At 38.4% G+C, this 259299-nt stretch overlaps 2 protein-coding genes across 16 annotated transcripts; both read right to left on the bottom strand.

Moving 5' to 3' along the window:
- Positions 1–25690: 25690 nt before the first annotated feature.
- SP5 (Sp5 transcription factor) lies at positions 25691–27302 on the bottom strand. The gene is made up of 2 exons (XM_054070135.1): positions 27044–27302; positions 25691–26907 (listed from the first exon to the last, which is right to left on the bottom strand). Exons 1-2 carry the CDS (start codon positions 27092–27094, stop codon positions 25858–25860), a joined length of 1101 nt encoding a protein of 366 aa, XP_053926110.1. The 5' UTR covers positions 27095–27302; the 3' UTR covers positions 25691–25857.
- Positions 27303–46568: 19266 nt separating this feature from the next.
- Positions 46569–257524, bottom strand: MYO3B (myosin IIIB). 15 transcript variants are annotated; one of them, XM_054070571.1, is made up of 40 exons: positions 253845–253913; positions 253494–253629; positions 250674–250779; positions 249987–250052; positions 249742–249781; positions 226015–226198; positions 224420–224554; positions 220537–220641; positions 220175–220274; positions 217753–217797; positions 216536–216612; positions 203879–204024; positions 179323–179388; positions 165695–165850; positions 153715–153811; positions 152743–152859; positions 151807–151911; positions 149070–149153; positions 148209–148411; positions 147741–147839; positions 147045–147159; positions 146538–146664; positions 146181–146391; positions 144953–145100; positions 144572–144725; positions 142897–142985; positions 141260–141389; positions 125724–125803; positions 122615–122665; positions 121518–121595; positions 119656–119861; positions 110575–110686; positions 109722–109884; positions 108925–109005; positions 99485–99605; positions 90391–90454; positions 89372–89507; positions 50275–50381; positions 49854–49900; positions 46569–48524 (listed from the first exon to the last, which is right to left on the bottom strand). In XM_054070571.1, the coding sequence occupies exons 4-40, from the start codon at positions 249991–249993 to the stop codon at positions 48389–48391; spliced, it is 4122 nt and encodes a 1373-aa protein (XP_053926546.1). In that variant the 5' UTR covers positions 249994–250052; positions 250674–250779; positions 253494–253629; positions 253845–253913; the 3' UTR covers positions 46569–48388. The 15 variants fall into 15 exon arrangements, with proteins under 15 accessions (XP_053926546.1, XP_053926548.1, XP_053926545.1 ...); XM_054070573.1 differs by lacking the exon at positions 250674–250779 and having other exon boundaries at positions 46569–47634; positions 48365–48524; XM_054070582.1 differs by lacking the exon at positions 250674–250779 and adding an exon at positions 227607–227730 and having other exon boundaries at positions 46570–48524.
- Between the last annotated feature and the right edge of the window lie 1775 nt (positions 257525–259299).

The following is a 259299-nucleotide window of genomic DNA, read 5'->3' as shown; positions in this document are numbered from 1 at the left end:
AGCAAATGTCTGGGCAGGGATTCAAGAGAGCATAGTGGATAGTGCTCTGGTTTCTGACAGCTGTGTTCTCTACAGGTTGGGTGACAAGTTACTTGCACTCCTATCCATCAACGATGAGAGAAAACCAACCTGGGGTGTCACCCGTCAGCATTCTTCTACCAGTCATCTTTTCTCTTCAGAGATTATTAGTATCTTTAAACATAAGTTTAAACTAAACTACATTGATGGTAATGTGAGCTAGAAAAAATTCTGGAAGATTTGACAGGCATCCAGGCTCATGCCATACAGAAAAGCTTAAAGTTCAAGATGTAGTCCCACTGGTCTCTTCCTTCACAGAAAATTCTGTACAAAGGCTCTAGGGATCTTGAGACTGCAAAAAGGCCAACACATAGCTTTTCTAGTATGTAGAAGAGTCCAGAAGCTCTCCCTTGGTATCTGAAATGTTAGACCCAAAATTCGGCTTTTGTATTGGTGTAAATTAGCCCTCAAGGTCTTCAGATAGTAAGACGTCCATTGCTTGCTAAAGACAAACTACATAGAGTGCTGCAACAGATTGCAGTCTGGAGTAAGCAAGACTGGCATCACTGCATTCTGGTTACTGTTTTTTAACATGTTAAAAAAATGACTGTATTTATTTGCAAGTGAACATGTTCTTCCTGAAGACGCATACAGCACGGAACCTAAGTGAGTGAGAAATAACTGTCAAGAGTTTAAATAAATTCTTCTTCAAGTAAAGGCATTACAGATCTATCTGCTACTTTAAAATGTTTGTTGGTCAACAGCCACTTTTAAGATGCAAATTTGGAAAAAACCCCCAAACCTACAAAAGATGCAAGGGCCTTTCAGAAACTATTTAACCAATTTCAACCACACAAGATATCAAGAAACAAATGCTTACCAATGAGGTTTAACCTCCCCCCCCCCATTTAGTAGAGAGTTATAATTAATTTTATGTTTTACAGTTGTGCATATAACTTGTGTCATTAGACATAAGAAGTGGGACCCAAGATATTTCATTAAATACTTAATTTCCTTAAGAATGTAGGTAAAGACGAACTGGTTTTTAAAAAAGTCTATTTCCCAGGCAGTCCTGAAAAGCATCATGAAAAGCCTTCAACACTTTGAGCTGAAGAGATAACAATCCTTATACTATGCTTTATATATTCAGTTTTAGTTACTCAAAATAACATCTATCATATTGGAGTCACTAGGATGATCCTCCCAACAGGTTCCTAATTTTGATTAACCAGACTGAATTAGTTCCTGTAAAATCCCAGAGGCATTCAGAGATCCTCTGCATTAGTCCATTTGTCTTTGCTCATCCTTTCTCTCCCATTTCTCAGTAATAGTATGTGAGCTCCTCCTAGTCTCATTTATGGACACTGTATGAAGATAAGAAAATAATATCTAAGGCAATCATCCAAACTTCAGAGTACCATAAGCACTACCCACTCCCAGAGCACCACTTTCTGAATACTTGACATTTACCTCATTTCTTTCATGAGCGTTTCCCTGTGAAAGCAGGTGACATGCCCATTGTGAAAGCAATTAAAAAAGCCCAAACACCCACAATTATCCTTCTTTTTCACTTTGCAGTAATTCTCTTACAAGAAACATGAAGAACGTGAATACAATGGCAATGACAGGGACTCCAGGAATGACCTCAGATGCCACTGAGATACAGAGACATTGTACCTTGTACCAAGATGAAGTACTGGAGAACTGCAAAGGCACCTCTGCCATGGGAAGATCTCTTCAAGTAAAATAAATTATCTAAAAATCTGTGTTTTCACGTAATTTATGCTGCTGGGGTTAAACAAAGAAATGGACGCTGCAAAGCTAAGCCCTGCTAAGAGTCACAAGTATTTGATCTTCTTTGTCATATTTACCCAAACAGACATGCATCAGGAATAAATAGAACAAAAATAATACAAATAATAGCATCTGAAAACAATAAGAAACCAATGGAAGTTTTCTGGTATAGTTACATCTATCTAAGCCTGAGAATATTAACTAATTATTTCCCCAAGATTTACAGACTTAGGTAGTCTCATAATTACTTGAGTGTTTATCTTTCATGTGAAAAAGCATTTATTCAAAAACATTTAGACACATCATTGGTAAAGAGAGATTTTTCTTACACTGAGGTAAAAGCAAAATATACCCTTAAAATTATAGCATGAATTTCTACTAAACATTCTTATTAATATTAATAACAGGCCTTAGAATTTCTGTAGTGAAAAGCAATACTAAACTTTAATGTACTCTTGTGTTTAATAAAATACGTTTATTGTATCGTTTCTTCTGACTATCCCAGAACAGCATACTAGTTATGTTTGGTTTTGATTAGTTGACTTTACTGAATGTGATTAGGCTAAGTCCAATTCTCCATCCCCATATAACTTCAGGTTTTGTATAATAAAATTCTTACTATTTAAAAGAAATAAACTGTAAATACAGTAAGAGTTGGGTACAAACCTTACCTGCAATAGCACAGCTTAATCAAAGTATATTTTCATCATTTTAAATCAAGGAAGTTGCACTATCTGTCAAGTTAGATGTTTATGTTTTTACAGGCATGCCAGTAAATTTATAACCAAGGATTTAAAAAATTTAACTTATTATCTATTTCTTTTAGTGTTGTAACACAGTTCACTTAGTCCTCACCATGTGGACGCCAACTGATTTGAAATAATACATATGGCAGACATCCCGCATAGATGGTTGCATTAAAAATGGCAGAAGATATTAGCACAAAATGTAAACCATCTTGAGTTTATATATCCGATCTATTCTTGAGATACTCTGCTAAAAGGGAATTTGACTCTCAAGAGCATATCTGAATCGTCTTAAAGTTTTAATGCCAGTCCAGAAAAATTGGCACATTTATAAAGCAGGAACTACTCTTGGTCTGTGATTTCTCCCCCCTTATTTTCAAAAGCATGAATATGAATTCATGTAGGTCTTGAGCAAATTGTTCTCCCTTAGAAAAATCTCCAAGTTAAAAAATAAGCAACAGGAGCTAAACGATGTAGACTCCAAGATGTGTATTATTAATTCAGGATCCACAACCTCAAAGAGGTTGACCGTTTTCATTCCTTTCAGCTTAAGTGAGAAGGGAGGTGCTCCACTTCTCTCTGGAAAGCAGATGGCTTACTTATCTTCTTTTTTTTTTCCATTTCTAGACATGAACTTCTGCTCCTTCTACAGCCCAGCTGTGGCCAGAGGAACAGCTGAGTATCTGCAGTAAATATACTCAAGAGTCTTAATCCTATAATCTCTTTATACATTTTTACAAAGACCTCAGGTAAGGCTTTTCCATCAAAATATTCTTAACAGCTATTTATGTCAAAGCTATAAAAATCACACCAATTTTCAGCAAGGAGTGGTTTTAAAGCAGCACTTCCATCTCTTGAAACTACATTAGGGAATTTCATATAATCATGCTGGAAGGTTCAAGTGGTGTGAAGGAATGCAGCAAGTCTAAGATTCCTAAAATACTATGTTTTGCTCAAGTGACAAGCAATATCATGGTTTCCATGTGACTTGCTGCTCCAGTGGGAAAACACTTTATGAATTGCTTCTGCATATGTCAAGTTCACATGTGTCATCAAGTTACAGAACAAGGCAATTTTTGCAAGTATAAGTTTGAAAATACTACAAGGACTAAAAAAATTCTAAGATCTGATATTAATGTCAATAAAGAATATTGAACTTTTGTAAGAAAAATGATTAAACGGTATACTTCAACATGCCTGTTGGATAATCAAAATCATCAACAGAAATACTGTAGTATTGCCAAACTAATTTTCCTCAGAATCATCAGAACTTCCTTAATTTTCTTCATCATTGCTATATGAACAGCTAGTGCTTTTTGTGTTGTTATTGCTGCCATCATCACTTGTTCCTTCATCATCCTCACTCTCCCCACTGGCAAGTTTGCATACTTCTTCTGCCATAAAGACACACAAGATTGTTCATTGCACTGCATTTTATTTTAAAAAAGAGTGAAAACAAAAGTCAAGTATGGCAATTAGTTTAACCTATTTTCAACTAAATAATTAAATACCGATTAATCCTTTCCTGCAAGGGAAGAAACCCCTCTAATGATTGTGTGACAGACTGTGGAGTTAAAACTATGAAGCCTGCTTGTATCCTGAAATGTGCTGTGACCACTTTGTACTTGGAATTGGCTCAAAAATAGCTCTAAAACCAGCACAGCTGGTCACCAGAAAAATCAGTCGTTTATGGGAGAATGCTCAGATGAATTAAGCCACTGTTAAAACTTCTTTGTTGTTCCTGTGTCCTGTAGCTACAGAGTGGCAAGAGAATGGAGGATCCATCACCTGCCTTGGCTATCTTTATACTCTAATTGATACAGGACTAGAAACTCTTGATCACAAATAAGTGGAGTAAGCTAAAATTAATATGTGCGAGAAGAAAATGTACCTCTAAACCAGGTTTGGGAGCATCCAAAAATGGATTAAACCAATTTTTTTTTAATTCTTTCCTTCTCATGTTACAGAATTCAAAGGGACTTCTTGAAGTTAACATCCTTCAGCCTAAATCCCATTTAATGACAGACGTGGCTTACGTTTTGGCACAATTCAACTGCCTTTATCACAGGCAGCATCTCAGAGCATCATTAGATGTCTTTTTGTGAATCTGTCTGGGGTAGTTTAAAAACTGATTTGCTTTACTAATTTTTACATATTCTCTGCTGGAAGTTTCCTACCTAAGTACTAGAAGAGTTTCTTGACTGCCACACAAAGTTATTGATGTAATCAGAATTCTAGACTCTCCAGCTTCAGAAACTACAAACATTGTTTTGTAGCAACTATTTTGTAGTACGTCTGCTATCAGGTGTTAGCTCCATGTCAGTCTAGCCGGAGGGCATCCACCATGTATTTATTGAATCTGTAACACACTGGTAAAAGCCAAATGTTTTCTTTTTGTTACTACATAAAAGACTGTTCTCTACAGATCTATATTCAGAAGATAACAGAACTGAAATCACAGTTCCCATAGCCTGACATATGTTTACAGACAAATGCTTTACAGAGATAAGCACTCATCCTGGAGTGAAACTTTCTTCATAAAGCCAGATAAAAACAGGTGCCAGGACAGCATATTCAGACCTAAGGGAAAAAAATTCTTTTGCACAACTGAGCTGCAGAACGTCAAGTTGCTTCTAACATCTACTACAAATCAGCCCATCAAAAGGTCTCGGTTGAACAGTCACACCACAGACCATAGGTAACATTAAGTAAATACAAGTTATACCTGTTATTTTCTCACATCATCTGGGGAAGAATGCTGGATGAATTCTTATTTTTTCAGACAAATGCCCCACATGCCCGTTGAAAGAAATTTTCCAGTAGTGGAGTAAAAAAAAAGCAAGCATATAAACATGAGAAGTATTAAAAATCTCATCGTTATTCACCAAACTGATCTCTAATGATGTTTTACAGCCACAGTGAAATAAGATACTGATGTCATAACCCTATACTAAATAATAATTCTCTACAGAAAAATGGGTTCGTTGAAAAATGAGCAGATGTGAAAACGAAGGACAAAACAGTTCTAGACATATTACACATTAGTACCTCACTCTTGAAGATTAAAATTCCTCATTCACAAGGTACCAGAAAAGAACAGTCATTTGGTGTGCTACCTTTCTCCTTTCCACAACAGAAAGGATACTTTATCTCACATTCTAACAAGGCTTCCATTATCCAATCTTTTCAAGGAGTACGATGAGTAATGATTTTTTCCTTTGCAATTAATTTCAAGGCAATTCATATCAAAACTAGGTTCATTGAGAAAAAAAAAACCTGTTTTCCAATATCTCCAAATTTTAAATGCATTTATTTTAAAATGATGTCTGGCAGACAAAACCATGCAGCTCATGCCTTGTTTTCTCTGGCTGCCTGAGATAGTGTTTTTCACCCCTCTTTCTGTGTTCACTCTAGGCAGTAGTAGACCACGCAGACTGCACCTGCCACAGCTGTGCCACCAGTCTCTTTAGGACACCTACTGTGTATCAGAAAGACAAGCTGAGAGAGAAAATACATAGTTCCTTGCACGTCTTGCTAATGTGCAGTTTAAGACTATGGTCATTAACAGGTAAGGGCTGATGTTGGAACAAGCTACAGAGGTTGGTGCGTGAGATTTCTTGCTGAGTATTTCCTCCCAGTGGCCATCAGACACCTCCTGCTGTCAGACTCCCCACTGACCAACCATTAAAAGAACTGGATTCTACCTAGATTTTTCAGAGGATTTAACACTGATTAAAAAACGTTTGCGGTAATATTACACTGCACTTATTATTCAAAAGTACATAAAAGTGTGAAATCAGTCCTATCTTTCAAGAGATATTTTAGAGATTTGTTTTGCAGGTCAGACACTATTGATTACCACTTCTGGTCCAAATCCTAAACTGCCTAAAAAAATCAGTGATTTTCCATACAGAGAAAACAAAATAAATTATCCTCCAAAAATACTATATTCCAATAAAAATACAGTATTTTTCAGCTTTTGCTGAATAAAGCTAGTGAGCTTCCAGTCTGCACCATGGCAGAAAAAGGTTGTGAGCTGAACACGAGTCACAAGAGAAGGTTAGTTTGCATGTTTTTTTTCACTTATCTATAATCTGTGACACAGAAAGCTCCCACACAATAAGTACTCAGCTGGAGTCAACAGCATCATTCTGTTCTTTGGTACATATTAACTGGTGGCACCAGTGGAAATCATATTTATGGACTCGCATCTCTCAGCGGATCCACTCCCTTGAACTGTTCCTTTTACAACTCAGACATTTGCCTCCCTTTTTAAATTTTTTTTTTTCGTCAGTTGGTTGGTTTTTGAGGATGACACTGAAAACATATTTAAGCAATTGGAAGTGCTCCAAACATGAAGTATCTGCGTGAAGTGACAGGGCCTGATCAACAGGCCTAAAACAATATAGGTGACCCATGGATGATTCAGATTGCGTTGCTATGTGTACTGTTTAATCTGAAACTTCTGACAGTAGTCATTACGTGCCACGTTAGTAAACTGCACATATTGTTTCACATTGCACTACAGGCAAACTCTGTTTTTAAGTCCAGAACATTCTTGTCTAGGGTGAGTATTTTTTTTGAGATAGCCCACCTGGAAAGCCATACAAATGTAATAAGCAGTGCTAAGTCTATAGTCCTAAGGGATACATAAGTTCCTTGGCAGAGTAAACAATTTTAAACTTCAGCAGGTGTACAGAGGTAATGAAATAACTACTTAACAGTGGCATGAGTTGACCTAGTATACACCTTACAGTCAAATAATCTTCTTGTACCCCTGCGGAATAATAAAGGGTAACTCACTTCTACCTGTCTAGAGCTAATTTTCCTACTTCTTAATTAATTATGCATGTAGATACACAAAATTATGTGACTTACTTTCTTTGCAGCAAGAAAAGGCTTCCATTGAAGGTGTGGCAGAAAATCACATTTCTGATCAGCATTACACCAGAATAAATCTAGATGTTCACCCCTGAAGCCCTTAGCATTACCCTGAGTTTATGTTAGCACAAATAAGTTGCCAGTCTGGTAACTCAAGATGAGTTTACAACTACAACCTATAAACGCAAAATAAAATATTTTTAGAGTCACAGATCAAGAAGTTGAAAAATACCAAGCTTTCAGGTTATCTGAAGCAAGACAACACATATTTATATTGATATTTAGGTTAGATATCAGGAAAATAACCCACGCAACTTCTTTATGAGGGTAGTCAAACACTGTAATAGGCTGCTCAGAGAGGCTGCGAGATTTCCACTCTTGGACATCATAGAATCATAGAATAGTTAGGGTTGGAAGGCACCTCAAACATCATCTAGTTCCAACCCCCCTGCCATGGGCAGGGACATCCCACTAAAGCAGGCTGCCCAAGGCACCATCCAACCTGGCCTTGAACACCTCCAGGGATGGGGCATCCACAACTTGCCTTGGCAACCTGTGCCAGTGTCGCACCGCTCTCACGGTGAAGGAATTCTTCCTAATGTCCAGTCTAAATGTGCCCCTCTCCAGTTTATACCCATGCCCCTTGGTCCTATCCCCACAAGCCTTTATGAATAGCCCCTCTCCAGCTTCCTATAGACCCCCTCACATACTGGAAGGTCGCTGTAAGATCTCTGAGAATTCTCTTCTCCAGGCCGAACAGGCACAACTCTCTCAGCCTGTCCTCATAGGGAAGGTGCTCCAGCCCTCTGAGCATCTTTTTAGCCCTCCTTTAGACCCGTTCCAACAGCTCCATATCCTTCTTAAGTTGAGGATTCCAGAACTGAACATAGTAATCCAGATGAGGTCTCACAAGAGAGGAATAGGGGGGCATAATCACTTCCCTCGCCCTGCTGGTAAGAATACAGTTGGCCTTCTGGGCTGTGAGCGCATATTGCCGGCTCGTGTCAAGCTTCTCATCGACCAGCACCCCCAAGTCCCTCTCTGCAGGGCTGCTCTCAATCACGTCATACCTCATTGTGTACTGAAATGGGGATTGCTCCGATTCCCGTTGCAGGACCTTACACTTGGCCTTGTTGAACCTCATGAGGTTCTCACAGGCCCACTTCTCCAGTCTGTCCAGGTCCCTCTGGATGACATCCCGTCCTTCTGGCATGGCAACTACATCACTCAGCTTGGTGTCATCTGCAAACTTGCTGAGGGTGCACTCAATCTCGCTGTCAATATCATTGATAAATCTATTAAACACCACTGGTCCCAGTATGGACACCTGAGGGACACCACTTGTCATGGACCTCCATCTGGACTTTGAGCCCTTGACCACTACTCTCTGAATACAACCATCCAATCAGTTTCTTATCCACCTTACCATCCACCCATCAAATCTGTGTCTCTCCAATTTAGAGAGAGGGATGTTGTGGGGGGCCGTGTCAAAGGCTTTACGGAAGTCTAGATAGATCACATTCGTCCGTTAACCCATGTCCACTGCTGCGGTTACCACATCATAGAAAGCCACCTAGTTAGTCATACAGGACTTGCCCCTGGTGAAGCCATGCTGGCTGCCATTAATCACCTCCCTGCCCTCCATGTGCTTTAGCAGAGCTTCTAGGAGGATCTGTTCCGTGATCTTCCCAGGCACAGAGGTGAGGCTGACAGGTTGGTAGTTCTCAGGGTCATCTTTTCTACTACACTCCTCACCTGTCCCGTATCCCTCTGGACCTTGAACTCCACCAGTGCATGATCACTACAGCATGATTGGCTGCCACTGATCCTAAGGTCACTGATGAGTTTGCTTGTATTGGTGACCATAAGGTACAGTATTGCTTCTCCTCGGGTGGGGGTCTCTATCAGCTGGACTAAGAAATTATCTTCAGTGCACTCCAGGAGTCTCCTGGATTCCCTACAGCTTGCCGTGCTACTTCTCCAGCATATGTCTGGGTGGTTGAAGTCCATGAGCAGGATGAGAGCTCGTGAGCGCGAAGCCTCCTGTAGCTGGAGAAAGAAGGCTTCATCAGTTGTCTCTCCTTGATTGGGTGGCCTGTAGTATACACCAACCACAAGGGTCCCGTTGGTTCTTCCATCTTTAATTTTGACCCACAAGTTTTCAAACTGTTCGTTACTACTCTTCAACGACAGCACTTCACATTCTATCCCTTTCCTGAGATAGAGGGCAATGCCTCCACCCCTCCTTCCTGGTCTGTCTCTCCTGAACAGCCTGTAGCCATTGATGTGGATTCCAGTCATGGGACTTATCCCACCATTTTTCTGTGATGGCAACCAGATCATAGCTTTCAAGTAGCTTCCAGCTTCTCCTGATAGTTACCCAAGCTTTGTGCCTTAGTGTAAAGCCACTTCAGCTGGGCTGCCAGTTGCATCACCTTCCCAGTGGACCTTCTTTTACCTATAAGGTGTTTTGGAGAAGTCTCCTCCCTAACACCTGACCCCTGTCCTTCCACCACTTGTTAAGGGCTAGCTCGGTGTTAACCCCCTCCCCCTTCGTATCTAGTTTAAAGCCCTATCTACAAGCCCCCAAGCTCCCAGGTAAAGGTCCTCCTCCCTCTCTGGGAAAAGGTGGCTCCCATCTGAAGTCTGTAACCCTGGTGCCATGTAGGCCATCCTGTTATCAAAAAACCCAAAGTTATTGCTGTGACACCAGCCACAGAACCATGTATTAACAGACTGGACCCATCTGAGCTCTTCTATGTCACCACCTGTTACTGGGAAGAGGGAAGAAAAATTCACCTGGGCCCCTGATTCCCTCAGTAGCCATCCCAAAGCCTTAAAATCACTTTTAATCTCCCTTGGGCTTCTTACAGCTGCTTCATCACCTCCCACATGAGGCAGCAGTAATGGGTAATAACCAGTTGTTCTCACCAGGTTGGGAAGTTTCTTGGTTACATCCCTTACCCAGGCTCCTGGGAGGCAGCAGACTTCCCTGTGAGTGGGGTCCGCTCAAAATACTTGCTTCTTCATTAAATGAAGCCTGAGCAACATAATTTTGCCCTGCACTAAGTAAGGCATCGGACCAGATGACCTCCAAAGGTCTCTTGCAATACATATTATTCCACAATTTGCACACCTCTTTTCAAGAATACAAAAATCTGAGTTAGCATTAGTTACACGTACAAGTTCAGCACAGAAATTCTAGAAATTTCCATACTGAAATTACCTTTATACTGCCTCTCCCAGGGAGGTGCAGAATTGTGCCCTGGAACATCATTCTGATGCACTGAAATAACAGAGTACTGTGAATTCAAGATCAGAAGTACTAAAAAAACATAGGAACCGGTTTATTTTAGGATTCTCATAGCTTTATCTCAGCTTTATAAAAACTTTAGCTCCATAGCTTAATGTTTTTAAACTTGTGAAAGTAACATAGGGTAGAAGACTGTGCATTAATGCCCTTGATAAAACTTCTGTTGATGTCAGAGTAAAGAGTCAGCCCTGGGGAAATATTTCCACAATATTTTTTCAATTGTTGTTTCTAATTGTAATGAATTTTGTCTTATTTGTTCTAATTTGTAATGAATTTACATATTCTGTACAAAACAATAAATGCTACATTTATTTATCTATGTTTATCTGTAGTAATAACAAAAGTATTTTAAAACCTAAATTACAAGTCAGAGGACATAATGATGTTGATTTCCTATAATATAGCTTACACAATACTAAGAATATTTTTTAATTTGATCTAGATAACAATACTGCCAAGTGAACCACAGGTTAAAGAGTTCATTTGTATATTTCCAGTCTCACAAAATTAATTGGGTGACAAATGATTGTATTATTGAGCTCTAATTGCTTAAAAAAGCATGTAATTGATCAGCTGCAAAACCAAAGACATCTTGCCATGGTACCACTTGAATTGATTCAATAGCCACTCTGAAAAGCAAATACAAACCAGCTGTTTCACGTCTTTGGTTCACCGGATGCAAAACTTATTCCTCAACTCTATGATTTCTTTAACTTCGAGCTGTATGGTGATCTTTTCAAAAGTTCTACTTCAAACACGTGCTACTGAACTGCTAAGCTCCATGCTTGCTTAGATTTCACTGGTTAAGTAACAAGTATTTTAAAGCAAGTATAATTTTAAAAGTTAGCAATTGTTAAATAATTTTACTTTTGTTCATGAAATACTTAAGTTTTCATTTTGTCTGATTGTTTGCTCCCAGAATAGAAACAGTAACTTTTAAAAAGCATCAACTTTGTATTCATTATATGGTATCACTAAACTGAAGCAGTGAAAATTTTCAGCAATTTCAACACAAAACCACGCAGATACAAACTGAATCTTTGGCATCATTTAATCTGCTGCATGAATATTTACAGCAGCAGAATTTAAAACATCATTCAATAGAATATCTAAATAAAAAATGAAACTAATCTGTTGCCATAAAGAAGTCTATATTTACTGAAGTAAGCTGATGTTTACTTTCTTGATCTCTGTCCTTTTTAAACATTTGTACTTAACAGGAAATTAAAGACAAAAACATAAAAACATTTTTTAAAATGATGCATTTTTTCATTTTTTTGGTAGTAGAGTTTCAGAATTTGTCCAAATAGATGTAACATTAAAATAAACTAACACTTTTTTTTTTTTTAATTCTTGTTACTGGATGTTTTTACTTACCTTCAGTTACTGAAGAAATTAATTAATATTAGCTTAACATCTAACTCAAAAAAAGAAAACACACATCGAACAACAACAGTCAGGACCTTTCCGGTGTTTTCTAGGAGCTCGTGAGGTGGGCTTCTTCCCTGGCTTCTCTGTCTCAGCAAAGCACTCACACACATGCTCCTGCTTTACCTGATTATATAAACAATGACAATTTGTTCTTATGCCCTATTGAGATCACTGAAACTTAAATGAGTGCTTAAATGAATTTCTCTGTGGATTCCTTAGTAAGCAAACCACATTAATGCTGTCATTACACTGTTTGGCATTTATGAGATGCTAGAAATTGTAATAATAATTTCCGTTGGCCTTGATTTTCCACTATTAGCAAACCTTCATCAATACAGGCTGATTATGCAGTACCTGAGTGCCATAAAGCCAAAGCAACACAGAAGAAACACAAAGATTTAAAAAATGTATCTCAGATATACTCTTTGTCATTAGAGAAACAGAAACTTAAGTTTCTATGTTATAACTTCCACAGATCTTACTCGAGAAACATCTGAAGGTCTTATTTGCTTCATCTTATTAAACTCACATTTGAGCCTACAACAGGGATTTCATACCTTGCATAAGACAGGTACCTTGGCCCATCCATCACTTGGATAAAAGCAGTTTAAAACTTACCTGGGAGAGAACTAACAGTATCCAGCCCATCCTGATGCACTGAGTTCTGGCTGGCATTCAAGGAGAAAAAGTGGGAACAAGACAGCTCTAGAAACAGAGTAAAACTGTAGACCATGCAGTTCCTCTTCTTCTTTCTAGCAGATACCAAAACAAGTAACTAGGAAGGGCTGTTTGGCACTAGGAAGGGCTGTTTGGCACTAGGAAGGGCTGTTTGACATTTTATGACTAGAAAATGGTGAAGTCCTTTAGCATGAGGAGCAACAGTAGCATCTAGAGTTGTACAGTTTTACACCCAGAAATCACTGTTAATTGAAAATGAAAAAGATTTATTGCACTTTTACAATTACCTAACCTAAAAATGCCTCCAGGAGCTACAAAAACCTACCTTTTTCCTCAGCTGTAACAACAGCGTCACTTATATAATTACATAAAATCAAAACAGAGAATTTGAATGTAAAAGTTGGAATGATAATTTATGAAAAAACTTTAAATTTGACACATCACAAAAATTATGTCAAGTGCAGTAAGTACCTACTTAACCTACTCTGCCCTTCAGAATGTGCACTTTTTATTATAACTCTAATTTGGTCCACTGGGTGGATTGCTCCTCTTTTATCCACTAGGCTTGATCAAATCAGTGCAATAGAAGAACTGCTGATGCATGAAATGATAGGTCAATGTAACCTTGTCATGCAGTAATACCCCTGCAAATCACAGCAAACAAATAAAACAATTCATTTTATATGATCTATGTATTAGGCATAAATGACTCAAACCTAAAGCAGGAGCAATTTTACTTCAAATATAATATATTGGTGGATACTACTAAATGAAAAAAGTCATTTACATAACTTCTTAACGTACAGTAAGGGGAAAAATATTTAGAAATACATGGTGGCTGTAGTGGCTGCTACCAAACCCCCTTCACCCACCAGATGAGTATGACTGATTTCTTGTTATGGCCTTCATACAGTAAAGGCTTTCTAAAAACTTCCAGCATCAAGGTGTGTCTTTCTTTTCCTTGCCTTGTCCATTACAGATGTCTGTAGAGTAAATAAATCTAAAGAGCAGGCACAGTACATTCAGGAGATTTTTTACATATAAAGGTTCTTTTTTCAAATTTTTTTAATTAGTTTACCACAACAAAGGTAGCAGTACCTTGTTAAAGTTTCCATGTACTTAAAAAGAGATTTGTCTGAGAGGACTTATGATCAAATAAGAAAATACTTTGTGAGACAAGTGTAAAGGTAGTAAAAAACTGTACTAACATCCCAGCAGTTACATGCTAAGGCATCATCCTTTAAGATATGCTAGAAATACTAATGGGTGATTTTATTTTTAAGCTCATAAGAAAATACCTCCAAGACTGATCGCTTCTGGCGTTCCAAAAACCTGAAAAATAAAATAAAACATAGAGAAATAATTTTTAAACAAGTTTGGTGACCATACCCACTATGAAATCCCGTAGAGCTATCAGGAGGCTCCTATAAACAGAGTCCACTTGTTTTCCTTAATCTTAGGCTGAAAGGGCCTATGACACAGTAAACATATGTTAAAAGAAGTATTAAGAACATTCAACAAAATGATCTGCAATTCTCTGGGTCAAACTTTAAGCTATTTAGTGGTCAGTCTTTAGGATACATGCATTTCCCTACAAGACACAGATCAGAAGCTGAGAAGCTCAATAACAAAAAGCAGAATTCCTCAATACGCAGTAGCTGAGCATCCTTGAAAGCAATAACATCTCTCTGCTCTCCATGTGATTGCTGGCATTTATAAATGTCTTCCCCTTGCCACTATCTCACTTTGAAGCAGCCAAAGCAAGCTGTATTTTGTTGCTGGGTTTTGGCCTCTCCTCACAGAAGGCACACAGCTGTCAGGGAAGCATGATGTTTTTAAGTTTGAATTCCGTTGAAGGGCCAGACCCTGCTCCCTTGAAAGTCAGAGAAAGTTTCCTTCTCATTTAATTAGGAACAGAAAGTGGTCTTGAATAGCAAGTTTCTTCAGTACTGCGTGTATTTCAATGGGGTAAAATCACAGGCAAAACCCGTGCTACCACCTGAGGAAGTGGCTGAAACTCAGACATCTCACCAACACCCCGGATGCGATCCTACTTACCCTTCTTACAACAGATGGGAAAGGCCACTGAAATAACCACAGAGGCATAGGACAGGTAATTAGCAGATTTCTCTATGGGCGCCTGTAACTATATCCATACTAATGAGTTGCTCTGCATTCTGCAAATCCTCTCTGCCTGCATCAAGCACTAACAGCAACGTAAGCACGTGCTTAGCCTGGTGCCACAGATTTGAACTTTTCCTTTGCATCGAAGCCCAGAGCCCCAAGCGTGGGCAGCACCACTGCACAGCTGCCTCTCTTACCCTTGTCTCATTCCCACCTGCTGTTTTTTTTGTACCCTGGGAACTGATGAGACCCAGGCATCCCTCCTTCTCCCTCAGGTATGTTATTTTTCAGCAGCACTGTGTGTGATTCCTCAGGTTTAAGGGACACCCAGGGAAAACAGAAACGGGAATAAAGCCATCGTGCTCTTTCTTTTCAGAAAGACTATAATCCAGCTGCACAACCAACTATTGAAAGGTGTTGCAGACTCACAAAGAATAAATCCAGTCATAAAGGGATGAGATAAATCTGTGATGGATTGTCTTACCTGTGACTGTTAAACACAACAAATGGAATGTGATTCCAGCTCAGGAAGTTTCTGAAGAACTGTTCCCCAGAAGCTGAGAGGCCACACCAAGGGGAATATCTGTTTTATATATGCCTTGTTTTTAATCCACTTTTCTTAAGCATCTGTTACTGGAAAACAGGCTGTAGGTTAAACAGACCTTCGGTCTGGCTCGTGATAGTTATGCATCTCAATCATGTTTACCATTTCCCCTGAGAAAACCATTTCAAGCTTCTCCATTCCTGCTTGCCAAAGCAAAGCACATGCAGGACTCTTTCTGCATTCTGTGACTCTCTAATGATCATTTGGTTGGCTCCCAGGGCATGTGCAGTTCTGCAGCTTCCTGAAGGTCTTACACACATGGCCCCAAAGGCACTGAAATGGTTTAGAACAGCTGTAGCTGGGATACTGTTAGGTCTTTCCTGAGAGCGCTACAACGGAGTGGGTAAAATACTGTGAGCCCAGAGGCATGAGTCAGAGCCCTCATGAGCAGTTAGACAATGCCGCATGTTGGTGGTAGAGATGTTAATAAAAACTGAATCACCGAGGCCTGAGAGCTGAAGATGGCAAAGTGTCATTCTAACTACCAAGTTCTGTTGCCACAGGCCACAAAAGCTTATGGCATCTGCTGTGTCAGCTCACATGCCCCCTATCTCTGAGCAGATCCTTGAGGCTGACTCAATAATTTGGTAAACATTTTCAGCTGAAGTGTTGCTTATTGCAGTCTCATTCAAAGTGTTGTCCTAATGACTTATTTTAAGTGAAAACAAGTGTGATAAAAGCCAAAATCTGAGAAAACTGTTACTTTACATACACAAATGTTAGAATTTACTTGTAGAATTCAAATTGAAAAAATCCTTGGTATTAATCATCATTAACAGAGTTCTAGACGCATCTCACACTGACAGGCATTAGTGATATATTCAGATTACCTGGACAGGATTAATAGAGGATTACTGATAAGTAATTAAAAAAATGTTACACCTTTCTATAAACAAGTACTCCTTGCGTCAGCTGAGCTGCTGAAGGCAAATATTTTCTTTTTAAAAGTCCTGATTTTGATACTGGATTGTAACTCATGCATAAGAAACTTCTATACAGTGAAAAAAAGAGAACAGAAAGTCAGGTCATCCACTTAGTTTGTCTCTGACTAATGTAAGACTACAGTTTAACTGAGAAGGATATCTCCTACAGGCAAAAAATCAGATGAGGCAGTTTTATGCTTTTGATTTACCTTTTTGACTAAACGATGATAGATAAAAGTGATACCATTTTTAGAAAGTGCTGTGGAATCAGCAGCAAGTCAAGAGGTTTTGTTGCTTTGATTAAGGTTTTTCATGTAGCATTGAGATGGTAGGAACTCGGTCATTTCTGCAGCAAGATTTCATGAGGGAGACTGCTCTTACTGCTTTTGAGATCAAGAGCAACACATCCAGGACATACTAAGGATGGTATATTACACAGTCTATTAGTTTTAAAGAGGTAAGGCACGCCTATAATTGGAGATAGTCTTGGTTGGATCATTTATCTTATTCTATATCATAAAACGTGCTTTGTTGTACTCCATGTTTTCCTCTTAGGGCTTTTAAATAGGAAGGATTGTTTTCTAAACTGAAACAAATAATTAACACATAATTGGCACGTGTTCCATAGGTACAGGATCTGCTGTGATTTAGCAGTCTGGCCATGGGAGCAGGATGAGGACTGCAGCACCCCTAGACCACTGCTTCCCAGAAGGAATTGTAGAGAGAGGAGCAACTCCTTACCCAGAGGCAATGGATAAGAGTGGCAGTTCCCTTGAAGGGTAAAGCTCCCGTTTTCAGAGTAACCAGCCAGCTCAGGGGAAAAAGAGCCATGTCTCAGAGTATCCTGCCTGCTCCGGGGTGGCTGATGTAGCTGTAGGGCACCCAAGAACTGCAGCTGTTTCTTGACCTTGTGCAGAGAAGGCAAATTCCATGTGCTCATACCCCACACTGGCTTACAGATCTGCACAAAACCCACAGGGAATCTAAGCCTACATCATCATTCTAATTGTTTTTACCAACATCTAAGTTTTTCATCTTTGATAGTGTGTGTATCATAATTAGGAGCTGGTTCTCAAGTGTATTGAAAAGCAACCGAACAAACCAAATAATTGTATAATTCTAATACATCATTCTGAGTATTCAAAATATCTAATTGCAGTAGCTTATTAAAAACAGGCCTAAACCTGCCTTCCTCCTTCCCCTTTCTTGAACATGCTAAGTAAGTGGCAAAGGTTTTAATGTCCGTATGAGAATCCAGATCTGAGTGTTATAGCTGATACCTGACACCTATTTTAAACTAAGTCTAGGATGAATGAATACATACAATAAAAAGACAAATGAGATTCTAATGTTCTTAGGCACCTTATAAAGAATTATTTTAACGTAACATACTATTCTGCTTTACTGGCTGTAAAATATTTAATATTTCTTACTTAGCTGATTAAAACTGTGGTTCTAATGAGAAAAATAATTGAATGGTAAAACTAGAAGGTAATTCCCACATTTAAATCTCTGTGATTTCAGTACTCTGCAATCACTGTACTCAGCTTAGGAAACTTTCTTCATGCATACTGAAGTATTTAAAAATGGAGTAACTGCACCAAATGATTGGGTTTTTTGGGGAATGGGGGGAGAGCAAACGTCATGAAGGCAGCACAGCAGTTGCATACTGGACCAGCCTACAACGAACTTTGAGGCTGTACCACAAACCCTCATGAGTTGCGTGGGGAAACTGGGAGGATGTGGAGGGAGGGAGGGAGGGAGGGCAAAAGGCTTCTAAAATTTCTTTGGTCTGTGTGTCGGTTCCCTGCGTTCAGAGGGCAGAGAAGGGAACTAGGACTCTTTCTTAACATTAGCATTTTTGAGCATGAGCCAATGTGGCCCATGACAAGGAAAGGTTCCCTAGCCACTTTGTCTTCTGCCTCACCCCCCCGATTGATAGAAGACTAATGATCTTCAGATCCATGAACCTTTATTCCCCTTTTAGGAAAAACTTTTATAAGCCCTTCCTCCAATGTGAAAACAAACCCACTTCCCTGTAGACAGCCAGGGTGTGCTAAGCGTGTTTATCAGTAATTCTTTGTATATTAAAGATCCCATTGGGGTAGCAGAGTTACAGTTCCAGTGTTTACGCGCATTAACTGAGCTGCTTTGGCCAGTTTTAGTGTTACAGAGAACATACTTCCCCTAACATGATTACTCACAGTTCTGGTCTCTCTAACCTAACTATTCAGGCACCCAACACAGCCTTGACTACAGTACTTTGCAAGCAACTTGTCAGCATCATTATACAATTTATTCAAGCATTTTATTAAGAAGCTCAGACATAGCCTTAGGTCCTATGTAGGCACATAAGAAGATTTGGTTAATATTTTGGAAAATATAAAAGTGTAATCTTCGCCTGCTTAAAAGTATTTCTTTCAGAGCAAATTAGCAGAAAGAAGTCATTGGAGCCACACTGCTGAAGGACCAGGTAATGCTGAGAAGAACACGACTCCTATATTGGGCTACTAAGGTGAATGAATGATGTTTTATAATATGTAAAGTAAGCAGATGTCAAGCGTTTGGCTTTTCTTTGCAAGGCTCAGCAAAAACAAAGCACTAGCACTGTTCCTGGTCAGAAGGAAAGCAAATGATTTAGACGTGAAGGGAAGGAATGAAGCTGTTTCCACACTCCTTTGGGATTAACATACGGTATTGGAGACCACCTGACATTCTCAGGCTGTATTCTTTCCTGCCTAATCTTTAATGAGTGAGTAGCATGCATTTTCCTTTCTCTTCTTCACAGGTGCATCCTAGACTTGTGGAGAGCTGGCTAAAATAAGGAGGAATGTGGCAGTGTAACTGACATCTCATTTCCACACAGAGGAGAAATCTGCATGTGGAGATCACAGGCATGCCATCTGATCCTGAATAAAGCATGTGGGATATGACCCCAAGTGAAGATATGGGCTTTGCTCTAGTAAAATTTGTTTCAACCTGCTTTGTAATTAGAGCCTGTTTTAAAAGTGTGCTGTTTCGTGTTAAAAATGAAACTGAAAAATGTTTTCGAGTAGTATATAGGTTAATACTGGAACATTAGACAGCTCAGTATTGCTATAAGAACAGGGACTTACATATAATAGGAATGTATTGTTTTTGCAGCCCTCCCCACCTTTTAAAAATACAAAAACATTGGCACACACTGATTTCTGATTAAGCTGGTGATGCGGATATTTGTAAACATAACATTTAACTTGTGAAAAATATCACATATTATCACATTCAAGTATTATTTTTCATTTCAAAGTATCTCCCCCCCAAAAAGTGTTTTCCTTATTTTTCATTTTCCCCTTTGTGGTTCTTCATTCATCCATACTATATTCTACAGTGATGTAATGCTCAGTTCAGGACATCTCACTCGCTGTCATGGTAAAAGTCTGTGATTCACTGTCAACAGGAAACAGGAAAAAATGCCTGTTATGATGGGACAAGCTGACTGGAAGGGCAAATGATGGTGTTGCCTGAAGTGATGGTTACTTGCTCAGCATTGGAACCAATGGCCAGCAAAAGCCAGTGACCGATGCCCTAGTGAAGGAGGATTAAGACGAGCTAGATAGAGGTTCCTGCCTTAAGGCAGAAGTTATAGTACATTGTTGGGCTAAAGAGAACAACTAAATCCACAGCATAAAAAGTCTGCGCTCACTTGAGAACAAGGTAAACCAGGCTTCTGCCACGTGCTGCTGCGGGACCGATTGTGCCAGTCATGGGGGTGAAAAAATACATAACCCTTGACGGGAGACCTGCACCAGCAGGAGGCTCTACTGTAGATGCAGCAGGTCAGACACGACAGCGCTTTTGCTGCTACAGTTTCTTGTTAACTCTGGAGGAGGAGAGGCAAAATCCAAGAGAGGAAGGGCCACTACAGTGATTCATGCATTCAAATGGTTTCTAGCATACAATATTCCTACACTGGCAAACTGTTCCTTGCTTAAGCAGAGTGAAAGGGGATTGGATAACAAACTGGCTTATTTTTTCTTTGGTATTTCAGTAAGATGAAAGGAAATTATATCCATACCACCACTAAAGGAGAAATCTGGAAGGGGGAAGATTTAGATCAGATATTAGGAAGAAATTCTTCATCATGAGGGTGGCGAGGCACTGGCACAGGTTGCCCAGGAAGGCTGTGGTGCTCCCTCCCTGGGGGTGTTCAAGGCCAGGTTGGATGGGGCTTTGAGCAGCCTGGTCTGGTGGGAGGTGTCCCTGCCCATCACAAAGGGGTTGGAACTGGATGATCTTTAGGGTCCTTTCCAACTCCAACCATCCTATGATTCTGTTATTCTATAGAGAGGTTCTGTACAAGCCTCTGCACCATTAAAAAATTCAGCGAGCAGTGACTCTGTTCACATCTCAGTACAAACTCACCACTTCTTCAAGAGTGTCTGGCCACTGAGTTCAGTACGTCACAACAGGGGATGCAGCGCACAGCCACCTGCAGAGGAGACGGACCCCTCGACTGTGTATCTGTAACCTCTCCCGGTGAGCATACAGGATTTGTACATAGCCTCAGGCTGGGGTCTCGGTAACAGGGCTACGCAGTGATGTCCTCACCAGGCGTGTGCCAGGGACATGCTGGGATTCTGTGTGCACTCAAGGGAACATGTACCGCAAAAAATTAAGAGATGATGAGAAGAAAAATAGGATAAATGACCTCTGGGTTAAAGGCCAAACCTCACTATCCATAATCTCCCACTGACCTGTCATAGTCACAAGGTCATAGGTTTCTTTTGTTTTCAATATCTGTAACAAAATACCTATATGTTTTCTAAGTAAATATTAACAGCAAATAAACCCCAAACTTATTTAAAAGACCCTTTGAATCACACACACTTCCAATGATTTTTCTCGGATCAAAACTATTCACTCAATCAGCCAGGGCCTGGGATCCTTCTTCTCTGTGCTGCAGGTTGGCACTTACCTGACAACCGTGAGCCTTGCTGGTTTGTGAGCACTTTCCAATCACTGGCAGCTTGGATACTGTTTAAATGCAAAGTTACTAAAGACACCTGCTAGGCAGTCCCTTTGGAGGAAAGCTGTCCTTCCAAAATCAGTAGTGTCAAAGACTTCAGGACCCGGTTTGGTTAAGAATTTTTATAAAGCTTAGCAGCAGAATCTAAAAGGTCTCTGAACTGACTTTATCACGTGCCAGAGTGGCAGACTCCGCAGCTTTGCCAAAAGATTCACAAGCATCTCAGGAAAAGCATAAAACAATTAGAGAAACTAAAAAAATAGAAAAAAAAAAAAAGATTCTATAGAGTATAGCAAACCATAAGATCTGACAATAAGCTAGGCATTACACTTTTGTTTCTCACCACTTAGTACAGGGATGAGATCACGAGATCTATGAAATGTTACAAGGCTCATTTGAAAGTGCCTAGATAATTGTGCAACTGCTTGCACAGAGATAGATTTATGCTATTTATGAACTTTTAAATTGTCTGCTAAAAACTTGTAACATCACTGAACAGTAAAATGTATCCGTCGCCTAACACTTTAAAGACATCAGCATTTTATTTTCCTTATTTCTCCAGTATTCAAGACTAATATTAGAGTTGAGAATTTAAATACTGAAACAGTTAAGTTGTAGTTTCTTTAAAACTTAATGCAATCTCTCAAAAGCTGCAAATGAATATTAAATATTTCTTTCAAAATTTTCATCTATAATTTAGCGTGGGAGGAAGAATTACATGGCGATAGTTTTAAGAAGGATGTCTCCCAATATAGCTTAGAAAAAACCTATCCTAGTTATTCTATAATAGCAGTTGAGGAGGTATGACACAACTTCATAAATTTGTTGTATTATTGCAGTGAGAATCTGGCTAGTCAGGACCAAAAAGTGAATCCTGTGACCTTCTCCCAGGTGAAAGTCTTATTCAAGTCAAGATGAAAGCTTTATTATGACAAAACCCCAAATCTGGATGACTTGATTTGGCCCTTAACTAAAAATAATGTGATTAAACAACATGTTAAATAAAACTATCTGAAAAACAACGTTGAGAGTTTTAAATATTCTCTACTTAAAAGTTTGTCCAAGTGTGAAAGTCACTTTCCAACACAGGAAACATGTCAGATCTCAAGTTCTTAAGCCATTTCCTGATTTTTTTTTTTGTAGAAATTAATTAATATGAATTAACTACAAGATGAAATAGTTCATATGATGTTGTCTACTATACCAATGACATTTAAGACTTAAAATTCAGAAATGAATTGACCTTGAGCAGCATATGTACTCAAATTGTATAATTAAAAAGAATATTAATCATTTAATTTTATAAAATGAACAGCTGTTCTACTTGATTGGAAACAGCTAAAAGTGTAAAACGTATTTTGTGAATGCAAAATTAAAAGTTAATTTTATTATAGAACGTAATTTGCCAACTAGAAATAAATTCTTGAGATGTAAGCAATATATTTTTGTAACGCTTTACCCATACATCAGAAAGGTCACATGTATATTTAAATGCCATATTACTATAAAAGCTCAACGATTTCAATTGAAAAGCTATCATATGATTTTGCTATTTAGAGATGAATATGAAGCAGCTATCATGGATATGCCCTCTTTTTCCAATGAACTATTTAAAAGCTTTAGACTGAAATATTTCATTAAATATCTTGTATCTTCTAAATTGTTACTTTTACTTACCTTCTGTCGTAAATCCTGAATTTTCTCCCTTTTTTTTTTTTTGTTTGTTTGTTTGTTTTTACTGTAAGATTTTCATTAGTATTTGGTATTGGAGGTTTTCACTTAAATGCATCTCTCTCTCATGGTGGGTATTTAACTAATTTTGACTGCAAATATTTTTCACCTGTGCACTTTCACTCTTTATAAGTAGTCATTACACAGGTGGTACACAGGGTACACAGGCTACAAGGTGCTTTTTTTTTTCTTTTAAAACCAGATACCATTCCCCCCCCTCAGCATGGTGCTGGCACTGCCCAGGCTATGGTCTTTTACTTAAAACCTTAATTATTTTCAGTCTTACACTTAAGTGAGTGGTAAAACTTGCAGCATTTCAATACGAGTTGTGTCTTGACGAGTGAGTAAGAGCAGAAAATAATCTGGCTAGACCAGGCAACATAGATGCTGGCTAAATTCAGTTTGTCACCCAGCTGGAGAAAAACTTTTCCATAATGGTCCAAGTCTACAATTATCGGACTATTTTCTGCTAGTTACATCTGCTTTAATAGGAATGGTTCTTAGTCAGGCTAAACTTTTGCCAGAAATCGTCTAATACATCAGTTCAGCTCACGTTAATTCTTCTTCTTGATCTTGGCACTTACCTGGCAGCAAAAGGCCATTACTGTGTGGCAACATCCAGGTCAATTATCCTGTCCTCTAAGTGGACATTTCCTTCCCTGGGATACTGTCATTACTCTACTGCTATGAACAGAAGCACTTTCCACTACTCTCTGTTTTGTGTAGGTCTGATCTGAACACCGAATTGGGAAACTATTCGGTGAAACAAGCTCTCTGTGGAAGCAGTCCTGAATTCTGTAACACTATGTTCTTAGTGTAACTTAATACCAAAGAAAGGAAGCACGTTGCCACTCTATACCCTGAAATGTTTAAAAAAGCAAAAACATTATGTTATTCCTGATGACACATTTAAATCATACATCAGTAGTCAATAGGATGTGCTTTTGTCTCAAAGACTTTTTGACTGACCACTTCTGGATCAGCTCCATCAGTTATTTCCTCCACTGCTGTCACTCATTCTGTAACGCTAAAGGTATCTTTCACTTAATATCCATCAGCAGCATACTTCTAGAGCTTGCATTTTTGGCAAAACAATGCTAACCAATGAAGCTAAACGTATTTCTCACAAGGCTTTCTGTAACAGGGCAGGCTGTGAAAGATTCTTTGGTAGTAAAGATGATAACTGCTTGGTTATTAATTTAATAAGTTGACCCTAAGAATATGGTGTAGAAAATTAATTCAGAATCATAAAAATTAAAATATTGTTAAGGAGCCGTACCATGGTAACTGTCCATTAACTTCTCATTATTTCAGATGTGAGGGTTCTGGTGGTATTGTCTCATCTCATTATTTCCTGGGAGAATAGATTTTCTGCAGTATTCAACAAACATACCAACACACCAGTTTTACATGTTCTTTCAATTACAAACATTTATCGAGCTGCTGCTTTTCTTGATTCAGAAGTCCATGGCAAAGTGTATCTCTGTCATCATGGCTGTGATGGAGCTTGTTTGACAGCCGCCACCAGAGGAACCCATCTGAGGCTGAATGGTTCCAGATTGGTCCCAGTGAAGTTTTGACGGCACTGCTCATTTGGCTGTCTCATTATGCAACCAGAAAGTAAAGGCAACTTTGTAAAAACGTAAGGAGCAAATAACACATCCTCTATGTTAAAATGCAAAATTTAGCAAATTACTAATCAGGTTACTCATTTGTTTGTTCTATTTCAGTTCAAATTTCAGTTAAAAAAGGAAATGGGGAACTGGCTACAGTAAAAAGCGTCCTTACTTTAAAAGAAATTTGCCGAAACGAACTCGTACTTACGCGATGCCCAATGGGACGTTAGGAACCGTACAGGCTGCCACTGTCTACCAAGCACTTTCAAACACAGTTTTGTGCCAAGTACCTTGCCCTGTGCAGCAGAGTGACTGCCATTTCATCACACCGAGAGGATCACAAGCCTCTTGCCCTTGGATTCTGCACTGTTACACACAGTCCACACACGGAGAGCACATTTTGGCTGTGCCGCCGGCTGGCTGCCACGGGCCCTGTGGCTGCGCCTCGGCAAGAAGGGGCATTGCTAACCTCGACCACTGCCCACCTCTGCTCCAGCGCACACCCCAGCCTGACCTGCACGCTCGCTCCCAGCACCAGCACCCTGTGCTCCTCTTCCTCCCACGGCTTTGTGCGTAGCAAACAAATTAACGTCAATAATTAAAAACCCCAATCCCAAACAACCCACGGCACCAGGCCGTCGCCAGCCCTGGGAAGGCAGGGGCTTTAAAGGTGTTTACCACCAGCAGCTCCCAGGTCCCCGCGCGGAGCTCCGCTGGCGGAGGGGCCCCGGAGACACCGAATGAAACCAAGTCGCGGGACCTTCCCTGCGTGACCCCAGTGTTAAACGTGTTTATTTCACGCTGCGGGCGCGGGTCGCTTTACAGAAACATCTCATGCTGGAGCCCCGCACGGGGCCGAGGAACACGTGTATGGGAACAGAACTATTAAATAACCTGTACAGAAAGCTGCAGTCTTTTCCCTCGAAAGCGCCGGAGGCCCCTGGCGCCCACCGAGCCCCAGTCCCGGTGCCCCCTCGGGGCGCCCGTTGGTCACGGCTCGCGGCCGTCCTCCCGCTTGACGCCATCCGCCGCCGCCTTGAGCTTCTTGTTCTGGTGGGTCTTGACGTGCTTGGCCAGGTGGTCGCTGCGCATGAAGCGCTTCCCGCACTCGGGGCAGACGAAGCGCTTCTCGCCCGTGTGAGTCCGCAGGTGCCGCTGCAGCTCGTCGGAGCGGGTGAAGCTCTTGCCGCAGAAGAGCCAGTTGCAGACGAAGGGCCGCTCGCCCGTGTGCCAGCGCAGGTGCGCCTTCAGGTGCGAGGTCTTGCCGTAGACCTTGCCGCAGCCGGGGATGTGGCAGACGTGCTGCTTCTTCTTGCCCGGCTCCGCCTCCGGGGCGCTGCCCGCGGCCGCCTGGCAGTTGGGGCAGCGGCAGCGGCGGCACCTCCTGGCCGTGGCCGCCAGGGGAGACTTGGTCTGCAGGAGGGCGGCGATCTGCGTCTGGTACTGCGCGAAGTCCGAGTGTCCCAGCACCAGGCTGCGCGGCAGCGCCGCGGGGAAGCGGTGCCCGCAGCCGCCCGGCGCGCCCGCCTGCTGGATGCTCCACCAGGGAATGTCCTCGGGCGGCGGGTTGGGCGAGAGCTGCCGGCAGGGCTGCGCGGGGGGCGGCAGCAGGTTGGAGTAGCCGGGCGGCAGCGCGGCCTGCGCGGCGTACGGGACGTAGGCGGGGGGGCAGCCCGAGGGCAGGGCGGCCACGGAGGAGGGCAGCACCTTCACCGGCGAGAACTCGTACGGGTAGGAGGGGTCGGCCGGGGGCGTGAGGGGCAGTTCGTGCGCCCCCCCGAAGGACGGCTGCAGGTGGCTCTTCTGCGGGGTCAGCCCCAGGCTGGGGTGCGGCGGCGGCAGCGCCCCCGGGGAGTGCGCCGGCATCTCGCCGCTCCACGGGTGGAAGATCCTGGACGGGGATCCCAGCGTCGGGTCGTAGGAGACCGGCAGGAAATCCGAGGGCGCCGCGCCCGGCTGTCCGATCCGGCTACAGGTGGCGGCCAGCAGCGCCAGCGGCGAGTGCTTGGCCAAGTCCGGGGAGGCGCTGGGCGTGCGGTCCTGCGCGGGACGAGAGAGGGACGGGGGCACGGACAGCGCGTTATTCGCCGCCCCGCGGGGAGCTCCGGCGCCCCTGCCCGGCTCCCCGACCCGCCCGCACACCCGCCCGAGCCGGGGCCGCGGGCACCGCACTGACCTGCAGGAAAGCCTGGAGCGAGTCGTTGCGGAGCACGGCCACCGCGGCCATGGCTACTGCGGCCGGGGGAAGGCGCCGGGGCACGGCCGGGGCATGAGGGCGCCGGGAGGAGAAGGCGAGGAGCTGCCCGGTTCCCTTCCCTCTCGCCGCCTTCCCTCCGATCCGGCCGCCGCGGTGCCCGTCCCGCCCCCCCCGCGCCGCGCGATCTCCGCCGAGTGTCTGACTGCACCAGGATCACCTCCAAGAATTTGATAAGGACTTTGCTGGGCCGCCAGCCAGTCAGAGGGAAGATTTATGGCTTTGAAGTTTGCCGCTACCCAATCATCAAAGAATAGCGGCTCTTTCAGAAGCGAAAGCAAATCCTTTGAATCCACAAAGCTCCTATGGTGTGTTTGTTGGTCTGGATAAAAGAACTGATTATTTGGGGGGATGGGAAGGGAGGAGATAAAGGCGGGACAATTAATGAAGTAATCACTATGTGGGAAATGTATATACACAAATAATTGGATTTTCTTGATCAAAGGACCCCTTACCGCCTGGAGACCCTCGCGCTGGATGTGCAAGACACTGGATCTCCCCCCCGCCTTTTTTTTTTCCTTTTTTTTTCAATTAAAAATCAGTAGCAGCGCCCTAAAGTGACAATGTGTCTTTGTTATCGCCGGAGAAATCGCCCTCCGGATTGCGCTGATCGTGTTTGATGACTCAAAGTAAAGGCGCACAGCGAGTTCACCTGATCGGGGCTGGTCGATCCCAGCCCAGCAACTTCCCTGCAGGAACCGGGGCCTCACGCTCCCTCCTTCCCTCCGCCCGCCCTTCCCCCGAGGCCGAGGGAGATGCCCTCGGGGTGACTCCACCAGCGCGTTCTCCTCCCCGTTAGCCGGGCTGGTGTCGCTCCCCTCGCCCTGCGCCAGCCGGAGCCTCCGCCCGGTGCCGGGCGGGAAAGTTTCCTCTTCCCTAGCGGGAGACGCGTGTAAAAGACGTGATTCCTTCGAGCGGAGACGGGAGTCTCTCTGGGCAGTCTCCGGAGCCGGGATGCGGGCAGGCGGGCTGCGCCTGGGGCTCTCGGGTACTCGGTATCACCCGTGCCTGCCGCCCCCCGCTCGCCCGCCTCCTGCCGCGGAGCCGCGCTCGCTCCTCCGCCGCTCCGCGTAACACGTGTGCGAGCGCGAAGAGCCGCTCCTCTTCCCGCCCTGTGCGAGGCTGTCCGCCGGCACAGCTGGGGCAGCCCCGGGGCTGCGGCCGCGCTGCCCTCCCCCCCCTCTCGCCCTTCTCCGGCTGCTCCCGGGCCGTGGCAGAGGTGCGAGGCGGCCGCTCGGCTCCGAGGGGCGCCGGCCCCGTTTGCCCAGGTAACTCGATCCTCCCCGCGGCGGCGGCGTTCGATTGTATTCACACCGCCACTGAAGTCCCTTTAAACGCCAGCACACAGAGATCTTTATCTGCCTTTCCTGTGGAAACAATCACTGTCCGCTCAAAGGCTTCCAAGAGTCGTAGGGCTTGAATCGCATCGGTCGCTTTGAAGGGATTAAAGCGCCGAGTCCTCTCCCACGGCTCCGCATTGAGTCCCGGGGAGAGGTAAAAGCTCGACCCCGCGTAACACTGACCCCCAGCCGCTTCCAAGCGCTCCCCCTGAGCCAGTCGGTGGCGGGGAGACAGATGGGCGCCCCGCACCCTGCAGCAGCGGGGCCGCCGCTCCCGGAGCTCCAGCCGGGCAGGAGCGCTCCCGGCCGGGGCGGCCCCGACCCCGCAGCCCTGCCCGCATCTCCGGCCCTGGAGCCGCAGCTCCCTCCGGGCAGCGCTCCCGCCTGCGTCGTCCCGAAACTTCTACATTCACAAACTTGCGCCAATCCCGGGGTCCTACGAGGCGCCCGATCTGACTCCTGCCTCGATGTTTGCTAATTCGTTTTATCGACTAATTGCCGGAATGATAATCTGAACGATATCTATAAACGAAAGTCGATAGGTATTCAGGAGACGCCGAGCATCCCGAGGTCCCCCCGGCCTCGATGAACCAAAATGATTCGTCACGTTACTACAAGGTCTCACGTTTCCAAAGGGTCGGTGGAAAGCCGGGCAAGTTTCTATGCAGACACCACACTACAAATGCCATAAATCTGCATCCGAGAAAGCACATTACTTAAAAATCGAGAATAATTCCTCATTTCTGGGAGAAACCAATGGGCTGAATAATGAAACGTCGCAGTCATAATTTTCTGTACAAATAATTAGTGTTCAAACTCGGAGCATTTCAGTCTCCTGAAATGTATTCTTAATGAAGTGATGTTCAGAGCTTTCATTAAAAATGCAGGGCTGGAAGATCAAAGTACAATATTTATTTTAGAAATTTGTTTCAGTTATCAGGAGATGCAGGTATCAAGGCCAAATGTCAGTTGCACAAAGCACCATTTCCATGCCAAACGGGCCGCTCTATCCCCAGTGCCCAGCGCAGGGACACACAGGTCCCATTGGCACAGTCCAACGGAGAGCGGGGCTGACCCCGTGCCATGGGCTGGGAGACTGCCACCTCCACCATGGAAACCCACCCACGGACATGGGGCTGTGCCGCACTGGATGGTAACGAGTGACTTAGAGACAGTGGACACAGAACACGGGTCACCATCTTCGCTGACAGGTATCTTCAAAACCAGATTTTTTCAGATTCAGGTGTCTCGGAGCGACTGTCCCACCACACAGGGCTCTGTGGACCCTGGTTTGAATGCGGGCAGCAGAGGAAAAAATGCGTGGAAGTATCAGCTTCATGGGTGCCAGTGGTCCCCTTCACGCTATCCACTGTGCCTTGGACTCCTGGGCCCTGAGCACCCCATTCCAGATCCCACCTCAATACCTTTCCCAGTGATGGCTCACACTGCTACAGCCTCCCATGAGCTCCCCACCCAGGTTCTCTCCTGACACCCCTAGTCCCTCCCAAGAATTTAGCGGTCCCCTGCCACAAACGCCCAAGTCTCTCCAGTTTTTTAGTTTTTTCAGCACAGCCACGAATGACCCTGGGAGCCTGGATGGGCTGAGGCCACCTTCCTGCCCCCAGCTTAGGGCTGCCTTAAATGGAATACTGATCATAAACAAAATACTGTTCCTAAACAATTGTGACAAAGAATCAGAAACAGGAACATATTTAGACAAACAGCCTCCTAGTCAAGTTCTCCACGAGAGTGTGGCAGGCTTTGAACCTGAACAGGCTTTAAATAAGCTTGCTTGGAAAGGCAGTGTCTTCACAGCAAACCTCATTCAGACCCCAACTGCCGGGTTTAGAGCCTCGCTGAAAGACACTGTCCACAAGGGCAAAAAGTTTCACTGGAAATAAGGTAAATCAATCTATGTATACAGCTCCCAAGCATGCATGGCTACACTGCCAAAGGCTGAGTTATGTACCATCAATATTATTATTTATTTCAGCCTATGTACATTTTTATGCTAGGCAACATGACTGAAGTAATAGGACGAGTCACCTGTTCATATTTTTAACATGCTAGTGTGTATGGTTTATTTATTGGCTTCAGATTCCCAACAGTTTTAACACAATTCTATCTCCTAAGATTTAGCAGAGTTTAATTTGAACATCAGTAGACGAAAATTAAAGAAAGTTTAAAAACTGCTATAGCATCTCCTGCATTTTTCTGTGCATAAAGGAAAAACACAAAACCCTAGACAAGATCAGTGCATGCAAAGATGTATTTTGGATTTAGAGGCTTGCCTCAACCTTTCCCAGTCTAGGTGTGGATTTCACCAGGATTAACAGAGGATTTCCCAAACTTCTGAAAGCTGATCTGCCCCTACAGAGAGTAGAACAAATTTTATGCCTCACTACAGTTTTACTGCCTGTTGTTAAAGGTTTAAATATCTTAATGTATTAATCTTCTGCTCCTTACTTGCCTGGCCCTTTGTGACTCCTCCTCCTGCCTCAGGGAACATCGGTGAATACTTCTGGATACACTTCCTCCCCTTGCTTCCATACTTTAAAAAGGAGTCAGACTCTTAACTATATCAATATTGAAAGTGTTATTCTTGGCTCCACTTGGAATGCCTGGGACACCTTTTGGTTCAAAACGATAATTTCAAATTCTCGGGAAACGCCGTCTGCCTCCAGCGTACAGGGCTGCATTTTCTTCACCACTCTAATAGCTAGAAATGGACTTCTACAAAATGGAAAGCAAACCAAGACTCTGGTGAGCAGCTGAAAAGGATCTGCTGTGTGCACCCTGCTTGTCCTCTAATTTTGAGGGATATTAGGTAAAAAAGCCTATGTATTTTCGGTGGAATGCATTTGTTTGGGGGGACTGGATGGGAACCTTTTATATTATGAGTACAGATACACACAGTCACTCTTTTCCTTGCACTGTAATTATTCAATATGGAATGAAAAGGTAATTAAATTGTTATTTGCCTCCTTTTAACTATTGAGAGTATATTATCTAAAAACCGTGTCTCATGGTAATTAATTTTAGTTACATAGTATGTGTATTGACAAATTACACAGATACTGATGTCTATACTGTGTTAAAACTGGAAACAGTGCAAAGTCTAGACAAGGAAGATCATTGTTCAATTTACACACAAATATTGTATGATCATAGGGCTGCCATATTGCTATCGATTTGACTGAACGGATTAATCCAACACTGTAAAAATATACCTGTTACTTAATGAACTTGCGTTGTAATTTTAGAACATTTTGGTACAGAAAAGATTAAGTGTTTTCTAATGGCTATATTTTCAACTATTTCAAAAATCACTTTTTAAATAACCCGTTCTTCAAGGACTACTGAACAAGAATATATAAAAGAATCTATAATTTTTCTTACAAAGTGCAAGTGCTCTATACAAAGTCTGACTTCTCAGTTCCAAAAATAAAAATATCATCTATAAAATGATTTCAGATGTATGCAGTGCTTGTATTATGCTTTCCATCTTCACAGGGCTATAGAAATGTGAGATCACTCTCACCACACTCTTGTGCAGCAGAGTCAGCTTCCTTCACCTTCTCTACAAAGGAACAACATGGCCAGACACACAAATGCTCCAGGCTTGGAAGAAGGTCCTCACCTCAGTCCTGCACTTACAATACCAGATTGCTCCTTGCTAAACACTTCAATTCTTCCAGCTCATGTCAAACCTCAGAGCCCCAAAGTGAAGTAGCACTGACCAGGGAGCACTGGCCAAGGCAGGTACCTCCTGCTGGCTGGCCATGCCATGCCAAGCCAAAGCAAACAATCTTAATCTGGGAATAAATCACACTTCACTCTTTAATCAGCCCCTATTGCTCAGGGCCAAACAGCTTCACCAGCTGTTTGAGAAAATAGGACAAGAAAGGATATTCCTTTCTGACAAGGGATTCAGCATGACCATGACTCCTGCTCCAGTTTAAAGAACAGCGGCATTTTTATCACACTTTTGGAACTTCCAAGATGGAGGGCAGATAGGAATGACCTTCAAGTGGGTACACTTCTTGGCTTTTCTCCCTCAGTGAATCTCACACTCCTATTGTTCCTTCCACATGCAGGAAAACCCCATAATATGCTGGAATTGAGCTGAGAGAATCACATATTGTGTATGAAAGAAAGACTGGTCCATGGTGAAGGACAGATAATGCAATCAAATGGAAATATATTCCTAGTCTAAATTTCCTTATGCTGGGTAATGAGAGAAAGACTACGACGCTTCAGTGCTGCAACTCCAATGCCCAAATGATACAGTTCTACCACATGAGCCACTTTCAAACCCAAAGAAGTGGATTCAGGAGAAATACAAGATGCACAAGCACCGCCTGCTTCTCAGGAGACCTCACTATACCACAAAGAACAATTTTACAAAATTTTAATCTTAAAATAAAGAAGTCTGGAGAAAAAACAAGTGCAAAGGCATGCAATTTCTTCAGTGTCATCAGACTAACTTTGTGAAATGCTGTCATCCTTACCGATGCACTAGCGCATAAGGTTTAAAGATATTCTATTTCTGTCAAAGTTCTTACAGAAGTCCGTGGAATAGATGTTCATAAAAACTGGACTGGGCTCATAATTTGCTGCTTTTTTTCACTTCCTTCACTACACACACTGTGTGTACTTGGCATATAGAGTGATTCAGAGAGATAAGCTTCTCCATAGTGCCAATGATTCTCTTTAATGAGATATAGTTATCAGTTGATTCATGAATTTCTCTTGCCTGTTCTCATTTACTTAGCTCTAAATTAAGGATAAGATCATTTGCATTCTAGAAGTAAGAGTGTTTATAAGAGAACAAAGTAATCAAAATCCCTCTTAAATTTCTTAGAAACGTACACAGTGAAGTTAGAGGTAGTTCTAGCGATGTACATAGTTTTACCCATTAAACTCCACAGCAAAGGCTCAAGAGAAAGTATTACACTTCCAGTAGTATCTAGTTTTCCATATTAATATAGCATTCCCTTATCTCAGGAATATAATGTAGGAAGAGACAAAAGGAGCTTTCTGCCTTAACTTTCAGATACCCTGATGACCTCCTTCTGGGACATCCTACGCTCTCTGTTAATTTAGATACCATATGTCTCATTGGTCATCAATGCAGTTGCTGCTCTCTAATTTATAGCTCTCACAGGGATTTTGATCACACAATCTATAAAACTAATCACTTCATCTGTTTATTGTTGTTCTACCAGTCAGACACAGCCCAGCTGATCCGTATTTTCTTATACATACTTGAAAATAGCACTATCTAGTCAGCTTTGTTCTTTCCTTTTGGTATGTGCTGCTCCACTATCATTTATTCACAATTTGCAGAGCTCAGAGCAAAGCATTATCCCTACTGGTCAGATGTCTGGAACTGGGAGGGAGTAGCCTGGAAACCAGGACTTTCTTGTGACATTATAGCAGAACTTTATCTCTGCTGACATTCCTGCAGTCCCTTGATTGACCGAGGTCTGAGCTCCTGTTTGTGTGTGTTACAGGGTGGACACGTTTGACCTCCTTTTCCTGTGCAAACCATCATTTTGGGAGGGGTCAGAAGCAAAAGGCTCACCGTCTAGGTGGAGAAGCTGAAAAGGTAACCTCCAAGCAGGCACCACGTTAGTGCTGAGATTGGCTTGAGGAGCTGAGAATGAGGGTGGACACACACACACTGGTGCTGGGGTCACTGCTAATGAGAATACCAAGATGAATGGAGCAGTCAGTTCACTCTGCTCTGAGTGATTGATTGAAGCTAGTTTCATCTCTGCAGGGTGTTCTTTTTTGGCTAAAATAACTTTTCACTCAGAAGTCCCCTATATAGGCAGATACAGCCTCCTTGGGCACTCAACCCATAGCTATATTCAGCCTAGATAAGGAGTGGAAACTTTATGTCTCCACTTCCCCGTTCTCTCCCACCACCACCCAGTAGTGCAATCCTTTTTCACAGTGCACCTTTCTTCACCTTTTTGTAAACTTGCCAAGTTTACCAGTGACAGGATATGAAAGGAAGGAGAATAGCACCTGGTGGCAGGGGGGTATTATGGATATTTTTCTGAATAACAGGAGTAGAGCCATGGAGCTGGGGAAAAATGTTGGAATTGGATCAACAAGTAAAATCTTGGGACAGCCCTGAGGAAGAAGAAGGTCAAATTGTGCAGTGAATGTATTGGGAGGAGCAAAGCATTTATCTTTGCAACAGCTTTATAAAGATTTAGTATGCTATTATTCTATTCTTACCAAAGGTAACACAAGGAGACCACATACCTTTTCCTATGTCACATATTAGCCCTGCTAAAGAGCAGGGAGTTGGACTGAACAGCTCTACTGAAGAGTAGAGGCACACAACTTGGGACCATATCGTGCAATGTTCTGCCTCATTCCTCTTACAAAATCCAAACTCTTTTCTCAATCCCTCCCATCCTCCTCAGATTTCATGCCAGTCTCTTCTGACACTTGTTAACTCTCTCAGCAACTTTGAATTATGTGCAGATAGTGATCTTTCTGTGGGAAAGATAGCTGCGGAGCAAAGCCCAGATAACCTTGGATAGAGAGGAACAACGAGATTGTATGGAGGCAGTCAGGAGACAAACACACACGCTATGCAAGTAGAGCTATAAGCCAACATGTTCACAAGACATGTATTTCTACTTTTCCTGGCGGACGGGAATTAGATCATATGAAAAGTAAAAATACAGAACTTAACACTTTTTCTTTATAAAGAGAAAACTCGTATTAGGTGGGCTGTACTGAACAGACAAACGTGCCTTTACAACTCAAACACCAAGCAGAAATAACTAGGTGCTTGCGAACTTTTACATCCTACCCTTCCTCTACTTTAGTAAACTCCTAATCTTCACTACAGGATTCTGTTTGAGGCTCTAGATTCACTTACCAATTATCTAAAAAACCTCTCTCAATGATGACAACCTCCCTTGCAGAAAGACCTGCAAGCTTTGCTACTGATACAGTTTATGAAATCCAGTGATGCTGCCATCTATATTTCCTTGTTCTCACACACAGGAGCAGTCAGAAGAGCTAATTTTCTTCTGCCTCAAGCAGACCGTCCCTCTATGCCAGTTTTCTTCTCACCTTAGTCAGTGCTCCACCAACCTTTTTTTCAGTGAATCACCATGTACGATGACACACAGTTAATGTAGATCTACGGCACTCAGTTATCTCCAGTGCCTACCACTGCCTGCAGAGCAGCTGAGTTACGGTAGCGTTTTATGGAACACAAATCTTGAGTTTTGATTTTTAAGAAAGTGAATAGCTCTGTGGCCATCACCCTGTTTCCTTGCTAACAAGAATGTGATATTTTCAAATACATGAGGCACCAACATAAAGTTTTGGGATGCTATTTTCCCCCCTTACCAGCTCCTTGTCAATCCATGTTTGGCTGGCTTCCTATAATGGTCTTACAGGCCTTGTTTATGTGGTAACTGGCACATTCACCTCATGGAAGTCTGGAGAGTTCAAAAGAGGAAGAAGAGTTTGGAGTACTTTTCATTATTGGCCATTCAGAACAGTCCAGAAGATGCAGAAAACTGTTCAATCTAACCCTTGTTTAGCACTCTTCCTACAAGTCCTTTGTTTCAGTCTAGGTTTCCCTGTTGTTATTTACAGCTATACATTGATGTACAAAGAGCCAAATGAAGACTCATAGGATATTGAGAACAAGCTTGTAATCCTGCTTCTCAGAGTGTTATGTGAGCTATTGTTAAACACGATTTTCCAGCTACTGAGTAATTATTTTGTCATAAATGTCAATAGTGTGATTTTAATGAAAATACACGTATTTAGTCTAACTGAGCATACAGATTATGTACTTAATTGTAAATGGGCTGTAAACATCTCAGATCTTTATGTATGGAGAAAATAACAATATCTATACTTAGATATTTCGAGCGAAGCTTGTTTTTTTACAGATTGAGCTGGAAAAATTAAGGTGATATATTTTGATCTTGTACTATTTTTCTGATATCTCTTGATCAATTTAATTTGAAGGTGAAAACTTAAACTTACGTTAGAGATACCCACCTGAAAAATAAGGGGAAAGGTTTTTTTAAGCTATATTGTTCATACAGAAGAAAACAATCCTCCTTAGATAAATGAGGAATAGCAACTGTTTTTGCTACAATATGCTTATAAATATGAAGGATAGATCAAATCGAATCTATTTACATCAAGCCATCTAATAGCGTATTTATGGAGGTCTGTTTGGAGAGGTATTTGCTAGTTAAATATACTATTTATCAGCTAGATATGATTTTTATTACCTACACAGTAGGCTACCTTTCTGGAGTTTCAGCTACTAAATTTCTAGCAAACTAAATAATTACCGGTTTTGAAAATTAACAATCCCAACACTTTTCTTACCATTCTTTTTGTGCTGGTATTTTCTGCAAGCTCAGACTGACATTACAGGAAAGGTTCTTTCCAAAGCTTATGGAAGATTTATAAAAGATCATGGGTTTACTTGTTTAAAAACTTGATTCCTTGCAGTACTGCAGTCCTCCCCCCCCAAAAAAAGTTATACTTTGAACCATCAAAAAGTAAAGATTTTCTTGTGATTTCTGAAAGGGATCCTGGATCCCAAGATACCAATTTCAATATCATGGCTATTTCCTACTGAAGAAAAGCTAGGAATCTAATACTTGATACATTTTTGAATTCTAATTACTAATCCATTTGTAAGTCTGCATTCTAAAAAACTTACTTGGAGTCATATGTCACTACACCACTTGCCTTCTCAAGAAGCTTCCAAAGCATCTCAAAGTGTTTTTTTGCCATAGGTGTTATATGTATCTCAAGATGCTCTGCGAGATGATTTAATGTTTTATAGTACATGATGAGAACAATCTTCAGAATTTACTAAAAGTTGCGTCTTCCATGCAACCTAATGTTTCATGTTTTTTTATTTTCTCTCCCTTGTAGATTTCTCCCTTTTCTTCTGAGTCTCCCTCGTCATAGTTTTCAAATCTATTTTTCACAAGTCCATTAATTTTTACCTTCATCAAAGATCATTAATACTTCTCTTTTCATATCCATCCTTTAAGATTCTTCTTCCAAGAATCACCCAGAAATTGATACAACAGAGATTAGTATGCTAGGATGCCATGGGGTAAAATGTGAAGGCTTTGCTTCCTCAGAGATAACAAATTGTTTGGTCTCCGTTTGGTTCTGCTCAGCATTTGGAAGAAGCGGTGAAGCTAGCACCTTGTCACTGTACTGTGGCAGAGACAATGAAGAATCTGCCTCTAATTCTTTTTGACACAAAAGAAGACAGGAGAGAGAAAAACCGTGACCACCTTGGTCTTCAGTTTCTCCTTCCTGTGGAAGCTGGATGACATTGAAGTTTCCTGCACATTGTGGCTGAGCAGAAGAAAAGTTAGGCGTATCTGAAATATGGAACATGCCCAAGAAAATACCTAATAGTCCTCAGAATATCATCCATAGCTGAAAAATACCTTAAAAGAAAGAAAAGTAGCCTTAAACCCAGCTGAATCAATACCTGTCATAAACACTACATTTCCTTTGAAAGTTTATATCACTGTATTTTTAGCTCGTCAGCAATATTTCCAAGTACTAAGTGTGTTTCTCTTATTATCAAAGCAAAGAAATACTTATATCCTCAGGACTTCCATCTGCAAATTAAAAAAAATAATTAAAAAATGTAAACTATAAACGAAACAGTGACTGAAATTTCTTCCTGAAAACATTGTATTGAGTTACTAATGACTTTCTAATAGAGAAAGTTCTTTCAAATTACTTATTTCTACTTGTTTTATGACAGGTACACTCACCTTGAATTTTACACAGGGGGTCCAGAGTGTTGTCCTTTTTGCAAATTTGCAGATATACTTTAAAAAACTTTGGGAATTTCCACCTTAAGTGAAAAAATATGCAGATCTTTGTTTAACAAAGGTAGTCGTTTCAACAAACACAGGACAGCTGACAGCTGAATGTTACAAATGGGGCCTCATAAACAGGGCTTAACAATTTTGTTTAAGATCACAAGTTCCCAACAAACACTTGAGCCATGGAAGAATGTCCATTAGCTGCAATAAAAGCAAAACTGGTAGGGCTTTGTGATTCAAGGGAGGGCCTGAAAGACACACACAAGCGGACATACGCAGCACACTGGAGAGTAGTATACATTTTTCAATTTGAATTATTTCCACTCTTGTTTCTTCCTCTCTTCTGTTAAAGACATTTTTCTGCTCTATATTTAATCGTGATCACATTTCTATCCCATTTAGCTCCCGCTAGTCTCTTTACATAGTATCGGGTGTGATTTTATGTCACGAAGTAAAAAATATCTGTAACTAGAGTTGTTTTGTCCCACTGTTGTTAATCTTTAATCTTTTGTGCGATGCATGGAAAGATGCTAAACTTTCTGTGCAATCTTAACTGCAGTGATCTGGGAGCAAAGCAAATGAGGTTTAGTAGATAGGTTTCTGTTGTCATTATTAAACTTTATATGCTTTGCTATGTAGGCAATGTGTTTTATTTCTCTTAACTTGAAAGAGGTTTCTGTCTTATTGTTGCAATTTATTAAGGGCAAACAATCTAGGGCTTATAATAGGCCTGTAGGCAGAACAAAGCCCTTGTCAAATGGAAGGGTTGGCTGCTCAGCTGGGTAGCATGTAAATGTGCAAAAAGAACTGTTCTGTTCAAAGACACTAGACATGCTTTTTAAATAAAACATCTCATATAATTGAGAGTTGCCAGTTAAGTGTTGTGTTGGAAATGTTAATTTAAAAAAAAAATAATTTAACAGAAATAAGAGAGTTGTAGCCTATTTTTTAGTAAACTGTCATAATAAGCAAAACCCCACATATCACTAAGGTTTCTATTAAAGCCCAAACACAGTATGTTTCTAAAACACCAGCGTATTGTCATTTTGTTTCACTGTATTATGCAAGTCAGGATAAGTTCATTGATTGCTGTATTCACCTGGTCAGACCATGGAAACTTGATCTTATCCAAAAAAAAATTATATATATATATTTAGTATAAGTGATCACTCTGTCTGCTACTTTGACATGGTATCATGTTTCAAAAAGTAAGACAGTTTCTCATTCTACAGCTCATTTAAAATATCTCATTATGTGCCTCCTTTGCAAGAACTGAAATTAAAATGACAGATAAAGATAACAACATAATAGGCATTTTTTTTCACGCAGTAGTCCACTCGGGCACAGGCAGTTCTTTTTTTCCTCTTTGGTTAAAATGAATAATCGGGACAGTATCATCAATTAGATTTTTCACTGTAACTTTTCATAATGTTTCCAGACTTCACTATTTGGCAAAGACAATTGGGACAGATTTCTTTATTTTTTCCTCTGGCCTAAAATTCGAAACCCCCCACTTCCCAAACTGTTACCACCGAAGAGTTTATTAAATGGCTGAAAAAGACAGCTGGTCCCACCATCTGTTAAAAATTTTCAGGGGCCAAATGAAACAGGTTACACCTTTAGCCATGCCAAGTCTTCCAATACCCCCTCCCTCTCACAGCCTGTGGAGGGCTAATCTGAATTTCACGCTCTGATTTTGCTATTGCTAATGTCTGAGCTTCTTATGTGTGCTTCTTGTAGTTGCTTATATTAGTTCTCTAGCAGTAACAAAAGCTCCCCTCTCCTTTCAACCTACCTCATTTGCAATCAACGGAATCCTGGGTCTACAGTCTCTTTTACAATAAGATACTGTACCTTGAAGGAAACCCACAGAGAACCTAATATCTGACTTTTTGGAGCAACAGAAAAAAACAGGGGTACATTTCTGTTGTTTTGCAGCCACTTTTCTGTAAATGCTAATGGAAGTAATTCAGATGTGCCAACAAAGACAGAATCTGCAACACACTGCAGGTGTGAGGGGGCTGAAACAAAAGGGATGCTAACCCTAATGGTATTTCTTGTCATTAACAATTCTTTGATGTTCATACTTGAGGCTCTCTTTTATCTTGTAGTTTTTCAGCCATCTTTGTTAACATGCAGTGCAACTAAATCTTTTTTTCCCTAACCTTTAAAGACATCTGCAAAATGTTTATGCTAAGTTAGTTTCCATAGCATCTTTCTGTAACACACATTGAAGTAAAATGTGATAAAGCTTGCAAGGTTATTATTAAAACATCAGTAAGTTCCTATCATTAAGTGAAAGGAGCAGATCAATAAAAAGAAGCTCTTAATGTTACTTTAATAAGGATGAGTTTCTTGTAACAGGAATGGGGATTAACTTCAGTGTAACAGAAGCGGTGTTTATAATATAGCAGCTCTGTTGATAAGAACCAGTTTGTTTTACTTGTACTCATTAAAAAAAGAATTGGAAATATCAGTACATTCCTATATTAAAGAGCCTTTCACAATATAATGTATTTAAGGGCATTCTTATTTTCCAGAAGGGATTTTTCTACCACTAAGTGGGCAATGGCATTCAGTCAAGGCACTGTAGGTGGAGTTTCTCCATATCCATCTGTCTTTCCATGACTTACAGATGGAAAAATGCTGTGTCTTTTAAAATGTTCAACTCAGTAGGATGACAGTAAAATGAAATGAACAATCAAAGCACATAAGATGCCAATCTGAACTACTGCACAGCACTACCAGCAGACTCAGTGTTTTGCTCTCATCCCATCGGTCATGTCCTGTTAGATCACATCCCATTTTATCACAGTCTGTTGCATTATTGTTGCAACATGCTGGAATGTTAAATGAGCAACATAATCAATCAATACCAATTTCCAATTGGAATTCAACTGTAAATCTGAACAGAGTTAAAAATGCAGGAGATTGTAATATAAGTTATCAAAAGATGCAGTTTTATGAAACCTCACGCTTTGTTTTTCTTTCAAAACTTCATTTATAAGACGTCAATTTAATAAAATAAATTAAGGTCTGTACCTGCATTAGGCACAGTGCTTATCTTTGAATTTGGATGTAAACTTTCATCACACTAATCCTATGGAACAAGAACATAAAAATCAGTGGTTACTTTCATACTTTTTTTTTTCTTTTACAGCTTACTTTCATCTTGAGGCATAAAGGCAAACCAGGAACAGTGTAGTTAGTACATTGTCTTGTTCCAAGTTTCAGCTGTACGGACTGATGGACTGAGCTGCTTCTCTTGTTTCATCTACAGCATTCAACAGTCTTAGATATGTGTATGGAAATTGGGGATCTTAGATTATTGACAACTATATCAAATTATCAGATTATTTTTAATATTATATTTTAATCAGAAATTGGGGATCTTAGATTATTGACAACTATATCAAATTATCAGATTATTTTTAATAGTTTTCCTTGCAACTCTACTGAAGAGGGCTCACTCTCAGGGTGACAGAAATTACAAAACTAAAATTTCCTGTTGCAAAGACTGTGATCTCAGCAAGAGCCATTATGTCATAGAAGCCTTTACATAATTTCTCCCATTGTATTAACTATGTTAATTTGTTGCTTATAACAGGGAGCAGCAGCAAGACCAAAAACACTGAGCAAACTATGTCACACAATTTTGTGAAGTACCTGCTCTGCATTCTTCTCCCTTTGCTAAAGGTTCCAACGAAGGTCCTCTACACCATCATTTCCCAGCTATACAGCAATGCCATACTCCAGCATCCGGCTCTCAGAGTATCGCTTCTACCAGAATCATAAGACGCGGCTACCCCTGTCCTGTCCTCTCCCATCCCCACCAGTGCATTGCACAGCATGGTGTGCCAGTTCTGCTATTCCAGTTTCACATAGGTCTTCCTCAGAGACTCGCCACAATCAGTAGCACAATGATTTTTTAGGAACAGCCCTGACAAGGCTCCCTCCCTCACAGCGCTGTAGTCCAGCCCCATGGACTGCATCCAGACTTTGTTGTGGCGATATTACTTTCACTAAGAGATCAAGATGAGACTTTCAAGTTTACTTTTCACTGGTGATGGATCAGAAATTTGGACTTGGGTCTTCTGCAGAAAAATGTAAATGTTGACCTACCAACTTGGCATCTCCATTCGCCAACTAGCTTATGAAATACTACTTATATTATTGAAAAAATATCTCTCTGCAATTCAATTAAAAAAAACAGGCCTGCCAAACAAAAGCAAGGAATGTAATCTATTTCTGGCCTGATCAATAATATGTAATCTGGTTTCTGGAAACGTTATTCCAGGATGTGTTTTTCACTTATCTGCTTCTATGTCCTCTAGCATCACAGCACAAGTACCACAATAAACACTCCCCTGATAACACAATGTATGTATTTATTGTTCTGACCGATACTGGATTTATACATGTAATAAAGTAATTTCCAATAATTCTTGAGAAGTCCATTAAGAGGAGTCAGGGCATCAGTCTGTGCCTAAAGACACAGTGTGCTAGTGTTATGAATTGTCAGCCTTCTCCCTTACCAGTTCCAGTGCCCACCACGAAGGAGACACAAAGCCTCTCACTGAGTTCCACAACCTTTAGCTCTGGCGCAGAGGACCACTCCCTGGCCTTTGGTTTTCATAACATCCTATGCTAATTTTGACAGCCTGGGAGTCCTGCTATGTTGTTAAGCAGAAACATTTTCTATTAACTAAGCATTCTATTACAACTCCTCCCCGGGTGAAGAGTTTTAGAGAAAAGGCACATTAACAAAATATTGTTAACAAAATTTTGTTAACAACAAAACTGACACTATTTGTCGTATTTTTGTAGTTGGATTTAGCAGCAGACTGAGCAAGTTTATAACATGCCATGTCTTACTCAAATATTGGTACTAAGAGTACCTACCTATTTCTTAAAGGATGATGCTTTTGTGCTTTATTTTCAATTGAACATACTGTACGTATCTGGTTAACCAGATGACTTTTAAAAATGCCAGAGCTTGGCTGTCTCTCAAAATTCTCCTTCCATTTTAAGAAAAAAACAGTAGGATTGAGAAATAAGAGTATTTCAGTTACTTATCTCATCTTACTCTTCAGTTAAGTAGACTTCAGCTACTTATCTCATTGTCAACTATTTTACAATAAAAAAGCAATATCCCTATACAATTACAATTCTTACAAAAAGAGGGAGCAAATTTTTCATTAATAGCATTATTTTAAAAAAAAAATGTTAAATTTTTAAATTGGGACTTAAATCCCATTTTACATCAATTAAATTTTGTTGGAAAATAGCTAGTTGTACCACCCAGACACCTTGACCTCCAGCCATTCGCTCTCATCACAAAAATACCTTCTTAGTCCCTCTCCATCAAGTCATATAACTTTCCCCCAAACTTCTTATTTCCTCATTTTCACTAAAGCGGAAACTTGTGAAGAAACTCTACTTAGAGTGACAGACCTGATTTCTAAAATGTGACATTTGATCAGTTGTCCTTATACACAAGAAATCAAGCAAAGGTCAACGGATATTGAAGAGAGACCATTGTGCATTAAAACTGCCGGCTTTAGGCACGCTGCACTGTCAGAAACAACCACATAATGAAGTATAGGAAACTTGTTCTGTTTTCCTACTGATTATTAAGTTCAATATCAAACAATGATGGACTTAAGACACTACATGTCCTCAATTTCTTACATATTTTAAGTTTGTATTATCTTCTATATTGAAAACTATACTTTTTTTTTTACATGATGATAGAAGATAGAAATAAATATTCCTCCACAATGTTGGTTATGACAATGAAGGTTAGAGATTATCCAGTCGAGACTACTTTTAAAAAGAAGTATAGCAGAAGTTGAAGGGATCTAAAAATAGAGAAGAGCAACACCAGGAGATTCCTTAAAAATCTTTATAGTGTGCAATAATTCATATTGAATGAGAAGTGCATTGGGGGTACATAACAAGTAGTATAAAGAAAGTAAATTGGTACATCTCTTTTACCCTCTGACAGCGCAAGTCAGAAGGTCTCCAACTCAATTAAAAAGGACCACGTCTAAATACATTCCTTTTGTTTAAAACTGAAACAAAAAAAATCCAGTGTTGTATGGCTGTGTGCTGTGTATGGCGCTTAGTACCACAGCGCACCAGAAGTCAGGACCTTAGCTGAATTAAAACATAGCAAGACAATTGCTTTGAAGTGTAAACATTCTCAGTTATAGAAAAATGTCATATAAATATAAATTTATATAAGCATTATGCTTACATCATCAACTATGCTAAATGAGATCCGATAATCAGTAGTTGCCTACTATTAGGAAGAAATTTTCCTTCCAGGAAGGTGACTTTATAATTGTTTGGCGTGAGTTATTTTCTGTACCTACCACTGACAAATTTGATGTTGATTATTACCACGGAAAGGAAAATCAGCTTTTGGCATCACTGGATTTAGCGAAGTCTTTAGCTTTAGATTATTTATAGCCATATTTTACAAGCTTCTAGGTAACAACAGCTCCTTGGATGGCCTGATAGGGGCCACTTAAAAGACTTCCAGTGCACAAAAGCCCTTTCTACCACTCTTACAGTGTATGGGTAAGGGAGGTCACAGTGGGGGCAAATTTAAGATGGCTGCAATTTACTCCTATTCTAAGGTCCTTTTATGTTACTAAAGTGATGTAAATGTTTAAGTGAGAAGCACGTTTAAAATTACCAAATGAAAGGGGCTAATCTCCAAGAGCTCCCCGTCCAATTTTTGTTGGAACAGAGGAAAGTTTTTTAAGCTGCCATAACTGAAAGGCAGAAATTGTCCTCAGCAAGAGCAGGTTTCTAGTGCCATTAAGGTCTACAGAAGAAATCTATTAAAATCCATTGTTGAACTTCATCTTTTCCTCTCTCATCTGCTGAAAACTATTTAATATATTACACACTGTCTAAGAAATTTTCTTCTTTCTAACAGGATTTAAACTTTTTACTGTTATAAAATATTAAGAACAGGATATGTTATGAACTATTAAGGAAAATGCATTAATATTTCAGGACAATATAAATGAAAGGAAATAAATCAGAACAATGCTTTGGTGGTATCAAAACCAAAGGAGAAAATCTAAGCAATCCCCACTGATACGCTCACACTGATGTGTCTCCTGTACTCCTTTTCGCACGCAATCCAATCAACTCAAAGACATCTATCAATGTGGGGACTGAAGTTCAAGTCTCTGGCCAGTTTCAGTGTGCCTGGATGGCTTTACAGTAAGCTGAGAATACAGCCATTAATAATCTACAGGAATGTATGTGCTCTAAAGTGAGGATGAGAAAAGGCTACTTCACAGGGGTTATTCGGTGAGGGTAAAGTGAATTGATAAAAAACCAAACGAGAAAAGGGGGATGTCATGAAATAATAAAATGCTCAGAGCACCTTTGTGCACAGTTTCTAGCAAAGAAGTAGTGAGAATAAAAACACTACTCAACAACAGTTTTTTGGTAGTAACTTCAGTATAAAATTAGTGACATTAAACTAATTAAAAAAATTATAGAAGGTGCAGATGCTAGCATTGCATATAACAAGAAAAATACTGTATTTCACCCTTTCCATGTAATTAAAGCCTGCTTATAATCTCTTTGAAGTCCATTCTGATGGTTGAGAGTGATACAGGCTTAACAATTGGGAAGAAGAAAAAAGAGAAGGAATGTGCTTAGGGAGTGTTCACATTTTGCTTGTGCTTGGCTATTTAATGTTCTGAAGCTGCTCTTCTTAACTCGGGCCCCCATTCAGCAAAGCACTTAATCACGTGCTGAAATGTCATTGATTTCAGTGGGACTTAGGCTTTGGTTTAAGTGCTTCACTGAATTATATATTATTTCCACTTTCCCTTACTTCTTTATGAAATTAATAGAACTACTCAGAGTAATATATTACTTAGTGAAAGGTAAACTGTTGTTTTTTAGACAGGTGACATAATACCTAACTGAAAGCCTCCCTACCATTTAAGTGAAACTGTTGTTAAACTCTAACTACGCATTATAATGATATGAATTGCAGTAATAATAAAACTTCATTTTCCCAAATAGTTTTCAAAAAGGATGGAACTACAAAGCATTGATATTGCTAGAACTCTATGTGACCTATGCCAATATGAGAATAAATTAAGTAATTGGACTCTCTTAAAATAATGTTACAAATTAATGGAGATTTTATTTATTGCATAGGAAAAGAAAAATTGTGTTATTTTTGATGTGGTAACAAAACAAGTACTCGTTGTTACATATTGACAAAATATAAAGGAACTGATCGGCACATACCAATTGCCATTCATGTTTGCAGTACATTTTCTTATACAGTTAACTAATCTGCAGCTACTCATCACTTCTCTGTTGTTAAAGGAGTGTCTAAATTATAAAAGGTCTTAAGTCCACACCCAAACATACAGAAGAGCAGAATGAGGAGTAAACGGAAGGACTTCAATGGATGGCAAGATTTTAACCATTTGTTTCAACCTTCTGTCACATTTTGGGTGAAGCATGAGTGAAGGACTGTTCTTCCTGAAACAGCCAAATCCTTCTCTCACCCTCATCTGCCCCGCCTGACTTACACTTTTCTGTGTTTATTAGGAGAGAAATAAGTTTTGCTTAACAATCTATGTAATTACCTTTTCTCCCTTCAAACCCTATTCTGGCTCAGGGATGCCCTGACTGCACCAGGGTCTCATCTCCCATGTCATGTTTCCTTGTCCTATAGTCAAAAAGTCGGTGCCAACAAACACTGAGAGTAAGAAATTCTGTAGCTTAAGAAACAGGTGTGAACTTACCTCCATGAGAAAGAAGGTTTGTTAGCAGAGATAACAATGGGTAAACCTACTGGAGGGGAGATAAACCCCAGCATCATAATTAAGTCTGTTTAGTTCATTCACAATACTTCTATATCTAGATATACACATAGATTTGATCAGAATGTTTTCTCAAAAAAAAAAAAAAAGAATGATTTTGAGCAGATTTGTAAGGCAGTACACTTGTGAATATTTTATTTCCAAAAGTATTTGACAAGAGCTTGTATAGAAAAGACGCAAAGAGTTGTCACAGATCAAAACTTTGGCTCCGAAAGAGAAAGTGAAGTGTTAGGTGAAACAGTCAGCTTTTGTCATGGAAACAGTTAACAGCAAAGCATCTCAGTGTTCCATAGGAAGTTACATATTGTTTCATTAAGGATTTGGAAAGAAAGTGATATGCAAGTAGAAAAATTTGCAGAAGATAGGTTTTTTTCCTGCTATATACAAGAGGGCTGTGGAAAGGTAGGAGTCACTGGAGCACAGAGCTGTTAAGAAAGAAATTAAGCATTTGCATGGATAACAAGAACAACCAGTCATAATGATGGTTTCAGTCACAAGGGCTACAAGAAGCAGCGTGTGAAATGTTAGCTTTAAAATTGTTCTGCTTCTTATATTTTAAATAATACTTGAAGTTAAACTTAGGGTAAACTAATACTTTACAAGAAAAATATTTACAAGGTAGATTGAGACAGAATTATTATTTTAGATTATTTAACTCTGAAAATTTTATTTTATGCTAAAGGCCACATACAGCACAGAAAGGATCATCTTTAATATCAGTCTAATGAAATACAAAACATTTCCAGTATGACCACAATGGAAAATTTTTAATATAGAGTTCCTTTAATCCAGTTCAGTTCCTTGATCTTATTTTTCACACAGCTCTACCAGCAGTTGTGCCAGCACAACAGAAGGGATGGCACAGGGTGGGAACAGCAGCCGGGGGAGTGCAGCGAAGAAGGGGTAGGAACTGTATAAACTAACCTTACTGTTTAAGAAACGTGTACATTACCAACATCAACACATACAGGTAGTGCTGATCCCCTTTACTGGATTTACTTACAGATATACAGGTAAATGGGACAATTTACAGTTGCAAAACGAGGTCTAAATGAGTGAAAGATAGTAGCTGAAGTACTGCATTTTTAAATATCTTATATAAACACACACCCACAAAGTTATTGGAAGAGATTGCCAGCATGAAAATACTCTTACCAGTACTAGTCAATAAAGTAAGGTTCAGCTTTGAGCAAAAGACACACTTCTTGAAGAAGGAGGAGATGGGGAACTGAGAAAGCTGTCATCTTCAGGGATAGACTCAACAGCTGACAGTGATTTGTAATACTCATCCTCTCCATCCAGCACTTTGATTTGGCTTGAAAGATAACAAACAACATTTATTAAATTAAAAAATGAATTCTGTCAATATCTTTGGATGAACTTCTCTGTGGATGTGAAAATGAAGAGTGCTAATACAAGAAAGGTTAAAAAACAGACAGGATGGTTTGATGAGAAAGATATGGCTTTGATAGATACTTTTATTTGCTCTAAGTTTTTTAAGATTATACTCTGAATGGTTCTGAGGACCAGCAAAATGCAATATAGTCTTTCCATTTGAGTGTACAGAATAATACACCATTTGCATCAAATAAGCATTTTGTTTGAGCAGCGTGGCTTTTTTTGTCTGTGTATGCTCCTCAAGTAGACTATGATTTTGATAACGTATTGCAGCTACTGGTTTGCTGTGAGTACTAGCCAAAGTACATCACATTCTGGGGGAAAGCCCTATGACATCAGGAGTTTTTCATTTTCCTGTGATATATGATGAGCACTACAGTCCTATGTTAGTGTTTTTGTTTCCTGAATGGGAACAGACTTTTTTAAATTAAGAGAAGGAGATAAAATAAACCAAACCTTGCAGAACTGTGAAAAATTTGGGGCTTTAATCTTGACTCAAAGACCTCCTATTCATACAGTTTTATTCAGAATATTAATTAAAAATACAGTAAATAATACAGGAAGTTCTCATTTATTTTTGGAGTAGATGCATTTGCAAGACCAATCATTCATCAGTTCTCTCTGGTCCACGTGACCAGTCAATGGAATATTTTGGCAATTGTGTAATAACCAGCCTGGCTTTTCTAAATTGTTTTCCGTGGTTTCTACCTATCACCAGGTGATAAGTGCTCACGTGACAATGAGAACTGACTCAGTTCAACAGAAGGAGCAACTTGCTTTTGGGCTGGCTGGCCCCTCTATCAGTTTTTAAAATGTGCTCCCCCAGGAGGGCTGAAACCCATTGTGAGTGTGCAGCTGCAAAGCTGGCAGGGCTTCTGTCTGTGTTCTAGGTCAGAGAACTTCAGTTTCCTTCATCCAGCACTTTTCCCCAGTGCTAAATGCAGTTAAAACATGAAAGCTTTTTTTTGTTTTGGTTTGGTTTTTTTTGGTGTTCTTTTTTTGTTTTGTTTTTTATTTTTTTTCTAGCAGTAGTGCTCAGAGAGAGCTGAGGAGCACATTTTGTAAGAATCAGTTCTAGTGTCTGCAGACAGCAGTACATACAAGTTTTATGTTCCAATGTCAATGCACAGAAATATGTTAATTGTTTATTTTTAGAAACCTCTCTAGAAAGTTTTGCATATTCTGTAATATCACAAAGGACTTCTTCTGTTTACAGTTGCTTAGAACTAAGAAGATAGATATTTACCCAAGTTTTCTTGGCTTCCTCTTGCTCCCTTGATATTCTAGAGTTCCCTGTGGAGAGGGCCAAGAACACACAGTCAAAGCAAAGCAGCAAGTCGTTAATTTTTAATTCAAAGTGATTTTGTGTTGAATGCAAGCAGATGCTGATAATATCAGAAGTCACAGCATAATTTTTTTGATCAAAGGGCTCAAGTGAGCCTGATGAAGCATGCATCTTGCTCGTCTTTGATAAACCACATCAATTATTCACCGTGAAGGCAGACATCCTGACATGAAAGCAACAGATAAAGAGCATAAGCACATGTTCAAGACGAGAGCAGAAGAACGTGGGGGTGGGGCTGGAGGGGCTAAAACAGGTATTAATAACAGAATTATTAACTGGAAACAAAGCCAGTAAAACAGCTTTATTGCCACTTTGAACTCACATTTAACTGGTTATAGTACATGTTGTCCTCAGGGCTATTCAGCATTTTGGGCTGCTGACATCGTCGACGAGGTGTTCTCAGCTTCTGTTCAAGACAGTTTTCTGAACCTATAGTGAGATAACACAATTTAGTTTTAAGCTGTGCCAGGTGCTGTGAACGTCAGCATGTTTTAGTCTGTAAACAGTCTTTTCTTCTGTCCTATTTGGTCCCAGATTTATTAACAAGTCTGTCCTATCCAAAGTAAGCACACAGAAACTTGAGGATCTTTGTTTTCTCTTTTGAAACTTAGTTCAAACACAAGTTTTGGAGCAGAACTTAATTCTTAGTGTTATAACTTTTTTTTTTGTTCTTCCATATATCTGTATCACACAGCTCCGCATTCCTTTCACATTTTATCTTAGTATCTTCTAAGCAGGAAATGAGGTATATTGTGACTAGTGAGGGATACATCATTCAGCAGCAGCAAAACCATTTTGCTACAGTCGACAGTAATAAAGCCCTTTGACTGACGAGACTTAGTCTATTATTATCATTTTTATTACATAAAAAGGATACCTTCTTGACATGGCTCTCTGTTTAATCAGGGTAATCGGACCAGTTTGGAACTATGCTTTCTTAATATAATTTGTAAAGTAATAGTTGCTTAAAGTCATCTGGAAAGCAGAGTTTAAAGATGAAGGAAATATTTCAGAAGGGATGAATTCTGAAAAGAATTAACAGCCTTTTTTCTTTTTTTTTTTTTCATATTAAGGAAAAAGGACATTATGATGTGCTGTACTCTGTTCTACCAGGCGTTTTCTGTGGCACATCCTCTAGGTTACCAGAACAACTATTTTCAGGATAAATCAGAATCAATAGGTTACTAAAAAACACTGTGGGGGCTAAGCAAAGGTCATCTACTTTTCAAGTAATTCTCTTAATGCTTTCGACTTTTCTCATACCTCCCTGTTAAACTGGCCTTAAGAAGCAGGTAATATTACAAAGGAGGTTTATTGTACACCCAGGTTTACAGTCTGCAACTGTTGTACTCTGCAATTACTGGATGAGGTAGAGTAGGGGTTGATCTTTGGCCTTTTCAGCCAAATGACTGACTGTTCTGGGAGATTTTCTCTCTTTGTCTTTCTCCTTCTCACTGGTGAAATTTGAAAGACATTTGTTTCTTCTCAGTATGGCATGGCAATGTCTGTGTGGGAGGGGAGCCCTTTTTTCGTGCCAGCCGTCATGTTCCCTCACACACCTGGGAGGGATGGTGCGTTAAATGGCCACCAGAGAACAGGCTGCAGAGCTGGGTCTAAAATTCAAAACCAATTTTATAGCGAAAGGTTACATTTCTCCAGTAATGCAAAATAACTTTTAAATAGTATAGTCATCCTGCTTGCTAACTTAATACACAAGCTTCAATGCTTTATACTTCCAAGTTAAGTGAACCTTTATATTTAAGCTAAAGAGATGCTGACGGCTGAGTCTGAACCTTCGCTACTTACCTAAATTGTATATAACCAGACAAGGCACAAGCTGTTCCAGATAATACTTCTGCAGAAATTGGGGGCCTATGTAATATCTGTGTCTTTGGAAAGGTTTTTTTTTCTCCAATATTTATATTGGACATAGAAACAATTTTGTTCTCTCAGAAATCTCTAGAAGTTTTGTGGAAGACCCACCATAATTACATTGCACTCTCTGCTCCTCAATTTGATCTTAGAGCTCTCTGTTTTACAACAGCAGGGTCTGCAATTTTTGTAAGCAGTGTTTTCAGTCACAAGGCCATATAAGTTTCTTTCTACAGCAATTTAGTCCTTGACTACTTCTTCACAAATATTTTTTTTTTATTCTAGCAGGAGGTTGGTATGAATAAAGACTCAGGTCCTCACAGTTCAGCTTAATTTCACACACCGTTCTACAGCTTGCCAAAAGGAAAAATACAACACACGATTTTTCAGAAATTTTCAAACAGTAAAATAATATGATGGGGTATTCTTTTCTCCTTTCCCACAAATGCTGTTATGGTCTTCATGTTATTCTTTCAGAATATTTATATGTATAGTTTTTGTTTTAAAAATGTCTTTTATTTATTAGGATTCTGAGACACAAATATTTTGCTCTAGATTTTTATCCTGACACTTAATTAATTTTGTGCATTCTATGGGTGGTCTGCAGCTTGCGTCCTCCAAAGGAAATACCCTTTCAGTGGGCCCATTTGTCTTAGTGCTTAGTAGCATACTACACGAACAGTACAAAATCTGGTAACATTTATCGTAACTCCCATATCTGGAGAATATGGTATTAACATATGCACAACACTCAGCAGTTGAACAGGCATTTTAAATGCTGTTCTAAAAGGTTTTGCTTTGAGGACAAACTTAAAGCCATCATTAAGAAAAAAAGTCACTTGTTCGTTTAATAGCAATAACAGCAGCACCAGTATCACTAACAGGGTATGGTCTACACTGCACCTGAACTGTGCCAAGTGCCTCTGGCACATGCAGCCTCCTGAGTTTGCTACAAATTTAGAGACCAAATGAGAGAGTGAGCACATGCGCATCCTTGAGGTTGTCTTTAGCACTATTTTTTAAGTAAGGATCTGCTCCTCCATTCTGTCTGCAAGAAAAATTTATTCGTAACTCTAAGAGAAGAAATTCCTTAGGTTAAAATTTCCTTATTGGTAAACTCCTCACTGCAGTGCTGAAATAACACAGAGCAGGAAAAATGCCTTCTGCCAACTGCACTATGTCAGCTGACCTAGGAAGCGTAGAGTAGCTGAGGTTCTGGGCATCCTCCTCCTTTCCTCGCTCGAACCCAGAGAGGCTGATACACATGGGTGAGCAGGCTCATGTGAGTGCCTTCCTAAAGCTACCACAAAATTGATGTTGCTTACAGTGAATGGAATCAGAAACTGGCAAATGAGTAAACCTCCTGGAGTAAAAAGTATTTATAAGAGAACAAACTGGTGGAGTTTCTGTTTACTCTTCTATTACCACTATTGGTTATCCTATTTATTTCTCTGGTACTAAATGCCGAAGCCAATAGACCACGACATTGCAGTGCTCAGAGAGATTAAAAAGACAAGTTTGCAACTAAATGCAAAGTCAAATGTTTGAGTCACATTTTTCAGAACTGGGAATTGCATAATTAGAAAGCATTGTCTCCAGGAGAGACTTGGGAATCATCATGGATATTCAGCTGAAAATGAAGTAGACGGTGTACAAAGCAGAGGGCTACTAATAGAAACAGAAAAAACATTTAATCGTTGAATACAGAATTATTTTAAAGTGGGTGCTGTAAACTGCAGTATGTTTTGAGAACAAGAACAATTTGAAATCTGGAAAACCTGCCATAAAGCCAGAAATTTTAAGACTGTTCTATTTCATCTTTTTTAAAAGAAGATTAAGAGATGATTTGAAGTGAGTCTAAACCCCTGTACAGAAGGTGAAGAGTTCATCAGCTGTGGAAGCAAAAGTCTGAACTGTCTAATGGTCAGAAGAGGAAGAAAATTTCAGACCAGAAATAAAGTGCATAGAGAAAGCAATTGGTCAGGAGAAAAAAAATATTTAGCAGGATGATGGAAACTCAGGTTGAGATTATATCCTTTTAGAAAAAGTATGTTTTGACTCAAGTTAAAGTTAAACACTACTCAAGATATGACATAGATCACTTTTGGCTTAATAAGAATTAATTCTTTTAATGTGATTTTTATCATGAGTCTTAATCTGCAGAAGATTTTGTATCGATCCTTTGATTTCTGGGATATACTTTCACCTCTGAATTTTCATGTGCTGCTTCTTCTTTGCTTTCTTATGGCTGAAATGGAAGTATTTTTGCTGTCACATCGATCATACTGACACTTTCTACGACATCTCTTGGCTTGGAGATGATTAGCACGTTTCTTATGCCATATCTTATTTAGATGATTTTTCTGCTTTAAAAATCCACGCTTTCCGTAAGCTGCAAAAGACTCTTTCAGAAATGCGCAAGCTGCCAAACAGTAAGATTTAACAAAAGACTTTAAAATGCTCTTTAGCACTGACACAAAGACTTTAGCATCTAGGATTCCAGCCCTGACCAATACTTTCAAAAGAGTACCTGCAAAAATGTATTTTTCTAATGGCTTCCTATGAGGCAGATGACTTCACTTGAGATTAAGTGAAGAATTCATCTTAGGTGTCCTGTTCGTCCTGCCCATCTTGATATTGAAAACTTGTGGACAGGCACTGAGCACACTCTTCAGAGGAACTCGAGAATCATTGGATTTTGCTCTCTGAAATGAAGCTAGGGTCTTCATAAACTCTTCATGATTAAACCCTTGCTTCAAGAACTCCTTGATGCTAATAAGCTTGACAAACGTTGCTAATTTCTCCTATATGAAAAATTCTGCAGAGAAAATGGTGATGAGGCAGCTACAACTGCATTTAGGAACTTGTAAAATCCACGGATGTGAGTCAGATTGTTTTAATGTTGGTACAGCACAGAGGGGGCTCTAAACTCTGGATAACATCCTGCTTTTAGCAAGGAATGCACAAAGGGATCTTTGCCAATGTGTCAAAACAGGCTATGTCGCCAGTTCCCTGGCTGAAGGGACTCCACCCACTACAACCCACGTTGAGGGGTAGAGCTGAGTACTCTCACTTTCCTTCTGAAGCCATTTACCCAAAGCAGATTTGGAAGGGGTGGTCTTGTCTCCCTTTTGGTTACAAGTGAACGCAAAGCTAATATCACAGCAAGGACAGTCCTCTAATTACGCAGATAGGGAGGTTCAGAGTATAAGAAGGGTCAGCCTACTAAAGAAAAGGTAATGAGGCCATTTAGGGGATCATATATATTATTAACAGAGTAAGCAAATAAAGTAGATAAATCAGTATGACCAAGAAAAATAGTAAGCATGTGGCTGATTTCCAATCTATAATATCAGATGAAACATGAAAGTGCAACCCTTAATTATAAGCAAATATTAGCACAGACTCATGGGATCTCATCATAACATCTCAAGGTCTACATTCATGAAAATTTAAGCAATGTTTAAAATCATGTTAATTTGTTCTTTGTTTGTTTCTTTTCCTGTCAGTCTAATTTATTCCAAAAGACTTTGGTTCTAAAGCCTGGATATATTGATCATGCCTATGTAAAGCATTGTTATAGCCTGGGGAGAAGACTTTTGTGGAAAAACTTGTCTTTGTTCTCCTTTGATAATTTATATGTATTTTGATGTTTTCAAGCTTTTCCAGTTTTGAGTCATTTTTCGAGGCAGCAAGTTAACTTCAGTTTTTCTCTTGGAGTCGTGGGCAAATGCAGAAATGACCTCACAGACAACCATAAATACATCCTTCTCTCGGACTGAATGCTAAGAGGATAATTATGTGCAGCATGTTAATTTCAAAGAACGGCTACATTTTCTTCTGTGCCATATAAGTCTGTTCAAGCAGAGGACTCAAGGGACCAGTGATCCTGGTCCACTCGTATCAGTGTTAAATGTGAGGGACTGAATGTCACTTATACAGTAAAAAAATGTGTTAAACAATATAGCCTTTATGATTTTAATTATTTCAGCTTTATTTAAAAAAAAAAAAAAGGGAGATTTACAAAGGGTAAGTAATGCTGTTTTGGCCATGAGTGTTCATACTAACATATTTTCCTCTCTTTATCATTCCCATGATTCTCCACCATTTGCACAAATCTGCATCACACCACAAATGCAAAATGGGAGTAAAATGAAAAACTTGCCTGAGAAGCAGAGTGAGGGCAGTTAGTCCCCACTGAGCTCCTGCTGCACGTGCCTGCCTGCCTGCCAGCCATACTCAAATCAGTTAACGTGGAACTATCTTGCACAACCCTGTCCTAAACTGCAGTCTGTGTGACTTTAGTATGAGCAGACATAAGAGATATCAGGTCCATGTCACAGAGTATTTGTACACTGCCTGTTAAATGCTGCCAACTCTAAATGCATCACAAACAAGGAGGGGACAGCAGCTGTAACAGGCTTCACAGAACAAATACTGTAGAATAATCTCTAGCTTTATTTGGGAATAATGAATTTATCAGGTCTATGCTATACACTATAAATTTAACTATGTTATGGTGGTTCTGCAAAAATGCTAGAGGCTGATAGAATATAAGCATGCTGTCTCTGAAAGGTTTTAACCTCAATACAGGCAAAATCACACCAAGAGACAAAAACATGGGACAGGAGAGAATAAAGGATAAGACTATTTGGTGGCTTAAGTAATGAAATACGTCTCTAATATCTTGTTTTCCCTTCTGAGATTAATGAGAGAGGAAAGAGAAAATTACAGGAAAAGAAATGGACAGGAAAAAAAGACAAAAAATGAAACAATCAAGTAAGATACTGAGAAACTAAGGAAGAGAAGAAAAGGGAATTAACAATCATTAATGGTGCAGCAGTAGAACCTAAGTTCTGGCATCAGAGGATTTGATTAATCTAGTAACATCAGGAGTCTGGAGGCATACTGGCATATTTAATATTATTAACAACTGTAATTCTCTCCAATACTTCATGCTTACCTTGCAGTAGCTTCAAGGATCTGCAAACTTTCAATAAGGTCGTCCATTCTGTGGAGTTACAAGGTCTCAACCCTTGCTAACTCTCACAAAATGGAGCTTCACATGAGTGTTGCCAAGGGAAAAGATATTAACTACTTTAAAAAATATATACTAATGCTTAAAAAGAGTGATTAATCCTTAGCGAATCCTGCAACTCCAATGCACTCAAAGCTCTTACTTGGATTCGGTAGTTAAGAATAATAAGTTAGATTTAATTATTTTCCGTATCAAGTGCTTTGTAGTCTAAGTCTATAGCTTCAAATGTAGTTACCAGATTCACTGGAAACACAGAATCTGGAGGAGTAAAAAGTCCTATAATGGAAAGATTTTAAACAAAACAAAACCAAGCTTCATGATCACCTCAGGTCCCCCACACAACTGTGGTGAACCAGAATTCTGTTTATTCAGATGGAGTGTGCTTATAGTGCCAAGAGCCATAGACTGCTAGGGAAATTAGTGTAGCCCCTTTGATGTCATGTGCATCCCAGAATCTGTAACACACTGCTAAAACTGTGAGCATAGCCTTTTGTTTATAACCCTAAACAGAACCATTTGAATACACACACTGAAAGAACTCGTAACAGAAGCAATGCTTTTTCTTCCACCCGGTGATTCATTACTCATGGCTTCATTTTGGATACTGCAGTTCTATGCAAAGCCATATGCTTTAGATTATAAAGCACACTAAGCAAATCATAAGTTTTTCAAGATGGTACGTAAAGACTGTTTTTGCATCTGTTTGTTGCCAAAGACCCAGATGATACTTCAATTAGAACAACAAATATTTTATGTGAAATCAATCATTTAGCTGTCTCGGAACCCTGAGACAATGGCTTTTAGATACAATTTGTTGGGAAACAAGATTCATAAATAGCTAGAATTTTGGCTTTTGTTGTTTTCCTTGCTTCCAACATAATTCTGATCTTTCAGTTGTCAGTTCTTTCAGTTTTGTATTGTGAGTGATTTAACCGTAGAGGGAAAACGCAGAGATTAAACAAAGTTTACCAAAGAACTAAATTGTTAGTGACTAACACGGATAAGATTCAGACTTGTCAGCAAACAGCACGCTTCTACAAGTAATGAAGACCTGTCTTCCCTATACGCATTGAATATACACAGCACCTCATACACCCTGCATTTAACAATATCTAATAGTGGCTTCTAGAGGTATGGCAACCAGTCAATAACCAATCCAAACCCAAAAGGTTTACGTAGCTACAACTTTAACTTCAGGAAAAAAAATCAGGCCAAATGAGCCCGAATGGCAGAAACTACTTCTAGACAATGAAGAAAACTTAACTGAAGATTATTGTGGTTCCTCTCTTTTAACTTGACACGAGGTGGTCATAGAAGGTGTTTTTTTGGTTAATTCTTGTGATCTTTTCAGAAAAGAGTTACTGATGAAAACCAGGACATTTCAGGCATGTTGGAATTACCACATCACAGCATATTTCCTGATTTCAGAAAGCCTGTTAAATCCAATAACCACCAGGTGATAAGAAATATCTACCCTACATTATCATGTGAGGTAAGTGATGTTTCTCTTGCTGTTTGAGCGATGCTGTATAATCAATACAAGTGGATGAAGAATTTAGCAGGGGAAAAACCTACTGAGATCAATTAAATATGAAAAGATCACTTCCGGATTGGGGAATCCCCAAGTCACAAACCATGCGAGGCTGGAGAGTGTTCTGGGCAAATACCTCTGTTTGCCCTATTTTTGTACTATACTCTATGCTTTTGCTCTTGGTTACTGTCAGAGAGAGGAAATTAAGCTAAACAGACTTGGATTGGACAGGAAATGTACTTTCTTGTGGTGCTGGTTTTTATTTTATTATTTTAGTTGCTTTTTTTTTTTTTTTTCATCAAGCTGGTGACTTTCAAATGACCAGTAAAGAAATGCACTTAAAATAAATGCAAGCAGACCAAATCCCCAGGAGACACCTGGATCAGATGTAACATCCTCACAAGGTGCATATTAGAGTCTTCAATGCAAAGGCCATTTCAAGACTTGGAAAGATTGTTTAGTCATCTGACTGATTAAATAGCTTTGACAACTTTAAAGTATGAATCCTAAGTATCATGACAGTATAATCAATTTTAGGGAATATTCTCCAAAGTACATTTGGACCTGCTAATGCGCAAGTTTTTAAAGTGCAGATTGTGGATCTCAAGAGCTGCATATCATGTGCTAACACGCCTCAGTGCCACTGGACACTTGGCACTAGTTCATCTCGTGGATTCTAGCTAAGGAAAACAAAACATATGGGGAAGAAGAAAAAGAACCCATAAAAAGTAAACACTGCAATTCACTTTTAAAAATAAGAAGTCAGAATATCCAGTGCATTAGAGATCAGTAACAAATCACAAATGCCTCTCCAATACTGTTTCTCTACAGAGCCAGCAACTGAAGCTGCCAAAAATGCATCATACAAACATGGGGAGTCAGTCTGTGCAATCAAAAGTAGGGCAGAAGGCAATCTAAGTTCACACTCAGTTAAGACATGGTTCGTAATAGGCCTTTGTTTCAGAGCTGCTGTCCTAGAATATGGCCTGGATGCTTTTAAAGGTAATCCCTCACCTTCTTCCAAAGTGTAATAACAGCATTTTTTACCCCATACCCTCAGAGATTAAGCCACTTGATTGACTTCAAATTCTGGACACACAGGAAATTTGTATTAATTTAGCATAATGATGAGGCTCAATAAAGGCTCTGTGGAACCACAACAGCATGGTCTCTAAGGTTTTGTTCGTTACAGAAACACAATTTGCATATCTAAAGGCTTGAAACCATGGGTCCATATTGATACAACTAGTATCCCAAATTTGAGTGTAGCAGATTCAGCATATATTTCAAAGAATAAATGGTAGAAGCCCAAGATAAAACCCTCAGTAGATTTCTTCATTAAGAAAGAAGTCTTTTTCTGAATTCAAGGTAGTTGGTAGCAGTAACTTTTAAATGAAGTATAAAAGAAAGCTTGACTGAAGGCTGAAAAAAGCCGCTAGTTAGATATTTACTTCTCAGTGTTGCTGCAGTGATTTGGCCTGACACTTGTAAATGTTGGAAGTAAAGAAGGCATCTTAGCTAGATAAAGGAAGCTAACGCTGCTGACCTACGTGCTACAGCAATCCATTTCTTTAAGGTATTGTTAATTGCTACTAGGACCCTCTAGCATTAGACTTATAATTAGTGATAGTTCACAAGTGATCCATCATACAAATCAAACTCCGGCCAGTAAATCCTGAAGGAATGTTTTGAAAGAGAAAGAAAGACTGAAGAAGCATGAGCAAACTATTCAGTCAGTGACAGAGTCAGGAAAATAAGTAGGGCTAGAAGAAAATCTTCAGGCTTTAAAGACTTCTGTACCTGTAAAACAGCACCTATATTTTCTTCTTCCTTCCAAATACAAATTACAAACCTTTCATTGCTAACACTATGAATCACATGATAGAATGCTAAAAAGATATGAAATTAAGGGGTCATTATTACCAGATTTTGGAGCAGCGAGGTGTGGTTCATTAACTTTCATCCTGTAAAAGGTAGATGGGAGCTTCCAGTAGTAGCAAAGTGTATTCAGAAAATGTAGAAAATGTCTAAAGAAAACTGAAGGAGGTCTGTAAAGAATTTCAAGACTGGTATCTCAATCCTAATGAAGCAATTTTAAGCTATGTATTTCACGATACCTAGCCACACCACCTGCAGTGTTTGGGGAGTGCAAAGCACGTAGAATACATACACTTTTCATCCAGTGCTTCCCAAAAGCATTTAATGAAAAATTTGGTGAAGACTTCAGCTCACGGGAGCAGAGAAAGACATACTCGTATGTGCGCACATACAAATAAAGTGAGTTAACATTCCGATACTATGATGACTTGCTTATGTGACAATATGTTGTTATGTTTTGAAATCACCTCTCCTGACAGTGCACAGCTTGCATTAGTACATCAGCTCACTGTATTATATTCCCATCTGAACACAGTCTTTGTGCTCGAGTGTCACTTGTTTTAAATTGGTAAATGCTACCAAATTAGTTGGATTTTTATTTTTCTCATAAATACATGACTAATTCTAATGTCTTTGGTGATGCTTTATTTCTCAGAGCTTAATGAACCCTTCTTTACTAAAGCGAATGCTGATTTTAGGGTTCAAACTAAGGCACAAGGAGGACTGATTTTTAAACCATTATGGATCACCTTTCCTGGAAAATTGGCCTCCTTCATGGTGCCTTAGCATAGGTACATGGAATTTCTTGTCAATCCAGAAAATACAGACTAAGTGATTTCAGAAATTTTTGTGGGAAGTTGATCTGGACATGTTTTCCATCCCTTACCTACTATAGATCTTTGCTGTCTTTCAACCACTTTCTTACAACTCAGTACTGGATTCTTGGCTGGTGTTTGCATAATATACGTCTATAGAGTATCTTGTGATACAGCAACATCAACTTCTGTTTGTGTCCTGATTCTGTACTGGTGTCTGTGGGTGTTGCAGATTGTGTAAAGTTGTGATTTAACTCTTTATTGGTTACTGTGCACTAATTCCTTGCGTAAATGACTTACAAAGGAACACACAGAGTTACAACATGAACAAACTACCTCATTACAAGTGTACCTATTGTCATGGAATGCCACTTCTGATTTTTCTGTTTCAGAGAGCCAAGAAGTATGGCATATCAAAATAACTCTCCTCTATAACATATCCTGTTTCTCAGTAGGACTAATTAGCTAGGGGAACGGCACTGCACTCATCCAGCTATATTGCCTCAAGGGTCTGATCCACACATAGCCCGAGCAGCTTTGCAAAGCACTAGCATGCACTATATAATAAATTTACATTATAGCTTATTTTATACTAAATTTCCCATGGAGATAAAACCTAAATCTCAGTTCTATCACTGTGAACAGATTCATCAAAGTCTCCTATTGAAGTAATGCCATATAATAATGACAATATCCTGTCCACAGCAGAAAGGCTTATATTCTGAAAATGCTAACATTGATGCACACCTTCAACTATTAGAATTAGTTCCTTGGAAGCCAGCCCCAACATTAAGCATCTGAATACAAGGGAATAAATGGAAAGTATCAGAAAACCATGTTGATATTAATATAGTTTAGAGAAATATTATTAAACTGGAAATGTATAATAGAATTTAAACTCCTTCCTTTAGAAAGGACTGTCTTAATTATTTCAATTATTAAAAAGCCCTATGGAGGAAAAGGCTATGGGTAGAGAGAAATACGCATTTCTCTTCATTTGTAGAAGATATAATAAATTTTAAAAGTTCAGCATTCTATCCACACAATACTTGAATTAACTCATGCAGCAGTTTTAACTCAGAAATAATTGACAGCCATACACTTTCTACAAACACACAATAACAGGTAGGATTACTTAAGTTAACCTTTGATGAAAAATTCTTATGTTAGGTTCTTCAATAAAATAAGCACAAAAATAACTTTTGCTTTCATGGCAAGTATCAATTCCACATGTAGCTACTCAGCATTGTCTGAATTGAATGAGTATGAGACTAGTGGATGGACAGAGGCAAACTGAAGATAATCAATAAAATTAATGTTTTCAAATAATTTACAAAACACATGAATCACTTCAAAGACACTCATCAAATTATCATTTCTGAAAAAAATATTTAAATTATACTGTAGCAAAAAGCAAAGAAACATGACTTGTGGACCATAAGTTACAGCTCATTGTTTGCTTTCTCAAGGTAGACTGGCAGGAAATTATCTCCCTCTCGTCACGCATTTCATTTTTTATTAGGTGATTTTGCATTACTTGTAACTTCAAAAAGCAGCCACAAAAATATGAGGTGCCAAAGATACTTTTTCTTCTCTGAAATGCAATTTTCTAGAAGAAAACTATCTACAGCACCATGTACAGCAAAACAAGATTTTCAGTTTTGACAGCACTTACGCATGCCACCAAGCTAAGCGAAGTCAATGCATGTACCATTGCATAATGATGGATCATGTAAGGCCTTGTAGGATGGGATCAATATTCTTTAAAATATATGTTCTTATTTAATGATTTATCCTTTTTTATTACTGACAACCAATAACATGTATTTGTACAAAACAAATTACTGTTTTGTCATTATTATTATTGTCATTATTATGTTGACATCATTTTGTTCAGAACAATCCATGGTACAAAAAGGGCGTTAATTACACAGAACCATAAATCCTTCTTTTTATTTCTAAAATACATAGTAGAGGTTAACTGCACTTATACTTTCTTTCTTTCTTTTTTTTCATTCTGTGCTTGTCTGCTATTAGGACTTGGTCTGGAAAGTTTATGCAGAGATACAAAACACCTTAGGTAGCTGTTTTGTCATATGAAGTCTGAACTTTGTGTATTTTTGTTTTAGAGAAGCAGTGTCACTTGTGATAAGAAAGTGCCTGTACCACCTGCTAGTTCCAGCAAAGAGCTAACGCCCTTGTTACACTTGTCCTTCTTTCTCTGTCCCGCATGGCTATAGACCACCAGGACTGGGATAACAGTTTGAACAGAGAATTTTCAACATTGGCCTTATAAGGGATGAATTTCCCAGTCATCTCTGCTGAAGTGTTAAATTCAGATGTCTAACAATGATGTTCTAAATATAACCATTACTTATTTTACTGGAGCTCAGCGCATGCAGAGGAAGAGACAGTCAATCATATTATGAAGAGCTACATGATTGATTGCTCCTCTTAGACAGGAAACAGCACTAGATTGTGTCACTATTCAAGAAAGACTTGAGTACCCAAACACTAGCTGTGAACCTGGGCCCACAGAAAGGAGGCTGAGCCCATCAGAGTTCGTCCTACACCACAGTAGGAAAGGGTTCAAGAGGACCAAGCAGCTGAGAGAGCACATCTGACAACCTTTTCTAGTTCTATTTGTGGATGATGAAAATATTCAGAAGTAAATGTTTCATGTCCTGTTATTTATTTATTGCATCACTGAAGAGGAAGCAATGCCTGGACAAAACCAGTAATCCTACAACTACACTTTTCTCATCCTTTTAAAGAACTTATGGCAAACCTGTGGATAAGAAGTGCTCTGCTGCTGCCGAGTGTAACTAAGATAGCATCCAGTCAGTATTTCTAACATCTAGTGAAACTAAAGGTATGGCAATTTAGGTTGGTATCAATCAGAAAATCATCCATGTTCAATGGGAACTAAAACCAGTCAATGACATCACAAAAAGTACTTATACTTTTTTTTGGTGGTATCAAAAAATCTCTTCCAGATTACCGGCATTTGAACATGAGAAACTATTAAAGCAGCACCCAAAGTCAATAAAACGATCTCACTAGACTTGCCAATGTGCATAAGGGGTTTTATCTTTAAAAATAGCCTTGCATTTAGTTGTATAAGCTCCAAATGGCATTTAATGGGTGAAAATGTTTAAAGATTTCTGAAAAGGGTTCCTGCTTCTTAGCCATTAGCACATTGCATCGTGATAATTTAAATCTGCTTTCAATTCTGGGTACTCATGATAATAGCCCTCCTTATTTCTAAAGGAGAGGGATTTTTCACCTGTGCGGAAGAGAGGCATCCCAATAAAAACTATGAAGCACAGCCACTAAAGGGTCCTCTCCAGGAAGTGCCATGACCAGACAACTGTAACTTCACCTGAGTTAGAATCTAGTCAGGCTTCTTTTTTATTCAATTATTTTTCACTAATACTGGAATTTCAGGGCAATAGAAACTTTTTTTTGTGAATTCAGGTCATATTAGCTAAAAGTTTCAACTGAAATAACATGAAAAAACTTCAGAGATGTTGAAACAATTCATTCTGGCATCTCAGAAACAAAACATTTTGATTTTTGTCACAAGGGGACTCCTTTCCCAAAACAGAGGAGGTAGTGCTGCCACCTCTGATATCCAAAAACTCAGTGATTAGGCCATGTTCTTAGGTTGTGAAAGATGTAGCTTCAAACACCTCCTTTAACTGATTTGGTACAGGGACTTGAACCCAAACATCATGCTTCTCAGGAGAGTAACCTAACTGCTGGGCTAGAAAATATTCTTAGGTAGGTTTCTCTCAGCCTCATTTGTTGAAAGTGTCCCACTTTGCATAAAGTAGTTAAATATTCATTGAAACAGAGATTGAAAGCCAGGTGCTGGCCCCCTTTTCCTCTCACTGCTCAAATTACCAGGATCTCAAGTCATTCACGTATTCTCTGTTTCGGTGGCCTACTTACTATTTAATGTACGTTCCACTGATGGGAGAAAGGGGAGAAGGAGAAAATGCTTTCTTCTCTGAACTTTTGAATCTGCCTTGGGCATAGCCCAGGCCAGTGAAAAAACAGGCTAGTGAAAGTTTTGAGCCTTACCTTTGGAAGGACAGTGGTATGAAAGGTAAGAAATGACCACTTTCCAACATGTAAAGTAGTTAAAAATAAAGTAGCTGAATGACAAGAAACAGCATTATTTAAAAGAGAAAGAAGTCAGACATCTGCATCTATTTGTATCGAGCGTTTATCCCTATTGGCACAATTTATAAAAGCTATGCATAAATCACACAAAGTTCATTAAATCCACTAGCTCAGGCTGCTGACTAATTGGTAAATACACACACACTAAAAATGTAAAATGCATGCCAACTTCACATTTTAAAACTGGTTTCTAGTTAGGATGTCTCTGCTTCCCAGTCACTTTTCCAACGGAGCTCAGTTTTCACAGTTATTGGTCTTAGGGAAACAATAATGCCCAGAACAGTGCCAAAATATCTTGGGCCCTAGAGTAGGAAAACAAAAGGAAGCTCTATTCAGCTTACAGAGACTAAAGAGTGAGCTATCCTGTGTCTAGGGCAATTTTCTAATGTACCTGTGAATCTAAGGTCTGTTGACACCAGCTGTGCAATTTCAGTAGACTCTTTCAGGTACTTAACTCCTTTATGAATGTGGGCTTCAACACTTGCTTTTGCAATGTTGCCTTCAGCTAGTCTGATGTGAAGGTATCGTTGCTCAGCGGAACTTGGATTGAATCAAATCTGCGGATTCTGATAAATTAAAGGTCCATGAACTATGCAGGCCTCGGCAGACGGACAATCTGACACTGTCAGAATTAGACACAAATAAAAACTAATTATGAAAAACATGACAAGAGTGAGAGCAGCTGAGACTGAAGCCATCTACACCAATGCTTCTCTTAAGGTTGAGAAAGACTCGTCTCTGCTCATTTGGACAGGGTGAAGCCTCTGTACTCCCCCGCCAAGCACACCCTCCTTTTCAGAGAGGCCAGCATCCCGCCAGACACTGATATCTATAGATGGGGAGCTCTGCAAAAGACTTTGATACTTCCAATGCCTTTTAAAAATCTGTGGAAAGCCTCATCCAAAGGGTCTCTTTTTGCCACTGTCACTAATAGCTTTGATTGTAGAGGGCCTTCCTGACATCAAAAAACCCCAGATGCAGAGCGGCCTTGGGAGCTAGCCCAGCACTTTGTCTGGGCCAGACCTCAAGTTTTCTGTATTTACATTTTTTCCAAAACATGATTTAGAACAGATGACACTGGACACCACAGCTTTTCTCTAGGGCCGAATCAGAAAATCACAGCAGAAGAGGGAGATACAGAGCAGCTCTATTTATATTACATGAGCATATTGATCTGCATAGCGAGAAGAGGGTGGAATCCACCCATCTTCAATTTTAGTTTTATTAGACTCACATTCAAGCACCAGCATTGTTTTCCCTCTATTAAGGCTCAAGCAAAATGCTTGTTTGGACTGTGAGCAGCCACATAACTAAGGAATATTTTGGGTTAGTGATGGTTTAGGTTCATCTCTGCTTGTATTCCTTATTTCTGCCATTGACTCTGACTGCGCCCGAACAACATATTCAAAGCACTTGCCTCAAACCACACTTATGGTGTGCATGTTTGAAACAAAGGATGGAATAATGTTGACAAACAGTATTACGAAATTGATACAGCTTTAATAGCTTCTTAGTGAAAGAAATGGGAATATGAAACTCCCTTTTCTCTAGACAATATGTGGTGAAATAAGCTGTCTGCAATAGAGGTAAAAAGCTCGAAAAGAAACATTTGGAAACAATACAATGACATATGGTCCCATATGTTGAACCTCTACTGCTTCCTAATCTCTTCAGGGTAAAATTCCCCCTTCTCATGAACAAATTCCAAGTAATTGGGATTTGCCTGGAAGGAATAAAATCTGCCCTCCATACATAGACAGAAAACACAGCTACAAAGCAGTTTCTCTTCACTTACCATTTTACTTCTTGGCTGGAGCGGTACTGATAATGTATTTTGGTCCTTTTCTAGATGTTTATAATTGCTGATCCACAAGATCATCCACAAGATGAGGATAACTCATCTCTTCTCCCAGGTCGAGTCTGCTCAGAGAATGCTTTCCCTGTAGGGTGCTCCATGGTAAAGGGAGCACGTGTTCATAGAATCATAGAATCACCAGGTTGGAAAAGACCTCTTGGATCCTCAAGTCCAGCCATTCTTATCTGCCACTAAACCATGTCCCTGAGCACCTCATCTACCCGTCTTTTAGATACCACCTCCCTGGGCAGCTTGCTGAATCATGATAGGACAACAGCCTAGTGAGAGTTGCTTTAAAAGTTTCTATACATAAAGCAGCATATTGGTGCTGATAAGACATGCACAGGACTCCAGAGCAATTACGCTCTACTGCAGTTTTAGATGATGCTTTTAGAGCCCTTAGTTTTTTGAGATACATGATTTCCACTCGTAATTCCTGGTCCTATGCAGTTCACCAGTCCCTGGATGAGGGAGTGGGAGAGGAAAAGGCCTACAAAATATAGTAACAGGTTTCATGTTCTTACAGAGCAGATTTTGTAAGTGTGCTGAGCCCAAGTGGTCAAACATCTGTCCGGCAATTAAAGTGTCTCATATCTAAATGCTCTGAAATAAATTGTGATATTATTATTATTGTATTTTTGGCACATTTTGGGTGGCTGCATTACTCAAAGGATCAATTCAAAGCACAAGCAACAACCTAGGATAAAAAATTACTAGAGATACTAAAAAGGTCAAGTTCTGTTGAGTCCTCACACCTCTGGAAATCCAGGTTACTTAGACCTAATGCACACACTTGCAGTTTTCATCACTGACCCTTATGGATGTAACACTGCACTGCAATGCCTCTGTCCGCACATGGAAGGGGAACACCTTTGCATTTAGTGAACTGGCATCTCTGCAGCCCACTGGGACTCTCTTTATACAGGAAGTCAAATTCAGCAGAGTGTGTCCTCTGCTGCTGTTTCATCTCCTCCTGTTTTGACTAGATCATGCAACCGAGCTGGCTAATGTGTAACTCAGATTAAAAAAAGAAAAGATATTCCTGTGTTTTACCCAGATGTGCTGGTAGTAACAGGAATGACCTGTGGACATTGGAGAGAGTAAACTTTGCAGCAACTAGCATCTTCACTGAAAAATGACCTGTGATATGATGTCTCAATACTTAAGCTCAGCTGAAGTCCATCAACAAGGAGGGGGACTCAAAAGGTATGTTCATGATTACTATCAGAGAAAGATTAAAAAGTGTAGAAGATATGAAATGAGATAAAGCAACTCACTAAAAAAGCAACTCACTAATTTAGCACAAATCCTGCTGTGAAATGGGAATAAAGGCAGAAAAGCCTTTGTCCCCAGCCTGGTAGGTTGATGGAGCTAAGGCAATATGCTGCAATAAACCCAAAATTTTTAGTTTTATTTTCCCTTAGCCGTGACTAAATAAAGCACAGGCTCATGATTTCCTGCATTACTTAAAAATAGCTTTGTTCTTTTCTTTTTACATGAAAGTTTGCATCAAAATAATTTTTCATGGAACCGGCATTCTTAAGCATTTCATCCTCCACAAGTCAATAAACCTAAACACATGCAGTGACACGTTGCCCAGAAACGAGATGAGGAATCTGAAGGAGTTGCAGGATGCTCCTCTGAGCTGCTATTCTGGAAATCGGCAGCATGTGACATCTGGGAAAGACATCTCCTAGTACCAAACACCAACTACAACATCCTTCGCATGCAGCAGGACAGCACCTGAACCTCAAGTTTCTTCAAGACTTTATAATTCAAAAATCTCTTTTATGTTCAGAGATTTTTGAAAATACTCTGATATTATGGCTTGCACACAGTGTTGACGTCTAGAAATGATCAGTAATATTCATATCACACACACACAGCTACCAGCTAGTTGTCACAGACCTCTAGAAGTTTGTTTTCTCAAAGGCAGAAAAATCTCAGATATGCCTGTGCTGAGCATTCTGGCTTCAGGAAAGGTGCAAAACCAGCCAATAAAATGATAGTGTATGCTGCAAAAGATCTGACTGAGTATGGACAGGACGATTGTGTCAAGCACTGCTTTGAAAGAGATTTGGTTTTGAGTATTATCCAAATTGACTCTCAGATTTTGCTTTGCTCCCTTAGCTTCCCAGCTGACCCAGCTCAATAGTACTGTCCCAATAGTGCTGGTCAAATACAAATACTGGAGCCTCGCATGCAGACCTCTAAGCATGAAGTGTTGCACAATCCAGACTTTAAGAAGTAATTTCTACTACACCGAGATGCCTGTTTGGGCAGAGTTGGAGCTGTTGGGATACTGACTTTATCTTGCAATCAGATTGGAAACTGTAACCCTGAGGAAAGACAGGGATCAACCCAGGGAAGAAGTGTGCACTCTAGGATGAGCATCTTCTCAATACAGCTCTACTGGTTTGGGTTCAAATCTAAGTACAAGTCCACCAGAATGCTTTTTTTTTTCTCTCCTGGAAGACAGTTGTAAAGATGTCATAAACTCAGAGATTGTAAGATGGGGATGAGGCCTTCAGGTCTCTTATTTCCCCACTAAAAGGAGCAGAGGTCTCTTAAGCCCATAGGCAGAGATTAAAGAGTACCTGACTTTGCTTCTCCAGCTAAAGGATAGGAGACAAGGGTTATCCAGACAAAACCTACAAAAGACAAGGCAGGATGCAAAGAAAGTGTTCAGGCGTAGAACCACAATAAACTCCCAGAATAAACTTCTGCCCAGTAAGTTTCTAGAAAGCACTAAGCTAAGCTTAATGCTGATCCAAGCTGAGTTTTGCTATCTGATAGATACAGAGCCAACAGTACATCCTGAACATATCCACAAAGGTACTGTACACACTATGCTACAGGAGTGAAAAAAGTTCCCTTTTTGGAACATCATCCCATCTCAATTGTAAAAGATGATTATCCCACTTCCAGTTACCACAACTTGCTCTTCCCCAGCTCTGAAAAGGGCAATGAAGGCTTTTCCATGGCTATTAAAAACCACTTCTAAAGCAAAACCAAGATGGGGCTGAGAAGGGAATGGGATGGGGATGGAAGAAATGACAACTCTTGTGTATTTATCTCCCAGGCTACTCATTGTGTTAGTTATCTGCCTTTCTGATTCGTCTCTGCAGGTCAAAAGGTTTACTGACAGACACTATCTCTATTTATTCTGTGTCTGTGGCGCCTCTGTAAGAATGAGAATAATGATCAGCAGTGTGTCAGTCTGTTCTGGTGATGAGTGATGTCTGTCAGTCCCTGTAATGTTTACACTACATTTTTGTTTTAAAAAAATACATGAACTTGATACTAGCTACATTAGACCATCACCAATACTTTGAAAAGTCATCTCTCTTAGCAAGTTTGCAGATGACACTAAGCTGGGTGGAAGCGTGGATCTGCTGGGGGGTAGGGAGGCTCTGCAAAGGGACCGGAACAGGCTGCACCACTGGGCTGAGACCAATGGCATGAGGTTCAACGAGGCCAAATGCCGGGTCCTGCACTTGGGGCACAACAACCCTAGGCAGTGCTGCAGACTAGGAGAAGTCTGGCTAGAAAGCTGCCTAGAGGAGAAGGACCTGGGGGTGTTGGTTGACAGCCGACTGAACATGAGCCAGCAGTGTGCCCAGGTGGCCAAGAAGGCCAATGGCATCTTGGCTTGTATCAGAAACAGCGTGACCAGCAGGTCCAGGGAGGTTATTCTCCCTCTGTACTCGGCACTGGTGAGACCGCACCTTGAGTACTGTGTTCAGTTCTGGGCCCCTCACCACAAGAAGGATGTTGAGGCTCTGGAGCGTGTCCAGAGAAGAGCAACAAAGCTGGTGAGGGGGCTGGAGAACAAGTCTTATGAGGAGCGGCTGAGGGAAGTGGGATTGTTTAGCCTGGAGAAGAGGAGGCTGAGGGGAGACCTTATTACTCTCTACAACCACCTGAAAGGAGGTTGTGGAGAGGAGGGAGCTGGCCTCTTCTCCCAAGTGACAGGGGATAAGACAAGGGGGAATGGCCTCAAGCTCTGCCAGGGGAGGTTCAGGCTTGACATCAGGAAAAAAATTTTCACGGAAAGGGTCATTGGGCACTGGAACAGGCTGCTGAGGGAGGTGTTTGAGTCACCTTCCCTGGAGGTGTTTAAGGGATGGGTGGACGAGGTCCTGAGGGTCATGGTTTAGGGATTGTTAGGAATGGTTGGACTCGATGATCCAGTGGGTCCCTTCCAACCTGGTGATTCTATGATTCTCTTCTCATTTCATATTTGGAAATACTTAAAGAGTTTGAGGAAAATGTTTTCATGGAATGTTTGATGTAAAAAATGCTCCAAGGCAGATTTTTTTCAGTTAACATTTCAAAATTACTTCAAGACTGGATGAAGGATCAGATGAAATGCTCCTATGTTTTAATTTTCCAGCTCGAAAACGAAACTCTATTTAATATTTAAAAGGTCTTTTACAAAATACACAGAACTATTAAAAACACTACCTGGGTTATTCCACAGGAAAAGGAACAGAAACAAACATGCCTGGAATACAAGGCCCTGCAGCTACACAGCAGTCCACAAAACAACTTTGGTGAGCATTTCCCAGGGTGGCCTTTCCCCACAGAAAGCACAGAGCCAACACACTCTTGTCAGGTAATTGAAATAACAATTGAGGAAAAAAAGCATCAACTCACCCAGGACAAAGCTCTGCTTCTTCTAGAGAAACTTGTGAGAAATCATCCTGACTGACTGAAAAGAAGGGGCACAGTGTGCAATTGCTGCATTTACCTAATAATTTCTGGAAAACGACAAGAAGCAGATGGGTCTATATCCCCACTCATCATCTCGCTGACTGGCTAAATTGGCTTTACATACATGCAGCTGGAAATGTTTTATAGCACTCTCCGTCATGTTCTTTCTTTAGTGACTGCATTTTTCCTCTTACATCAAATTCCTTCTTGCACTGAGAAGGCAGCTCCTAGATAAGCTTCTTCTACGTACATGTGGGACAACTGGTACCCGTTTGATGTGTTGCTGCCCCATTTGCTCTAAAGTGGAGCAGTACTTTAAAAGTGGATGGAAGGTTGCAGAAGAATTGTGATTGGTTGATTCACTGTCAAAACAACTTTGTCCTGAGCTCTCTGATCTGGCAGAAGGGAGCTGACAGAGCACCAAAAGTGGAGGTTTATTCAATCTTCAGACTGTTTTACTGCCTTCCTCGGTAGAATCACTACTACATGGAAGATAGTCCACTGATCAGAGCTGGTTTTCTTAACCTGTGGAGGGCAAGATTTGCTGTATAGTGGTGACCACTGCATTAGATACTATAGAAGCACACAGAAAACATAGACCTCTTAGGAAAGAACTAGAGTTTGAGCAGTGCACAAGACTGAGCAAGATACAACATTTTAGACTTTCCTCTTCATTCAGCAGCACGAGCTATGTCTCAGACAACATGGTGTACAAATACCCTTCAAGGCACAAATGAAAAAAATAATTCTTTCTGATGTTCCCAGGTGGTTTTTTTTCAGCTTGCTACAGCAAATGATGCAGTTTATTCTCTCACTTACAAGACTCTGCAGTACTAGCAAAACTTGTTTTAAGCTCTCCTTGTTTATTTTTCTCATATTTTAAAAGTAACTTCACTGCAAGCTCACTCCTCCTCCACTAGAAGTGTATCTCCTATCCTCTAATATTAATAAGAAAAGCTAATGGACAACAGAAGACTACAGTCTTAGAGATCGTGATGCATTAAATGCATCTCCTGTATCTTGCTAGGGCTAATTTGTCTGCATGGAGTATTAGGTTGACACTGCACTAAGGCTTCTGGTTCCAGTACATCTGAAGCCAGTTTTTCAAGTACTTGATACCCTACCTGAAGCACACATGCCAGGGTACTTTCACCTATAACTTCTGTAACAGTGAAATACAGAAATCTTTGGCCCAAAGACATGACAATTCATCTTGACCACTCTTGTCTAAAGTTTTCTGTGAAGCAGATGACAACGTTTTCTTGACCCGCTGTTGCAATCGGCATGCAAGAGTTGATAAAAATCCAGCAGAGTTCCCATTAATTGATCTATTTTAGGACCTAGTACTGTTGCAGGCATGTATGCTTAGGGAGGTTGGAAACCATCTGTATCTCAGCAATGGAAGGGAATTTCCATCTTAAAAGCTGATATTAGAGCTGGTGGTAGTTTTCAGTTTTAGAGTCATCTGAGATGCTTTGACAGAAAGGGATACTGCAGTGATACTGCAAAGTACTATGAAACCAGAATTTGGCCTCGCATATGAACTCAGTCTCACAGTTAGAATCTGTGGTTGAAAACTGTTAATTCTTAATTTCTTTAAGAATCAGATCATAACTTTGCGATGACTTCTTTTTCATCTGCATGTAAGATTTTAAAAATAGGACTGGTGTTTCCTTTAATTAGTATTTGATACAGTATTAATATTCCTATTTATCTTCTACATGCCATATGGATTAAATTCTCATTACTTTTGATCTTAATACTTTTAAAATATGTAAATCAGCAGACAGACACCCTCTTTAAAGCAGTGTTTGCACACCACATCTATTATTGCCTTGGGCAACAGGAAAATATCTGCATTGCTAAAATTCCAGAATTGTGAAGAAATCTTAAAAAATCAGATATTAAATTGATCAATCTAAATGAATTATATAATGACCAAGTAAACTGCAGTACTTTAGATTCAGCTGTACTTAAAAATGACATTAAAAGTGGTCAAAGACCATTACAGAAAATATACTTAAAGGAGGTCAACTAAGTTACTTTCTGGAAGGTGAAAAATGTTTTCACAGGTTGAGCTACTTCCAGCTGCAAGGTCTTAGAAGAACACTATACTTTTAAAAAAAAAACTTATCTTATATCTCAATCATTAAAAACACAACAATTTGTTTCCTGGTTTACGGAGGATACTGTTATGTTAATTAATTTCTTATTTTTCCAACACTACAGCACACTGCTCACAAATAGGTTTGCATGGGCATGTACTTCAATTCATCTGAATACTAGCAAGGAGAAACTTATGGGACTCATCAATACAAAGAACAGGCAAATAGGATATACGGGACTGACCTTTCTTTTCACACTTCAAGGAATTTCCGATGACATGGGAAGCATTTGGATCCAGTGTTGAATGAATATGTTTCATGAAATGTGTTAAACTGAAAACTGAAGCCTACTCAATCATTTTATGTTTGATCTTCCTATAATATATAATAACATATTTGTATATAGGCCTGTTAGTTCTCTTTGCCTACATCGTACTGCTGAAGTGTATACCTGAGATTTTTCAGAAGAAATTAAGAAAATATCGCTGTGAAAAACATAGCTGATGCCTGCCATGCTTTGACTGATGTGTGGAGGGAGGACACTGTGCAGCTGCAACCGCATTGCATGCCCCAGAACAGCGCTTGCGTGGGTTATCCATTCGCTACCTTTCAGCCTTGGAAAATCTGTAACTGTTGAGAAATACCATACAGAAACTAGTGTTCTGGTTAACAGTAACAAAAAAAAAATAAATTCTCTTCAGTATCAGAAAAGTAATTTTCAGGGAAATTAGGCACTGCTGGGTCCATTTAGTCCCTCTTATTTGTATTTTTTTCTGATCTCTTCTAAAATCCACTGGGTCTGTGGGACCTTCTCAATGGTCTTGACTAAGCTCTGAGCACAGGCCAGCAGCCTGACAGCCTGATGTATTTCTAACACTCTGCTTCTATTTCGCTTATCTTACGAACATACAGGATTAAGTATCAAGTATGAATTTGTTTATTCAAATGTCATCTAAGAGAAAAGAGCACTCTTCCTTAAATTTATTCACATTGGGCCATGTTAGGCAGGGTTCATACCAAAGGAAAACCTAACCCCAAACTCTTTAATCTTGGCCTAGTCTACACCAGCAAATGCTATCAATGCATTTATTTCCTACCATCATCACAGTTGATAAAAGTCCCTAGCCAGAAATGTTACTATTTTTTTGACCAGAACAATTCATTCCATCTGGCAAACTGCTTTAAGAACTACTTTACTGTGATGAGATGTCTTTCCAGCAAGGAGGTTTGCTGGCACAGGTCTGCCGTAAAGTTACAGCTACAGTAAAGTTGCAGATATAGCTTAGCTGGTCAGTTCTGTGCATGGTAGTTTCTCCAATAAACTTGCTGTCTCAGAATTAAAGGAGGCTTTCTTTCAGGTGCCCTCTTGTAGAAGACTACAGTAAAAACACATTTGTTTCACAGAAATCTGCAGGCTGCAGTCAGACACATACACCAAAAAGGAGGCACATCAGTGTCAAACTTCCAGGAATCTGATAAACACCACAAATATTAATCTGAATTTCCAGTGCAACTAAATTAGAATGTTTTCTCATAGTTATTTGCAAAGCCATCCTTAATAGGCTAATACTTATTTAAACAATTGTACATCCACAATTGTGTTTAGAATAACTAGGCGACAAGGCCTTAGAAGTAATTTAAACTTCTCCTCTAAGTGCCTTAATGACACTGTAGAGGACAATGCAGCACTTGGTTATTGCAGCTTAAATGCTTTATGTATTACATTACAATTATTGCTCATTACTCTTTCAAGACACATATATTATATATTATCTTTGCCTTAAATGTGAAAGATATCAAAGAGGAAAGTCTGTTCACAACCCTGAAGTTGCCTATACATTTCAATCCAATTTATTTTTCAAGTCATACTATAAACTTCTAATTCTAAGCAGTCACTTAGAATCCACATTTCTATTCTGTTTTCACACTGAGGTCTTATTTAGGCAATGACTCTTATGGACTTTAAACATGGTGTGTGGATAACCACTGCTACACCCTGAAGTACTGGGCCCATCATCAACAACTTCTGACTCTGCTGCATTTGTCATGCACGGGAGGAGGAGATGTTGCATACAAGCCTGTGAAACTCTATGTTAATAAGTCAAGGATCTCTTGGCTACTGAACTCACAGCTCTGTTCTCTAGTTAGTTCACAAGTATTTCATATCAAAGGGATGCAAATGTGAAGGTTTAGAAATAAAGAACTAGCTTTCAAATTTGAGGCTAAATAAAAAGTCTGACAAGCAATACATTAATAATCTGTACCACTTTTACTAAGTCTCCCTTCTGGAAACCTAAGCACAGTGCTCCGTAGCAGGACTCAAGTTCTCTCTCACCTTTCCTCCAGGTAGGAGACTTAATTTGTTTTATGTTAAAGCACCTACAGAAACCACATTGGAGTATTTAATGAAAGTAGCCCCATTAAAATAAATTCATGCAGCTATTACAAGCAAAAGTTTGCCTCATATTCCGTTTTTTTCATCACTAGGATGTAGAAACCCCGTCTCCTTCCCTGCAATCCTTTAACACGTGGCACATTCACATGAAAATAATCTTGGACTATCCCACTGGGAAGAGCTTCATAAGCACCTTTGCAAGTGCCAGCTGAACTCTGTAGGCTTTGTGTAATGATGAAGTCACGCTGTGCAGCTGGGTGGGCCATAGCTTATTCCAGACTACAGTGGCTGGTCAGATCTTCTGGTAGACAAATGCTGAAGCCAACCATTTCCTAATCACCTCTGTGACGTTGTATGCCCCCGCTGAGTGGATAGATGGTATAGTGACAGAATATAGTCTACTTTCATGGGCCACACAAGAGAAAGGATAGTTCTCAAAACCTCTCACCATTCTGATCTGGCAACACAGGCCACATATTCACATGAGAATAAGGCACAATCAGGATATCGAATTAACAAAGTCTATTGTTTTCAAACAGCTGAACTGTTTTAGATTAGTGATGACTTCTTTTCCTGTGTCCTAGTAAAAAGAGGGCCTTGTTTCAGTTCTAGATCTCCTGGCAAGTCAGCAGGGAACATGTAGAACACAATGTACGCCAGATTCCAGTACACTGTTGTCTGCCCGCTCTGAGCTTTGTCATCAGCTTACATGAAAACGGGCATAGGTCCATCCCACCAGAACTTGTTTTGCTTAGTTTGTTTTTGTTTCAAAAGGTCCTTCAGGGGAAAGAATCTGGTCAAAAATCCAGCCACAATTCAAATTGTTTATATAAAACACACTTAGGGCTCCAATCTATGGGAACAATATTTTTACATGCTTGTGTTTTTCATTTCTGATTTGTTGTTTTTACTCAATGTTCTGATGTTGGTATAAATAAAGCCAAACAAAACCCCAAGAATTAGTTTAACAAATGTAATTCAGATACGATGGCCCAGATTTGTGGACCAGCCATGCCTATTCATGGTGTAGCATGAGGATGCATGAGGAAGTTGAGCATAGTATGCCTAATTTACAGTTGTTCTGGGGCCTCTTCAGAGAACACCCTTAGCACAGAAGGCCTGTTTGCTGCATGCAGAGCCAGCTCAGTGTCTTTGTTCCTACTTGTTCCAGGACAAGGATCATTCTAAGGCAGGGCAGTTCAAACCTGAACAAAAGACACTATGATGTTGTCAAGGAAAAAAACTTTCTCTTCTCCCACATCCTCTCATTTTCCCCAGTTTCAGTTACTGAAGTTGATGCGAATCTAAAGGCAGCCAATGATGTTCTTAGCACTGAGAATTCTTATTTGGAGAATTTAATTGATAATTTTGAGGGAATATGCATGTAATCTGTGACTTCTTTTATTTCATTGTATTTTTTAAACAGACCATAAGCAAGAACACAAAAATCTGGTTTCTTACAAAGCATTCTCATGTTATTTCTTCAATAACTACAGGCTCTAACCAGAGATCAATCTGGGATATGCTTCCTCTTTCAGCAACAAGGGATAAATGATTTTCATAACCCACTGACAAAGGCTGACCTTAAATATTGATCGTAAATTGTCTGCCAATTCAAAGAATAATTCTGGCCCTATTAATTGAGCTGAAAGCTGTTCTTTTTAAAGAATCATGTCCAGAAAGCAAGGCACATCTTGTTCTGCTTCAGATGACCCTGCATAGTCATAGGAGTTTAAGAAGAGATAACTCAAGATAGCACATGAAGGTCTAGAAGAGCTTGAACTTGACTTAGAACTCTTGCCAAAATCCACATGCATTTAGAAAGGTAGATAAGACACAGAAAGTCAGAGGTTAATGAATTCAGGCCTGACCCTAAACAGCTCTAAATCAAAAAAATGTGAAGCTCTTGCCTAGATCCAACAATCAATAAAGATTTTGATGAAAATAGAGGAATAGAAATTAACATTAGGATACAAAACTAAAAAGTTCCTCAATCCTTTTCTTCTAAGACAAGAACTGCCTGAAAGCTACGCTTGACAAACTTCAGACTGTTTAATTTATGTTTTTAATGACCCTCATGTATTCCACAAAGTAAATTACTGCAGAATTTAACCCAGCACACATTAGCAGTCTAATAATAATTTGTTTAGATTGTGTTGAGATCATCGACATTTTTTCAAATGTAACTTCCAAAAGGTAGAGGACATTATAGTTGTATGGCTACGCTGGATGGGACAGTGCAGTACAGAACATAAAACTCTAAGTGCCAGAAGTCCTGTGAGGATAATTTCAATTTCTCCTGTCTCAGTTAATTTCTGGAATGCTGTTCTAAATCTGAGTGGATTGCTTAACTGGCACACATTGGAGTCTTGCGTTCTACCTTGTTTCTTCTCCTGATGTGACATTATGTACAGATGTAATTTGCTCTCTTTTGTCCTATTTATTTTAGATAGCCTCCTAAATTCATAAATAAGAAATAAAAAAGGGTTACTGAAGAAAAAGTTGTATTACACAAGCGAAAATATCCCTTATTGCATCTGGTCTGTTTTTATCTTCAAATATTTTGGACCAATTCATGTTCCATCTTTTCAGAGATATACATTCCCTAAGCATAATGAAAAAATACGTTGCAAATATGATGTAAAATGTTGCAAACTAATGATGTACTGATATGGGCATTATTGCAAAGGAAATAGTTTTGTAAGTAACACTAACCCTTCAAAAATATTTTGACTTTCAAAACAGAGCATGAAGCCTACCTCTCCTTCAAAAATGAAGTGAGGTACTCCCTTCAAAGGCTCTAAAGATAGAATTCAACTTTTCCCTGAAAACCTTCAGCAACTAGATACGAGAAAAGCAATGTTACAGAAAGCAGTAGTATATTTCACTGCTCAGGCTACCAAGCATTCTGTCATTATTGAAATTAAAATCTGTTTTTTTCCCATCATTTTTTTATCTCATCCTTTATTTCGTTCTCCTTTCTCTATCCTCTGCGTGGATTTTCTTCTTTGATGGTATATTCCTTCTACACTACAGTTTTGGCTTGTTTTTTACTCAATGTCACCTGTCCATGTCTCTCACCCCTTTTTCCTGTCTGTGAAGTTCTACATAGTTTCATCTGTCATGGACAGTGTCTTCTGCCCTACTGATATTCTCCCTCTCCAAGAAAAGATTTGCCTGGTTCTTCTTTTCCTTTTTTCCTACATACCTCCTCTTTTCCTCATTTTTTTTTTCTTTTTGGAAACAAGCAGTTAGAAGTACGCCAAAGAAGTCAATTACCCATTCTTGCAAGTCACACTACAAACCACTAAAATTATATAAACAAGTTACAGAATTTAAGCTGCAAAGTGACTGATACTTATTGCATTTCTGACTGTGCATATTTATTTTGTGGGTGGGAAAAGAAGAGGAAATTCTGTGAAAATTATTTTCTTCAATGTGTGTCATGATTAGCTCGTGCTGTGTGGTACTACCACGAAGGCAATCTCTGAATTAAAAAATTTAAGGCTGCAAGTTGTTTATGATGATGAACTCCCGTAATGAAAATCCCGCTTCATTTGCAATGCTCCGAGATGTCTCTGCCTGTGGCTCTCTGTGATGACTCCATTCTTCCCAGGGAATGTTTTAAAATAGACTGCAGTTTACAAATGAAAATATCTAATCTACTCATGTAAAATTTCATTTTTCTAAAGCAGTTAAGCTCCTTTGAACACGAGGCTGAGGAATTCACCCTTCCTGGGCCCTAAGTGAATGATCAAAAGGCACAAAGCATGAGCCTTGATACAGCAGATTCAAAACTGATACATACAATAGACTTGACCTAACAGCTGTTCTGAATGCCATTGCAAGGGGCAGACCCGTATGAGGAGGTTACGAGCGCTACTACTTCCAATTTATCAATTTCTTATGAACGAATAATTAATTGGAAGCACATGGACAAAAACAGATGAAAAGGATCAATATCACTTCACCTATAAGTCTGATGAGCAAAATATGAGGGGTGAGCCCAAACTGTAATCTTATACCTGTGCCCTTTTGGAACATTAGGGGAGACAAGATGCAGATCTGAACTTCATATATATTCACCTGTCTATGAAAAGAAATAAACAGCTCAAAGATTTTCGTAACACAAAAATCTCTTTTACCAATTCTTTTACTCTAGCAGCTGGTCTGAATTTCTAAAACTACACCCATACATGCTGCTACTTAAATTAGCTCAGGTTTGGGGTTTTTTTTTGCAGAGCTGCAGCAAACTTTTTTTTTTTTTTTTTTGCAAATAAGTCTTTTAAACTCCACAAGCTTAGTGTTATTCGTTTGATAGTCATGCTCTTTATCATAACTAAGAGTACGCAGTAAAGAACAGCATTAAAAGACTGTAGAAAAAACAATTGAACCACTTTGCTGGGAGGCATTTTTGGTGTTTGCAAATCCCAGCAATAGAAAAAGAGGCTAGAACGATCTAATATTTTTTTCCTTTTTCTGAACGTGACTTTTGTGTGTATGCATAAGGCAAAGGCAAGCACACTGGTGGGAGAGAGTTCCAAGAATAGCACTACATTCAAAAAGCCACAGAGAAGGAATTAAAAATGTACTTCCTAGCCTATAGAGAAAACAAGTAGCTACAGCTGGAGGTAAAGAGCTGTTATAGCTCTCCAACCTAAGTAGCAGGCAATCACTCTTATTCTCTAAGCTGACTATGAACCAGCAATGAGTCCTCATGGCCAAGAAGACCAATGGTGTCATGGGGGGCATTAAGAGGGGTGTGTAGGATGAGGTAGGTTATCCCCCCCCTCCTCTCTGCCCAAGTGAGGCACCACCTGGAGTACTATGTCTAGTTCTGGACTCCCCAGCTCAACAAAGACTGTAGAGTTCTAGCCCCAACTAAGGGTCTGTGAGCACTGAGCAGAGAAGGGATCCAAGCCAGGTGTCTGGGAAACGGGCTGTGTCCCAAAAAGGGGTCCTATGGCACCAAAGATGGGATTTCTGGACCCCAAAAATCTGTGTTCTGGCCTCAAAAATGGCACTTCCAGCCCTAAAAGTTAGTGCACTTGCTCCAAAATTGGTTTTCTGGTCCCTTCAAAATCCATGTTCTGTCCCCAAAAATGTGGGTGCTGTCCCCAAAAATCACTGTTCTGGCCCCAAAAATCAGTGTTCTGACGCCAAATATTGGTGCTCTGGACCAGAAATAGGTGTTCTGACCTCAAAACTCAAAGTCCTGCCCCAAAAATGGGAATTCTGGCCCCAAAAATCAGTGTTCTGTCCACCAAAATGGGAGTTCTGGCCCCCAAATCAGTGTTCTATGCACAAAAATGGGAGTTCCTGCCCAAAAGTCTGTATTTTGGCCCCAAGAATGGGAGTTCTGGCCCAGCCAGAGGGCTGTGGACATGAAGAAAAGCAGAGATCAAAACCAGGGGTCTGGGAATGGGGGCTTTGTGGCAGTGGAGGGCCACAGAGATGGTTAGGAGACCAGAGCATCCCTCTTATGAGGAAAGGCTGAGTGAGCTTGGTCTGTTTAGCATGGAAAAGAGGACTGAGAGGGGACCATATGAATGCCTATAAATTACTACGGGGCTGGTGTCAAAATGATGGGGCCAGACTCTTCTCAATGGTGCCCAGAAACAGGACAAGGGGCAGTGGGTACAAACTGGAACACAGAAAGTTCCACCCGAACAGGAGGAAAAACTTCTTTACTGTGAGGGTGGCAGAGCACTGGAACAGGCTGCCCAGAGAGGTTGTGGAGTTTCCTTCTCTGGGCATATTCAAAACCTGTCTGGATGCATCCCTGTGCAGTCTTTTCTAGGTGAACCTGCTTAAGCAGTGGGGTTGGACTAGGTGACCTTCAGAGGCACCTTCCTTTCTGTGATTCTGTGATTATATATTTGATTCCTAACAAAATGTGAGAGTCAGATGAGGAAGGACATGTTAAAGATGATCAAGTCTTCCATGGGGATTCTTGATGTTATTCAGCTTGTCAGCTATCTCAGCATTCTCCCTGTTAGACTTAGCCAAGCTGCTAGGGCAGACTGACGGGGAAAGCAAGAGGCAATACTTAATAATTACATAGTTGTGTTTCCTGCCTTCTCACACTGTTCATTGATTATGCTTCTACATAAAACACTAATTTGTACAAGGCGGGACAAACCTTAAAGACAAAGAATGGGTACCAAGATATTTTTAGGAAAATTAGAATTCATAGAAATATTTTTTCATATACATTCTCTTCACAGCTCTATCAATGCCAATGATTAACTCTCTCAGCCTTTTTCTTACAAAACAACCTGAAATAAACATACTATCTAAAGTTTCCTGATAGTGGGCAAAAGTCAAAAAGTTCTGAATTCTCCCTTTCTCTGCAAAACACAAAATACCATTTGTGAAAATATTATTATATTTACTCTCTTAAGGGAAAACTTTGTGTGCACCCTCAGAGCTCTGTACCTACTGCACTTATTCTAACAAAGCTTACTTAGATAAAATGTTGCAGCTTTTTAGAAACAGAAAAGTGATGAATTGGAAACCACACTATTTGCCTGAGTAGATTAGTCATCTGAGATCCGCTGCTGGTTCAGAGCATTAGTAACTGTGGCAAAACAATGAAAATAAGGCTGCTAGACGATATTTATAGAAATTTCAAGTAACAGGAACAGAATGGGGAAGTACTGCATGATAAACAGCTTAACTACCAACAAAGAAATGTTAAAAAGAAAACCTATATGTCGTGGATAGAAAATGAAGACAGAAAGAGCAGGTGAACTATAGCTTGGATCAGAAAGACAGTGTTAAGTGTTAAGAGGAGAAACTGAACCCTTATTAAAATTTGGGGTTTTTCTTGGCACAGCATTATTGTGTATATACTATTCAACTTTATTGAATTTCTTATATATCTTAATATTATTTTTCAATATTTCAATGAGAGACATCTGCAATATCTTTATTGCAATACAGCCATTATGAGCTGAATTTCAACTTATACATAGAACAGAGCTGCCTTTGGAGAACTTCATTGCAGTTTATCTGTGCAGTTTACTTGCATTTTATTCTATCTCTCACCTTCGATACTAATCAGTTCTGGCTGTAGGTCAAACCTCTTTGCATTGGAAACAATCGCAATAACCAATCCAGAAGTAAACCAGCTTATAATGAAATTCACTGCCTAGGGCTAAACATAGAGTTAACATGTGTTTAACAAATCAAAGCTTGTATTTATCACTTGTCGCTGTTTGTGTCTTTGTCTACTGGAGAGGAAAAAAACAATTAAGAAGCTGAGCAGTAAAGAAAAAACTTAACAACAGCCCAATTTCTTTTCAGATTTGTTGGTCTGTTACTTTGGCAAGATGTAGTCTGCAAAATATGCCTTCACTGAAAGCAAGGGTTCAACAGAAAGTGTCTAAGGGTGAACCAGTACAGAATATAAATGTCATCAGTACGAGTCTCAGCTGAAAACATTCCATAAGGCTGAGAGAAGTTCCACTGACTTCACTTAACATTTGCAGTGGGATTTTCTGAACCTACACTGGAACTACATGGTGCAGAACTGAAATACTGAAACAGAGGTACTGTGTTTCTCACCATAATGGCTAGTGAAGTTAATAGGCTCCCATACAGCACAAATCCACAAAGCAGAGACTCCTGGTTTCCACAGGGTGGGAGGTGATGGTCCCTGCTGGGGTCTCCTGTAGGGTCCCACCACGTGCAACCCAATACACAGTAAGAGGCTTACTTGCACCAACAAAATATGTCTGTATAAACATGCAGGCTCAGAGTCCTGGAAAGATGGTTATCCTTTCTTACAATGACAGAAACAATAATGATTGCTTTGAGACTTAGCTTTACTTTCAGCTTATTTTCTCAAGAGATACTAAAAAATACCTTCTGCTTCCTACAATTTCTATTTATACATTTGTAAAGGGAAAATGAATGGTTTGGAAACATGATTTCTCTTTACTAAGCCCAGAGTTCACCATGTATCCCAGGTGTGAAGAGGTCAGTAATGTGGCGATACTCTTTTAAGGAAAAAGAAGGAAAAAGATCTACTTTTTCTCCTGCTTATGCCCAGTCATATTTGTCTCAAAAGCCACAGAACACTACTGTAGCTGGATCTTTTCAATGGAAATTCATTATACAACGTACTACATCGGCAACTCCTCTGCCCGAGGCTTTGACTGTAATACATCTGACAGTAATTCCTCTGCTATAGTGTGGTATGTAGGAGGAGAATATTGCGTATTGTGAAGATCTCATAGGCCTTGCACACAGCTACAGCATGCTCAGTACAATCAGACCATACCATGTAAAACTACTTTGGCCTTCTCACTGTTTCCTGTAACATTTTGACTGACCCATGATCTTGCAATTTCATTTGCATTTTATTTGTAAAAGAATGAACAACTCAAACCTGACTTCCTCAACCCTCCCCCCTCCCAAACTCCCTAAACTCCAGATATCTAGGGAATTTTTCATGTCAATTTTTATAATCAAGAGACCCAATTCTGTTCACTGTTATGATTCTACTGACTACAGTCAAAATTTTCCTGATTTACATTCCTTCAATGTAAAATTAGTCTCGGTAGGTGGCTTAAAAATGATGAAACAAAATTTCTGATTAAACAACCAAAAATAATTCTAAATAGATTACAAATTCTTTCACTTAAAATCCTGAATGATAGGATTCTGAAATTAATGACATTCATGTGTCAGTATCATCCCATCTGCCAAGGACAAGTAGTTTAAAGTCCATGCAGCTTTCACACTACATTATGTAGCAGCGGGTTTGTTCTTCATTTAGAAAAGAAGGTTTGCTATAATGGAATCAAACAGGAAGTTTAGCTACACTGAGAGAAAAGCTGGATGCCTTGGACTGATTGCTCTCTCACTTGCAGAAAGTGAAGTGGTATCTTTGGTTACAAGGCATCCAGACCTTGATACTACATATTGTGTGAGATCCTCCTTGCCCTTTACCATAATGCCCATAACAGTCATGCTGGGATATTGACTTTCTGTGAATCAAAGGATAAAAAGTGCCCCCATTTCCAAGCTGCAAAAAATTATTGCTTTTTGTTAATTTTTTTTAAAACAATGCACAAATAGGAATTAAATTAGTTCAGTGTTCAAATCATGCTATGCTAAACTAGCAGGTAGAGTAAGATGATTCCCTACATTTACACACCTTTCACTTGGCAAATGCAAAACATCAAATCAAGGCTGTACTCTAGTGCTAAGATTGAGGCAGCTTACAGTATTTTCAATAAAGTCTGACTCAAAGAAAACTCTACTCTGAAGCAAAGACCGATCACCTAAGTATATTCTCTGTGGGTTGGGTGTTTTAACATGATTATGGTCCTGATAGAATTGAACTTGTATCTCCTTAAAACTGGAGTTAAGCCCTAACAATTAATTATGCCATCGTTATTTTAAATTTCCTGTTGAGGGTGATGAAACTATAAGTATCTTCTGTGTAATGACAACCAAAGAGTAACTTTTTGGGAATAATGTCTCCCATGACCACAATGCCCCTTACTTAAACTTACTCACAGTACCATCTGAGGTGGGCAGCAGCTTAAGCAATAACTTGACATATTTCATTATCTACTTGTTCTGCGTCAGTGCAAAATCCAGTAATTATCTTCACTTTTCTCCAAACCCAACACAGCTACATTTGTCAAATCACATGTTTATGACTGGTTTATCACAAAGGAAGGGAAAAATGAGGAATGTGAAAATAAAAATACACATTGCAAGGAAAACATTCAAAATGGATCATTGACTAGTAAGAGCTCAGCTTGAAACATGCCAGACCCTAATTTCCACTAGTTTTGTCAATGTAAAAAAATTAGGGAATCCAAAATCAAAGGCTTTACTACAAATGACCTACTGACATTTACAACTATACAGCAAGTTTCACTACCTCAGACTGTGACTACGGATGCTGCAGACTTCATAATTCCAAATCTCTCAGAACCCTGGCAAATTTCTCTACCTCTCACAAAGTTTCAGTGCTGCAGACAACAGTGTGAGGTGCAAGGCATAAACTGAACGTCATTGTACGATTCATACTGTTCTCCCACAGGACAATGTCCGTAGCTGGAGACTCTTCACCTGTTTTCTCACCTGTTCAAAATGTTTGTGTTAGCATGAAGAATTATGTCATCCTTTAATCAATGCAGAAATATCATTAACTTTTCTTTTACAAATGTATTTCTTTTACATTTTCAGAAAATCTCAGTCATTCTTACTTTTGAGGCAAAGTTACATTGTTCAATTCCCTACGAAGCACTCAATAATAATTTCAAACATTCCCACCCTCTACCTTGTCTAAAGGAATACCATTACTTGACCCCTGGAGATTATATTATTTTGATTCTTTCAGTACTACTTTATTGTGCCTAGAATAATAAACTTCTGGATTAATTGTTACTGTTGACTGGACTCTCCTTTCCACCCCAACAACAAAGTATAGTACTAGGCAGTGTGTCACAGTGGAGACACTGGAGGGAATCTTTGGCTTTGCTATTAGTCCTTCCCCACCACCCTGGGAGAGCCCAGGGGAAGACCTTGGTAGTGTAGAGCCAGCCACTGTGACTTTATGGGACCACAGCACACAGCACATGCACGCACTTAACTTGCCCTACATGCAGTTTGGCCATACTGCTCAGTCTTCCTTTAACCTAGTGTAAAGGCTTTTGAACTGAAAAAGAGGCTTTTGTTTCCAGATTAATTACAGAGTACAGTCTTCGCAGGATCTTTGTGGACGTTTCCTAGTCTAGTTTTCCTTTACCAGTCTTCTACTGAGAGCGGGCAGCCTGTGCTATTAGGCAGATGGATAACAGGATATTAGTGAATAGTCTGCTTGATTCATACAAAAATATGCAAACTCTTATCAGCCATTCTTTTTCCTTTCATGTTCTGTTCCCCCTTGACTGCAGTAGAGTCACACCTATGGAGTCCTCAAGACACTTAAACAGCCCGTCCTTCCCTTTGTGCTCAAGCCTGGATCAAACTCCCTCCTTCAGCAAACATTAACACTGCTGAGTAACCAGGTCATAGACCAGTGCAGAAACCTGCTGTGTTCTCTTCCCCACTGGCCTCTGTGTTCCAGGTCCATGGTACTACCACCAGCCTGGTGGGCTAGTCCCACCTATAATGTAACTTAAAAATCATTCAAAATCAATTTATAACTTTGCAGAATAATGTTTTACTATGAAAAATAACAGTTTTTGCATTGCTTGGACCATCTAGTGGGCAGCCTTTTTTATGTGAATAACAGCTTATGTAGTATAGCCCTACATCAAAAAACACGTGTTCTATACATGCATTCTTATTTCAAAAAGATATGTGCTATTTGACTTGGTTTTCACAACAGGTCTAACAATATCCACTCCTTAAAAGTATACTTCACACAATGCTACTGAATACAGATTGAGCAGCATGTGAAAACATCTGAATTTCTGAATGCAAACTGTTCTTTTGAAAGTTCCCAATGAAGTTATTATTTTTCAGCATGTTTAGTTCCTTATCAGTTACTTATTGAAGTGTGATTTATATGCTTGCTCATCTGTGTATCTTCATGTTCAACCTGGAAATTCCTTACTTCTTTGTATTTGCATGCTTATTCATTTACGCCTACGTGGTTCGTAAATAGTTCAGATCAATGTTGCATTTATCTCATCTAGTTATATTCTTCTATCACTTCACATTTTTTGAAGTCTTTCTAAATTACCGAGTAATGGCTCTGAATCACGTGCTTGCTAAAGGTGTGATTCTGCCGGTTTTAGTCTCTTCAATTATTTTACCTCGGACACAATGTCTTTGATTTCAGTGAGGTTAGTTGCAGGGTAACACACAATATCCAGCAAGAGCAAGATGACAGATTCAGACCCTGACTGCTTTCCTCAACAGTGTTTGCTGCAATGAAGATATTTCTGTTTGACAGGTTTATTGTTTAACATGTAATAATTGAAGATAATAATGCACATATCCCCTGCAGTCCCGCACTGTGGATTCAAGACCCATATGGACAGAAGTGCATGAAGAAAGAATAAGAGTTTTCTCAGCCTGCTGTGTTTACATATTATTCTGTTTTTAACATGGAAAGCACATTATGCCTATGTGGAAGACAAAAAAACATTGAATCTGCATTGTTACCTCTAACATAAGAATCTCCCTGTAAATACCTGTCTTTGTACTTTTACATTGTAAATTGTTTAACTGAATCCTGTAAAGTCTGAAGACATAAATTGCAGGATTAGGGCTCAAGTATTCTGATAAATATTTGTAGACTTACAAGATCAGAAGTGTCCTATGAAATATATAAACAGAAATGTTAATGTATGGCACAAAATTAAGATAAACTAATTTTCAGTAATAACCTGGAAATCAATGTATTATCATTTATATTTTGGCTCTAGTTACAGGCATCACATTATCAACCTACCTCCTGGAATATTCAAAGAAAATTAAAAACTAATTAAAATATTAAACATTTGAAACTAAATAAACATCATAATGTTTTACTCCAAGTTTTTTAACTCTTACTGACCATGGCAAAAATAACGAGCAGTCGACAAAATAAAAAAACACACCGCATGGACTGTAGAATTATTGCAGACTTTCCTGTGCTGCTGACTGAATCTTTGCGTGTGTGAACAAACAACTAGTTTTTCATTCTGCCAATCTCTGTCAATGAGAGATTTCATTACTGTTTTCCACTTTTGAGGCTGGAAGGCAAAGGAATGCTAAAGCTCTTGAAAGTCAGCTTGATTTCATTAAAAAGACACTTTGAAATTATTAACCAAATTTTTAGTAGACATTGTATTTTAAAAATCTTTATACTTCTGCCTCTGCAATTTGTGTACTAAAGGGCTTTTTTATATTTCCAGGTTGAAAATGTGTGTAAAGAAAGTTAATTCCTTTATGTTTCCTGTCTTCCAAGGGATTGTTAAAAGACCTCATCAGTATATAAAGCAAGTTACATGCTGACAATGTGTAGCTTATAAACAAATATCTCTGTTACTTCACTATATTTCTTACCTTTTCTATGGGATCTCGGGAGACTTGACAACAGTTGATCTGCAGCTGACTGGGATTGGCTAATTGATTGTGAATCATTCACTTCGAATGAATGTTTGAGAATAAATGCAGAAGCAGAAATATCATCCAAATCCTTCTGGAATAAAGAATGCTGGTTTAGGCACGTAAGAAATCTACTGATTCCACTCTGCCATGATAACTTATAGTTGTGATCTCACGGAGAGAAACTTCCTATTTTCTACGACTCTGTAAAATGTCTAACGCTAAATTTATGTTACACAAGATTCTTGTGGCTTTCAGCAACACCAACTTAGCACCCATGTCACAAACATTTGTTTACTTTTTCCATTTAACTTATTTATCCCTTTTCCTCATGCAGTTAAATCATAGCATGCACTGTATGCTGATTTCCTCTCATAGTTAATTTGTATCTTTAGAAAAAAGCTATAGGAAGGTATTAATCTGCTTAACATTTCTAAGTACATCATCCAAGGGATTTTGTTTTTTTAATCTTACATATGCTCAGCAGAGTTACTGGCAAAAACTGTACATTTTCTCCATTTCATCCTTTCAACATCAAATGGTAAGCAGCAAAAATTGGATCAGACTTCAAAGACTATGCTGTGCTCCAAGTCACAGAGCGACTCCTCCATTTCACATATTGAATTCGAGCAGGATATCAAAGTGCTACCAAAGAACCTCAGGTCCTTACTAAAAAAGAGTCTCTAACATCTGTAGAAAGTGAAGTGCACAGACAAATCACCTCAGGGAGCAGCTAGCATTTATTCTCAGCAGCAAATTTCCAGCCTTTTGATTCTCTTATTCACTGTACCTCCCTGTCTTTCTACAGAACTAAAGTTCTTAGCAAGCAGGCTTTTGTCTCAAAGACTTCAAAACATCACTAACGGTTTCATGTTCAGATGGCTACGATGAGCAGCCATGAACACACTGCAGAACTGTGGACTCAGGAATTTGAAGTTATAATGTGATGTTATTTTAGAATATAAACTTAGTAGTACCTTTTTTGTTTGTTTGTCAAGAAAATGAGGCACCACAGGAGAAGACTGGCTACTGTTTTGCTGCCTAAAAGGAAAGAAGAAAAAAATATGCAGTTTGAATATTGTAATTTGTTTGTTCTTATGCAAGGTTTACTGGCACGTAGATTTTCAGTTCTGTTTCCCTTCTCCTTCTCCCCCAATTTCTGAATATGCACATACAATCAATTCAGAGAAAACACAGACTAGTCTCATTTCCTCTTATAAGAAGTGCTCATTATTAAACACAGTAACAGGCCATGAACAATTGATTCGTCATTGAAAATTTGTGGATAAGTGCATATGTGTAAAATCAGTTTATGAGAATTCTATGAAATTGAAGTAATGTATTAAAATGAATTTGACAAGATTTTATATTAAACTTTTTTTCCCAGAGCTGTGAAAAGCTGTTTTCACAGAACTGAAACTCAGATACTCAAAATTTGACAGATGAGGAAGAAGTGAAACACATGGCTTTGTGTTCTCCTAAAGCCATTCGGGTTAGCGCAGAGCAAGGAATAAGAGTTCTCAGGTTCTTTGTCTATATTTGTTATTATTTTACCAACACATTTTGTCACCATAAAAATATTAAAGGCCAACTCCTGTTCTCATTGATGCTAATTAAAGTATCATAAAAACCTTCTGCAGGCCCAGATCGTTATTGGCAGGCCTTTGAAGTCAATGGATCTCTTCAATAGTTAAGTCCACCCAGACAGAACTTGTTCTACAATCTTTAGTTTTGGAAAATCAAAAAAGATGCTACAAATTTCATTTGATGGATAAAAAACTGAGGTTCATAGACAGTATTTGACATGCTCAAGGATTAAAAGACATCTACATTTCAGTCATAAATATCAGTTTAGATGTATATATTGCATCTTTTTTAATAGGCAGGGAAAAGCTTTACAATGTACTAAATAGCTCTTTTGGTTTTACACAGTTATTAGCACTGAATACAATTCAGCCCTTTTAATCACAGTGGAAGGTGGGAGCATAAAGAACAAAAATTGCTTTACTGATTAAAAAATACAATGTATGTTATCTCGAATTTCTAAAATGTACCTTTTAAAAGTAGATAGATTAAAATAATACTACCGAAGGACGTGAAACATTGTAGACTATTATGTATTGAATTTGATGGCTATACATCACCATGCAGAAGTATTAGGCAATATATTTATTCTGTGACATCCACAGAGAACTGAAGTGTTTCAAGCCTTATTTGCAATAGGGTTTGGGGTTCTTAGGATAATTAAGTTTGTTTGAACATGAAACACCAGCTCGAGGACACTGACTTGAGATGTTTCCAACTATTCACAACAATGATGACACGATGGTTGTCAATAAGCTACTTCAGGGTGTGGGAACAAAATCCATGGACATAGTGAACAGTCAACTTTTCTGTAACATTGCAATTTTGTGAATAAAGTTTGGACTTTCTTGACAGGTTTGGGGAATTTAAACGCTGATTTATATTTTCACACTATGAAAAGAGAAGGGAAATATTCTGCCTAAACTGTAATTTGTATTTAAACTAGTGTTTTCCTTGAAGGAAATTGAGGGATTCAGTTTAAAAATGCATTCTCATTTTATACTGCCACGCTTCTTGCACAGGAAATTACAGTCCACAACTGTACTTGACATTGCATTTGTACGTATTCTATATTATATGTAAAGTTCTTAATTACTATTTATCTTGTATATATAATATTTAGATAACTATTTTTTAGTGGAATTAGTTAGATAACTTGCCACTATTCCCAATAATTACTAAAGCATTTATTGAGATGAATTCTTCTCCTATGCCCCAATACTGCAGAAAATAAACCAAATTTGAGATAAAAATTGTGAATAATCCTCAAATATCATTGTGGTAGATGTCAAAATCTGCTGCTGGATCAGTATTTTGCAAATGGCCATAACGGACTGAATCATCATCTAAATTTAAATATTCAGATTTTGGGTTTGGCTCTAAATCTGCATCTTGAAATAATATCTACTTTCTATTTAAAAAAAGTAAAATTTAGTGTGATTTTGCCAGCACTTCAGCGTTGCCAGGGCTTGAACATTGCCTAAATATTTAAAGCATGAAAGTAAAGTTCAGCAACTAGCAAAAGTCAGTCTCTGGAACGCCAACAATTAGCATCCCAGTGATGCTGTGTTTGGGACTAGAACAACCCTAAATTTGGTGGTATTTGGCATAAGATACCCCATCCTTCCACAGAATATACTGTTGCTGATGTAAGTGCATACTTTGTAATTACTAGCTTTTACTCACAATTAGATTTCATTGTATTTCTCTCTCCCTGTCCTGTTGAGAAGGGCACATGGTGGTAAACTGGCAGGGAACACTGCTGAAAACATGGCATCAATTGTAGATGCTGAGCACCTTCAAATCAGTCTCTGAGCTATTCTGAAAATCTGGCTAGTATGTAATATGAAAACCACAAAATAGCAACAGGACGGCACCTAAGCAGCAGTTGGCCCATATGAGCCACTCAGTGATGATACCTAACACTTTCAAACGCGGCACCTGAGGCTGATTCCAAGGTGCAGGATATTTTCAGGTATCTTTGAAGAAACTACTTATCCTATGGTTTCCAAAAAATGTTATTGTCCACATTTGCAGAAAAGCAGTGTTTGGGTCAGAGAGATGAGATCCAGTCTGCACACTTCCCTGGGAAAGATGAAGAGATCCAGGTTCACGTGCCTGGTTTCAGTCAGGCAATACAATTTGCAGCTGAATATTTTAGCTACTGAGCTACAATACGCCTCAGCCTTCACATATGGAGTCTATAAACCCTTCAATTAACAAGAAACATTGACAAAAAAAGAAACATTGATTCTTAGGGTCCGTCTACACATCTGTGTAGTGTATAGCCATGCTATCCTTAGCACTGAAAGCAGTCAACCATAGCAACATAAAACTGGTAGTGTAGACTAATTCATGCTGGAGAAAAACAGCTACTTTTGGAGTTATTCTGGCCATTTTGAGTGTAAGTCATGGAATTTGGACTTTCATTCAAAAAAAGTAATGGATGTGATCTATCTGGATTTCTGTAAAGCCTTTCACATCCCCCCCCCCCCCCCCCGCATCCTTCTCTCTAGATTGGAGAGATAGGGATTTGATAGGTGGACTGTTTGTTGGATAAGGAACTGGTTGGACAGTTGCATCCACAGAGTAGTGGTCAATGGTTCAATGTCCAGATGGAGATAAAGTGGTGTCCCTCAGGAGTCTGTAATGGGACCAGTGCTGTTCAATATTTTCATCAATGATATAGACAGCAAGATAGGGTGCATCCTCAGCCAGTTTGCAGATGACACTAAGCTGAGTGGTACACTTGTCACACCCAAAGGATGAGATGTCATCCAGAGGGACCTGAATGAAGAGAGTTGGAGAAGCGTGAACATCATGAGGTTCAACAAAGCCAAGTGCAATGTCCTACACCATATCCTGAGCTGCATCAAAAAGAAGAATGGCCACCAGGTCGAGGGAGGTGATTTTCCCCCTCTACTCTGCTCTCATGAGACCTCACCTAGAGTACTGTGTCCAGTTCTGGAATCCCCAGTGTAAGAAGGATGTGGAACTGTTGGAATGGGTCCAGAGGAGATCCAGGTAGATGATCAGAGAGCTGGAGCACCTCTGCTATGAGGACAGGCTTGTCCCAGGTTGGGGTTATTCAGCTTGGAGAAGAGAAGGCTCTGGGGAGACCAGTTTCTGAACTGATCTGTGCTCATGTGATTGAAATCATATTTATTCTCTGTGGGACATTGCGTTTACATGCTAACCCATCAGTGTCCATGTAGGTGAATCCACACTGCATGTTATTTCAGTGGGCCTGCAGATACTGCAGAACATTCAGAAATGAACACTGGTCTTTTTTCAGGCATAATGCTGTTGCAAATAAGGCTGACCTAAGGAGAATTCCGCTAGAACAATTCTTACACTTACTCCCTATACTGATGCAGCAATGGCTGCAGGCAGTAAGATGCTTTAAAAGTGGCTGACTTGCAAGGCCAAACTCACTGGCACAGAGGTTTTACATTTTAAGAAGTCATTCTATATTTATAAATCATAAAAAGAACTTTGGGAAATCATCTAAGCCGTCCCCATTTTCAGAGAAAAATCAGCTACACCTACTCTTTTTTTTCTTTGTCTTAAGTTTGTCTAAGTTGATTTTAAAACCTATAGTGATGGAGATGTCAAAACTTCCCAAGGTAACCTACATAGGACTCAGCTTACAATTAGTGAGCTTTTCTTGGTGTCTAACCTAAGCTGCCTGTGCTGCAATGCAAACCCATAATTTCTTGCCTGATTCTCAATGGAGAACAGTTTGTTCCTTTCTTCTTCACATCAGCTTTTCATGATTAGGGAAATGTTAGCCTACATGTACCCTCAGTTTTCCACGTCTTTTAGAGTTCTCTCCCTATTGTGGCTTATAGAGATGTGATTTTTTCTGTTGGTGAGGGACTTGCTCATTTTCTTGAACTGCAGTGTCTAATATACCACACTAATTGAGGTCTTGACAGCGATAAGAAAATGTTACGATGCACATGTCGGGTAGTATGTATGCTCATTGCTACTGCCCAATGTAAACTTTGAGCACTGTGCCATTACTGACTGACATTTGTTTTGTGGTTCATTGTACCTCTGTTTCTAATAGTAATCCTGTCCTTTTAAACCTTTGTAACCACTACTTAACTTAGTTCTGATACAAATTTAGTAATCAGATTCTGTTTCATCAGTCGAGCCTTTAATGAGCTGAAATAGACCTAGAACTTCACTTTCAGATGCATACTTCCTCTAGAACAGAGAAATGCCGATGATTATTCTTTGTCTATAACTTTCCAAACACTTAAGTTGGTATGCCCTTGTAGTTTCGTTCAGGCTTTATTATCCGCTCTTGATTACCCAACTCTCAAATTAATGTCAAGGGTTTTACTAAAATGAATGCTTTCTGAGGACCTACGCTCAGCAAAGCGTGAACATGATACTAGCTAAAAAGAGAAAGATGTAAGGAGAAAAATCACAATGAATTTGATTCAAAAGTGTAAACTGCTGCTGATGCTGAGTATCTTCTAACGTGTCCTTAACACACAGAGCTCCCTAAGGAAACAAAGGATCAAGGGATTCTTACTGACACGCAGTTACAGAAATAACTGATGTGTAACAAAGTCACTACGTGGAAGCAAGGGTTTCTGCTGTACTACATAGCATTAGACCACTGATTGTGTACATATAGATAGCTCATATTTTGCTACTTAGCAGTTAGTGAACTATGGTTCAGTGAGCTAGAGGGGAAAATGAACAATAGAGAAAATATTTTCCAGGGCAAATATCAGAGCAGTATTATTTAACACAACTTTTGCTTGGGAGGGAAACAGATAAGAAGATGGTGGAACATGCAGGATACAGATGCTTTAATGAGATTCTAAAGGAATTTTAAGACATTTGAGGATGACAGCTCTGTCTGAACAAGAACATGAACAACGTAATGTAGATCAAGGTCCTTAGTCACTGAACTGTAAATTATCCTGCTAAAAACAAGAACATTTATCAAAAATACATCCACTAGAGATCTGTCAATCTAACAAGTCCAAAATCACAGGATGTTTCAGAAAATTGCTTCTCCCTTCTCCACACATTATTCCTAATGGCTCAAGAGATCCCTAATACTCACTTGAAATTGCACCTATGCCATTGCAAAATGCAGCATCTTTGATTTCATGCAATGACCAACTGTAATGTGGAGGCAGACATGAGGTAAGGGTGGGTTCTATGCTGGCCTCCTGAGAGAGGATTCTGTCACACTCCTCTCTTCCCTGCTGCCTATTCAGCTCTCTGCTGAAAGGTAAACCTGCTATTCACCAGGGTTGTAAAAAGAGCTCTAAAAGTTTTAAATTTTTCTCATTTGAATTTAGTCTTGACCATGCTTGAATATTTAAAATAACTCTGCCCTTTTCCAGGGGGGTTTGATTGTGATTAATTTCCTCTACACCGTGAGGTCTGCAGGTTCCTCTTAGTGGCTGATGTCAAAAAAAGGCTTGGCAAGCATCACATACACAGACTACATTTTCAGGGGGAATTCAGACTTCATGTCAGTCTCACAGGTGTACAATTAATCCCATGACCCTTTTTCAGTACAAGGAGTCACAGGCAACTCCACACCTCCGTGGAACTGAATGGAAAACCTTTTTTTCAGTGAGACAAAGCCACTTCCCTGCTAACATTTACATTATTTTCCTGTTCCTATTTCTATTCCTGTTCCTTTCAGAGATATTTGCCAGTTCTCAAAGTGTCTTTAATTACTTCTGACATCAGCTCTATACAGTAAAGATTTTTGGATTTGAACACAGTTAATAATGGTTTCCAAGTCAAACATGTAAATGCAGGAAACATGTAATGTTAAATGAACTAACGTGTGCATTTCATTAGCATCTTATGTCATTTACTAATTTGAGTTTGCTTATGTCCTGCATTCACTGACTGAAGAGTGTGAACTAGGAGTAGAGATTCAATTTCCTTGAAGGAATTCAATTTTCTTAAACTGCCTATTTATTTTGAACACTCCGAAATTCATTACTTTGTAAAACTTAGTGCTGTGCTTTATATATATTGTAATACGGTAACTTCTTTTTTTTAACAGATCTTTGAAAAAGCAGCAGGTTGTCATACATTTAAACATATAGTTATATTCTTGTGCATACAGCAGAACAGAACTGTACATGAATTTGCTTTCTGATCCTGAGTGCCTTTAAGCTCATTTTTCCTTTTCCAAAACCACCAGAAAGTTATAAAATAAATGAAGCAAAAATAAAAGAAATGAAAGGAAAGGAAAAGAGAAGAGCATTTTATTATTCTATACTTTAGTTCCATGGTATGTGAAGCCACAGTGAGGCTGTCTTCTCTAGGGACAGAGTATCAGCTACTGTGTTAAACACCCGCAGTATTATCCAGCATCCTTCCCATTTCCTACAAGTTTCCTGTATGACTGAACATATTCTTAAAACACAACAGCCCAGTAACAGCTACATGTAGAAGTGAGGCTTGATTCATAGGAAGTAAGTTATTGGATTTTGTCCTAAGATTTTGAACATGAGCGGTGAAATGCTAATAATTTTCAAGTCTCATTGAAATCACAGGAATGTGAGGGTATTGCTGAGAAATCTGTAGGACCAAGCAAACAATCTGCAATATATGTTGAGGTTAAACTTGAGAACTGCCAGCACCAATGGCAGTTTAGAAACGTCTGACAAAAGAAGGTGCGAATTTATTTATCTGGCTGACTTGGAACAGCAATCAGGACTGGGTGCAAGACCTGAATGGTGAACGTATTTTACATGGACACCTCCAGGCCAGACACCTAAAGCCATTTAGACATTAATTTCAATGAGAGTTTGGTAGCTGAATATCTTTTGTGCTTCACAGAGCCCAAATTCCCTTCAACTGTTACTGAACCATGACATTCTCATGAGTCTCAAGGGCTGTACAACTAAGCAAGCTGCACCTAATCCAGAAAAATACATTTTTTTTGGAGGGATACAAGGAATTCCAGGAAAAGTTTAATGTAAAAAGAGAAGAAAACCATTCCTGGCTAACTGTATATAAAAGTGACGAAAAACGTTTAAAGAGGCTGTGTGCCTCCAAATAAGTCTAGATGAAAGCTCTAGATCACTAAAAGGGAAAAATAACATCAATTTACATTGTAAATAATTATAATTTCGGATGTCAAAGAAAAATAATGACAGACAGCTTATTAGTTCTTGCTTTTAACCATCAGTGCAGACTAGAGAAGAAATGATCATGCTATCATTAATAGCTCTGAAGAGATCATAAGACACACATCCCCTTAAGACTTGAGAGAGAGAAAGAGCTGTGTGCCCATGAAGGGAATAATAAACTAGGAAACTCACTGCCCCAGTGAGCAACTGCCCTAATCAGCAGTGAGAATGCAGGTGGCTACACCCGAACAAAATCCTATAATAACGCACCAGAACATGCAGAAGATATTACTCAACCTAAATCAACCAAAGTTAGCATTGAAGTTAACATAAATCAATGTAGAGGACATTATTCAATCTAAATCAGCTGAAGTCAGCATGGAAGTTAACATAACTCAGTGTTATGAGCATACACAGAGAAAACAATACCATTTCTGGAAAGTTCACAGTTTTGTTTTTTTTTAAAAAAAACCCCACACCTTCTTAATGGAATAACAGTGCCTATTTACAGTCAAGTCAGCCATTGATTTCCTCAGTGAACTCTTAAAAAGTGTAACAGAGCCTGCATTTATATGCTATATAGGAAGCATATAAAATAATAGAAATAAGAACTGGAAGAAAAACTGAGACTTTCCTATGCCCATGCCAAAGCTGGAGAGATCTTATATCTCAGTCTCTGAAATTTGCTAATCAAAGGGATGAATCCAGTAAATGTAGCCACCTCTCCTAGAACACTACTGGAAAGGCAGTCTACAACAAGAGCTAAAGACAACAGACCAGCTTTGCCTCTCATATCCAAGGAAGTGTCAAGCGGAACATTTTTCTGGTTTGAGTCCATTGGTAAGGAAGGTTAAAATACCCTTCCATTACAAAGAGGAGGGTACCACTATTACAGTTTAGAGCGTTCATAGGTTTTCTTGTCAGTGATTTGTCCATCTGCCTTTTTACAGCTCTTTTCTGTATCGCATTGCTTGTCTGCACGGAGCTTTACAGACAGAAAAAGGTAACTTTCTACTTCTGAGAATTTAATAACTTTTACTGCAGTCAATTCTGAAATGCGGAGCACTTGCAATCCTGGCTGCAATCTACAGTATTCTGGGTACTTCTGTGAAAGTGAAAATATCAGAAACAAGACAGCAATCCAGGACAAACAGCACCACAAATAAATCTAACTTCCTTAACTGGGAGAACACTGAGATGACTGAGCTGGTGGGCGGACTCACTGACCTACAGGTGCTCATCCCAGAAAACAGCTGATTCCCTGAGAGCTGGCTGAATCATGACAACACTTCTTATCAGATCTTATTGTTGGAAAATGATGTCTGTTAGATAATAGACAGCAAACAATTCAACTCACCAGTGCTCTTCACAGCCATAATCAGAAATAGAGCAGCTGCTCATAAGCTGAGGATCTGCCACACAGCCAGTGCTGTTTTTCCATCTTGTGTAGTTTTTACGAACAATATATCCCCTGAAAGCTAAAAAACATAGTTATGAATCACAGAAAAACTCTGCAGAGCCTGAAACACAGAGTGGCACTTGGCTCTGCAGTGTAGAGCTGAATGGCCTCAACTTTTACTGAACCAGTGGACAGAAAGAACACTCACCACCTCACAGGGGTGGCTCCAATGTTTGCAGTGTTTACAACAGCTGGAAATTACACAGGGCCTTACACTTTCACTGTCATAGTTACCACTTGTCACAGACAAGGCAAGGAAAACAGACTTCAAAATAAGAACATGCCTAATTTAAATAGGAATCCAGCTTAGACTATGTTAAAATACATAGTAGAAAATCACTCCCCAAAGACTTTAATCACAATTCCCACTATTTGAGCTAGACAGAATTTTACAGAATCACAAGTTTTACCTGCTTTTACTGTGGGGTAGGGGAGTGGGAAGCCAGGGACACATATATTCCATTAAAACTAGAAAAATTAATAATGTCTTCTCTTATTTTTCAATTAACTGTAATCATAATAAAACATCTGAAATACCACTCATATAAATGATTAGGGAAAAAAATCTCCCAAGATTAGAATTTAAACCATTCGTTAAAAAAAGAGCAGAACAAAACAATCACTAGAAATACTAAATGAAGTAGCAAGCACATAGTGAAATGAAATGGCAAAGAAAAAGGCAATGAACAACATTTTGAAGATATCTACATCCTCTGTTTCCATGGAATGTCTCTGGATTTGTGTAGCCAAATAACTTAATTACTTCTACAATAACCTAATTATTTCTACGGTTTTATCTGACATGAATTTGCTTGCATTCCTGACTCCTGTGAGCAGTTAGTAATAAAGCTCCAGCAAATACCACAGATAGTTGCATACTAGATAGATACATACTGCACTGGGGACAAAAGAGTAAAAAGTATTAAAATGTACACTTCAATCCACAAATTTTTAATTCTATTTCCTGTAGGGTCTATTTCAAGCGCTACTGTAAATTAAAATACCTTGATAAAAGAGGAGAAATGGCTGAATAACAAAGAAAGTAAGTACAGCATCAATGTCGTAGTTGAAGTGTACAATAAGCAGTTGCTGAGAGTTGTGAGGGAAAGGAGCTGTTTATTAGTCTAGCAGTATTGCAACTTAAACGGTGAGACAATACGTATAGGAAAATGGGAGCTCAGATCAGGAAATGTTATGGTTTTGAGGAAAAATAGTTTCCTATCCAGGAAAACCTTTCAGGCACACGAAACATGGGCAAAAATAGTCAATCTGGGGACTAATTATCCAAAGGAGGTGGAGAAGAGCCCTCTCATTGGGGTTCCTAGAGTTTGGGGTTAAATATTACAGTAGGGTGTAGGATAGGCACAGAAATGGGGTCTATGGTAACTGCATGTAGGATCAGAGTCAACATAACACTGTAGATTACAAAGGAGAAGCAGGAGATAGAATAAATAAAGATAATAGAATAAATCAAGAACAGAGAAGTTGGTCAGAAGATTAACAATTTTTCCCTTTATCTCATGCTTCTGATTTTATAAAAATGTGAGAAGTAGGTATTACTTGCTCAAGAGAGAATAAAGACTCCACAGAATTTGCATTATTTCAATCAATTAATACTCAACCATTATGAAATTATGAGATAACTGATTGATTTTCCTTTTCTTCCATTTAACTACTCTTATAAATTTGGCTCCACTTTCATGTTGGTTTTTTTTTTGTGTAATGAAAAGATGGTGGAGGAAAAAAACGGAACTACCTTCACTGCATCTGTTCTTTCCCTTAGGAAAGAAGTGTAACTAATCCCTTCTTCTCTATTTTAATTCCTGTATAGAGTTAATCATGATCTTTTTAGCCACCTACCTCCACAAAAACACATGGTGTGGCACTTACTTGTGCAGCATAAGAAAACGAAAACCATCTGAACAGTTCAAGCTGTGGCATGCAATGCACCGTAACAATCTAAGCATTTCAGTGCTACTGAGGTTTCCAGGGTAAGAAGCAGTAAATATTGCCTTTTAACAAGAGGTTACTAAAATAGATAACCATTCACTTTACAGAAGGCATGACAGAAGTTGGGCCTGCTGAGGTGTTGTACAGAGCTCATGTATCGTGAGGCTGAGGAACTTTCTGCCCTTAACAATCAGACTGGAAAAGTCTGCCTGTCTGGCAGAAATGAGGCAAGCATTCACTTGCCCCATGTGATCAGGCTTCCAATCCTTAACTATCCCCTACTGACCAGACAAGGAGCCTACTCTGGTATTGGCAGCAGACAGCTGGCCAGCAGCCACCTCTCTGCAGCTGAAACATGCTGAGTATCCGTCAGTTAATGGACTACTGTAAAGATAAAGAAGCCCTGAAACAAATAAATCAATAACATAAACTTCAGTTTTATTCTTAGTAATTTCTCAACTTTTAGCAATTCTTTGTGTGTGTGTGTGTGTCTATAAAATCAACTCTGATACCTACTGTGATTTTATTTTTTAAAATCCTTTTTCCCAGAGACTTATTAATGTCAGTATAATCATTTTAGTCTTTCCCTCATTCTTTACATATAACCTGTTGTGCTTGATTTAATAAACTTAGTTTTTACCCAGCCTTTTGTTTTTGTATGTATTTTCAAAGTCAACTCCTCTTCAACCTAACCTTTCTGGTTTCTAACATTCTCCCAGAATACTTTGATTCTGACAGGTAAATAGCTAAATTTTTCCTACTTTCCCTTTGACTCATGGGATTACTAAGGAGCAGGATAAACAAAGTTGTCTCTCTCTCAAAAGCTTCATCAAGCATTAGTAGGACTCCATCTTCTCAAATTTTATTAACTGGATCTATAATATTTCAAAAGAAATGTATGCAGAGAATTCTGCAGGGGGAGTCTGAGGGGCTGGGAAGCTGCTCCATCACAGCAATTTGCATTACTGACTGGTGCTGGTTTTGACACTAAGCACTTGGCTCAAAGAGTGTGAAATTAGCAGACTCATGTTGCTACTGCTCCATGAACAATCACTGCACCACTGAAGAAGAATGATTACCAGCTGTCACCTCATTTTCGCCTTATCCAGTCTATACTCCTAGCTTTCTAGCAACAGTATCTTTAATCCTGATCTTTATATAGCCAAAGATGACAGGATCCCAAAAGAAACATATGAAATGAACTTAATTTTAGCACTTCTATTAGTAAAACGGAATTAAATGTTTTACGTGCTACAATTTAGGACATGGATTTTTACTTCTTACACTGATCAATTCTCACAGAAAGCAAGTTTTCCGTCAGCTCCAGCACCTAGCAAACCAAGAATATATTTACCTCATAGGGTCAGAAACTTGTCCTGCAGCTGAAAACCTTTATTTTAAAGTCTAAGTATTAATTACACACAATGTCGTGTGATTCCAGATAGGAAATGTCCAGGCATTTTTCCCTGATTCCCATAGGAAATATATAGTTACAGAGAAAATTGTGAAGCACAATGTAGAATGATCAAAGCCAAACAATCACAGGTTTATTAAAAAAATATAAAGAAAGGAGTTGAAGTAGTGTTTTAAACAGCAGAAGGATTCACTCTCAGTCATAAAAAAATCTTGTTTAGCAGACATTTTCTACACAAACACATTTTTAAACTATAATATCACTTAAAATAACACATAACAGCAACTTGGAAATGAAAGCTCATGCTTGCTGAAGAGATGTCACAGTAGTTTGTAATCAGAAGTTGATTTGCTATGAACAGCATATCACTTTCTTAATTTATCTAGTTAAAAGAGCATTCTGCAGCTTAACTAACAACATCTCAGAGGATTTGGAGCTCACAAATCTGATTCTTCACTCCATGCCAAATTAATTCTAATGAACAGTAGAAGAGATGCAGAGTCACATCCTCTGTTGGGTCCCATGAATACCACCCATCTTTCACCTCTCACTCTGTATCGATATTGGGTGGTACCTGTTTAATAGCAGAAAAAAACCCCCAACACTTGTCTTAAGTTCTCCAGCAGAGCATCACAAGAAAGCAAGTCATGAGTTCTCATGTACAAGCAGTAACTACCAGTAACAAGCTGTGACTATTAGGAAGACTCACCAAGGCTGCCATCAGGACTGGTGTCACTGATGAACATCACCTCTTGGATATACAATTTTTAATTACCCTGCATTACAGTCTCTGATCTCGAAACTTGGTCAAAGGAAAAAAACAAAGTGATGATGACTGAGAAACTGTTTGTCAATATCTGCAAGGAATTGATTTTCCAATGTATTGTTGAACACTGTATGTTGTTGTCCCTTCCTGATTTTATTAAGGACATGAAATTCAGTAAGAAGGGTCTCCTTTTCATGTCCTCAAAACCAGGAAAGAAAACCAAAAAGAAATGCAGACATTCATATTGACGGAGCTCATCTCAGAGATGGGGGTAGGATATAGGACCTCATACTTCAAAACCATAAGGCCTTCTCACTTTTCCTAATACATTTCCTGCACACGAGCAGCAGGCTTTTAATGCTTACTAGAGAGAGATACTAAAAGTGAATAACGGAATGCCCTAAGCTCGTACAGAACATAAAAAGATGGAAAAGTAAAGTTAACCAAAGCTGTGCAGCCTGTACAAACCAGTCTGGTTTACCCTGAATGTGAAACAAGGCAATGCAATGAGTCAGTTCAGTTGCCACTAGAAGAAGCAGGTATTTCTTCAATGGCTCTTACAGTGGCAATGTAGTTTAAAGGAAGGAAACTAATGATATTAAAAAAAGAGCAAAACTGGATCTGCTACTTAGTGGTTGTTATTTTGGGGATTTTTTTTTTAAATATATTTTTAGATATATTAATAAAGTGCTTAGAAATTTTTTGAACATCTACTCATGTAAATCTTAGATCTACATAACAGTATTAGTTGAATACATGTACATACAGATATACATAGTGATATAAATCGATGGAGAAACAGAAGGTTTTCAAGAAATACTTCCTTATCTGCTACTGAAGCTAACATTAAATCTTTGCCATGAAAAATCCCAAAGTTAATGCTTTTTTAAAAAGCTTACATTTCTTGTAAATGTAAAATAGTAAATTACAGCTGTTCTCAGGCCCTCTTTTTTTTTTATTATAATAGAATAATTTTGCCAGAAGCACATGTTAGAAATCTGTAAATAGTGAGCATCACTGCATGGGCAGAAGTTAGAGAAAGAAAGCAATTTAGAAAGTGATGTTTCATCTGTTTTCCTTCTGAACATCCACCACTTTTTACATTAAAAAAAAAAAAAAGAGCCCTGAACTTGAATTCTTGATAAAGAATTTTCCAATACAACGTGACATATGGTGAGTGTGTGAGCACGTGTTGGAGGAGGAGATGGTGGCTCAATGGATTAGTCATTTGCCTTTCACCTCTGGAAGCATAGTTAAACTCAGTTCTGACCAGAGCTGCACAGTATATTCCAGATGGCTAAAGTGGGCCTAATTAAAATGAATTCAGTGATGTCACCTCGGATCTAAGTGAATCGCATGCACCACTCATTTGGCATTTTGGCAATGTCAGTTCACAAATGAAATAACCAGATTAAAATCCTCCCTTAAGTCTTTTGGGACAACAGTCACACTGCAGGGAAATACATGCTATCACAACTAGAAAAAGTACTTTTATAATTGTATAATCAGTTGTTTCATATTCTAATTAATGCATTATTCTAATACAAAGAAATGTTAAATGAGACTTGTATGTAAGGAAAATCAGTGCAGCAACATTTCAGTCAGATGATTCAGTGGATATATACTGATTTAAACCAGTTGTGAATCTGGCAACATAATTTAAAAATAATTCTTTGTTTTAATAAAATATTTTTCCTTTTCTCTAGATGAAATCAAAACAATACAAATCCCTGTTACAAAGAAATATTCAGAAGTGCAAACTATTGTTAATTCAAACACTTTACACAAAATCATTCTTTACTATTTGTCTCTAAGTTAAAAATTAGCATTTTCTAATCTTCACCATTTGGGAAAGTGTGACTGGTAGAAGTAGGAAAGACCTTCTGTACCCTGTGTACCGTTTTAGCCAAGAGTCTAATAACATTGCATATTCTGAGAACCTGTAATGTAGATATGCTTTTTCTTCCCTACCTGATTTAAATTCACAAATATTTTGTTTCCTAGTAAGGGTGTCTTCCTCCATCTGAAATAAGGATTTTTTTTCGGTGCATGTAATACTATACACTCAGGAATTGTATCCTCATGTATATTGTGAGGGCTGATTTTTTTCTAAGTTTGTTTTTTCTTCCAACATTTCATCAATGGATAGTGAACTGCTGGGCCCACAGAGATCTCCAGACCACCAGCTCATGTATTTGAAAGGCATCTGTTTATTTTTAAAATGCAAATGTAGCCTACCTCAAAGACTGACTTGCAAGAAATGAACAATCTGAACAAGTCAAGAGGTTTCCAATCAGGACCTGTGTTCCTCCTTTATATCAGGCTATGATCACTTGCTGTCAAAACCACTTAAACAATATCCTGGAATCTGAATGAAGTCCCCCCACAATTAAAACGAGCAGGATAATCCTCCAAGAATTATTCAGGCAAATCATTTTTCACACAGTTTAAAGTAATGATAAGGTCATTTACAAAAGAAATCAGCGCCTTTGAAATGCTGACTTGTAGACAGAGGACTGCCTGGAGGAGGGCCATAGATAACAGTGAAGACTGGCCTCCTAACACTACCCTCGCAGTCTTTGGAACTGATTCTGATGAAGAGAAGGCCCAATAAGGTTAATACCCCTACTTTGATCTCTGTCAAAGCGTACCAGCAAGAATTAATTTACATTTCAGATGAAAAAGGTTGACAGCATGAAAAGGCATCTTGTTTCTGGTATGTGAATGTGCTGTAATAGATCGGGAATTCTGAAAGGAAGTTCTGAGGAAGCTAAAGGGATAAGCCGAGCGGCTGCTTTTATTGGGAAAGAGATGAAAGGAAAACAAATTTCAATATGCGCTGTTCTGTAGAAACATGTAAGCCAAATGCTTCCTAAATTTCAAGGCCTGCTTGAGCTGGGAGGGGGGCAGGGAGGGAGAGGAGAGGGAAGTACATATATTTAAATTATATGGTTTTCTAATGTCTGGATGACAAATGCAAACAGTCTCACTGCCTGCAACGGCTCATTTGAAAAAAATACAAAGGTGATCATACTCCTTTTTACAGAAAAGCTGCCTTGAACTACACACTCACATTATAAGACGTGGAGGGAAGGAAGAGATTTGGAGTTGCTTTTGTCTCCATGTCACTAGGCACTTGGACAGTGTAATGTAAACAACAGAAAGACTGTCAGTGTATTTTAAAACCTGGAAAATGGCCACCATTAGCAAGCATGAGCTTTGATTTGAAACACAATAATTAGCATGTAGAGACGAGAAAATATGCACAAGAAGAATTTTCAAATAAGAAGTCCTAGATACAGGTTTCCAAAGGCAGACAGAAATGTATTGAGGATTATTATTATTATACCCCTTTGAATGCAGATAAGAAGAGCAGACAGCCTAATTAATACAAGGGTGCACCGTGGCAGTCTTAACCCTGAAGTCCTAACATTTATTCACCCAGACTGATCACCAAAACTGTCAAGTGCCAGGGTGCAAAAGCAGGCAGTGTGTGTGCTGGTGGGAAGAGTACTAACAGCATTCGTCCAGCATTCATTCCAGAGGGCTCAATAGCACAGAAGTGACTAAATTCAAGGGTATGTGTACACTCCCAGTGCCTCTGCTCTGCCATGTTCAACACGCCGCCTCAGAGATGGCAGAAAGAAATTGAGCTCTGAATCTCTCCCATGTGTACAAATGGCAGAATAAGTCAGTTGTTTTCTCTAAAGAGCTAATAACAAGCATGGATCTTCTACAGGCCTAAAAAATCTGGTTTGATAAAACTCTAAGGCAGAATGTTCCCTACAGTTTCCAAGTGATCTTGCTGCACACTGGCTTCCTACGGAACCTGAGATAACTCTCATCTTAAGGAACTAATAACAGTGGGACAGTGATGGTCAACCATTTCACTTTCCTTTCTACAGCAAAAGGCTGTCGTAAAAGTCAGGAAATCAAAGTCCTGGTATGGCCAAGAGTAGCACATACTCCAAAAAATAGTTGCAGGGGGTACTTTTGAAGTTCTGCTCTCTGTGCTGTCATGAAAACAACAGAAAATGACAACACGAAGGAGAGGAAGAAAGAAAGAGAGCACTTATGCAGTCCCTCAGTTCTTGTGGTAATGGGAGAAAAAAAATTCTCCTTAACAGTTCTCCATCTAACACAATATTGTGCATTTGACCCTAGAGCTGTTGTTCATGATTCTACACGAAAGTATGCAAGTAAAGCTATGAACTGGTATTTTATGTCAATGATAACCTGCTCCTTTCAGTAACTGAGTGCTATTCTGCTTTCTGCTGAAAGCCACAGCGATGCTTAATTTCAGAGTAGCAAACTTAGATGAAAGAAAACAAAAGTAATTTACTCAAAATGGCTTAACAACAAAGTAAAAGAATACTTAGAACACATCTTTTAAGGACTGACTAGATTATATGATACAGAATAGAGAGGTGACAAAACTTACAGAATTACAGCACAGGAAGCTGGTAAAATAAAGGTGGGACCTTGGTTTATCTGTAAACACATTTGCTACAACTCATTTTTGATCTGCTATAGTCTTTCAGCTGGGGGTTGACAGTGTATTACACTGCATCATGTGGAGGCTGCTTCATATTGGCAGCATCTGAAAACACCACTGAGTTCATAGCACTGGTTCTTAAATTTCTGTGCCATATGGTACCCTGCTCTCTACTAGAGACCTACACAGCCCTATGGGCCTGTTCCTCCAATAATCTCTTTAAAGTTTATTCAAATTGATATTGATACTGCTGCATAGGAGTCTGGCAGAGAGCCAAAAGACTGGCCAAAGCTGGCAAACCCAGCAAGAAGTCAAAATGAAAATTGGCAACTTGACAAGATGAAGGCCTGACACAAAGACACAGAAAAGTATGTCCAGTGCCTCCTATCCAAACTTCTAGTTGTATCAATCCAGTCCTTCATATCCGCTCTACATATAGTTCAACCATACTGATTGTGCTCAGAAGAATCTTGAAAGTATTAACTCAACAGCTTTTAATCAGTATGTTTCCCTCCCAGAGAAGTAGTTAATGAAGCCCCAAATCCTTGATACCTGTCACTGATGCCATTTGATACTGAAGAATGAATGAACAGAAGTACTGTTTTTGATAGCTTTTGTTTGGACTGTATGTATTTATCTTGGCTATAAACACTGACATGTGAAATCACCCACAGCAAAATAGGTGTTGCTAATTGAAATCATGTTTTAATTACCTGCTTGAATATGTATAGCAGCATCAGTTCTTCTGTTCCTTATTTCCTTATACTTCCTGCGAGCTTCATATCCTCTCCAGGCTAAAAATACAAAACCATGTGCTGGAAATTACATTTATTTAAGGAAGTGCTACAGAGTCTAGGGAGTCAGAGATGTGCTGAAACTTTCATCCCTCCTGCCATAAACACTCTAACCCCCCACCCCCAATACCTCTGCACCACCCACCCACACATGCTGAACTCTGGGTTCACGACTGCAGTACTCACATCCCCACAGCTTCAAATACTGCTTCACTTGTCCAAATTTTAATTGTCACCATGTGCTTACTGATGTCCTATTCCAAAAGGCAAAGGTGCATGATCATGTCAGCGCAAATTCCTCACATTTCCCCAAATTCAATATAAGGAACTCTGCTAAATTAATGATAATCAGCCTCTTGGGCCCAGTTCATAATGTATGTTATCTGGAATCCTAATGTAGTTGGAGGTGGGGGGTATGCAACTGCATTTCATTTGTGGACTGCATGCTAGCGAAGACATGGCTAAAATATTCACTTTGTGTTCAGGCACATCCAAGATACTAAAATATTTAAATAAAGAAATTGCTAAATACTAAGATGATGCTTTAGAAGTAAATCAGTAATTTTTGTATCAATTAGCTGGAGAGAAAATCACCTCCAGTTATTTTGATTTCATATTAAACTACTAGGAATGAATAAACAATGTATATGCAATTTAATAACTTGAAATGCAAAGACACTCAAACACACAATGAAACAGGGAATGTAAACATTTACCTGACTGTATGGTAACAGCACTATTTTCTCTTTTCTCTTTGACTTTCTTGTATCTCCTCGCTCCAAGCCATCCCTTGATATAGGCTTGCATGACCACCACCCTCCCTATAACTTCTCGCAAGAACAAATTTAACTGTTCTATATGGTAATACTTTAGAAAAACCTGAAATTAAACAAACAGAAATCAGTATTACATGGAGGCAGCAGCATAACCGCCTATATTCTGCCATTTCATTAGTCTTATGTCAGTCTATTTTAGGGCACTGTTGTTGAAAAAACTGGTAAAATACTGGTTGTTCATACTGCCACAATCTCGTGAATCAAATATTTACTCTGAGTGTGCTTGTGGAATTTCGTTATTCCACTGATTATAATCACCCTACTGCAAAATAAACCATGTATTTACCCCCTATACAAAGTAAATTGGTCAGGCGGATACAATTTTGAAACACAGCCTTTCTTGATAGCTGGAAGATAAATCACAGATTGAATTTGGTTTTAGACATAATACTGTCTAACACCATTCTGCTTCAGGAAACAAATCCTATAGGTGCTTACATACACTTTATCTGGGTCTTGGAAAATTCTCATTGTTTTTCCTTTGTGCACTGTAAAACAACTCAAGGTACTGTATAACTTACTTTTTACAGAAGTTACCTACTCCCTTTTAAACCATGAAAGGTGGCTTTTGACAGAGCCAGAAAGATCTCACCTGAAGCTCCACAAACAGATAATGTATTAACCAGGCTTACAGGGTGAGACAGAGTGTCAAGTTTCAAGTACTTTTCAAATCACTATTAGACATGTTTTCCCCAAAGGATACTGTCCTCGAGGAAATGGTAGCACACTCTACCTTGGTTTTCCCAAGAATCCAGTTGTCTAGTTTAGATTTCTCCAAAATGGCAAGACAATTTTCTCTGCTACCAAGAGGAGTCTCATGTGCTTTGAATGCAAGGTAATAATACCTGCAAAACCAAATGACAAAGATAGAATTGATTTGACAATTAATTAGTACTTTTATTGCTCTTCTCTGGCTCAGAGCTGCATCTCTAGAACACATGGACCAACTTCTCCCTTATACACAATCCTCTTCATAAATCATGATACAGCTGCTATGAACCTATACCTGAGCATATACATGACACGGGAAAATAAGCAGTATCATGGTGGTGACAAGAGTCTGCTGCATTCCAGAAGTCCTTAGTCAGTGTAATCATTCATAAAGGTCTTCCACAAACCAGTGCAAATTAGGAAATACCACAGCTGCTCTGAATTCTTTGGCAAACAAGTGAATGAATGACGGGGAGAAGAATAAAAAGTGCTAGAAATCAGAGTAATGGAAAGGAAGGCAAAATAAAAACTTTTACAAGACATGTAATGTAAGTACACCATCTACAGAGCTATATAACATATTTTGGCACAGGTACATCTTGTTGCAAGTCTGCAAGTTCTGTTGAATAAGCTGGTATTCCCTGAGGTGTTCAGTGGACTTCTGTAGATTTCTGAGTGAGACAAGAGAATAGACAAATACTAGCACCAAAGAAAGAGACAAGCACCAGAAGTAAGTTATTCATGACCTGATGTCTGTAGAAAGGCCAAAAAAAAAAGACATTTCAGAGTCTGTCAATATTCTAATTACCGGTATCAGTCATTTTTCACAAAGAAATAAATGGTTTTGGCATTCTTTGGGAAGCATAAATCCGCATGAGGTTCTTGAGCTTGTAACAAGATCACTCCCATGAATGGAACTCAGGAGAGCTTCTGGTTTTCAGTATGCCTGATAGAAAGACTGCGGATTTTCTATTGGTGAAGATAAAGACTAGCACTAGGAAGGTGGGCAGCACAGTGATCTAATGATACTGATTAGTTATTAAAGCTGAAAGGCTGCCACTGTGTGTGAAGAAGATTAGTTTACAGTAAAACCAACTCTCATATCAATATTAAATTACAGACAACAAGATGCTCAGAATGCATGAATATCCACCTGTGTTTCACATTTCCAAAACAGGTCATATATACGCATAACCAAAAAACCTGGCATTGGTCTCACATCAGCAAGGATTTTATCAGTGCTGATGCTTAAACAGAACTAGCAGCTCTTTTAAAGAAAAAACAAGTCAATTACTCCTCATATCAATGTAATAGTCTACTCACAAGGTCTTCTGTGGTTATGATTAGGTGTGCAAGTCATTAGGCATGATATCATTTTTTCTGTTTGACTGGGATAAACCATCAATTGGAATGATTATGATCAATTTGAGCAGCCTTTGGAGCAGGCCCATGCTAAAAAACATTGACTTTTCTTTTGTCTGTGTTATGAAGAACAATTATGTGAAATAACATTACTGTACAAAGAGTTAATGAAAACAGGATGCAAACATTCTTTAACTGAATGGACATTAAGAATGAATGGAGCACTTCCTACCTGTAAAGCCACCATGCACTAATGAAGGCTATTTTATAGTATTTAAGTAGCTCTACTTGTAAAAAATTATGCTAAATAACAGCAAGAACATGTGTCAGTTAGTTTTCAAATTTAAGGTCATTTTAGCACAAGTGCACCGTTAGGTGGGAGCAACTGCCACCTCAGCTCTAATTTATGAACTACCATGTGTTGTCTTGGTCTTTATTAAGTTATACTTCACAGGTGATACTCTATTTATACTATGTTTGAGGGGAATTGGCAGGTTGAGCAAACCATTCTTCTAGTTATTAGCATGGGAAGAGCCATCAGATGTTCTTTAAAACATAAGAAGAATCTGACCAGTGAACCTCAAAGACAGATTTCTCTGTAGCCACACAGAGGCAAGAAAATACCCCACCTCAGGCTGAAGAAAATATGAAGAAGCAATTAGAAAGAATGGAATAGTGGAATATTTTTTTTTAATCAGGAGAATATGATTTTCAAATATTAGCTCCAGTTAATCTCTAGATATTAGCTCCAGCTGTCACAAGAAAGAAAAAAGAACCACTAAAACAGTCAATAAAGATCAAAGGGGAATAAAATGACATCTGAAGGCAGAAGCACTGGAATCAGTCCTGGACCAGACACACATATATTCACTAACAGAAGACATCACCCATTCCAAATAATGATAGGAGATTATGTATTACTGAGTTATTTTTAATACAATGACTTTCTCAATAACATGATATTGCAAATTCTTTAGCCAAGTCTTTCAAAACACTAACGGTTATGACATTTAGTGGGTATGGAGAAACACAATGTATTTAAACACAGAATGTACATTTCCTCCTCTATGTTACTGAACGTAGTGACGCCAGTTTTCAGAAGACAAATGGCATTATGAGTTGCACTAGTAAAACTCAGATTTAAAATACATATATCAGAAACAATTTGTGATAGCATGCAATTTCAACATATACTTGACAGATCCATCAGGGAAATTGCACTAACAGTAAACTGCCATTTGCTTCAAAAGCCAGTTCAGATAGCTGTGTTATTTATATATGTACTTAACTTAAGCAGTTCATTTCCTTAGAAGGAAAGAAGGATTCAAGTGAGTGATAATATCAGTTTTCTTGTTGTTCATACATCTTTTAAGGCGTGTTGTAGTTGAGAATTTTAAAACCACAGAACATTTTTTAGATAGCACTGATGCAGTAAAATAGTGAAGGGTGATCTCACAGGTTTTGAAACTTACTATCTTATCAATGTCATCCTAATTACTGAGAGGTTGACTTCTTATTTGTGACAAATACCTCATTGAAAAGCATTTCTGAGCTATGCAATTTGCATACCTGACTATACCATTTTGCTCAGGACAAAATTCAATATCTTTCAAAGTTAGCACCTCCTCCCTTAGGTTTCTTTCACGATCTGAATGTAGCTGCTTTTGGTACCCCCCAAAAAAAAAATGCAACAAAGCCCATTTTTCTTATCAAATCCTGTTTTAACAAATGTTTTTATAAATTTAAATGTCTCTGTCTTCTATGAAAGCAAGCCATTCCAAATGACAGCAACTTTACAAACCATGGGAATAACCAGTTTCTGTATAAAACATAAAATATAAACATACTGTCTCCCAATATTTTGCAAAAAACTTCCTCTAAATGGTGCTTTTCCAAATGTTTTAATTCATCCAGCCACAGCAGAGAAGACTCCTGTAACTGGTTAAACATGCAGAGATATCAGATTTTTAACATTAGATTTTCCTGTTCCTTTTCAGTTATATCACCAAAAATAATGCCGAGATTACTCATCAGAAATAAGATCTAACAGTATGAATCTTTTTGATTATTTCTCCTCCAGAACTGCTTTTGGAGTTTGTATTCTGCACAATAAAAAGCCTCTAGATTAGTGTTCTGAAGCTTCGATCCAGGTATTTTTTTAAAGCAAACTCTTTGTTTTCTATCTGGTGCTTGTTCTCAAGACTGAATCATGTAAGCACAAACACACAAGTAGTTTGCCTTGATGTGCTCAGGATAACTGTGGAGCAGCACAGAATGTCCCACACAGGGTCATTGAATTATTTTACCCAGCCTAAAATTTTTGTGCAGGAATGGATCATATGGAATATTTTGGAGGAAGGTAAAATGTTTCACCTTAACGTAACTGCTAAAAGTGTGCAAATATTGTACTCAGTGAAATGGGAGAGAAAACATCTGGGAATGCATCAAAACTTTGTACATATTGAACTACAAATGTTCATTTTGATTTATTGATCTAATTTCATCTCTATCATACTTATGTAAATCTATTCTACAGAGATCACAGAGTGACCTCTATTTGCAACATTTCACAGAAGAAACCAAATAATTTCAGAAAAACAGTGCTAGAAATCACGTTTACTTCTAGATGAGACGTAAATTTCACAAATCTAATTTTTTCCATTTCCATATTTGGATTTGTTATTCCAGCAGAAAATTCAGTGTTCTGGAACACTTCAGTGCTCTTCTATGTTAAGCCAATACTTATGTTTCCGTTTTTAAAACTACATTTTAATGTCCTTTATGTGTTGTTTCTTAAACGTGCATCTATTTGTGCAAAAATACATTATTTTCTTCGGTTACACATTCTGTTTGAAAATTTCCTACACACAACACATATTCATCTACATGTTTCCTAAAAGTACTTCACTAATCACATCCTCAGTAGCAGTAAGACTAAGAGAAAAGTAATTTCCCCTCGGAAGAAATGATTTCTCAGAGCTGACGAAACTGTAGAAATATGTATTTCTTAACAAGTGGTTCTTAAACTGCACTACAAATTATCCTCCATTGACATGAACATTATTCCAGATAAAATATACATTAAAATGGGACTAACAGTACTTAGTAGTCATTGGTCATAAAGCAACATTTTTTTAAGTTGAATTTATCCCCAGGTCAACAACTGCAAAGCTAGGACATTCAGAGTTAAGGTTAAATGTTAAAGACATCCAAGCATGCTACGATATGGAAAACTTCAGAATGATGCCATGCATTAACTGTCTGTCTATGGCCAAGGCGTCTTAGTGTTGATAGATTTAGATTAGATAAACTGATTGTAAACAAATGGTTCAATTTCTCTCCCTTCCTGAAAAGGTGAACTGTGGAATTGTTCAATAAATAGCATTGGAACAGCACCACTAACTACTATACCAGTAGCTCTTACTGAAGCTGCTTTCACATTCCAGACTTAAAGGCAGCAATTCTACACAATTCTACATCAATTAACCAAAAAAAAAAAGGTAATTATTAACTCTCATTTTTTTAAAACAAATCTTGTACTAAATATACTGGCCTGAGGTGGAAAATGGACAATGATATGTGACAAGCATAAGGCGTAAAGATGGCAAAATTCCTTTCTATCCAGACCCCCAGCAACAGTAGGGAGATCCCCAACATTCCAAAAGATGGCTGTTCCTTCTCAGCCCTGTAGTTAGAAAGTTTTACAAAATTATGTTTTTAATCACTGAAAGAGCCATTAAATAACTTTCAAATATTCCTAACTTGTATTGGCTGTATCAGATCTCTTTCAGAAACTTTCAGGTCTGAATTCATACAAGTACATTTGACATTATATTGAGAGTATGACTGAACAAATGTGAAAGAAAAATGAAAATTTAAGATGCTCTTGAAATTCAGTAACAGACACCTAATATATACTATAAATAATCAGATAAACATAGAATCACAGAAATACTCTCAGAAAGTCATAATTTGGTCCATTACAAATGTATGATTTACAAGGGGTAATCAGAATTTTCACTCCTAGAGGTTTCTTATCTTCTCCATCCTGCAACTGTTTACCAACGTTCTGTGAATAAAGAGTCTAGAAAGTGCATGTGGAAGGTACAGTAGTTCACCATATTTAAAATGTCCAGGAACATTATACAAATCTGGTGAAATCTTAAAGCCACTGAAACAAATCGCAAACATTTACATGGATAACAGTAAAATAAAAATATGGGGGGTGTTACATTTTGTTTACAGAAATCACTTAAAGACTTTGACACAGTGTAGACTCAGTGTTAAACATGTTTGCATTATAAATGCATCACTTTTAAAGAATGTACTTCTTTTCTCTGTAGCAAACGTGTTGACTTCTAATCTACTTCAGTGCTTCCCTGGTTTTGAATAATAATGAAGTCTATAACCACTGAATTTTGGGGGTTAAATGAAAGCATGTACTGATGTAAGATGTTTAACAGGATTTTGCAATATTTTATCAGATTTTTTTTCTACTTCTGCTCAATGCAGAATGTGACTCATTAAATAAGGCTTCATACAGTCATGAGAAAGGTAACACTGATGGTTTACAGGCTATGTGTGCCAGGTGTACTAACAGTGACTTTATGCAAATTTGCACTGTGAGACTGAAAAAGCAGAACCAGCCTCCCTGGGATCACTGTTACAGTAACAGCACTAACTAAACGTTGCCAGGAGTGGATCCAAGGAACATCATCTGGCTACCGTGGAGTACATAGCATTTATAGGAAAAGTGTATCCTGCATCCTAACGCAGTACAAAGATCTTTAATATAGAACGTAAACAGGCAGAGAAGAAGAAAAAAGACAATCCTTAAATGAAACTTGTAGAGAACTTCTCAAGACACTCCTATGTGCTTATGGGGCACTTCAAGCATGACAGCACTTAGCATTGTTATACTCTAAAGCCCCTTATCTTTCAACCCACGGTACAGTATGTGCCACATTACATAAAAGGTGTATACAGCTGACGGATACGTGGTGAGGACACTCTTGCATACTACATCATGTTATGTGAAGCTCCAGGGGCCTGGGCACCTGGATATAGCAAGGAATGTTGCATCCAGAGGGACTTGCAGTGCAGTGCCCCACTAGAAAGCACACCGCCCTGAGCTGCTGGGCAGTGCGTGGTCACTGTGTGGCCCTGCAAACCAGGCACACTTGGTTGCCTGACCAGGTTAATAACCTGTGTCTGAAACCAGGGATCCCAAGCCTGAGAGAGGGGCTGTGTCTGCAAAGCAAACACATAAGACAGACACATGACGGCAAGGGGTGCAGGACAAGGCTAACAGAGATGAAATGCCTACAACTTGACAGGTCTACAGTGTTTACAGGGGCCATAGATTACATTTTCTTACTTTAAGTAAAAGAATGTATATTTATACACACAAAACAGATGGTTGTACACTTGGCTGAAGAAAAAATGTGTGAATGAGTTACAATTAAGTCCTATCCCCACCATCTGTTTTTTAACCCAATAAACTACCTCCAGGTTTGCAACACTGAAATAATTTATTCTACATGAAAACAGAAGACAGTAAAGAGTAACACTAGACAGAGCTTTATCTTTCGTTTACCTCCCACCTGATAAACCCTGAATGGTTCTGCTCCCTGCCTTTGATTGTTTTGTCCTCATATTTCCTGCTAAGAGTTTACAAAACACCATTATTGAACAGGCAGATAAGAAGCACACCTATTTGTTTAATAACATCAAGGGAGAAAAAGTGCTGGCTCATCTATTTTGTTGTTAAGTTTCTCAAAAGGATCAAAATACCAATTAACTTGCTGGCTTAGAAAAATCTTTGATATCCTCGCATTTACTGACATTTTGAAACTCTTGTTCATACTTGCCTAATGTCTTTTTGATTATGAACAAAGAAGTGCCAATCTGTTTAGCATTTGACCTGTTTTCTTAAACATTTTTGTGTATTCAACTACTTAGTTCCTAAAAAGACTTAACTAGTCGTGGCTGTAAGTTGAAGACAAACGTTTCTTGTTCCATTGAGAGCTTTTTTAAGCATTGCTCACTATATTTTTCAAGAACTAAACAGAATAGAATTTGTTTAAAAATGAAGTATGAATTGAACAAAGGAGCAAGAAAAGACCCTCTCCTGGCTGCTGTTTATATTCTGAATTTAGGGAGTCTTATATGCTGTTGGGCAAATTGCTAAATCTCCTCCCACTTCCCTTGTTTTGTTGACTTTCCTGAAAGAATTACATCAAGTTGGACTTAAGACTTGAGGAGTATCTGACAAGATGTTAAACACAACTTGCCCTTATCTGCAGGAATGGAAAGCTACAGTCAGCACTGCTTTTATTGCTTTCAAGGTTGTACTCAAATTCACTTTTGAAAGAAAATAATCTACTGATAAGAGGAGGCCTGGTTTCCTCTCAATTTACACTAATTTCAGTGCAGTTAATTTTAGTTCAGTTATGTGTAAATTGGATAAAAGTTAAGGTTAATAATCCTGCCTGCAGCCTCTTCAGGAAGATGCAAAGATGTGTTAGTGATCACAAAATCTAATCTCTTTGTTGAATTTGCTTTAGAATGGTGTCTCCTTACTAAAAACAGTCATGTAACACAAAAAGAAGATGGGGGCGATCATGTCCGAAAAATTAATTGCTTTGATGGACAAATGAACATGGTAGTTATCCTTCCTGTGATAAATGTCTCTAGCTTTTCCCTATTACTTATTAATTCATCATATTAATATATTACAAATCAGAACAATTCATAATTTTTCAGTATTAATTGGTTATGCTATGGTTTACTGTTCAACATCTCTCAGTCCAAGTACTACATATTTCAAAGCCCAAATGACTGATTTACATAAGTAAATTTACCCAGTCTCTGGGTAAGGCCTGTAAAACTGTTTATGTCTCTTCTTTCTCAAAAACATTATCAGCTCCTTCCCAACAGAACCATATGAATGACTTATTTTCAGTAGATTGATTAAATCTATATTGTGTGGATGAGCAACCTCCAGTTCATAAATCACTAGATGCTTGATTTAGCCATTCACTACTTGTTCCTACTGCCGAGTAGTTGCTTGCTGACTGGTACTGCTTCTGCTCCATTATTGAATTATCAATCCTATAGACTGGAAAACAGTAAATACTGCACAAAACCATATTTCAAATCTAGAGGTAACCATAATAATCACATAAATGTATTGTTGTCATAAAGACCATAGCATTTCCTGAATCATATATATAACTTTTTGAGATTCAGAATAGTATTAAAGCCAGTAATAGAGTTCAGGTGAACAGAGATCTAGTTATAATTCATGATACCTCCAAAATAAATGGCTGCAAGACTATGAAATTACTAAGAGGACTATTTCTGAATCTCAAGCTTTTGTGTCAGTTCATTCTTAAGCATGTGCACATTCTTCATACGATGGCTGAAGGTAACTGACCTTCTAAATCCTTCTATTAACTGAGCATGACGCATGATTTCCACTTGTGGCCTCTACTGAGGGAACAATGGAGACATGCTTGCTACTGAATACTAAGTGCTCACTGCTGATCTCACACATTGACTTTTCTCCATTAGAGCTCAGATATCTCTTGTAGTCTTTATCTCTGATAGCCAACACTCTCATTAGAGAACCAGACCATACACATACAAACCAATCATTGTAGATATTTCAGTACTTAAACAGAGAATATATTTTATTAAATGAAATTTTAAAACAACCGCCACGTTATAGACATCTTACCTTTTCACAAACTCTTCAAAGAGGATGCGATGAGAATATCCTTTTTGACGTATTTTGACAGTTTCCAGAATTCCAGTGTATCGTAGCTGCAGTAGAACTCTCTCATGAGAAAACACCAGTGCTTCTCGATCATCATTAGGTTTAATGCAGCGGATAAAGTGAGGCTGTCCAACAACCATTTTGGATAAAAGGTCCATGAGGGAATACTAGTGAGGAATATAAAAAAGATGCATACACTTGACAAAATATCTGCAATGCAAATACTTAAGCAGGAGATATGTATTTGTAAACAGCATGTAATCCTTGATGATATTTTAATCTGTAATGTTAATCTGCTTTGACATTTTACTAGTTTTTAAACTTCTGGCTAAAACCCAGAAACTATTGAAAGTTTTCAATCACAAAAAGAAATTATTCTAGTTCTTAATTCTTATACCTTTCTCTTTATCTCTCCCTACATCACATTTCTGTTGTTGAAGAAGGCTCACATGACGAAAAAAATAACTGAAAAATGTTCTAACTATAATTCTGCTGCAGGCACATTTGACCAATCAAATACCCCAACAGAAGAAAAAGCTTTACTGTCAAACACACACAGAAATTCAAAGAAAATCACAGGGAAAGGGTTGCAAGAAATCATCAGTTCAGCTCTCTGCCCAATGAAGAAACTGGATGCATCTGTGTTGTTTCAGGCATATCTCTGTTTAACCTATTCTTCAGAATCACTGAGGATATAGACTGCACAACCACCCTCGACAACCAACATGACAATTCATAATGCTCTTAACATCTAACCTAAATCTTCCTGCTAAAACATAGGCCCACTATTTCTTTTCCTATCCACCCTGGATATGCAAAACTATTTATTCCATTGCATTTTACACTAAAATGAATAAAGCCTGATCCGATCACATATATTTGGTTTTCCAACGATACTTCTGAATGTCGATACTTCTGGTCCATCCTTACCCCATTAACTTGCTGTATGATAAGTATTTATTGCAAATACACTCAGTCTCAAAATCCCATACAATTCTAAGCTGATCGTAGTTAATTTGCCGTAGGTGCATCTTTTTTTATTATTTTTTTTTAAAGTTCACGCACAGCTGATATCTGTGTAGTTCTTCAAAAGAGCAATCTAAATTCATGCTTGTATTATTAGGCAAGCCTGGCTGTGTGCCCTTGCACCCTCCACACTGAGGCAACATCTCAGTAGACATCAGCTTCCCTTATGTCTTTCTTGCAGTATTTTGCACAACAAAGAAAACAGGTATTTCTACACAGCAGGAAGCTTTGACCCACACTGGTGAACTTCCACATTCTGCATGGTACAAGTGCAGTCCAAGGAACAGCTGTTCAAAACTTTTCCACTCTGCAACGACTGTGAGAAAAAAACTTAACCAACAGCCTTCGATTGGCATGTGGTCTTCCTGACTTCTGACCTTCCAGTTCCAACATTCTCAATGACTTTTCCTTACCCGTTTTATTTAAATATACATGCAGAATACATCTTAGCCAAACAGGATTACTACTGGTAAAATGGCAATACATATGATTTAGAACAGTACTTCTAAAAGATGGACAGACCTTAATCTTTAAATGCAGGTACACCTGAGCTTGTGAAAAAATATGAAGGCTTTAATGACAGCTATTTTATTTGCACAAAATCAGGTTTTTGTTCATAAAGAGGTCTGTTCTAGACCTTCAGCATTTTAGATAGAAATAATCTAGACTCCAGATTTTGTTATCAAGGTATACGGTGAAATTATAAAAGGAGAAGTATGAGGAAATGAAAGGAGCAAAAGAAAATTTAAGAATCTACAATATTACCAAAATATTTGTTTACAATTTAACTTTTGTACCCTAAAATAGGAAGCCATAGTTTGTCGCTTCATGTTAGTTGTTTCCTCAGGGTGTCGCATAACCTCCATTGTGTCAACCTAGAAGACAAAACTCAGATGTTAGAACTGTTCCAGAAACACTGCAGATCCACCTCACCTCACCCACAAAAACTGGGTTCAGTTTTTGTTACCCTCATTCCTTGAGGTGTGAGTACTTCAGAGTACTTTATCAGAGGAAGAGAAGGCCAGATTCTAACAGACACAGGACACACACTGATCTCAGAGAGCTTTAAGTGTTCGAATGATTTCACACTTTTGTTATGATAGCATAACACTAAGCCAATGAAGCAGCTGCCAAGACAGACTACTTTATGAACTGATTTCTAAAAAGCGTTCCTCCTATCACTACAATGAACTCCACTGGCTCTTATTTTCCATATATCACGTACGGAATGACCAGGAAGTAAATTAAGCTGCCTCATTTTGCTCATGTATGGATAAAATGTTCTTATTGGATAACAAGAGGCAAAAGAATTATGAAATCTCAGAATGTATAAGTTCCTTTCTGCTGTTAAGGCTACTATTAATTACTTTGAATTGCCATTTTGATGCCAAGAATTTCAGCAATCCTACTCTGCTGAACTGCCATAGCTTCAAATACTGCTTTTTCAGCATTTCAGAAGAGTTATTTTTAGAGGGAATACATGGACAGCAAACACATTGCTCCTTTTTTATTTTAGTTATATTGTCAGTACAGCTGTTCTTATCAAAATGAAACCAGAGTTTATGAATGAGTATAACCATGGTTACCAATCACAAGCAGATTGTTTTGCTGTATTACAGCTCAACAAAATTAAAGAAAATCAAACAGCATCCTGTTTGCATGGAGCATTAACAACATTTTAGCATTCACTTGCTTTGTGGCAGTTTACCATCTGCTCTGACCAGGTGGCATTTGTATAAACCAGATAATGCTGTTGTCAGCACCTGTGATACACTTCCTGGACTTTGCTCCATACGACCATTTCCAGTACTCACTGACTTAAGACCACTCTTCTGAACACTGAAAGTAATAGCTAAAAGATTACAGTTCTCAATAAAGTAACTGTGTTTCTTACCTTCAGGAGATATTTAGGAGACTGCATGCAAAATGTAAAGGAAATGAAGCACTAAATAGTAATAGATTAAGAAAATAGATTTTGTGTTGGGGAAGAAATCAAAAGAAAACTTGTGAAGACAAGATTCAGAACACAGATGGTGCAAAGGCAGACACATTTCCATAAGGCTGACCATAAAAATTTCAGTATGTTTTTGTAATCTGTGATGTTCCTGTTCAGATGCATTAGTACTCATCTCAAACCAGCACGAGGGCAGAAAAGAAGCAGTTTGATTTCAATTTTAAGGATGTTAACAGAAAAGTGTAATGCACCCCAGGTCAAAAGTCTTATCAGCACAGGTAGCATCAAACATCTTAAAAGGTCTCCTGACAAATTAACACCAATGACCTAATCAGAACAGCAGGCATGTACATGGGGAAAGATATGGGAATGTTTCAAAACTGTCTTGGCAAGACAACTGCTTTTTGAGAATTGCTGTCTAGATCTCTAGTCTAGATCAGATAGAAGACAAAAACCTTGTCAGTGAATATTGACAGTAAGTTCAGAATAACTGGTAACATTGAATATTAAAGAATAGACAGTTTAATAAAGAACACCAAAGCAAAAGCAAAAGAAATTAGTTTGAGGACTACCCTGAAGCCAAATTGCCCATGAATTCAAGTTTCTAAACCAGATTCTTGTCTGTCTAGAAAAGCAGAGAACCTTTCTGATATTGGTTTTGTAGGTTCAGCACTAGTGATCTCTCAGTCACATCTGGAACATCTGTTGGCCAATAAAGGATGAGCTTATGTTCTGCCTTTTGGGCAGTAGGAAACTGCAAATCTCTCCTTTTTACAGCTGCTTATTTTCACCAAACCTGTAGAATCTTACAATCTCTGAGACTGCCACTCTGATAAATATGGTTTACTACAGCCCGCTGGGTTCAAAAGGGTTTTGTTTTTGTTTGGGTTTTTCTGTGGGAAAGGGAAGGAGCGCACAGAAAGACAGATGGTCAGAAACACTCACATACGAGATGCAATACACTTTTTCTCAGAAAATTGAGACAAAAACAGTATTGTGAAATTTCTTTTTCTACAGAGAGAATTGTAAATTTAGATCTGTGCAATCTGTAGGGATCAGGCTCAATTTCCAAATATTTTGACAAGAAATAATTGACTTTTCCATGAGAAATATTCAGATAGATCCTGAAGCTAAGGAGATTTTCCTGTAAGAAGTTTTAGTTTTGTCTCTGCTTAATTTACAACACTGCATGTCTATGAAGTCATGCAGTTTTATGATAGGGCAATAATTGCTTGTACAACAGGCGACAGGCTTTATCACAATGGGTTTGTCAGATAATCACAGAGCAAAATAAGAATGTCACGATATAAAATTGTGTTTTAAACCACTAGCTCTTTTTAAATTAAAATGAAGGCTATTTCAACTGTTAAGTCACATTTTTACAGGACAGTAGTAGTAAAGTACCATATACAGCTATAGGATCACAATTGAAATGGAAAACAGCTTGACCTACAAAAGACAAACTCTTCCTTCACTTAAAAAAATTGCTTATAATAGTTTTGCAACAACATTAAAATAATGATTTATGACATCATATCACCTTACAAAGTTACTGGAAATTATTACTTTCACATATTGACCACACCTGCAGCTTGCATGGTATGAAATACTGCAAACCCAAAAAATATGTCTAGCAATAAAGCTCATAAAATTAAATAATAAATGAAAATTTCCATACTTCCAGACAAAATTACTACAATTGGATTTTTTAAAAGAAATTGTAAAAGAGTAGTCTAGAATCTTTCTTCCTGAAGTTGTTTTCAATAGTTTTATGGCATTTTAAGAATTATTTTTTTAGCCAAAAACTATTTCAATTAACATTTTCTGAATAGTGCTGCACTTATGCATGTCTCTTAGCTCCTTCTTTAAAAAGTTGAAGGGTGAGTATAAAACACTTAAACACTATTTAGTATAACTGCTTGTGTTTACTAAAGCTCTAAAAGAGAACTGCTCTATTCCATTCCAGATGTATCAATAAATGCATGCTTAGAAAGCTTATGGTGAATCTAGCTGGATGTGGAAGACAATGTGCATATCATTCAAGAAAACTGGAAAGGTCATTATCTGTCCTTCAGCACTGGTGTGTTTACACCAGATTGGAAAGAAATGTCTGAAGTCCACATCTGTATTTGCAGGTATAGTGAGATATAGATGTCTGGGTGACTTGAATTACTGTAACAACACTTGAGCATGAGCTCCTAATAACAGGAGAGAATGAAAAGAAATAGAAAACACAGAACATAAGATTCTGTAGACTTTTGAATAGTTGCTGTTACCACATTTGTTTTTAAAAATTATTATGTTTTGCTTTGGAGGCAACACCTCATCCCCGAAGCCCTTAACTAAGCTAACTCTAACAATAATATTTATTAAGCAAGGAGGGGGAGTATATACCTCAGTTTGAGGCCCAAGAGTTTTCCTCACAAATTAAGTGTGCTCAGTTGGCAAAACACCATATTAATTACCATAAAATTATCCCATCCTTTTGCAATTATGCCACATACTTTTACAGCAAAACCCAGCAGGATTTAAATTCTACAGTTCTTTTTAAAGAAGAGTGGTTTTGCAGAGTTGTTCATTCCTGGTCATCTATCAGTCACAAATGTCCCCTGGTTTTTCACTTGCAAGTGGAATGAAGAAAAGGAATGGATCATTTTTCTAGGTTGCCTTTCATACTCTTCAATACACTAATCAAATTTTACCTAATTAAATCTCATTCTAGGTCAAAATTGCCAGAGGAAAACCTTTACCCCATTGCAATCAAGACGAATATTGCTACCAATATCAATGCAACTGAGAATTCACTCCAAAAGTTTAAAGGTTAATCAGTAGCAAATTGACTCTTCACTGGATTCTACAGTAGGGTCCTCACTAAAACTGGCAGCTCTCATGCACAGCTCCCAGCTGAGCTGCATGTTTTCTGATATCAAGGCAGACTTTGATTTGCTAAGAACCCCGCTATGCACCTACATCCGTTAAGCATCATGTTCATAGGCTCACTGAAATGTTTTTCGAACAGCTGGCCATCTTTGAAGGGAACACTACTAACCTTGATACGGCCAGAACTAAGTTGTGGAGGCAAAGACCTTGATGCTGCTGTCACTCTGGCTCTTGCCTGTGCCAAGTTACCTGTTTAAAAAAAAAAAAAAAGAAATATGCAAAAAATGTTCAAGAAGCTTAGCAGGGAAGGATTTATATGGTGGAAAATCAGCTTGCACTATAGTAGTAAAAATAGCAGACTCCAACACACTTTTTCCACACCCCACTCATTACCAATTGTGCCTGCAGAGCATTCAGCATGGGCATGACAGACTGCAGTGTTGATTCAAAAGGGAGGAAAAAGTCAGGGAAAAGGTGGTATGTCACTGACCTTAGCTACTGAGCTGATGAAAACAAGGACAGCACAAAGGCATACAGCTCAATCACTAGCAATCAATTTCCCAGTGACTTATTCAGAGATTTAAAAGTGAAAAACACAGCAGAAACAATCTTGTTTCTATGAAACCACGTGGATCCTGAGGTGTTTAGACAGCATCTTAAGCTCAGAAACTAATGAAGGAGATGAGAAAATGATAAGATGGTATCTTTTTTTGACCTTTTGACATATAGTCCTGCTTAATCCCCACTCTTATTGTCCCTTGGGGTGTTTAAAGACTGACTCAATTCCTCAGGCAAAAGCATACTATGGTGTCAACTGAAAGCCTTTTTTAACTATACCTTAACTGGTGTGTCCTAAACTTTTTCCTCTGTACTTGCAAAAAGCCAAAGTCATCACAAAACAGCTTTTCAAAATACTCAGAGAAGAGAGAGGAAGTGATATGGGACTGTGCATATGCAAGACACTCTGTATATTTCAAAGTTTTAGCAAGTCTAGCACAAGATGTCCAAATGTTTTCTCTGGCTATATCTTCAGAGGCTAAACTGTGATTAATAGCATTGAAAGAACCCTTTGAAGCAGGATTGGTGACATCAAAGCCCTAATCCATGGGTGGCAGGATTTTTATAATGAGTGGGAAGCATTTTAACACATTTCAAAGGATTTACAGCATGAATAAACAATAGGCCTCTGCAGATGCACCACACACCTTTCAGAACCAGAACACATAAATAAGTGTCCATTTTAATTTAAATGTAAATAAAGTGTTAACACTTCTTTCAGATGCTAAGTGCCTCGTTTGCATCAACTCCAGTGTTTAGCTGTTTGCTTTACAGGAAGCCAGTAACTCCAAACACACTTCAGAGTTTTGCTAAACTGAATATTGCATAACTGGTAACGAGGCAGGATGGGAAAAAAAGAAAACCAAGAACACTTAATCGCTGGTAATTATTCCATAAGAGAGCACATCAGCCCAGTGTCCACATAACACTGAAACGAACTTTCACTCTTACTTTCCTCTGAACAAGAAAAATACAACCCCCCTGAAAACAGTCCAGGTCCAGCAATGAAACACAGCAATGACATTCTTTGGAGCAATCCAAACATTCTGTATCCATTTACAAAAGCATTTATTTTTTGAGCTGCTAGCATTGGGTATGACACAATGCCGCAAAACTGGCATGTCATTTCCAGATCTAACAGTGTGTGCTACTTGGCAGTCTAAATCACAACGCAGAACACAAGGTAATTCCACATATTTGGAAACTGCTTTAGGCGATGATGTTTAGGTTAATGAGAACTGCAACTCTCTTTTGAAAATCTTGCACATCTCTATCTATGTACATGGTACATATGGTATATACATGTATCTCTCTGTGTTTAAAATGAGGACTTCAATGAACAAGTAGTTGGCGGATTTTTTTTTTCCTCTTAGCTGTAGTTTTGATGTTTGTATGCTAGAAATTACTCTTTTGTGTCTTTTCTGGCTAAAGCAAACAACCTGGAAATGTTGCTTTTGTTTTTTAGGCTTCAGATTAGCAATCTAAAGCTTGAATGCCTTGCACTTGAGAACTGATAAATAACACAGGATAAAAGAGGGAAGTTCAGAGAAGAAACAAATTTGAAACAGATTGCTTTAAATGACCAAAATTTTGTTGCATTTTATAACAAGTTACAAAACTCTAACAACCAAAGGAAATTTAGAATGACTCATCACTCGCCGTTCATCACACTCATCGCTGGTTTTAGGTTTCTATGTACATAATTAATATCCCTGAGCTCCTCCTAAGGAGGAGCATTCCTGATCTGGCAAGCCAAGCAAATATCAAAAATATTTATTGACTTCACAAACCGAAAAATACCCCCAAAGTGGTCGATTCCTACCTAAGAAAAAAGAAAACTTTACATATCATGAATTTGTTCATTAGTTACTTCCTTCTAGGAGTAGGCCAGATACATATTTAGGTCAGACTCCAAACTGTGGCAAGTCCCATGGAAGTTGACTACTGCCAGTTTGACAGCAGTATTTTTAAAAATTGTTCAAATATGTTTATATAAAACGTATTCTTTCCAGTGCTGTAACTGATGTTAACAAAATAATGTATATATTGGCAGAACTGGCCACAGCTACATAAAAAACAGGTAATGCTCTTTTTTTTTTTTCCTTCTTTCCTTCCTGCCTCTCCCCTCAGCCAGCAGGAATCTGCTAGGAGAGTTTTGAACCCATCAAGTCAATGGCTGCATTCTGCAAAGAATTCTAGTATCACTTTCACACGAGAATCAGCTTTGGATCTCTTTCTTTTTATTGGCTCCAAGGAATAAGTTTCTCCAGTATGGAGAGTTTCTGATTTTCTTAGTGTTACTCAGAAGCCCTCCCGAGATGTTCTGGCATGAATATGCTTTTATTGGATATTTCAGCTTGATATTTGCCAATCAGACTGTTAAGTCAATTCAGATCAATGTGCTGCTGTATACCTAAAGCATGCGGTCTGTACCTCATACAGACAAAACCAAATCTTGTCTGACACATACTATTGTATGTCTGATTGGTTTCTAATAAGTACAGTCAAGTCACTGCTCATTCACCCCTAGGACTGCTCTGAACTGACTGTTTTCAATAGGTTTGGAACTTTAAGTTGCTCACTATGTTAGTTGCTCCTCACATACTACCTTTCTTATCCTAGCTATGAATGTGTCTCTCCGTAACATTGTATGACTTAATGTTTATGTTGAATATCCCACACATTTATTATATATTATGTCATTGTATATGATTCTGTCTGAATACAGTATGGTGAAAGGACATAACTGTTTACCTAGTGTGACTGCAATGTACTGCCAGGAAAAGCAAATTAACATTCATAAACAATGATTTTATGCTAATAACTTTTTTCTTTTTCTTTTTTATTGGTAAAAGTAAAGAATAAGGTAAGTATAAGACCACTATCTCTTCAGGGATCCTTATCAGTTCTTATTTCACATATCAAACGAATTCCTACGTAATTGCTAACTACTGAATTGTAGCATCAGGTGAAATCCATAGAAAAAACATTATTAGGATATTGTTTTCCAGATCAAACACAAAATGAAGCTTCAATATAAGCTTGTGGATTATCCATCTCAAGTAGTTCATGTTCAGGGAAATAACCACCTATCTTTAATATGTGTAAGCCATTAAAACTAATAAACAGAACAAATGTGGTTTGAAAATTGGTCTACATAATAAGAAACGCTTCATCATGAGTTATCATGGTGTTTACAGTCAGTAAACATTTGGTACCTGTCCCTGCATTTGATTTTCATTTGCAAGATCATTTATTACTTTACATATCAAAAATAATTAAACGGTTTTCCACTTTGTGAAGAACACCAATATTTGAAGAACAAATGTTTTTAGGTAATAACATAGCCAGCTAAAACTGACAAGTTAAAACTGACATGGGCCCCTTGAAAGGTTAAACTGGTTATAGGTTAAAATACTTTTCACTGTGCCTTTCAGAAGTCTAGCTCCACACCTATTACACAATCAACACTTTAGAGAAAATACAAGTCACATGCATGTAGACTTAAATAAAATACTACCTATATTAAATCCAACTCCATAAAATGGACTAATTATGTGCTTTAAAATCCCCTCAAAGTTTTCTCACTTCTTTTAAAAAGCATTCACAAGGGAGGGGAAAAAAGTTAATGGTTAAAATCAGGATTAATCTTTTAAACATGTACATGTTCAATTTTATTCACACGCATTTCATTTCCAGTTCAACAGGACTGCTCAACTGAAAAATTAAGGCTCCTACCTATGTGTCTGCTGGATCAGAGACTAAGGCCTCTGGGATTCGTCTGTGTCAGTGGGGAAGTCAGTCATCCCCAATGTTTCTCTTCTTTCTCCTCTGTTTAATAAAGTTAGGAATGTCATTAATGCTTTGAGAAGTGTCAGTCATTAAAGTTTGGGAAATGCTTCCAACAGAAAGAGATCTAGCAGCACAAAAATCTACGCTAGCTAAGCTCACTGTGCCAATGCTCAGCAAAACTCCTTTTGTCTTGAAGCAGTATAGGAGATCTCACATCTCTGCAAATGTGCTCTTCATTGATGCCTGATTTCAGCTAGGTGAGAAAGACTGTAGTGTCAAAGTACCCTCTCTTTTCTATGATGGAAAGCCAAACAGAAGAAGTTTGGAAGTATTTCAAGTATTTACACAGCACAGAATGAAGAAATATGTTGCCTTTTTTTCAGGTTGGACTTTGGAAATGCTCTCTAGATCTCAGAAAGAACTAGTCAGCATTCCTGGCTTCTCACTTGCATCCCTGGCATTTATTCACTGTATGATCTGGCTGAATTAATGAATCGTCCAGCCTTCGACCTTCCATACCAGTCAGGAAAAGTACACTCTCCAGATGGATGTTTGTCAGTGCTTCACTATTCTTGGGTGATGGGTTCTGTCTATCAAGCAGAGTACTATCAAGCAAATACTAGTAATATTAGCACTGTACTTATAACCTCATTTGGGTTATGTCTGCAATAGATCACTCCTCCCAAAGTAAGAGCATGCCAGGTAAGAATTACTTTAAGCTTTAATACAACGTTTAGTTTGTGAAGTGCAAATGACTTAATGGAGGCAGGGCCTAACGACAATGTCACCTTACTCTACAAGCTGTACGAGGGATATTATGATTACATAGAGGGCACACTACAAGCTCTTTCCTTATCCTCATATATTTTATTAATGTCTTTCATGCTTCTGGTTCAGATAAAGAGAGGTTACTTGAAAAACCACGTAGATACAGTATAATATGGCCAGAAATGCTACAATGCATTCATATTTCATCTACACTGCTTCTAATCACAGCTAAGCACTTGCACTCCAGAAGAGGTACAGAGTCAGACAATGTCTTTGACATTAACAGATTCTTCTCCATCTTTCCTTTCAGTACATTTTATCTAGCCTAAAGAAGTCGACTGCTTATCTCCATAATGCATTTTCATCTTCTGCAACTGTAAGACTAAGCTTTTCTTAGCACGTCTATTAATGAATACATGTACTTTTTTTATTGGGTACTAATTTGAATCTGGTCACTGACTCTCAAAACTCTACTCTTTTGAGTCACTGAAGTAATTTAAGCTAATCTTGTGCAATAAAAACCTAAGAATCCAATTTTCTCATATACTGCACATTTTAAACAAGAATATATTTATAAAAAGACTGTCTATAGAATACAACCATCAATACAGACACACTTCCACTGCTGCTTATTCTGAAAAGGCAATCACTTTACCTCCTATTCAGAATAAGTAAATAAAAAATGATAAATAGAAATTAGAAAATCAGATCCATATTACAGAACAGAATCAGCTAACCATGAAAACCTACTAATAGTGAGGCCCACCTGGGAATACTGTTATTATGAGTACTTGCTTCGGGACCAAGAATTATTTGAGATGAAAAATTCATGTCATAGTCAACTGACAAACTTGGATCCTGATTCTCAATTACAGTAAAGGTTTTTTTTAGTTTATTGGCACGAAGCAGACAGAGATCATATTTATACATAAAAGTTTTACATTGCTAGACTCGCACCGGAGAACCTGAGTGTAAATGCAGTGTTGCTACGCTTTTTACGGCATATATTGCAGTCAATTCAGTGGTCACCTCCCACATTAGAAAGGCACATACTGGCAAACACACAGCATGATATTTAAAGCAACAAATAAAACCTTGGTTGCAAGCATCCTTGCTGCTATGTTTAAATCTAGTTTTAACACAGTAAGTTAGCAGACCTCTGTTACAATGCAAGGGAAGAAAGACACTGACAGTAGCTGAGATGAAATGAAGGTCAAACTCTCTACTATATTCCAAGGTATGTAAATGGATGATCTAAGAAAAGTCTTAATTTTTACCCTTATCTAGTTAAGAAGAACAAATTACGGTATATAATTAGTTAGTAGTAGTGCCCAAGATATTTTTAATATACAGACTTGAGTATTAATGGTTACCTTATGCAACATGCCCGATTTTCTAGCTGAATTGAATCAGACATATAATCACCTACTTGACCAGGACTGTGTTCACCAAAATGAACCATATGAGCACCTCCCATTTAAGGACAGGCTGAGAGAGATGGGCTTATTCAGCCTGGAAAAGAGAAGGCTCCGGGGAAACCTTATAGCCACCTTCCAGTACTTTAAGGGGATCTACAGGAAGGATGAGGAGAGGGCCTCTTTATCAGGGAGTGCAGTGACAGGAAGAGAGGCAAATGTTTTAAGATGGAAGTGGAGAAATTTAGATTAGATATCATCAAGAATTTTTTTCCTGTGAGGGTGGTGAGGCACTGGAACACATTGCTGAGAGAAGTCATGGATGCCCCATTCCTGGAGGTATCCAAGGCCAGCCTGGGTGAGACTTTGAGCAACCTCATCTAGTGGTGTTGCTGCCCATGACAGGAGGGTTGGAACTGGATGATCTTTAAGGTCCCTTCCAACTCAAACCATTCTATATTTCTATGACTCTAAATGCATCCATTTCCTGAAATATCACAGGCACAGATGTGATCACAGGATACGCAAGCAATCCTTTTGTGATTCTCAGTTCTGTCACAGTCCCACAATATCACTAAACTTACGGACAGCAGGCAAAGCATATCTGCTATAGCCTGATCATGTGATACACAGGTTTCCAAGCACTGGACAAGGGAGGGTCATGTGGTGCTAGGTAAGAGGGTGGCAGAAGGGAAGTGGATTGACTTCTGGAGGATCTGTATCTGGCTACAGGTTGGTCGGCAGCTGTGTCCAAACACAGGACTAATGATAGGAGCGGCACATCTAAGTACAGCTGAGATAAAACCAGCTGAAGAAGCATCTAGACAAAAATGAAAAGAAAAAAAAAAAGAGAATAATTGTCTGGGAAAACAACTAGAAGTTACAATGTAAATTATGCCAGAGTTTTCTGCTGCTTCATGCCCAGCATTTTCTTTAGTCAGGACTGCGGCTTGACTAAGCTGGAGATCTGACTGACTGAGAGGCTGCCTGATCTGCTCAGCCTCCCAGCTGCGGCATTGTAGAATGAAGTGGCTCAGCCTTCTACAACTTATATATTGTCAGAAGATGTGTCATTTCTTTCAGATATGTGATCTACTCAGGACAACAAACCCTGAAATCGCTGTGGAACAGCAGACGGTACAGAATGCTGCAGTCTCTGTCATTGACGAAGTACCTCACGATCAATAGGAGGTTATCTGTTGCCCCAGCAGATTGCCCTGGTTCCTGTACCACATCTTTAACTGAGATGAGAAGAAAACTACAGAGGTATATTTTCTGTGAAGACTTCATTGTTGAGGAATTAATTCTGCATTAATTTTCAGCATTAGTCACAACCCCCTTATTCTTATTACCTCTACTCAGGACAGACAAAAATATATTTCTTCTTCCAGAGGTAGGTATATGGAATATGGCTTCTAAAACTATATATCAGTTGAAAATATGGTTACCACACATGCTGATTCAGCTCTGGTCTTCCTCATTGTTTTATTTAATTGACATCCATTCTCTTGCATTTTACATAAGACTTGTTTTTTCCCCCTCCAAATCATATATGCTTTATCTAGAAAAGTGTAAGTTTGATTATGAAGAACATGGTAGTTATCTCAGTATTTTATCTATACTCCCTCACCAACGTGATCCAACAGCAAGTATTCTGGTATCTCACACCTCAGCATCTTGTCTCTGACAATCTCAGTACTGTTCTCAAACACTAATTAAGCCTCACAGTACTCAGTTTAACCTGAGGCCAAGATAATTTTCTACAAGAACAGTGAATAAACAGGAAACCTAGGAGAAGCCAAGAACTGTAATTTCCAGCCCACTGTTTGTGTTTCCTCCCCATACAAAGTATAAAACATTTTATGGTGTATATTCCAGCACTTAGGACCTGCTGCTGAAGCTTCTGTATATATATACACACAGTCTAATTAAAATCAAATCCACTGAAGATTCCCAATGAATTCAATGGTAAAAATTCAGGTACAAAGTTGTCACTGAAAGCACATGGAATAAAAGGCGGGAACGTTTTCTCTGACCTCACTATGACTATCAGTCTTCTCAGTGATCAAGACTTGTAGATAGACAGGTTAAAAACAGTATCAAAATCAGGTTTTAACACTTCAAGAGAAGAGCTGTCTTTTAAAAGTATTAATTTAGGATGAAACATGGCTACATCTTTATGAAAGTCCCACGCCTCCCCATTTTTGAAATCTAGGCATTAATGATGTTGATTACTAATATATTCAAGTCTCAAAGGCTTCTTAGTTGAACGTTTGCTCCTCTGGATCTTAGCACTTCAATATATTATCACAGATAGCACAATATCAGTTATTTTTGTGGTCATTCAAAACCTTATTCTCATTGATATTTGTATCCCCACACTTAATGAAACAAGTACCCATACACACAAGCACCCACAAATGGATTTTCTGGTTTTGACACATACTGTGACCTGCTGTGAGGGCAGTTCAGTTATAAATTCTTCTACCTCAAGCTAAGTCAGGTTGGAACAAGTAAGACGAAGTCAATTATAAGACAAAAAATAATGCTGGTTTAGCAAAGTATGATCTTTGAAGTTTGCCACGGGGTGAAGAAATAAAGAAAACGGATAAAAGTACAAAGTCATAGTAAAACAGCACACTCAGGGTTTGAAATACTCTGAGACAAATACTCAAAATCCAGCTCAGACTCAAAGGTTTGTTTTCCACCAACTACATTCATTTCTTAGATACATTAACCCCTAATTCAATTATTTTAAAAGACTGGGAAATATAAGCACATTCTTTGTAAAGGACACACCAAAAAATGCTATGGATATTCAAGCCAGCAATGTTATCTGAATATTCAATACATTTATCTGCTCTACAAACTCACTAGCAAATTTAAAAATAATTGCTCTTCTAGGATTTGATCTTGAGAGCTACTGAATGCTTCCAATGGCGTACTGAGCATCGTTGACACAGCTTGACTTTACAGCACATACCCCCTATAGAAACTGCCTAGTAAATAGTCATTAAAACTACTACTGTATAATGTTCTCTGAATATTTTTCTATTTGAATTCTGTATATGCTGCACAGTGAGATTTGCATAATACAGGTTTTTCTTCCTCAATATCAACACATTTTGAATTTAATTAGTATATGATGAAGTGTTAAGATAAATTATTGTTCACTGCTGTAAAATAACGTTCACTACAGAATTGAGAAGTTAGGCTAGAAACATGAAAATTGAAAAGATATCTCCTCTCTTACGAGAGAAAGGTAAAGAAAAAAATATTCTCAAAATCTGTTCTACAGAGAATGGCCTATTATGAATCAAATGAGTAACCTCATCAAGATCTGTTCTTAAACTTGCCCACTCGTACTTTTTTCAGGGTTCAATTTGCAAGCATTTTTGTTTCAATTCGGAGACAAAAAAAACCTATGCCCTTTGCCTGTTTTCAGTACAATGTAATCCATAAAGTCTCATACTAAAACCAGTGAAATTCTGCTTGGGCAACACCCTTTTCCAAACACAAACATGATAAATCTAACTTGACCTTCCTCAGCTGTTGTTCTTACTGCCATGTGCAGTTCCAGAGATTTATAGAGATTATATATTACTCTCTATATTTATAGAGTTATTCTCAACAGTAAATAATTGTTATGTCTTATATAAAGCTTCAGCAGGACTAAGACTTTAACTTTGATCTGATAGAAGATTCTGTTTCCAGAGGAGTTCCATCTTTAGGGCTGTTTTAGGACATGTTTTGGGTCCTACTGTTAGTAAGTCTTGTGAGGATCTGTGTACTGCATTTGTCCTGTGACACAAAACCTTAGGATGTGAAGAAAGAGAAACACTACTGTAAAATGCTCAACTGAAAAACTAAATAAAAAGTAATCCTCTACCTCTCAAACTCAGTTAAGTTACCTCTAATTTAGTTTACTCATGTCCCACATCATCCACCCAGTGAAGTTCAACATTGCTACGTTGCACAGCTCCAGTTTAAAACTTCTCTTTGCACGCAATACACTGGCAGCAAAACAAAAACTATTACCTTCAATAAGCTTTAAACAAGTGCATTAGTTAGAAGTAGGAAAGACTCTGTGTCCTGAGTGAAAATACATAGCATTCATTAATTTGTCCCAAATTCTGATTAAAATTTAAGTAGAAAGATTATAATTACAATGGCTTTGTTTCCAATTCATTTGACTTAAGAGTCTGTGCAGTTATCTCTTAAAAGTGAAAATAATAACACAAAAAGACCATTAGAGAAATATTCTATTTTAGAATAAATTAGTAAAATTAAGATATATTTGAGTGTTTTACTCTATTGTGATGTGTGGAATTTGGAGGGAAAAAAAACACTAAGTCCAAGTGCTATATAAGTCCATACTATATTTCAGTACATAAGTATGACACACACTAAACCAAGAGACTTGCCAGTGCCTATCACTAGAGGAAGGGCTTGTACTTAAGAGGAGTGCACACGGACAAACACAGCATGGTTCCATGAAAAGAATGGCAAAGTACCTACAATTTCAACTGGCTGAAATTTTACTCGAAGCCCGGTAGTTTCTGTTCATTTGTTTCCCTTAGTTTCTGTTTCTTCACGAGGGATCAGCTGCTATCAAAGTTACAGACAAATTAATATTGAGATAGTACTCTTGTCACCAAGGAGTGGTGAAAAGCATTTTTTTCACGTGATTTTGCAAAAGGCCCTCGTTCTTGAGTTCATAACATGCATAAAGAAAGCCTGAAATATTTTCTTCACATTCTCTCTCAACACATGATCCGTTAGTTGTTTGTTTTGTGAGTTGTTTTGGTTTTATTTTTGTTAATATGAGACACACGTTGTTTATAATAACTTTGTCTGAAGGCTGTAAGGAGGACTCAAGACTCAAAGGCACAAAGAACACAGACTAAAAATCAATTCTGAGAAGGGGAAATGACATTCAGGCAGGCTAATTATAATAAATATGGGTTTGGAAAAATATCGATTTTCCTCCTAATTTGGACAAAAAATTTCCCTTGTTAAAACATCACTCTCCTAACTCATCAGTGAAGGCTGTGAAAACTTCCATCCTACTTCTCATTGACAGATTACACTCAAATAACTAAGGCACCATGAAGAAGGAGTGTTTATTAGCAACAGTGACTGTATCACTCTGAATATGTCAGCAACATCTAATGCTATCAAGATTATCAGACATGACATTGCTGTAGCAGTCGTGGTACTCAGCTCTGTATTTATTCTATAGATCCAAGCCCAGCCCCTACATCCTCAGAGCTAGGACAGGTAAGTTTCCCCACCTCTCTACTCTGGTGGCCGCTGGTGGTGGGATGGCTAGAGGATTTCCCCTTCCCTCCCTCCATGTGACAACTCTCACGCCTCTCTCCAGCAAGGACCTAAGGCAGAGCAGAGCAACTCTGACAAAAGCTCGAAAGGTCTGTGAGTCACAGGAGGTGAAAAACCCTGTAAAGATTGTGTTTCAAAAGTAGGGAATCATGCTGTGCTGCAGCTTTTCTGAGAAGAGGAAGCCCTCCTGGCACGCCCCCCTATCCCAGCAGCAGGTTCTGATCAGCTGAGGAACATAATGTAAGAGAGAGGAACAGTGGAAGAGGGAGCTGCAGTCTCTAAAAGCCCCAGCAGTGGTTTGCCCAAGCGGTCCACCACTTAAAGGTGATGCTGCAAAAATAATCTTGAGCATCAGGACAGAGAGTCAAATGGGTCTGATTCCTCACTGATGCCACTAGTGAAGGAACTAAGGATCTCATTAATTTTTCCAATTAAAGCAATTTTAAAATGAGACTCTATTTTTTAGATGAAAATTCCTTTTCTCCCTGATATTTTAACTGCAACAGTGAAAAACTAAAACTGGAGACAAACAGGAATGCATTATATCTGAATGGGAACAGCTGGAGTAGTGGTTTGGGGTTTTTTTAACTCTCTATTTCTCTCATATATTTGGAGCAAATTCTATTTTAATTTCAGGATATACAGAATTCTCAGCACAAGAAGTTGTGTGTATAGAAAAAAAATGTCAAATATGGACGCAGCTGAGAGAACTGGTAGGTTAAACCATATGTTCATCCAGTTCTGAGGTTAAAGGTCACTAGAAAGTGCAAACAGATTCCAAAATGTGCCAAACATGTCTAAGTTTCCACCAAAAGATGACAAAATATGCTGTACAGTATACAAAATTAGTGCCAGAATGTTTAAATTCTGGTGCCTCGTATGAGTAATTGTGCACTCTCTTAGCCATAAATTGCTATTACAAATGTACATTTAATGTCCCGTTGTTAATTTCTGGCCCTTTAAACTACCCAGTCTGCCACTGTGAAATAGAAGTATTTGTTAAGAGGGATCAGTATACTTGATAAATTACAGGGATTAACATGATCTTAAATTAGTAAAAGAATTTAGTCTTTTTAATATTTATTTTCTTGCTGCTGCTCAGTTTTTGACAGCATCAGACAAGGCAGTTATATAAATATACTTCAAACAGAGGATCTTCTCGGGGGGAAAGGCATCTTTTTGTTCTTACTGGTATTTAAAAACTACATTTTCAGCAATTGTCGGACCCGTGTTACCAGTCTTAAATTCCCTCTTGCTTCTGGGATAGCACCACCTAGTGACTATTGCACATACTGGAGATTGATGCTTGGCAAAAACATCTACGCTGCAAATTCCAATGCTAGTTGCAAGCAGATGTGAGGATGTGCTGTCACTCATCTTCAAACAAAACACCAGAGATACTGACAGAAGGCTCATTTCAAGTCAAGGTTACCTGGAGAGATGCAATATGGCTTCTATGTAAATTATTAACTTTCTTATCAGTCAGTAATCTACAAAAAGCTGGAGAAAATTCTATCAAAATTACGAACCTTAATCTGTATTTTTTCTGGGTTGTTTTAGGAATGAAGCATATGTTGAGCGGAGGGAAGAGGGCTAAGAGGCAAGGACAGAGCATGATGAGACATTTACAGAGTTACTATCCTTTTGTTTACAAAAATCTCTTTGTAGAAAGTTAAGAGAATAGCATTATCTTTGTTCACTGAGCAGAGATGAAGCAGCATTGCCAGCAATACCTTCTGTTCTCAGCCAAACCTTTCATTTATCTTGCAAGCTGCCAAAACTAAACCTGGCAACAATCTGATTTTAGAACGCAGAGGCCCCAACACAGGATGTGAGTGCCATTTATGTTAGACAGCTGGAAAAAATAGAGCAAAATCGCAAAGACTTTTAAAAAATAAACATTACATAAGGGTTTTAAGCTCTTCTTATAAAACTGTGCACAGGAGCATAGGCTTAATGTTTTTTTCTTAACAGGATGTCGTGTACCAGCTTGAGAGAAATAAAGACAATTCTCAACTTAACTGTGTGCTCTTCATGGAAAGGTAAACATTTATAACTGGAGGCTTCCTTTAAATAGGAAGCAAGGAAAGAATGTAAGGGACAAAAGAAGAAGTGGAAATGTACCAACATGGTAACTATACATTACTGCAGTGAGAAGTATCTTCTTACTGAACCTTTTAAGCATATTAAACATGAGTTCATGAACATGAGTTCAGTGCCGCTGCCACCAAAAATATCTCTAAAAAGACAGAGGAAAATGAGTTTGCATGAAAGCATCAGCATTCTGATTGAAAACCAGCAATAAAATCAGTAGTATAGTATTTACAATAATTGGGACTGATAACTGGGAGAAAGCAGCTGATCTGTCTGATTCTGACGATAGCACCAAGGTACAAAATCACTAGTGAAGAGGGGTGTGGAAGCACATTTGACCAGATGTGAGCTCTCTTTTTTTGCTTTGCTTGATGCATCCAGCATGAGAAGAGGAATCTCTTTTATCAGTTTAACACAACTCAAAGGTCAGAACTAGAGACAAAGCCACTTTGTTCTTTACTTGGCCACAAACCAATGCTACTGCATGTTTAACTACATCCCCCTCTATCTCAGCTTGTCATAGCTGAAAGGAGAAGCGGATTCCGCACTGAAACCTCATCTCTGAGGAACCTCTAAAAGCATAATTTGAAGGGGGGGTAATCCAGAGTCTTCTAACTACAGGACAAGAACAGAGACATTGTAACAGGAATCTATCCAATGTAGAGTATATTTTGCTCTCAGTTTTACACGTGCAAACAAGCCTCCAATATACATTTCTCTCCAGATGTCCTTTTTCTACATAGAAATCACAAGAGAGGTTAAAAGCATCACCAGAGGTTAAGACTGGGCTACTGAGGTTCCAGAAATGATAGGCAGAGTGGCTGCACAGTCACAGGACTGCACCTGCAGCCCAATAAGCCTACACAGCGCTACCTAGTGCATGTACACTTGTTTCTGCCTAAAAAGACAACCACCTCACTTGCATACAGCATATCAGATCACAGGAATTTTGCAGTCTAATGCAATCCATCAAATTTAGGTTATTTCTTCTTATTAGAACTTTTTTCTTACACATTATGACAAAGATACTTTAAAACTGCAGAAAGTATTGAGAGGTGTGTACACTCGCTTTATTTGCATGTATACTATGCAAACTATGATGTGTACAGGCTACTATGATGTGTACAGGCTACTAGCATTCTGGCATCTATCTATGGAGTAAACAAACTTCATCTTGCTGTTTCATTTAGTGGTAGATCCATGCACTTTCATGTAAGTCAATGTCAACAAGCTTTAAATCAGCTGAATTAATTCTACCAACTTACTATGCGAGTTTAATAATTTGTAAGAAACTTCACATATTGCATTAATGCATCTAAATAAATGGATATTATCTCCAAACCAACTTGATCTACATTACATGAATTATGAATTGTAAGACATGGTACATAAAAATGTATCAACTGAGAACTGATCTTAGTTCTCATAGATAGGACTTAGTTCTCAACTGATAGGACTAAGAACCAAGAAAATCCCATATTCTCATCCTGCTCTGAGAGTAAGTTCTTGTCCTACACTTCAGATAATCTCTCTTTCTCTGGAGTGAGGGATGAATCTTGCTTCATGAGTTTTTTAGAAGAATTCATGTCTGCATATTCTTTTAAAAAAATATGATTTTAACATTTTGGATATCTATGAATCCTTAAAGAGCCGAGCTGAAAAAGCACTAAAAAAAAAGTCAGCTAGAGTTTTACCAGAGTAGGTAGCTGAAGAGGTAGCAAAGCTGTGCAAAAAATACCTGTTTTTGTTAACGGGCTAGAGAACAGCTGCTGAAGAAGTTTGTTCTCTGAAGTTCGCAACACCACCACTATGTCAGCAGGAAGAGTGTCTCTGTTCTTCTCAAGGAATGCACAGGCATCATATAATACCTAGCATGGGAAACCAAATCAAAGAAGTTGCCAAAAAGGGTCACCTAAAACCTACTACATTCTTTAAAATGTAAGCAGTCAAGCTGACCAAGTCAACCAGTTAGTTTGGGTTTAACAAGCGGAATTATCTGCAAAGGACATAAAAGTGTACGGCTACAGCAGTGTTTTCAGAATGTGAACTGGCTATAAACAGCATCTTTATTCATACCATGTCACTACACATCAAATTGGGTTAATTTGCTTAAATCATGTTGTATTATGCTTTGTCACATCAAACTATGGTATGCATGATGCAGTATAACAGAGATACATCATTAAAGCACGTTAACAGTTTACATGTGAAATAAAAAAAGGTTCTCAGGTGGCTACCTCCTGTTTGTTTGCACCAAACTTGTGATCTATAACTAGACCAGTCAGAGGAACAGGAGTAAGTTGCACATCCAGGGACATTAAAATAGGCTTCTCAGTGCTTTGAAAATTATAATAGGAAAATAAAAACATGAATCTATTTCAATAATTCTAATAGTTTTAATTAGAAATTAATGACTGGCTATTTGTATTCATATAAGAATCAGTTAATTTATCTTAACTTTTAATTTACTTTTCTAATTGTAGTAATTCTTTAAACCTTTTTCTTTATCACTAACAATATTCCTCTCTTGCCTGAGTGCGCTGGAGACCATTAACTTATCCAGAAACTGAGTTTTCTTCTGCAATCAAATACTGGCCAGTAGTTTTTTTACGACACAGCCATTTGGGTACAAGGTATTTACTAACTATAAAATTTCACACAGTTTTATTCTTAACAAGTCAGAAAGCTGGACAAAGTTCACTAGAACATATCTTAAAATTTTGGAGTCTTACAATGAGCCAGAGGTGAGATTTTATTGATAAATATATAAAACATGGCGATTTCCTTTGATTCTGTTTATAAACAAAGATTTGGACCTGAAATCACAAGCGAAGCTCATATTACATGAAAAAAAAAGCAGACTGTTATTTCCTATGTAAAATAATACGATAACCGTTGAGAACAAAAGAAATCAGGTACTAGAGGGTACAAGGAAACATCTTTGCTAGCCCAGCTCCAGTCTTTCAAATATTCTCTCTAGGATTTTAAATTCTATTACAGACACTGTTTTATGTTGCATTTTATCCGTATACTTATATACATTTACACAAACCCAAAAATGTTAAGCGTTATGTAGCCTGTTGTGGCTCCAGAGAGTTGCTCCTTTGACATGATCGTAGAAATGGTATTTCTGGTGCCAGGTTTCTTTCAGAATAAAAGGTGGTAACCATCTACACAGTTTGTGAAAAGGTCCTAAGGGTAGGTTCTAAAATAGACTACTACATATGAAAATTTAAAATAGATACTAGGTTTCTGTAAACTTTCTCATTTTGTCTCTTAAAATGAGAAAAAAAAGTCATAAAGCAGAACTTTGGATAAAACAAATAATGACAATACCACTGAAATTGGAACGAAATAAAAATCATTTGACCTTACCTTTCCAGCATAGTGCTGAATACCAAATGACAGTTCTACTCCTTTTGGTCTCCAAAAGTATTTGCACCGTAAATTATCTTCAAATTTATCTAAGACATTGAGAAGAGATTTGATATAAGTGACTTAGACTGGCTAAGTGAAATCTTCGTCCTAATTATGGACAGTTTACTGCTCAAGAAGCCAGACCTACTACAAACACATATATTATTGGACTGCTCAGAAATAGCAATGTGCCAGCCTCCCTTTGACTTCTCCTAAACTGCCACTTCTGAATGGAACAGATCATTCTGAACTAGCCCAGTAAGACCGTCTTTCAAATCCCACAGCTTCTGGACAGTTTAGTGCACAGTCTTTTATGCCCTGTGATATTTTGTATGCTCTTTAATATTTTGTAATAAAGTTAATTCTGATACTGTAAAACTTACTATTGTATTTCTTTACCTGAACAAACAAATGCAGACTTGAGGCCAGAATCAACAGATAAAGTTCTCTGCCATTCTTTGTAGGTCAGAAAATATTATCAAAATATTTTGCTAATGTTAGTATCTGTTAGTATTTTATGTTAGGTTTTTCCTTGTATTAATTTTAATCAAGCTTGTATTTAAAGCAAAAAGACCTAAGTTTGGAATTCCAGAGGGGAGGAGGGAGGAATTAATGATTGTCTGGCACATCTGGAGATGGCAAAATATTCCACTTTGCTGTCTCCTTTAGGGATCTTGCTGTACTGTGTACAGATCAGCAGTAAGACTGATCAGCACTGGACTAAGGAAAGTGTCTCTGTGAAAGTGTAAGTCCAATATTCGGTGTTAACTGGTTTAACGGACACACAGTGAGGCACATAGCTTTAGTACACAAATGAGGACTGGAATGAAACCATAGCTTTATTCTATCTGTGACCTAAATTCAAGTTGCAACTCAGCCTAACAGAAGTGAAAAATCTTGTGCGTAACTCAGGAAATTTAAGAGGCAGCTGTTATTTTTCACAAAGAGTTTGGGTCTCTGCTGCACATTCCATTGAAGAAACTGGAACTCTGTTTCATATCACAGGGTAAAATGTAGCTCTAGTAAATAAAAGCAAAACAACAGTTTCAAACATGGCATACACTGCATGTTTAAAGTTGGCACCAAGATTTGTTAAAATATAGGTAAAATATGCATGAAGGAAGGGAAATAATCAGCCAGATGGCACACCAGAAATAACACACACTTTCTATTTATGATGAGATAATCTGGAGTCGAGTAGTATTTTCTAATTGGATAAACATAGGACTAGGAGCCTGGGAGATCTAAATTTTATTCTGAACACTAATGCTGCTAACAGGGTGGTCCTAGACACAAGTTTCTACTGTGTCTCCGCCTTCCCTTCAGTAAATTCGGATAAACGCTGCTTGGTGTACATCACATGCAGGAACAAGACACAGATTATTTCCTTGTAATGCTGGAAAGACAATAACCCCTTGACACCTAAAACATAATATAAATTTTTAAATATTGAAAAGAACAGAAAACGCATAACTGAGAAAAATGATTAAGCAAAATGAAAAATATACTTAAAATGTCAAATGAAATGGCACGGCCTTAGCAGAACAACTAGTATAGTAAAAGTTGAGCAAAGATGTCATTCTGCCCTCTCAAAATACACATGTTATTTCCCAGAATATTTCTTTGCACATACCAACTAAAGTTAGGTCTGTTGCCTGAGGAAATCTGCTTTCTTCATCTAGTAGAGACAGGAGACCCATAGGTTTCTGGAGAAACATATCTAGAAGTGGACGATTGTCTTCATACTCCACTGCAGTAGCATCAATTCCTTCATTCTGATATTCCATCTGCAAAGTCACCATCACAGATTTAATACCGAACAAGTAAAAGCAACATAATCATTAGGACATTCATGATGCACAGCAATACTCTACAGGCCTCAACAACAGCATTTACAAAGCTTCAATGAAAAGATGCAATTATCTTGCATTTAAATCACATACCCATTTTATAGCTTATATGATCTATGCTTCAGATGGCTGATTCAACTAGACCTCATCAGAGTTGAATTTACCTGCTCAAGTGCAAAGATATGTTGATTGAAATAAAACTGGATCTGTTCATTAGCGATATTTATGCACAGCTGTTCAAAGGAATTTCTTGCAAAGTTCTCAAATCCAAATATGTCTAGTATCCCAACATTCATCCCATTTTCAGCATTGCTGTATGTGAAAATATAAATAAAATTCATCAAGGGCAACATCAAGTTAAAATGAAAATAAACATGGTAACTAACATTGCATGATCCACTCAATTTGCTCTAAAATAAAGGAGAAAAAGTGTGTTTGAACCTAAGACAACTTGTGCATTTGTTCAGCATAGTTAACATTTTTGTTTTCCACTTGCTTCTTGCAAATTTCCATAGAGAAGGCAGGAGAATCATGGTAACAGACACTGAGCAGCCATGTTAAAACAAGAGGTTTCAATAGGCAGATCCCAACCAAAATCTGCTGTCTGCTCCTCCAGGTAGACAAAAGGTGTCAAGAATTAAGAGTATGTTTTTGCTATAGTGAGTCAGAAGGTTAACCACCCAGTCTGCTGCTGCTACATGCTGGACTGTTAAGAACTCGAGTGTACGCATACCACAGTTATCACTAGAATTACAGGTATGGATAAGGACATGTCTATATAATATAGTGACGTGCAAAGCAGAGATCTCAGATCAGAGGCATTTTCACATCACCTAAGGGTTCTCTTGTTTCTGAAAATCTCTACAGCTGCTTGATAAGACCAAAGCAGTCAGATTAGTAACTGGCCATGAAATCATTAGGATGCACGATGTGAATATTTCTGCAATTATAAAAAATAAAAATCACCACTTACATCTCAAGAAGCAGCACAATAACAACCTGAAATTTGTATTTATTACTAGTTTACAGAAGCAGAAAGACTGTAAGGACTGTGAATACATACTGAAGTTTTTCAGTGTACTCCAATTATTTATCAGCATTTGGTATGATTTTAATGTTCAGTACATAGGAGGCATCTTTTCAAAGAATTGTACAGCATTTTAACCACCCAATTTCCATTGACTTCCTTAGCTAAACGCCACTCAGCTCTTTGAAAATGTTAGGGTTAATGTCCTGGAAACAGAATTCAATGCGACAGCATGAAAGCCATTTTGATGCCTTAGCCAAAATAAACACAGCACCCTTTCTGCAAAATCAAAAATATACAAATGGATGAACCCATCAAAGACATATGCACAGTAAATACAGATGATTCAGTGATGTGTAACTTGCCATATATTTTTATCTGGCTGAAGCAGCGTATTAATACGATTTACAATCCAGCTGAAGAGCCGGCCATAAAGTGCTTTAGACATTGCATCTCGCACGTCAGCTGCTTTGTCCACAGTGTTTGTTCGGATAATAGTCTCCCCTCGTGTTACAACACAGTGGGAGGTTAGGGCCTCTTGAAGTTCTTCTGACCCAATACTTAGTAGTGCAGCAGCTAAAAGAAAGTGGAAAAAAAGATACACAAATGTGATCATGCAGTTGAAATCATCAGTATTGTCCAACTGCTACCATGACTTAGAGATGCTCACAAAATACAGTCAAATTGTGTTTACAGAACTAACAATATTAAAATGCATTTACCATTATCTAAGGCTTCTGGGTTGGGAATCTCACTTTTATCTGTTTGGTGTTGTGAAGAAATGGCAGCAAACTCAATATTTCCAGTATTTAAGATTCCAGTCAGAATTCTGTACACTGAGTATACTTCCTGTAAAGGATGACAAGAAGCACTTTTAAGGAACCTGAGTAGATATATACATCAATGAAAGAAAAAGGTGGGCACTGGAATGGCTGTTAAAGCCTGTAGCTTGCTCTGAGACCAAGGTCTACAAATTCAAGTAAGCTCCAATTGACATGGGAAACAACATGATACAGAATTGTGAATGGACTTGCCTGAACACCAACTGAGACCTCAGGCTGGTCTTGGCTCCCAAGTGTGTGGTTCTGCTTTCACAGTTCACTTATGTCGTAAGAGAAATTCTGTGGCACAGGTGTGTATCCACAAAGCCAAACAGCCCCCTGTGCACAGGCAGCATTGGAAATTGGTTTTATAGAGGGTCAATAATAGTTTAGCAATGGATCTCTTACCTCATCAGTGAATCCTATAATTCTAAAGCAATGCTGAATCGCTTCAAACTGTCTTCCATAGGAATCTTTAGTAACAATATCATGCATTACTTTTCCAGTTTCATTATCAATATATCTAAATAGAGTGGGAGAAAGAAAGCACCATAGTAGCAGATATGCCAGTACAACCTCTGGTGAATTCAATGCAAGTGCTTCAATAATTAGAAAGAACATTTATTTCAGTATATTCCAATTATATATGTTGGCACTACTTCATAAGAAGTTTTTGCTTCTGTTGCCCTAACTTTTTCTTATTCTTTGTTGATATCTGTTACAAAGTTACCAACATTTCACACACACAGATCATATGAACCCAAAGTACAAATATCAATAAAATACCCACAACTCCAAGGCACATTCTGAGTTCTCACTGAAGCGTTATGGTTAGAAATCATAAGGTGACTGTCCTGATTTGAAAGTATGACAGAATATCTTCATAATAATAAGCTTGATTCTTCCTCTTCCTCTTCAAATAGTTCTCAAATACATACAAATAATGTCATGCCTTATTGTCCATCCTCTTCTTGCTCAGGAGGATTAAAAAAGATGCTTAAGGGATGGAGAGGATTAAGAGAGGTTTTAAGGCATCATACTGAAAGCAAGAGGTGATCAATAGCTAATTACAACAAGCAGTTAAAACAAGTGACTGGTAGTTACCTAGGAGGCTTTTTATCAGGAAGTCTATACTCAGAAAGTTTCTTCTGATGATAAAGGCCAGCATAAATATAATAAAATATATGGAAATTTTTCTCTCCCCTAGAAAAAAAAAGTATCCTTTTAGAGCACACGTGTTTATTCTTGTGGATCTTGTGCAACATAGAGTAGAAGTTCTTATTATGAACTCACTGAAGTAGGGAGCAAATCTCCCACTTGTTTTAATAGTTTAGGATCAGCAACTCTGAAACACAGAAAACCCACTCAGCTATGGTATATCTCCAAAGAAAGGAGAAGCTCTGGCTTGCACTACAAAAGAACCCAAATGACTATCCTTGTCATCATAGCACTGTACAAAGGTTCACTGCTTTAGCAGAAGACATGAAAATATTTAAAATAAAGAATTTTAGAGAATTAAACACAATCCAACCATTATATAAATGTGAAAGGACAGACAATTAATATACCTACACAGCCTGTTTTATGACCCTTGATTTTTCAAGTAGATACTCAGAAATCTTTGCCCCCATTACTGCTCCTGTGGGTGTAAACATCATTTCCAGATATTTTCCAAAGCGACTTGAGTTGTCATTGATGGCAGTGCAGGCATTCCCAAATGCTTCAACCAGAGGATTCACCTGAAGAATTTTCTCACGCAAAGCACGGTTATTGGCCTTGACAGAACAGATACAGATCAGAAGGATCATTAAAAGGATATATTGCTTACCTACAATCCAATTGTGGCTTCAGAAACATAGCATTCCTTCCTTAGGTTTGTTTGGAATTAGATACTGCATTTAACCCTTCTAGTATACAATAATAGGGACAACAAATTGATAAGGATGTCTCTCACAGGTAGGAAAAATCAGATTCTTCTTTCTCTGCAATTGCTCTGTCTCTGGGGTGTCACATAATCAGTTAGAGTGCCAAAACTATGAAAAACTAAACACATCTGCTTAAGGTTAGCTGTACACACTTGATTTTCCCATTATGTTGCAATAACAACACTACTCATAACATTTAAATGTGTAAAAGCTTCTAAGATTAGAGCCATAGTAAGATCTGTCATTCTTTATCATATGAATGAACAACAGTATATGTAATAAACATGATAGATAACTGCAGGCACTGAACACTAGGGATCTGGCACCTTCTCTTTAAAAAAATATTGAATGCAGGTCATACTCTTAATTCATTACTCTGACGTGCATGATTACTCCATCCCTAGCTCAAGCAGGACAATTCACATGAACAGCTTTAAGTATTAAAGAATAAAATTGGGGGTGGAATTGAGAGGATTTGTTCAGTTTTACATAGTTGGCTAAGACATACCTTTCCCAAGAAGGTTAAATGTTGGACAATCAGATGAGCACTTTCTGTCTTTCCAGCACCACTTTCCCCACTGATGATAATGCACTGAACGCACAAAACAAAACAGTTAAGTGTGCAGTTTACTACACAGACAATTCAACTATTACCACTCCTATCCGTTATTTGACATTTAGTACCAAGACTACAAAATATTTGAGGGGTCAGCTCCCTCTACTCCTGTCTGAAAGTCAAGATCAGCAAAGGCTCAGTGCAATAATTAATTCCCTAGATTATTAAAATGCATCTTGCAATGCCTGATAGCGATGTGCATATGTGAAGCAGTGACTGAATTTCTAAAGGCTAAGACACACGAATGACTGACCACATCTACAGGCTAACACACACTACGCATATATGTGTTTTGTTTCAGATGCTCAAAACTTACAGAATTGTCAGAGCTCAGCTGATATGACAGTGCACCTTAGCTCATTGCATTGACTTCATATGAATTAACAAGAAACACAGGGTACAACTGCATTTAATACACTGACCAGAAGTCTGCTCCCGGCTTTAAAAATATAATTTTAAATAATTACTGCTATGTAGAGAGGTTACTCTGAAGGTAACACTGATATTCAAGCTAGACCAGAAAACTAACATCTAAACATTTCAGAAAAAAATATGCATCTGTTCACTGGATGATTCTTGTAGAACGTATCCATATTCTTCCTGAGTCAGCAGTCCTTAACACATGGTACTTTATAGGCTCTCTAAATGGCATCCAGATTCAGGGATTAGCTAAAATGGCCTAAATCACTTTGCATCCTTCTCTCTGCTGTCTCACTTCATGGACAAGATGGAAGCGGAACATCAGTGAACCCTGAAGGCCAGTTTGCACCCGAACACGGAAGTGTGAACACTTCAGGTCATAACAAGTAGGAATTCTGACAGCAGTTATTATTTTCCCTTTTTTTTCATGTGTTCTATGGATCATCGGTACAAATACTAGTCTCCTTAAGATGCAGTATCAACTGACATATCATTAAAATGTTAACACTGAGCAGTTACATAGATTCATGTGGTTTTACGCAGAGACCTGAAAATTATTTACACCACACTGTGAACACACAAGATTCTGGGCTGGGAGAAGGTACAAGGTCCCAAAATACTCAATGCAATCGCATTTCATATAGAACTGAGGTTTTTGAAAAGGTTTAAAAGATGTAGCGATTCTGTGGTGACGTCTTGTGACATACAACAGCAGGTGCAACAATTGACTCCAATATGTGCAATATGATGGTTTGCAGCTCATTTATTTGCTTCCTGTTGGGTATTTTTGTTCTTCTTGGAAACAGATAACCCAATGATGGATTTACAGGGTTACAACACCTAACTCTATTGTCTTTGTGTGACTAGGGAAGTCATGTTCCACAGTCTATAAAGTTAAAGCCCATGAGTTCTTGTAGAACTCACAAAATTCTCGTAGAATTGGCCAGAATTTGACTTTGATTTCAGGAGAAATGTTAGACCTGGAGTCAATTTTCAGGCTTCACAGGAAAGTACAAGAGAAAGCTCAATGGATAAACCAAACAATTTATACATTTTTGATATGGCTAAGGTGTGTATCTAATGCACCTTTAGTTGAAGAACAAACATAACATGGCCAGGTAATGGAGATAAACATGCTCCTGTAATCCTTTGCAAACAGAAAATATGAATTTGATTTAGATCTAAATAGAACTTACTTTCTAAATGTGTGAAACATATAATACTGAATTTGTGCAAAGCTAGCTTCACTGGCTAATTTTTTTCCCCATCTAAGTTCTCACATAACTTATTCTGCATTAATGTGTTTTTTGTTTAATGCCTCCATCAAATATCACATAAGCCATTACAGAAGTTCGAGCCATCTCTCGGACCACTGTACTTCCATACACCCAATAGAAGTCCTTTTCTCTTCATCTTCAATGTCCCTTTGTTTTCTTTGTGTTGTATTTTCTGATTGCAGGATTTTTATTATTTTATTGTGCTTTTGTGATTTAAAAAAAGCGTTTTTTATGAATTATTGTGATGTGCACAATAAAATAAATTTTATTTTTATAAATAAAAATAATTACTAACCTCCAATATACATGCATGTGCAGCACATCAAATTAGAAAGAGCACAAAGTTAGTCTTGACAATGTAATAAGAAGAAATCTAGCTTCTACAGCATGGTATTTCTTTCTTATTAAAATCATTGCTATATAATTGGACTTATGTCCTTAGTACATTTATATTAGACCTCTCCTTAATACATTTTACTAAAAAAAAAGTAGTTAATGTTTCCTACATTTTGTGACTTGTAGTTAAAAGAATTGATTATCCGTTGCTTGATAGGGTCTTTATGCAACAGAAAAGTCGTTCAAACCCTATTAATCTGCTATAGCATCCAGACCCTCCCATTTCACACAGGTGTAAGTTTTTACAAGAGCCAGTGCAAGACATGACAGAATCAGAGTGTGCAGCAACACTCTGCAGTGGTGTCAACCACCAGAATTTCACGCGTGTCCATAAAATTACGTTGGTCAGGTAACACTATTATCTTATTTGACACTGTGTCCTCTTCGGAATTCCCAACTCCATCTAGATTTATAGTCAGGTTTTCCTGATGTAGGAGTAAAGGCACAGCAGCATAACAGAACATTAGCCGTAGACAAGTAGCACAGTGGCAGTATGATTAATATGAAATTTAAACAAAAAATGAACAGATTTTTACCTGATCTTTGCTGAATGTAACCATACTTTGGTAGGCAGCATCCGCAGAGGCAAATATGTGGGGGGGATTTGATGAACGCTTCACACCATGGTAAAGCTTCGAGAACTAAATTTTAAAAGGCACACATAATAGTCAAAATACACAACTACAAAATTAAGAACTGAAAAGAGGATAGCGACTATCTTCTGCCTGTTCAACAGAAGGTAGTTGCCTGCTTTACCACAGAATTTTCAATGAATCACCTGGAAGAAGGCTGGTAATTCTTGACACTGCCCAACTTCCAGAATATAAATTACAATACCTAAAATGCACTTTGACATTTTCCACACAAAGCAGTGAAAAGAACGCTGTCACAAGGAATAGCATTTTAAACAGAAGTATTCAACCAAGGAAACACCCACCCTATACAAAAGAAACTTCAAAGAAAACAGTGAATCTGAAATCTGGCCCCTCTACCTGCAACCCTGACTTAGTCTTAGCCTCCATGTTACGTCTTCCCTTCATATTTGTGTGAAATTATGCTGCTCTGTCTTTACAGCACTTGATTCACTTGTTTCTTTTAAGCAGCCGCTGATGGCACAGGCCATGTAATAACTCAATAGTGAGATCAATTCTTCAGGAAGCAATAACCTCAGCATGAGGAGGATCATTTTCTGTTTCCCAGAAGAAAGCCCTAAATGCCAGACAAGAGGCACAGCTGTGACTGGGCAGTCTTCATTCCTGCTGTGGAATTTGTGCCACCAAGCAGAAAGGAATGAAATCAAATGAGACCAAATCTAAAAACAAAAAAGGAAATTGTAACTGTACTTTCCTGGGAGAAGAAAAGGCTGGAGTTTAGTCTGTGCTCCTAGCTTCCAACATCACTTATATATTTTAGCCATTGGTGTTAATATAAAATGTAAATAAGTACTGTTCACAGATTGGAGTCTCTCTTACCTGAGGAGAATAAATGCTGAGGTTCTGGAAGGGATTTAAGGCTATTAAAATGTCTCCAACGTAAGTATAAATTTGTAAGTCAGCATAACGTTTCTGGAGCTGATGGATAATTGTATCCTGAGAAGATTGCAAAAAAGATGATGGTTAAAATGTATTTTCTAGGTTAGGAAGATTTTTGTAAATATATAGAGAACACTAACAAAGAAAGAAGTGTTATTAATTATTTGTCAAATGGCAACACCCAACAAATATTTTCAAAATTCTTGCTAATGTCATAAAATTAGGTTGTGTCAACTCCTACATATTCTTTTATGTTCTGCCTGAGAAGCAAACCTTCTGAAGAGAAAATGGCCATGCACATCATTGCTGCACTTCATAGTACATTTCCATTTAATTTCTTATTTGACCATGAAACAAGGATAATAATTTTTCAAGGATTAAAATTTAAGTGGTAGTAATAGACTGTTTTAAATAAGACACTAGCAAAATTTAGTATTATGTCTTTTTCTTACTGACATGTAATTTAAGCATCATCAAAATAAAAATTTAGATGCTCTACATGTAGGTGATACAGCAAAATATGCAACTGATATTATTTTATCACTTTTTATCCAGAAGCTGTAGATATCATATTACTCTACATAAATGTATCAATTTTAGGGAAAAATCACTCAAATCTAGATCTTCATGACTAAACTTATTATTTTAAGAAACTCAAAATAATTTAAACTAGCACCACTCATAATTAAATTCTTCCACATAATAGGATTCACTGCTACTGCTTTTATGTCACTATATAGAATATTAATAAAGTGATGATAGCAGATCAGTCACGTGACAATTCCTTTTCCATGGCAAGACAAAAGCTTGCAAGAAGGAACTCTCATTCTGTTAAAAGAAGCCTAAAAAAAGCAGAAACAGGCAAAATGTGAGGCATAATTGTCAGAAACTGTTACTCAGACAGTACAGTACCTCATCTAGAACTTCTAGATTTACCAGGTCATCATCTAGTGAGTATTTGTCAGCTCCATCCACATGGTAAGGTCTTCTTGTATGTATTCGTTCATGCCTGAAAGTTTGTTGGCAGAGCACTAGTGTTATAAAACTATACCAAAGACAGCAAGCATTAAGAGGCAATGGGAAGTCGCGGGTGAATATTTTTGTCATACCGAAAACATAGACATGCTCTCTGAAATATATATTTTTACTTGAAATTTCCTTTTTTTAAAAGCAATAGTACTGCTTGGTGTACAGTGTAATATCTGCTTTCTCTTTCACAACATATAACTATCAATGCTCAGAGATGAAGATTTATCTGTAGGCTTGCTACTCTCCACTCACAGACTAAAGTAAAAAAAAAATTCTCCCTCTTTTCCCTTCCCTTCTCATGCTAAGTTAATAAACTACCACTCTGATTAAATCTTCCCTCACGTACACAGCCTATAGTATTGTCATCTACTGAAGTTATGAGAAGCAATAAGTAGTATAAAGTCTTTCTGTTACCTTGGTGTATGCCAAAGCGCCTCCTCAGATGACCCTAGATCTGCCCCAAAACAACATTTTTGAACCACAGCTGCCATCAGACTCTAAATTGTATGGATGGTCAGTCAGCTTGTCCTCAGAGATTTAAGCTTCACAATAAGCAGCAGAGCCAAACTGTCACATAACCCCTTTATAATCAGATTATACCGAAGGAATCTTTGAAAACGCTGTGTATATGTTTTTAAACAGAACATCTTACTGAAATGGGGACAAATCAAGAGGCTGTAATATGTCTTCCACAAAGGGGGTGAAATATGAATGCTGTAAGCACAACTAGGCTTTCCTTTACAACAAATATAATCAAAGCATAGTAGGAGGACACCTACTGAGATACAGTCTGCATCCTGCTGAGTAACATTTAGCATTGATCCTCCATGACAGTCCCTGACAGATTGTTTCTGCATTGGTTGCTGTGTAGAAAGTAGGAATCACATGATCACACATCCAGAAACAATGCTAAATGTTATATCAAGCGCTAGCAGAATGGTGCTGTGTCTTAGCAGGAAATAATGTTCATTTATAATGTTGAAGGTTAATCCTGTTTCGAAAACAATTATTGAGGCTTTTTCTTTGTTGCCCGTTATGTATGCTCCAACATTTGAACGTAGTCAGCATTCATTCAGTAACGAGTATGTTTTCATATCCAAAACCTATTACATTATCAGAAGAACTATAGAATGGAAAACCTCTAACAAAGGTGGGGGAGGAGAAGAGCCTTAGCTATGAGCACAGCTTCACCAATAACTGCAAATTACACTTAAAGATTCTAATTTTATTATGTCTATTTTTACTAATTTTCCTTATTTATTTTTGGCTCCTCTGTGAATTCTGGAAAACTATTCTGTGTTTAGTTGAATTTTAACTAAATAAAACTACACATTGTTTTGTCACCTAGGAAAAAAAATAGCAAGAACACAGCAAGTTTTGCTGACAGTCGCACTTATGTTTTACATTCTACATTCCCAGAGATGGTAGTTTGCTTGATGTTGCACATATGAAGAAATGAAAGGAGAACACAAGTAAGAAGCTATGAGAGAAAAATTGTCACTGTGCTTATTTTTTACAGTGCGGTGCATGGAGATTGTGTAAATTTGTTCAAAGCTTCATTCCATTTTCAGATCTTTCGTTAGGTGGTGGGTGATGGGTTCTTTTTGGCTTCTTTTTTAAGCAGTCACTATATTCAAGAACATTGCTTCTTGTTGACAAGCCAGATCCTTAAAGGAGTAAGAATGCAAGTAAGCGGTCTAATGCACTACTGTTCTTTCTAACTGTTATTTCTGTTTCAAAACAGAATTCAACCTTCTACTTCACTGCAGAGAAAAATGCTGTTGTAAGTAGTGTAAGTCATTTAGAGGTGGGAGTAACCCTCAAGACTACAAATGAAGCAAATATTTTAACAGTTGCTTTACTTCATGGAGATGTAACTAATAAAGCGATGGCCAGATATTATAGCTAACACAACTCATCTGTGAAGCCTGTTCTTCCTGGAGCAAACTGTCGTAGCCACAGCATTAAATTGCAACAAGCTGCAAGCATGGATGTGTCTACCAGAGGTGCAGGGAGGAGGGGAAAGGAGGGCACATTCAAACCTAAGCATCTCTAATTGCAGAATGGCTTTGTAAACTAATCTGTTATCTGATTGTGTACTAAACTCCTGCTGTTTGTTTTCCTTTAGTGATAAACGAATCAATTTTTTTATTGGAAAAAGTTTTTTTAACACCATGTAAATAAATAACTAAGGAAACTGCTCTTAATCAAATATAAGTAAAACATATACACCTTTGTGCATCTATTTTCTTGTGCTTAACTCATTTTCCTAAGTATGTGATTAGGAAGAGGATATTAGGAGCATAACATCACATTAGCTTCAAATCTCCTGCTGGCCTCATCAGTTTTCTACTGATCCTATGTCCTGCAGATTCCTGCACTGACAGAACGGGAAGGAAGAATACAAACAGTAATCTTTAATTATTTCTGCAAATTACATCAGAAATACATTCTAGTTTCAGAATCCTTTTTTTTTAAAAAAAAATCTAACTAAGCAGAAAGAAACACTTATTGGGGAAATAACTGTTGGCATATTTTTTACATAAAAAGAAGAATTATCTGCTATTTTTTTTCTACTTTTCTTTTGTAATGACATAGAGACTGTACAAATTCTATGCAAAAGGTGCTAGATGACTTGCCTTTGGGTTCCAGCAATGTTCTGAATCATTCCTTGGAAGATGCAATGCCCTCAGTGACAAAAGAAGTGGCATAAACAGCCAGTCACCCAAGGTATCTAACTTTATCAAACCTTAAAAGCAGTATTAGATTTATTCCAGAACTCTAGTGACCAGCATTTTCTGTTGAAAATGTCTCTATCCTCCCAAGCACCTTCCCTTTGCCTTTTTATCAGGCAGGAATAGCTGGAAGGGACAGAATTTTCTTAAATTTTGGAGGAGGAGCAAGAGACGAGCAGCATTTCTACCTCAGAAGATTAATTTCAAGAAGAGGGTGGGAAGCATTCATTTGTTCTACTTGTGAGGAAGAGATAACTTGAAAGAAAATAACCTCTTTTTGTACTTTACACCAGCCCTAGCAACAGAAATGCATGGTAAATAGCTATATGCTATTCATGTAGGTATATATGTATGACCCCATTATCAAGATGATCATGGGGAAGGAAGAGCTACATGGACTGCAAAGACTTCTAGATCAAAGTCATCTTTCTGGCAGGTCCAGCCTGAGGAAGAAAGCAGTATCGACCAAGAATTTTTGTTCATTGGGAAGCTTGCTCTCTGATCTCTCTCCTCTCCCCCCCTTAACGTTGCTATGAGTGCCTTTACCTTGGCCTCTATGTATGCATTTATGTTTACTGGTTTTTTTCCTACATCTCACATTGGAAGAAATGTTTTTGTACTTGATATTCTTTCCATTATTGTCAATTTTAAAATGAAATGCACCCAAACTTAGATTTACAAGAAAAATACTCAATGCAACGAGGAAGAAAAAAGAGTGGAGAGTATGCTATGGCCACACAGAGAAACACAGTTTATTGCCTGTGTATTGCAAAGAATGAATTTTGCTCCTGTACATCCAGTTTCAGCCTGGAGTAATTTGTTGGAGCAAGGTCATACTAGAAACACTGACACAGCCTTAATTACAATATAAGTGCTGCAGCTAAAACAAAAATCTGTGCAACCTCCAGTAAAAACATATCCACTACAATCAGAGCAAGGATCACTTTGGGGGCTACAGGAGCTTTGTGGTTTAAAAAAAAATAATTTTTAAAGTCAGTTGCCTAATATTCCTATAGATAAAGGCTGGAAGAATTGCATTAAATTGCTTTATGTATAGCATCAGAGAAGTATTTCTGGTTCTGTTTCTGTTATTATCTCTGAGTCCAAAGGAAATTACTGGCTGGATGCAATCAAGTTCCTTGAAGTTAATTGCTTTCAATATGAAATGTGAGCTGGCAGAGAAGATAGATATCTGGTTGTAAGAATTACTTCCTTGGATGGACTGCTGCTGTAATCCAGCTGGCTAATAAGCGGGGGGAAACTGCCAAGCCACCATGGTGCCATCCTAATATCTGACAAGGCAGCCTGAACATACCTGCCTTTCTCAAACTACTAGGTGCTTAGTTTTCTTTTTGCTTTTTTCGGGTTTGGGGTTTTTTGTGCATTTTGTTTTGGGTTTTGTTTGTTTGTGTTTTTCTTTGTTCAAGCTTCTTCAAATCTGATTCTTTCCGATGTACAGATTTGCATTTTATCCTTCAAAATGCAAGGTTTTATAACTGTTCCACATTATAGAAGTGAATTTCTAAGTGGTGACGAGCAGTAGTATGCTGACCCAGCGTGACCCAAAAGAGTAAACTCTGAACTCTTTGCTGTCTACAGTAAACATGTTTAAAATCTTATCCATGGAAACACTGAAGTTTTTTCGTTCTTTTAAAAGCTGAAACCAGAGGTTGGTACATCTTTTCTTGTTGATTCCTATGAAGCAGACTATTTGCAGACAGGAACATAAGCTACCCAGACTGTAGGAAAACATCCAAGAGAAGAATGAGCCACGTCTGGAGTTGGCCTCTTCAAAGCTGCTGATAACTGGGAAACTGCCACTGTGAACCATATAACCAAAACCATTTCATACTATATCCACATTAACTCTCAGACATCAAAGCCATTACAGAATTTTTAGAATGCATTCTGTGAAGACTCTTCTTTCCACTTTCCAATTCTAGGTCTTTAATCGCATATTTTCCTCCTTGATGTTCTGTTCCTCCACCACAGTCAAAAGGCAGTTAATAGATCTGCTACTAGATTTTAATTTCTCCTTGTCACATACTATTGTGACTTTGTTTTTTGATTTTTCCTGCATGCTACACTGGACAGAACAAACTGTTGTCTTATGTTTGTTCAGAAACAGATAATTTCTTAATTGTTGTATGTTCAAAGGGAGGGGAAAAAAAAGTCAGAACACTTCCATTTCATTCCCTTTTGCTGATGGTCAGTACCTTTCAAACCTTCAGATAAACATCAACAATCCTCTAGTTTTACATTACTTGTCCTCACAAGGCTCTAAAATATTTTATATTTTGGTTTTTTATGGAATAAAATGGGAAGTTTGCTTTTTTGAGAAAGTCTTCCTACAGAATGCAAGATTTCATAACCAAAATTTATGCAAACGAGGGCTGGGACAAAAGAATATTGAGGTTCCAAATTTGAGTTTCCTTTTGAAATGTCTCTATAACAAGCTCCATGGCATTTTTAAATACTACTTACAGAATTTGAGATACTGCCCGGCTTAAAGGACTTTGGAAGTTTTGACATACGTTCTTTCGACTTTTTCAACACTGAACCAGCTGCCAGCTTTGCCAGGTTTAGATTAAGTCCTGACAAGGTCAAAAAAGCGCAGGTAATATTTGGTGTTTCAAAACAAACTACAGTGAACATGCTCACTTTTTGCACCACATTTGGCCAATGTAGACCTGTAGAGCCATTTAATATTTAGGAATATCAAAGAAGCAGACTAAAACCCTTCTTCCTTCAGCAGGATGACAATCAGCTGGGAAGCTGGAGTCTCCTCTACTATGAATCAAAAACCCACTTGATCACATGAATGAGTTCAAGAGATCAAAAGGCATATTTGGAAAGTGAGTAGCTCTCTCTTACAGCTTCCCTTAATGGATTACTAAACAAATTCAAACACTGTTTAACAAAAATATAATCTACACAAACAGAGCAAATATTTATTGTTAAGGGAAATGTAGCAATATTTATATAATCCATAATGAGTCTTTGCCTAGAATCTTCCCAGACTCTAGGGCAGAAAGAGTGGAAGAAAGAATGGCTAGAGCTTCAAGGCATTATGCTTATTTATCTTCATTAACAGGTTTACATTGACTGAAAGTACAGTACTGCTTTACAGAACAAATAAAAACCAAAGTTCTTGCTTCAGACAAACTGCTTTATATATTTTGTAGGTATAATGTATTAAGTAAAGCTATTAATAGCCATTTCATAAGTAGAGGAACAGAGAAATACTGAGGGTAAGTGATATAAAAAAGATTATACCATAATTCAGAGAGAGAATGAGGAATAAGATATAAACCTCTAACATGCTGTTTTATTATAATTCAGAGGATGCCTAAACATTACAGGTATTTTAACAAAGTGCAGTTGCATGAATCTCTGTCTCAAAGAACTTATCCCTGAAATATAGCAAGTTTACTATCAACTTGACTTGTGCACCCTTCTTTAGCTAGAGAATACAGAACTAACAACCAAGTCTTCATCAACACTCAGTTATTATTACTGTACCATAACCATTTTTATAATGCTGCTTATCATTCCTGAACAATGTTTGCACGTTCTGTTGTCCACACCTTACTGTAACTTAGATTCCTACTTTTTTTTCCAGTTCTGCAATTTAATGCTACATGAGGTATAAGGCTTTAGGAGATAATTACATTTCTTTTTCTCTCAGCGTTATTATGAATGTGGACACTGTTTGAAAAACCTGCAAGCATTTCACAGTCCTCATGTCAGTACAGGAGTGGTAAAGTAAAAGAAAACAAAACAATCAGAGTCCTCCCTGATTTTAAGAAATGCTTCCTGCTTAGAGGCAGCTATGTATTGATGTGAGTAAGTGTGCGCTGGCTCCCAAGATGAACTACAAATCAGTAACCATGTGTTAAAAACTAATGTTGTATTTGACTCTAGAACAGATGAGAAAGAAAAATTCAGCCTTGCCAGAAAGAATATATGTGAAATTTCTGATGTACTAACCTCTATTTTTTAAGGACTAAAGACATTTTATAAAAATAGAACTATTGAACTATTTAGCACCAAATAATGCAGCCATGCATCCTTATGCAGCCAGGACACTGGACCTCCTCACAAAATTTTTCCACATTAGAGTATAAGAAACAGGCAGTGCAGGAGTGTAGTGCTGATGCTGAAATTACAGCTTCTTTCAAGACCATGGCAAAAGCTGGGAATTTCAGTCTAAAAGATGTCAACAGATGAAAAAAGAATATTCTTCCTCATTAGAAGTGTGGAAAATCCTGCTGGACTTTTTGAAACTGAAAACACCTATCTGCATAGAGATAGGAGATATTTGTATCTCACTGATGAAAATAATTGAGGGAAGAATAAAGCTGGTGGAAAAGTTTACAAGAGCATTTTTTTTCAGTAAAAAAACCAGAAGAGTTTTAACTTTAAATGCTATTTTTTACCAGAATAAGTCTTTTCTTTTTATTATTGATTTCAAACCAAAAGGGAAAAAAACCCAATCAGTATAGAGCCCTCTAGAAAGTTATCTCATGGCAATGTGACAATAATATGTTTGTCAGCAACAAACTGATGATAGCAACCAATGAGTGTGTCAGCAGGATCCTTTGAGCTCAGGAAAGACAATGAAGTGCCCCTTCAGTTCAGAGATATGTAGAACTGTGCTGAAGTTAAGCCTAGGTATGCTGCACACAAAGAAGTTTATAAACAAAGAATGTAAGAAACTGAATTAAGGACACATTTCAATCTGTGGTTCCAGAGGTTGACCCAGATGATCCTGCCAAAAGGGGACTACTTGCTTCTTCCCACCCCTCTCCACATTATTCCTGGTGATGTGAAGTACTCCTTCCTTTACCTCAGCCATATCAGTTGAAACACACTTTTGCAATCACTCATAGAATATCTTGTGTTTCTGCCTGCTTAGTTTTTTCTTATTACTTTAGAACCTCCAGCTCAGGAGATTTTGACAATCAAGGGAGCTGTGCCAAAAACAGCACCATGAACTTGTTCCTGGGAGCTGTGGGGAAATGACAGAGAGAAGCCAGTTCTCTTCTTTTCAGTAGCAATGAACTGCTGGATCAGCTCTCTACATTGCTCCATCACACCCTCTAAATCAGTAGCACTGACTTTCTACCCTGCAGGCTTGCTTTCAGGCACAATGACCTTAACTGAGTCCCAAAGCAGGCAAAACTGGCATGGCTCAGTTGGAAAGAGAATCCTATTAAAAAACCACAGGCGCTGAGTCAGTAAATAATCAAAATATGCAAATGCAAAGTACTGATGCTGGAAGACTTTCAAATGAGACAAATCCCAGCTACCTCCTGATCAGTTGTCATCACCAGTGACTCCCTGGGTTCCCTTACAGTAGAAGTGCTGTTAACACCAGCATCCTGATGATTTTCCTGTTTCTGGAAATTTTCAGCTTCTGTATTCTGTATTGATTCTGTATTGAAAATTATTTTATAAATGCATTACGGAGTTTTTAAAGGCTTTGAATTCATACCAATTTTCCTAGGGGGTACTAGAGGCAAGCTCTTTACTATTACAAGACTGTCTCTGCCCCTGTCGAAAATTGTAATTAGATGTTCTTGGTTGTTGGTTCTCTTGTAATAATCTTATGTTTGTAGTCCAATATTAACTGGCCCACAGATTTGATATTTTGCAGAGATATGCTTTTGCAATCTCATTAAAGTTTGTAAAAATTTGATCAAGTTTCAAATAATTGGAAAACCATCATTTAATCATTCTGAACAATATTTGTAGATTTTAATGGTAAATGATCACTAAATTTTGTCCTCACTAAGTATGCTCTCATTATTGATCAAAGTTTGCTGGTGCTTCAAAGCAGGATACCATAGCATAAAGGCTACAAGAACCAGAAAGGCATTCTTTAATAGCAATTAGGCCCATCAGCTTCAGAGTGAAGCCAATAGCAAGGCTCACTGATTTCAAAGTTTCTTCAAAATTTCTCCAGAGGCCTTATCATGTCTCCTTTCGTATCACCCACGGGTAGAGGAAGAAGCCATCGAATTCAGAGGCATGGCTAAAAGCAAACCAGGAGTCCAGGGAAGAACAATGTGGGTACAAAGAGTCTGCTGAGAGTTGAGCTTTAAGAGTAGAAGAGAAGCTATAACAGACCTGGGCAAGGTGAATTCAGTGATGAGAAAGAACAAGAGGGCTGAGAGCTACATTATCAAGTGAGGAGGAACATCGAGACATCAAGCACAGAGAAGTGGCTGGAAAAACAGAAGAACCTGGACTAGGACTTGCTGGAGATTAGAAACAGAAGTGATTGGAGTGATAGAAGAAGAGGACACGAGGACACAAGTTCTCCTGACTAACAGGAGAACAAAGACATAAGGACAAACAGAATGAACAGCGAAAGGAGACTGATGAGAAAGAGGAACAGAGACAGGGAACTTAGGACTAGTTGGCCAAGTAAATTTGGGTACATTAGAGTCAACAATAGGACTTAGATTCTTTACCAAAAATGCTGGCAAATAAACTCTCTAAGATTTATTTTGGAGTTATAGAAAGCAAGCATCCTTTAATAAAGGCCTGGATGCATGAGGGAATGATGTCCATGAATCACACACAGTGAGACAAGAGCTGGGGACAGAACATGTTTCCTACTTACATGCATATGTATAATTTTTCCTAGAAATCTTATGCATATTCTATTACTTTCCAAAGACTAATTTTAATGTTATTAATAACTTCACAATAGTCAAATCTCTTCCTAACTGGAGTTTGGGGGCCAGTTCTCTGTCTGATCTTGTATTTGACATAAGGAAAGACTGCAAACAGAGCTGATTGTAGAAGAAGGCACATCTGTTCAGCATGTATCATACCTAACAGAAGACATTATCGCCTCCAAAAGAAATGAGTCTGGCAAACCACTATTTTCCAGTGTCTGGAAAAATACTATCTGAAAAAAACATGCTATAGGAAAAACACCTTAAGAGAGGGACATTCTGTTTAACTTTCAAAAATACAGTTACTTAAATGAAACTTAACTTAAATAAAAATATTCCACTTTTTGTGACAGTAACTACTTCTTGTATCAGACTGGTAGGGAAGATAAGATTAGGACCAAACCCGTTGGAACCAAGTCGCCTTCACCCCTGCAATCTGCAGGTACTACTGTACACAAATTGCAAATAATCACCCTTGGCAAAAGAAATATTTAAGATGAGCGAAGTAGTGACAGGATGGACAAAGAGTTAAACTGCCTTAGGTCAGCACTGATTCACAGTGGGTGTGCTAGGAAGCAAAATCCTTCCTACATTCCAGTCACGCATAAGCATAAGGTGCAGAAGCTTGTCTGTTACAGCTCTCCCAGTTAAGCCTTGTGGAAATAAATGCTGTCTTAGTCTTGATTCCTTCACACTGCGTATTATAGAGATAGACTCCAGAAGAATGTATTGGAATACCATGAGGAATCCATTCCAGAGCTCTTCTTAGCACAAGGATTGTTTCACTCTGTCTTTATTTTCTATGTGGTCAACAGCTGGGAAAGCTGACGCCCTTTGGGCCAGCCAGCCCACAGCTGCAGGCAATCTGATCTGAGAGGCGTTACACGGGGGAGGTCTGCTTAGGAGACTAGATGCAACAGGAACTTCTGCTGTAACACTGGCAGAGCTCCTTCACCCACAGCACACAATTCCTGGTACATTTTTCCAGAAAAGGAAAAAAAAAAAAAAAACCAAACCAAACAAACCTCAGAAGTCAACTTCACCTTGAAACTGCACTTAGAGCTACTTCGTTATTTTAACTTGCATATTTTCATTTGGTCTTTTAGCTTTTAAGCTACAGAGTCTTATGGCATGTAAGTATATACATGTTTACGACTTATGAATCATGACATTTCATTTTCTTCATCAACATTAGTAAGTGTTTGTTTATAATAATGCGCCAGAGCTTATCTCACTCTAGACAAATTTCATATTACAGAATGATTGCAGAGCTTGGGAAGGTGTGTTCATTTGCATTTAATTCTCTTTTGAAACAGTGAAATTCTGCCACCCTCTGGACAGCAACTAAACTAAGACATATTTACAATCAAACTCTGAAGTAAAAAGTCCTGCTGCCACTGATAAACATTCATTGCTTTTTAAGCATGTTTTAAAATTAATTACTAGGCAGAATGAGAAATAGCAGTTACTATTAAACTACAGACAAAACAATTACTTTACATACTGACGACCCTTCTTACTAATAGTATCTAATAAAACAGCAAACTTTAATATGTTCTGTTCTTAACCTTTTCTAGTAGTCACTTCATTGTTCACAGTTGCAATTTTAAATATCTGCTACCAAAATATGATATAATATTTCATCATGCCAATACATATTTCCACAAACCAAAACATTCTGGAATTATTAGTGTCTCTCTGACTGAGCCAAAAGTGAACACACATAGAACAAAGTTCAGTGGGAGAAAAAAGGCTATGGAGAAGGTTGCATTATGGCTGATCAAATAAGCTTTAAAAAGTAACAGTTAGAAAATATGTCTCTTCATTCACACGGCATGGAGCACTTACTGCTAATAGAATCATAGAATAACCAGGTTGGAAAGGACCCACTGTATCATCGAGTCCAACCATTCCTAACACTCCCTTAAACCACGTCCCTAAGCACTTCATCCACCCGTTCCTTAAACACCTCCAGGGAAGGCAACTCAACCACCTCCCTGGGCAGCCTCTGCCAGTGCCCAATGACTCTTTCTGCGAAGAATTTTTTTCTGATATCCAGCCTGAACCTCCCCTGGCGGTGAGATTCAGGCCATTCCCCCTTGTCCTGTCCTCTGTCATTTGGGAGAAGAGGCCAGCTCCTTCCTTTCAGGTAGTTGTAGAGAGCAATAAGGTCTTCCCTCAGCCTCCTCTTCTCCAGGCTAAACAACCCCAGTTCCCTCAGCCACTCCTCATAAGACTTGTTCTCCAGCCCCCTCACCAGCTTCGTTGCTCTTCTCCGGACAGAGCCTCAACATTATTGCTCTATTGCTCAATAATAACATTGCTAGTCAATGCATTAATGCCATTATTTGAAACAGCAAGTATGCGCATTCAAAGTCTCAAACTATGCTTTCAGGATTACTGTGGGGAAGCAGGGCTGCAGCATGTATTGTACGGTACCTTGTTTTGGCTATGGAGCCTTGCTGCTGCTGTTCTTGGATGAGCTCAGCCAGCTGTTTTTGCAGAGACATCTCTTTACCATGTACTTGCTTGATAAACGGATGCTCCAAAAGGTGGGTAACTGAAGGACGCTTTTCAAAATCCTTGATAAGACACCTGTGACAGAGAAACAGTAGTATCAGGCAATGATGTTATTTCATTACAACACAATTTGAGGTGACTTACCGTGTGGCTGTTATTGTACAGTAATTTCTTTTTCCATAAATTTGAGTTCTTCTTTGCAACAAAACTTTTCCTCTACACTGGAATAAATCTAGTGTAAAAATAATTAACTAAGTGAATTCACCCTACAAAGTATATGAGTGTAAAGGCTATGAGTTTGAGCTTCCTATGGAAAAAAGACATCATATCTCGTAAGTGCAGTGCAGTTAATATACGTTAAACATAAATGAAAACAAACAGACAACACTTAATTCACTTTCATTTTCTACCTATTCTCCAATGAGAGTTTTGACTAAGAACTGCAGGGTATAGCCTAATAAAAACCATTAGTGGAACCTGTGATAAGACACTAGTCAGAACAATCTGATATAGACTTTTTTTCCAGTAGATCTTCTATGATGATAAGCTTTAGTATAAGAATCAGAAGTTTCTGCAAAGCTACATAATTCAGACTGGAAGAGAAATGAATTAATTAGAACTAAATGCTAGCCAGGGTACCAAAGTTCTGTCTGTGACAGGAACAGGTGATCTAGTACTGACTAAAGAGGTATATCCTATTAAGTTAGCATTAAATATAGTATCATGTTAACCTATATAAACAAGATTTAAAATTCAGAAAACCATGATTAAAATTGAATTCTTTTGTGTACAGTAAAACTGAAATAATACAATCCAAACTGAAGAATCATCTAACAGGATCAGACTACTTTCAGGTACCCTCTAATTCCTCATATAAAGTATTCTATGTATCTTTCTCAAATATTAACGATGGCATTATTTGAGAATGTGGAAAAGAAATGCTGCAATTCAGGACATACTTCTTTCCTTGCACCTATCATTTCAGCCAATTATAGCCCAAGACAAGTATACTTGAAGAGATGGATTCATATTACATTCTTTACAACTACATCTCATATTTGCTGATACTAAGTGATACACATAAAGTACTTCTTTAACAGGGTCAAATTGCACAAATACAGATTATCTTTCTAGATAAAAGGTTAATGAAACTTTGTTACCTTTTAGAATAATTTATATTCTAGCAGTGTCAATAGCAATCTGCAAAATTTAAACTGCATCTAAAAAAAACTTAGAATCACACATTTATTGATTTCAAATACTACCAAACAGATTAGTAAATTATTAAAGTTTAGCCTCACCTCAAATACTTTACTGAAGCCTAAAGTCTGGTCTTAAAATGATCCTGAAATATCTTTCAACATGACTTTAACCCTTAGGGTTCCTGAAAACCATTTTTCCAACCTTCTTCTTGGTACATCTGGTCCCAAAAAGACAGTCTGTAAAATGTGCCACCAGTTTTGTAACTATTTTTCATATTTTCTATAGGCTGTAGCTGTAGCCTCCTGATAGAAAGACTAAAGTAACAGAACCTGCTTTATCTCCATCCCTCTGAGCACAAGGCTATAAATACCGGTCCTTCCCTCCTGTGAAGAGATGCATCATCAGCTTTCAAACAGGTTCTGACACACTCCCTCCCCTCTATTTTCCTTTTGTGATCCTTGTTTTTTAAAAGTCAATACACCCACACAGACAATATAGTCCATGCCAATCGTGATTACATTATATGTTTCTTGAGAAAGAGGAAAAAAAGTAATTGAAAAGAAAGATAACATTAATTGGAAAGACAAAGGTAAAAAAACCCAGACAAGAAAAAACTATGGAGCATATAAAAAACTGTTTGCAAGCATCTGAAGTGAAGATTTTAATCTGAAAATCTCTTTCACTCATGTAATTTTTATCATTCTAAAAATAATTACAAATTTACAGTATTTATGCTAAGTTGTTAATATGTGAATTTTCTTGCTAAATCTGATTGCATTGGGAATATTTCAATTACGTAATTGAATACAAGTGTAGTTATGTCATAGAATCATAGAACAGTTTGAATTGGAATGGACCTTTAAAGGTCACCCAGTCCAACCCCCTGGCAGCGAACAGGGACATCTTCAATCAGATCAAGTTGCTGACAGCCCCCATCCAAGCAATGTTTCCAGGGATGAGGCATCTACCACCTCTCTGGGGAGCCTGTTCCACTGTTAACTTCACTGTAAAAATCTCTTACTTATATGTAGGTCTTTTAGTTTAAAACCATCACCCTTTGTCCTATCACAACAGTCCCTAAAGTAAGGGCAGTTACTTTTCAGAAAGTAACAACATCAGAATTTAAATAGATTCTGTTCAAGAACTTGCTCAGTTCCAGACAGAATATCTTGTGTTCACCAAAAGTGTGAAGAACACACAAATCTGCCTGGTGATATGCGATTAGTAACATGAATTCTACTTTCAGCTCAAGATCAATGCACCTCCAAAGACACTCTATGGACAAGATTCAGAAGCTGCAAAAGAAATTTTTCCGTATAGATGGCCCCTAGGTGAAACATCCAAATGTCTGGATACTGCGTTCATTAAGGAAGCCCAACAAGGAGAGACAGAAGGAAAACATTTTGGGCAAAAAAAGTTCCTAGCTTCTCTGCTACATGCCAGAAATGGTAGCTGTTTCTGTCTGACAAGAGTTTCTATAAGCATAGGCAAGTTCTGTCAAAGAGGCAGTCTTCAAGACTGCCTTAGGATTACCTATGCTTCCATTGCATCAACCATTTCCCTGGGCAACTTGTTCCAACACTTGACAACCCTTTTGTTGAAGTAATATTTCCTGATTTCCAATCTAACACCCCCCCTCCCCCCGATGAATCTTGAGGCCATGTCCTCTAGTCCTATCGCTTGTTACTTGGGAGAAGAGACCAACACCTACATCACTACAAACTCCTTTCAGGTAGTTGTAGAGAGCAATAAAGTTTCAGCCTCCTTTTCTCTAGACAAAATACCCTCACAGCTCCTTATAATACTTGTTCTCCAGCCCCTTCACCAGCCTTGTTGCCTTTTTCTGGATGCAGTCCAGTACCTCAATGTTTTTCTCAGAGTGAGGAGCCCAAAACTGAACACAGTATTCAAGGTGTGGCCTCACCAGCACCAAGTACAGGGGTAGGATCACTCCCTTCATCCTGCTGGCAACACTATTTCTGATACAAGCCGGGATGCTGTTGGCCTTCTTGGGCACCTGGGCACAATGCTGGCTCAGATTCAGCTGGCTGTCAACCAACACCTCCAGGTCCTTCTATGTCAGACAGCTTTTCCAGCTACTCTTCCTCACACCTGTACCATTGCCTGGGGTTCTTGTGACACAAGTGCAGCACCTGACTCAGCCTTGTTGAACCTCCACATGATTCCATGATCAAAGCTTCCGTTCCAAGCTCAGACAGAGCACACCTACTACTATGGCAAGTTTATGCCTATATTGGAAGAACAGAGCCCTTTGAGATGGTTAGTGAGATGCTGCCAGAAACCAGAGAGCTAATGACTAACAGCTGTGCAAGGGTGAAGGACAGCTGTCTAAACTCACATCTGTAATATCTTGCGTGAGTATTTCTACTGAGAGACTGACAGGAGACCGTATGTCTTCACTGAGGTGAGTTTAAACTATCAAGTTAAACTGCAAGTTCCTAGCACATTAGGAACACAACAGGAGGAAAACCAGCAGTCCATAGGAAATTGAAGCATGTATGGCATATACACTCTCCTTTTGCTCTGAAATATGGTCAGTTCTAGAAATTACTCCTTGTTATATTTCAAGTAAGTGGCTTGCAGCTCATTCACAGTAGATACTGTGGGCTCAGTGTGTATTCAGATATTCAGTAACAATTCGGTGTATCACCAAGCCTCCTGAGATGCAGTGCAGGATGGAGAGCTGTCAAGTGACACTGACAAGGTAGTCTTTTCGTTTCTACCCTCAGTGCACATTCCTTTGTCCTAATTCCTCTCTGTGTAGATAAGACCTACTAATATTCAGAGGTACATTTACACGCTCTGCTTCTTCCCCGTCATTTCAACTGTGTTGCTTTAGAGCCACACTGAATGCATGCTGCTGCTGTTCTTAGTCACCACTACCTGTAAAATATCAATTCTTAGGCCATCACCTATGTGCTGGTAAAAAACGATGCATCAAACTGTCAGTGTCACTGCGGGTGTTCAGTAAGTTATCATCTTCAACATTGGAAGCAATATTGACTACTCTTCAGGAAAAAATAATTTAATACAGAATATCAGCTCTTACAAAGTTAAAGCTTAAATGAAGATGAGCATTATCACAGTGCTTTCTACTGGCCTGCACCCTGAAATGTGAACTGTAATGTGAGAAAGAGTTAAACATATGGGTGCCTGAGTCCAAAGCTGTCACTACATTCAGTCAGAAGTTGTATTCCTCTTAGAGTCCAGAAAAAAAGAAATGAAGTAATACACAAAAATGCAGTGTAATTACCATTTGAAAGAGGAAAAGTACAGTGACAAAACAGCTTTTATAATGTCAGAAAATATTCTTACTCGGTGCACCCAACAGAAATCAGTATTTGTGTTGTGCAGGTAAAAAAGTTAATAAGAAGTTACATCATTGAAAGATTTGTTCCTGAGGAAAGGAAAAAACTAAAATGTCTTCAGGTGGCTCACCTGAGCATTCCTTTGAGAAGAATTTGGACAGTTTGGACAGTCAACTTATGCACTGTCAAATGTCAGCCATGCTGTAAATACATACAAAACCAACAAATATTATGCCCCTGCAATTTAAGCCAAATTGTTTGGCCCATGGAAAACACTTTTTTTTTTTACAAAAAAAAGTCATGAGACTGCCTTGCATTGAGCAAATTGAATAGCAAATTTCCTACAAGATGGGTTTTGTATATGATATGATGCAAGTATGATAATATTCAGTCTGCAATTTTTTAGATCTGAAATAACATGAAGGGTAAGTAAGTAGAGATTGAAAGGGGGGGAAAAGTCTGTACATGTTTGCCTTGATGAAAGTAAATCCATTATCTAATTTGAAATTCTACTATCTTCCATCACGCTTCCTTAGCTGAAAATTAATTCTCAGAATTCATTAGCGTCACTACATTAAACATAGGTTGCAGCCATTTGCTGCAATCTCACAGCCAGGCCCCTAAGCACCATTTCCATTCTGCCACAATTACTGGCAAAAATGAAGCATTTATTAGCAGGGGATAAGAGCAGACTCCCATAGACACAGGCCCATCTGAGACAGCCTCTAAAAATTCACTAGCTGCTTGCACTTGGATGATAACATTGTTGGAATTGCTATGTCTCAACAATGTAAACCGCTATTTTGCAAGTTACAAACCAGATGACTGAAAAGGGGAGCTTTATTAGCATTCATGAGCTAATATTTACTAACGAATAAATGGAAAGGAACAGATTTTCTAAGAATTGCAATGGTGGCCTAAATATCCTGTGTGATGAAAAACAGAAAACAATTACTATCGCCATTCATTACTGCAGACAAAACTAAGCAGAGCAGCAGCAGTTATTGCTTTCAGAAATTTTCTTTCATCAGATCTATTTTGATCTACTTGGCCACAAGTACTTTCTTTAAAAATAAAGCAAGCAAGCAGCTCCGACCCTTACAGCCTTTAGCCAGTTCCATTTTAATGTATCTCTAGCATTTTGTTTTCTTCAATTATGACATCTTGTGAATGCTACACTTCTGATGACTTCTCATCTGCTGGAAGTGGATTGCTGGAACATATTTTTTCTCATAATCCAAATAGCCAACCAAACATCCTGTCACTGTCTATCACCTACATGCATAGACAATGCACAAGTTATTATTTGGAAGAAATTATGACTGTACATTATAGCTGGGGCATCCACAGCACAGCCTCTGTGTGATAGATTCAAAATCTCCGATTTGTTCAATAAAGGGCTGAACTGCTCCTTGCTGTTCCTCTGGTCTCTATGTCTCTGCCGTTCCCTGACCCATCAGGGTGCTCTCTCATCATCTGCTCCTTGCACAGCTTTGTGGCACTCTCCTCTGCCCTCCAAATCACAAGAAGCTGCTTGCACAAGCACCTGCTGCTCCATTTGTTGCCTATCAGTGAGGAATCTTTCCAGGAATCTCCTGTTGGGAGAGAAGAGCTTTCCAGGGTCTTGAAAAGGACTTCGGGTCATCCTGAGGTGCTGAGGTCCTCTCCTTCAAATTCCACCACCCCCAAAAGTTACCAGGATGCCCCCAAAAGGAGAGACAGCTCAGGGATGGATCTAGAATGGAAGTTCCTCAGAGGGAGATGAGAAAGAGCAAGGTCATATTCTCTTGATTCTCTCCCTAGGCAGGAAGAAGGAGGTGTCTGGGTTCCAAGAACTTTTATTTTTTCTGCCCCATACATTCCCAAGATACTTCTATCAGTTTCACAGTGGAAGATTAATGAAATCAACAGCATGACCTCATCTGGGTTATCAGTCCTCCTTAGAGATGTGGAAGGAGAACACTAACAAGCAAGATCATCTGGACAGGTACATTAGGTCAGAAACTTTCCAGTCAAGGAAGTAAAAAAAGTCTCTGAGATTGTTTTTAACTAGTTAAAATGCTCTATTCCTATCTGTCACTCTGACTGCTCCTCTTCCCTCTGTACCACATGTAGCTGTAGCATACACTGGTCAGTCCCACGCAGTAGAGAGGTGGAGAAGAAAAAGACATTCAGGAATTATGTTTGTAATAATGATGCAGGGATGTGCCTGCTTCCCATACCCAGGCCTGCCCATCCCCCACTGCTGCAGGTCACTTGTTAGCAAAAATGAACTAAAAAAAACTGTGACAGCTTTGCCAACAGCATTTCTGTTTTCAGTCCTAACTCAGTAGGACATGCAGGATACAAATAACCTTATCCTCAGAACTATACATAGTTACCCTTTTGGAAAAAGCAAGCCCTGAGCATTAAGGGTATGTATGCAAGTTAAAATAGGCCTCCTGTCTTGAACCAGTATTCCATGATAAATAACGAGGATTTTACTGTTCTTCTGCTACAATCAGATATCAGGATGAAAGACTGAATTTATGACAAAGTACTCAATCATCACGTGCATAATATAAATTCTGATGGTCAGAACACATTTATATCTTTATTGATCTGCCTTTTGATAGCAAATGCCATAAATTACAAATCTTCCCTAACAATGAGAAGAATACTCTAATACTGAAGTGTCACTAGCACCTATTTTCTTAATAAATCTTCTTGCAGATTAATTTTTAACATCAAGCACCATATAGTGTAATTTAGAGCACACATCTGAACATTCACTCACACTGAAATGGTAAAATTAAGTGTAGTACATAGATCTACCCCTTCCAAAGCTTCAAAAATTACAGCAGGTTTCCCAGCCTCCTTTGGGCTGAGTAGACAAAATTTATTCTGGCTTACATGTATGGTTTAGAGAACAAACAACAGAAACTCTGTGGAGTGGCACCTCTTGCAGCTCTTAGAATGGGACACACTTTGCTTGTGTTGAAACCTTTAGAATTTTACCAGAGAAAACAGAAATTCAGTTAGATCAATTCTAGGAAACATCTCAAATAGCAAGAACATGTTTTTATTGTATGATGAAATTGGGATATTTCTAGCCTTTTACAATGGGTCTGCTCTATTTCTTTGGCCTGCCCTTCAAGACCCAGGAACACAAATTGCCTTTGGAACTTTTTAAGGTTGAAGCTTTTTATTAGCAACAGTATGATTTGCATTTGCACCAAATATTCTCCCTTAGGTATCCATCCCAGTTCAACACTACAGCATGGAACTGATCTGAGGCAGCTGGAACATAGAGAAGTTAGGACATAAGGAAAGCACAGTCTGATACTGATAGTTTATTCCTTTCATATCTTATGTCACAGCTGGAAAGTCAGCTAAGGATAGAGACATTTTTCTCTCCTTTGGTGTGTAGTGCATTCTTTCCTGTCTTCCAGCAAGTAAGGAAAGCCACTAAAAAGGCTATTGTAACCATACCATCATCACAGAGTGGCTGGGAAAAGTTTCTCATTTATACACCATTAAGCTGACTGCCTGATACCCTCTGTTGTGAAACCTCAAATCCAGCCACGCTACGACATCTTCATTTGAAGTAATTCACAGACATCTGGGTAGATGAGATCAGGTTAGTTCTATCTGTTGGGAATCCACAGGCAATAACAACATTCTTCCCGTTATTGTGTGCCAGCCCTGACCTGGACCTCATGGCCCACAAGAGGACGGCAGTCATGATGGTGCTTCTTGGAGTTCGCCTTAATCTAGGAGTACACTGAACCGCTTCATTGCTAACTCTGCTGCTGATTATTGAATGAATTTAGGCCAAATACTCTTTATCTCAGTTTCTTCAGCTGTAAAAGAAGGAATTGAACTTGTCTCTATTCTACAAGTGACTTAAAAATCTGCTGACAGGAATAAGGCATTAGTATTCTACTGTTGCTTCATCAATTAATTCATATTAGCAGGCAGAAATGCTGGATGACTTTTTTAATTTTTTTTTTGCAACTTCAGTTTTTACTGTTCTCCTATTTCTGTACTTCTGCTTTTTATATCATCAAAAACGCATTACAAACAAACCTGGATCATCCTTTCTTTGAGAACTAAAGTAATTTAACTGGAAGAACTAAGTCCAACCGAAAAACCAAACTACTACGAGATCAGCACAGACATATTGCACTTCTTGCTCCTGCCACTTTCCTTCCTTCCTTCTCAACCTGCATCTTAGTGTTCATGTCTACAATTTCTGTCTTACCGTACTCCCTCTTCTGCCATGCACAATCTTAACTTTTACTAAATATTGTGGAAGTGAAAACCACATGGTAATAGGTTGTAACATCCTGACTCTACATTTCCTTTCAAGTAAAGCAGAGACAGCAAACATTAGCTATCAAAAAGGCTTTCCTTCCAATAAATGCTAATAGCACTAGAGCTCCAGAAACTTTGAATTAAGCTTAAAATGCATCCCAGTGAAAGAGCAATACGCAGAAACCTGAGAAACAGAAATACTCATACTTAATGACAACAAGATATTGAAGAAGGGAGTAAGGAAACTTTGTCTCATCAGACAATTACTTCACATGCTATCTCTGATACTATACACTTCTACGCAGCATGCTATTCCTAGAATTGCCAGTGCTTCCCAAACAGGCTTGTTGCTTCACCACGGATACGTATCTTTCTGACTACTTACTAGTATGTTAACAACTGAGAATAGCAAGTTGACAAATCCACAAACCATGGGAACCAAGGGAAGAATGAGAGCTTACCACTGCTGGTAAGGAACTCAACAGCGTACTTCACCAAGTGAAAGGATACAATGATATCTGTAAAATGTAGCACAATTTTTTACAGGGTCAAGACTTCAAACCTGCATTAAAATTTTTTACCTCCAGCTAAAATTGGATTTTTTTACTACAATATCTCTACAATTAGAAAGCTGAAGTTAATGATATCTATTATGCATGCCCATTCATCTGTATAAAAACATCTCATGCAATACTCAAAATTGGAGGAGATATTTCATCAGTTAGTACAATTCAGTATTTCAAATTCATCCATAGACAGATTCTCAGAGTCTACATCAATGAATAAAATGCAAAACATACAGGTTTGGTGGTAACCTTACACATCACAATTTGTATCTTTTTTACATTTGCATACCTCTTTGTCTTCTTAGACACTGTGAAATTAGTAAGTTATGTCAAATGCATATTATGTTCTCAATGACAGAAACAGTAAAATATTCTTTATGTAGTATGAAAAGAATGTTACTAAACAATTGCTTAGATTGTGAAAAAAATTGATCTATATTCAGAGAAGTTACATCTAAATTGAGCAGTTAAAACCGATGCAAACTCGATGATCTATTAATTGAATAACTCTGAATGTAGACTCATCAATACAAGATTCCTCTTGCAAGGCTGTGTTTAAATTGAGTACAAAAATTAAATCTATCAAGAATAAAATTATATTTGTATCGTATTTGCAATGTCATTGCTAAAATAAAAGTTACATTTTGATAATAAATATGATCATAAATCCTGTAACTTCACAGTCTGACTTTAGTATTTCCTGAATTTCTTAATTCTTTAATTCCCTCTGGCTCAAAAATAACTAATTAAATCAAACAGCCATAGTAGCTAATCATTGGTTAAATAAATTTAAAAGGAGAATGTCTGTCCGTGGAGATATCGTTGCTCATTTTAATTAAAATTACTATTTTGTGATGTAATGTAAATAAAGGTTATTGTATCCTTCGGCTCCAAGAACATATTAACTCTTCTATCTACCCCTAGAGATCAGTCAGGGTTTCGAACTGCCAAGAATATTATTTGCAGAATGTGAGATAATTGTAGTGAACAGCCTTTTAAAATTCATTTTAACATATAGCCTATACCATTTTATGGAAGAATTCTGAAGCACTTTACGTTTATAATGGTGGTGGACACAGATTGTTATCTTAAGAGAGAAATGTTATCTATGCTGCAGCTATTAAAAAAAGTCTTCATCAATATTCATGAGCAATGCATAGGATGAATTCTTCAAAACTGATATTTTATTTTAACATAGGAATAAACGTAGGTAAAATTATATTATTTTTAGGAGACAATCCTCCAACAACTAATATGGCTGTTTACCTGGCTTTATAAGGATTGTAAGCCCTATTAATATGCAGATAAAAATAAACAGATAATTCATTCTTTCTCAAATTATGAGAAAAGCAGCCAAGTTCTTTATGGACAACTAGAATAGTACAGATAAATAGGCATCCACAGAATTTTACTGACCTTTTAAAAGTGTATATATGTGCTGCATGTATCTCAGTAGATACCAAATACAAAATTGGGCTACTACCAACCATGGTTTGACTGAAATTTTGTCTTGTCTGTATTTTTTAAACAAAACACCTAGATCAGATTTGCTATTGCGTTGTAAAAATCCTTATAAGGACGTCATCTCAAGTCAAGGTCAACAATACTAAGAGTAGAAATATAAATTCACCATGCTAAGAACTGTCTTGACCCAATGAATCCATCCAGATTTCATAAGTAATGTTTTGACTTTAAAATGCTGCTGCAAAATCATATCTCTTGGAGCAGTGGAACCATAGTTAAAAATACAGAATTCATTTCTGAAAAATATACAATTAGTATTTTAACAGTTTAAAGAATGATCCACAAAAGTACATTGAAACTTCCAGCTCAGGCATGTTGTAAATCACTGTACTACGTGATAAAACACTTGTAATAAAAATGCCTCTTGGGACAGTGGCATTTCAAGGGATGAGAATGGGAGGTAAAAAAAATCTACAAGAACCAGGTTTGGCAATCTTGGCATAAATAAAACTATCATGTAAACAGAGCTGAAGTCCAAAGTATGCTCAGCCAAAGCTGCATGCTTATTTTTTGTCAGTGTGTGGGTCTGGCCCACAACTTGAACCAGATAAGCTTGTTATGCAAACGATGTTAGCCATCAGGAAGGAGGTAGATAATGAAATTATTCAAAAGCTAACCACCCATCACAAGGGTGACAGAAACATCAGGCAAGGTCCTAACATATGGATAAAAGGCAGTATGGAATTTATAAAATCACTGCTTTTAATTTATCATAACTAAGCTGTCACAAGGTGGGCATCCATAAATGCATAACTAATGCATATAAATGAGCCAATTATCAGTAATGGCTAAAAGGTTTGTAGTTGTATGATCCAATGTTACATTATTTAATTTTTTTTTCTAGAAACCTTCTAATGTAAATCCAAGCCTCCATAAAAATATCTTGTAACCTCTGCATCATAACAACTTTATTAACACATGCTCAAGAAGGAAGCAATGTCACAGAGAACACCATTTCAGTGTTCTCTTAAAGGTAGCTATAAAACCAGCATAATTATTACAATTGTTGCATTTCTCCATGCTAGGAGACTGCATATGAGCATACTTCCTTACTTCATTGTACTCATTACTGTAAAAATGAAAAACAAGATTTGAGAATCTGCAGATGTTGCTGGAGAGAGGAAGTAATTAAGCAAAAGTGATTAAAAATACACAATTTGAAGATATCAAAACCCCAAAGGATAAGACCAAAACCCAAGTATGGCCATAAAATACTAATGTCTGATTTCTTTTATGGACGGTTCATGCTGAACTAAAGGACTGAACAAATGTTGAACTTAGGTTTTTGTTTTCTTCTCAAGCACAACAAGGATTTCTAAAAAGGAAGATACTAAGAAAGAAAAACCTATACAACAATGCTGAAATTTAATGAACAATGTTTCTGAGAAAGGAGTGTAATCATATTTACTGTGTGCACTGACTCTCTAAAGCACTGGTGGAATATAACAGACCAGTGCTAGAGTCCCCCAGAATATAGGCTACAGTCAATAAATAACATAAAAACAATGCTTCTCTGTAACAGAATGGAATTAATTCGCCACACAGTGACTTTTGTAATTAAACACTGATACTGCCAATAGATCACAGTGTACATTGCTGTGCAGACAAGGACATGCATTATGGAGAACTCAGGTCATCTACTCTCGAGGAATGTAATTCTACTGCCTGCATTGGAAGAGATCTTGAGTTACATTGCGGTAATGACAATATAGCCTTCCTCTGTAGGCCGGCAATTACAGTGCACCACACCTTCCCGTCTGATAAAAAATCAGCTTAGTAATCATAGAATCATAGAATGGTGTGCATTGGAAGGGACCTTAAAGATCATCCAGTTCCAACCCCCTTGCCATAGGCAGGGACCCCTCCCACCAGATCAGGCTGCCCAAGGCCCCATCCAAGCTGGCCTGGAACACCTCCAGGGAGGGAGAGGGCATCCACGACTTCTCTGGGGAACCTGGGCCAGTGCCTCACCACCTTCACAGTAAGAAGTTTCTTCCTAATATCTAACCAAAATCTACCCTCTTTCAGCTTAAAACTGTTACCCCTTGTTCTATTCCCTCACTCCCTGATAATTATTTCTTAGTTTCACTGTAAAAAGAAAAAAGCAAAGCAAAAGCATATTCTAGTTCAGTGACAGCCACACAGAAAGTTGGTATATTCTAGGTAATGTACTACACTTGGTACAACTAAAGCTCAATTACATACATTGGCTATACAACCTATTGAATATTAAAGCAAAGAAGGACAATTGTTTTATTTCTTGTCTTTCAAATTCTTATTTTAAATTGACCAGCAGTCATTTTCCTTAACTGCTTTTTGTCCTTGATTCAAAATTTCTCTGCAAAATCATCAAGGAAACCAGGTATATTTATAAACCTGTCCCAGGTCCATCAAAGTCAAGAAGCAAATCAACTAAGGAGTTCAGAGAAGCTGTGAAGTAAATCACATGAGGAGATCAAACTGTGCCATACAGCTTTCAAAAAGTGAAGCATGGTCTAGAGTCTGTGAAAAGAAAACTGAAGTTAAAAAGCTGCAAAAGCAGCAACTCCATAAAACAAGTTCTTTTTTTTCAGATTGATGCATGTAGGCCTTGCCAAATAAGCTGGTTTAACACAATAAACAAACTCACTGTGAAATGAAATTGTTGAATCCTCTGCACCATTTTTCAGGATGTAGCAAAGTAGGAGGAGGATTTCTGAAAAAAAAAAAAAAAACCAAAACTAAGTTTAGGGGTTTAAAATATTAATTTTAAATGAAATTATCTCACAGATAATCAACAAGAATAGTAGCGGTTCCACTAGGTAAAAAGTGATGATTTAGAAAGGAATGCTCAGATTGCCTATATGTCCTCTGCAAATGCCCATTGGATTTTCCTTACTGTTGCTTATTCACTGACACAGTTCTCTCTCTTTTCATGTCCTCCTCCTTTTATGTGAATGTCTTTGAAGCTGGAAGTCAGTATAGCTCACAGTGGGCTTCCCAAAATTTCCCTTTCAATTCAGCCTGACTCTAGAATGATCAACTGAAACTGGAATGTTAACTGATCCATCACACCACTTTAGCCCTTTACCCCAGATCACTGACTCCAATCAAAACTTTTTAAGGCATGGATATCTTCATCATAAGAATTACCAAACTGTCAGCAATCTGTGGGATTGATTTTCAGTAAAGATTTCACACTGTATTCAGTTTGGATGACACTGTAAACTCTAAAACTATTAAAACCAGATATTATTTTTAAAGTGAAATTTAGCAGACCATTTTTTTTACATTATATAGTAAGACAGCCTTCCCTAAAAATAATCTTTTAAACTCTGATGCGTTCCATGTTAGTTGGCTTACGATTACCTTCCTTTCCAATTGGCACTGTTACAGTTAAGCTGCATAAATGTACAGAGCAAAGCCTGTACAGCTCATACTAAGTAAACCAAATTTTAAGTGGTTCGAATTTAAGAGGAGCAGCCCATAGCAGGAAATGTTCACAAATCACATATTGTATGATACTATATTATCTTCCAGAGGTTTTCTTCTGCAATTTAAGATTTTGTAATGAAGTTTATTACACTTTTTAAGATTAAACTTATGTTTCACGAAACCTTGATGATTCATCTTTTGCTGTATTTGAGAGCCCAGTGCAAAGAGTCACATATTACTGAACCAGCAGAAAAAAAAAATCACAGTAAGATTTATTCACCAATAGAAACACTCACTAATATTCTTGATTGTATCATGAATCACCTCATTTATAATGGGGCCACATTCCACAGCATGACACTGCTTGGAAACTTCTCACAAAACAAAAAGGCAAACAGTATAAACAATGTAAATTAGTGCTGTTCTGCTTAGTAGTCTTGAATTTCTCATGCATATTCATTCAAAGAGTAGTTCAGTTTAACAATTACCCTCAAATATCTGAATGAAGTGGTTTATAAAAAAAATTGCAATGTGGCTTTATAATAGATGGACAATTTTTGTTCACTTGTGTATATTCAAAACAAATGCAATCATCTAATGTCAATGCAGGCTGACATGTTTCCTGAGATGAATATGTTATTACTTTTCTCTTTTGTTACGGAAGATTCAAGGAACACAATTTTCTTTGTGAAGAAATCCAAAATGCTTTGAGATGTGCATCAGTTATGACATTTATCATGAGGAAAAAAATATCATTAGTTATTTTCAATGACAGTGTTTCAGGGTTGTCTTCCATTTACCAGGCTCATATATTCATTCAAGGCAAAGAACCTCATTTTTTACAAGCCTAAAAAAAAACATAGAAAAGGATTTCTAGAGATACTCCCAGAAAAAAAACCTTGTATCAAAGAAAGGTGAACTTAGTAAACTTCTTTCTCTGTAATGAAAATGGTTATCAGTCCATACATCCCACATGCATGAACTCTGCAAACAGCTTTAAAAGACAGTAAGATGCAGTTAGTATAAGCCTTTAGTCTTATTTTGCAGTAATGTTATTTTATCTGACAGTTTGGATTCTCTTAAGACCAACTTTAATTATATGGTGAAGGGCAATGTATTTCATTTTTATATTATATCAGCACTGTCTGCTGAATATATGGAAATGTTGAATTGCACTGCAAAGTATGTAGTTTTGTCTTTTCTAATTGCACTCTTCTTAGAATCTTTCCATGGTGGTAAGAATGGTGCTTACAAAAAACATGTTGTTTGGAAGCTCTATTAACAATCTCACAAGAAACTTTTTGAAGAAAACACACAGAGATACTTACACTAGTTGCAGATATTATGATAGAAGCAGGTGGGATTGCAACATGGAAGAACAGACCAACAGAGCAGATGTCATCCAGGAAATATATAGTTGCTTGTGGGTTAATGGAGAAATTCATGAATTTAACCACACAGAACATGCTTTGCCCTACAAATTACTGAGCTACTAAACTCTCACTGATGGCTACTCTCTTAGTGAGGGCTAAGCATGCTATGTATCAATCAACACAAGGAATCTGTAACTCTACAGATGTTTTCTTGAGCTTGATACTTTTGTATTTGTTGATTGAAGATACTACATTATTCTCAGTGCCTTTGCAGTAAACAAATAAAACTAGTGGTTCACTGTACTTAAGTAACTAAATTGATGCTTCAAGTATCCCACCTATAAAACTGAGCTGACAAACATGACCAGAACCTTGATTACAGCATCTGTAAAGTACATCGATTTCTCTTGATGAGAAATGTTCCTTAACTACAAAGCACAAAATCGCCTCAATCTTTTCTGCCGTCGTGTCCACAAAGCTTTCCAGAAAGGGGCATAAGAGGGTCAGCTTCCTACCTTTACTTTACCTAAGACACCACAAACACTTTCATGGTGACAGAAGAAAACACCATTTCTTCCATGGCACTTGCAGAGGTGGATTTCTGCAATAAGGACTCAATCTCAAGCTTTAGGATAACACAAAAAGCCAGATATGCAAGAGTAGCTCACTTTATGGTTTTTTTTTGTAAGTACACTAAATCTTTTGCAGTTTGAAATTATTAATCCATTAAGATACCAGCAACTCATGTCGCACTGAAGATAAAAGGAAAAAAAATTTCCACACTCTATCAGATGCTAAACCACAAAGAAGTAACACTTGCCTCACCACTTCAGTTCGAAGATCAAACGAGGGCCATTTGTGTTTCCAGACTATATCCAACACACAGAGTTCTATGGCTTTTGTATACTTGCATCAACCAACATCGCTCATTTCACCAACATCTGTCTGTTCCCACAGTCCTCAGAACATGTTCATAGGAAAACAAGAACCCCACCTCTTCTCTACTTGCTGACATAACTTATTCTTCTCTTTTCATACAAAATTAGAATGCTCTGCATTCAACCTCTCAATCGTCCTTGACACATATGTAAGATGCTGAAGGACAATACAGTCTTCTATTATAAGCGATGGAAATCAGAAGAGAGAATTTTGTGATAATATTAATATTATCACAAAAAAGCAGGTATAACTGGGCTTGTCTTTTGAAAAAAATCCTCTTTTGAAGCAGGATGAGTAATTAACCACATATTTCCCAACTCTGTGTCTTTTTCCCATTAGTGCTTACTATAATTCATAATTAGTCACAGAACTACCTAATCCATTCCCTTAGGTAGATGCATTGCTCTTGCGAGGAGTTTTTTCCTACCCCTCTATTCTCTGCTTTCCATGGTCACAACGATGCTGCTTTTCCACCAGGAATTTTGCTTCAGTGGGAACTGCAGCACTGAGCCTGTAACAGACAGTCCACACAGAAGCACGATGTTTCTTACAACATGAAGACATTAGCAAGCTTATCAAGCAAGAACTGCTGCTGAATTCTGAATAATACACACAGTTATGTGCTGGAAATATTTTAGTCTGTCAAGCCTTATGTGTTCCCTGTCATTCAGCTTGCCTCCAAAGTCACAGCTGGTAAAACAAAACCAGTCATTCTACCACAATAAGGCCAATGATGCAGCTCAGTGAGCACCAGCCATCCTTTGTGCTAAGCTGTGAGCCTAATTACGGACCACATAATAGATATTTGTTGGCAAGGAGAAAAAAACATGCTTTCATCTTAAAATACTTCTATGACACATTTTAAAAAAATTGAAAATGCATCTACTATTTTTTAAACTATTTCTGTAAACACAGCCATACATTTTAAAAATGGAAATCAGGACAGGGTCTCCAATGACCAGACTGCATCATCACCTTACCACATTGTTTCTAATGAGTAACTAGCAGATGAACATCCCACAACTGTCACCATGAATGGGTCTGGCAATTACAGCCCCCTACACGAATGTTACAAATTATTTTTCTAGAAGACTGAAGAGACAATAGTTCTGTTGGCAGTTGTCTAAGTTTATACATAGACAGGTTTTACATGAAATTAAATCATTCATCCATATGTCAAAAAACTAAGTGAAATGGCCACAGAAAAAGCAGGAATTCAAACGTACTTAATAATGAGATCTCCCTAGAAAAGGTTACACAAAATAAATTATTTCTGTTAAAATACATGAATAATTGACATTAATTAATATCCAATGAATTCTCAGACACTTTTAAGGTCCTGCTACTCCAGAGCATCTTCACTTTGCGTAATCCTCAAAAAATAAATACATAGTTCTCGATAGGGCTCAGGGTACTTCCTTATTCACTTAGTATGTGGACCATTCAAATCAATAAGAGGTTTCCACTGATCCTAAATACTGTCCCATAAAATTCAGATCTTAAATACTCTCCCATTCATGTGTGTCCTACTAAAGTTTACTCGAGTTTGACTGACTTCCAGTAACACATTTCACCAAAGTCCACTCAGCAGGAAGAAGGGTACTGTACTCAGCTCTGTAAGGTTAAGATAGAAACTGTAGAGTTTAGATGCCTGCAGAAATGGAGAGTCAGCACAAAATCCTCTGTGTATATGGAGGCAGGCCTTTGAAGTTGCTTTTTAGGCCAGCGAAAACTGCTATCAATCTGAGTGCTGCTCCATGAAGCATTCCTGATTGGGACCAGAGCAGCACATTGCCTCAAGAGGCCAGGAGATCAGAAAGAGCACAGGATATACAGCAAAATTGGATGCAATGTCAGAAACATGAGATCCAGGTAAAATGGCTCCAGGTATAAAGCATTTTTTTTTGTGCACTGAGTTGATCTAGGGAGCTCCAAAGGCAATTAAATAGCCTTTCCTCAGAACGCCTAGAATTATGCAAGTCTTGAACATTCTGGGCACCAATCTCCCTTAAGTCTTAACCAGATCTATGAGCAAGGTATTCCCATGCCTATCCAGTTTACAAGGCATGAACTGTCTGTTGAGACCATATATATCAAATCACAGCATATGAGACAGCTGGAAAATGTGCATGTCCTCACATCATCTTTGGCTACTTACAGCTTGGCACAGTTACATGAACCTTTCTCGGGCAAGGAAACAGATTAATGCTGGATCACAGTACTCCAACTCTACTGTTAGGGGGCACCAGCAAAATTACCCTTATTCTGTGAGAATGAATGATATAGTACATTCTAGGAAAATTCACTCTTCTGACATCTTGCTGGCAACTGACTCACGTCTGAATAGTTTTTGCTTTTCCACTCCCTTTCCTTTTTCTCCGAAAGGAGTGTTCTGCTTGTGTAAATACTTAGTTCAAAACTGTTAACATACAACTAGAATTTCTTACCTTCTAGAATATCAAAGGCACGTATCTATTCAAACAGCATGTGAGTGTCTGGATTCTAACAAGGATATGCTGCTTTAAACCAAGATCAAAATCTAGCAAGGGAAAAGAATTGGTTAAAGGAAGCAGAACACAAGATATTACCATCTCATTGCTGAAACAAAAATATTCTTCTGGCTTAAGTGTTTTACTATCTTTTAATTAGAGAGGCAGGGTTATCTGATATTTCCCTCTACTGGAATGGATGCTCTTGATTTTCTGTATGCAGTACACAGTTACAGAAGTCTGGACTGAATCCAACAGCATACGACAAGTTCACACTGAACTGAAAGTTAAACAGATAAACAGAGACTGTAGGATACTAGCTACTTGGAAAGGCTGAGGATATACACTTTTTAAGCTTCTTTTGTAATACAGGGTCCCAATCTAGTAAAATACAAATTGGATATCTGTTTTCACTTTCTCAGAAAAGAGTGATGGCTGTATGTCTTGCAACACAAACACACATTTGCCGCCTTTTGCTTGTGATTTTAAGTGACTATTTTGCTGCCACTAAGTAGTTGATTTAACAGATTAACAATAAGATTTGGGCTTAGCTGCAAAATAAATGGAAAACCACAAATGAATAAAGTATTAACTACCTCTTTAAAACATACTTAAAATCAAAATTAATTCACAACTTTCCAGTGTAGAATATTTCACCAGCCCACATAATAATAAGAAGAAAAAATGGTAAAAGGTAGTCAGCTCCAGAGTTACGCACAAATCTCCTTTTGATTTTCAAGATTCACGTTAATAATTGCCAAAAGAAAAGCTCTTCATGAAGAACATAAAGATACTGTCAAAATAAAACCTTTTAAGAAATCTCCTTCACATGAACAATCTTGTGTTTGTTTCAAAATGGTATATATCTGATAAATTAAAAGTCACCTTTAAAATAATGAGTATGGACAGAAATAATGTGCCAAGCACATTAAATTATTGTGAAGGTTAAATAATAACCTTCAGAAAATGTATTTAAACAAATCTCAATTATATTTTTTCAGTTCATACAGACAGAAAGAAAATGAATGAAAAAGTACTGCAAAGTGTTCTGCTTGGGAACATCTGGCTTATCTTTGACTCTTTCCCTTGAACATTGCAATTCACAGGCCACTGGTTCCAGTCAGGTTTGGCAGCTGCAAGGTTTCATTAGCCTTTTTCAGGGCTTGACAAGGCATCATTTATTTCTGTCACTTACTCTTCAACCTCTAGTTTCAGTTTCTGGTTTCACTGAGACAGAAACAAGTATTTTATTCCAGAAATATTTTTGGAGGGAGGTGAAAACACACAGCTTTGCATTCCAGTGGTCAAGTTTCAAAACAAATATTCAACATAATTGACTTATAATTATGCTTTGTCATCTCATTTATTCACAAAATGTTCAGAAAGTTAAAGAGACACCTGCAAATTGATAGCAATTGAAAGAGGGAAAGTAATAGGAAAGATTTTTATTTACAATCAGTTCACATCTTTACTGCAATGTAGTATTTTGCTTTTCTATTAAAATCATTGCTCTGTGAATTTGCAAAGCAGGAGAATGCCAGTTGCCAAAGAAATAAAAATGGGGTAGTAATACTTCGATGCCTGACAGAAATACATATGGTGTTGTCTAGACACAACACTTCTGTAGCTGGAATATTAAAACACTGCAATTACACCACATATTTGTAGAGCTGGATGGGAAAGTAAAATATCCGTTAAAATCTGAAAGAGAAAATCCCCAAAATAAATTTCTAAGGGCAGAAATTGCATGCGCTTCAAACTCCTATCGTACATCAGCCACTTTAAGTGGTCTGAGTAGGCCACTTGCCTGAAGGCACTGCCCAGTGGAGCAGATCCACTCTTGGAAAGCTAAAATTTGGCTCAATGAGAGACTTAAAGGGATGCCAGAAATTGCTTCTTTTAAGAAGTGTAGGAAGATTGCCAAGGAAAGAACTGGACAGTTTGGAGTCTGACACAAAACCTGGTCCCACAGTTCTGTGCTCCTGCTGCCTCTGCCCAGGAGACACACAGCAGCAAAGGCTCTGTCATGCGATGGTCACTCTGCCAACAGGCTTCACGTCATCCTGGACATGCAAAGTAACACAGAATACCCGTCATTTTGCAACTGGCTGATATGATTTTTGAGGCCCTTCTTTCCAGAAGAGTAAAATAAACATGTTTCTGCAAATATATTAACAACAAAAGGAGGGTCAAGGACAATCTCCATCCTTCACTGGATGCAGGGGGAGCAACAGTGACAAAGGATGAGGATAAGGCTGAGGTACCTAATACCTTCTTTGCCTCACTCTTCAATAGTAAGGTTATATGTCCTCTGGGGATCCACCTCCCTGAGCCAGAAGACAGGGAGGGAGAGCAGAACAAAGCCCCAATGATCTAAGAGGAAATGGTTAGAGAGCTGCTCAGTCAATTAGACATTCACAAGTCTATGAGGCCAGATGGGATCCACCCAAAGGTATTGAGGGAGCTGGCAGAGGTGTTCACCAAACCACTTTCCATCATCTACCAGCAGTCCTGGCTGACTGGGGAAGATCCACGTGACTGGAGGCTGGTGGAAGTTACACCCATTTACAAGAAGGGCTGGAGGGAGGATTTAGGAAACTATAGGCCTGTCAGTCTGACTTCGGTGCCGGGGAAGGTCATGGAGCAGGTCATCTTGAGTGCTATCACACAGCACACACAGGATAACTGGGTGATGAGGCCCAGTCAGCATGGGCTTATGAAAAGCAGGTCCTGCCAAACAAAGGCAGGTCCTGCCTGATCTCCTTCTATGACAAGTTTACTCGCTTTATGGATGAAGGAAAGGCTGTGGATATAGCGCACTTGGGCTTTAGTAAAGCCTTTGACACCTGTTTCTCACAGTATTCTGCTTGAGAAACTGGCTTCCACTGGCCTGGACAGGCACACCCTCTGCTGGATTAAACTGGCTGGATGGTCGGGCCCGAAAAGTCATGGTAAGTGGAGTTAAATCTGGTTGGAGGCTGGTTATAAGTGGTGCCCCCAGGGATCAGTGCTGAGTCCAGTCCTGTTCAATATCTTAATCAATGACCTGGATGAGGGGATTGAACGTACCCTTACTAAAGTTCAAGGATTCCTCAAGCTGGGAGGAGATGTCAATCCACTAGAGGGTAAGGAGGCTCTGCAGAGGGATCTGAACAGGCTGGATTGATGGGCTGAGGCCAATGGGATGAGGTTTCAGAAGGCCAAGTGTTGATTCCTGCACTTGGGACACAACAACCCTGTGCAGTGCTACAGGCTTGGGGAAGAGTGGATAGAAAGCTGCCTGGCAGAGAAGAACCTGGGGGTGTTGGTTGACAGCAGCTGAACATGAGCCAGCAGTGTGCCCAGGTGGCCAAGAAGGCCAATGGCATCTTGGCTTGTATCAGGAACGGTGTGACCAGCAGGAGCAGGGAGGCTATTCTGCCGCTGTACTCAGCACCGGTGAGGCCACATCTCAAATGCTGTGTTCAATTTTGGGCCCCTCACTACATGAAGGACACTGGGGTGCTGGAGCGCAGCCACAGAAGGGCAACAAAGCTGGAGAACAAGTCTTGTGAGAGGCAGCTGAGGGAACTGGAGTTGTGTAGCCTAAAGAAAGGAGGCTGAGGGGAGACCTTATCACTGTCTACAACTACCTTAAAGGAGGTTGTAGTGAGGTGGTGTTGGTCTCTCAAACAACTAGTGATAGAATGAGAGGAAATGGCCTCAAGTTGCACCAGGGGAGGTTCAGATCAGACATTAGGAAGAATTTCTTCACCAAAAAGGTTATCAGACACTGGAAAAGGTTGTCCAGGGAAGTGATAGAGTCACCATTCCTGGGGGTATTTAAAAGGTGGGTAGATGAGGTGCTCAAGGATATGGTTTAGTAGTGGACAGGTATAGTTGGACTTGATGAACCCAAAGGTCCTTTCAAACAAGTCTATGATTCTATGATTCTAAGCTTTCACTGCATTACTCCCATGAAAAGAGGTACTTACTCCACAGAACCACAGGAATTGTTTTGCTACTTGTTCTTCTTCTATATCTTCATTTCTTTGTCTGACTAACACAGGTCTTACTTTCAAAGAGGAACACACCTTTTTATCCTTCCATTTCACAGAGAGAATCCTCTTCTTAGTTTAGGCTCTACAGAAATACAAAATACCTAACAGTAACCCCATAACAACAGTTTATTACTGTATACTTGATATTGCCGATACCGAAAATGGAATTCAATCATCAAGCTTGACAAAAGCAAGCACTGTATTTTCAACAGGAAACACAGATTACACCTTATTTGTGGTTTTTTTTCTGACTCAAACTTTACTTTTTGTTTTCGATTTAGCCTGGTTCATAGCATTGTAAGAACTGATACTATTTCGATAGCCTTACCGGTCTGGTTGAGATATGAATATCTATAGAGGGAATACGTTAGTTAATGGTGGCATATTTCCAATGGACCATTAGGAGGATCATTATAAAAAATCTGAAGTAATAGACTGAATAAATGCTGAAGCGTAAAGAAAAGTACAAGATATGTAAGAGTATCATTTTTTTAAAAAGGAGTTATCGTTTAAGGTAATGTGCCTTCCGAGCATGAGGATAACATGTGGAATGGGATTTATTTGTTCCCTCTCCTGCTCCATCCCATAAGTTTTATTTTAAAACACTTCAATATTTGTCTGCTTTTAAAAAAAATTGTATGGCTTAGGAATCCCTGTAGATGATAACTGGAGTGAAGACTGATAAACACAGCATAATAAACATTACAAATTTATTCATTATAAAAAGTCTCATGACAGCAATTCAAATACACCCTCTTATGCAGAACTAAATGACAAAAATAGCAATAAGACTGTGTCCCAGTGAGCCTGTAGGACATAACTTAAAACTCATGCATCTCTTGAAATAACTGGGCAGACTGAAAAATACCCTGGGAAAAATATTGACTCACATAAGCCAGGGAATCTGGGAAAGGATGAAGGTAGTTAAAATAAATTTAAAGCAAGAAATGCTAGTGGCAAAATAATGTGTAACAAAGCAAGTAGTGATGCAATGAGAGACAAAAAAACCCTACTGGAATATTAAAACACCAAGGAACACACAAAAATCAAGAAGGCTGATTTTTTTTTTTTTTAGTGCATGATTTAACTAACACCTCATTTTGAAATATTCTAGGGTAAGCTTTCCAAAGAAGCATCTCCTGGGTAAGTTAACACATCCATATAATAAGAAGGGTGGAAACACGGAAGAAAGAAAAGAGCTAACATAAATCATTATGTGTGGGTAAGAGCATTGACCATGAGGGGGCCATGAAGGTTCAGAAGACGGGAGCATGTCTCTTATGACAAGAGGCTGAGTGAGCTCGGTCTCTTTAGCCTGGAGAAGAGAAGACTGAGAGGGGATCTTATCAATGCTTATAAATATGTAGGGGTGGGTGTCAAGATGAGGCCAGACTTTTCTCAGTGGTCCCCAGTGACAGGACAAGGGGCACCAGGTGCAAACCGGAGCACATGAAGTTCTGCCTCAACATGAGGAAAAACTTCTTTACTGTGAGGGTGACAAAGCACTGGAACAGGCTGCCCAGAGAGGTTGTGGAGCCTGTGGATATTCAAAACCTGCCAGGATGCATTTCTGTGCAACCTGCTCCAGGTGAATCTGCTTTAAGCAGGGAGGTTGTACTTGACTGAAAGAGAATCTGATTCATGGCACGATTTCACTTTTTAAAAAGTGGAAAACATTAGCTATTAATGTTTCAAATAAAGTCAGGTGATATCAACAAGCAAGCACTCTATTTCCTCAACAAATCTGGGAGAAAATGCATTTGTGTCTTTTGGAAAGATGGAAATTTTATGGTGCCAAACAACAATGAAACTGTACAGTCATGTCTTCCATGCTTTTTCTGGAATGCAGAGCTAGCACACCTCTACTGAGATCCTCCCAACTGAATAGATGAAGAAATCAAATTTTCCTCAAAGGGATCTCTCACAAAGAGCATTTACTGCACATTTGAGTTCAGTGGCCAGTACCTGCATCTGTGGAGTCTTTAAGAAGTTGTAATGCATTCTGCAAGACTTGAACATCCAACAAACATTAAAAGTACAAAATGAAACAAAACAAAAAAAAACCCAAAAAATCTCAGTAAAAACACAGGTTATAACATAGAATAGAATTCTACCTTCCTTCTCAAATTGCCTCTCAGTAATTAATTATGAGGAACTAAGAGAATTAATTATGAGGAACTATGAGAGACTATTTACTTGTTGACATGACATGAGCACTCAATTTTAAATAACACATAGAATGGGTAAACATAGGAGAAAATTACACTTGCATCAAGTCAAATAATTGGTTTTGTTCCAATGTAAGATGTTTTCTGTTCTTTTTGTTTCCCCAGACAGTTCAAGCAGATGCTGCCTGTTAAAGTCTGACGCGTTTGCATGCTGGCAACAGATCATGGATCATCAACTCGCCCAGTAAAGCTATCTTATTGTAATTCAGAACATCCTTACCCAGCACTTGGTTTAATATGTGAACAGTCTGATAAGAGGGAATCTGATACAATCTATACTGTGAATTAAGAAGCCTAGAAGTTACATTTTGGCTAATTTAACCAACCTAAACTGTATAAAGTCAAATCACTTTAGTCAGCCAGGTAGAAAGATGAAAGCTGTTACCACTATTTTTTTCCTAATGTTCTCAGAGACTGCTATACTGGATGGCAAAGCACAAATACCAACCCTTTCAAGAGGAGAAACATTTTTTCCCCTACTTCCCCAAGCTACTGAAGCAAGGTTTGCACAAAAAAATACCCCAAAAAACAACATAAGCCCTCCCTTTCCAAAAGGACAAGAGGGGGATTTGTTGTCTTTTCTGGGAGATTTTGTTGACCTCAACAGTGGTGAAAACTTGCACCTCCTAAAGGAACTCAACAGAAGACACAACGCAACTGTTATCTAAATGGTCCTTCATTATCATAAAATAAGCCCACTGAAATCATTATTAACTCCCTGAATAATGTAATAATAGAGATTCATAACCAATAGGAAATAATAGGTAATAGGAAAGAAATATAAGAAACTAATTGTTAATAGTAAATGTGTACGTATGCCTAACGTACTATTACTGCATTAATAATGAGTAATGATTAAATATACTGCACAGAATTTTAACATTAATCACACTGATAACTGTAACAGGCAAATCAATACCTTTCAAAGTACAGCTCCTTTTCACCAAATATGTTTGCAAATAGCATGATTACTTGTTATTGCATATTCTGGAAATTAGTTCAGAGGGCAAAGCACATGGGCATTCAGTGACTTTCTATTACAAAAATAAAACAACAAGTGCGTATTCATTACAATCCTAAGGATAATGACAGCCTTGCTAGAATGTGACTATTACCTAAAATGTTCATAACTTTCTTCTGTTTCTATCAGTCAGTGAGTTAATTCCTTCACAAACAGGAACATCAATATTCTATTTCTGAGAAAGGCATCTGTTTTTCGATCACATGCCATGCAAGTCTCTTGTACCATGGTATGTATGAGATCGCTTATTCTCTCAGCAATACCAAACTATGAAGGGATTATCTTTTTTCATGCAAAAATCTCATTTAATGTCCTTGGCTCAGTACATTATGAGTGATGTGGGCTACTGAACTCTAAGATTAAATGTGGACTACAAAGTATGTTTTGGAAACTCACAGGGGTAATAGCTTGAAATGCAGTTTTGCTTCTTCAGGACTGCACTCCAAACAAGAACATCAAAGTTCTAATTTGTATCTATAAGGCATAAATAAGGTAAGTTGCCTGCATACGAATTACCCTGCCAAATCATAAGCCGAATGTGCAATAACTCAAAAGAACACAAGTGTGTATTTTGCATGTGCAGCAACCTATGGGTAAAGATGTATGCAAAACAAAAAGTGTTTGACAAAGTAGATGTCACAGGTAAAATGTGCAAGTTTTAGGAGCACAAATTTACACATGCATTTCCAAGTTGCCGACTGATGTGACTTTAACCTGAGATAGTGTTCCAGACTTAAATCAAAAACCAACTTCCCCTCCATGAATAACAGATGAGGATTATCACTATTTCACAGTAAAATACCTCTCTTTAAAATTAAGCCACAGATGAGAAAATGTGTGATCTGAACATCCTCCCTGTCAGCAATATGGCTCCAACCCCACATAATTTTCCCATCACAGAGCAATTACAAAGAGGACTACAGTTTTTTCCACTGTGCAACAATTCATGTTACCTTCTCCAAGATCCACTGCAGATAAAAAACCTCTCTGGATTAAGAACGAGGATGGATCTCACGATTGGCCATTCTTGACTGGCACAACCACAAGGTGAGGTAGGCTGACTAAGGGTGTTTCACAGCCAGGAAGTCTAAGGGAATTACTCATTCAGTGTTCTCCTCAGTAGTACTGAGTGCAAGGCTCTTGTGAACCTAGACTTTAATGCAAAGCTTCTCTTAAGGAAGTTAGATATGGGCATATCACTTCTCCTCAACTATGGGCAAGTTCCATCCCCAAAAACAATATAGTGCCACTTGCAGCCTCTATGTGTAGTTGCAGTACCTGGTATTTGGGGCCAGCAAAAGGAATTCAATGAGGAATTCAATTTTCCTTCCTTCCATTTTTCAGAGAACTTAACACAGTAGCTGAGGCTTTATTTGCCTGCAGCTGCTTTGGAGAGAGAACAGAAAAAGGAAAAGGAAAAAACCCCCAAACAAACATGAGTTTATATAATTTAAGTCCTGAAAGACTATTTTAAAATTGCATCCGTTTTAACAGACACTAAATAGTCTGCTTCATGCATTCTCTATTAATATTGAACCAAGACATTCTTAAAATTTCAGGCAGGGAAACCTGCTCTGGTTACCTTGGTGATAAAATAAAGACAAAAATTGCACATAATTGTTGCTGATGTCACTGCTCCCAATTGTTTCCAAGGTTACAGAGTACCTCAAATAATTGTGATGTTTCATTTCTAGACTGTATTGGAAGCCCATTTTCTGTTCTCAGTAAATTGTTTAGTGCTGCAGGTAATCTATCTAAACCTTATCTAATAAGGCATCAGCAGCCTTTCAGCAACCTCTGGTAATGATATAGATTTATATGTTGAAAATGTAGCTACCTAGTTCTTTACTGAGCAATTTAACTCTTAGATTATCTCAATTATTTTTATCCTAAGAATCTATTTCCATAACAAAATATATTAATCAATCATCTAAAAATATCTGAACACCAAATGTCTTACTGCAAAGCAATATTACCTGTGAATTATCTACCTGGAAGGAAGCTGTTCTCTTGGCTGAATGGTGGAAAATTGGCTGTTAACTATTTATAACTGACTGATTTTCCCAACATCTTCAAACTCATTTTAAATGCAGAGCACAAGTCTTTTGCTGCACTAAAAAAAAAAATCAGCCATGCTACATCTTCTCCACTGCAACCTCCACTTTACCATGCACCGTAGCATGATTCTCCTAGACAGTAACTACTATATGTAAGGATTACTCTGCTGCCCTCAAGGTATTACTGCCTCAGGACAATACTGTAGTTCTGTCAAGAAACAGGGAATTGTTCTGAAAACACACTAAAACCAAAGTATTTTTAGTCCACAATAATAAAATCAAGATTTTGTAGCTCAGTACTGTCCCCTAAAACTTAACTAAGCCACATTTCAAAGCCTCACTTCTGAAGGAGACAACGGTTAGTAAATGTCCGTCTACCACCTCTCCTTCCGGAGGTGCCTTTCATCACTTGACTGCTCTCAGACTGCAGGGCTTGACCTTGTCAGCATGAAATTTTCCACTAGAGCAAAACAAAATGGCACTTACTGTATCTTAACAGTCTGCTATTACTTATGTAATGGATTTTGAAAAGTAATAATTTACTTTAGATACCGGTTGACTAAAACAGTTTATGTGCATTTAATGCATGAAATGAATTGCATATGGAGCCACTGAAAAGATCCATCAGGCATCTCAGTTTCTACCTAGAGTTTAGAGAGGGTTAGAGTGCAGCACAGAGGCTAGAGCAGAATATCAGAGGTGATTCTTTTTTTTGTTTGCTCAGAAAACGGCTGAGAGCTGAGCATGTTTATTTCCATGATTATTAATTTGAGTTTCTCAATGAGGTAATTTCAGCTGCATACATTTTACCTCTTCTGGTTGTAATTCCTATGAATGTCCTAGCAACAGATATACTGGCAGGAATGTTTGCTGAAACAGTCAGTAAGCAGTGAAGAATATACATATGAAACAACACCTTTCTCTTTGGAATTGCATGTACTCAAAAGAAAGCCAGCTGGAGGAGAGACTCTTAATGAATTAAAAACCAGCAACATACTATGCCGGCAAAGTCTTGTCTAACAGCTGAAATAGTAAATGCTTATAACAGACTATTCAACAACAAGCCCCAGAATATTAATTACTTGCTGAAATTAGCCTATGAATACATCCAAACAAAGAACGCATATGCAAAATCGAATGTGAGCTAGCAATGTGCCCTTGCAGCAGAGAAGGCCAATGGTATCCTGGGCTGCATTAGGAGAGGTGCTGCCAGCAGGTTGTGGAAGGTGATCCTTTTCCTCTACACAGCACTGGTGAGGCCCCACCTGGAGCACCATTTTGGGTGCGAGAGATACCAGAGTGACACAAAGCTACCGAAGACACTAAGCAAGGGGTCGCTAGGATTACAAAGGATCGCTAAGATTGATTTAGGGACAACAGCACCTCTTGCATGAGGAAAGGCTGAGACAAGTGGGACTCTTTAGCAAAGGGAATAGAAAGCTCAGGACAGACTTTACCAATACATATAAACAGATGAAGAGAGAGTATAAAGAATTACACAACTACAGACATTTTCACAAACACATCAATGGTTCACTCTCTGTGAAATCAGTGATCCTGAACTCTGGAAATAAATGAAATACAGAATGGAGATGAAAAGATTTTTTAAGAACTGAAACAAAAAGTACTTCTTGGAAATTCTACTAGCTACCTAACAACATATTTAGGGATGTAAGTAATTTTGAAAATCTAGACATATTTGACTTGTTTGAAGTTATATAAGGAGCCTGTAACCTGCTGAAGACCTAGTAGTGGTCTTCCCAATCCTCACTCACAGATCTGTTTTCTTTTCCACCTATGGACAGGACTATCCTTGAATTGCTTTGTTATTCATATGCCAGCCAGAGAGGATCCTGAAGACCTTGTATTTCTACTCATGAGGTATTTTCACAGTACTCTTAGATGTCACCTTACATTTTTAGTATTTGGGATTTTCTATAAAAATACAGCCACAAAGTAATGGAAGTCGAATATATCAGACAATAAAATAACATGTAAAAGTCAAGTTATTCCTCAGACAATTATACATAGCTCTTACAGAGACCAAGACACTACCTATAACCACAGCAGAATGTAGTCCTTTGAAGTAGTTCAGTCACACTGCAGCAACAACATTTCACATTCCTATCAAGAAATGAACAACACTGTGCTCTGAAACTTTTATAACTGCTGTCAAATAATTAATCATAAGTTTATATTAAGCATGTTCCTTTAATTAAGCACTTCATTTAAAATAACTATAATTCTATTAATTCTTTTAGCTCGTTTCACAAAGGAAATCCACTCTAAGCTTTGCTGTCCTACAACACACACTTGTATTCCTTTACTGTGCCAAACAACAGCAGTAAAAGTGTATGCTATACTATGCGTCTATATCACGTCAACACCGATGCAGATGACACAGTTACAAAAAAGTTGGTAAACCAGCTGCAATATAAAAGACTACATTACAAAATGTTAACATTTAAATATTATCTCAAAAAAATAATGTCTCCACAGCAGTTTTTACCTGTTCAGATGTATTAAACCACTTGTAGTACACTAGGTGCTCCACACTGTATACAGCAAAGCAAACTAAAGGCGCAAATATTTTGGCTCCTCTCTCACATGACTGGCCCACAACCAGAAGTGGGACAGGTCTAATCTCTCTCAATGTGATTATACCTTAAAAATTACGATAACCGAGTACTCTTGCAGAACACCTGAGACCATTACCAACATTAAAGATGAATACACTGCCTACCTGCAAACTACTGGAAAGCAGATGTTGTGATGGGGTAGGAGGTGGAGACACCAGATTTAGTCCTACTAGAACCAGGTCAGTTCCTGAAGCAGTCAAGTTTCACTAAATTCAAACTAATAAACATTCCCAAGACCTTTAGGTATTAACACATTAAAACACAGGTGAAGAATGACACAATTCAACGAGCACTCACAAGCTCAACTCCATCCCACTCCTGGCTATTTAACAAGAATTAATGAAGCAAAATAATATTTAATGAAATTTCATTTAATTCTCAGGTTTTATAGGTTAGAAAATTAAATAACCTTTTTTTATCACAATCAGTTTTAGAACAGGTGCCTTTTACTTCTTTCAGAACAGCAACACTTGACCAATAAAGATATGAGAGGAGAATATGGTTCGGGTTCTGTTTGAGTCAGCTGTTGGTGTCACCTAGAAAATCGCTCTTAATTAGCCATATTCCTAAAAGAAAGGTTGTAAAGAGACAGATTCTGAAGCACAGGATCTTTGCAATATGGTCCAAAATCCACACTTCACGCTGGTATATACACCTGTCCTTTCCAGACTACAAAGTACAGCCTTTATCTCCTCTTTACCTCACTACTTTTAATAGCCAGGACTTTTCTTTCCAAAATTTCAAATCACTGCTACCTTAAGAGATAGTACTGATACAAAGTAACATTCCTCACAAGATAACATAATTTGAAAAATTTATGGACCTAGATTACTTTAAAAAGCTTAGGTGTAATGGTATTTGAGAATCGTTTATAATATTTTGCCAAACCAGACACTCATATGTAGTGCCAGCAGATGGAAGAGGTTAAAAGTATCAACTCCCAAATCACCAACTTTGCTAGGCCACCTTCCCTTCATAATTTAGACCCTTCTGTTGGAGATTTGAAAATATATTCTAGACAGATGACATGTTAACAGAATCATTTCATGGTTCAGTGTATTCACAGTATGATCCATCTCTGTCTCTAGGCACTGGAGGTCCCTTTTCAGGAGATTTATGAGTTAGATCGGAGAATTCATTTTGATGAGGTAGAATGTGTGCATCATTGCAAAACAGAACATTAACATTTGCTTTAAGATAGTGCTTCTTCTTATTAGCAGTTTTAAGAATAAGTCTCATGCACGTGGTATCAAAGTGTTTCCAAGACACTGCACATTCGTATAATAAAATGTTCATGAATGAAAGAGATTTTTAAAATTTGCTTTAGTCCATGAACTTGTAACCCCTTCTCTTCCAAATCTGCATAATACATACAGAAATAAGGTCCAGAAGACTAATGTGTAATGGAACGTGTGACTTGGAATTTTAACTGACATTTTCTTCTTCACTTACTTTTGCTATCAGACTGTTGCTGCAGACACTACATTTTCTGTGGGAAAAGGAAAGTGGTTAATCACTGGAAGATGCTTAAGCATCTGGCCCACAGCTCAGCTTCAGTCTTTTGATAATATGGCCTAATATTTACACCTTAAAACCCACAGTTTTTCAAAAGCGCTCAGCACCTTCTGCTGTGAAACCCTGGTCAGGTTTTCAGAGGAGCATAGCACAGTCAAATCACCTATTTGTCATGCCTGACTTGAGACACCGGGTGAATTCTTAGGGTTCACTTGCCCTTTCAAACTCAGTTATTTTGTTGAGATAAATTTAACCTCTAATCACATTTTATATTAATTGCCTCAATGAAAGGAAACCTTTTTACTGTTCTGTTCAAACAGATACTTCTGGCAGCTGCAAGACAGAATTCTAGATGCAAAAAACAGTGTAAGCGTGTCAGATCCAGGACAAGGATCAACAATGTGGGTTCACTAGAGCACATATGTCACCTATTTCCCACTGCAGGCAGTTGGTAGTTATAGTTTAAAATACATTAGAAATGGAGGACAGGGAGAAACACATCCATTTTCACTCTTTCAGCTAAGGCTATTTATCCAACAGAAGCACTTGTGGGACTTTCACTAGAATCTTCATAATGAAATCCTTATCTTGAAGGAGATGGGAGAAGAGAACTGCAAATAAGAAAAGATGTCATGTTCTTTACATAGAAAGTCACAGCAATCAGACAAGACAGTTGCTGCTCATGTTGAGGAGATGGAGAAGACAGAGAGAGAGAGAGAGAGAGAGAGAGAGAGAGAGAGAGAGAGAGAGAGAGAAGATTAAGGCCTTGTTATCTACAAAGCCCCATTAAGAACTAATCTTCAAACAAAACTGTTTCACCAGACAGAATCCTGATCAGAGGCTAAGAAGGCAAAGATGAGAAAGCTATAAAATAAAAACAGTTACAAAAATACAGAGCTAGAAATCTCGGAGCACAAATGGAGAATGCAAATTCAAACTTCTTAGCGCCATCAGAACTTTCTGTATTATGAACTTCTGCCTTACAGATCAGCCTCCAGTCTTTTGACAGCTCACAGAACTATCATTACAGATTCTGTCATTTCTATATAAATACTGCCCTGGACAGAGAAGCATCACTGGGAAAATTCCAGTTTTAACAGTCTTCCCATATGTACCTGGAGCTGGATAGAGAGAATGTTCATGGCAAATGGAAAGTTTCAATGTGAGATATGCTGATTTCCATTAGTGTCTTCAAAGAGGGGAATATAAAGTATTAGAAGTAGAAATGATGAAGATAGATCTGGATTTAAATGGGCATAAGGGGGCCTCCTCTTCCAGCAATGCTGTATGGCCCAAACACGTTGGGAGTCCTATAGTGTATTCACAGACATGTTCTTTTGCAGATCTCTGAGCCGTTCACATGGGAGCTTTGTCCATCCCTAGTTCAAGGCACATAATTCAGATATGGATCTGTGTTAGTTGGAGTTGTAAGTTTAACAGCAGTCTTATATTTGGGCATAAAGTTTTCATTCTTCTGGAGAGTTTTCTGGGGGCTGAAATTTTGAGAATGGTTTGGTGAATGTTTAATTTCCTAAAGCATTGTCACTCTAACCTTCTCTGCCATGGTTATAACTGCTGTATAGAAAGTATAGAGAAATGTATTTTTTTTCTTCAGGCTTTTAAACCAGTACCATCTGAATTTCATACCTTATTCGCTTGTTGTGTAGAGAACTCGCATAGTGCAAGATGCTTGGCTGCTGTTAGCTTTTCTCATTTTCCTACTTAAATTATCACACAAAACTAGTAAAAGCCTACTCCTTGATTTGAGTTCTACATAAGAAGATGTCTCCAAAGACCTTTGGGGCATATAACTGCTGTGACTGTTAGTACAAAATCATTCATTCGGTGGTTGATTCACACCCTATAAAGCTAAAGACTCATTGATGTCATTCATATTCATTTAAGACTAAGGCCTAGCTCCACAGCTCACTAAGTCAAAACTCAATGCCAAGGCTAACAGCGCAATTACTGACTATTTCTAGAAAAAAGCCAGTGACTAAACTGACATAGAAACATAACTACTCTATTACCTGCTTGGGAACGGAAGAATTCCGTAGAAACATATACACATATTTCAGTGTGTAGCTTTGGCAATCTTGCCATTACTAACATTTTTAAGTACATTCATGAGAATATATTATTCAGCGATTGATAACAAGACTTGAAAATTATTGCAAAGCACACAAACCATACCAGTCTAGCACACAGAAGGCAGTATAAATAGAAAGATATGGATCAACTGCAGTCAAGAAAAAAGGGAACAAGGAAATAATTCTTGAGCAATGCCCAAGTGATGCCCAGTTTTACTGTTTATAGCAATTTGACCTCTTCTTCTTCAAACTGAAATCAAATCAGCCCAATCAACAAAAATTATCCTGGGAGAACATATACAGAAACAGGTATATGCAGTAAATCAATAGTCCATTACATTTATTGCTCATTATTCACTATAGCGCTTTACACTCCCAGATAAAATAGAGCTTGGCTACATAATACCACGCCATAACTGTACAACGTGCTTTTGTGTCCTATGATACTAGTGCATTTAGTACATTTAACAGTAACTGAAACCTGATTTGCCTGTTCCACATCAAGCCACAAGGAACCACAGCTGAAAGAGGATTTGTTATCAAGAAATTAAATTATGTCTTTCTTTGAAACAAATTAGAGTATGGGCACCAACACAAGGCTAGAATAATAGAAGGTTATATTGCTTCCTAATGCAGCTCTTGAAATTACTTACAAAATCCCAGGACTAGAAGTATGTACCTTAGTATTTAGCTCCATTTCATGCAAATCTTAGTGTAGTTTGAATGACAAATTACAGCTGTGAGATAGTTTCAGAAACTACTAACCTCCTGCTAGTGGCCATTTTCCCGGAAAAAAAACAGCTGAAGGATTTCTTTTTTGCTATATCTCTCAGAAGCAGTAAGCTCCAGATTTCACTTAAGAGCAGTGCTGTCACCATCTGAGGGCAGTCAGCTGATCTGAGGGCAGTCAGCTGAGTGAGCTCTTCCTCTATCTCACCAGATGTGCAAAATTACATCTTAATTTAGTGATGAGTGAAGCAGAGCCTGTGGTAGAGAAAGCTCACGCAGGCATCCTTCTACAGAAAGCAGGAGGCAGCAGGTGAGAGTGGTTACCACCCTTCACTGAGACATGAATTTGAGCTGCGTGATACTCTGCCTCTCATTCACTCCACCCTAGCCTAGGCTGTTTAATTGCAGATATAGGAAGAGCAGTTTTAAGGCATAAAGATCTCTGTGCACAGCACAAATGCCTCTGGAGATGTGACAAGTTCTAGTCTCAGTTAAGAAACTTGTTAAGTCCAGAGTCTGACTGTAGTCTCACCAAAGAAAAGCTAGGGCTGAGAGCTTTGGCTCAAATGCATGATGGACGCAGAGAAAAATCTTGAGCAAGAAACTGAGAGCCAATAAAGAAAAAGAAAAGGGAAAAAAAAAAGAGAGAAAAAAAAAAAGGGTTTCTTTTCTTTTGATTAGATCTTACAATGACATTAAGTCACGTGGAGAGAGGAAACGGAGATGGACCGTACCTTTCCTTGACTCATAAGGCAGTTAAGGGTTACCAAGTAAGGATAGTGAGTGACATAGAAAAGGAGAGAGTTCTTCTAACAAAATATTCGTTATGTAGGCTTCTTTGCTACCAGTTGTTATAGCAAGTGAGAATTTGTACTGGGTAAATTCAGAGATGATACTCAAAGATATTAACTACCTAAAAATGACCAAATGGCTTAACATTTGCATTTTAACTTCAGAAACTGATATTATCATGAAAGCCGAAAGCGTAAAGATGCCAAATTCCTGAGCTCAGAGGATTTTGCATTGAACGGTCTAAGAAGGTGAACTGCAATGTTGTACTTCGCTGCTTGAGCACTCAACACCTTTTGTTTGGAAGAGTCACTTTCATCCTGAGAAGAGCTTCGATGATCACATCAAAAATGCTGTTAAAAATGTGTGACTTGCAGCACAGATATCAGAAACGCAATAAGATTACGTTTAAACCTTCAAACTACTATAAGAGGGGAGTGCCTCTTCTGGTCATATTTACTATCCCTCCGAACACCTTCTATACCCCAAGGCCCTTATACCATCCACCACTCATCATAGTACACTTTATCTATATGAATGCAGTTACCATTTGGTAAATGCACCCATTACATAATTAATCAGATATATACTTCACCTTTGTTTTGCTATGTCATACCAAGATGCAACAGCAAATAGGGAAAGAGGTAAACTATAGACAGAAATCGAAGACTCTATGTGCCCTATTCTAGGTATCTTCCTCTTGCTCGTGCTTACTTTTGGTTATGCCTTCTGTCCTTTTAAACTCTTCCGAGCACTCATAAAAAGCCATAGATATTGCTTTAATAATCTCAAGCCTTCCTTGCTGTCTTAATTACCAGGACTTGTTTTAAACTGGTGCAAAGGCAACAAGATGAACTGCTGCTTCAATATGAATAATTTTGGAAGGAGTGGTAACAGTTCATGCCTGAGCTGGCTATAAGGAGATAACTGTATGACGTAGAACCCAGTAAAACTGCATCTGCATATAAATAGACTTAATCAGTAATGCAAATTGCAATCAGAAGAAATTTTAAAAGCCTATGATAATTGTGCAGATAACAAAAGGTCAAACACTTGTATTGCTGAAGGTTTTATACTGTTATCTATCAGTGGTGATCCTTTATGAGCAAAATGTGGATAAAGAAACTATATGCAAGTCTAATCAATGACGGACAATTTCTTTCTGTATTTCTTCTATTATTTCAAATGTTCTGTTGTTAAACTCTATTTTACACTGTCAAACTCATCTTAACTTTTTCAGGAAGACTCAATGAAATGAAAACAAAATTAAACCAAATATAGACAGCATCAAATAATACAGCTAATTTACATGATTACACATAGAGGGAATTTCTATCCCTTTTTCATATCCACGTATGACAGTCCAAATATTCACATTTTAACATCCTTGGATAAATGAAAAAATAAATTATGACTACAGATTGTTGAAACTGCCAGACTGTTTCATACCATTGTCAAAATTGTGCGAGTTTCCTTCACAGTAAAACAGGGGGATAATATTTTAAAATGTTTTTCAAGAGTAACAAATGTTGGCTTATTTCTCTTTTCAAACAAATATTTTCATAAACAGCAGCTAAAAAAGTACTTTTGAAGGAAGGTACCTTGTCATTATATGATTTTATATTCTAAGATCAGAATAAAATAAATATGTAAGTTCTCTATAATCTCAAGGCATTCCACATATTAATTATTGTAGAAATCAGTCTGAAAGAGAAAGTGTCTTTAACATTACAGCTTTTTTGTCTTTTCTAGTAGAGATTCTTAGGACTTGAAGCATAAACGTTTACCAAATATTTCTTTCTCCTTCTACTAGATTGCCTTTGAGCAAACTAGTGAGTGAAGAGAGCCATCTAGTGCCGTACCTTGGAATTTTAAAAAGGGTTTTCACCGGATGCATGTCAAATAAAGGAGGGTCTCCATCCCCCAGTTCAATGGCTGTGATTCCCAAGGACCATACGTCACATCGAGCATCATATGAGTAGTCATACTGTTGCTCACAAGCAATGACCTATCAGAAAAAAAGCAAATAGAACAACACTTTAACCTAACATACAATTCATGTCATCCAAGTGTGACATGAAAGTACTTTTTGATTCACTCATGCCTAACATCAAATGTAGCTTTCAAATCTGTATCTTTGCCTGTATATCCCAGTTAGGAAAAAAGCCCACAAAAATGTAAGAGTACATTAGAAATTCTCTCTGTTTCATTTTCTTTAAATACAATCTCCCTCTTTTTTTAAAAAGGCGTGTGATGCTTCAAAGATCTGTACAAAGAACATCACTCTACTAAATTCTGTTTTTAAAACACTTCTTACAGAAACCTATTATAATAGCAGAGAACCCTATTGATGTTATTCTTATTAACTCTATCACTATTCATGAGGATGGATTGATATGTGCAGCTGTTTTTAAGATAAGAATATTTCATCAGTCATTTCTGCTGATTCTTTTTCTTCTTTTTCAGTTTGTCTCTAATAGATTTGAGCAGTTTAAGAAAAACCTTCACCAACTTTCCGCATACCTTGCCTAAGAAAAACTGAAGTTAACAGGAATCTCTCATTGGTTTACATCACCAACTTGATGGACACTTCCAGCTAGCCCAATGTTTGCATTCTAATCATAAGGTAACTATTCAATAATCTGGAAATTATTCCGCATCTAAACATGAGATTCAAACTAAAGTTTAAATTTAGCTGTTATCCTTCCAAAAGAGATGAGACAATAATCGCACCTCCACAGTCTTTTACCCTATCGTGATTTGGAATCCTGTCTCAAGTTCGTCTTCCCAAATCTCATCAATTAGACTAAATGCTTTGAAAATCTGCCAGACCCCCATGCATTGCTCCCATGATTTTCCTCCTCGTTTTGATATTAATTTGTAATTAAGATAAGCAGGACTTTTGACAGCACCTCTTATGGTGGCTGCATCAATGTTCCAGAAAATATTTTTTTCTTTTTACTTCTATATAACTTCAGAATTCTTGTGGAAGGGCTTGAATTTGGGATGATGCTTTGTAGAGTCATTAAGATTCAAGTCAGTACCTTTGGTAGCTGCTGGCAGAGAGCCACTCAGAGCCTGCTGCAAAAAAGCCTTTCCTGAAGAAGGTGCTGATTCCAGGTTAACCTCCCTCTTGGTTACTTTCTCAATAAGCTGCACCTGCCAGAAACATTTGTGCCTCTGGTAGAGATTCTATCCAACTGTCCCATAGGACCCGTCCATCTTTTACTTTGGGACTCATGATCCCATTATACAGCACTCATAATTTATTTCATCAGAAATCAGAGATGTTGAACATACCAGTCAAAATAACAAAATATTGTGGGGTTTGGGCAGTTAGGTTGTACATTAGTTAATTCTTTTGCTCAACATGAGACAGCAATGTGCATTTGCAGCCTAGAAGGCCAGCCATATCCTGGGCTGCACCAAAAGAAGCGTGGCCGTCAGGTAGATCGAGATGATTCTTCCCTTCTGCTCCATACTTGCAAGACTCCACCTGGAGTACTGTGTCTACTTCTGGAATCCTCAGCATAAGAAGGATGTGGAATTGTTGGAACGGGTCCAGAGGAGGGCTACAAAGATGATCAGAGGGCTGGAGCACCTTCCATACAAGGACAGGTTGAGAGAGTTGGGGTTGTTCAGCAGGGAGAAGAGAAGCTCTGGGGAGACATTATAGTGGACTTCCAGTACCTGAAGGAGCTACAAGAAAGCTGGGGAGGGACCTTTTACAAAAGCATGTAGTGATAGGACAAGGAGGAATGGCTTTAATTTGGAAGGGGGAATATTTAAATTAGACATTAGGAAGAAATGCTTCAGAACAAGGATAGTGAGGCACTGGCACAGGCTGCCCAGGGAAGTTGTGTATGCCCCATCCCTAGAAATGTTCAAGGCCAGGCTAGATGGGGCCTTGAGCAGCCTGGTCTGGTGGGATGTGTCCCTGCCGATGGTAAGGGGGTTGGAACTGGATGATCATTAAGGTCCCTTCCAACCTACACCATTCTATGATTCTATATATGATTAGTTTGGTTCTTTTCTTAGAGCAAATCAGTCCAGAAAAATTTAGACCTTTCCCGAATTTTCTATCAATGTTTTGACCAGTGCTGAGATCTCTCACTTCACCCTCAATTTTTCCAGGTTAGCATACTAAATTTCTTTTTATACCCTACTGACAGTGGTATTACCCCTTTATTTTTGTAACGTCAAAAAACCTTCTGACAGAGTACTAGACCAGCATTTCTCAACTATTGTCTGAGCATCACTGGTGATTTGCAAGTCATAATAAAGCCTTCAGCAAAATGTCTGCAAACTATCTAAGGAAAACATACATACCCATTTCCCCTATGCATCAACTATCAAATAAACAGAAAGGGGAAAATTTGAAGTAAGCACTGCAAAAGAGGATCCAGGGATTTTTTTTCCTTCAACTTGAAGAGGCAGAGTTTTGTTAGCTAATGCAGTGATTTTCAAAGTTGTCACATAAAGATCGCCTTTCCACCTCCCTTCTCTTCAACAGAATATTTTAAGTGAGAGCTCTGAAATATTTCTTAGTTCTTCAAAGAATTCATTATAGCCTTGATCTCATCCCAGAGGTCCCTCTATCTCTTGAAAAAGATGAGTTTTACTGTGCAATAGATGGGTAGATTTTATATAACTCAAGCAGACTGCTTTAAGACACCATTCTTATTTCAGAGGTCTCTATGCTAATATCATTTCCTTATACTATGCCTCTGAGAGAAGAAAAAAAATTTTGATGTAAAAACTCATAAGAAAGTCAGTATGGAGATCCATCAGAGATATTTAAATAATATATTCTAAATTGGCCATACTTGGTGTTGGCTTGAGTTTCCTTCATTGCAGTTTTGCTCAGAGATTGAAAGGGAAGTGTGTATTTCTTGATTATTTTTGTTTCTTTATACAGTTCCCCAAATCATCTGTATTCTCAAGGACACTTACCCCTCCAAAAAAAAAAAACTAAAAAAAAAATATGCAAGTCAGCTTCCAAGGCCATGACTTGGAAGCTGCAAGTAGCTTATCCATATGTAACTAATTTAATGCATTGTATTCTCCTCCCTTTTTTAAGACATGAAAAATATTTATGCCCTTGGTTAAAAGATAGAGCCCACCTCCTGGAAGTGAGTACCTCAGAAGTGCCTGGTTCACATCAGCGTGTTGAGTCCTTTGCAAATACTCTTCTATTAGTTCTCAAACTTTATGAGAAAAAGGAATATATTTTCATTTTCCAGGGAAGGAAAAGAAAGACCTGCTCAGGGTCACACTGGACTTTGTCAGCAGTACCATAAACATAGCTGGTCTCCCACATTTAAAGACACCACCACTTCTTTCCCTATAAGGACATCACAATTGCTTCTAACCCCAGGTCAATGGCAAAACACGCTATATATCTCAGTCTTAGAAAGTTTAACAAGCTACACTAAAATAATATGAGCATCAGAGGGCTCTGAGCTCCTAATGAATGGGGAGAAGGACGTATACTGCAACGGCTGGTTTAAAAAAGAAAAAACGTCTTTGAGCTACCAAACAAAAAAAAAGTCTTTTGTCTACTAAACAAAGACAAAGGAACATATAACACATCTTTGCATGTCTTCTGCTCCACAGCTAACAGCTACACTTCCAGTGAATAAGATACAAGGCAGTAAAATGGCACTATGGGAAAACACAGGCGCTCTACACAAGGGGAATTAAACACTATCAGATTCTCCTCCATTCTAATATCAGAGCCTGTAGTGATTCTTCTGCATGCTCTTTGTTTACAACAATTCAGCTAGTGGACCATGGAACTCAGTATGTTTTAGACAGTTAGCTTGTCTATAGTGAGAGCAACCTCACAGAAAAGTAAAAAAGAACTGATCTTCTGATACTAAGTATGCTTCATGTCTATGAATTTAATGAATGCTTTAGTTTCAAACAAGTTTCCAATTTTTGTAGGATTTATTATTAGAATCTTACCAACTAATGCACTGAGTAGAGACAAACAAATGCCAGTAATCTTAATTTTAAAGCAAGAATCAAAATTTACAGCTTTTCCCTTGATGAGAGGTATACATTGGCAGTTTGCTTTATATGAAGGCTAGCAGAATACGCTCTAACTTGAAATCTGAAGAAGAGTTCTCTCAGTCACAGCTCACAAGCTAAGTCCTTGGGAATTCCCCAGTCCTGCTTTGCATTGAAAAGTATTGCAACTCCCTGCAGAGCAAAAATCTCTAAAAGCCAAATACAAAAAGGAAAAATGCCATTGACTTATCTTTCATTACATTCGAGTTTCTATTGGGAACTCAGAGATATTTATTTTTTTCAACCATCTGTCATTTTCAGTCAGAGTTCTGGAGCTGAGAGTGCTCAGCACTGCTGATGCCTGCTCTGCCCAGTGGGCCACGAAGACAGAACGCCCAGAAGAAATGATCTGAAAATGAAGAAAATGCTACTTCCTTTCTCTACCCTGTGCAAAGACATCATTGCATCTATACTAATTTTTATATCCAGCAAAATTCTGCCCTACTTGTACAAGGAAAAAGAAGAGGTGGTTTGCCTTGGTGCAAACATTGTGTTCATGCCAAAGCTTCAGAGGGCATGCAGTTAACCTTGAAATTTGCCAGTAGATACCATGAGAATAAGCACCAAGTCTTCTGCTTTGGCACAAGCTGGTTGCGTGCACGCAATGGCCCGAGGTTGCTAAGGAGACGGGCTGTCGCATTTTGCATTAGTTGAAATTCCATCATGATTTCATGCCCAGTCATACTGTCATAGGACGGAAAACACCTACAGCACGCAGAGAAACAGACATCACGATGGTAGTTGTCAACACTAATTGTGCTGAGGGTCACATTAGGACAGAATGAGCTGAGGGGGAATTCACTGGTCTGGCACAGAGAGCTCAAAAACAAATCAGTCACACTAACTGGAGGGAATTTAGAGAAGCCAGTGATCAGGCATTCTGTGTGATTTATCACTCCTACAGAAACACAAAACTTCACGGAGATACACAAGATGATTCACACACTGACAAAAAGACTTTATATTCTAAAGGAAATAATTCTGCTTGTTCTGAAAATGATGCAAAGATTTCTTTGAACTTCAGCAAGCCTGTAAGTAGATCACAGGTGGATATAAAAGAGGCAAAACAGGTAGTATGGAGAAGTAGCTGGTTATTTGTACAGTGGTCATATTGACTTGTGGGCAGAGAGGAAGATATATATATGTTTAGCTGAAGCAAAATACACTGTACCCTTTTAGGTTTACCTAAAATTATTGGAAATGAACTTACTTTCATTTTGCATCAGTACACACAGTGCACATATAAAATATAGCTGCAAGTATATGCAAAACCGATAACAGTAGTACAGATGTGCTACATGCAGATGACTGCTACATAATTAGCGCTGGTGACCCACCCGCAGAAAGGAGTCTGGAGTTAAAAAGGTTGATCCTCCTGGGGAAAGGTGGTGCTGTACTCAGCTGACGTAGCCAACTAAGCAGCTTATGAGGTATGCGAGCATAATGCTGAAAAGCACTGCGTATGTAAAATGAATGTGGCACAAAATTGTTACCCTTGCTGCAAGGAGAACAAAATTGCTAGCTAAATCAAATGAAAGAAACCAACTGAACTTCTGTGCTCTACCTGACATTATGTAACCCAGCTTTATTTATCTACATAGGAAATAAAGTAATAAATATTTTTTTAAGTCCTATGCACTGAAAAAATTTTCTTTCATGATAGCATTTAGCAGCACTGGGGATACTTAATTATCCAGACCAAAATGAGATCTCCTATCTCTTCGCTATCCTTTCCTTGCTTCCTCTCTCTCCCTCCCCTCAAGCACACTAACAACATTAAGAAAAGAGCAATTTTGTGACTGAAATTGGTTCCATATTCCCCCATTTTCTTATTTCGATTTCAGTTCCTTATTTGTTATCATGATACAAATTTTTCCACAGTGTATCAGAAAATGATTATGCAGTTAGATGTGTTACAAAAAAAAGTAATTAATATTTTTAATAATTCTGAGTAATTATCACCATAAATGTTGATTCATTGAAAAATAATTATATGTCAAGTAGTCTATTGTATTTTAACATCTGTGAGTAATCAATTTTTAGTTTTATTTTTAACTCACCCAAGTGAAATATTCCTGAGACCATTGGTCTGTACTGGCAGCAGGCTACACTTGTAGGAAACACAATACCTTTTATTAGGCCAACTGACACAGTAAAGAGAAAAGGTATGCTTTTAAGCACACAAATCTATTTTGCTTTATAACATGAGACCACCATGGCTTCAACACTACTAATACTAATGTAAATGACACATTCCGTTTGTGACCCACAGATTTACTCCTGAGTGGTAAGGATAGACATTACACACCTCACACAGATTTGTAAATGGTGTTTCACAAAGAAACTGAAAACTGAGAGGCAACTCCAGCCTCATAAGCAAGCACTTCTCATAGGCAGGGCAGTGCGGTACTAAAATTATTTTTCCATTGTTTTTAAGTTTTCCTTTTGTTTTTAAATCTTTAAACACCTTACATAAAAGTTTTAAAACCCTTGCATAGCTGTGGTTTAGATTAGAACAAAACAGCAGCATCTGCAACCCCTCCACATCCCTTCACAAGATTGTGGCCATGTTATCAAGGTTACTGGCAAGGATCCCAGAGGTTCCCTTCAGCTGCCACGTCCTTTTCAAACCTCTCCTGCCATGCTTGCCCATGAGGAGGTCAGTTCTCCTGGAGGTAAAAAAGAGGTGACACATCTTGACAGACCGTGCTCTGCAGGAAGAGCTTACTGGTGCTGTCCTCCTGCACTCTCTGTCTCCCTTGTGTGCCACCTCCTTTGAAGAAACCTCTGTATTCCAATTCAGCATTCTGAATTCCACTGCTTTCCTTCTGTACTTTGAGCAAATTCAGCAGTACTCCTTACTACTGCAGCTGCTAAAGACTGGGTTTGAGAACCACACAAAATGAAGAAAGTGGGAACAAAAAAAAAAACAAAGCAGAGGAGAAACTGCCATTTCTTTTATTTCTTTATTCAATTCCTAAAGTTCTGTGTTCCTCAAAAGATAACTTTGTTTAAATCATGCCAGTCAACTCTCAAAATGTGGCATCTCAGAGTCACAGTCATTTTAGCCACATGCATCTATTTAGAGACCTGATTCTATCCCACATTCTCCCAGTGACCTAATGTAACTCCTTAAGCAAGTCATTTCACTTCCATGTCCCTCAGTTCTTCCGCACAGTCTTGCTTTATCTATTTAGAGCAATGGTTCCCACTCTTCCCCTGGTGCCTTCCCACACTCACACTGCAGTAGTTCCCCTCTGGAAGGCCCACATGCATTTAGCACATGTTCCAAAGACTGCACTCAAACTTAGTGCTGCATTTCAAGAGGACAGGTAATATTTCCTAAAAATGGCTTCTAACACGTTGCACTGCTTCAAACTCCTGAAAACAGGGATGTCATTTCAAAATGTAGGCCAGGTGGGCAATTCCTTTGCACCCTAGGCTTAATACATTCCCATAAATATAGTAATATTAAACAAGAAATTGCTCAAATCACAACATAACAAAAAGCTGTTACGAATGATTTAATGATACCATTCTTTATCTTTACCATTTACTTATCACATTTATTACTTTTACCCACTTAATGTGTGGCATTTTCAAGTATTTCGTTATCAATTAATCATGATGCCAGATAAAAACAAATTCTGTAAAAGCAGCAGCAGTTTTTTCTATTCCCATCTGTGAAGCTTCTTCCTAAGGACATTCAGTTATTTTTTGTAAATTATGATTTCAATCTTATCTCATTTACTGTAATTCACAAGGTGAAAAAAAATGTAATTAAGAGCTAATTCAGTTATCTATCTTATCATTAGCTGCAAGAGAATAGTTATTGCACCTTCATGGATGGTCTTACAAGGAAATATTTTCAAACTTTTCCTTATTAGAGAAAGTACATAGTTCCTTATGTTTCTTTATCACAAAACACACAAGTGTTTCACCACACAAGTGTTTTCAAATGGTTTTCAGTCAGTATATAAGTGTATATACATTATTGAACTCTATATCCTATTTATACTAAGCAGTGGATTCCTGTAGTCCATTATCAATCAGCATTTACAAAATTCCATGCTTAGCTGGAGTTTAAAAGTGTAGTGAAAATGTTTTTATCAGAAGAGCTAGCTAATGAGGATTAAAATGTAGAGACCTAGAACTATTAACAGGATGCAGACCTTGAGTACCATGATGTAAGCAAAGGGCTGGCAAATCATCTAGGTTGAAGTGTGACAAAATGAGAACATACTCAGTAGCTTCAGAAGGTTGTGTCATTGTACTTGTTTAGTCTTAAAAACAGAAGTCCAGGTTAGTGATGAGGTTATATTTTCTATGCTGCTTTTCCAACTCAGTATTTAACTACACATAAAATGTATTTACTATTAAATGTATTTTTTTGTAAATTTTTCATGCCTCATGCAATAGAAAGGCAAATAAGAAAAGCCCTAATCTACCAAAAGGAAGATTTTTTTGACCAAATTCTAAGGCCTGAATGCAGCCTTTTTATAATGAAAATTGACTTCAGTAGAAAAGTTGCTGCAAGTCTTCACAAAATTAGATTTTTCCCTTTATATATTTTTCAGCTACATTAATGTAAATGAATTCTTGGGGCACATTTTTTACCAGTTTGGTTGATTTTTCCTTTATGCAGAGACGCAGCTTCATACTGAAACAATGCAAATATTATTCATTTTTTTCAGGAATTAGACTTATTGCACACACATATGTTCAGATTTAAAGTTTAAAAAAGAGTAAAGAAACAGTGGAAAAAGAAAGACAATTTAAAATAGTCACTGACTGTTCTACTACTTCAGAAATTTATTCTGATGTTTAGATGTACTGAATTTTATTGCAGGATGTATACCTTAATCCAGCAGGGGGAAGGAAAACAACCTATTATTGCTGGGGGAGTCTTACTAATCATTACTTCGTCTTGACAGTGATGTGATATGATACCTTTACCAATGTCACAGCCTTGCCTACTGTCATGTGTCATATTTCAACACAATTCTTCAAAGGATCAACTACGTTTTAATTACACCTCTTTTAAAACATAAATATGCATGCATCATTGTAATTTTTCAGCAGTTATCTGTAAAATACAACAGCATATCCTCTGTGGTTTCAAATTACCTTCAGCACCTCTCCAATTCTTTCTGACTTTAAGTATCTTTTTCCATTTCTATTTCTGCTCTTAAAACTAGATTTAGGCCAAAGAAAACATGTACAGATTCTAACTGAGCTTATTTCAAGAGTCTATCTTCCAGCTAGATCATTATAATGTAATTATATTTTGGAAAAAAGGAAAATGACAATTCCAATTGAACAGGATTTTGTTCAGTTCTGCACTGGAGGTGAAAACAAGACATGTTAAGATTTAGAACTAGAGGCGTAAAGGCAATTCAGTCCAAGAGTTTCAAATCAGATTCCTCCCTTGGCAGTATACAACACAATTTGTTTCAGCATAATAGAAGCAGGTTTTAGGTAACTTAATTGTTTGGCAACAAGCAGCTTTAAACACCCACAATATTTAAACTATCCTGCCTTATTTATATTTTTTTGTCATACTTATTTTCAATGTTCAAGTTTCTGCATGTCTGTGTTTGCAAGTGTGAGACAATACTAACTAGGCTAAACAGCAATGATTGATTTTCAGCAAGTCTATCTAAAGCAGCTCTTAAACTGACATCGTTGCCTATTTCCTCTGTTGCTTCTGCATAGCCTAGCTTTTCTCTGTATTTTCATTTTTCATCAACATTTTTATAATCGCATGCTCTCCTCAAAACAAGTGCTCAAGGACAAATGTTTTTGATTTGTCCTGTTGCTGCTGAACAAGCCTCACAGTCGCCAGACAAAAGAGCTAAGATGTTTGAGTCATTCAAAATTGTTAAGCTGCTGCTTTTCATGCTGACCAGTAAGAACACTGAGCAGTACAGAGCACCTTATGCCACCCTCGAAACATTTGCTATTGCATGTACTGAGCCACACAATCCCTTTGACACATTTTTCAAACTTCGTCTTAAAATACGATGTTTTTTTCTCATTATACAGACTGTTCCAAATTCTGGCTGATCTACTGATTCTAGTTTCCAGCATATTTGTCTCCTGCTTATATCCAGTTATTCCTATCTGTCAGCTTGAATAATCTTGCATCGTTCTTCTCCAGGTTTTATATTCCTGCTGTTTAACCTGGAAAATATTCCCTGTCAGCTTCATTTCACAAGGTTCATTTCTCTGAAACACTCTTGCAGTCTATTTCTCCAAGGCAAGCTTTTTCATTCGTCTGCCCTCTCCACTCCCCCTTCAGATTAAATCCATTTTTCTCATCCTTAGAGAAGATGAGGTCCCGTGATTGCCTTATGCATTGACTAAGGCTTTTGTTTTTCACATACAGACAGTAAGAAAAAAAACCCCAAGGTATAAATCTTGGTCTTCAAGCTTTCTATTTCTCTGACTAGTAACATTTCCTTCCTGTCCAGTTATTTTATGTATTTTGGGCTTTGACATATATTCTGTGTCAAACCCTTCAGGCAGCAAGGTTTCTGCAACTGTTAAATGCTTCTCTAGTTTTTACTGATGTCACCACAGGCTCATCTAGAAAACACTGTTCCTAATAAGCTGAGTTTTTCAGCTTATTGCAGTCCTAAAATCTTTCATCACCTCTCTCCAAAATTTTGCTGCACATCCTAAAAATACGAGACAGATCTCCCCAGAAGTAAGGCAAGTTGCATCTTGCACATCAGTTGAAATATGTCGTCCACATGAACGGTATGAAAGAAACTGTAGTGACTTAAGCATAAGTATTATGCAACTTGTCATTTAAAAGCCACTTCAACAACAGCATAATGGATATCTGAAAATCTTACAGCTGCTTTGCAGATTGGTACATCTATAAAGCCTGATCAGCGTGCCTCACAACAGGCAAGCAAATGTGATATGGGTTACTACGCTTATGGTACGAGGTTGATTATTTTAAAAAATCTTTTCAAAACAGGAAGAATTCAAAGCTACTTCTGCTTCCATTTTGATGTCCTATGCACATAACATACCTTGGTTTACATGTGTGTTGTATTTTCAAGTCAGATTTTTTTCAGATCAAAATCTCTGCTTATTTCTTTGGATTTTTACCTCAAGAATGAATATTTTCAAGCAGGATGGGAAAATAAATTTTGTATGAGTACTGCCTCTGATGGCAATTATTCAAGCAAAACAATCAGGTAAAAATTACTTCTAATAATCCAATATATAAAATAAAATAAAATAAAATATTCATAGTATTTTTATTATTGTTCAATAAAATATTTCATTCTATGTCCATCATTGTCTAGAGGAGTATTTTATAAAGGTTTCAGAATGCCTTCAACCAAGGTGATTCCATAAATAATGTCTGCACAGTGGTTTCTAAGGTATCTTGTGTCTCCTTAGTGACGTAAGCTGGTTGTTATGGAGATGGCAAAATATCAACTATTCTTTGTGAGACTGTGCAAGATCAATTTTGGAACTGTTACAGCAGCTTCTTTTCTCTGCTCAGCTATAATTAGCCTTCCTTAGCAACATAAAGAGATGGATAAAAAGTATAAAATGTTTTAAAGCAAATTCTTGCACGATACTTCTAACTGACATACAGAAATAGATCTGTGTGGATTTGTAATAGATGCAAATTTCACTGCAAATTTCCCAAAATTCAAATAAGTCTAACGGCCTTCAACAGAAATGTGGCTACTACTGTTATTAAGGTTTAACAACTTACAAATAACAGACCACTCCCTTTTCATTCCCTATTTATAATAATCTATACTTTACAAAAGTATTTTTTGTTTCTTAAAGCGAGGAGGGCAAAGATCAACATCTTTCACCCCAAATTTAGGGAAAGTACATAAGGGACTTTTGTTCAAGTAGAAGGAAAGGGTTTATGTCTGGGGAGTAGTATGCAAAAATATGGTCTAAGATTCTTGAATAGGGTGGCTATAGAATTTTTTTCTCCATTTTTCATCTATGCTAGTCCCTCTGTCTAAGCCTGTAGGTGCCCAGTCAAAGATTAAGGGTGAACACACAGTTGAGTCAGGGGTTTGCAGAGTCCTGTAGCAAGACTAGAATGAGGGAATTCCTCCTTCTCCTCCCAATTTGTATTTAGACGCACAGACAGGCACATCAAAACACACAGTATTTGAATGGAAAGTAAAAGAAATTCAAGGACACCTTCAGTTATTTGCAGATTATCTGAACTTTTACAGAAACATTTCAGGAAAGAAAATAGATAAGATTATTAGAAATCTCTTTTGTATATTCTAATAGTACATTCATTTTTACTCAACAGGGACTTAGATGCAGAGTAACAAAACAGAGCTATAGGGGAGGGAAGGAAAGATACTCTTTTCTCTTACTTTGTGAAAGTGGTCACAAAGGGTGTATTACAATGAATGCAGACAACCCAGATAGGAATCTTTGCTTACCTCAGGTGCCATCCAAAAGGGTGTTCCCACTGAGGTGTTTCTACGGAGCCGTGTGCTGGTGAGCTGGGCTGAAACACCTGAGGTAAAACAGATCAAAAAAGCTTTGCTTCAAATCCTTTCTGTCATTTCAGTCAGTCTATGTCAAGTATTTGGAAAACAACCCCCAAGCCTAGGAGCACGGCTGAAGAACACCTGGCCAAAGTAGATGCAGCGTTTGTACTGAATTTTGTTTGATTAATTTCAGCTGACTGTTTTCTTTCAGAATTGCTGAGACATTTTTTTGTGGATGACTCAGTTTGAAGTAAACTAAAAAATTCGTTTGGCACCTAAACATCACAGCTTTCTTTCTGCCATTTTCATGAGTATAAACGGGAGCTATTCAAGTTACTACTTGACTATAAAACTTTTTCCAAAATTTACTCCCTGAACACCACTGGCAGGAAACCAGTGCTATTCATTAGAGTATTTGCAGAGATTCCTGTTCAACAAAACATTTATGCACTTGCTTAAATATCTCCCTGTTGAGAAAAGCACAGAAGCTCAAGCTCGTAGCACAGCTTGTACTTAGGAGTTAAGCACATGCTCGAAACAAAGCCTGTGCTTCAGTGCTTTGCTGACTGAGGCTGGACTACTGAAGCACCACTGAAAAAAGAAAGAAGTAGAGCGAGATCAAACAACATTAAGAAATTAGAATCAACTTTCACAGCAAACCTTCTGTGCTCTGAATTGTAAGAGTTCAGGAGCATTCCAATAAGATGACACAAAACCAATTTTGACTTAAAAGATATTTCACCTTAACATGGCTTAAACAAAACCACAGTGGCATGATCCTATGGCGTTAGCCAGAAATAAAATCAAGCAGAAACATGTATAACACACATTGCTTGTTGCAGAATAATAAGAAAATGGGACTCATAATACATAAATTAAATAATTCGGTTGCTGGGTACAAGATTCAATTCTGTGTTTATTTTTCTTTTTTCAGTGTGATTGCTAGTGGTTTCCTGAGTACTGCTGTGAAATAGTTAACAGCTAGGACCTACAGCAAGCCTCTACGTATTTAACTCTGAGCTCTCTTTAGCTAGTTTCATTTGTAGCTACAGACTCTCCAGAACGGTGCAGAACGCCAAAAGGCTGAGAGATGGAGACAGCAGTAGAGAGTGAGTGAGCATGAGCATAAATGAACGATACATTGCAGATATTTTGGGTCGACTTACACTGTGACCAACATTTATTCAAACATATCATGCTGTCGAGAGCAGCTGAGGAAAGAAAATGTGTGTTACATTGAAAAAGCAAGACTCTCTGTGACCTAATAAGCACATGTAAAGACAAAGTAACTTTTTTTTCTTCAAGATATGGTCTCATTCTGTGGATAGAATTGATAGCATTCATTGAATAGGTGGTAATTTATTTTTTTAATCACCATTGATTTGAGTTCTAGTTACTTATTCAGTATATTCAGTTATACACTTTATTATTTTTTTGTCCTTTTGACGTGTTTCCTTCCCTCCTCATCAAAAAATAAATCTCCTTAACATTCCTGCAAAATGGGTGAGGATTATTGGTTCCAGGGCTTAACCTAAAAATATCCAAAGCATCCACTGTTTTGTGGTACTTAATCTAAGATCTCTCATTTTTCAGGCACTGCACATGCTTTAAGTACAGCTGTAGCAGATCTCAGCTGCAGTTCAAGAACACTCAGCTCTTCTGAAAAGGAGGACAAGGTGTTTCAAATTGGCTGTTGGGGAAAATAAGGAACAGAATGGCTACTCCTGAAAAGCTTGATGCAAGTAACCTTCCAACTGGCAGAAGCAAGAATAGTCTTCACTTTGATGCCATTCAACTGTCTCAACTGCGAGGCCCTTCTCCTTCTGAACTCCTTAAATTTTTCATGATGTGCCTTCCACTTTCTGCAACAAATGAGACAAACCTCTTCACCTGTGACTCAGTCCTAATTCGTTCCCAGAGCTCCTCTGTGACTGCGGCAGTGGACTAGAGGGGAAAAATGGCAACTTAATGAAAACTTGGTGCCTGATGCTTCTTTAGTCGGAAGCACACAGATCTGTGGGCATTTCTTGGAGTTTCCATTAAGTGCTAGGAAAAACTCAAGATTTAACTGACATCTTTTTTTTGAGGTAGTTATATTTGTAGTAATTTTCTAGTGTTACTGTTAAAACTTAAAAAATAGGAAACAAGCCGTAAAACCTAAATGTAAAATCAGAGAGACATAGGACACCGGGAAGGCTGGGATTTCCAGTTCCCTTGAATGTGGCACTTGGAAGCCAGAGCTCCAAGCTGAGTTTCACTGCAGCTAAGGCCTTTAATATGTCTGATAAAAAGATTTTGCTCTGCAGAGAAAAGCCAGCTTTTCCCAGAATGGAGTGACAAAGATCCTACTGCCAAAATTCCCGCAAATGAGAGGGGACCTTCCTCCACTGTAATAGGTCAGGGACTCACTCCAAGTTTTTCTTCAGGCCATGTGTTTCTGCCAGCAGTATTTTAATTGTTGCCGTTACCATTCAACATAATGAATTTCTGTCCTTAGAAGATCATAGAATCATAGAATAGTTTGGGTTGGAAAGGACCTTAAAGATCATCTAGTTCCAACCCCCGGGCCATGGGCAGGGACATCAGATACTGAATGGTCTCCAGTTTCCCAATCTACTTTAGCATCTTCAACAGATTTTTAAGTTAAATTTATAATACTATGAAAACATCAATATTACTTTGTTTTCACTGTATAAATTTAATGTTTTCTTGATTTTTTTTTTAATATTAGTATTTGCAGGAGGTTTTGGCACACTATTTTACACTACACTAATTTTTTGAACATTTGTCTTTACCTTTGTGCACTGCTAAGCAAACATCTCTTATTCACACCATACTATTCTCAATAACCATTATTTTATGCATAATACAGTTTCATAAATAAGCAATATTACTAATAATCTGTTTCTGATACCTTTAATAAAATTGTCCATTCCATTACACCTATATCTGAAGGACCACAGCATTTCCTTATTTTTTTAAGCGCGTGTTTAAATCAAAAAGAATTGCTGATCTGAGTTAAATTCTATTGCCAAGTCCCTTTCTTCCTACCTATCTATTAGTCTCTTTCTCTCCTGTTTCTTATGATGTTCCCAGACTGGCAGTGTTCAAATCTAACAGCAATAATCACAAATTAAATGGATGTTGGGTTTTGGACCCAAGGGACCATTTTATCTTTTGCTCAGAGGGAAAAAATATGCTTAAGGCTACCCAAAACCATTTCAGAGAGAAGAATGCTTCCCTTTCATATGCAAAACAATATCTAAATTTAAATTAGGAGGACAACTGCCCTGAGACTGACATCCTTTGTGAAACGCAAAAGAGCTTTGTAAATAAAATGGTACCTTGAGAACTATTTTTAATTATTAAATTATGTTATAGCTTTTAAGTTAAAAGTCTATTACTGAGTTTTGGTTAGAATTTTTACTCTTGCTCTATCAGGTTCCTCCTCCATTTTCCCTTCTTAAAATAATTCTGAGTATCCTTATGAAAAAGTCTCTGTGGCACTCTGCATTCCCAGGAGAAAGTAAACAGATGCCTTTGGCTAAACTGTATGTATCAGGAAAACAAATGGGAAGCGGTCATTACCAAAGTCAACGAGCTTGACTCCACCTTCTGTTGTCAGGAGAATGTTGTTCCCTTTCACATCACGATGAATGATCCGGTTATTGTGTAAATGCTGAAGGCCCTATATACCAGCAGTAACAAAAATAAGTTTACTCCCTTATTTAAAAACAATTACCCTACTATTAGGGGGCGCGATGAAGACAATCTGCACGTACTCTATAGAAACATCTGTCCACTGGATTATACGCTTGATACAACCCCTGCTGCTATAATAACCCGCATAATATTGTCAACATTACCATATTTTATAAATGGAAAATATATGTATGAGGTGAGCAAATTGGACCCTCTGCTGTCATTACAAGCCCAATGAACATTCTTACCAGGAGAGCACCGTATAAGATGTATGATATTACAGCTTCATCCAGGCGTTGGCCACACTTGAGCAGGCCCTTGACAAGCTCTGTGACAGAACCTCCATTGCAAAGCTATGAACGGCAGAGATGGGAGGGGGAAGCAAGACAAGTCCTTAGTTATTCAATATGCTTGTTTAGGCTGTGAATAATTATGATGCAAACCTGCACTACAACACAAGTCTGGGAAGAATGAGATTTTTACCTTGTAATTATTTATGTTGTCACCCCACCTTAGAAGATATTCTGTTAGCAATGTTAATAATATATCCAGAAGCCTGGGTCAGGGAAGGGAAGTAAAAACCAAAAATTACAAGGCGCAATTTAGAAAATGTAACTAAAAATCAAAATATTACGAACAGGACTGTATTTTGATGTTAAAAAAGGATGCATAGGTCCAATTTTCATTATTTGAGACTTTTTACAATATGTGTACTGTCTTTTGAAAAACTGCTTTTGTTCAAAGAAAAGGCCAGGCAGAAAAGATTGATGTTCCTGATAACCGGGAGGCAACAAATTACAGTCATTTTAAACTTCCACTCCATCAATGCTCCTGCTGGCAGGCAATATAAAGTAGACAGAAGCCATATCTCTATACTCAGATTTGATGGCCTGTGCTGCCAACAACTGAGATGATGAAACATTCTGATCTAGAAAAGCAGTTTCTTGCGAGCATTTCCTATTAATGGGCCACCATACATCAAAAGAGGAGGAGAAAAAGTAAAATTAGAATCTTTGTAAATATGTTTTCACCCACACAATTTGTTTACGGTCCATGCACCTTCTAAGCATATATTTCCTTCTTTCCTCTCTCCTCTTTCTCTGTCCTTTTCTTACTTTAATATTCACAATTGTTTGACAAAAAAAAAAAAAAAAGAGAGAACTGATTGCCTGCCTTTCATTGAATTTTCTCCTATGGCCCTGTTTTTGTAGCCAGAACCCTTACCAACTTATCTGCTATATAGAAATCGAGTGCATTTCAACAGAAGCTCATTGTACGTTATCAGTATTAAGCCTAAACTACTACAGTGTAAATCAGGAGAATGGTGTGAAAATTGAATTTCTACAAATGTTCAAGTTTTGTATGTCTCAAATAACTTCTACCAGTTGTATCAGTTCAGTCCTTAATTTCTGTGATATATCAATATTTTACCTCATTTATTATTAACTTCCCCTTGCATCAAAAAAAAATCACTAGACTGAAAGTTTCAGTTCATGGAAAGGACCAGATTACATGACAAATAAGACATCCTTTATCTAAATAAGTTCCTTGAGCAAAGTTTCATCAATGAAAACACTGATGAATTCTGCAGGAATTTTACTTGACTCTTTAATCCATTAGTAGAGATTTAGAAAAAAAAATCAATTGGGTGGGAGCATTCAGCCTAATATCAATTATCAAATGTATTTAAAGGACAACTTTTCTTGCATTAGAAAGTAAACATTTTTCTTTCCATGGTTAACCACTTTCTGACAAGCCATTAAGTCAAAGATTTTTGTTTATTGCTTCCATTGCACTAAATGTTCTACTAAGATAGGCCATACTATACTTAGCTGTAGCCTGCAAATAAAATGAAATCTGCCCTCACTTCAAAAAAAAACCCTAAGTTGGCTGTGACTGAAAAATGATACAGATGACAGCTGTTTGGCAAGATATGTTAAATGACTGCCTGACTCTGAAAATAAATACACCCCACAAACACAATTGCAGCTGTCAGTGACACTGTTCTTGACACTCAGCAAAGATCTGGGACAAAGCTTGTATACTTCATTAACATTTTGTACCTAAAAATACTCTAATATAGGTAATTTAGGTAATACTCTAAAAAGTGGAGAAGTGCACATTTAGATGGAGAAGTAAGGAAGTTAGCTTTACAGTTGTCCCTACTACACTTATCTGGGAAACACAAAATGCTTATCTCTATAATTCTCTATGGAGTAAATTTCATTATCATAAAAATATTTTAAGTGCCCACTTTTGCTACTCCCTCTCATCCTAGGCATTTATCAAAGTAAGGTCCGGCTCATAGTGAGTAAACATGGCAAAATAGTGCCTAAGGAAAAAAATCCACACCTTTTTATTACAACGTTTGGATTTTGGAAGTCAAACATCCAATGAATATATTTCACCACAAAGACTCAGGGATCAAAGTCTGAGTACTTTGTATATTCCCTTTTACTGAAAAAGTGTCATTAATTTGTAACATAAAAAGTAACTGCTATGTATACATAAATTTGCATGTAAATGCCAAGGCAAGAAACAGTTTACTTTGTCCAGTAAATTTAGCCATATAAAGAAAGCACATTTTTTAGACGCCGTGTTTATTTAAAGCTTTGGATAATACACCCAAAAAACACCTGAAATTAACATATTTAATGGATAAAGTCTGTAAAAATTCCTAAATCTCTCAGACTCTACATTCAATTTTATTATATAGACTATGTCATAATTTTGCTTTGCAAAATTTTGTTATATGAAAAACCATATGTGATGTGTCTGTTGGATATGCTACACTTGTATTAAAAAAGAAAACAAAGGAAAATCAAGCCCAAACTCAACACAAAGCCAGCAGGTATGTAGTAAAATACAATATCAAACCAAAAATACTGAAGTTCCTTTTTTAACAGTTACTGAAATTTAAGATGAAACACAATCAGAAGTTTTGCTTCAAGGTACATAACTACACAGTAAATAGAAGTTCAATGCATTGTTGGAATTCCACAACTTAAAATGGAAATGAATATTCCCTATTTTGAATCCAATCATCAATCAAGAACAGGAGGTAGTATTTCAAAAGTGATCAGTAATTAAAAAGTGAATGCTAACTTTTACCAGTCTGGTTATAACAGAAAGAAATATTTGAATGGTGTGTTACTGCTCATTAGTCTGTGCAAAGCTCTGTATCAAGTAAGCCTAGAAAATGTCTGGAATCCAACCTCCCACCATGGGCAGGGACACCTCCCCCTAGACCATGCTGCCCAAGGCCCCATCCAGCCTGGCCTTGGACACCTCCAGGAATGCAGCATCCACAGCTTCTCTGGGCAACCTGTGCCAGTGCCTCACCACCCACATCCTGAAACGTTTCTTCCTAATGTCTAATTTAAATCTTCCCTCTTCCAATTTAAAGCCATTCCCCCTCATCCTATCACTAAATGCCCTTGTATTAATTCCCTTCCTAGCTTTCCTGTAGCCCCCTTCAGGTACTGGAAGGTACTATAGTGTCTCCCCAGAGTCTTCTCTTCTCCAGGCTGAATAACCCCAACTGTCTCAGACTGTCCTCATCTTGCAAACAGTCTTTGGCAGTCACTTAACTGGCAACAAGACCATCAAAATGCGTTTTTCAGTGCAAGAATGCCGATTGCCATTGAACAAAAAATGTTAATAGAAGGCACATCTCTTGCTAGGTTTTCAACAACAACAAGAGCCTCCAGTTTTAAATTACCATAAAACACATTCCCATTATATTCTCTCTGTTGACTTTTGCAATAGGCAGCATGCTCGTTAACTGTCCTCCATGTTAGTACTTCATGTCTTATCTAATATTTCCTCCAAGATGAAAAAGTCAAGCTGTCCTTAGGCAAACCATTCTTATCAAAACAATGTGCTTTCTTTGAAGGCAGAATGTAGCAACTCGAACACAAATAAAATGCAAGGACTCTCCCTATTAAACAAACTTTAATTTTGGATGTGATTTTCAACAGTAGACTACCACACATCACCTATCACCAGTCCTTTGATTAATGGCCTCAAACAGAGAATCATGAAATCATGAGTCTGTACTCTTCTAGCAATAAAAACCAGAAACACAACCACATTTGCTAGTTAAGACATAATGTTATCAAAATGTTTTACCTCAAGTACTAGCCAGAGCTGTCCTCCTACATATTGATCTGCTTTGTAAAACATCCCATAAAATCTAACAACATTAGGATGATTGGGCAGAAACTGCAAAATATTATATTCTGCTTCGATTTCTTCATCCACATCCTAAATAACAAACATAGAAACACAGAAGATATTAATGCAGTAAGTCCATACAAAGGAAGAACAAACTGTCATGGATAAAAAGAACCGTTTTTAATTAGTTTGTACTCTGAAAGGGTTTTACTAGAATGCAGCTAAAGTAGTCACATGTTACTGTAAATTTAATCCACACCAAATCGTGCCACTTCTGCTTTCTTTTTAACACAAAAAAATGCAAAGTCTGGGTAAAGTAAGCACTTATTCTTCTAGGACTCTTTCAGTGCATAATATACTTACTAAGAAAAGTAAAAATTATATTTAACTTTGTTTAGTTGTATAAATAAGACATTTACACATGTATTATTTTCTGATCTGCTTCTAAACATACATAGTTTTATTATGTAAGCTAAATGTAAACAAATGAACTTTTGTTTCATTCTTTTTTCTGTGGTCATTGAGTGGGACCAGAGAACAATTTCACAAAACCTCAAAGGGTACATCAGTAAAAACAAACACATCTTTATGAGGAAAAACACGCACCAGAAACAATTAGGGAGAGACAAAACAAAATCCACAAAGTAAGCCAATGGTACTGAGTATTCGTTAATGAAATAATTCTGTGACAATTGCAAAATACTATCTAATATCAGCACACGGGCCACAACTTAGAAGAGTACTTCAGGGCTGAATCTTTCCTTGTTTTTGCACAGACTGTGATTCTTCGTAAATTAAACTCTTCCATGCATTTTCCTTATTTTACATTTGGCTAAAAAGGATATCATCTTATTTATCTTCAGACTTACACAAGAGAACATCAAGATGAATATTTTAGCCTGACTGTCGTGATCAAACTCCAGGTTGATCCAAACTGAGCAAGCTGCCAATTAAATCTTCCACTAAAAACTAGAGCCTTGGTTCTCAGGGGAGGCTTGGTGTTTAATACCCACTAAAACTGGAGCTGGCACAGAACTACCTCTGAGAACGTGGGAACATCTTCTGTTTTTATCTTAATTACTGCCTCACAGTTTTATCTACTTATAAAAGATAACTATAAAATACCCTGAAGTTCACAGTACTTCTATGACGGAAAAAGTAATTCTTTTAGGGAGTACACAGAGTATAATAAGAATATTAAGATTAGCAGTATCTTGTATTATCCTTGCTAGAACAGGCCCCTAAGAGGAATGCTTCTGTGTCTTCTTATCATTTGCATGCTCCGGGCACAGACATATAAATTGGTAGCGGAAGAAACAGACCTAAAAAAGAAACTAGGTGAATGCTGTTCTAATATAAATATAAATAAAATAACATATAAGATGATGAAATTGTAAGTTGCACCTTTCAGGTGATGGTACCAAACTGCTTCTGTCAATGCATTCTGCAAAATCATTCCCTTCAGGATCTTAGACATTTGATTTACATTTTGATTCTTGAGAATTCTTTTGATTTAATAATGGTGTTAGAGTTTAAATTTTTTTACTTACACTGATAGGATCGAGAATCTTTACTGCTGCCAGGCTCCCATCTTTCTTATTGGCAACCTTATAGACTTTACCATAAGTGCCTTTCCCAATAGTCTCTATAATTTCCCAGGTATCTGAGGGATCGGCTAATGATTCTAGTCCAATCATACTGGAATTATACTGAAATAATCCATATAATGGCTTCCTGGAAAACAAAGCAGACACGCATCCAGTGGGAACTCTAAGTAACTCTGTACTAAAGAAGGCATCTTATGATAATAAAATCAAATATTTTCCTAATTTGAGAAGAAATACAGATAGAATCACAAACAAAAGCCAGACAGAAAGATAAGAACACTAAATGAAGGAATGGAAATAAAACACTAGGGAATGCTTCTCTTCACTGGACGTATTATTTGCTTTAAAGATTGCTCCATACACTGCATCATTCTGAACACATTTTAACAAGTTCTGATAAAATCTGATCCCTCCCTCTACTGCATGCTTTTTTAATGGACATTTTAACAATTGGTTTAACATAGCTCATGAAATGAGACTCTACTTCTTGTGCGTTAAAAAGCCATGTTATGCTTTTAACATAGTCTGTCTGATATTCCCTGGGCAATGGCCAGGCAGGCATCCAGTAGGTATAAAACCTCATCAACAGGGCTGTGTATAGCTACTTTAATAAAAGTTAAGACAGGACTGGCTGACATCATAAAATGCAAACCAACTTGATAATAGGCAACAGGTACACCACATACATCACTGGAGATGTTTCTTAACAATTGCACCTGTCTCTGTCTCTTTTCAGTCATTGTGCATTATGGTCAGCTACACTGGCTGACTGCACCTTCACCTTCAGGAGATCAGCAGGTCAGGAAAGTCATTTCCCCAAACACTCCTGAGTGATGTATGGATCACTGCAGCCTATGCAAAGGGCTCCTTCCCAGCTTTGGAATTGTATAGATGGCAAGTTCTGGTGATTAGGAAAATGATCATACCATTTTAGGATTTAATTTCAAGTACTGAGAACCTAGATCTTGCCCCTGAATAAGAATCAGAGAAATATGAAGTTTAAGATGAGATTAACTTAATCTTCTTCTATAACTCATCACTAGGGAAGCTGACGGGTTTATGTTTTCTCTAAACAAGAATATTATTGTCCGGTTTGGTGGCTCTCAGTAGATACATTTAACTAGGAGATGTAAAGTCTGAGATCCATGAATAAATGGAAGGAGAAAAATAAGTAAGTGACGTTGACAAAAACAATTGAAAACAACATCACAGCTGACTGCGAAGGCTCTCAATTTTTGGAGATGGATCAACTAACATCTCAAACATACACTTGAATTTTAAGGTTTGATCCATTTCTTTCTAAGCATGTGTGATACCCTCAAACATTCTTGAAGCAATTTTAAAAACCCACTGTCTTATTTACCTCTTCACTATTTCCAGTATTAGTGACAACTATCTGGCACGAGGCATTTAGTCAGAAAGAAATGTGAGCCTGGCTGGGGAAACTGATAAGTTAATAAAGAATGAAGCAGCAGCTCTTCAATCTAATTAAAGAAATAACCATGCTTTCTGTTCATGACAGAGAAGAAAATTACCTGTGTGCAAATTCACATGCAGTGCATGTGATCTGTACAGCAACATTCAAAAGGGAAGCATGTGTATAAATTCATTTGCATGCTTCGTTCCTTTCCAGAAGAAATTTTTAAATTCCTTTAGACCCTAAGACAAAATGTTTACATGTTGTTAAAGTAATTTACCATACAGCAGGCACAAATCAGGTTAGAAGTAGTACAATTTTTTTTAAAAAGAAATGGCAGGCACCTGTAGAGAAAACCTCTATTTCCCTCCTTCGTTAAAACTGTATTTGCACCAAGGGTGGTGCCAAGAAGATAAAAAATTACTTTGGTCTCTTGACAAAAAAAGGCAAAGAGAGGAAAAAGAAGAAAAATATGAAAAAACACAAGAGTCAATGTCATTTATCTGTTGTGGGTCAATAATGTACATTATTAGGACAGTTCCTCACTACTTGCATCCAATACAGCATGCTGCAAATAAAGAACAGTATTCTGAACACATACAGCTCACACCTCAACAGAGAAGCAGGTCAGGTGAAAGAGTTCTCTGAAATTGGTGAACAGACTGTACTATATGCACTGGAGACAGCAGCCACCAACATGCAGCTCCTGATAAGCCAACCTTAGGAACAAGGTTTGCTTCCAGGGTTGGGGGCGGTGGTGAATACAAACATAAATTGGAACAGTTTCATGGCAGGTAAAAAAAAGCCAAACAAATTGAACATGTGCGATTTTAATGCTTTAGGAGAAATGTTACCAACATTCATGTGCAAAGAAACAGAAAACAGGGCTTCAAATGGCTTGGATGCAACCTTACAAAAAAAAGAAAGACTGATATTTATTTCACTGTCACTGTAACATCTACCCTACCACACAGGTTGTCCAGAAAATGATGCATGACACTCTTTGTTCCAGTGTAATACTTATTGATGTCTCCCCTGCAAGAAGCTGCTGTGGATAAATAGGTTTTTCCTTAAAACAAAACAAAATAAAACAAAACAAAACAATCTAGTATCATTTCCTGCTTTTGTTATGATTAATAAGTAACCACTAAAAAGATATCTCCAAATTTTCTGACTATATTAACAGTTCTTTATACCAGAAGACAATGTTGACAAAATAAAATGTAATGAAATTTTTTATAGATTGAGTCCTAGGGAGAACTGAAGAAAATTTTCATGAGTGAGCACTTCTACGTATTGTGATAACAGGGCAGCATTTTCAAGAGCATGCTTATGCATTACATGGAATCAGATTTGCCAAAAGTGCCATAAAGGCCTTCTGCTTAAATAAAACAGCCTCTTCTTGAACTCCAGCAATACCTATCTAAATGAGCTTGCCATCAGTGAAATTGCCCATTGTACACAGCATAGTAACTCTCGACATTCCTGTGACAGATGTGAATATTTTACAGTACAAAAAAAGCAAAAGAACAATATCTGACATTACCATCAATATTGCAGAATCTAGATCTTTTTTAAAAAAGTAAACATTATAGGAAAAAGCTGAAGTTGTAAGGTGAATTAGTGCTTTTCTGTTTCTGTCTCCCAATTTACTGAGCTTCAGAGAATAAAAGGACATGGTTTTAACAAGGGCTACCATTTTCTTTTTATTTCTACAGCAAAAAGTTCCCCTTGAATGCAACCATTTTTACGACAACCCCATATTCACAAGACATTAACACTGAAAACGTGAAATTTCTTTAGGAAGAAACTTTCTCTTTTCACTACACCCACATCAAACCTCAAACCTCTCTGGGCTTTGAAATGATGTACAGAGAGTGGCTTCTAGCTGTGAAAAAATTAGCAATGCCATCTCCAGAGGGATCCTCAACCTATTAGAGACCTACTGATTACAAACATTGCATGATTTCTGCCACCAGCTGGAGGAAACTTCTCAGTGGTTGAATCTGTTCCACCCAGGCAAGCAAAACAGCCTACACCAGATGTTGAAAGATTACACTTTGGCAATTTACTGGATGGGGAACATCTTAGACAAAGCTATCTTGGACTGCATACAGGCAATTTAAGGAATGACTATGTGCTATCAACAAGCCCATAGCATTCTACTGAACCTTGTTTTGCATAGCTGCGAAGAGAAAAAAAGCAAAGCAAAAGTTAAGGACAACTTGTTGGAGTCTAGTCAAACTGTTCTTAGGTTGAAATAGAGATATAGCATGACTTTTTTTTAAAGCAGAGACAATATACTAACTTAAAATAAATCTTGTAAAAGCTGATCAACCAAGAAAAACAATAGGGTACGACAAAAAATTATTACTAGGCTTCAGCCATTGACACTGTTTCATTCATCCATGAAAAGAGATATCCTCCACCAACAAAATACATGTCACAGGTTCCTTCATAGCACCTGATTTTTTTTATTTTGAAAAGCTTTAGCAATCAGAACAAATTAAGTCAGACCAGGTATCATAGACTAACTGAGATGGCAGTCAGGCAAATGTGCAAATAACATTTATCTACATTTGAAGAAAATATTTCTCTGTAAAATAGACACCATAAGCAATGATTATATATAATCACCCTTTACCAGTATCCTTAAGACAAGCAGACTAAAAGTAGTCTTTGATGTAAAAGATAATATAAAAGAAATATGGGTTATGGACAGTGCACAAGTAATGTTTTCCCCTGTGAACTACAGTCTTCCAATTGTATTCAATGGCTCTAATCTTCCTCAAAATAACCATCTGGAAAATTATGCAGGTCCTAGAAGTTCTAATGTGATCTTCACTTATGTTGTGAAAATAAAACAAAAAAACCCAAGCCCAAAATAGAATAAATACATGCAGATTTTTAAAAATATAACTATCTCTGGAATAAAATCAACAACTTTTTTTACAAACCTATTATCACAGCTGTCTTCCTCAGAAATTATAGAATCATGGAATCACTAGGTTGGAAAAGACCTCTTGGATCATTGAGTTCAATCATTCCTATCTGCCACTAAACCATGTCCCTGAGCACCTTATCTACCTGTCTTTTAAATACCTCCAGAAATGGTGACTCCACCACCTCCCTGGGCAGCCTCTGCCAGTGCCCAATGACCGTTTCTGGGAAAAATTTTTTCCTGATGTCAAGCCTGAACCTCCCCTGGCGGAGCTTGAGGCCATTCCCCCTTTTCCTGTCCCCTGTCACTTGGGAGAAGAGGCCAGCTCCCTCCTTTCCACAACCTTCTTTCAGGTAGTTGTACAGAGCAATAAGGTCTCCCCTCAGCCTCCTCTTCTCCGGGCTAAACAACCCCAGCTCTCTCAGCCGCTCCTCGTGAGACGTGTTCTCCAGCCCCCTCACCAGCTTCGTTGCTCTTCTCTGGACACACTCCAGAGCCTCAACATCCTTCTTGTGGTGAGGGGCCAGAACTGAACACAGTATTCGAGGTGCGGTTTCACCAGTGCTGAGTACAGGGGCAGAATAACCTCCCTGGTCCTGCCGGCCACGCCGTTTCTGATACAAGCCAAGATGCCATTGGCCTTCTTGGCCACTTGGGCACACTGCTGGCTCATGTTCAGTCGTCTGTCAATCAGCATCCCCCGAGTCCTTCTCCTCCAGGCAGCTCTCCAGCCACTCTTCCCCCAGTCTGCAGCACTGCATAGGGTTGTTATGTCCCAAGTGCAGGACCCTGCATTTGGCCCTGTTGAACCTCATGCCATTGGTCTCAGCCCAGCAGTCCAGCCTGTTCAGATCCCTTTGCAGAGTCTCCCTACCCTCCAGCAGATCCACACTTCCACCCAGCTTAGTGTCATCTGCAGACTTATTAAGGGTGCATTCAATGCCTTCATCCAGATTATTGATAAAGACATTGAACAGGGCTGGACCCAGTACTGAGCCCCGAGGAACCCCACTTGTAACCGGCCTCCAGCTGGAGTTAACTCCATTGACCACCACTCTCTGGGCCCGGCCATCCAACCAGTTTTCCACCCAGGAGAGTGTGCGCTTGTCCAGGCCAGAGGCTGACAGTTTCTGCAGCAGAATGCTGTGAGAAACTGTGTCAAAGACTTCACTGAAGTCCAAGAAGACTACATCCACAGCCTTTCCCCCATCCAGTAGGTGGGTCACTTTGTCATAGAAGGCGATCAGGTTAGTTTGGCAAGACCTGCCTTTCATGAACCCGTGTTGACTGGGCCTGATCACCCGGTTCTCTTGCATGTGCTTCATGATAGCACTCAAGATCACCTGTTCCATGACTTTCCCTGGCACTGAGGTCAGACTGACAGGCCTGTAGTTTCCTGGATCCTCCCTCCAGCCCTTCTTGTAGATGGGCACAACATCAGCCACCCTCCAGTCCAGTGGAACTTTCCCAGTCAGCCAGGACTGCCGGAAGATGATGGAAAGCTGTTTGGCAAGCACATCTGCCAGCTCCCTCAATACTCTTGCGTGAAGAATTATCCCTAGGGACAAGAGGGACTCATAAGCAAGAAAAGACATGCTAGAAATAGCTTTACAGTTAATGTTCTATTTTCAGTACTGCCTAACTCAACTTCTACACTACAGTGATTTGCCTGTTGGCTTCCAATGTGGACCTTTTTCCAGCTCACAGTAAAACAGGACAGAGGTTTTGAAATTAGTGAGAGCCTCATTCCAGCCTGGTGTTTTCTAAGTCACGGCATGCAGTACTAGACAGTTTTTAATTCTAATATAGCTGGTAGAGACATATTATTCAACATTAGTGAAGCAAAATTGAATGTTTCCATATTTTCAATTCACACACAGGGCTAATTTTTGCAATGTTCTGTTTGTTTGTGCCCTCTTGTCACATAACTGGTTTGTACTCTTCTAGCATCTACACGTACTATAGAAGAATAAGAATGTCATATTCAAAATGAAGGTATTTTACTATTTGTAGGAAGCTCAATGTCGCTACCATACTAAATGAATAACTCATACATAGAATAATTCAGAGGGCAAAGTTGACATTATCAGCAATGGCTTCACCAAGCCATGACAGCCCCTATTCTGTTGGCTGGTGACAGTCATACCCAGCCAGAGAAGCAATTGTTAGAGGAATTAATGAACCACTGGAAGGCACAAGAAAATCAATAGTCAGAACAGCTTTCTCTGCTAGTCTCCTCCTGCTGTTTCTCACTGGATAGATTAAAACAAAGAGGATGTCAATATCTTGAAATGAAGCATACAAAAGAATCCATCAACACACCATCCTGTAACTATTCTCAATTGGCCTCAGAAAAAGAGACTGCAGAATGTGATGTGCATAGTTCTTTAGGGTATAAAGGTCAGTGATGGAAGGAGATGAAGGATAAAGGTATGTTCAAATGCTGTTATTGATGCTATACAATTTACAAACAAAAAGATCCATACTTTAACTGATCACATTGTTTCACTAGGCCAACATATGGGAAAAATAGGACAATTTGGCATAGAACTGCTATTATTTGCAGGTGAAAGGTAGAATGATGAAACCACTCCTGCTAAATTCAGTTCACATAATAAGTTTCTGTTGAATATACAAACAATGAAACTGACTCTGTGGGTGTTCAAAACGGAGATGCAGAGGACATAACTTGGAAACACTTTCTCCATTTCCAGGCATCCCGGCTTAAACTTTTTAAACTTTATACTAACTGTGCTTATGTACACTCTCTTTCTCTACATAAAGCCCTTTTAATTTAGGATTAGTTTTGTTACTTTCTTTCCGTCTGCTTCCTTTATATAGATGAAATAGATAGCCAGGCTTTTAGATATGTGTTATCAGCCACAGGGCCAGAATACAGTGCTAACTGGTAGAAATGGATTGTACTGGGACACTAGTTCTGAGGAAAACATTGTTAATGTTTGCACTCTTGTCTCATTTATGCTTCCGATTAATCACAGCATGAAACACAATCCCATTCCTAGGATCAGCCATAGTAAACCGCCCAGAAAACAGCTACTGGGATCATGGCAGAGAAATCTAAACTCTGGTTTTATAAACTATGAGGAGCAGCTAAAGTCACTTGACCTGTTCAGCCTGGAGGAGACCGAGGGAAGACCTCATCTGAGTTTATGGCTTCCTCACAAGGGAAGGAGGAGGAGTAAGCACTGACCTCTTCTCTGTGGTGACCAATAATACAATCCAAACACTTGGCAGGAAGGTGAGCCCGGGGGGGTCTGTTAGGTTGGATATGAGAAAAATCTTCTTCACTAAGAGGATGGTGAAGCACTGGAACAGCTCCCCAGGGAAATAGTAACGGCTCCAAGCCTGACAATATTCAAGAAGCATTTGGACAAGTTCCTCAGACATATGGTGTGAATGTTGGGGTTGTCCTATGCAGGGATATGAGTTAGACTCGATGATCCTTGTAGGTCCCTTCCAACTCAGGACATTCTATGATTCTAAGTTATTTTACTCCAGAACCATTTAGCACCTCATTTGGTGACTCCTAAGCAAGAGCCACAACACTCTTGATAAACTTCTATCTTCCATGGGGCTCAAGTAACACTACTGGTGTCTTGGGCCCTTCATAACTGCATCTCCCTCAAAAACCATGTTTCTTCTGCTTTCCAGAAATTTATTCTGAAGTTCCTTCTCACACAGACCCATGGCTTTGCATAATCTGCTGTCTACACTAGTCAAACCAGTTTGCTTCACCTTAAGCCGTTGTCTAGTCAAACAAGACTTGGAAACTATGTAAAATTAGCCCTAAGGAGATCTGCACAGAGTGGGGCCGTGCACCTTAAGCTTAATTTAAAACTGCCCCAATCTAGTGCATAATCTAGAACAGCACAAGCAATCACTGAGGTTTTCTAGAGTTCTAGGTCTTAAGGATGAGGATGAACTCAAGCCACTCCATTTTTTTAATAAAAATGATCTCTAGTACTTCAGAAAGTTCCTTGGTGCTTTGATTCTTCAATCTAATCTTCATTGATGTCAATGGCATGATATTGTAAGCAATATATTTCTGTCCAAATCATTCAACCCCACTCAGAGGGTTTCATAGATAAAAATGGTTCATTCTGGTGTACCGTAGCAGAATTTCTCTAATTGAATATGCACAAAAGCTGAAACATAGCTGTAGTGAAAATATTTGTAAAAGAGTAATTCACAAAACTAAGAAAGCCGCAAAGGAACTTGTTTCATGAGCAGTGAAACTAATGAATTTCATAAATTTACATCTTTTTAATTTCCTACCATCGTAAGAATTATCATTTTTTCTTTCCTCTGATACTCCCAAAAAACAATATCTACTGTAGCTAAGCTAGAATTTTTAGCATATGGGTGGAACAGCCAAAGCAGAATGTATCAATGACAAAATTCAGGCAGTATCCCTCTAAGAAGGGATGCAGCTTATGGTACTTCCGTCTAGCCTGACACAGATTTTTATGAAAACTGTAGGAAATTATTTATTTGTGGGATTTCAACTTCTCTGTCAAATCCAGATGCCATCTTCAGTGAGAAATAATTTTCTCACAAAACTTGAAAAGACTGTTTCATGAAGATTCAACATAAATATCCTAAGATCACTGTTGACACTGGAAGGTAAGCAAAATATGGTCAAGCCAAGGCACATAAAGACTGTGTAATTCTCAGATATGACTACTACAGCAAGCCTGCACTTCTCACTGACATGCAAGAAATGTTTTGTTTGTTCTCAAAAAATTAGCAAAATATATTATTAATGGAAGAATTGCACTTCCAAGATTTCTGGGAAGTACTGTGCATTTAAGAAAACCTATAACGTAAGTTGGGATCAACAGAGAAAATTGTACTCGGTGATGAAAAAGTGAATGCTTTGCTGAGATTCAAACTATTGCCAAAAAAAAAAAAAAAAAAAATCACTTCCTGCACATGGTAAACCAAGTATATTTGCAGACCTGTCTTTTCCTGTGAGGTAAAAGATATTTTGCTACTGACAGAGAAATCAATAGAAACTTCCAGTGAAGTTTTGAGTACCGCTGAAAATAAAGGCCCTGATCATTCATGAGGAACTACAATACATTCCATTTCCTTGACTGCTAATTAATCAGCTTTATATATTAAACTCTAGGCACCAAATGTTGAAAAAAAATATGTACCTTGTCAGTTACCATAATAAAGTTCACAATTATTAAATTATAAAACAGTGAAAACCAGAAAGATCAAAAAAATATTAAGCATAAATGATTATCCATGACCAGATTCAAACTTCTGAAAGCCAGTTAAGATCGACAACTCAGACAGGAAGTCCCAATCAGTGGCATTTCTATTGCAAAAACGCTATTTATATTAGCCATCTAAATAGAATTCCCACAAGCAAAATACATTAAAGTGGTTACAAATGACTAATAGCTAACACATCAATTTCACCTCAGGCTGGGAACTCAGTGCTAAAATGAAGTTTATAATCCCATGAGCCCATTCAGTTATAAACTGCAGGTGGCAAATCAAGTGACTATGAGGTACAGTCCCTGTGTGTGAAAAATCAATACCTGAGGTTTTCTCTGCCTCCTTTGGCAGCAATTTAACAGGGCAAACAAAATGCATGTGTTAGTGTTGAAATGGAAGGATGAAGGGCTAAAACAGAACGATGACCCTTAAACCAAACCAGGCTCCTCACTGCATTTCATCAGAAAAGCTTTATATGCTTTGTGTCCAGATGGGGAAAAATAAAAAATCTAAGACAGGTGTAGGATAAACTTGGGAAGAAAATAACTACAAACTTACATTAAAATCAGCTTATCTTACATTGGATTTTTGTCCCGCTAAGGATATCGGAATTCTTCAGGACTAAGACAGCTTCCTCACAGGGAGCGCTTGTATTGGCCAGTGTTGCACAGGACTGTCTTCTGTACACTGGTTCCCATGCCCGGTATTAGATAGACAATGTAGTGCGTGTTAGCTTAAGATGCTGTCATGAAGCGTACAGATAAACTGGTTCAATCCTAGCAGCTTTGCTTCATTAATACTAAAGATCATTGTGACACTAATTGATCCTGAGCCTGATCTATTTATCAAGTCTTTCACATGTAGGAGCTGAAGAATTAAAGCCACTTAGTCATCCACAGAGAGTGAGCAACAACTGCTTAATTTTTTTAAGAGATCTTCCTATTGTTTCACAATATACCTTAACTGCATAATGTAATCAATCGTAATCCATCACTATAGTTCTCCAGTATTACTTTTACAGCTGTTTTATGCTAATGAGGATTTTTAATAAGAACACTGTCCTTTATCCATAAGAAAAATAATAATAAACTGTTAACCATGACACAAAGAACATCTCTTATTGCTGACAATTACTCTTGCTTAAGATGAAGTATTTTCATCAGTGAGCTAGTTGTTATGCATTACCAGCATGTGTGCAGTAGCCTAGCATGACACCAATTTGCATAATTTCTCTTCTCTAACAGGCTTCAAAAATAATAATAGGCATATGAGATAGAATCCATTAATTTTAAGCTTCCTTCAGTAGCTATCTTCATGGAGCAGTTATCAAAAGAACCTTTAAAGAATTAAGTTTAGTAAATTAAAACTGTATTATTCAGGTTATGCTATCTGGGCCTCTAACCCTCTAAGTTGGGTTCAGTAACAAAGACCATGGCAAATCTGCAAGCAATTGGCTTGACATCTTCCTAGCCAGAAAGACTGACAAAACGTGGCAGGACAATGCCAGCACCCACTGCTGCTCATAGTGAATTACTGATCTTGAAAATCAGTTAGGGATTTTGGTGTACAGATAGATAAAAGAAAAGGACGGGTACTGATACACGTAGAAGCTGCTCACAGCTGTTATGCCCATATACATTGTTTAATAATGCCTTTATCTAGAGAGAGACAAAAACAACTTTGTTTTTTGCTGATCTGAACCCAAGAAAGATCTTGCCACTTGCTAATATTTCAGGCAAGCAGAAAGATTAACGTATTAGCAAACTCTGATGGAAAGCTAGTTGCAGAAAACTAAGGTGAAAATATTTTTTCACAGTAAAATGCAATAACTGATGGACCTTTTCTTCTCTTCATGATTTATGCATTTGTATAATCTGACTTGCATAGCAAACAACTTTGCTGCAGTACTCTGATTCTCTCAGCTATTCATCCAGTAAACAGTGTGGCTTTGTAACCTCAAATAGTAATTTAGACCTTGTTGCACTTCACTATGTGTTCTGATATATGGTCATCAATAAGAAAGATTTGATTTATCTATATCACACAAGAGACTAAACAATTTATATCTAGGCCTAATGTCCACTAATACTAAAACACATTACTATAATACTCAGCTATGCCATTGAGGGAAAACGTACAAGCACGCCAGGAGAAACAACAGATGCCAATATGGACACAAGCAAAAATCCTCAGAGTTTACTCTTGCCAAGTATTTCACACTGCAAAGCACTAATCAATTTCAATTCCTACTGATTCAGGGGATTTGAGGGAGATTAACATCCGCAAGAGCAGTAATCTTGAAGAGAGAACAATTTAATGACAACAAAACAACAAAATGGTCCATGAACTTTCAGAACAGAATTTAAACACAGAATAAAGTAACAAACTGGCCTCTTTTCCTAGATTAACTCTTGGGCTGCTGCAGATGCTCCTGAAGAAAATTAAGAGAATGCCTGAACTGAACTTATAAAGAGAAAACATGACAGGTAAGGATGCTGTACCATGCACTGCATACAGTAACTATGACTGGTATAATCAGCCTTTAGCAGTTCATTAGCAGCTATTCAGTTTTCTTTTTCATATATTTCAGTTTCTGGAACAGCTCTGAGTTCAATATCGTGGGCTTTCAGAACCTAGAATAGGAAAACATTTTGTGATATCATTCAACAAAGCAAAAAAAGAGGAAGAATAGATAATTTGCTCATATGTCACCACAGGCAGCACCGAACTGAGAATCAGTTAAGGCTTTTACCCTAAAAGTAAATAAATTAGTACACACAACAGAAGCAGCACTATGTTTGGGTCAAATTTTTTCACAATGCTTTAACCTACTGACATTAATCTATCACGTCATATAGCAATGGGTCATTTTTCCACATTAAGGATAACCAACCCCAGCTCCTATCACTGTGTTTAGGCAGAAAATACCTACTAAGAGAGCAAAGCTTGAAGTAAGAATAAAAGCATGATGAGCAAAACAGTAACTGTCATCATCCATTCAAGAAAGATATCTTTGTATGGTATGAGTGATGAAGGACTTTATTGTGTAAAGTATAGTAAAAGGATGCTCTTTTTACTAGATATCATTGTAATGAGAATTTACATTTCAAGTACAACCCCAGGAGTTAAAGAATTCAAGAGATATTCTTGGCTGTAAACTCACCTTCTGTACATCAGAAATCATGTTTTATACATGCTTCAGGTTCTCCATTTACAAATTGGACGAACTAGTACCTTTCAATAGTAATAACTTGTGCTGCAAGGTATCTCCTACATAGGTTTCCCCAGCAACGTCTCTTGAACCATTACAGGAATATTCTGTTGCAATAGCCCTCACAGAAGTCTCATCAGCTGTCCCCAGGTAACAGTGCAGAGGCAGCTCCAAGGACTGACATGTTTTCAGGTGTCCCTTGAGGCTCAGAGCACGTGTATTTTGGCTTCTTTTGTCAGACGTGACTTTGTGAAGCAGCTCAGCTAGCCATAAAGTATGCTGGAAGCTCTTTCTCCAGTGCCTTGAAACCTTCTCTCTAAGCTCCACAACAAGGAGTTCTCAGTCTCTTTTTTAAAGTTTGTAACATATACTCTGAAACAGTTGCACTTCTTTTCTAAGTCATTCCTGCCAAACTTTGCAGCAAGTTTTGTAAAATGAGAGGCTGATTTTTCTTTAAAATGATAAGAATCCCTTTCCTTTAGTCTTCCCGCCTTCCTTGTTAGGTGGTTCACTAAAAGTGGTCCTTAAACCTACTGCGTGACCAAAAACTCCTACTGATGTCTAGCCTCCCAGTTTAAATGTAAAGCTGATAACTGGCTTCTCACACAGAATATTCAATCCTTTATTTAATACCATTCACTCATCAAAATTTAATTTTTTCTCTTTGTTAGCTTTTGGTAGGTACAAAGTTTATTTCAATCGACCTACAGAAGCAGAAGTACAACAGAGAAGGCAAATGTAGCCCCACTCAAAATGTTGCTTGTAGTCTGACAGACTTACACAAAGAAACTTCCCAGTATGAAATGGAAATCGTATATTGTATACATATTCCCTACATTGTCCAGCTGTCACTATACTTGCATAATATGCATATTTCTGTAAACAGACTTTCTCACATCACTGCTATTCACAGAATGGCAGGTTTGTTACCCAGCTTAGAAGAGCAATGGCCACACAAAAAAGATACTCGCATGAGGCTGTTACAGCAAATACAATATATTGTGCTGCTTTTTTGGAAATCGCCATGTCTGATTTATATCCTTGTGGTATCAATTGCATAAAGGTAATTTTCTATAATGAATTATTTATTTCCTGTTGTAATCAGACATCTCAGATAGTCATAAATATTTATATGTCCAGTTACTTCACTAATGAAAACTGAACTAATTCTAAAAATGGGATATTATCTCAGGAGCATAACAGTCTGTTCAGCCTTTGCATTAGAGAAGGCAACCAACATAAGGGAAGCTACTAACAGGGACTGGAAGAAACTGGATCTTGAAAGCATGGTATAGGAATGGAATAAGTTATCAGGACTGGAGAATTTTGTGTGTAGCCCAGAAGTATTATCTCACTTTTCTCTATATCTAATTTCCCAACTTGTTAAATTTGCAATAATGTCCTCTTCCTTTGTGCTCCTTAGCAATTCTTACACTTTTACTAGCGTCCCAGAGAGATTTCCTCTTCAGCGATGGAAATACCTCTTCTTCTTAGGCACTGAGTTACTGTCTTGTGCATTGGCCTGTGCATGTCTATCCTTTACACCCTCTAAGAAATGCTCTGGGTTGCTGGCTGCCTCGGAGTAGTTCAGTAATATCCATGGATTGCAAGAGCCTATGGGCACATTGATAACATCCCTCGCTCAAACCAGGTCAGTGTAAACGGTTAATGAAATAATTTATTTACTGCATCCACCATCAAAAATGCAGTTTACCAAGGTTTATAAAGCCACAAGAGAATGGAAATTAAAAGAACCTTGTCTACATCCATCTAGACTGAGATCAGCCTTGAAGGGTCTTCTCTAATAAACTCACAGCACTTTTTCAGCTCATATCATGCTCACAGAAGGGAATCCTACTTTGGCACCCATTTTTGCTTTGTAATCCATCTTCATCTCTAGGAATTCACCTTTGTCCACTCCCCTAAAATATAAGTTACCAGTCCTCTGTCTAGGAAGGGAGTAATCTCTTCCTCCATCAAACTATCCCTTGCCACCTTGTGGAGAGGCTGATGACTTCAGGCATGATGTGAAGAGTCTCACCTGCCCTGGAACACACTTTAGTGGTTATTCACATTTGGTTCGACTTTTCACAATCTATTAGTCCCTTATGAAGCATAAGGCTAGCTGGAAAATGGTCAAATCTCACAGAATCACCTGAGTTAGAAGGGACCCACAAGGATCATCAAATCCAACTCATATCCCTGCATACCCCAAAATATACACCATGTGTCCGAGTGGATTTTCAAATGCTTCTTGAATACTGTTAGGTTTGGTGTCATGACTACTTCCCTGGGGAGTCTGTTCCAATGCTCTACCACCCCCTGAGTGAAGAGCCTTTTTCTCATATTCAACCTAAACCTCTCCAGGCACATCTTCCTGCCATTCCTTGGGTCTTATCATTGGTCATCAGAGAGAAGAGATCAACACCTGCTCCTCCTCCTTCTCCCCGTGTGAGAAAGCAGTAAATTGGTATGAGGTCACCCCTCAGTCTCCTCTTCTCCAGGCTGAACAGACCAAGTGAATTCAGCTGCTCCTCATACAACTTCCCCTCTAGACCTTCACCAACTCTGTGGTCCTTCCCTGGACACTCTCTAGTGGCTTGATACCCTTCTTATACTATGGAGCCCAAAACTGCACATGATACATGAGGTGGGGCCACACCAGTGTGGAGTAGAGTGGGACACTCGCCTCCCTTGATCAGCCAGCAATGCCAGGCATTATGCACCCTGGAACATGGCTGGCCCTCTTGGCTGCCAGGGCACACTGTTGGCTCACGCTCAACTTGCTGTCAGCCAGAAGAGAGAATTTAGATTTTTATATATTTATGGTGTAAATTAACATCCATACTTTAAGCAGACACATAAGTGGGATCAAGGCATGCGTCTCATTTAACTGAGTCTTTTCATAAAGACTGCATGTGATAATAATGTATGCTGCTGAAGTTAGATACAGGGTTAGCGTGCAATCCTATTTTTGAGGGATACTGTTACAAAGCATTTCCAAGGTAAGACGACAGTTACCTTGTCTAGTTCAGTCAAGAATATGGGCAAAACACTGCTCTCATGAGTCTGAAAGCAGATGTACTACAGCAAACACTAGGAAATAACATTACAGACTATGAACGCTGTTTTCCTGTCATCACAACTGAGAAAGATCCGCCAGAAAAAGACCACAAAGTACAAAGGCTGGTGATTTTTAAACTGCAAATTCATATATCTTCAAGGGCAAAAAAATACTCATATGACTGAGACACTTAGAGAAATCCATGTTCTTCTGGACTTGTTCTCTGAAAAATAACTCTCTCATTCAAGGACCTCAGACCTATAGTGATTTCAGAAATTATTAACTGGCCTCCTGGGCTCCAGGAACAAAAAAGTGCAAGGAAAAACAAGGAGTTGTAAACCACATTTCTCTCTGTACCTTCAACTGTCGGATGCCAATGAAAAAGGGAGAAAATCTTTCAGATGACAGGTTCTGAAGCAGATGATGCAGTCAGATGTAGAAAGGAAGGACAGTGCAATGCCACAAAATCAGAAGAAATATAGTACTCCATACAAAAATGAAATCAATTAGAGTTTTGGTTTCACTATGTGTACAACAAAAACTCTTAAGAAATGTGGCTGTCAAAGGATGATGAGACAATCATGCAAGTTTACGAGTTAGAGTCCCTGATAAAAGATCTTATCATGATCGCTCAAAAGGAAACTACCAGAAATCCAGAATCAATCCCTGACAAGGCAAGTAGATCACATCAGTAACTGAAGTCATCCATGCCAGACCCTTATCTTCAGTGGCTGAAGTCTGATGTAAAAGGAGTTCAGGAACCCAAAGTAATAGGTGAAAACAGACCTGCAGCAGACAGGCATGCAAGCTCTGCCTCAAGCAAGATCAGCGTGTAAAACTGCTTCTCATCTGCAACAACCAGCACAGAATAATGCCCAGCACACACAAAGAGACATAAGCAACACAATGGATTACATAATTTTGCAAAAGTCTGCAATGTTAGAGCATCTGTTTCTCTTGGAATCAGCATTTAACCAAAGGTCATCACTCTTGGTCCCTGCCCGAGCTATCGTACAGCCCTGTCTCTGCCCAAACTTGCACCCCATTCATCCAGACCCAAACCCTAACCTGTGGACTTGATCTTCTGGCCAGACCTTGAGTCTGTCCTGTCTCTACAGACTTGCTGGCAGTCTTTGGACTGCCACAGACCCTGGATGCCAACCCTGGGCCTGACCCCTCCCCTGGCTGGGGCGCTGCCAGGATGTCTCCTGCTCTGGGCAGCCACTGCCCTGATGCCTCACTGGCGCTCCTGGCTCGCCTGCCCTCGCGGGGCAGGGCAGCTCTCGCTGCAGTGCCTACTGGCACTTCACCCAAGCCCTTTTTTCAGGCTACCCTTTTTCAGAATACACAAAAATTTGCACAGTTCTCAAGCCAAAGAGTAGCAAGACCTAAAAATTCTCAAGTGCACATCAGGAGGCAAAACCAACAGATAAGCCAGATCCGTTTTTCTCGTGGTCACTATTTTCACTTGCTTTAAGGAAGGCAGATGAAGATATGCATGCTACAGTCTTGCCTGGTGGTAACTGCTATGGTTCAAGGACTCTTAGACTAAAATTTAAAGTCCGTATCTTGTGCTAGATACTGTTTACATAGAAAACATTCATCAAAATAAAAAAGAATGTGGTGTGGAACTTGCAAGGCAAGTGTCTTAAGGTAAACAAATTCTTGTCTTTGCTTTTTTCTTTTTCTTTTCCTCCTTCACACAGTGCAAGTAAGCATTTGAGGCCATAAAGACCTACTGTTCTTAATTAACTGCAAAATTATTAAGACAACCAATATTTAATTACACAAAACTCCACATGGCAAAGCAGAACCATACTTCAGAACTGCTTTTAAAAAAACCCTCCCTACCAAAACCTATTTTTAAATTCTTTAATTTTTTTTTTCCTTCTATTAAACAAAGAGCCCTTGCAAAATTCTGGCAATTTTGTATGTACCATTTAAGGAAAATAATCTTTGCCACAGATTATAAAATTATACTGGTTTGTAAGTCTTAAGAGTTCATGAAAGCATAAGACTAAGTTTAAACAGTAATGAAGTATTCTTCCAGCTGATTAAATATTCATATCCATTTGTCATCAAGACTTTAATAAGAAGGAATATAGCCTTTTCACTTCTGTTCAGTAAAGAACTGGTAAAGATCTTTCCTTCATTTAACTCTGGACATTAGAGTAAGACTCCTCCTGAAACACTCTCAATAACCCTACTCAACACAGTACAGGAGATATTTAAAATTATCTTATTGTTATTTAAAAACTTAGAAAGATGGCTCCGCATTTCAGGCAGGCAAAGAAGGTTTATGATTTGAACTATCCAAACTTTACTGTCATTTTCATCATTAAAATTTCATGCTACTACTATGTTTTCTTCACCCCTCCAGATGTACCATTGTTAAGACTCAGAAAAGTCAGATCAGATAAAGATAGAATGCTACACCATAGGTCACCTTTCAACAATTAAAACCAGAGTATAATAAATTTCTCATAGTGGTAGTACAATAGTCATGACATTCCTCACAAGAAAAAGGCCCAGCAGCAGCAACACTTCAACTTCTTTTTATGGAGGTATCGCGGTAAATTTGTGGCAGCACTCCATTCACTTTTTACTGACATACAGACAGAGGCAGAACTGTATGTAGTTTTTCTATTGATTTTCTGACTCCTACTTAATTATTTGGTTTAGGACAAGGAGAGTGTGTATCTATAAGTGACTACATTCAGAAAAGAAAGAAAAGCAGGACAGATAAGCTACATTCTTAGAGGAAAAGACAGAACTTTCTCTCCAACCTGCTTCAAAAATGCAATGAGCATGTCCGTAATGGGAGAGACACACAACAACACACCAATGAGCATGGTCCCTCTTATGAAAGATTGTGAACGTGGAGGCAGTAACCAACTGGATGATCAAAAGGAAGGTGAAAGCCCTATAAACAGTATATTGCTGTAAGAGCTTGCTACTGTGGAGCAGGGTTGAGGTGGGAAGACAGCAATAGATCTGTTGGGAAGACAGCAAAACATCTGTTTCAGAAGAAAAGCATAGCATGACTTCTTACAGATCTAGAAATACACTTATGTGCAGTGAATTCTTGCCCTCTGTGCCTCTGAGGGACTACAGTACTTAAGGCAAACACCTCCTTCAGAGCCCCACCGAGTAAAAACATAATTTATTGATCCCTTACAGCATTGTGGTACTGATTGCTGGGTCCCTCTGCAACTGCTTCAGCTGGTCCCACTCTACTGCCAGTTTCCTGACTTTCAAACATCTCATTTGTGGTCCTCGTGTTGCTTTACTGTATAGTGCTGATTGCCAGCTCTAGGTCCCAGGGCAATGCAGTTTTGCTTTGGTTTAAGATTATACTAACAGTTTCCTGCCTCATGTGCTTGTTATCAGAGCTTCTGTCATTGCTCCCTGAGGAACTGGTTGTAGTCCTTCCTTCCCAAGAGGTTAATATTCCCTTTACGCTCTTTCAGTCAATTTGCAGTAAAATGCAAATAAGATTTGTATAGAAATCCTGCTGCAATATTCAAGTTTGCGCATGCATGTGTTACCAGCAGTAAGTACAGGTTAATCAGACGTCAGAGCAAGCTCATACAGCCAAACAAAAGAGAAACTCAGATTAACTATCTCCAGAGAACCCTCTGAAAACTGTAACCTACTAGTATTTAGCAGCTACCCCACGACTTCCCACTTCAGGAACGCCTTGCCAGGCATCGGGAAGGATGACTGCAGCATGTGGATGCAAATGTGAGGAAACCTAAAGATAGCTGTACCAAGAACCCTACCTTGAAGAAGTGGCAGCATTGCAGCCTGTTTGTCCACAGTGTTGCTCTGAAAGCTAAACCACTGATTTTCCCATTTTGATTCTTGTAGAGCTAATCAGTTTGCAAAAGATGTGCCCTTGGGCACACAGACTTCTACATGTGGAAAGATCACCCTAACTTATGAAGAGGGCAGCAGGGTGTAGATTCTTCACCACAGCTGTTTACATCTGAAGGAATATTATTGGATTTAACAAGTACACAAAATTGTATTCTTAGCTGTTCCTTGTACATGTTGCAAACTCAGCCTTTCAGCCTGTCACAAAGAGCATTCACCTTCCAGTTCAGAAAGTGGATTAAATTTCTGTTCCAAACGTCTTTTCACAGACTGGTCAAAGTGTTCATTTCAAAGCAGTGAGTTTGCTACTATGAGGGGCTGTGAAACCAAGCTCCTTTCCTCAGCAGTGCTGTGAACTGCATGAAACTATCAGCTGAGCAACCTCATGCCATCACATACCACCATGCCACCACCTCTTGTCCAGCTATTAAACCATCTAGTTCCTCTGTATTACAAGACAGGCATTATTACAGTCAATTCTGTCAGCCCTTCACTCTTGAAACTGGAAAGGGGCTGAACCACTGCTAGTGAAAAGCAACTTACGCTACTTACATGAGTCACTGTCGTACTCCTCTAGTTAATTGTTAGCAGACTTCTGCAGACCCTCCAAACCTTTGCCAGAATATAAATTGCTTCTGTTCTCCAAACCTATGAAAGCAACACTAGCAAGGCAGCTGCACTAACATCACCTTCCTATTTATTATCTGTTGCTGAACTTGTCAATTTCTTTGACTAACAGCAGTCCTTCCTCCACATTTTATGACAACATATATGATTTTCAATACATCAATCAGTTTAGCTTTATAATTGTTTTTGCACTGAGACTGATCTTACCACAAAACATGAGGCATCATACCAGATACCTTTCATAAGCATATTCCCCACCTTTCAGCATAATTAAAAGATTTATAACAAAAGAGTGTAAGACTCACAGGTGAAAAATATCCTTTCAATTAAATTAATATAATTAATTATATTTTCCCTATAAACATAATTGAAAATTATTTTTAACACTTTTCCAAAAGTACAAAAGAAAGGTGGATATTTAAATACTCTGTAACTTTTTGAAGATGTACTCTTCTTTCTTGAACTCATTTTTAATCACAGGAAAATTTTTGAATCATGTGCCATAGCTACCATATTTATCTCATTTCATAATCTTTCCCAGGTTGCCTGTGAGAGCCATTAATTCAATGCTCCATCTGCTACAGTTGCTCCTACTGCAGATGACATTTATGTTAGGTTTGTTTCCTCAGAAAAAAAAGTACTTGAAAAGGTAGTCTGACAGGTCTTTATATTTGGTGTGTAGCCTGTGAAGTGGATATAAAGATCATCCATGTAACTATTGACAGAAACACTGAGACAATAATTGAAGACAACAAGATGTGCACCAAATACACCCACTTCTTACAAGTGAGATAGAATTCATTACATCTCTTATTCAGCCCTTCAGTAAGTTTAATACACAGCATGAAAAATTTACAAGGAGACGTGAAAACTGGCATCTCGCTCTAGACTTTTTACTACTCTTTCTGCTTAACACACACAGTCTGAGTTTATTCCCCATATATCCAGGAAAAATGCTAACAACAGGGATTCAGTATAAGAAATACAGCTTTTAATTTTTTGTACTTTTCCTTTCAGAACAGGTTTTATACCAATTTTGTAAAGCAAATGCAAGCACATAAAAAATAGCTCAGTGACAAGTTGTTTGGACATGCTACAAACATGACAGGGTTGTCCCACTGCAGAGATGGACTATCTGGGTATTGGTTACATAGGTGATATCTAGGCTGCCCAGATGACATATTGAGAGATCAGGAACCTGAAGGAGAATAGTTTCTACTCTCCCTATACTTCCAGGTTTTCACAGAATCATAGAATCCTTTGGGTTGGAAGGGACTTTCAAGATCATCTAGTTCCAACCCCAGTGCCATGCGGATATTTTTCCATACGACACATCATTTCCATATGAATCTCAAATCTATATTTAGTGCCAGCCTTGCAGCTGGGCTCAAGCAGCAAAAGAAGCATCCTCCACCTTTGCAGGATACTTTCCTTACTGCAGAACACTATAAAGCCTTTACCAAAGCATTTACAGTATACTGCTTATCAGCGACAGAGTCCTCCTAAAGAATTGTTCTGCAAAGGGTTTCTGTCTGTAAGCAGAATTCTAGCTGTAAGTAGAAAACAACACACCTGGACAAGACGATGCAGGACTGCACTCAGCCAGCGCTGTCTGAGACTTGAACATCTGAGCTCGAACGAAAGAAAGAGGAAAGACTGGGAAGGCAGCAAAGATGAGGCACAACTGCATGTCTACAAGTTCAGTACAGCCTCCATGGCAGAGCTGTAACAGTGCCAAGGGCAGAGTAGAGGGTTTTCTTGGTGCTATGGCAATCTGATGCGCTTGGGCCTCAGGGCAGCCTCACCAGAGCAGGTATCACTGCAGCACTCCAAGGTCCTCTTCTTTTAGTTCCCCAAATATTTACATATTTGCAAGTCACATTTGAAGAGCAAAATGTAGCATATAATAGATATCACTGTGCCTTCTATAGATGTATCTATCTTGCAAAGACAGCTTTGTCAAGGACACAGACATCTGCTGGCTAATAGGAGTCAAATCTTTTATACACATGGTTAACTGCATATCTCTGCAAAAATGTGCTAATCTAACTATATTTTGTCTTGCAAGAGTGAAGATCACCTTAGCGCAACAGTGCCAACTGTCTTGTCATTAGCTTTATTATCACAACGACTTAAAAAGAGCTACTCCTTACTGCAGACATACATAAGAACCCCATGCAACAACTTTTTTTTTTTTTAAGAGCTGATAATTATTTATGTAAATCCTTAGCTGGAAACAGTGTTACCTAAAGCATTCATAATCTCAGTGAACTGATTTTTCTTTCTAAAATTTTTTATCATTAAATCCCTATGTTTCATTTCACAATGGGTTGACACTGACAGGGCCATGAATCCTGATGAGAAAGAGAGATAACATTTTATTTTTTTGGCAAAGAACCAAAGCAGAAAAATGGATATCTTGAGTCAATTCTTCAGACAGGTGTTATAATGAAAGCAGTACAGGCTGCACCTTTCACTATCCATTCTTTCTTATAGTATCAAGGTTGTAAGAGCTTACTCCTTTCCAATACTGTAGGCACTGCCCATCATCAAAACCATCAACACTGCAAACTTGTAACTCAAGACTAGCTGCTCTTGAGGTACGATTCATAACAATCACTCTTGAGAGAAGCTTGCAGGTAAGGCCTGTAGAAACTAAGCACTGTATTTTCTTTCAGAGATGAGGTTGGAGAGGTCCTGACAAATGTAACTAAGAATATTACCAGCCACAGAAACCTATATTTTATGGTACCATGTGCCACTCAATTTAAAAGTCTCCCTCTAGCAAGCAGTTTCCAAAGAGCAGTAAAAAGAGAAATTGTAGAACAAGCCCACAGCCACAACGGGAGTTCTACCCTTATGGAATGTTTGTGAATGGAGTGAACATTTCTGGTGCAACTTGAGTCAAATACAGCTGTGCTGCTACAAATGCATGGAGGCGAAGAGAAGCAGCAACAGTCAGTAAATTTAGTTTTAATTGCATCTCTTCAGCAAGTAACTTTCTTTAACAATCTTCCTGGTGTTATGATGAAATCAGGTGTCAGCTCTTGTGCCTACTTTGATAGCTTTAATTTCATTACTCGAGAGAGGAAAAGAAGAAAAAGGCTAAGAAATATATCTGCAAGCAGAGCAACACTTCACAGCTACTAGCTGCCCATCTGTAATATAATTGTGAAGTGTTATAGCACAATGAGACAAAGACTTATCTTTTTGTGGGAAGGGAGTAAGAATTTGTTTTTTCTCCAGGGTGCCATAGAAGATGATGTTGAAAAATTCTTTCTTACCTAATCCAGTTTGCTTCAGGACTTGCTGTGTTCCCAGCTGCTGCAATAACAAACATAAAAAGCAAAAGCTTGACAGCCTTCAAGACATTTGAGATCTTTGGCACTTCTCCAGCTTTTTCAAAGCAACAGGCTACCCAAGCTAGCAGTTGTTGACATATATGAACCTGACTGCACATATTTCTAGTTCCAAAGCTGATTAACAACTAAAAAGAATAAGGCAAAAAATTAAAGGTTGCATTCCTTACCTGACATAGCTCCTGCTGGTTATATGCTGGACTCAGCAAAAGGCACTGTCTCTCTGAGCAATAAACCTGGAATAGGTAAAGGCTGAATTATTAACAAGAACACGAGGAGGCCTCAAAAGCACATGATGAATGAAACAGAAATTCAAAACTCACAGCCTGATTTAGTCTGTAACGGGAACTCAAGATCTCCCTGAACTCTTCCTCAATTGATCTATTTCAAATACAAAATGGCATATGGAAAGAAGCAGGACAATGCTTTATTGCAATGCAGGGGGATGATGAACACAGTCCCTTATACTGCCTTCATAGTCTCTTACAAAGTAGAATTTGACTAAAATGGAAGAATCCAGCTCTCATCATACAGCCATTGTATACATTCCATTTCCACTGGTCACCCCTTTTCAGTCATTAACTTCTTATGTGCTCCCGACACTGTATTTTGGCCTCCAGCTTTTTGTGCCTAACACTGCAGATGTGCACTTTTCAAGCAACTTATAATTGCACTGATACAGTCTCTAAGTTCATACAGCATTTCAGGTTTAAAATTGGGTCATCCAATTAACTTCGAATATGGCACAGCACAGCAGGAATGAAATCTATGGATTTCTGGGCAAAGGCTAGAACTTCTTTTACATTAACTTTGTGTCTTTTGATACTGCTGATAGCAATTAGAAAGTACCAACCAACCTTGCTAGGATGAAAGGGAAAATTGACATCAATTTCTTCTCTCAAGAGAGAATTTTCTAGTTCCTCTGTATTCTGTTCTGCAGAATTCTTATTAGTACCTGCAATGCTATGCAGCAGACACTAATGATTAGGACAGCATTCAGAAAATGACATTATCTATTAGACACTTCACACTGCTCCTTCTAGATGCTCGGTTCCTAATTCTACAGGTGGGAAACACAGGAGTTACGTTAATGTGAATGTACACATGGAAGCTGGACATTTAAACTGACAACCACAACATGAAAGCAGGGCCAGCAGGGAGAGAGGCATCACTCAGGAAAAGGACATATCGGAAATTCTCTTTATCTGCCTGCTGCCTCTGCGAAACAGGAGCTGAAAGCCTTAACTTGATTTCTCCGCTTAAGTCCTTCCTCCCACATGAACTTCTCTTTTCTTTCATACACCTTGCTCTGATCTCCCTCTGGCTTTGCATCTCAGGCAGCCAAAAGTCAAGTGGCTGGCTTTCACATTTAGTCACAAAGATGGACAATTAGTTCCTGTCTTCTGTGAATACAACCCAGCTAAATAAAACCCAGCAGGAAGTACGTATTTATTAAGAGTTGCTGCCTGATTTATGGAGTATTCAGTATACATTATGCATTGCTATTGAATACATAATTTTCAGTCACTGCACACACAATGTGGGAATAATAATTCAACACAGATTAAATACAAACAGGTCTTTTTTTCACCAAAATGCCCAGCTTAATATATTATCGAAGCTTTTGGTCATGAACACTGTCCCCCTGGAAATTACATTCCCTTCAAGTATTTCAGGTTGTTTACCACAGAACTCTCTCGGGGTTTGTGCAAGCGTTGCTCTGTGAATTGCAGGGGTAAATGATTCCCTATTGTTTCTGCTGCAGTGGTGGCGTGACAAGGAAACTGAAAGAGATGGAATTTTCTTATGAATTCTGGAAACTGCGTAAGGTGAGAAAGGTCCATGAAAAGCCAAAAAAATACGGTGTCCATGCAGAATGTTAGACAAACAGCTGCCTGAATAGAATGATAGCAGTAAGTATGCCATTATCTCATGTGGGCTGAACACACCCACAAGTGTGCTGAATGCACCTTTCTCTACAGTCTATATGCTACTGTCAGCACAAGAAAAAGGAAAAGAAAATTGACTCCAGCTACTTTAACTGTCATCGATCACTATGCCATCAGCATTAGCAGGCAAACAAAGATGTGTTTTCCACAGTCTTACACTTTCTCTTCATACTCTGAGCAAGAAAGTAGTGGCTGCAAAGGCAGAAGTAACTGTGACAGATGCAAAGAACCTGTTCTATCTTTAATGTTTCTCTTATTCTGAAACATTTATATCTACTATACACTTTACCACTAAAAGCTACTCCTTTTATTAATTTATATTATGCTACGTCAGGAAATGCATTCCTTTTCCTGAATTTTCATCTATTTCATAAGAAATATTATAAAATTAACTCAGTCCAGTGTTTTCAAACACAAAAGTTCTACCAGAGTCTCCTTTTTCCACAAACAGTATCAGCGCTCCCTCTTCACACAGCAGAGTATGGTCGGTGCCTGAGGAAGGAACAATTGGATGATGGGTGGAGAAAAAGAGGACCAGCCTGGAAGAGGCTACTGACATGTCTTATTCCTTACAAAGCAGCAGAAAAGAATGAAAAATCTCACACTTCCCCCCCTCTCCTCATGACCCACTACCACAGGCCAATTCTCAGTTGTCTCCAGCAGAGCTTCTTGCCTGCTGTGCAGCATTCAGATCGGAAAGCTTTGCCTTACACTGTCAGACATTCATCCCAGAGTAGAGCCATTCTAGCCACAGCCACCCAGTTTTCCGGTTTTAATACAAGGAAAGTATGTGTGGTCTTACACAATGTGTTATTCAGAGAATTTCTCTTCTCAAGAAAGGGGAAAATTTCTTGCAGAAATTGTGCACAATTAAACAACAGCAGTTTCTCAAGTTGTTTTTCAGGTTTCTGGTGTGGTGCATCAGTCCCAAGGTCTTGCCTTGTTAATGCTACAGCAAGTTCATTATGGGATTTCCTTCTGCTGAGGTACCACACAGATCGGTCACATCTCATTACTCCAGACAGATCAGCCTTTCCCTACTATTTATGTCACTTGTCCAACTCCCAAAACAAGAGCTAAACAAAGACATGAAAGATGCACAAAAGACAGGACAAGCTAAGAGAGAACTAGCAGGATACTGATTTCGTGCTCCTCCACTTCTACCTGTGGAGCAGTCCTTGCACTTTCCGCAATCAGCAGAACAGGTGCTTTGCTCAGCTGTACACTGTAACTCCTTGGGTGACCACCACCTCCATTGTGTACTCTTATGTCTTGTAGATTCTCCTGCTACAGCTTCCTTACCTTCATCTTATCTCCACTCCTCGTTTTAGGACGTGGCTTTATCTGACGTGGCACAGTGACAATCCATCACTGCAAATGAGTTCATATATTTGATTCCTCCCCTTAGCCCTATGAGGAACGTGGCTCCTTATCTTGCAGGAGTTTTTTCTGAAAACAGTCGTTCTGAACTTGTGTCCTGGATGACTGTCCGATACATGGCAGCTCGCTGATTCTGCTGCAGTACAGCTCAGTTCAACCTCATGAAATGGAATTTAGCAGTAACAACAATAGAAAAAATCCCGTGAAAAGAAGTGGTGATTGTTCCTTCAGGTGCAGAGCATTTCCAGCTTCCCTGAAACAATCAAGCTAAAGGTGCCTTTCTGTTCTCTACCTCTACATTACTGAAGCTCAACTGCAGAACAGATTGGTAAAAAGTTTAGTGCTCACCTGGCCAGTTATGCTCAGGGTTTATAGGAGGCTTTCCCAACACACACTTCTTTTCTGTTGCTGTTCCACAGGTTCTCCTCTTGTGTCACTTTCTCCTCTCTCGTATTTCCTTGGGTTAGATCACTGGAATTCACCTCTGGGTAAGGAAAGTTTATGAGAACTAATGAAAGAAACTATAGATAAAAAAAAGTTATCACATCAAGCGTGTTCAGGTGGCAGCTTAAAACTAGGGCTATTGGGTGGTGGTAGGGAATATCACTGACCAATTTTTTAAGCAGAACTAAAGCAAAACATTACCATAATTTTCCATATTTCAAAAACCCTAAACACAATTTTTTTTATTACACTCACGGCACTGCACAGTGTTCTCGGCACTTTGTTCGTTACTCCTTTCTCTGCTTCATCAGTGGCAGAAGGCTGGTAAAGACAGTAACTTCTGGGTTTGTGACACAAGATGTTTCTCAGACAAGCATGCACTCAGGAGCCCCTTGTTAGTGAGCCTCTCCAGGCATTAGTGCAGCAAGAATCATTGTCTTTGCCCAATGAACTTGTTATTCTGAATGCATTTGGCAAAAACACTGCAAAACTGGTCATGGGAACTCTTAAAGCAACCAAACAGCCACTGCGCTGCTCATTAAATCACTCTTCCCTGTAGTTAGAAAGCCAGTAATACAAGTACAATATTTCTTCTAATCAAAGACTGTGGATAGTACCAGACAAGACATTCTGCACATACATCAACAGGGCAGCATGTAATTCTGAGGAAGGAGTCACACGGTGGCCCTCACTCTCCAGTGTGCACAAAAGTATTGCCACAGATGGTGTTCCTACACCTTCCTAATCATAGAACACCATGGAGTGGCAAATACCAGCACAGAACTTTGTATCATTTTTCCCTGTTTCCAAAACAATCCATTTTCACTTTATCTGACCTTCCATATTAAAAAGGACTGAAATGGCTTTTAGGTATCTCTATCTACCTTGCCTTCCAGACAGACTAACATAGAAAAATCTTAGCCCAGGAGAAAAATAGCTCTATTTGGTTCAAGCCACACTTTTTTTTTTTAATAAAACTGGGGTGAACTCTTCTATTTTTACCGTACATGTTACAATGTCAATAATTTAAACCAACTTGGATAAGCACTAGAGTATTAAAGAATATAACGTTAGAAATATACAGGCATTACAGTTTGAAATTGCACATTAGGAACTGAGCTGGACTTCAATTTCAGAGTACAAAAGGGTCTAATAAAAGGAATTCCATGTATTTTCAGAACACATTCCAAATTAGATTAGCATACAAACAATTCATTGCTTTTGCTAGAAAAACCCCTGTAACTACCTCCCATTTTCTGACACTGAACAAGTATTATTATATATATCTCCATACCAACAAATTTCTGTACAATAACATAGTTTCTCACTTAATAATTTCAAAATACCTCAAAACACCTCAAAACAAAGCCTTGGTTTTCACAGTGAAATGTAACTGGAATTCCAGAGTGCAGATTTTGCAGGGGAGAACAAAGTGAAAGACACTAGCTTTTAAATATGAAAATTAAAAAACATTTTGTATTCACACAGAACCAAATGCACTGCTTCAGAGAAGTAACGGAAAAGATGTTTTAAATTAGCCTCTCCCTCTCAATTTGTGCACAGTAGTGCCTATGGACATTCGTGCGCAGCATGGTCTACAGACCTTTTAATTTCTTTTGTTAATAATTGCATACCTTGTGTACCAGGGAGAGGGAAAAGAACACATATTTGCTTGGAGGAATTTATCAAGTAGTGTATTCACAATGTGTATTATGGTTCACTACTTACTAGTAGGCTGCTTAAAGAAGTGCTAGATACTAGAGCCAGGTCTGTTTTGGTATTTAGAGAACTCACGGAGACTCCAGTTACTCACGGCTTTGTGCCGATGTGCCTGAATCCTGTATCATACCTACTTACTTCTTGCCTTCTGGTATCTTCTGCAATTCTTAACCATTTGACTATGGAGGGTTCTTCTGGTTTAGAACTTCTTACCTACAGGTTTTGGAGAGGTGGGTACTGCCGGCCGTCAGCAGCAGGGCAAGGTCACCCTCCCGGCGTCAGCAGCAGCCACGCTCAGCCCCCCGCAGCACAGCGGGGCAGAGGTCGCAGCTCTCCTCTTCCCACCGCCATCCCACGCTGAGCACAGACTTCTCGGGGTCTGTGGGAGAAGACCAGCTCTCAGATGGACGGGTGGCCCTGTCAGCACTGACTCCCACAGAGGTGTCAGCCCCTGCCCAGCTGCGAGCGCTGGCAGGATGCAGGACAAATGGCAAATGCCGTTTCAAAGCTTCTTGCCACTGAGGCACAGCCATGAGCCAGCAGTGGCCCAAGTGGCCAAGAAGGCCAATGGCATCTTGGCCTGTATCAGAAACAACGTCGCCAGCAGGAGCAGGGAAGTGATTGTGCCCCTGTACTCAGCCCTGATGAGGCAATACCTCAAATACTGTGTTCAGTTTTGGGCTCCTCACTACAAGAAAGGTTCCCGCAGCTTGTCCAGAGAAGGGCAACGAAGCTGGTGAAGGGTCTGTAGAACAAGTCTTATGAGGAGCAGCTGAGGGAAGTGGGGTCATGTAGCCTGGAGAAAAGGAGGCTGAGGGAGACCTTATCACTGTCTACAACTACCTGAAAGGAGGTTGTAGAGAGCTCGGTGTTGGTCTCTTCTTCCAAATAAAATGTGATAGGACAAGAGGGAATCGTCTTAAGTTCCACCAGGGAAGGTTCAGATTAGACATTAGGAAGAAGTTCTTTGCTGAAAGGGTTACCAGGTGCTGGAACAGGCTGCCCAGGGAGGTGCTTAAGTCCCCATCCCAGGACGTGTTTAAAAGACCAGGTGCTCAAGGATGTGGTTTAGTGGTGGGCAGGTATGGTTGGACTCCATGATCTCAAAGGTCTTTTCCAACCAAAATATTCTATGAACCTATGACCTACACACACACACAGAGCTGCAGGGCAGTTCCAGAGACCTGGCAGGAATGCAGCCTCACCCCGCCAGGGCAAGACAAGGTGGTGTGGTACGAGACAGAGCTGAGACCTCCTCCCCTGTCTTCAGCAGTCACTGGGGTGGCAGGGGTGACCCCACCTTGTGTGGACCGCAGGGGCAGGATGAGGCCCCATCAGGCACCACAGGGTGGGCAGGTACTCCCTACAAAGGACTACACCATGTGGGGCAGGGGCAGGGCCCTCAGGAAACACCATGAAAGAAGACTAATGTTTAGTGAGCTTCTAAAGGAACAGTTAGGAGCAAGAAATAAAATTAATGCAAATATACAAGGTTTGACAAAAAAAAAAAACCCAAACAATGCTGAAACTGTGCCTGTAAGTCTCCTTATCTGACAAATTAGGAAAATCAATTACCATCCCCTTCAAAATAGCTCCTTCTGAGCTGACACACAGCTACATACAACGCTGCCAACATTCAAAGCAGTTCCACTGACCATTTTCTGGAAGGTTGTTAAGGATCTCCACCATTTTTGCTTTCACATCTTCTACGGACAAAAAAAACGGGCTCCTTTGAGCACTTTGATCTGGGGGAAGAGGGAGCCAGGTCTGGCAAACAGGGCGGGTGCTCAAACACAGAGATGTTTTTAGCTAAAAACTGCCTCACAGACAAAGCATTGGGGCTGGTGCACACTGACATTTTCCAACCAAGGGTAAGAAAAATGTCTGTATCTGAACACTCATCCACTCGTGCTGACTGAAGTGATCAAGCTGAGCCTTGTCTTGCTGTGACAGGCTGGAACATGTTCTATAACCATATCTTTGTCTCTCCTATCCCACTCTTGGTTCCTGACCTATAGCATCAAACTCAGGTTTTTTTGTGTCAGACCTGGTAAGCATAGTTCATGCTAAACAGATTTCACCCAGACTTACCTAGAGACAGTTAGTGTTCAGGTCATTGCCCAGAACAATTAATTGCAAGCGCAGCTCCATCTGTGCTTTGAGAAATGGGTCCTGGTGAAGGAGGTTATTCTATAATCTTCTTCCCTTTGGGAGAGAGTGTGGAGGAATTCCCTTATCTTTGGACTTCTCGTTTGGTAACTATATGTCTTTATTTGTGCTCAGGCATGAAAATTTTTCAGGTAGTTTCTGATGAGAAGAAATTCAGGTGGGTATTGTTCTGATAAACTACTCTTTGTTTACAAAAAATCTCAGCAAAACGGGTGGAGGGCTGTTCCTTTGCTCCATGTGCCAACGCTTTTTTCTAGTAAGCACATTACACAGGGCTCCTTCTGACCCAGCTGCCTGCAGCAACCTCTCTACAAGCGTTTTGCCAGCTCATCATGACTAACATCTCCCTTCCTTCCTCCACTGAGCGTTTAATTGTATCTGCCTCCTACAGCGAGACATGCTGATTCATAAGATAAGCCGATCTATTTTGGTAGTCAGAAGCACGCTGTTTGGCTCTGATCAGCTGTACCCAAGGGCTGTGTTTTGGGTGACAATTCCCATCATTGCAATTCAATCTGTTACAAATAAATAGCAACTGCTGTATTCATCAGCTTCAGTGAGGTCTGACTCAGTCCGTAGCATCCAATACCACTTCAAATATAAAAGCTTTTCAAGAGCTTACTTCAAGATAATTATTTATCAAAACTGAAAGTAATTGAAGCCAAAAATCCTAAGCATTTTCTCTGAATTTAGCCCATGACAACATTAGAAACAAACTGAGATGATACAAGAGTCTACGGAAGTTTTGCTGAGCAGTGGTCCATTTCATACTATTATAGTTTTGTTGAATTATTGTACACTTAAGTATACAAAGTCTTCACCGCAGGCCATTATTTTCTCTGGTTGTCCGCGATTGTAAAATCCTGTAGTAGACAGGATTGTGTAAACACTGTAACAACGAATTGTAATATAGACAATACCATAGTCTCTTATCGGGTCAAGCTGACCTTGTTGGACAATCAACAGGCTTATCCAAGGGACATCCAAGTGTCCAAGGGACATCCAAGGGACATCTGACATGTCCTCAGTCTACAGAAGTTATAGCATACTTTAAAGCATCCCTATCGATTGTGTATAAGATTCTAAAATATCGTTATTTTAGAAAGCTGCACCACAGGAGGTTCAGGCTGGACATCAGAAAAAAATTTTTCCCAGAAAGGGTCACTAGGCACTGGCAGAGGCTGCCCAGGGAGGGGGTGGAGTCACCTTCCCTGGAGGTATTTAAAAGACGGGTAGACGAGGTGCTCAGGGATATGGTTTAGTGGTTGATAGGAATGGTTGGACTCAATGATCCTGGAGGTCTTTTCCAACCTAGTGATTCTGTGAAAAGAACTTAATTGTTATGATATTTCTGATAACACGTGCAGTGATGATTAATTTGTTATACAACGGCTCCGCTAATGCAAGTTCAGTGAGAGATCAAGCCATTTCTAGACTTTATTTAAGCTGTATTTGAAAATTAAATGATTTGTCATTTGAATGACTATAGGTAGATGCCAACAGGTGAAAGCTATTATTAAACGAAATGTTATAAAATGCTATAGCCTCAAGAACTGAATAGGAATGTAGTATTTCTTAGACAGTGAATAGTCTACAGTATTTAACTGAAGAGCTTTCCAAAGTGTGTTTTATGGAAGTGCTCAAATACTGCACATTAAACAGGTTTTCTTTTTGTGAATCTGTTAGTGTTTAAATTAACGTACAGTACTGGCTCATAGTGAAACCTGTAACCAACAAATTATAAATTGAGGATTTTAATAATTAAACACATCATTATAATGGAACCTACTCTTTCTGTAATAAAAAAGTTGAGATGCACGGT

This window comes from Cuculus canorus, chromosome 6 (genome assembly GCF_017976375.1).
Source record: "Cuculus canorus isolate bCucCan1 chromosome 6, bCucCan1.pri, whole genome shotgun sequence".
Classification (NCBI taxonomy): Eukaryota; Metazoa; Chordata; class Aves; order Cuculiformes; family Cuculidae; genus Cuculus; species Cuculus canorus.
Note: the sequence above shows the minus strand (reverse complement) of the source record. Positions and strands in the feature narration are given on the sequence as shown.

What these genes read in the sequence shown, in the direction of transcription:
- MYO3B (XM_054070570.1), bottom strand. An exon ending in AGATTCTCGATCCTATCAGT is followed by an intron (nt 224,555 to 226,014) that starts GTAAGTAAAAAA and finishes TTTGTTATTTAG; the next exon opens with GATGTGGATGAAGAAATCGA. An exon ending in CCTGATAAAAAGCCTCCTAG is followed by an intron (nt 147,160 to 147,740) that starts GTAACTACCAGT and finishes CACTCTATTTAG; the next exon opens with ATATATTGATAATGAAACTG.
- SP5 (XM_054070135.1), bottom strand. Translation starts at nt 27,094, where the DNA reads ATGGCCGCGGTGGCCGTGCTCCGCAACGACTCGCTCCAGGCTTTCCTG. An exon ending in CGCTCCAGGCTTTCCTGCAG is followed by an intron (nt 26,908 to 27,043) that starts GTCAGTGCGGTG and finishes CGTCCCGCGCAG; the next exon opens with GACCGCACGCCCAGCGCCTC.